Here is a 288,358-nt window from a genome sequence, read left to right on the forward strand (position 1 = left end):
GAATCCATTCAGCTAGAACATTCTATTGGTATTTTAAATGGGATTATATTACATTTATAACTTAACTTGGAGAGAATGGATATCTTACAAATATTTAGTCTTAGTCTACTGGCTTATCTCACTGAATGAACCCACTTTTTTCTCTATTTGACCAAGAGGAGTGGGTTGGACTTCTGCTTTCTCACATAATCTGCATTTCCATTGTTCCATCATGCAGTTTGTTTTGTCTTGGTAAGTGTTTGGATTTCTTGTCATTAAAATTCATTGGGATCAGAGTATGGGATAAGATCATAGAATGACCCTGTCCAAAAATAATGTCTGCCTCTGGGGTGAGTGCAATAAAGACTATGTAGCTTTCAGAAATACAGAAAAGGTATTTTCCAGAGAGATTCACTCTTGTGGTGTGTTTTCTTAACCTTTGCCACACTCATCTTTCTTTACACACTATGCCTCCTAAAGTCTGAAAACAAAAAGCTAAGACTCCCTGACTTAGAGTGGATTAAAGGGATAAATTTGTGTTGACAAGTGTATTCCCCACTGAGAAAATGTGTTTCTACCCATCTCACAGGGGCGCAACCTTTGAGGCAAACCCTTCCTGTGAGAAATAGTGATTATAATCAATTTTTAAATTTCCACTAAAATACGCTTAAGAGATAAAATTATTTTTCTGTAAACTAGTAAACCATGTCTGAATTTAGGCACTAACACCAAATCATCATAGTCTCCAGAAAAAAAGTGAATGAGTCATCCTCATATTGCTTAAGCAATGAATTAGTATACATATCTTCATAGGAGATTATTAACAGCTTCATAGGCACTTAAGAGAAATGCACAGGTATATACGGTCTCAGATTCAATTTGAGGGATTATACCACATGTCTGTTCTTGGAATGAGGATCAATGGATACCAGTTCAGGAAACTGTGGGCTATCTCAAGCTGACCTTGAAAACTACAGCTGTGAGTAGAAATGACGGCGCTAAGCTCAGATCCAGCGTGAGGTGATCATGGCAACTGAAGAAAACTGGCAGGGTCTGGCAATACATTATCTGTGACAAAGGACACAGGAGATAGTGTTCCCCCCAAATGCCCTTCTCCTGCCAAAGAACAAGTTTTTAAACAAGTTAGTTAAACCATATTTACATGCTTTGAAAATGAGCATGTATAAAACAATAACCTACTTTGTCAGATGAGCTGTTTTATACTTTGTATTCAAAAATCTGAATAATCACTGGCCAATGCTAATTTTAAATGAAAATAAAGCTTTATTTTACAGATTCACCAATATTTTTCATGAGAGTCATGATCCTCTATTGGTCAATAGCAAGCCCAATGTATAGCTGCTTCAAAAGAATGCAATATAAATGATTAATTTTGGTAACATAAAAATCCATCTATTTCATATTCGGAGATTTCAAGTCATCTTTCATCACTACTGTTACAATCAGTACTGTACCTTTAAGTGAAAAATGACAACATGCCCCAGGGATAAGCAACAGGGGGAATTCTTGCGCCAGGAAATAAAGCCTCCCCCAGCAAACAGCATTGGAAGAGAGATCTGGATGAAAGCAATCGTTTCTTAGACGGGCTAAGACCAATACGCTCAGAGAACCACTTTCAAGTCTTGCTCTCACACCCCGAAGGTCAGGGGAAAGTTATTGGAAGCATTTCTTTGGTGTATAGGCCAGTTTTCTTCACATTCTATCAATGGGCTCCAGCATGGTGATGAGGTTAAAAAAATTGAGGCTGAAAACCTAGAAATCCTGATAATGAAAAGCCCCTGTATTTCTGTCCTGAAAAGTAATGAAAGTCCTAGAGGAACAGCCATCCAAATCCAATATAAAAAAAAACTAAGCTTTTGCCTCAAACTTTGATCAAATTACAGGAAAAATCAGTGAAGTAAAATTAATGTTGGCTCTCACTTAAAGCCGGTGCCCAATTTGCACTGAGCACAGGGCCAATATCAAAGAATCTACAGCAATAAATTAGCACTAGAGGCAGACTCAGGTTTTGTGGAGTCTGAAAGTTGGATAGTCTATGGATCCCTCATTTAGTAAACTAATTTTAAACATTATGCTTCCCAAAATGTATAAATGTATTTCCCATTTATACATACAAACAAGCGCACAGTGTTATGGGCATGGCAAGAATCTCAGAAAGAGCCCATGCAAGTTAACAGGTCTGAAACTTAAGTTTCTTTGCCTTCACAACATAGCTCCCTCTGAGACAGCTACGCAAGGGAGGTGTACACGAGTTCAATGCCTACCTCGTGCAACTGTTATGAAAATTGTATGGGATAATACAGCATGCAGAAGGGGTGTCAAGCTTTCTGGCATCTCTGGGCCACAATGGAAGAAGAAGAGTTGTCTTGGGCCACACATTAAATACATTGAGGTACAATCACACACACAAAAAAAATCTCACAGTGTTTTAAGTAAATGTACAGTTTTGAGTGGGGCTGCATTCATGGCCATCCTGAGCTGTATGTGGCCTGTCGGCTGCGGGTTGGACACCCCTGTCACCCATTTCAATAAACCTTCGTTTTTTCTCCCACCCTTTCTTTTTGGTTTTATATAGATATCGACAATTGATTTCAAAAGATAACAAAATGCTAAGAAGACTCTTTGAGGTAGTTCTGTAGAGGAAAAGTCCATAACATTTTTATATATTCAATAGTTTTTTTTGAAATGGCAGATATTTTGAACTAAGTATGTGAAAGTGGGCATTCACTGACAGACTGGGGATTTCGACATATTGTTAAAAAGCACTTAAATATTTATTTAATTCTGTGTTTGTTTGCTTACTTGATTGATTGATTGATTGATTGATGGTTACTGTTGGAGATTCAGTTCCTGGGGATTCAGACTCTGAGATTAGCATGTAGGAATTTTATTAGAGTGCTCACAGGGTTAAATCTTCTAAAGGGAAGGTGGCATCACTGGGCAGAGGGAAAGGCTGGACAATGATGCAGTCACACTGAAGCCCTTAGCCAAACCCACAGGGAGCCCTGAAGATGAATTTGTTGTTATTAATCCTCCCAAGTTGGGGTGAGGGTGTTTTAGAGTCCTGCATCAAGCGATCATGCTATGCAGGCTGCCTCTGGGACACAGACATGACCTTGATGAGATTTTTCTTTTTAAGCTATGGCAACTTCCAGAGAGTTAACAGATTAGGGCTGCCAGTTAGCTGCCCTCCCAGCATCTGGAGGATAGGTCTTTTAATCCTGCACGCTGCATCTGGGCAACATGGAGCAGAGTCTGCCACATTCTACTCTTTGCACCATCCAGATCCACCATGCTCCTCCAGGATACTGGCTGGTCTCTTGATGTAACATGTAAAAGCAAGTTTATAAGGGCCACCTACTCCCAACAAAGGTCCTTATCCCACAAAGGCTGGTACCTTGTTGCTCATTATCTTTTTCCTCATCTATCAATTCTAGATTCATCTGCCTCTCACCCAGCACCTCTGCCAGTCAAGGTGGCTCACCTGGTAGTGCAACATGGATCCTTATCCCTGAAAGTCATCATGCCATTCTCAGGCTATAACCACTGGTCTCCTTCATAAAAATTAGGCAGGGGTGTGAAAAGAGACACTGAAATGGACCACTTCTGTGCCAAACATCTTTAGTTCTCTTCCTGTGTGCCATTCTTTCAGGCTAAGGAGCCCCCAAATACCCAGGCAGCGGATACATCTTAAATTCAAATAGGACTTTGGCTGTTTCACTTAGTAGAAACATTCCTCTTGTTTAGAAGAATGAAGGCCTCTAAACCCAGAAAGCCACATTTGTGGGTGTGGAAATTATAAATTATTCTTTATATAACTGGAGGAATGATAAATGTGTCCATCTCCACTTTCATACTCCGGTTCCTAGACCTATGGCTTACACATGTTGGGGACACAGTCCAAATACAATGAATGCACATATGAATCTCCAATGGCTCTCAGTCCTCACAAGGCATTATGTCTGGTGCCTCATCTGTGCTTTCAACAGGTTATTCCACTATTCTATCAGGCCAAAAATTTGCAGGCCGTGCAATTGGACCCCACTGTCAAATGCTCATTACCTCTCTTCTACTATTGTAAAATGGATTCTATGGTCTGCCACGACAGTACATGGGATCCTATGTGGGTGGTTCAAATACTGTGCAAGCCCTGAAGTAATGGTAGTAGCATATCTGAGGGTAGCAAAGGTAGGAAATGGAACCTGTTGTCCAGGATATGCTCCTATTTCAGTCAATGGGATGAATCATTGCTTCTTCCATAGTAGAAGAGATTCAATGCAGTTAACTTGTCCTCAGACAGGGAAACAGTCTCTTGAGAAGATAATGCAATGCTGGAGAGTTTGCATAGTCTCTGCTGCTGACAGGTGGGACATTTGCCAGGGACAATGATTAACCCAACTTTTTGTGAGTGAGAGCTCATGTTTGGGGGCACATGCATAGCCTCCATCCGTGCCCAAAGAACGAGCTACTCCTTTCATATTCTCGTTGTGCCAGCACCAGGGTGGTTGATGACAGAGGATAGCAGGTTGAGTCATCGGCAGGTTCATTCATTATGTCTACTTGGCCATTTCTGTTTAACAGTATTTGCTCTCTGGTGGCATTAGCTTGATACAAAGACCATACAAGGTGACTACTCCTGTGGATACATCCAAATAACTCTACCCTAAACCCTCTTTCTCCTGATCTTTGAATTCTCTTAGGCCCCTGACAAACTGGCCAAGACATTTGCCATTGCCCATGAATTTATCAGGGCTTTCTTTCTACAAAGCTAGTTTTCTCTTTTCCAAGTGCGCTGCTGAACTTGGACACCTGTAGCTCCTTAATTCATATATCTTGCACCAAAGTCACATTGCTATGGAGACTAATTAAAACTAGATGTCTCGATTTTAAACTCCTAGGGCAGAATTTAATTAATTTAATTCATCCTGAGGAAACTCTGAGCTAAAATCCTTTCAACCCAGCTTTCCCATGTTCACACATAGGCATTAATGACTTTCCTTGTGGATGATCCTCTGGCTAATGGCTAAATTAGTAGACGCCGATCAGCATGCCCTTATAATAATGTCAGAGGTGAGAATGTTTAACATTTAGCATAAATAGAAGTGTGGAGTTTAGACTGTATCGACTGGCAGTTGTAATAAACCTACCTATGCAGAGTTAGCCTCCTAAGACAAAAGCCCTGTTTGTTGTCCTGGTCTTGCTGTATGGATACTGCGAGATGTTCTCAGAAGTGGTTTCTCTCTCCTAACTGGAAGGTTAAAAGAGTTGTCCATAAGACCCACACCATTTCCTCTCTACCTTCTAACACTCTTTCTTCTCTGTTAGGTTCTGTCAGCTACTGAGACAGGGAATTCTGGGGCTACTCCCTGCTTTTGGGTCCTGTCTATTCCCTTAATGTCCAAAGTATGAAGTTCAAGTATAGACCTCTGGCCATCCCAGAGGTACTTTACGTGGATTATGTGCCCACACCTTGTCTGTTTCTCAATAGCCAGAAGGACAACATCACTCATGAGAAACAACAACCCTTCAGGATGGCTGCACTTCTGTGAGTGTGGGAAGAGTCACTGCTCAGAAAAGTAGGGCATGGAATAGGAAGACAACCAAAAACTGTGTCTACTACACATGTAAATAAATCTAACACTAAATCATAGCAATTTCATGTATTGAAAACAAATCCCCAGCAGAAATGGTAAAATGTTAAGAAAGTCAACAGCATATAAAATGTTGGATCCAAATGGCAATTGACCTCTGCTAAACTCAACCTTTCTGCCAGAGAGCTCCAAAAGCTGGCTCAGAAAAATGTAACTTTCCAGAGTATTGAGATCTTTTAAGCACACTAAATTCATATTTTAAAAAGTATCTCTAATATTTAAGATTGAAGTGTTTTTGCCTTTCTGTCACATGAATTTGCTTGGTATACAGGTATGAGCATCCACTAAATTGTAGCCTCTGTGCAGAGGGGGAACAGAGGCAGCAGTGAAAAAAAACTAGGCGAAACTATCATTTTTATATCCAAAGGGCAAAAATTAAGATGCTGGCTACCATCACATATTGGCAGGGATTTGGAAAGACAAGTAATCTCTTGCACTGCTGGTAAAAATTAGCGATTACATTGGTAAACAGCCTGGCAAAATTTAGTGTAAATCAATATCCACAAACCCTGAAGCCCAGTGATAACACTCCTGACTCAAAGACACAAGTCTTTAAGGGGGAGGAGACAGATATATTCATGGTGGCGTTAGTTATACCGTGAGGACTTGGAGGCAAACTGGGATTGTATTAGTAGGAGAATGTGCAATACTTGGAAATACCGATGTGCATCCAATGATAAATCTGAAAATATCAAGCTGAGTAGGAATCAAGTGAGAAATGTACACCCAATACTCTACATGTGTATTAAAAACCATATACATATAAGATACCAAAAGTTATTATATATGTTTATGTATACATACCTAGGTATATAAACATGCTTATATAATATACACAATCTATTATATGTATTCAATAGATACAAACATGTATACATATGAGTGTGTGTGTTTACATATATTTGAGTAGTTATCTCTGATGAGGAAATGGTACTGGGGATTGTGGACAAAGGAGGAAAACCAAAGCAAACCAGACTGAAACCAAGAAGTGCCCTTGTAGAAACTAAAAACAGCAGAAGCATAGTTGACTTTCTGTATCAGTAAGAAAAATAACATAATCATGACCTCCTGGAATTCTCATTCTAGAGAAGTAAGTTCATTGACTGTGGAGGAGACTGGAAAAATAATGTTACACTGTCAACAGAATGCTTACCTATCCCGCCTGGAATCCTCTTGAAAGATGTTAGTAGAAAATCCAAAACTAGAAGTATTAGCTGTATTGCCTGCCTGTATGCATTTGTACCTTTTTTTTTGCTAGGGTGAGAGATACCATTGTTTTCAAAGTTCTCTTCTGCATTTTCCTTTCTTCTTCTTCCTGTGGTCTTCAAAGAGTGTGGTTCCCTTGCACAAGGACAGGGAGGGTCTTAGGGAATGCTGGTTCTCATTATGCCAGCAGTACTTGAACAGACACACTTGGAAGCAATTTTATTTGGATTTATGACATTACAAAGCAGTTTTTATTGAGAAAAAAGTGAACTAGAACTGTTCTGTGAACTGTTAATATATATAAGGTGGGCAGGTAAAATGGGCCCTGAGATAAGGTGACCATTGTCTTAGGCACTCCCTGTATTGCCCTCTTACTCTGAATATTCCCCAGCATGTTGTACTGTGGTCATTGGCTGAGACCCACCTCTAGTGCTTGGAGATCTAGTAAAAATAGCCCAAACTTTAGTTTTAGGTTCTGAGACAGCCAAAGGGTCTTCTCATGAATTTTACATTCTTCATTCTTTCAGCTTCAGTGTTCTTGCTTCCTTGCTTTGTGTCTTGGTTCATTCCCAATTCAGTGATATGAACACTTGGCCCCTTCTCTGTCATTCATCAGAAATCATGCTTGACTTTCACCAGTTTAGCAATTTCACTGAGAAATTCAGTGTAATAGGGCAGGGTCTCCATAACAGCCTTTCGACATTTTGTTGACACTCAGTTTACCCTTTTTCCAAATCCAAGCTCCAGAAATATCACCTTTACATTTTACATTCAATCACCTGGAAACCTTATCCCTTCGTTCAAATGGCTTCTTATGTATCATTGACAATGTAGCTAATAATTTTTTTATCTTACAATAACTCTATTTATTAATATGTTGATCCCCTGTAGTACTGGGAACACCCTGGGCACAGAGATCTCTCTGCATTCACCTTTGTAACCCCAAACCAGAACAATAGGTACTCATAGAGAGTTGGTTGGATTCATAAATAACTTAATCAATGAGCAAAAGAGTGCCAGCAAAATAAAAAGGTAGCCAAGAACAGTAAAATATCTCTAACATCAAGTATTATAGCCACAAACTTGGGGAAATTGTCTCTGAATTAAATGGAAAACACTACACGTGAAATGAAAGGAGAGGTGTTTAAGTAATCTGTAAGAAGCAGTTGAACTCAATAAAGTACTAAGGGCAGCGTGGTGGTTAGTCTCTGAAGATGGTCCCCAACGAACCATCCCTAATGTACTAGTATTTACCTCCATGTGTAGTCTCCACCCCTTTGATCTACACTGACCCTTTGATTCTCTTTTGACAACTGGAATGTAGCAGAATTGATGAGGCATGATTTCTGAGATTAGGCTTTAGGATACCTTGCAGCTTACACCTGGATTTCTTGCAACACGTGTTCTTGGTGAAGTTTCCACCACGTAAGAAGTCTGACTACCCTGAGACCACCATGCCCTGAAGAAACCCAAGTTAGCCAGAGGCAGAGGCTATGTAGAGAGAGGGACAGGCATGACTTGGTCCCATCTCATATCAACTGACGGGTCAGACCTGAATGGAGGAGCTATCTCGGACAAAGAGTCCAGTACAGACTTCCAGTAACCGAGCCAATCCCTGATATTAGGAGATTCTGTAGATGACTGGGATTCTAAAGTCAAGTATCATTCATCTTGAATCAATATTATATTTGGGCTATAAAACTCCTGATAAATTTTCTGATTTTTAAACTTGCCTTTTATGGGATTGAATTTCTGTTTCTGCCATATGTATTATTGTATTCGGTTTTAGTTTTTCAGTTTAGATCATTTCTTAAGAGATTTTTATCCCTAAGTTTGCATGATTTTTTATTTTTTGCCTTAACAGGTAAACTTCTAATACAGTATCATGCTATCTTCATCTCCTGAATTAAAATGCATCACAAAGTTCCATTTCTGTATAAATGTATTTTTAAATTCAGTTCTATCCTCACTAAAGTCATCTAATTAACTAGGCCTTTTATACCAAATAATAAGTCTCTTTTCACTAAAATCATCTGTATCACATTCCTAAGACCTGAGAAATAATCAGAGACACTGTTGGGAAAAAAATTTCCTAACATGATAAAGATTTTAAATAATTAATTAATGTACATGCTAAATAGTATTTGACATATTAAAGGTTATGGGGAATTACTGATAAACTTAAATTTTGAACATAGTGTTTGCCAGAATCTACTTTGTGTTTCAGTTTTTGGCTAGTTTTTTTTTTCTTGTTTTAGAGAATAATGACCAATTTTAGCTATTTCCTAGTTTAGGATCTTGAGGTGTCCACAGCTCAACTTTCTGATTGAAACCTTAATGTGCAAGACTCTGGCTTAGAAAGAAAGGTTTTTTAATCTGGATTTACTAGGTATATTTTACTATAATTACATAATTTCCTGACAGCCTATCTTCTAGCACATACATACACTTTTTTTCTCTCCTAAAATAAAGTCCACGATAAAAAAAATTATGCTGATTCAGGAGTTTGATTATTTTGGCAAAAACGACTGTGATATGATAAGATTCTTGGCGAAATGTACTGCAATCAAATCTGAAGGAAACAACAAAGAATACGCTGGCAATGGTACAGTCCCTGCTTATAATGCAATGGGAATTTGACCTACATTGTGTATTTCCATGTGTTAATGGTTTCCAAAAGGACTGATTCTTCTAGATACATGTGTCCTCTGTACTCTGAGTCTGGCCTGAGCCCCAAACATTTAATATAATTGGATTATTTTCCAGAGGGACCTTACCACAGGGACAATATTGAAAATAATGTTCTGCTTGCTTACGTCCGCCTGTGTTATGCTTCCTTCATGTGGTGCTCAGTTTGGGAAGCAATACTAGTTTAATTTTTGTAGTGTTTTAAAGACTATACTATTGATAGCGGCTAGCTCATTTTTATTTTTCTCAGAGGCCTTCACGCCACAGTTGAGTCTGTGACTTGTCTCAGCTTCCAAGGTCAGTCCAGAGCATAATGGGAACTTTTCTTCTAAGCATCCCACTCTGTCCAGTAGAATCGTCTGTCTAGCCAAAAATTCCCAGAGTAAGATTGCCTAACATATCTCTACTAAGAAAATTGCCATTCATAGACCTTTTAGCCTGAAACGTCCTAGCCTGAGGTCCTTTTTGACCTCATTGAGTTGTGTGTGTGGAATGCATGTGCATAATTCAAGATTGTCATTCTATCAACAACAAAATATGTCCCCTTTGGCCCTTTGCTACTGTCTTCTGTTCTGCTTGTCCTGTTATCTATTTATTTTTTTTAGCTTTTGTGTTTCTCTTTCGCTCCACTCATAGACTTTGCCCCACGCTTATCTGGAATCATGGCTCCTCTCTTATCATTGAGGCAGCTTGTTCCAACCAGAAGGTGAGCTCATGCTGCTTCCTGGATACTGAAAATAGCCCAGCGTAACAGCAGGGCCGTGTCTGCTCTGAATGCTTCCCCAGTTCCTCCACTATGAGCCCTTGGGAAAAAGGGGTGCTTTCTTTGTAATCACAGGGAGACTGAGTCCTAGAGTAAAACAGAACCCAGGATGAAATACAAGCCTGCTCTGACCCTCCTACGCTGAGTTAATTAACCCTCCCTTGAGCTCCTGGAGCACGTCCTGCCTACATCCATTGCATTGCATACATCACATTGCATCCAAATACATCTTTTTATCTACCTATTAAACATATATTTATTGTGTGTCTACCATGTGCCGGTATCAAAACAAAACAAAACCAAATCCCTATTTTCAAAGAGCTTCTAATAGAACAAGAAGAAAGAAACAGTAAACAAGATAGGGCATAGAAGGGGTTGTTCCTGCCCCATGGCATGTGTTTTTGATTAAAGAACATTAAGAATCATGGAGCTTTCTGAAAGAGCACGCGCCGGGCCCATCTGGGGCTCAGCAGAAAATTCCCAACCAATAATGAGAAATCTAATGAAGCTGCAATCGTGAGCTTCAGTAGGGCAGCTAACAAAGATCCTCTCACGGATTCCTTAAAACAACCCCGTCACAAGTTTTTAAATTTATTCACACAGTAGAAAATGAATAAGAGGCCCAGAAAAGGAAGGGCATATGTGGCAAGTTTGAAAATTATTTTGAAAATCAAATACCTATAACTTGAACAATAGAATGTTGAAGTGACCATTTAAAAAAAAACATTTAAAAATCTGCTATGTTGGGCTATGCCATGTAACATTGGACATAGATAGTCCAGTACTGTGGGTGATTTCTAGTTTGCATGGTGTATACAGCCACATTCTTATTTCCACCTTACCAAGGCATAGGAGAATCAACTTATGAATTTTCTCTTTCTCTCATGCAAGCAGCCCATCTCACCCCACCCCTCACAACTCCACAAATCCCGGGGGAGAAGCGGAGAGAAACTAGACATTAACGTCTTCACCAGGGCAGGTTTTATATAAATAAATTTGGTTGGCATGTCATTTGTATATAAAATCATGTAGGTTTTAGTATATGATTCTATGAAATACCACTTGTATATTGCATTGTATTTTTTATTTTAATTGTTGTTCAAGTACAGTTTTCTGCCTTTTACCCCCATCCCAGCCCACCCCCCAGCCCTCCCCACCTCCCTCCCGTTTCCACCCCATCTTGTTATTGTCCATGTGTCCTTTATACTTGTTCCTGTAGACCCTTCCCCTTTTCCCCAGAAATTCCTTCCCCTCTCCCCTCTGGTCACTGTCAGCCTGTTCTCTATTTCAGTGCCTTGGTTATATTTTGCCTGTTTGTTTGTTTGTTTTGTTGATTAGGTTCCTGTTACAGGTGAGATCATATGGTATTTGTTTTTCACTGCCTGGCTTATTTTGCATTGTATTTTGTATTTTGCTATGTTGTGAAAAAATAGAGGAAAAGGTTGTGTCTGGGCATTACACTGAATATGCTTCCAAGTCACTGACTCCCCCTCTGCCACACACAGCCCCTCCCCTGCCCACTCATCCCCAGTAGGGATAAAGTGGGCAGCCTCACTCTAAGCCAGCCAGCCAGGCACTTGGGCTAAATGGAGTGGGAACCTATCCCTGGGAGGTGATCTAGGTAAATCAACCAGTTTGTCAGACTCTCAGGGTATCCTTGTGGCACCAAGTGGGTTGTGACGTTTGGACGAAACTCTGTGACTATGGAGAGCCGGTAATTTCTCCTCAGGCCTCACATTTTCTGCTACAAAACTCAGCTCGGATGGAGAGTCCTGGCTCTTGCCTGCAGTGTCGGTAGCTGGCAGAATGATCCACCACATGGGACCAAATGATTCTTTTTCAGATGGTGTATGAGACCAGATACAGCCCACGAGAGAAGGCCTTTAGGGATATTGGGGCACTATCCTGTGATATAAAAAGTAAACTTGTTAAAGCTCAAAAAACATAGGTTCCATTCTAAAATCTCAGCTCATGCACACATCTCATTGATGCAACAGTTTAAACATACTGTCACCACCAATATCACCGGTCACCTGCAGGGCCCACTGTCCTGTCCATGTTCCTCTCTCTTGCAGGGCCTCACTCTTCATTGTTACTCAGGACACCGACTTCTCTTCTGCATCATCTTTCTATCTCAAGGCCTTGACCAGGAACATTACCCCAAAGGACTGACCTTCAGCATAGACCATTTTTTCTTATTCCAAGATTTTATATGAGAAAATTTAGGCAAAAAAAAAAAGGAAAGGAAAGGAAAGGAAAGAAAAGGAAAGGAGAGTCAGCAATAACACAATCACCCATATTATCAATTAGACATACCAGTTAACAAATATTTTGCTTAACAATGAGACTGCCACTGATGTCCACTGTGTAATCATGGTGGAAGTGGGTTACCATTTGTCAGTGTTCAGTATTGTTTTCTTTACCTTCTCTGAACCAGATTTGCCTGGGATTCTGATGATGGTTAAGTAATCTTTTATTGAGGGTTCAACCAATAGTATCAGGGGGAGAGGGGAAGGAATTGAGAAATCAAGCCTCTGGTCTAATTCCCTCACTCTCTCATACATAACAAAGTGGAAAGGCTTGTGGGGCGTCCAGCCTTTTGGTGCCTCTGGGCCTCGGTGGAAGAAGAAGGATCTTCTTAGGCCACACATTAAACACACAAACACTAATGAAAACTGATGAGCAAAAAGTTTTAAGTGAATTATTTTATTGTTGAGTCACCTTTATAACCATCCTAGGCCGCATGTGGCCTGTAGGCCGCGAGATGAACACCCTTGAATCCTTAGAAGAGAAAAGCCCACACAGGTGCTGCCTTGGTCTTTGTCTCCCTTCGTTCATCATGGTCTACACTCCTCTTACCGTATTTTCTTTCTTATTTGGTATCTTTTTATTACACTCTCTCCTGGGATGTTCCACACCTTCTTCCAGAAAAAGATAATATTCCAGTTCCCTATTTACTATCCATTTTTCATTTTTTCAATCTCAAATGCTATAAAAATTATCTGAATGTCAATGACTTTTGCTGCCCGGTTTCTGCTGGTTTGGGGGGGAAATGGGGTAAATCTGTGTTCAATGTTGTCTCACCTACTTGGGAAGAGTCGGTGGGGAATTTCCACTCAAAGAAGTGCTTCACATTTCCCTAAGTTTTAGAAATCATATGCCTTAAAACCATTAGGGTTTATTGCATTGTGAAATGTACCTATCTCCCGTGATGCAAAGCATTTCATCTACTGAACACGATCCAATCATATTTTTCTTGCAAAACAACTCTGACCCAGGAGAACACTTCCACTATCTCCCTCACCTACACGCACAGACACACACACTCACACACACACTAGCAAAGGTGAATTCCCCCAGCTCTCCCATTATAACTGAAATCACTTGCTCATGCTTCCCGGTTTCCCCTTGACCACCCAAGAAGTTGGCAATTCATCTGCTATTTTCTCCTTTACAAATATTCATCACAATAATCATTACTGACTGTTTAATATGCCACTGTATTGTTTAACCAGTCTTAAAATTCTCAACATTTTGATAATCTCTCCCCCTGCTCTCTCTCCTATTCTGAACAATGCTATAAACACCCTTCTCATAACTAAATCTTTTTAACTCTCTTCAATTTTGGACTTTGAATAATGCTTCAGAAGTAAAATTGCTACATCAAAGAATATAAACTTTACAGGAATATTAGTCCATATGGCCAAATTACTTGCTGGCAGTTGTATCAGTTTTCACTCCTAACAGCTGTCGCTGCAGAATACTGGTGTTTTGGACAACATTGGCGATTTTGGCCTGTTAATATTTTTGTCCATTTGATGAGCGAAAATAGCATATAATTATTGTCATCACTCATGCATTTATAAATAAAGGAAATAATGAGAATGGGTTTGGGAAAAGAACATTAAAATAGGAGTTAAGTAATGAATGCTGTACATACTGTGTGCCTAAATGAAGTAGAAGCACACTTTTTACATTTTTTTTTCATTTTTTAAAAAACTCAGAGTCTGAAGATTAATTTTTTCCTCAAGCACCCTGCTTTTCTTATATTTGTTGTTTTAACCTATAGAAGCGCATTAATGTTATTGTTATTTTAGGAATCCTGGTAAACTAAACTACACTTAGCATTTTTATACTTTAGTACATTTCAAAGCATGTTTTCAGTTGTGCCACATTTGTTCAGTGGGTGATTTTGCCCTTGTTTTAAAATGACAGAGGGAACTTTGGGGTCCCCCAAAGTTCGGTGACTTCACTAGAGTTACATATCTAGTAAGTGTCAGGTTCCAGGCTGTATAGGAAAATAAAAGAATCAGTGCTTTTTTTCCCCCCTACCTCCTGGGAAATTCCCACATTAACACTGGCTCACTGAGTAATGAATAGATCCTTTCAGAAATAGAGTTGTCACAGTCTGATCTAAGTTAGCAAGCTTTCATTTTGTGTAGACAAAGAAAACAAAACGTTAAGCTGGCTTCCCAGCCCGAGGGCCTCCGAGAGGAGGAAGCCGTCTAGAGCAGGCATCCTTTCAGCTACAGTGAGCATGAATTAGCCCACTAAAAGTACACATTCTGCGTGAATACAGGCACATCCGCATTGTTATTTACCTTCCCTGGAGGGCAGGTAACCCGATGCGACTAGAGATTGCAGATTTTAACAAGCAGAGGAGAAGAATGTGGATTTGGAGCTTATAATTGTATAGCATCTTTCAGGCGAGAGGTTTCCAAAAGACTTTGGGAGACCATAGTCAAAACTAGCATGAGGCTGTGAAACGCTCACTGTCCATCAGTAAACATGCAGGAGTTGGGGGATACCGGAAGTCCCTCTATCGTTTGCAGCTGACGAGGAAATATCATGAAGCAGGGCTCCTAAAAAACGACCCATACTTGACTTGGGAGATAAAAATCTCCTGGAAATTGTATTTAAGACCTGAGGGCTGTAATTGAAAGTTTTCTGAAATCTGTTTTAGAGGAGGAAAACTTATGAAATGGTTGTCATAGTCAGGATCATTTTAGTGCTTGGGGGTTATGTCCAGGTATGCATCATACAAGCAGTACTTGTAAGTACTATTGTCCTTGTTTTACAGGTGAGTGATAGGCACTTAGCACTATTGAAAAAAAATCATTGTCAATGCCATCACTTTCTAATGGAGGTGGATCCTGGTAAAAAGGAGGCCATTTTGTTGCCTCCTGATGGATTTGCATAGAAGAAGGAAAATACAATAGTGGTTGTCAGGGGCTGGAGAGCAGGGCTAATGGGGAGCTGTTATTCAATGTGATGAAGTTTCATTTATGCAAAATGAATGAATCCTAGAGACCTGCTGCACAACATGGAGCCTATATAGTTCACAAAACAGTATTATGCATTTCAAAATTTGTGAAGAGAACTCATGTTAAGTGTTCTTACCACAAAAAAACATACCTAAGTAAAGAGACACAAGAAAACTTGGGGAAGAGTTAGATTTGTCTATTCCCTTGATTTTGGTGACAGTATTAAGGATGTTTGCACATGTCTAAGCCGGTACATATTAAATAAGTTCAATTTTTATAAATCAATTATACTTACAAAGAAAAAGAATATTGAAAAGAATAAACAGAAGAAAAAGAAGGAACAAGAGGAGGAAGAGGTTTCTAGAAACCTCTTGAAAATTTTGAAAATCTTCGAAAATTTTTCTCTGATTGGCTGGTCAAAGGTACTTTTAAGCATAATGTGCAAGTAGCATTCATTTGTGTCTTTGGTTTGCTGTGATACAATACCATCCTACTCTTTAGGGAACTTGGGAGATTTTTTGAGAGGTTGATTTAGAAACCAAGGGAAAACCAAGCGAATAACACTTTCCCCCAACTAAAGTCATAGATATCTTTGGGAGAGATTTAGGTTTCCTAATATTTTGAACTGCTTGTTCACAATCCTACCACCTATATTTCTAAAGACAAAAAGACCCAGGCAAACAACTGGGCTGCACTCAGAAAAGCAATGTGCATGTGCATGTAGGATGTCTGGAGAAAAAGAAAGAGCGGGCTGTTTCTCAGCTTTCCCCCATGCCTCTGAACCCAAGGCATCCTACATATGTGGAAATCAATGTTCCATTTAGGGCTTGAGAAGGTATTAGGGCACGTGGGCAAAGCATGTCTGATTTAGTTGTTAAATAAAATATTTAACTGAAGGGAAGCGATCGGAGATGAAGCAATAGCATAAGCAAAGCACAAAAACTAGATCACCTTATACCCTCCAGGCTCTGCAATCTAATATTATTATTTTTCATTGACATCCACTTTCACTTCCACAAATAGTTAAAAGTGCAGTTATGTTTTGGCCATCGTGCTATGGAAGTTTCAAGGTATTTACATTCAGTTCTTTTCATTAGAGAGACATTTGCTCATTCAGATATTGATCGAGAAATTACTTTGTGTTTGAAACTATATTAGGGTGATACAGTGGTGATTAATATTACATGATATTGACTGTTATTAGTGGAATACCCTGAAGGAGCATCTACCAAGAGTGGTATTGGAGGTATGGTGAAAAGCTTTTGGTAGGAAGTCATATCTGAGCTGAGCTGTGCATAGTGAGTAAAGTGAAATTGATGAAAATTGTTTTTTGGTAGATCAGATATTTCTTGAGTCTCATAAAAGCCTGATCTAGATCTGCCTTTATATATTAAAGACAGTAAAGTGTGTCCCGCTGTTGGTTTTGGACAATACATCTCCAAAAGACATGGTTTAGCATCAGAATTTTGTCTGTGCCATGGACCATTTTTATTAGACTTGTAAATGGAGATGGCAATAATAAAGGAAAAAAAGATGAAGAAGAAGAGGAAAACAATAAGGAGGAAAAAACAGGAGGGTAAGAAGAAGAAATTGCATTTTACAATGTAGAATTTTGGCTTTTGTAGCCATGACTCAAGACTACCATCTTGATTTTAACTCCCCCAACAATAAGATGTCATCAAAGAGAACTGGCTGTCAAATTACTTTGCAAATTAGACTGCAGCCTAACATATCTCTCTGGGAACTAAAGAAATGAGAGACCTAATTTTTTATGACATTAGAGATCATTTCATCCAACTTTCTCATTTTACATATAATAAAAGTAGGGCTGAGAGGGTTTAAATGTCAGTTGCCAAATTCCACAGTGGATTTGCAGCGAAGTCTTATTGAAAAATAATAATGGCATTCTGTGGAGATGTAGTAAAACTCAATAAAAAATGAACTGGGAGAAACAGAAAATTTGCAACTACGCTGCCATTCTCTAATATTTTTTTGTAAACCACAATATCTTTCAAACCTGTAAATGGTCATGTTTGTATAGTGTTTTTCTTTTCTCTCTTTTTATTTGTTGCCCACAGTAATTTAGAATACAGCTTTCATTCCACGCCCTTTTATATCTTTCCCATCCTTGTTTAATGAACCTCAGTCACCCATAAAATTTAGGTAACTTGTTCTGCAGACAGTAATGTGGAAACTATTGGATCTTATAAATCACCGAATGTTAGTTGAGATAAAGGACATGAAAAACTCAGCTTGTTTGTGTACTTTCTCGGATGTGGTGCCACAGTGACTGAAAGGGAGCAGTTAAAATACAGTAGTATTTTAATGTTAAAGACTTTGTAAAAAATTTCTCTCTTAAATAGGGTATAGTATGAGATATTACCTGTCTAGCAAAATTAATGCCAAGCACACACACACACACACACACACACACAATAACCCTAAGATTTTTCACACACATTGAGTCAACTTTGTCTTTTAAGTTACCCTAGAATGATAAAAGGTCATGTTCACTGAGTTAAATGGTGAGACTCTGGTATTGAGGTTTTTTGGTTTTATGTTTGGAGTGGTTCAGGACTGTGCTAAGATTTTTACATGCCGTGTGTTATTCAATTCTTACAATGACTTTGGGAAGTATTTTCATTTTAAATAAATGGAAATTGAGGTTCAGAGACAGAACCACCTTACATTAGGTCACCCAGATTCCTTCCACATTGAAAAATAAATGTCTTTACTTTGGTTTCTGTGGCCTACACAGTGTTTAAATCACTGCAGCAGTAACCTGTTTCCCCTCGGTTTCTGAACCTCTCATCTAAAACAAGTTAGAGGACTTTTCACTGCCTCAGCAACCTGCTACTCAATACTTACCACCATATATAATTACGTATTTATTCTTTTATTTCATAATCTCTAGGAGGTCATGGGTCTTAGAATAATATCTGGAGAAAACTAAGTATACAGAAAATGTGAACAAATAAACACACTTAATTGTTTTTAAATAACAAAAGGAATTGAAACAAGGTTTTTCATGGTGCCTGTGCCTCCCCCTACCTCACCCAATGCCCAGCTAAGCTGCACCTATATTTGGGCTCGCAGGGATATCTCTTTTCTCTGTCATCTGTATCATTCTGAAGTTTATTATGAATTAATTAGACTTACCAATACGTAATTCATGGGTTTACATTTCTCTTCCGATCTAGATTGTGACCTCCATAAACCATAGTTTGTTTCCATCACAGTATAGGCGATTTCTCATTTCACTGGCCAGCCCAGGATGCAGGATCCAGTGCAGCTATCAGAGGGCCAGGTTGTGAAACCCATCGTCTGTCCAGGAAGGAGGGGAAGCAGACCTATGTGCGGACACAGTCACGACTCCATGGAAGACTAAAGGAATAGAGGTAAATAGAGAAAGAGGGAAGGAAACCAAAAAGTAGAAAAGAGCTAGAAGGAGAGAGTGAAACAGTAAGTGAGAATGACAACTGTGACAGCTTTTTGGATGTGTCAACATGGTTGAGCTCAAGTCTCCAGTTAGTCAATCAAACACTAATGTAAGTATTGCTGAGAGGAGCTTTTGCAGATGTAATTAAAGCCCTTAATCAGTTGACTTTGAGAAAAGGAGATTATCCTCGATAATCAGATGGATCTTAATCAATTAGGCTTAAATGCAGGGTTGAGGTTTCCCCTAATCAAGATTTAGAACCTGCTATAACATGTTGAATAAAAATAAACTACCTGCCTTCCATAAGGGAGGTAGGTACTGTGAACATTTAAAATGGGTGGAATCATTTAAAATGAGTGGAATCACATATTCAATTGAAATCACTGGATAATTTCCCAACTCCAAAAAGTTGGTTAATGGAATACTTGATCACAATGTGTTATAAAATTGATCAAATGCGGGTACTATTAAAAAAAAGCAAAAGCTACAAAATAGAAAAGAAGATCTCAGAACCAATCAGGGAAGCTGAGAAAATATTTCTCCCCATTCTCTTAAAACACAAAGCAAAAACAAACAAAAAGCAACATTTTCTCAGGGTGTTCAGTGAAGCACAGGAGGTCAATTACCGAAATTCCCACTTCCCACTGCCTCACTTACAGAGATTGGCTTTGGGGGACTTGACACCAAGGAGCTGCCAAATTTTGATTCATTCATCTGGCAAGCACCATGGAGACGAGCTCCTAAGACGGTAAACCCTACTGTTTTAACTCTGAAGTAGATGTCGAGTTTAAAGGAGAGACGGGCCCATTGGTGCCCGTTTCCCAGGGGTGTTATAAGGTGGGGTCTCCAAAGTTTCGTGCCTTCTGAAATTCCGCTGCATTTTAGTACCAAAACGCTACTGCATTTCACATTGCCAGAAGAAGAACAAAGCGAAGAAGAGCTTGAGGAAAAAGAAGGCTGAAGGGCCGAGTTAAGTAAAAACAAGAAATAAAGACGTCAGATCATAGGCAATTCTTCTTTCTGCGAGCACTCTGGGAAACATTAGCAAATTAACCCAGAGCCCCCATGCTCCCTGCTTCCAAGCAGAGAATTCTAAGACGTGCTCTGCTTAGGGTCAGCGTCTGAATGTACCTTCTGAGGTGCTGGCAGCCATACTCGTTTAGTACAGTCCAACAACCACGTATTCCCTGGGCCCTGAGTTGTATGCAGAACACTGGATGTATATGGGTCAAATAAGTACAGAGGAAGACAAAAAAAAATAGCTTGGTTTCTTTGTCACCAAACCTTGTAAGAATGAAAGCCTGATATGTCATGATGGTAGAGCAAAATGCGGCAGGAATTTAAAGACAAATAATTTCTTCGCACACTAAGGCCAGTTTGAATCTGACTCATGTAAAAGGAGGGGCTGTAAGAACATGGATAACAGTCTTCCATAGGGTATTACACATAACAGGTTGTTAAATGCCTTAATTCACCACCTGTGTCCTGCTAGACATTTGCCAAGTCTAGCAAATGATGGACCACAGATCAAAATCAGGCTCCATAGTCTTTTTCTAAAAAATAATGTTTCATCAGAACGAAGTCATAATATTTATACCTGATATGTGATTGCTTTCTTGATATAACAGCAGAATTAAGAACAGCCTGCAAAACCTAAACACAGAAAGACAGCCACACACATACATGGATTTTGACGTTGGCACTTCAAAGGAGGGCTCAAGGGTGGTGTTTCCAATTATGAAGGTGAGACAATTGATAACATACATGGCAAAAATAAAGTTAGATCTCTACCGCATCCCTTTCACAAAACAATGCACCTGTATATGAAAGGCAACCCAAACACACTATTTACAGCAATGTAGAAAAATATCTTCATGACCTAGGAGGAGGGCAATATTTTTTGAAAAGACACTAAAAATTCTAGATGAAGGATAAGATTGCTAAATTTGATCATATGAAATTTTAGAATAACTTATTTAAAGACATCATTAAAAGAGTAAAAAGAAGTTCATGAAGTGGGAGGAAATAGTTGGAATATATTAGAAATAGTTGGAATATATGTAAGCAAATCGTTGGACTATATTAGCATTAGTATTTAAAATATAAGACCCTCAACATAAAACTTTAGAGAAAGACTGACAGCATAACAGAAAAATAGCATGAAAAGGATTAAATTTGAATCATCACTAAATATATGGAAAAGTTTCCAATCTCTTTATTATTATTGACAAGAGCAAGTTAAAACCACAAGGAGATGACACTATATACGCAGTAAATGGGTGGCCTGTTTGAAAATAATAGCAAATGTTGCCAAGGGTGTAGAGCAAGAAAAAGGCTCATGAATTGCTGATGGGCATGAAATTTGATACGACCTGTTTGAAAGCGTGTCTCCTTTATTTAATAAGTTTGATAATATACATGTTTTATGACCCACCATCTCCATTCTAGCTATAGTTTCTCCATAACACCTACTCTTTAAAATGTGTCTGTGACCCCAAAATCAGTACTCACAACCCTTTCACATTCTGCACTGACTAGAGTTGCAAAGAGGTGAAAATTTAGAAGGCAAAACATGCTCCCCATCTGTAGCACATCACATGGATAGAAACGTTCACAGCAGCACTGTTGACTGTAAACAGAACTGGAACCAGCCAAATGGCCATCAACAGAACAATGACTCAGTAAGTCATTCTGTATATTTGGCAATGAAGTTAATGAAGTACAAGCAACACTATTGATGAACATTCAAATATAAATGTAAGCATAAACATAAACACAAATAGACAGGGTGAGGCAAAAGTAGGTTTATAATAATTGGTATGGAAAGTAATAAAATAATGTATAAATAATAATTCAAAAAGAAACTGTTTCATGTACTCATCACTGTAAACCTACATTTGCCCCACTCTATATATGAAATAGCAAAAATTTCAGATCCAAAAGACAAATAATACATAATGCAATTTATATGAAGTCCAAAAGTCATCCTTCCTTGAATAGAGAGGTTACCTCTATTTGATTTAGTTTTGAATCATATATATATGTGTATATATAATATATAAATATATGTAATTTTATATAAGATTTCGCAGTTACTATATATTCTCTGAGACCTAGTTTATAGTTTATTTAAATATCATCACTTAAAAAATTACACTCATTTATTATTTTTCTTGCTATATAGGGATCTATGGTTTTTTAATATTATATTTATAGCCAGAAAATAACTCTTATTGTTCCAATTATTTATGTAGATTATTTACCTTTTATAAGTGAAAAATAATCTCTATAAATAATAGGTGTTTTACTTCTTCATTTATAATCCATTTCTTTTATTTTGCTTTATATTTTATTTAGCTTTATTTAGCTATATCTGTTGTCTGAGACATTAGAATGTTAAAGCAATAGAAAATTGATATGGTGTTAGTATCTTGATCTTCTTTTCATTAAAATATTTTTATTTTTTCTAATCTCCGTATTTAAAATTCTTAACCTTCAGCAATCTTACAGGTGAAAATAAAATATATTTCTTCTGTATTATTTATTTGTTCAATTAACAACTTTGAGTAATATTTCAAATGTTTATCCACTCTTTGTATTATTTCATGAGGTGCCTATTTCCCCCATTAGTTCTTTTGCTCTGCACATATTTGATTTATTTTAAGTTGACTGGGATTTTCTTTTTTCTTTTTTTTTTTGATCTACACATTTTGCAAACTGCGTGATATGATATATGATCAATATTGATGACACTATAACATAAAACTGTAGTTCATAATTTTATGGAGCTGAAAGCCTAATGGTAAAATTTGGAAAAATTGTCCAATATATTTATAAATAATTTCCTCAATTTGTCTTTTGATGTTTTTTATGTCTTTTTCTTTTTTTCCTTCCACTTGCCCTCATCCATTCTCCCTCCTTCCTCCGCCTTGCTTCCTTCCTTCCTTCCGCCTTTCTTCCTCCTTCCTGTTCTCCCTACATCCTGCCCTCCCTCACCTCCTTCCCTCTTCTTCCCTTTTCTTCTATCTTTTCTGTCACTATTTCTTTTCTCCTCATATTCAACCCTTCCTTCTGTCTATTTATTTATTTCACTTATCCTCCAGAGAGCAATGCCTATATGACACAAATCCTCCCTGGATAAATGAACTTTAAAGTCAAAAGTTAAAGATAAACTTTTCAAGGACTATTAACTCACAATAAATGCATAAGGAACAAGCACACAGGACCCAGATAAAACTTTAATATTAAGTGACAGAATCAGAGACAAAAGCTCTGCTGATTTTGGAACCACCAAATACAGAAATAAAATAATTTGTATATTATGTTCAAAAGTTTATATAGGATATTCTAAACTAATACAAGGCTATCAGTATTAGCCTTTTAAGAAAATGAACAAAAATTCAAGAAAGTTTAATAATGGGGAAAGAATTAGAAATTTAATAGCTAAATTAAACATCAATTTATACAAAACCCAAAGAAAACAATATGAAGATAGATTCATGAAATAATGCATGAGGGATAAATGACAGAAAACATGGAAGAGGGAGAAAATGGGGGACACCTGTAATAGTGTCATTAATAAGAAATGTTCTAGTGAAAAAGAAACTGAAAGAAATATTAAGTGAGATAATAAAGTAATAGGCATTTTTAAAACATCTGTTTAATTGGAATTCCACAGAAGCCAGAATAATGAGAGCAAGCACATATTTAAAATACAATAGGAAAATTTCACTCATGAACAAAGGTAGGATTTATTATATCAGGAAGCTCAAGTACATAAACATTGGCAACTCAAAATGTTAGAATAAACCCAAAATAATGGTGCCATTAAAGACATGAACGAAAAAGCAGTCAAAAATAAAAAATAAATACCAGTGAGATTTTTGCAACAGTAAAAAGAGAAACCTTAAGAAAGTATCATAAGATCTATAATATGAGACCAAAAAAACACTCAATTTGATATATTTCAGAGCCAACTAAAAATTCAGCCATATAAAAGTGAGAAAGGTTTACTAAAAGTTTATTTAACTATACTCAAGAAAGGACACAATACACTTTATAAAATTAGTATTAAAATATACTCAAGGGGAAAATGTCAGAACAAAGTGAGATGAAAAAAGGAAGAACAATGAGAGAAAAAAGCAAATATATGGCTAAGTCAAGAAAAATCAAGTTATTAAAGAAAACAACAATTGTAAATAGCACAAGAGTAATATTGAGTTCCTGGACTTACAGTTTACAAGATGGAACTTACTCAGTCAATTGCAATAGCATGCCATTCAGGAGAAAACACAACCCACAGTATTCTAACATCCTTGTGTTGTTTGAAAAAATAATAAAATTATTTTGTTAAACTATACACAATTTTGTTAAGCCAAATGTTAATTTAAATATAACTAGTACCAGAGTGGATTGAATATGTGAACTTTCAAAACTAATAAGAGATAAATAATGAAATGAAAAAAATTCTACATCTAATGAAAATGTGTATGAGAAGACATCATTTTCTCAAATGTTTCTGTTGGGCTCCCTCCCTGGCAGATAGACTTCCTCTTGGTTTGTTCTATTTCCTTTGGCATCTTCAGCCTAAATTAGGGTCTACGAGCTGTAGCCTGTGAGACCCCACCCATGAAGCTGGTTTGCTTCATAAGTTTCATTTTTCTTCCAACTCTCTGTCCTGCTCTTGAGCGAAGCTTAAATCACTAACGTTGAAATCACTTGGCTTGGGTGTCACCAAGTATAAGATACCAGACAGGCCTGGAAATGTAAAACCCTTTTATCTCTCTCTTTGAAACACACAGTCTCAACCACGGAATGAGTCCCACTGCAAAAGCTTTGAAAAAACTTGCCCACGAGGAAATGACGCCTGGATTTATTAGGTAACACGCTGAAGGAGTGACAGCAGCACCACCCTGAGAAGAGCCAGCCTTAGGTAGGACCATTTGGCAAGGACCAGCTGTGCCCAAATGTGTTGACGAGCCACGTCTTTATAACAAAATAAGGTTCCCCGCTGGGTCACATGGAGTTCTGTGTCTTCCATAAGCAAGAACAAAAACAAACTCCATGGAAACTCACTAAAACGCAAGCCTAGTTTCCCGTTTGTTTATTTTCTTGGCTCTGCTGATTTTTAATATAACACAGTCATCCAAAAATTTTTACATCAAATTGTCTTTGCTTTCCCTGTTTCCCTTCTAGATTTCTGACCAAGGGGCTTCTCCCAGAACAGGTTCCAAAATCTAAGCTTTATTTCTTTGACTGTCTACCTTGGTGTTCTAGCCCTCCTGGTAAGCCTTGGCCTTCCCAAACCAGCGGTGTTGGTGGTATTAGCAACGTGGTAATGAGTTCTGCAGACAGAGACAAGCTGGGTGTAGATATGACCTTTGCAATAAAGTAGCTGTGTATATAATATTAGGGCAAACACTGAATCTCTTAAATGTTTGTTTTCTCATCAGAACAATGGAGAAAAATAATCTGAACCAGAAAAAGCAATGAGAAAATGGAAAAACATTATAAGCATGCAGTTTTATAGAAGAAAAACTGCAAATGCTCAAATACATGTATAAATTAGAAAGAGATGATTGTCTTAGAGATGCAATTTTCTCCTATTAGATTGTTAGACATGAGAGATATTGGTAACACCTCATGTAAGGGGATAAGAACATCAATGAATTCTTATTAAGAATGAAAAATAATTCTGACTTTTGAAAATAATGGTATTTCTCCAAAGAGATATTTCTGAAATATGCTTTATAGAAATATTTGTACATTGTTAATACATTTGTAATAGGATATTAATTAAATATTTAATATATTAACAAAAATTTGAGAATATCTTAAATTTATCAAGACTGGAATAATTAATATAATTATATTTTCATAATATACTATAAAGTGGAAAATCAGGTGACGGAACAATATGTAAATACCAAATAGGCCTCATAGAAGAATATGTAAACAAGCACAAACTCATACTTAGTCATTCTCAGTGGTATGATTAAATTGTAATGGTTGGTAAATAGCCACTTTCCTAAGTTACTGCAGGTCGGAGAAAGGTTGGGTGCTGGCTCACTTCTTTAAGTCAAGTTTGTCAAGCTGTCGCTAGCCAGAAATTTCACAGATAAATGAAGACTGACATAGAGTTGTCAAAATTTATTTTACCAATAACTATATACCTATCAATAATCAATTTAAAAGTAAATGGGTTAAATGCTCCATTCAAAAGACATCAGTAGCTGAATGAACAAGAAAAACAAGACGCATCCCTATGCTGTCTACAAGAGACCCACTTTGTATCAAAAGACAACACAGAGAATGAACATAAAGGGATGGAAATATATATTTCATGCAAATGGAAACAAAAAAAAGCTGAGGTAGCAACACTTATATCAGACAAAATATACTTCAAAACAAAGGCTGTGTAACAAGAGACACAGGAGAACATTACACAATGATAAGGGATCGAGCCAACAAGAGAATATAACCCTGATAAGCATTGATGCACCCAACACAGAAGCACCTAAATATATAAAGCAAATATTGATGTGCATAGAGGGAGAGACTGACAGTTATAGCAGGGGACTTCAACACCCCGCTGACGGCACTGCACAGGCCTTCCGGAAACAGCAGGCTTAAATGACACATCAGACCAGATGGCTGTAAATGATGTTTTGAGAGCATTATACTCCAAAGCAGCAGAATATACATTCTTTTCAAATACTCATGGAACACTTTCCAGGATAGACCACATATTAGGCCACAAAACAAGCTGGAAAAAATGACTTTTAGAAAACGCGGACAATTTTATTCTAGTTTTTTTCTGTTCGTTTCAAAAGCAGGCTTTTGGAAATTCTGTCATAGAGGTACAGCTTGTCATTTATGAAACACTGATTTAGTTTTTTTTTCCTACTTGTGTCTATTTCCAGTAAATACAAAGAGAGAAAAAAGCATTTACGCAACTGAAGCAAGGGTAAGCTGAAAACCAAATGTCCACTGGGATAGAAATGAAAGCAAAGCCTAATGGAGAAGGTGAGTTTTAATCTTCAAACCCAAAGCTGCCTTGCCAATCATCCACGCCAGTAAGTCTCAATCCAGGCTGTCCACTGCCATCACCTGGACAGTTTTCAAAGAAATATGATATACTAATCTGACTTCTAGAAATCCCTATACAGTTGGCCTGGTGTGGGGCCCAAGCTTAGGTATTTTTTAAAGAACTTCTCATGAGATTTTAATGAGCAGTTGGAGAGTCACTGGTCCAACTCTTTTTCTTTAATTCTCACCCGAGGACAGGCTTATTGACTTCAGAGATCCATTGTCTGCAGACAAGGTCTAGAACAGTGTGTGGCTTACTTCATGTTTCTTTCTTTTTTTATCATCTTTTTTCCAATTAAAAAAATTTATTGGGGTAAAATATACATAACATAATATACGTAACATAAAAGGTACCATTAAGTGTGCAGTTCATCACTGCCACCTATCTCCAGAACTTTTTTATCTCCCCAAACAAAAACTCTACCCATTAAATAATAACTTCCCAGGCCTCTCTTCATGAAGACCAAGGCACCCACCATTTTACTTTCTGTTTCTACACATTTGACCACACAATGGACCTCACATAAGTAGAATCATGCAGTGTTGCTCCTTTTATAACAGCCTTATTTCATTTAACATAATGTCCTCTGTGCTGTGCACCTGAAATAAAATTTTAAAATGTTGAATATCAACAGTAATTAAAAAATACAATAAAATTTAAAAAATAATTTAGGGGACTCCAACAGGTATTTGCACACCCATGTTCCTAGCAGCATTATTCACAATAGCCAAAAGATATAAACAACCTAAATGTCCATCAATAGCTGAGTGGATAAAATATAGCATATATATTACACACACACACATAATCACAATGGAATATTATTCAGCTATAAAAAGGAAGGAAAATCTGACACATGCTATAACATGGGTGAACCTTGAGGATATTATGCTAAGTGAAATGATTCCCTTCATCCTCCTTGTTCAAACCAAAATGTAAGAACCATAGCTCTAGGCATGAAGCAGGTGGTCTACATGACACATTGAAAAGCATAGCCCTTTATGATATTTTATTTTTTTGTTTATTTATTACAACCAGCCTATTGTGCTAACGCAGGAGTTCGATGAAACAGCACAGGGCTCCTCTTCTGAATAGGGTTTTAGCTAAGTCCTCACAATATGACTCATATTCAGAAGCCATGCCTTAGAAATCTCAGTTCCATTACATAAGGTAGCTGGTGTTTACTGAGTAGGGAGATTAACAGAAGAAAACACCATCTTTTATCTTTTCTAGACTTTCAGGCTCCTACCACCCAGAACTCCTCCTCTCCTGCCAAAATAGAGATAAAGGAGCTTAATTGATGCACAGTTGTACTTCAAAATTTCCCATGGCTTTTAAAATCCGTATTAGGACTTGGTCCATGAGTATCTGTTCTCTAATCTTATGGCTGCCGTATTTTTAGATGGATTCCTAAAGTGGCAAGACTCTTGCAGATACAGCTATATAAACAGTGAAAAATTATTACTCTAGAAAGGCACGGCTATAATGGAATGGTCAAGCCAAATTTGATTCTGATTTTGCTTAGAATCTGTAGAATAACTTAGTATTTGTAATCTGTGACATGTTGGATCCTGTTACCAATATCTGTATCCAATATAACTTGTTATCAGATTCAAGGCAGTTTTGCTTTTTTGCCAAAGTTGGGCATTTGTTCTGCTCCAACTTTTAGTTGGAAGCAAAAAGTTCCTGAAAATAAAAAAAAATGCATGTCTCTGATGAGATTCAGAAATAAAATGTATTGAATAATGTATGGTTTTAGTTAAGTTTCTACCATTTATTCTTCACTGAAAAAATGGCCACACAGAATTTGACATGTTTGGATGACCTAATTAACAGCACCTGCCCCAGGAAGTGTTGCCCAGCAGATCCCATCATTGTTCGCACACAACACAAACTCAAAATGTTGACTGCCCCCCATGGGAAAAAAGCCGATGAAGACTAACAATACACTTGGAGCATAACGTCTCTCTGACATTTGCAGTGAGTTAAGAGAAAAGCCATCAGAGGAATGATTCTACATTGAAATCACTGGTAGAGAGACACTTTTATCATTAAGAAAATTGCTATTACAAGGAAATGGTATACGGATCACATATTTTGAATGTCTTCTTTGAGTAGAGTACTGAGCAAAAGCTATAGAAGGAAGGAGAATATTAACATTCAAAACCAGTGTGAACAAAGCCAAAGGGGGGGAGGATTCAGGATGGGAGGTGGGGGTAGGTGCAGGGGGGAAGCGGTGGCAGAAAAATGGAGACAACTGTACTCGAACGACAATAAAAAATCATCATTAAAAAAAGTGTGAGAAGCAGTCTCTGACTCCATGGGAATTTCAATTCATCGATGACTCAATATCTGCTATGTTATCTCCCTCACTTCTCATTCATTCTTTAATGTATCCAGTTTTGGTCCCCGTGTGATGGTAAACACTGCTACTTGCCCACTTTAATGTCTATTCTGCCCCTTTCCTCAGTATTGCTAGAATTTTAAGCTTTACTTGGCTTACCATCAAGGAAAAAGAGGATTATATTCCTAGGAATGTTTGGGACAGAAACAATTAGAAAATCTTTAAAATTTGATAGATTTTTCTCTCAAGAGTGGCTAGTTGAACTGTAGGTAAGGTAGGTTGTGGACCTTGTCATTTGATATGAAGGTCAACTCTGAAATGGCACTCATCCCTAAAATTCCCTTTGTGCTTTCCAGACATTATGTCACAGTCACTGAAATGTAACCACTGTTGACACATTCCACTGACTGTAAAATAAAATGCGTACTCATTGTCCAAATTCAAATAAATATGGGTTTATTATTTTTCACTTTTACCAGCAATGACATAAAATCTCTTAGTAATACAATGGAAAAAAATAAATCTTACAGTAGAATGGAAGAAAATTAGAGATATTCTGAGCATTTCTAATCCCACTGAACAAATTAAGAAAATAAGATAAAAACATTCCATAACCCTCTTTCTGAATTGGAAATATAAGATATTGGCTCAGTCATGTACTAAGGAAAAACACTAAAATTAGAATGAAATAATAATCCTTTCCAAAAATAAAATCTACTTGTGCATATGCTTTGAGGTATTAACAGCAGTGCTGAGAAAACAATGGGGTCTCAAAGTGAATAATAAATAATATTTTAGCCCAAGAATCCAGAACCCAGGAAAAGAGTGCCTACTGAGGAATCTACTCTCAGCATAATCTTTTAGAACAGGAGGATGAGCAGAGTGGTAAGATGAAAGTCCTTTCTATTGTAGAGGTAGGATTTCTTTTTATCACATTATATTTAAAGAAAGAATTAACAAAGGTGTATTGTGCTCTCATTTTAGGAACTAAAGAATATATGTATGAACTTAATAATATCCATTGGAATGGGGATAAAACTTACACTTATAAGATTGAGTGATGAGTAAAAGATGATACATCTTTCTGAGCTAAGTGGGCCCCTTTGAGGCGAATACAAGATTGAATCAAGCCAGCCTCTCCTGTCCTCAAAGATTTTAGACTCGTTGAACTCAGGATAGATGGTTGGAGGGCATTTTTTCAGTCTAATCAATCTCTTTCATGATCTTTCAGAAGTCCCAATGGGTATATCCAATCATTAGTGCTCTTCACTAATACACATTTTACCCTAAATAATATCAATGTTCAAATTTTTCTCTGGCGGCAAATGGTAATCTGAGAATCACAGAGTGGGAATCAAGCACATTTTTTTTCTGAATATGAAGTCTGTAAAAAGATGAACATGAATTCCGTAGGAAGTCTAGAGAAAACCGTGGACTGTCTTGTTCTGACACACGCACGTATCTGTGCGTACTTTGTTCACAGATTCTCCGAAAACCTCCTCCAAACCCCATGGATCACCAGTTCTGAAAGGACAACTCTAAATTTGGGGATTTTCCATCCTTTGAAAGTCTTCCACTGTTATCATATGCCTGTATAGTCTCATACAAGATGTTTTCCTTTATTTCTATTGCAATTTGAACCTGACATTATTGAAATTTAAAATTGTCCCTTAAAAATTAAATTTGATTTTCCCACTGGCTTTTTTTTTTAAGATTTTATTTATTTTTAGGGAGGGAGGGGAGGGAGGGGGAGAGAGAGAGAGAGAGAGAGAGAGAGAGAGAGAGAGGGAGAGAGAGAGACATTAATGTGCGGTTGCTGGGGGTTATGGCCTGCAACCCAGGAATGTACCCTGGCTGAGAATCGAACCTGGGACACTTTGGTTCCCAGCCCGCAGTCAATCCACTGAGCCAGGGCTTTCCCACTGGCTTTTAAAAAGCTAGTTTTTCTTGTTGATGCTGTTGCTATAATTTTTTATTTTTATGTTTTCTTTATGATTTGGCAACTATGGCATAGTAATAACTTCTATAATTGACCATTTTTGATTACACTAATTTTAGAGAATAATCTGTCAACCATATTAAATTAGGGAGAGAACAAATTTGAAAATAAGAATCAATTCATAACTTCTGGGGTTTAATAATTGAATGAAATAATATATTGCCAAAAAAGTGATCAGAGGACAGAGAATCAAGAGATCAAAACATTACTCTTGATTATATTGCCACACACTAGCCAAGTCTGTCTGGAAACACTAAGAACTGGAAATACTTTTTTCTTTCTTCCTTTCTTTCTTCCTTCCTTCTTTCCTTCCTTCCTTCCTTCCTTCTTTCCTTCCTTCCTTCTTTCCTTCCTTCCTTCCTTCCTTCCTCCCTCCCTCCCTTCCTTCCTCCCTTCCTTCTTTCCTTCCTTTCTTTTTTTTCTGGCTTTTGTATCTTCTTTTTTAATTTGTTCTTTCTTTTTTTGGTCAGCCAGCTAGAGTAGCCTCAAATATATTACACAGAAGCCCAAGATAAGGGATAACAGTGACATTTTATTAGTATAACTTTATTCTGTATGTATTGAATCTATCATTATATTATAACATTATTCTTTGAATATAAATAATGGAACTATAGAATTATGGAAGGTGTTGCAGTTTGGGGCACCCTTAGAAGCAATGCCCTTAGAAGAGAAGGTTAGCAGATTCTCTGAAGCACTTGGTGGGCTGATGAAAAGAAGTGTCCAATTTGTCAAATCTTTTACATTACAGTAAAAACGGTGACGGCAAAATCAAATGGATCTGAATCCCTAATGAGGCTCAGCCATTTGTGAGCCATATGACTCAGACGAGGTATTTCAACTTCCTAATGCTTCATGTTGTGCCTTTCAAACTAAGAAAACACTATTACCTTTCTAGGATGATGTTCACATTAAACAAATGTTAAAAGTTTTCAATTCAACATTGAACACATGGGCAAAAAATAATACTTCCCTTTCTTTCTGAAATAGCCACTTGTATTCTCCAGGTTTACATTTCACAGAACGTGAAACTAACGTGTTGCACTAGACTCAGTCATCTAAACAGACTCAGAAGTCTACAGATAGCTGACTCCACAGCTATTTTGGGCTCCTGTACCTGGCTGGCATCGCTCACGTATGTACTGCTTCCTCTAGCATGGCGGTGTCCCTAGGGACAGAGAGCCAATCAAGTTCCCATGCATTTTATCAGAGTCTGTAGGTGGCAGGAAGAACTGCAGAAACTGATACTAAAAACTGGACAAAGCTTTGGTTTCTTTAACTGTCTCGTAAAGGAAGAGGTTGTTGCAGAATCAGGGTTAAACACTTTCCATCTCTCTGCCACTGTTTCAGCAACACTCCAGTAACACACAGCATTCCTGGCCACCAGGGCTCAGTTCCCTTTGGTTAGAATATGCTCCTGGACTAAGTTTTTACATGCTGAAGATTAGTTTGGCTCTTTAACCTTTGTCAGCCATGATCCAGATATCAGCCTGCCCTTCAGAGAGTCTAGAAAGAATAGTTGCCCAATACTGGAAACCGGAGAGGACATCATTCATCTCTGCCTAAGGCAGGGTGGACATTCCTGTGGTGAAAGCTCTGTGGGCTGGAGACCGGCTTTCATGTGGGTGCCATTTCCCTGCCGATTCTTTTGGGAACTCTAAATGACTCACCGCCCTGATAGGACATTTCAAGCACTTACCACATAGTTGGTACATAATGGTAAAATAAATTCAAATGCCATTACTGCCTGATTTCAAAATGAGGAAGATGCCATGGGAATACAGCATAGGATGGGAGAAGAGTGGTTTTGCATGGGAGCATCCAAAACTTCCCTGGAATAGAGCACTCGTGAAACCCAGAACCAATGCGTCATTAGCAGAATGGCTCTGGATTTTAGACCAAGCATGGAAGACGAGAAGGCATGTAACCACCCAAAGCAGGCCTAAGGAAAGCTTGACTTCCTAAATGAGTAAGAGGCAGAGGATGAGAGAGAGAGAGAGATGAAGGAGACATTAACAGTAGAAACTTACCCTTTGTGTAGCCTTGGGAAGGTAGCCTTCTTGCAGTTCAGATTAATATTAATTAATCTATAGAGTAAATTTCACAGATATCCCATGAGGATTGTTTCTGTTTTCTTTTTCTGCTCAACTTTACCTTATTTAAAAGCTCTATTATGTTGATGTAAATTCTTCCTTTCTTTTATCTGAAAATGTTCACAGTTGTGAGTGCACGAGACACAGAGTTTATTCTTGTCTCATTATTTATTTCTTATTGTACTATTTTCCATATGAACAACTGTAAGCCTACTTTGGCCCAACCCTGTATTTTGTGGCTATGAGGAGCAACATGGCCGATGAATGCCGAGAGCTAAAAGAGAGGTAGATTGTAATAGAGACATACTCGTGTCTCTTCCCCAGGTTGGCCACCAGCACACGCATCCTGTACTCTCGTGGGCTCTAGTTTTCAACCCTCCAAACACAAATGATCAAAGCATCATTTTGTTGAAAATCCAACTTAAGGAATGTATCAGTCCACCAAGATCTTATTGATGATGGTGAATACTCTCATAGATATAAAACATCATTCTTAAAGGGATGTTATTGAACAGGTTTAATAAATATCACCTTGTGAAATCCACTTTAAAAAGGATGTTCAATTTGTTTAACCTGGAGATTACTCGGTTCTTCTCTTGAATTTTGTCCTTATGGCTATAACTAAAATTTCATTTCATATGTCCTATCATTTTATATGGATTTCTTTTTCATCTTTTTGAAGTTTCCCCCTCATTTCCCCAACATTTTAGCATTTTCCAAAATTCTTCCTAAAGGCTGCTGATTGAAAAAATACCCATATTTTTTATATTTACTTTACAAAAACAAACTTGTTCATTTTAACAGTTTAGGCCTTTACAATGCTAAATGTTAATCTACATAGGTTTGTCCGTGTCTGAAGCTTTCTGCAAAGGGTCAATAGGTCAGCTTTCATTTTGCTATTATAATAGCTAATTAAGAAACATTCACTCGTCTCTGTGCCAGCTCCCCGACACTGGAACTTGAAAACCGGGGCAGAGCGAGGGGCCCCTCTGCCCACAGAAAGACAAACAGGAGATTCGATACAAAACATCGCCTGCCTCTGCTGCCAGTTCCGGAGACTTGTCAGTGCAGAGCTGGCTGGGCAGAGGGAGAGGAGGCAAAGGACAAGGGGAGGATTTGAAGGTACTAATATCCTCAGATCAGAGTTCCATGACCCTCACATTGGCTTTGCCAATCCATCCCACCTGCAGCGCTGTAGGCTAGAAATAGATTGGAGTATGAATTGGGGTAAACTTGGTGGATTAAGAGAACTGGTTGCTTGGCTAAATGACCCTTTGGGCCTCCCAGCAAATCAGTGTCAGTGCTGATGTTAGTCATAAAATAACTCTCTAGTATTTTTAATTTTAAGATTCAAACCAGCATCTTTCTAAGAACCTATTTCATATTTGTTAAAGTAGTAATTTCATCGCCTTTCCTAATACATTCACTTATGCAGTCAGCAAATACTTCCTGAGTACCCATCCTGTGCTAAGTATTTAAGTATTAATTCTGGATGATGAAACAAAGTTTGTTAAGAGATTCACGAAAGCATTTCAATATTACAGGTAATATGTCAAATCTGCAGAAAGTGCAGAAAGAGGAAGAAAGTGGTATGAGTTGATTCAGCTGTGCCGGTAGGAATGGAAGTTGAAGGAGGTGGAATGGTGCTCAGGAAAAGATTAAGAGGCACCTTTTGACATGCTTATTGCCAGTTGAAGCTGGAAAAGTGGGTTCACAAGCAAAGAGCACCGAGGACAAAGGAAGTATCCAACATGTAGTCGGTGTGATTAAAGGACAGAGTACGGGGACAATGTGCTGGGAAAATGGACTAGAGAGGAAGGCAGTAGCCTCATTAGGAAGGATCATGGGCAAGAATGCAAGAGTTTAGGTGGGAGAAAACTCATAAGCAACTCAGATGGTAGCAATGCAATATTTTTAGACCTGTGGTAGAGGATTGGATTGGGCTGGAGTAAAATTTTAGCTAGAGACCAGTAAAAACATTACTGCAATAGTTCATCAGGGATGAATTAATGTGATTTTTTTTTATGTGGACATGAAAAGAGTTTTCATATTGCCACAGGATGAGCAAGATATATTTAGGAAGTGTTCAAAGATGGTTCATAAAACGGTTTGTAACACCACGAAGAAAAAGAATATAACAACAGGAGTGAGTTTCCTGGCTGAGGAACTATTTCGACTTTGGATATGCTGATAGCAAAGCTCTGGGATATGCTCACAAAATCCATGCCTTACCCACGGGTTAGTGGCCTGGCCAAAGGACTGTCTCAGATGCTGGTAACATTTCAGCTCTGATTACTGAACATAATCACACCTTTTTTAAAAGAGAGACTTACTGACTTGTGTTGCTTATTTTTACTCCTGCCTCTCCTCTGCTCTTGATAACAAGGGAGAAAAGGAAGAGCCTCCTTGGAAGATAAATCTTTTGCATATTAGAAATATGAAGGCGGTTTCTCATAATGTGGTAACAGAGGAAAGATTGGGAGCTAAACTCAGTGGTTTGTGAAACCTCAGGTTAATAGGTTGTATTACTTCTGGTCAAAAGAGAATCTTCACGTCCATAGCAGATCCCAAGATAGCCCAAAAGATCCCAACAGATAAAACCAATGATTTGAGCAGAGCTGACCTTTTTCTCGAGCCAACTGTGTGCAGTCCTGGTTTTTGTCAGTTACCACAAGGTGTTTCTGGCTGGGTCTCTCTCCCTCCCTTTCCAATCACTGATGCCACACACATTTCTGTGTCATCAACACCAATCATTTCACTATTGTGGAGTTCTACTAACTTAGTCAGTAGTCTGGTGACCTTTCGTGGAGACTTACTAAGTTGAGGAGAAGAAAATAGATCAGTTAGGGTACAGGATATGATACTATAAATTACAAAGATGCTAAAATAATTGCACAAACACAATGGAGGTTTTATTGATCACTCATGAAACAGTCCAAAATTGTCAGGGATCCATGCTGGGGAAGCAACTCCGCCCTACAAGGTTATCCAGGGTTCTGAGTTCATTCTATGTTGCTCCATCACTTTTTAGGGTTTTAGCCTTGGCTGCATAATTAAAGCAGCCAGCTTGCCAGTACCATGTTAAAGGTCCAGTGCTATGGAACATTAAGAAAGCCCATGGCCAGGCATTTAAGGAGGTGATCAAGAAGTTGTACACATCACTTTTGTTCACATCCCATGATTCAAACTTAGTCATATGCCCCACCCAACTGCAAAGGATTCTGGGAAATGTTTTCATCTGACCAGTTACATACTCAGCTAAGATCAGAGACGTACATTATTAAATCCAAGAGAGGAAGAGAGACATGGGAGAAAATGAGCACGTGTGATATTTATGAGACTGTATAGTTAGAAATAGTAAGTAGTCAGCATTTCACAACATTAAAAAATCCATATTAAAACTCTTCATGTAATGTTGCATTTCAAATTAATTACTGTAACCAAAAAGAGCAAAAAAAAAAGGAAGTAAAACACTTGCCTTGTTTTCAAATGACTATCCTGCTGTGAGATTGTGATATATTTCTATTTTGCATAGATCTAAACATAATTAAGAAATTATAATATTGTACAGGCTACATGCAGTATCAGAAAAGAAATATGGTCCAGAAATATGTAATATGTATAAAAGGTTTTATATATGAGCATAAGCATGTAGATTTATGCATGTATATATGTGCACATATATGTGTGCATATAACCACACACATAACTATATATATTATACATATAGACATATTTACATATGTAATATATTACATATATATATAAACCGTAACTGAAACTGTAGGAACTAATCAATAAACCCAACTATGGAGATTGTACAGAGTGAAAAGAGAAGAATATCAAATATAGATTTTAAAAAGTTTAGCTTTCAGAAGGGCCAATCTAGAAAAAAGTAAGAAAAAACAAAGCAGAATAATTGTAGTTCACAGAAATCAAAAGAACAGAAGTTATAAGAAATTCTGGATACCATCATAAGGCCAAATAAAGGGAGAACTGAAAGGGATCTACCAGGCTGACCGGTTAGGTAATTATTAGTTTCCTGGTGAAAGTAGAGTCAGTGGGATGTGGAACCATAATGTAAAAACTTGAAGAGTGAATATACGATGATTACATTGGACCAAGCCTGAGTAAGGAGAGCTGGGGATTGAATAAAGTCAAAGAGAAAGAGCTGAATTAAATGTACTGAGATGTTGTGGCTGTATATTTGATTTGTAGTGTATAAGTCATAACAGATTTATCTTGTTAGGTTTTACTATTTTCTGGCATCAACTTATTCTAATGCAGTTTAATTTTATATTAGAGAAAGGATTTGGAGAAGTTAGTTTTCCTTGGGCCTTTCCTCATACCTAATTGAGTTAGAAATGGTTTTGCAATACAGAGATGACATATAGAATTGTACACTTGAAACTTATATAATGTTATTAACCAATGTCACCTCAATACATTTTTTAAAAAACAGCCCATTCATTCTGCCTTCCTGTATAATGGTTATCCTGTGAAGATTCAGTTAACACAGTTAATTGAGGGTAAAGTTCCTTGAAAGTCAAAGATTATAATCACTTTGTAATATAGTTTGATATCAGGTATTGTGACCCCTCCTACTTGGTTCTTCTTTCGTAAAATTGCTGAAGCTATTCAGTGTCATTTATGGCTCCATATAAATTTTTGAAATATTTGTTCTATATCTGTGAAATATGTCATTGGTATTTTAATAGGGATTGCAAAAAAAGAAAGAAAGTCAAGAAAGAGATAACATACTGGAACAAAAGACATAAAATTTGAAGAGAGGTTGATTTTAATTATTATTACTTTAGAATGGCAGTATGTTTATTCCCTGAGAAAACAGTCAGTAGAGGAGAAATTAAAAATACATTGGGCTAGCCAAAAAGTTCACTTGTTTTTTTCCTTACAAGGCTCTAGTAGCATTTAGTTGTCTTTAACTTCATTTGAAACAATTTTGTTAGATAGTATTATGGCAGCTGTCATATCAGTGTTCATTTCAAAAATGTATCAAAATTGGTGAATTTTTGTGTAGCCATTTTAATATTGAAGATGGAAGAAAATATGCAACATTTTCAACATATTATGTTTTATTATTTCAAGAAAAGTAAAAACGCACCTGAAACACACAAGAAAATTTTGCAGCATGTGGAGAAGGTGCTGTGACTAATCGAACGTGTCAAAAGTGGTTTGCAAAGTTTCATGATAGAGATTTCTCACAGGACAATGATGTTCTATTTTTGGGTAGAGCAGTTTAAGTTGGTAGCAAGTAAATTGAGACATTAACTGAGAGCAACCAAAGTTATACCACGTGGGGGATAGCATGTTCAAAATATCCAAATCAGTAAAGTTATTGGTGAAAATAAAAAAATGTGTCTTTTAGTTTACAGAAAAAAAACATACGGACTTTTTGGCCAACCCAATAAGAAAGAGAGAAAAAAGAAGAAAAGGGAGAGAAAACAGAGAAAGAATCAACGTCCTGAAGGAGATTCTTGGAGTGCTGAGCTGAAAAGTCTAGTTAAGTAGAAAGGTTTCATGGTTTTTAAAAAGGGAAGAGGTAGTTCTTTCTCTAGAATGATATGAATTTTCCACTCAAGAAAATCCCACCATTCGCCTCAACCCCTTCTGTCACAGGTGAGGAAGCTGATACTCAAGTAGGTGGGTGCAGCAACCAGCCAATATCTGAGATAGATTTTTTAAGGTTCTCTTAGTGATTTATATGTTTTTAACAATTTTTTCACTTTTGGTCGAGTTCTTTCCAGGTTCTCCTTGCCCTACTTAAATATCTGCATCCCGGGCATCACGAGTTTCTCTAATGGAACAAATTGAATGAAACGCAATGGAGCTGGGGGACTATGCCTACTGTAGCGTGCAAGCTAGACACATGTGTAGTATCTTTCTAATCAAAATGGTGACAAAAAGAAATAGTGTTCTCTGTATGGTCAAACCAAATCTTTACTTTTAAGTACAGGGAAAGGTTATTTTCTCCTTTTTTCCAAAAAAAGAAATTCTAGCCCATTTTATTGAACTTCATCCCAGTGACTCAGTTTTTTTTTTATAGGCTTGCTCATCAGGGCTCTGTTTCTCCCCATTCCCCAACATCTGAAACACCATTTACTCTACCCCGGAGGGAATTCTTGGGAAATATCAGGGGGCAGCAGATGGGAGCTATTGGGACCCAACCTAGACTCTGGTTTTCCAGAACACCACTTGTAAAACCTTGAGTGTCATGAAGGCAGTGGAGGTCTGTTATATTTTTCTTAATGGGTAAAGATAAAACCATCATAAAAGAGAAGGATATGGACCACAAAATATGCTCCTGTATTTGGATAGTTACACCATCCAAAGCCACTAATGTGTCACCCGGAGAAAAATCTATAACTGTTTTCAATTAGCATCTAACATTTTTATAATGCTTGACTTCCATCTATCAGCCGTGGGTGGGGTTGGTTTCATGCGCAGTTAGCTGGACTGTTATTCCTGGGGACTCCAGGCATGAGTTGTATAGTGTTTAATTTGTACCTGAAAGAGGCTCCTGTAAGAACTTTGACCAATGGCCCAGAGAAATATGCCCTGTTCTACCATTTCTCAGCACCCCTGGGGGCACATCAATACGGAGCACCTGTTGTCTCTTCTTCCAGGGAAGGGCACCAGCAAAACTAGGCCAGGCCACTGATTTCAGCTCTTGGAGTATTTGGATTTTTTTCTTTTTTAGCTTATTGACTTTTATTGATTATAAAATTTAGTTGAAGTTTTCTTATTTTGTAATGATTTTTAAAATTTTTTCCATGACAATTTAGTCCCCTTATACTCTGCCCTGTGATTGCCACACTAGTGTCCATGTCCATGAGTCCTTTTTAGTTTTTGCTCAATCCCTCCACCCGCTACCCTCCCTGCCCCTTAGCTGTCATCCTGCTCTCTATCTATGAGTCTGACTCTGTTTTGCTTGTTAGTTCAGTTTGTTCATTAGATTCCACATATGAGTGAGAGATCATATGGTATTTCTCTTTCTCTAACTAGCTTATTTCACTTAGTATAATGCTCTGCAGGTCCATCGATACTGCCACAAAGGGTAAACCTTTCTTCTTTTTTATGGCTGAGCAGTATTCCATTGTGTAAATGTCCCAAAAAAGATAAAGAAGGAACTTAAAGTTACCCAAAATCCAAATACCCAGAAATAACCATTAAAAAAAAGTCTGTGTTTTCCTTCTCTCTTTTTCTTTCCCTTTTACTTGAAATGAGAGAGAAATGGTACTCTACAAGAAGGACATGTAGTTCATAGTGGTGTGACAGGAATTTGGAGATATGGGCAGGAAATGTATATTTAAATTTCTCCCCCAAAATAACAAAAAACTTTATGAAAAAATTATGTTTTACTTATTAATAAACATAAGAATTAAAAGTAATATTTTAAAACTCTTGAACCATATTGTTAAAGTGTTTGTAATAATATTGAGGAGATTTTAATGTGACAAAAGTAAAATTGGTAAGGTACATAAATAGACAATATACATAGACACACAAATAAAATTTACAAAGAAGCACTTTATTCAGATATCTACTCATCATCAATGAAATACAAATAAAACCCCATATTATACCATACATACATATAATGTGCAATAAATATATATGTGCTACATGTAATTGTATATATTATATACATGTGATCTGTCCAGAAAAAATCCAACCATTGCTAATATAACAAGAACAGTTTGCATGCGACATTGATGTAACCTGGCAGCCAAGGAGAGTGGACTGGAATGCGCATAAATGAACAATGACAACTTCACTGTACTAGTCAGTGAAGGTGGTAGATGCTGTTGAGTGAGCATGTGTACTGTGTAGCCATTGCATTCTGAGCAAGCAGAGCAATGAATCCACATCAGATTTTGCATTCAGCTTGAGCATCCCTCTGCAGGAACTATTTAGATGATTCAGAAGGCCACAGCTATGAGAAACTGGTGACTGGCAGCTTCATCACAATAATGCACCTGCTCATGCATCACGTCTTGTGCAGTTTTTTGTGAAACATCAAATCACCCAGGAGACTCATTCCCCCTACAGCCCAGATTTGGTGCCCTGCGACTTCTGGTTTTCCCAAAGCTAAAATCACCTTGAAAAGGAAGAGATTTCAGACCATTGATGAAATTCAGGAAAATACAAAGGGGCAGCTGATGATGATTAGGAGAACTGTGTGAGGGCCCAAGGTGCCTACTTTGGAGGGGACTGAGGGGTCATCGTCCTATGTACAATGTTTCCTGTATCTTGTATCTTCTTCAGTAAATGTCTCTGTTTTTCATATTACATGGCTGGATATTTTCTAGACAGACCTAATTGTGTGTGTGTGTGTGTGTGTGTGTGTGTGTGTACACATATAATTCTGTGTGTATGCTATTTGTGCTCTTTACAAAGCAAATTTTACTTTTTGGGCATAAAAATGTTTATATACTTTGATCTAGTAAAACCATGCTTTGGAATTTGTTCTGACAAAGTACTTATTGTACCTCCTGAAATAAAAATTCAAGCATATTCATGAAAGCATTATAGTGATAAAAATGCAAGCAGTCAAATAAAGAAAAATTACAGAATAATTTTTAAAAATTCATACAATGATTTTTACTTCTTCAGCCCTTTCCTCACTTGTAGTCACTGTTCTATAGGACCAAATTTACAGAGGCCGTGACTAAGTTCCTTTCTCCAAGTTGTGGTGACAATTTAACTTCCAACACTTACCCAGAATGAGAAGCTTTCATTGGATAAAGGAAGAAGCCCATCCCCAAACTCCCATTCTTGTTCATTGATGAAGCATTTCCCATATTAATCAGAGAAAGGTTCATTCCCTTTCATTGTCCTTGTAAGACACCACAGAGAGATCAAAAGGGGTAAGATTTTGTACCTACAAAGAAGCAATAACTTCAGTGCAAGCTTTGAGTGGAAGGGAAAGTTAATTTCTGTCTTTCTTACCCTTTCCTTATGCCATGCTCCCTTACACTCTTCTAGCCTACCCACCCCCACCCCACTACTTCGACAAAGGAATGTACTGCCTCTATGGTGACTTGGTGACTTGGCTCACAAGGTGCCTTCTAAAGCACATCATGATCCAGACCACTTTTCCTTCAGATTCGTACCATAGACTATGTGCATCAGAGTCACCTACTGGAATGAAGCCGGTACTTAGAAGCTAGCAGAACAAGAGGAAGTCCATAGCATCATTTGTGTCTCTCTGCACCCAACTGACTTTAAAAGTTTATCCACTCCTGAACTTCCAAGACAAAAGAGCTAGTAAATACTCCTGTTGGCTTTCAAGTAAAATAATTAACAAAATATATAGAAATTGAGGCTGGGATGTCAGTGTTGAAAGTAACATACTCCAAAACAAGGAACTGGTTGAGATCAGATAAATTGGAGATCCTTTGAGGGGAGAAGTAAGAGAGAGCTCCACTGGTCACGATTTAGGAAAAGAGATGGTTAAACTCTTATCTGGACTTCAGTCCATGTGCATACCAAACCTAGGAGGCTAGAGAACATGGTAGAGAAATCTCAAGTTGTTGAAATATGTTAGTTGTTTCTTATAGTCTTCAGTGGAATCCTGATAGAAAAGAACCAACTTTCATTTAAGGTACCATGTCTGGCATTATAAAGCATAGTACATATACTATGTGATATCCTTTTTATACAAGTCATATATATATATATATATATATATATATATATATATATATGTTTGCATTTCCTAGACTTGTATATAAAGGGTACAACACAGTATATACTTTTCAAATTATAATAGTTGGTTTATAAATGTGCCTCTCCATGTCTCTACTTAATTTTGAATTGCTTTGTGGCAGTGAAAAAGAAATCCACATTTATAGTTCCTGGTTTTGTTACTTCACTGGATATGTAGTAGTCTTCTTGTAAATATTGGCTGCATTATTCAATTCCTAAAAGGTAGTATCTTCCAAATTTTTATGAATAAATAATTCACCTACTGCCTTTAAAAAAAGAATCCAAGGTCTACTCCATTTAAAGATTATTTCAGTTAAGGCAAACATTCAAGGAAATGACACACTTTGCTACTAGGAAAAGAGAGGCTCTTATGGGCAAATTGGGGGTGAGTTGGTCTCACTTTAACACTTTCTATTCACTCCTTAATTCATTCAAATATTAAATCAGAACTTTTGGTTTTTCCCTCCCCCTCACAGGAACGACCAGATGACAATGTTGGCTATCTTCATTGGTACCCAAGAGACTCCCCAAGATTCCCCGACACTACACAATCCTCAATACAGGCAGGCTGCTGATGCAAATGCCAAGTATTGTCTGTGAGACAGGGTAGGATTGTGGATGCCACAGACTCCTCTGTGCCTTTAGAATGACTGTTGTTTCAAGAACTGGCCCTCTCTGTGACCCCCTGCTATTTAAAGAGATGGTGTGTCAGTCACCATCAGGAGGACTCGGCATTAACGCAAAGATGAAACCGTGGAGTCAGGGAGAGCATTTCTGGAAACTGGGAAGCACTGTGGTCAAGTGCTCCCTACTCCAGCAACAGGGAGCTTTCAAAGAAGGCTGTGCAATTTGCAAATCCAGGTTGGGAAGGTGCCCTTTGAGATTCTCTTTTGGGCTGAATTTTTGACTTGCTGAAAACAGAACTCTGAATAATACTTGGGGTGATCCTAAGAATTTCTTTCCCCTAACTGTATACAAATGGAATTCTTGATGCCCTCACATCTGCTCATCTCTCAGAATGTCCTGGGTTTGCCATTTCTGATCACTCACACCAGGTTGGTTCTTCTTCTGTTTTTTGGTATTTGTGTTGGTAGTGGGATATTTAAAAATATTTTAGAGTAAATAGTAACAAGATAGAGCTGGCAGCATGGTATTGATAAAAATTATTTTGTATTTTCTAGTGTCTCCTCTTTTAAGAAGCAAAAATTCAAATACAGGGGCCTTCATTCATATGGAAGATAAATATTTTAAAAAGAAAGAAGGATATTGTGCAAGCCATCCATCTGGAAAAAATTCTAACATACTTACAACTTATAATCAACTATGTGCCACGCACTGAGATACAGACATGTTTACTGAAGATTTACTGTAGCAAAGACAGGTGCTCAGGTAAATATATGATTGCTATGGTATGTGATCTACAGCATTATTTTGTAGAAGTCACAGCAAAATACACAGTAACAACTAACTCTCACTCATGCGGCTGGAACCCAGAAAGTAGGACATGGAGAAGGGGGGTGTTCATTGTTTGGAGACCCAGTAGGATACAAATTCTGAAGCATCTTGTATGTCACAGTAAAAAGTCTGTGCTTAACCAAGGTAAAGGGGAACCACAGGAGGATTTTACATGAAGATAATGTGATATGTTTACTGAGGAACTTCTATCTGGCGATAGTGTAGAGAATATGCTAAGAAGGGCACATGTAGCCGGGACATGGATAACGCTGCACTGTAACTTCAAAGGCACGTCTCCACTGTGGATTTAACGCTGCCTTCGCTTCCCGGCGGTAAGAGTCCCGCACTCAGCTGTGTTCTCAGTCATGGCCAAACTCTTTCATGTGGGTAAGCTAGGGAAAGGCTGGGACTTTTCTATCAGGTTTTTTTTTTAAATAAAGAAAACCCTGAAAGTTCCTTTTTTGTACTTTCTAGAATACCTAAAAATAATATTATGGAATTATTTATTCACTCCACGTGTGGCAAGGGTGGAAAGTTCAGTTAGTCCCATATTTCTGAGAGGCACAGGTAATGAGGAAACATTATTTATTTCTATAACTTTCAAAGATGTATAGACCCTATACATCTGCCTTAAGATGTATAGGATATGGACTCTATCAGTAGACATTCATAGTGTCTGGGCTGTTCCTTTTCTGGAAAATGGGACGATAATTCCTACTTTGAAGACTGTTATTAACATTGTAAAACTACCTTCAAAGTACACAGAATAGTGCTGATTTTATAGCGAGTCTAATCAATGATTATTTATTTGTAGAAACTAGTCTTTATCGTCTCTAAATTATTCTTCCAAGAGGCCATGAACCACAGGAACACCTGGGATAGAGATATATGGGAATCTGAAGAGGAAATGGATGTGAGCAAGGAGGATTCAATTATGTTATTCATAATATTTCATAAAATGTGACAGGACTTCCTGGCACTCTGGAGCAGATGGTTTTTGGAAACATTCAGTAGCAGAAGATCAGGTGGGCGGAGCTGGAGCAGATAAGGGCCTGTGTGCAGAGCTGTGGTCTGTCTGGAAGGTAGCTATCAGAAGAGATTAGCAGGCCTCTGAGAAAGACAGCAGGGGTTGAAAGCACCAACAGAAGGAAGATAAGCGTCAATAAACTTAGAAATGAAAGGTAAAATCCAATGCTATCTTATCACGAGAGCCGATGAAAGAAAGACAGCCGCAGTGTTCCCCTAAAGAAGGGTCCGGAACTGCAGTAGTCAAAGGGGGTACACGAGGAAGTCTGGGAAATCCTGTATAGTCACAGACGTTAGAGAAATCCACCTTAGGAATCCCCTCGGGCAGATGAACTAAATGTGAGGCAGACCAGGGGCCGAACAACAGTCGCCCCCAAACCTCTAGGGGTGGCGTGAGAAGCTGGAAACTCATCTATGTTTATATTTAGGCTTTCTCCCTTTCCATACCGCTGGTATGTTTCTATACAAAGTCAGCCTTCTCTACCACCACAAGGTCAAAATCTTTATGTAGAAAATACTCATCTACTACTTCCTTGGCATGTTGGGAACCGCCCTGACTGGTATTGGAAGCTGGGACCCCCGCCTAGGCTAAGGCTAAGGGAACGCCCTTGGAACCGTAAGCCAGCAAGGAGACAGGGGCTTGTCTCCCTGGCAGGAATGCTGCTTCTGCTGCTTTATTCATAACTGAACCCCAAAGGGCTTGGTCGGTTAGCCGAAGACAGGTGGGATTCCCCACAGGGGGAATGACCTAAGGCAGGCATGATCACTTTGGGAGGCCCCCCAAAAGAAGGATTTGGGAGGCTGCGGCGGAGAGGGGTGATGGACCCTTGCTCCTCGGCTTTGACATAGCCTGAGTTCTCATCGTCTGGGAGAAAATCTTATTGCCTTAGTCCCCACCTAAGCCTGAACAATGACAGGGTGGTGCAGCTCTGTGCTGAAAAAGGGCGGATTCCCGGGGTGATCAGGCCTAAGAAAGGATATGTAAATTACTGTGAAACCTTCTTTGTTTAGAACGCTCTCAGTTGAATGAGAGGGGTCCAAAGAGGAAGCTGGTTCCTCAGAGTCTTACAGCTCTTTGACCCTGACTCAATAGACCAGCAGAGTTCCTTGTTTTCTATAGTTCCTTACTTCCCCCTGATAAGTACTGTACTTTACCTGAATTATTATGCAAAATGAGCCCAATAAAAGCATGTATGGACGGTAAATCGGTAAATCGAGGCGCCCCCCACTAGGGGGGGTGGTCATTCTGTCCCTACTTCCCCACAGAAACTAGTCTGTCTCTGTGCATGTTTGTTTCTTGCGTGTTTTTCGGCGAGCCATCCACAGCGTTCCGTGGTCACTGCTGGCCGGTGACCCACGCGCAACATTGGCAATGCCAAATTTAAATTCAGGAAGCTCGTTCATTCACTTATTCATTCCTTCAACCAGTGAGCAAGGCTAGGGATGGTTTCTAGGGGTGACACAGCGACAAAGACAGTCCTGGTGTCTGTCCGCAGGAGCCACTGCCTTCTAGGGAAGGAGATTAATAGGAATCGACTGTTCACACGATTATTTAATAATCATTACTTAATGTGGAGATATTATGAGTGCATGTCACTGTGCTCACTACTGCCTTTTATTTGATAATCAGGGGAAAGCCATTTCGTAATTAAAGACAGGGCCTGCCACGATATTTGCCTTTTTGAAGGGATCATCTGGAATATCCACTTAGTGCTGTGAGCGTATGAGGGAAATTTTAAAGTGCTGGTGTGGAAAGATCTCCAGGATACATTGTTAAATGAGAGCGTATGGAACAGTGTGGATAATATTACACAGCAAAAAAAAATAAAATGATAAAAAAGTAAATACATGAGCTGTTCATTTATTTACTGTTTTCACGTGTTTACTGATTGAAATTCACTTCACTGGGTGCCTGCTATGGTCACACTTCATTCCCCCACCGTTCACCTGGGAGTCACAGGTGTTCCTGCTGCTGCACTGGAACCAGGAGCTCTCAGCTACCGCCACCGCCCTCCCCCACCCCATTCCCCATGCTCCAACCGTACGTGAGCGGTTGTAGTGAAATGGGGAAGGGCCTTCTCAATGGCTCTGCGACTCCCTTTGGCTGCTGCCTTGAATCTCCTAAACCCTCCTCTTTCATTAGAAACAAAACCCGACCAGAAGACAAGAACAGGGCATACGGCACATCATGCCTCTATTCTTCAACTCTCTGAATTTCGTACCACAGACCCCACGGAGACACGCACACACACTTTCTATGTTGATGTATAGATAAAAAATATCTTTCATGTATTTGAGCTTATATAAAGGATTTTGTATATTTTGTGTGTTTTATGCTATTCCTTGTAGTAAAAGAACCTCTAAGGGATATTCATACACATAGACATTTAATATATTTAAAGTTATTGCTAAAAAAGTAAAATACTATAATGAAGTTGACACTTCCTTTTGACTATCAAGAGTTTATATTTACTTTTTTAGAAATCTGTGGAAATACCCCTCAAATTTAAGAGTACATTTACTAATTCTATCCTAGGTAACATTGATTTTATAAGTAGTTCAGTGATAAGACTTGAATATACCAATAAATAAGGGGTTTTACAAAGGAAAACAGAACATCCTACTGTTGCAGTACAAAAGGGGGGCCAAGGGCAGCCGAGGCAATATACTATTACCTGAAAGGAACCCCCAGGTTTGTTATGTCCACCGCCAGAGGAAAGACATCTCTCAATGCCAGAGATCAGTGAAAAGGAAAGGAACTTATTATTCATTTGAAATAACACAAACTAAAGTTCCCCACAAATACACAGTCCTCCCAGCACCCTCCACGTGGCAAAAGGGAGCACTTCCGAAACCTCGTGGTCCTGACTCTCACCCAAGCCTCATGGTCCCAACCAAGACACCAAAACCGCGTGGTCCTAAACAGACGTGTGGTGGCAAAAGGAAAGATGCTCAATGGCTGCTGTGCCTCCGTTTAAATCCCAGCGCTAATCTTCCTCTGCAGCCCCATTTCCGGCTCCTCTTGCAATTGGCCACAGCTGCCCACATTCTGGGCAGGTGTGGCCCTGTGGTGTGGAGCCAATTATCTCCAAGCTCTTCTGGACCCTATGACAAATCCCTATTTGGGGCTCCCCTCTTGGCTGCACCCTGTCACACTACTTGTATCTAGAGCCTGACATCATTCTTATATCAGCAACAAATAGTAGGTGCTTTCCCAAAGAAATATTATTTATCATAGAATTAGCTATATTAGATACAAGGTAAATACGTGATTATTTTTCTCCACATGACATACTGCTATCTGAAATCGTACACACACACACATTATCTGTCTATCTAACAGTCCTCCAGCTTTCATTTATCTAGTGGCCTATCTCCCTCCATTTGCATTGTCAGATCTATAAACTCTCCAGTGCCTGCAAGAGTTTTGGGAAAACAACAGAGTCCCCCAAATTGAGTCCTCTGATCCATGGACACAGTATATTACCCCATTTACTGAAGCCTTCTTTAATTTGTCTCACCAACATTTTATTGTCATAGTTCTGCTAATCAATTTAAATGTAATATTCATAATGTTGATGCTATTTTTAATTGGCAGTTTCCAATTATTCACTGATAGTATCTTAAAATCCAACTTATTTTGGACACAGCTCCATTTGGGCACTGATCTTAATTTCATTTTTCTCTTTCTTTTTTGATATATTTTGTTCTTCTAGTTTCTGAAGGTGAAAATTTAAATCACTAATTTGATAACTTTAAAGCTATAAACTTTCCCAAAACACCAGTTTAGTGTTATTCCATAAATTGTTTGTTACATTTCAATTTTCCTTCAATTCAAAATATTTCTATATCCTTTTGTGATTAGCTATTTGCTCCCTGGTTTATTGCAAATCCCCGGGTCAAGTATAAATCCCGGGTATTTGGCCATTTCAACATACTTTTGTGTTTATGATCTCTAGTTCATTTTCACTCTGGTCAGAGAACACACCTGACATTATTTTAATCCTCTTTACTGAAAATTATAATGGCCTAGAAAATGATATACACTGTTGATTTTACCAGGAACAGTCAAAAATTATTCTGTAATTGAAACAGAATAATGAGTCTGTTTCAATTTTCCTTCATTGCTATTATTTTTATAATCAAAAATAATATTTTCCAATGTGAGCAGTGAAAAATAATATATATACAGTTTTATATACATATATATTCAAATTAACTGACAGTGATATTCACACTTTTTATACACTTAACTAGTTTTATATTATTTATACCATTTTCCAAAATCAGTGTTGTAATCTTCACACATAATTTTGGATTTATTTAATATTTTGAAAAAGCTCCAGGAGTCTTTACCTAGTATATTTTGAGTCATTTTTTTAGGTACATAGCTCTGAACTGATTCTTTTGTCATTGCATTATATCCTTATGGATCCTTCTTTATCCCTGATAATATTTCCTATTCTGAAGCCTACTTTCTGAAACAATGCCACTATAATTTTTTTTGAAATTTGTATTGTTTTTAGTGTACTTTTTTTCAATTCTTTTATTGTCCTTTTAACTTCCTCATAATGTTATATTTAAAGCATCTTTCCTATAAATAACACATAGTTGGTTGACTTTTTTATCCAAATTACCAATCTCTGTTTTTTTCATTGATGTGCTCAGAACAGAGGTGGCCGAACTTTTCTGCCAAAGGCCAGATCATACATATTTCACGTTGTCAGGCCTGTAGGTCTCCGTCACGGCAAACCCATTCTGTCAGCGCGGTGTGCCAGCAGCCATACTCCCCGCACAAACCCACGGGCCAGGCTGGGTGTAGGCCCTGGAATGCCGTGTGCTGGCCCCTGGTGAGGACCATTGACATTCAGTGTGGTTACTGATATGGCTGGATGAAAATCTCCCCAGCTCTTCCCTATTCCTTTCATCTGTTCTAGGTTTCTTTCATTTTTTCCTGCTTCTTTTGGAATGAGCATTCTTTCATTGTTTCATTTCATATTTACAGTTAGCTTATACATCAGAACTTTTATAATTAGTAGGCTCCCCAGTAGAGGTTTGGGGGTTTATTTACAATAAGTGTACTTAATTAACTGTGTCAAATAATATACCATATACTCTCAAGGCATCCTTTCTATCCATTGTACGAATTTTGTATTACGTTTTACTTTTCATACACTATATACAGACAAACATTGCTATTTTCTGAGAGCAGTTAAACAGAGGAAAATTATTTTATTGCCTCTTTGTGTCATTTTAAACATAATTAATTTCTTTGTGCAGATTCATATGTGTCAGGTATCATTATTTGTAAGAATAATTTGTTTTAATATTCACTATAGGATGGATCCACTGGCAATGATATCTATGAACTTCTTTTTAATCTTGAACATTACTTATTGCCATTTCATATTTGAAAAATATTTTTGCTTTTTATAAAAGTCTGGTTCAGCAGACGTGTGTGTCTCCAGAATATTAAGAATTCAGTCCACTTTCTTCCAGCAGGCACAGCTTCTGATGAAAAGTCTGCCTATTCTTTTTCTAGATTTTACTTTTCTATTGCAGTTTGCATTTGATATTATTATGTGTTGGTTTCAGGTGTACAGCATAGTGGTATTGTATACCTTAAAAAGTGCTCCCCCTTGACCCCAGTATTTACAGTGTCCACCTGGCACCATACCTAGTTATTACAATATCAGTGACTAGATTCCCCATGCTGTACTTTACATTCCTGTGACTCTTTTGTAACTACCTATTTGTACTTCTTAATCCCTTCACCTTTTTTACCCAGACCCCCAACCTTCCTCCCCTTTGACAACCATCAGTCTGTTCTCTGTGTCTATGAGTCTGTTTGAATTTTCCTTCATCGTTTATTTTGTTCTTTAGATCCCACATGTAAGTGAAATCATATGGCATTTGTCTTTTGACCTATTTCACTTAGCAGCATACCCTCCAGGTCCACCCACGTTGTTGCAGATGGTAAAATTTCATTCTTTCTATGGTCGAGTAATGGGAAGTCAACCTTTTCTTATCTCAGTTCATGACTCTATAAAGTATCCACTCTTTTCCTGGCTGTCTTCTAGGTTTTTCTCTTTGTCTTTTGCTTTTTAGCAGTTAAATATAATATATCTGGATGGTTTTTGTTTGAATTGTGGCATGTATCCTGTTTGATGTTCTCCGATCTTCTGAGGTCTGTGTTTTTGGTCTTTCATTACTTTTTGGAAAATTCTCTGCAGTTATCTTTTCAATTATATTTCCTTTGATCATATTCTCTCATTTCTCCTTATGGATATCCATTAAATGTAGGTTAAACAATTGGACAATTTCCAACGTGTTTACATTCAGTATCCCATTTTTCTCTTTATATTTCAGTTTGGTAATTTCCATTCACCAATCTTTAAATTCTCTGATACTTTCTTCAGTAGTCTCACTCAAGTCCACTGATTGCCCATTTTTATAAAGGTATATACACACCTGGGCCTGGGTCCATCTCATCTGTTGTACAAACTTAAGCATGGACTGTAAGTCCAGACAGTGAATATTCTCAGTTTGAGTTCTGTTGTTACTTTGGTTGTTCTCAATGTAACATTCTCAGAGTCATCTAACATAATTTCATGTTTTGAACAGGGCATGGTTTCTCTCAATGATGGCTCTAACTTCAGCTTCAGTTCTTGTCTTTGAGACTGCCTTATGCAAGGTCTCCATTCACATTTTACACGCTTCTCCATCCATAGACTGTTGTTTTTGTTACTTGATACATGCTAGCTGAGGTAGCTGGGTAGTGAGGAGGCATTCTATGTTTCTTTAGTTCAACACAAATCTTAGTTGGGTACTCTTCTTTTGAATGTATTGGTCAGGTCCAGTCAATAGAGACCTCAGAGTAGCATGAAATGGGAATCTTTAACATAAAGAATGATTACATATGGACAAGGAATTAAATATTACTAGGAGATAAAAGAGAACTCTAAAGAATAACCTTGGGTTGAGGTGAGTACAAAAGAGTAAAATACATATTGAAGCATGAGCTCTTCCCAAGACAAAATTGAGTCATCGTTGAAGTCAGTGTGACTGCACCTCACTGGACAGTGGGGAAATCTCCTGGGTTGCTCCCAGACAAGAGGTTTTCCACAGTGCTTTTAGAATGAGACTGGTGGGCAACGAAGTATGAACTGGGAATGGCATGCGGGACATTCTCACTAGAATGCCGGAAGACCACATCTGGTGAGCCAGACCCACTTTCTAGGGTGCTGAAGAAATTTGCTATGAATTTGCCTTTGGGGGTAGTTTTGAATTTGCTGGAAAGCTAGATAGAGCACAGGTTGGGTTCAATAGAGTCACTGGGAAGCAGTGAGCAGAGAGTCACTGGGAAGCAGTGAGCTGAGGAGGAGAAGGATATATTAATTTATCTGCAGAGCTGGCTGGGTGCCTGTAGATCCAGGAAACTGACCGCAGGAGATACTACTGCACGTGGTGAAGGCAGGTGGGCCACCCATGGAACTCCATGGGAACCTGTCCACATGGGTGGTTGCTCAACAGGAAACTGGGTGAAGAACCAACGGAACTTGCCCAGGCATTGCTCTTGGGGGCAGCCATTGGACTTGCCTCAGGGAGCCAGGTGAGGCACCTGTGGAACTCTCCACTGTGTGGGGGAGGAAATGCTGAAGGACCAGGAAGCCAGCTGAGGTGATCTTACTGGGAAGCTCTGAGTGGTGCTCCTGCATGGTCCAGAAGGCCAGATGGGCTATACATCTGAGTGTGAGAGTGCTGCTGAAATTCACTGAGCTCGTGCTCCCTAGTGTGAGCACACTTGCCCCCCTCCCAGCAGGAGGATACAAAGCACTTCAGAACCAGGCCTATAAGGACCATTCTCTTAGAGTGTCCCTCCAGTGCCCTCTGCTGTTAAAACTTTTCTTTTAAGTTCAGTATCACAGGGCAATTGGGTGAATTTGGAGCTGAGAGGTTGGAAATGAATAAATGCTTCAGTGTATCCATTGGGCTCAGCCCTAAGAGCAGGATACCCACCCAGTTGCAAATCTCATTTGCAAATCTATCTCCTAGGACACAGAGAGTATTAATTTGGTGTCATTTAAGGTTCAGTCAGGAGATGGAAACCACATATGAATATGAAAGAATTATGAACTATGTCTGAAGAATGGCACTACTAAGAAAGAAAGAAAAGAAAACCCTAGAGAACAATTTATTGCTGAGAGAGAACCTCAGGAAGACAGACTTCAAATGTGAATAACCCTTTCCAAGCCTGGAATTCTGATTTGTTTGGAGGGTGTGGGGTACTAGCACATGTTTGCAAAGTTGTGTTTGGGCACAGCTGATCCACAGTTGGTGGGCTGCAGTCAGTGGGCTGCAGTCAGTGGGTTGGAATCATAAGCTGGGACTGGCAAACTAGGAACCTCCTCCTAGAGCACTAGTGATCGAAGGATGCTGGACAGAGAACCGTGGATCAGGAGTGGCAGCCAGGGATTTTTTCCCCCAAAGCATTTCATCAGGCTGAGGTGGGTGGGCGGGATATTCACCAGGAAGCTGTCAGCTGTCAAGCTGTCAGCTGGGCATGTTGTTGAACTTCCAGGGAACCTGGCTGGACAACAGCTAGATTCACCAAAAAGTCACTGGCAAGATACTAGCAGAGGGGTGGGTGCTATGACACTGGTAAGCTGCCCGGGGGTCCCACAGGAGGATCGAGAAATGGGCCTGTGGGGGCGTTTTACACAGGAAGCTCCCGACGGAGACATCTGCAGAATGCCACCGACACTCGCCAGGGCGAGCACCAGGCAGGGTTCCCTCAGCAGCCCCTTCACTGAAGCGAGAAGGCGCAGTGCATCCAAAACAAGGAGAAAGGAAGGGCCCTTCCTCCTCCAGGGTTCTTTTAAGGAAAAAAAAAAAGAAAAAAAACATGTTTCCATATTACTGAGGATGGGGAAGGGCAGATTTGGAGCTGAGAACCCACGAATCAACGGTTGGAAGACTGGAGGTCCACGTGAGGTCCTCACAGTGCTTCTCTCCATTGGTGATCTGGGTCCTGGATGGATGGATCCTGACCCTGCTCTAGGCCTAGGTTTTCTGTCCCCTTCTGTTTGCTACAGCGGGTCTTCCCCTTGTCCTGAGGGTTACAGGAGGTTAGATGCTTGTCCTCCACGTGCTTCAGGATGATGGGCCCAGCTTTGCACTTCTACCTCGGCTCTCAATCCCACCCACCAGGCCTGTCCCAACAGCAGCCTTTCTAGGCTCTTAGCCTTGCCCCCCCCCCCCCCCCGTTTCTCTTGTGGACATTCAGCGAGATCTGTGCTAAAGATGCTGCGAATGGAGGGGCGAGGGGGTGGGTACCCTTTGTGCCTTGCAGCTCTGGGTTCCCATACTTGCACACCAGTCCCCAAACAGCCATTCTGCTGACAATTTTAGCTCAATTTTTCCCACTGCCTGGAACGTCATCCGGAAGGCAGCGATCACTCCAGGTACACAAGCCCTCTTGTCCAATCCTGCCACGGCTGCCTTGCTGTCCTTTGATCTGGGATTATACGGTCTCACTGTGACCTCAGCTCTTGGACAAATTCAAAAGAAGTGTGGTGTTATGAATTTTTTAGTATGTATTAAGTTGGAAGCTGTGCACTTTCTTGTTTTTTACAATATAAGGGGAAGTAGAAAAACCTTCCCATGAATGTGCAGAGTGGGCAAAAGCAGATTTACAGCTGTGAGGACACAAAACAGAGTTTATTCTTGGATTATTATTTATTAATTATTGTTCCACATGAACAACTGTAAACCTACTTTTGCCACACCCTGTATGTTTGAAGACAACTGGAAGAGTAAACACAAATAACACTTTAAAAAATCATCCTCAAACTAAACTATTTCTTGCTCCTCAAAACTGGAATTTTGGGGGATCACCATGATTTCCTTTATCTGGGCACATACTAGTCACTTAATATCCCTGTTCAAATGTACTCTTTTAAGTTTAATACAATAGGTTTATGTTCAACACCAACAGGTTTGACTAAACTAGACTCATGATACTCATTTAAATTTCCCTTTAGAACATCTTGTTTGAATTGGAGATTGTATCATAACACTATTTAATTTTCAGTTCACTTATTTATTATTAATTTTTAATTTATGTATTCATGTATTTATGTACTCACATGCCTTATACTACATGATAGTAACAATATTAAATATTGGAGAAATAAAAATAAAAAGGCAAGAAAAGCACATAAAAGTACCTATTCCATATCCCTACTTAAAAGTCTGAATACTCCTAAAATATATTTTTTCATATGCTCTTTCTCTTTTATCTTGATTCTCAAGTTATCTTCTGCTCAGTGCTAGGTTCTTTATATGCTTTATTCATCAAAAACTTGGCAAGCAGTTTGTACTTTAAAAATGTAATAAACCTTGCTTTTCCTTTTTTTTTTTTTTGTAATCCAATATGGTTCAAATTATTCTATAATTTAGCACTGTAATAAATGGATGACCATAACTGTTTTTTTCTCCATTGTGTTAAATTAGTCAGATCTTCCAAAATCCCCTACCTTAGATAATGTCTTTTAACTGGTCCCTATCCATTGTTATCTGACCAGTTTATTCCATTGTGTTCTCGCTGATAGTTCTATAAAGAAAATGCAAACTTGAACCCCTTCAAAGTGTTGCATAATAATTAAAATGAAGTCCAAAGTCTGGAAGTCGTTCTGACGTTCCCCAAGGATCTGCTTTCGACATTCCGCTGTTATCCCGACCCTGTTCGGGCGCTGACACTTCTTTCCATTTGTTCAAGCGCTGTCATCCTCCTTGCCTGAGGATCCATGCGAAACCTGCCCTTTCTGGCGATAATGCTTTCTCCTCAGCCAATAATCAATATTTTCCCAGTTTTCCTCGAGTCATCTTTTTCTTCTCAGACTAAACGACAAACTCCTGCTTATTTCCCTGGCACCACCCTCCCAGAGTTCCTCATGCTTGTAAGAATCCGTGCGGCACTGTCATCCTCACTAGACTCCAGGGAAACTGAGGGCAGAGACAGCGTCTAGTTGTCTGTCTTCGATCTTAAGTTGCTCAGATCTGGCGTGTGGAGGGTGGTCAAAGTTTGAAAACATAATGTTTAAAACAATAAAACCAACTGTCATCCAAACACATTTTTGCCCTTCCTCTTCTAATTGGCTGGGTTTTTAAAATCTATGTTTAGTATTTTAGATCTTTTGTAACCCTCGTTGACCCCTATTATTTCTTTATAGTGTGACTTAGCACGTGATTCTCAGTTGCTCAAATTACAGTCTCAGTTCATTTTCATGTCGACGACTATGTTTGGTCACTGATAATGGGATATTTTTCTGATAGTTGAGCCTCACATATGGCAATTAAAAAGATATAGAAATATTTCTAAATAAAAATGACTATGTTGAGCCCTGGCTGGCATAGCTCAGTGGATTGAGCACGGGCTGCGAACCAAAGTGTCGCAGGTTCGATTCCCAGTCAGGGCACATGCCTGGGTTGCAGGCCATGGCCCCCAGCAACCGCACATTGATGCCTCTCTCTCTCTCTCCCTCCCTTTCTCTCTCCCTTCCCTCTCTAAAAATAAATAAATAAAATCTTTTAAAAATGACTATGTTGAAACATAAGGAAGCACAAAAGATTGTTGAGAAAATAGAATGTTTTTATAATTGTCAACAGGTAAGAATGCATCAGTGCAGGTACAGAAAAAGAAACTATTTCTCTCCTAGGAAGAAGTATATAGACTCCTGTGGGAAGGTCTTCAAAAGAACACGAGAGAAAGAGAAATCTAAATCCACTTAATTTCAGGCAGCAGGACAAGTTTTTATAAAAGTGTGCAAACAGGTATGCTCAAAGTAGAAAATGAAAGGGTGATATAAAGAAGAATTGGAACTATTTATGAGTTTATGACAGGAGCTGGATTTTAAAAGTCCAGGTATTAAATGTTGAATGTGAAACTGAGGAGGCTGATTTTAATTCTGTGGCAAAAATGTGCAGTAGAAACTGACTCATTTCTGAGTGGCATAAAGGAAGCCGAGTTTGAATAACAGTGCCGGTTGAGGCCAGCAAGGAGACGGGAGGCGTCTGAAATAACAGCGCTCAAACAGAGCGTGCACCTCGTACAAAGAGGACAGTTCCAAAGCTCTATGCACTGCCCTGAGCTTCAGGGTGACTACAGTGAGGGTAGAGAAAAGAAAATTGGACTGAGGCGGGAGAAGTTTATTTTGAGTCTAGAGACAGAATAGAGTATAAGTGAAATCTGGGTGCAGTGCAGGGGGACATTGGTAACATTCTAAAAGCAACAAGGAAGCCCTGCCTGGGTGGCTCAGTCGGTTGGAGCATCATCCCGCACACAAAAAGGCGGTGGGCTCATCACAGGCCAGGGCACTGGCCCGGGTTGTGGGCTAGATCCCTGGGCCAGGCACATACAGGAGGCAACTGAGAGATGCTTCTGTCTCCCTCCCTCTCTTCCCCAGCCCTTGCCTTCTCCCCCCTCTCTAGGGTCAAGGGGCATATCCTTGGGTGAGAACTAAAAAGTAATAATAAGTAAGAATGCATTGTACAGTTGCATAGAAGATGAGTTAATACACAAAACACAATATGCCCAATGAAATAAGGTTAGGGAGTTTTTCTTCAACAAAAAAGTAAAACAAGTATTTTTCAATATCCTTGATATACACAACACTAGGCTAAATACTAAACATACGAAGATGAAATATAAAATTTCCTGACTATAAATAGATCACTTTAGTGAAGCTAATGGATATGTATTAGAATATTTTATTTTTATATTAAGTGATATATTTCATTATGACTATGTGACAGGTGCTATGCTCTGAATATGTGTGGCCTCCAAATTTCATAGGTTGACACCTAACCCCCAAGGTGATGGTATTAGGAGATAGAGGTGACTGGGTCAGGAGGATGAAGCCCTAATGGATGGGAATTAGTGCCCTTCTAAAAGCCTCGTGAGGCTCTGGGATACATCTGTGACCTAGAAAAGGACTGGCACCTGCTTCTTCTCACAGAACAATGAGTTGAGGGAATGATCTCCTTATTTCAAATGCATTCCCCTACTGAGTATGACCAGGATAAGTTACACTTCACATATTGCAGTTCTTATTTATTCCTTGGATAAGTGTGTTAACTAGTCTGGTTCAAAATGTTAAATCGTGCATTTATCTTTAAAGCAAATCGGACGCTTCTCTTTGGAGATGTGGGGTAGCTGACAACAGATGAATAAACCCGTCCAAAGAAATAGAAAAGCAGCATGAAAATACCACAGCAATACCAAGCTTAAGGGGGCTTTAAGCACACAATAGTTTTTGTCCTCAGGATATTTGGCATGTGGTATGGGAAGTTAAGAAGAAAGTAGCTAGCGTTTGGGAAAAAAAGCATTGTTATCTCCAGAAACCAAATTACAGGCTAGGACACAGCAGGGAGAGATGTGAGGCAGATTACAGGAGGTCCTAGTTAAAAACAATGGCATATCCCACAGGTAAACATCTGAGGAGGACCGAGGCGCCTGGTCGCAGTGCAGACTGAACTCAGCACGTGCCCCACGCCCTTCTTGGGTTTGACTGAACAGTGGCCACCGCACCTGCCTGGCAGCGGGGAGAATAAGCCCTCTCAAGAAGCAGATGAAGTTATACAGAGCCTGTTCAATTTTTATGCACCATGTCCATATTTCAAATTTTAAAATGCACTAAGCATGTTGAAAAAAATAGGTAACCATGACTGAAAATAAGGAGAAATCTAAACATTAAACACTAAATCAGGTTTGATTCAGATATTGGAGTTAGATCATCAGGACCGAAAAAATCACTATGATGATGTGATACATAATAAACAGAAAACTAGTGGGGACAAATAAATGAAAGGGTGGAGAATTTGCTAAAGAATAAAATCTATAAAATCATCAAATATTAAGAAACAAACATTCTATTACAGAGGGCAGAATTAGAGAGTTCGATGCAAGAAGAGGAGTTAATACAAATGCCAATTATGGTTTTATATCTTATTTTTGTCACTGTTAAGAAAGAACTAGGATTGGTCAAAGAGCATGAATGAGTGACCCACAGACATGGACAACAGTGTGGGGACTGATGGTGGGAGCAGGGTGTGGGCTGTGCAGAGAAGGACAAAGGGAGAAAAATGCAGACCTAACCCTGCTGAGAGCAATTGGAACCCCATAAATTCCAACCCAGCTGTGGAAGCACCTTCCTACCTCATGTTAATATTCCCGCCTCTCTTCACACAGGAGGCCTTCAGAGTCTTCCCACTGGCTGATTGCATCCAGAAAAATTGCAAAAAGCATTTGAAACACCCAAGAATGCAGTCAATTTCAATGGGAGAAAAGATGTTACAGAGAGATTGGACATTAAATGAGAAAAAATAAATAAATAGTTATCTTAATGTTTATTCTCTACAAATATAATCTGAAACAAATAAACCTTACCACCATAAAATAAGTATATAAAAATCACAATAACCAAAAATGTCAAACCAAAATATGGTCAATAACACTGAGGTTTTGGCCATGTAATTAATCCTATCAGTAAAGAATGAAAAGGTTAAGACACACTTGACATAATTTAGTGAGATAAGAAGGAATCACAGTAACTCAATTTAAGAATAATAAAATTACAGATGATATGCATCAGTTTAAGAAATTTCCCTCTGTAGTTAGATTATGGGACTGGTATTATCCGCCCTAAAATCTTTAGCATTTTCTAGTTAAATCTAACCAGGGCTTAAACCGCTTTGTGATTTAAAAGGACAAAATAGGAAATCTGGCCTCTGTGGCTGCCCTGCGACGTTACTTAGAAATCTGTAATAGACAGAGACCTGCTGATGGTTTTTAAGAAGGGATTCATCTGATGGAATAACTGTGACCCCACGAGCTAAGGGCCCATGTTTCAGGCTAAGCCATAGTGAGTGCACTACACACATAAGCCAGAGGCAATCCCAGCAAAGTTTCTTTGTTGTCATCATGGGGCAGTTGGGCTTGGTTCTATCACATAATATCTCCCAGATAACGACGATGGCAAAAATCTGGAGAAGAGCAGGATTCTGCTATCTCCCTACCAGTGTTCCTGCGGTGGGGCAATTTCTAGACACTATGGGAAAATGAATCAATTCAAAGAAATCAGTGACCTAATATTTGGAACCATAAAGAAACAGGCCTTCAGTGTAAACCTTGTGCCAGGTACCAAGTGTAGGTGTGATGAGAAAGCAAGACATGACCAACCCTGGTCAAATACTCACAGACACATAAGAAAATTAGTACAGGATGCCTAGAATGAAGGCAGCTATGTGAGTAAATAAAAACCAATTCCTTTCAGGGATCAGTGAAAAGATTCTTTGTGTAATTGACAATAACTTAATTTTTGTGTGGATACTCAAGCTTTCTGAGGGTTATATTCCACACTGTAAAGTGGGAATGATATTAATAACTTCACTGAATACATCACAGAATCTATACCCAACTAAAATGAGAAGAAAAGTGTGCAAATACTTTCCAAGCCTTTGTTGTCCAATAGAAATATTATGTGAAAACCATATATGTTCTTTCCAATTTTCTAGTGGTCCTATTAAACACATATAAAAAGACACAGGTGCTGTAAATGTAAATATTCTATTTTCTTTAACCTAATATATATCAAATATGATCGATGAACATATAATTAATGCAAAATGTAAATTAAATATTTTACATTCTGTTTTTCACACAAAGTCTTTGAAATTTAGTACATATTATATTTTAAATTTCCAAGACATCTCAATTCAAAGAAGCCGTACTGCCAGCACTCCATGGGCACATGCCATCACTGGCCACTGGAAGGGCTACTGTGTCTCTCACATGCAGAGTCACAAAAGGGTTCAAGAGTGATACCAATACGAATCCAGAGACAAAGTCATAGCAGAGTCGGTCCTTAAGTAGGGATATGAAATGATGTGGAGAGAGAAAAATGTGATTGTAGTCAATAAACTCAGCACAGGTTTTCTTTTCCCTTTTTTCCCCCATTTTTGGCACATGCTTAAATGTAGTATCATGAGGGTGCTTCTATTTCTTTTCCTTTTGAAGATTATGCAATCCACATTGAAGGAAGAACTTACGTATCTCAAACACAGTTCCAAGAAAACGGAGACCATTGCCAATCGTAACATGTGCAAGGTAATCCGCTGTCTTTGTATTCTGAGGTTTGTTATCTATCTTAATTCTTTAACTTTCAGAGCACTCTACCGACACTGTGAGCTTAGACTTTTATTCTAAGATGAAGCAGATGTGCAATTAAAAATAATAATAAAATCAAGAATTTGTATTTGAGAGGAAATATGTTTTGTAGACATTTGAGGAAGCTGAAGCTCCGAAATTATTAGCAGAGACTAAGGAGTTTCAAGGAAGACTTTTGGGCGATGTTTTAATAAAATGAGAGCTGATGGTAGCACATTTCGGACAGGAAGTTCAACCCTAATTACATTAAGAAGTAATATTTTATTGTGGCTAAGAGTACCACGTTTCAAACCACAAGACTACATTACCATTTTAGCTAAATTGTTCACTAATGCTATGACATTGGGTAAACTGCTTAGCCTCTTCAATTATAAAAAAAAATGAAAATAATATGTACTTCAAAAGAGTTACTTCCAACCTCCAATAAATATGTAACACTTCTGTTCACTACTCTTCTGGACTGTATAAATCCAGAAGCGAACAACACAGAACAAGTCCCTCATGCCTTCTAGAAGGCATGAGCATGCCTTCTAGAAAAGGAAGGCGGATAATAATATGTCAGGGGCAAATGTCATAATAAAAATACAGACATTACGGGAATAAAGAGCATTAAGCAAAAGAGAAAAAAGAGAAAAAGAAGGGAAAACCAAAACAAAACAAAAGCCTCATAGACAGACCACAGCATGGTCATCACCGGAAGGAAATGGGGTGGAGGAGGTGGGAGAGGGTAAAGGGGGAGAAATAGTGATGAAATGGGACATGAAGTGGGGTGGAGAACACACAATACAATATTCAGGTGGTGTATTATAGGAGTGTACCCCCAAAACCTATGTAATTGTATTAACCAATGTAATCCCAATGACTGGGGTGGGGAAAATCTGGCGTAACATTAGACATGATGGTCAGGAAGTGCCTCTCTGTAAAGACAGAAAACTTGAGGCCAGGGCATTGCAATATAAGTGGCACTGACAGGGCCTTGAGTTTCACGCCCTGGGAAGAAATTCCCTGCGGGTGAACATCTGTTCTGCCACTTAATGGCACACTGAGAGAGACTCTATTGTAACTTCTTTGTGACGTCATTTCCTGTCTAAGAAATATAGACAATAATTATACCTCTCTCCAAGGCTTGTTCCGGGGATGGAGTAAATATTTGATTATGAGAAAAATCACTCAGGAAATATCTGTCACAGAGTAATAGCTCATATTGAATATTACATAAATGAAATCATGCCACATGTAACCTTCTGAAGTTGCCTTTTCTCTATTCGGCGTAGTGCTCATGAGATCCAGTTGTCATATGCATCCATAATTTGCTCCTTTTAAGGCAGGGTTGTATTCCATTGTATGTATGTACACAGTTTTTTTTTCTAGCTTTATTGAGGTATACTTGACAAATTGAATATTGTGCACATTTAGGGCACACAACATGATTTTTATATATGTTGTGAAACAATCAGTATAATCAAACTAGTTAATGTATCCATTGCCTCAGACAGTTTCTGTTTGCAAACAATTGAGATAAACTCTCTTAGCAAGTTTCAAGTAAAAAAAATACAGTATGATTAGCTATAGTTACCATCCTCTTCATTAGATTTCCAGACGTACTCATCTTGCGTAACTGAATACTTGAACCTTTAGACCAACATTTTCCCACTTCCTTCAACCTTAAGCCCCTAGTAACCACCAGCATACTCTCTGGCTCTATGAGTATGACATTTTTAGATTCCACATATAAATGAGATCATGCAGTATGTGTCTGGTTTATTTCACTTAGCCTAATGTCCTCCAGGTTTATCCATGCTGTTGCAAATGACAAGATTTCCTTTCTTTTAAAGACGGAATAACATTCCACTTTGTGTGTGTACCTATTATTTATGACTATATATGTAATATATAATATCTTCTTTATCCATTCAGCTGTCAACAGACACTTAGATTACCTTGATATTTCAACTATTGTGAATAATGCTGCAATGAATATGGGAGCACAAATATCTCTGGGAAATACTGACTTCATTTCCTTTGGATGTAGGTCCAAGGACAGGACTGCTGGATCACATAAAAGTTCTTTTTAATTTTTCTAGGACCCTCCATGCTGTCTTCCACAGGGGCTGCACCAACTTATTAATGCATTCCCACCCACAGAGAACAAGGGTCTCCTTTTTCCACATCTTCACCAAATTTATCTTTTGTCTTTGTGATGATAAAGTAACAAGTGTGAGGTGGTATTCCACTGTGGTTTTGATTTGCATTTCCCTGGTGATTTGCGTGTAGAGGTTTTCTAAAATCCATTCACCATTTGAAGGACATTTATGTTGTTTCCAGGTTTTAACTATTGAAAACAAAAATGTTATAAAGACTCCCGTATGGGTGGGGTGTTTGTACCTCTTTAAGATAAATATCCAGGAGAACTTCTGAGCCAATTGTTAGTATGTGTTTAACTTTATAAAAAGTGCTAAGCTGTTTCCACATTGGTTGTGATTGTTCAACATTACTACCAATAACGTATGAGAGATTCAATTGCCTTCTGTCCTTTCCAGAATCTTAGTATTGTCTATATATTTTTTACGTTTTCCATTAGGTTTGGAAAGGTATCTCCTAATGGCTTTATCTACATTTTCATAATGACTAATGATGTTAATCATCATTATATGGGCTCGTGGCACTCATATATCTTCTTTAATAAAGTGTCAAAGACTTTTGCTCATTTTCTGTTTAAATTATTTGCTCTTTCACTCTTGGGTTTAGAATTTTCATCCCATACTCTGAATGGAAATCTTCTGAGAGACATGTAAGTGAAAAGTATTTTGTTCTAGTTTGTGGCTTGAATTTTAATGCTCTTCGTAGGGATATTTACAGGGCAAGAGTTTATTTGTATTTTAATAACATTCTGTTTATTGTGTCTTTCTTCATTGTCTATGCATTGTTATCTTGCTTAGAACACGTTTGCCTATCCCTAGATCAAAAACATTTTATATACTGTTTTCTTCTAAAATCATTATAGTTTGAGGATTTACATTAAGGTCTGTATTCCCTTTTCAGTAAACTCTGCATAAAGTATGAAGTTGAGTACAGTAGAGTCTTGTGCTGGCAAATCAATAATTTAGAAAAATTGGAGAGAACTTTGGTAGATCAGTAAAGAAACACACCAAAAATCAGTCTTCGCGGTACAGAACTGAGCTATGGGCAGGTGTGGTGTGAGAAATATTTAATTCATCATGTTGGCAAGCTAGAGCTGAGTACACAGCACTTCGCTCTATTAAGAGGAGGAACTGTATTGAAATAATGAAACACTTCTGTACAGAATAACCAGTAAAGAATATTACTATTTCAGTGTCGCAGGTGCGATTCCCAGCCAGGGTAACATGCCTGGGTTGCAGGCCATGACCCCCAGCAACCGCATATTGATGTTTCTCTCTCTCTAGCTCCCTCCCTCCCTTCCCTCTCTAAAAATAAATAAATAAAATCTTTTTAAAAAAAGGATATTACTATTTCCTAAACAAGTGAGTATTGGTAGAAATAAAAATAAAATAGAGACAGGGGACATACAACCATGAGTGTCTGAAGAAATCACAATTCTGATTCAGCTTCAATTATACCCTTTGAACATCTGCTGGAACCTGGCATGGTAATAAGACTTCAAACAATTTAGCATCAAATGTCTTGCTATTTGGAATTTGAATGCATTCACATCAGTGGCTCTGTTCAAGGAGCTCCTCTTCTGCCTACTAGACTAATGATCAAAGGGGTGCCTTCTGTCAGTAGCATCCAGCTCTATCAATCAGAGGTGTTCTTGCCTCCTCAAATAAAGTTCTCCCCCATCACAAACCAGAGGAAACCATATGGTCATTTGTTATTCATTTTTCTCAACCAGAATCTAAACCGTTTCTATGTGAAAGGAAGAGCCTCCCCCCGCCCTCCCCCATAAACATTATGAATCGTAAAATGGAACAGAGGATAGCACACATTAGGAATATTGACATGGGAGGCTACCTACTTTCCAGGTCACCCTTGCAGATGCCCTCAGGCTCCTGCAATCAGATTCGCTTATCTGGAACTTAAGTGGTTGTCTCCACGCACAAGAAGAAAGGAACCCTCAGACTTTTCCATCTTCACTGGCAGAATAACAGCAACAGTGTTTCTTTTCATGGCACTAGTTCTGAAGTTCGAGGACAAAAAAAGTTTAGTCAAATCTTGACAAGAAAGCAGATATTATTTGTGAGAATGAAGATTGTTGTTGATTAATGTAGATGGAAAATAACTGTATATGGACATGAAAATCCTGAGATAAGAAGAGTTACCATAGTACTTGACTAAGTGTAACAGCTCTAATAGCTAGAATAGTTTGTAATTATTTTCCTTGGTCAATTTATTTTTATAATGTATGTGATGGTGGTAGTGTCACAAAAGCAATCTTCAGGATTGACAGAATTTGCCCTTTAATCAAATTGCTCTGTGTCTATGAATACACTCCATCTTTGAAAGTAGTTAAGACAATGAATTCTCCATTGCAGTAAGCCAAATCTAACCTGAATTCAGCAAACATGAAGGTCTCCAAAACTGCTACCCAACCACTGACACCAGTAAGTGCATCCACTGGATAAATAGCAACCTTCAAAGATCCTGCAAGAAGAGCTCTTCTGCGATAATGCCAGCTCTTGCTCTTTTGACCATTTAGCACCTTCCATGACAGATTTCAGTCATCCCTATTGAGATTTAAGAGCCCAATTCAATAACATTGTTATACTTTAATTACCGACCTGAAGAGGCTATTTCAGTAATTTTCAAAATTACTTGCATTTTACTCCCCTATGCAATTATTAATGATTGATAAAGGAATTGTGCTTTGAACATTCTCAGGGTATGTGGTACAAGAATGGGATTCAGGATACATCACCTTAAATCTCTTTAAAATCAGAGTGTATTGTTGATTTCTGCACAATGTTGAATATTAGTGAGAAGGAGCATCCTTGTTTATTCCTTATCTTAGAGGGAATGAAGCATGCACTCCCTCATCATCAGATATAAAGTTAGGGGTAAGGATTTCAAAGATGGCATTCACCGGGTTGAAGAATACTCCTTATTTCCCTGTTTGCTAAGTAAGATGCTTAGATCTTATTTAAGTAGATACTAAAGTTGACACTTGGGGAAAAAGTTTACATGGATTTCTCTTTTACTCTGTTAATGTAATAAATTTGCATTTGGAACATGAAACCAACTGAATTTCAGAGATTAACACCATCCTTTTGTGATAAAGTATTACTTTATACAATGTCAAAATTGATACAAGGGTTTTTTTAAAATTTTTAATATCTTTGTTTATTCTTTCTTGAAATATTTCCATCAAGTTTTGCTATCAGGAATAGGCTGATTTTGTTGAGTTCTGAAGTATTTTCTCCTCCATTTCTCAACAATTTAAAAAATAAGATTGACAATAATTCTTAAATGTTTAATAGAATGTATCACAGAAGTCGTTTGGGTCAAGAATTTTTTAATACAAAGGATTTTCATTATAAACTTAATTATTTTTCTGATATAGGATATTCTTAATTAGTATGTATCTCTGTCAATTGTTGTAGGCTTTATCTTTCAAGAAATGAGTCTATTTCATTTACATTGTTGGAGTTACTAACACAAAGTTGCTTATAACATTACCTTATTGTGTGTTTAGTGACTAGAAAATACATAGTGATGTTCCCACTGTTGTTCATATGGGCCACTGGTTGTTAGGTAGTATGTTGTTGAATTTCCAGGTATTTATGAATCTTGCAAATTTCCTTGTTATTGATTTCTAATTTCACTTTATTGTGTTTGGAAAACATACTTTGAACATTTTATTTCTTTTAAGTTTACTGAAGTTTTTTCACAGCCAAAATACAGTTTAAATTGGAGACTGTTCAATGTACACTTCAGCAGAATGGGTATTTGCCACCGTGGGTGAAGTGTTCTACAGATGTGTGACCGTACTTCAAGCCATTTAATCCGCTTTTCCTGTGTGCACATTTTGTTTGGAATGTTTAACACATTTATATTTACTATAGTTACTTGCAAGTTAGGACTTGTGTTTACCAAATTTCTATTTGATTTCTGTTATGTCCTCTGTACTTTTTCCACTATTGCTCCATTACTGCCTTCTCTTTTGTGAAATAGATACATTGTACTGAACCATTTTAATTCACTTGTTATTTATTTATGTTTTTGTCTTAAGATTTTAACAGTTGTCCTAATTTATAAAAAGTTAATTTCAGAGCCCTGGCTGGCGTAGCTCAGTGGATTGAGCGTGGGCTGGGAACCAAAGTGTCCCAGGTTTGATTCCCAGCCAGGGTACATGCCTGGGTTGCAGGCCATAACCCCCAGCAACCGCACATTGATGTTTCTCTCTCTCTCTCTCTATCTCTCTCCCTTCCCTCTCTAAAAATAAATAAATAAAATATTTTTTAAAAGTTAATTTCATAAACTAATTTGTTTTATAAAAGTCAAGCTTTAATAATACCATAGTATTAATAATACATACAAAGTTGTTACTACACATCTTTATTCATTGTCTCTTCTATGTGTTATTGGCAAATAAACTATATCTTTATTCATTATCTATACATCAACACAAAATCATAGATATGTATATAGTCTTATAAATCAGGTAGAATAAGCAAACAATTTTCCACCTATGTAGTAATCATTATTATTGCTCTTTATTTCTTTATGCAAATTTGAGTTACTTGTAGTGCTTTTTAATTTCAGCCTGAAGGATTTTTTGAGGTATTTCTTGTAGGGAAAGTCTGCTAATGATAATTTCTCAGTTTCTGTTTATCCACAAAGGTCTTAATGTCTCCTGAATTTTTGAAGAGTAGTTTTGCCAGATATGGATGGAATTATTTGCTGACAGTCTTTTATTTTCAATCCCACAGGCTTCCAACTTTCATGGTTTCTGAATAGAAATCAATTGTTAATCTTATTTTCCTTTTTATATAGTATATTTTTATTAGTTTGTACTAATGCATTCTCATATTAAAAAAGCAATTTAGTACAAGAACCTTTCTTTTGATATTTGAATCATCTGGAACAACACAGAACTGTACATTTAAAAAATCCCTCATTTGGATAATGAAAATAAATGCTAAACAAAAATTTTTCTTTCTTACGGGTGGACATTGAAGTGGACCTTCAATTTGGTTTTCTTTTTAAAAGCCTCCAGACAGAAGCAGCTCAAAACTTAATTCAAATGAGTTAAAAAATTGTTTACTAAACTACCAGTCTCCAGCACCCTTTTCTGTTTGCTGTTGTTTTGAGGAAGGCTCTTTTTTGTCTGTTTCTTCTCGCTCTTCTTACCTGTCCAGATGCACCATTCTTATCACATTTATCATCACTATCAAATGTAGTTTTTTTTGTTTGCTCTGAAACTGTATCTTTCCTTTAACAGACCCAGTTTGAGCAGCTTTATTTCTCTTTCCTATTCCTTTAAATCTGCAACATTTTGACTTCTATTTGTTTCAGGGTTCCTGTTAATCTTCTATTACTCTAGCAAATTAAAGAAGAGTTAAAGATAAAAATAACAATAATGAGATTTTATAGATTCAACCAGGTACTAAGTGTTATTCTAATTATACTACATATTTTATTTACATAATAGCTCTTTTGAGATGTATGATTATTATACATACTTTTTAGAAGAAGAAGCTAGGGTACAGGGAGATTCAATAACTTGGCAAATTACCTTTCTTAGGACTTTAACCAATTTTATTTACAATAGTACAAACTATACTAAATATGGACTGATTTTAACACTTTGATTAACTCAATTCACTCTAGTCAAGACTTGAAATGTATAGGAAAAGATAACTAATGTTCCCAATCACTCCAGAAAGTTCTCACATGCCCCTGCACTGTCCATCTCTTTGCCCCCCAGAAAACCACTGATAATTTGATGGCCTTTGCTTAATTTTTCTCTTCTAGAATCTAAGTGTACATACAGTAAGTATTCTATTGTATTCTGTTGTGTTTGGCATCTTCTGCTCAACAAAAGGCTTTAAGAGTCATCCACATTTGTGTGTGTGTGTGTGTGTGTATTATGTATAGTTTGCTCTTTTAATTGCTTGGTAACACTCCATGTCCTGTACACCACAGTTTGTCTATCCATTCACCTTCTGACGAACTTTGAATTTTTCCAAGTTTTAACCATTATGAATAAAAGTGCTATAAATATTTTTTTAAGACTTTCAATTGAAATATTTAACCTAAATTGTTTACCTCTCATGGACAAAAAGTCTGGGATTGGAATTGCTAGGCCATAAGGTGAGTGTATTTATAAAAATTTATTAAGTTCCAAATTATTTCCCAACATGTTTGTGCTATCTTAAATTCTCAGCAGCTAAATGAATGGTACAGGTACTCCACATCTGGGCCAATACTTAGTATTGTTTTAGGCATTCTAGTAGGTATACATGATATTTTGTTTGGTTTTAGTTTGTAATGCCCTGATAACTAATGATGTTCAATGACATTTTATTGCTGGCCAAATTGGTCATCCTATTATTTATTCTTTCAAAAAAGGTCTACTCAAATCTTTTCTCCCTATTTGGTTGTGCAGCATCTAGTTTCCAGAAATGGTTCCTAATGAAACATCCCTTCTGGTATTTATATCTTTGATAATCTCCTCCGACATTGAACTAGCTTGGCCATGTGACTCATCTTAACCATTTCAACATGCTAGCAGTAATGATGTATTAGCCCTAGGTCTAAACCTGAGAAAGCTGAGAACTGAACTTTTACTCAAGAATTCTGGGAATTTTAACACAGAGATTTTGGCTCCAGAATCTCTTCTGGTAATTGCACCTTTTTTTTTTTTTTTTTTTGCTCCAAAAATAGGACCCTGTGGGAAGAAATCATGACACACTATTCTTGGGTGTAAATTAAGAGCTTCATACTTCTGTACAATTTATTTAAATTTTTTAAGCTTGTAGGCCCTTATCATTGATGAGAATACTTTGCAAGCCACTTCAACAGATGGCAATGGCAATTTATAACTGTCTAATGAAGTACAAATAAATTGTATTGTTATGTATTCTCCGCCACTGTCAACACTTACAATGAATTCTGCTATCCCTGTTTCTTTCATTTCTGATGCAAAATCTGCAAGAGAACAAGTGCCAAAGAAGAAGAGATCGATAACCTCCAAGATATTGCAGGGTGTTCATTAACATTGTCCTTGGACTGTTCCCATGAGATCAAGGGCTTGCTCACATTCATCTTCAGGGCAAATACTGAGACGTCTCCTTCTTGTGTCAATTCATGACCCGCTCTTTATGGCTTGGAAGAGCATTTGGGATTTCCTCAGGTGCATGTGAAGAAAAGCTCTGGACTTAAATCCAGGAAACACTGGTTCCAACTCATGGTCAGTACCTTACTAATCATTAAACTGAACCAGTCGTGTGACTCCTCAAGGTTTGTTGCTTCTCTTGAAGTGAGATATTGGGGTCTGCCTTTGTTATCTTATAGGGTTATTATGAGGACAATGTGAATAAAGAAGATAAAAATAATTTTGAAATAAAAAATTTTAAAAAAACATGTTATTATAAAGAATAAAATAGCCCTGGTTGGTGTAGCTCAGTGGATTGAGTGCGGGCTGTGAATCAAAGGGTCACCAGTGTGATTCCCAATCAGGGTTCACATGCCTGGGTTGTGGGCCTGGTCCCCAGTAGTGGGTGTGCAAGAGGTAACCACACACTAATATTTTTCTCCCTCTCTTTCTCCTTCCCTCCCTCTCTTTCTAAAAATAAATAAATAAAATATTTTAAAAAAGGGAATGAAATGTTTCAATCATCTCAAATTGTTTTTGTCATTTTGTTTGAGAGATTTTTTAATAGAACCATCTAGTGTTTTGTCATACAGATAAAATTTCATATCTTGGCTGCACTTCCCTGTCAGCAAATCAAAAACTGTATCTAAAAGCCCTAAATGAGCACCATTTATGTGCAAATAATGTGTGGTGATGGCCAGAGGAAAGAGGGGTGCTGAGGCTGGGTGGAGGTGGGCTTTTGTCTTGCCATCCTTTATTTTGCTTTAGAAAGATTTTCTTGACTGATTGCAAACACCACCCCTCACCCCTTTAATCTCTGCTTCACCTATGTCTCTACTTTTAACATCATTTACTTGTTTGAAGTAGACAAGTTTGTGATCTAACATTGTTGCAAAAATGTCTTAATTGCTGAGGTGCTTTTAAAGAAGATTGGTATTTAATGAAATTCTAAATGCATTCTTTTACTGAGTGGATGAGCAATCTGTCACATGATTTTACTTATGGCCACAAGAGGCAGGAAGGACTCTAGAGGGCAGTAGTTAGGATTTAATAAGTTAAAAGTATGCATGCATGAAATGGTTGCTGTTATTATTATAAAGAAAAAATATCTTTCCCCCATGTCCCATTGCTATATGCCACATGGCAGAAAATCTCCATCTCTCAAGAAAAGTCCAACTGGTACTTAGTTATTAACATTTACCTCTTCACTTATTTATCCAACCAATTTACATGTTCTTGTTAGTGCCATTGATCTTTTCTTGTGTTGTGGCAGAGAATACATGCAAAACTGCAGAGTTTGTTGGCAGAAAAGTCAAATAATAAGTAAATTCAGTTTTAAAAAATCCAAACCATTATTTAGTGGAAGTTGGCTGAGTGATTTTCTCACTAATGTCCAAGCTCCTAAAAGATAAAAAATGTACCTGGAACCAAAGATTTTATACAATTGAAATGCAGTCTACAGAGAGCCTAGATTTTAAATTTATTCTACATGGAACCGAGGCAATCCACTGAGATACTCCAGGGAATGTTCCTGAGGTGGCAACAGTGACAGGCAGGCAAGATTTTGAACCTCTACCTCCATATTGAACAAAGCAGCTCCACTTTAATCTTTTTTATTAATTTTTCCCTTAAGATTTCACTTTAAGAAACCTGGAAGAGCACCAGCAGCATACTGGGGAAAACATAAGTGCCTGGCATCAGTGTGAGTGCAAAGGAACAGTTTTCTCCTGGAAAAATCTCCAGAGGCCAGGCAGTGGCATTGTCCCCTTTCTGAACCCTCCCCCACACAGAGCCACAGAGCAGCAACACCATATCTGAGACTCCATTAACCTGGTTCACACAGGTTGTTCTGCCCTGGTGATTACCTAAGGCTCAACCTTGTATAACTTACTGGCGTACTTTTTACAATAGGCCACACTACTAAGACAGGGAGTCAAAGTGTCTCTACCCACTACATCAAAACAAACATAGGGAGGCTGCCAAAGTGAGGAGGCAAAGAAGTATGGCCCAGTTGAAAGAACATAACAAAACTCCAGAAAAAGAACTAAACAGAATGGAGATAAGCAATGTATTAGGTGCAGAGTTCAAAAAACTGGTTATTAGGATGCTCAAGGAACTCACTGGGTACTTAAACAGCATAAAAATACCCAGGCAGAAATGAAGCTTACACTAAGTGAAATGAAAAATTTATAAGTAACCAACAGTGCAGGGGATAAAGCCAATAATTAAATCAATGATTTGGAATATAAGGAAGAAAAACAATCAGAACAACAAGAAGAGAACAGAATTAAAAACCAAACAAACAAGGTTCAGCTAAGGAATCTCTGGGACAAATTCAAACATACCAACATTCAAATCATGAGGGTGACAGAAGGAGAAGAGGAAGAACAAGAAATTGAAAACTTATTTGAAAAAATAATGAAAGAACACTTCCCTAATTTGGAGAAGGAAATAGACATAAAAGTCCAAGAAGCACAGAGAGTCCCAAACAAGATGCACACAAAGAGAAGCACACTAAGACACACCATAATTAAAATTCAAATGTTCCTGGCTGGCGTAGCTCAGTGGATTGAGCGCGGGCTGGGAACCAAAGTGTCCCAGGTTCGATTCCCAGCCAGGGTACATTCCTGGGTTGCAGGCCATGACCCCCAGCAACCGCACATTGATGTTTCTCTCTCTCTCTCTCTCTCCCCCCGCTTCCCTCTCTAAAAATAAATAAATAAATCTTTAAAAAAAAAATTCAAATGTAAAGATAAAGAAACAATCTTAAAATCTGGGAGAGAAAAGCAGGTAGTTACTTACAATGGAGTTCCTATAAGACTGACAACTGATTTTACATGAGAAACTTTGCAAGCTAGAAGGGACGGGCAAGAAGTACTCAAAGTGACGAAAAGCAAGGACGTACAACCTAGATGTTTCTATCCAACAAAGCTATCATTTAGAATTGAAGGGCAGATAAAGTGCTTCCCAGACAAGATAAAACTAAAGGAGTTCATCATCACCAAGCCATTATTATGTGAAATGTTAAAGGAACTTTAAGAAAAAGAAGAAAATCAAAACTATGAACATTAAAATGGCAATAAATTCACAACTATCAGCAATTGAATCTAAAAAACAAACTATGCAAACAAGCAGAACAGAAACAGAATCATAGATAAAGAAATCTTTTGGAGGGTTATTAGTTGGGAGGGGGAAGAGAGAGAATGGGGGGAAAGGTGCAGGGATTAAGAAGTACAAATTGGTAGGTACAGAATAGATAGGGGATGTTAAGAATAGTATAGGAAATGGAGAAACCAAAGAATTTATATGAATGACCCATGAACAGGAACTAGATGGGGGATTGCCAGAAGGAATGGGGTATACCCGGTAGAAGGGGACCAAGGGGAAAATTGGGACAACTTTAAGAGCATAATCAATAAAATATTTTTAAAAAGCATAGCATAGCCTTAACAAAGTTTGAAAATCAATTATTGTCCTTCTCCTTTAATTTATAAATGACATAATGTAAAGAAATGTTGTATCTTTTCTAATGTTACATAGCTAATTATAATCAGTGGCAAATGTTTAATACCACTTCCTGGTGTGGGATCTTCTTACAACCCTACACCAACAGCTCCATCAACAGAGCTCCAGGTTTTTCCATGTAAATAGCTGCTGAGTAGTGCATGGCAATAGTGGCAGGATCCCTGAACTAAGGCCTTTAAACAGAGAGAGTTGAAATCTATAATCAGAAATGGAATACAAGAATAAGAACGCTCCAAAAAAACAACACAGAAGATCAGGAACTGGGCTTAAGAATTTCTGTCTGAATACACAGGACCAAAGAAATATCAAACGATGGTGGAAGAAGAAAAAAGAAAGTGATTCAAGAGGCAGAGCCAAGATTAATTTCAAGAAAGCCATTTTATGTTATGATGAAAGGACAGGATGCAAAATCCAGTGAGGGACCTGGAATTAGTATCCAAACTCCAACCACCAAAAAACACGGGGGAAGCAGTCTGGAAAGGAAATCCATAATAATGAATGGTTCCATACCAGCAACACAGCAACATTTCATCTGAGAGCCCAGGATCAAGGTGAATTTCTGTTGGTGCTGATTTTATCTGGAAACCCAAAGAGCTAGAGCTTACTCTTCTGTGAGGGAGAAAGCCAGACAGGATTCACTCCTGGGTTGCCAGGTGGTCTCAGGGTGGAGGTCTCGGCTTGTGATGGATATGATAGCAGGCAATGTCCTGATTCCAACAGGAGCAGAGAGAATCCTTGGAGAATGATAAGTGCCTTCATTAAATCAAAACATAATAGTTTGACTTCCACATCTTGGCCCCAGTGAATAATTTTCTTAGTTATGTTGAGACAGGTCAACTATCTGAAGATCAATTCTGAAAGGCTGAGGAGCTGCTTAAATGCTCAGAGCTCAGGGCCACTTTAGGCAATAGCACGCTATCTATTTTTGACAAAGGACAGGGAATAGTGGAGAACCTTTGCTCACTATAGACAAGAAATGTAATTTACCTGTAGCTAAATATTGTTCTGAAATAATTTGGCAAGGTCATTTTCTTAAGGTGGACTAATTTCCTCAATTTTGCTCGGCTTTTATTGCCTTCTCAAAATTCGGACTTATAATATCAAACAGATGGCCTGAACCAGTGAATAAATAGGTCATAAAAGAGTTTTGTATACTTCATTGTTCTAGTTTATGGCTAAACACAGCAATCAGGCTCTGTTGAAACCTGGATAAAATTGCTCGTTTCACTTTGTTTGAGTTCCAGATGATCTGGAAGAAATAAAACTTCTCCAGGAGCAAGTGTTCTTGGAATCCCTTCTTTATGTAATTTGCCCAAGAAATCAATTTAACCTCTCTGAGATTTTCCAAGCTATAGCTTTTTTTTAAAAAAAAAGACCTAAGAGAATCATGTCTTTATTATTATTCATCCATAGCAAACATGCTAAGTAATTAGTTAGCTACCATGAATATGCAATGGAAAGAATTCCTATGACAGAATGGGAGATAAAGTTATAAAAACTAGGGAGAGGTTGTGTGGACACCACAAATGCAGAGCTCAAATCAATGAAAACGTATGATGAGCACCTACCAGTCCAAATTCATTCTTCCCAGATGGCAATAGACCACATTCAAATAACCTTCTGTAAGGAATTGTATTTCCTTGTCTCTCCACTCTGAGAACCGGATTCTGTATTAAAATTGTCAACCATGGACTTTTCTTCTGTCTGACTAAAGAGGTTCCTTACTGGGTTTTTATGAGGACCATAGAAGACTGAGACACAAACCCATACTATATGATAAGCTATCTGAAACAGGCCAGTTAGGTAATATCATGAATTATAAGACAGTAGGGAAATGTGATGACAGTGGTAACCAGGAAAGTTCATGTTCCATCTAAAGCAACTGATGCTGCTCACCTCTAGCCAGCGATGCCATGCATGTTGTATCAGAACTTCTGGCTTTTCAAGAGAAACCAAAAATATTGTTTTTCAGATTCAATTAGGTTAGAATAAGAGAAAACATGATTGACTACCCTTTAGTTTTAAGTTAAGCTGCCCATGCACAAACAGGTTATCTGAAACCTAGGACTTAGGAGCCCAAATCACTGAGTGAGCTCTGAGAAGAGCAATGAACCAAGGAGTATCCAAGTCTGAAGGAACCTGAGTGGTGGCCTGGTTTGACAGTTCCACCCAGCTGCAATGTGATATCCCTAACAGGTAAATTGCTCAACCACTGTGTATATGCCCCCAAGGAAACTTACTGTTGAACATATGAAATGCTTAGGTTTATACACACGATATTCCCCTTGAAGCAACATGAACCACTATCAAGGCCTCTATTCTGCTCAGACATAATGTGATAAAACCAGAACTTGATGGATTCAGTATTTGTATATTCCTTGGAAAGATCTTTCCATCTGAAAAATGGCCACTAAAAGAAGTTTCCATCGAAAACCATATAATAAATAAACTATAGTTTGTATACTACATAATATTATATATTTTAATAAATACTATAGTAAATATCAAGATACTTATTTAATGCAATGTGGTAGCTTGCATTGTATCCTGGAACTGTCAAAAGACTGTTCAAAATCCAAATAACATCTGTATTTTAGTTAATAGTTTTGTATCATTGTTAATTTTTTAGTTGGGACAAGTTATTGTGATTATTTAAAGTGCTGATACTAAGGTAGACAAATGAGGGGCATATGGGATCTTTGAAATATCTTCACAACTTTTCTGAAATCTTAAATTATTCCATAATAAAAAATAAGAATTATATTTACATATAGTAAATATATGCAAATACCACAAGAATGCAGCATTGATTAAGGGAAAAGTAAATGAAAACAAAACCTAGGTTGACACATAAACACAAGAAGAGGTTACCCCAATAAGATAACTTGAGCCCTGACTGGCGTAGCTCAGTGGATTGAGTGCAGGCTGCGAACCAAAGCATCGCAGGTTCTATTCCCAGTCAGAGCACATGCCTGGGTTGCAGGCCACAGCCCCCAGCAACCACACATTGATATCTCTCTCTCTCTCTCTCTCTCTCTCTCTCTCTCTCTCTCTCTCCCTCCCTCCCTCTCTCCCTCTCTCTCTCTCTCTCTCTCTCTCTCTCCCTACCTTCCCTCTCTAAAAATAAATAAATAAAATCTTTTAAAAAAAGATAACTTGAGCTGTTAACTCCTGGCCAAATAGTGGAAGCCACAAATTCATTAGGCTCATAGATTCAACCAGGCCACTGTACAAATTTCCAGCTTCACCAGTTACTAATGGAAAATTACTACTTTCTATTATTAAATCAACCACTAAGGGTGGAATGCCTACTATTTGTCAAGATTCATTCTAGGCCCTGGGGGATTCAGAGATGACTGACCTAAATAGACATAGGTTTCTGCCTTCATGGAGCTTAGAGCCCCAAGGGAGGACAAAGACACTGAACTAATAAGCACTCAAGTCAATTTCTGTAAAAACTAGCCCTAACATTAACAGGACAGCCCATGCTCCAAAAGAGTTAGCGCACCTACAGAATCTGAAAGAAAATGTAAACTAGACTGTTTAATTCTTAATCATACTTTTCAAATCAATATATAGTCCACAAGGAAAGTAGAAAATTTGAAAGTGCGTTATTCATTCTGTCTTATGATCTTTTCTTCTCCTAATTTTTTTTATTATTCTTTTTTTTTAAAGAATTTATTTATTTATTTTTAGAGAGGGAAGGGAGGGAGAAAGAGACAGAGAGAAACATCAATGTGCGGTTGCTGGGGGTCATGGCCTGCAACCCAGGCATGGACCCTGACTGGGAATTGAACCTGTGACACTTTGGTTGGCAGCCCGCGCTCAATCCACTGAGCTACGCCAGCTAGAGCTTTATTATTCTTTAGAAAAGTTATGCAACTCCATTCTCCCAGTAGTCAGGGATTCTTTCCTCTTGGACTTTTGTTACAGGTTTTTCATGTGGAAGGAAAAAAAAAGGAAGGTGGAAGGAAGGTGGGAGGAAGGAAGGAAGGGAGGGAGGGAGGGGAGAAAAAGCAAAATGATAATATCCTATTTAGATTTAAAGCCATATTTCTGGAGGGAGGCAGTTTTGTTTTGGTGTGGTCACTCTCATCACCTACTTTAAATTGGTCTACCCTTTCTGTATTGATTGTATCACTATAAGCTTCTTTAAATCATTTTTGGGAAAAGGCTGGAAGGATATCACCTTGTCTACTACATTAGTTGCCTAGATCTGATATAACAAAATACCACAACCAGTGTAGCTTAAAATGTATCATCTCACACTTCTAGAGTCTAGAAGTCCAAAATCAAGTGCGCACAGGCCCATGCTCTCTCTGGAGCCTCTAGAGAAGAATTCTTCCCTGCCTACCTCAGTCCTGGTGGTTGCAGATGATTCCTGGAATTCTTGACTTGTAGACACATTCGCTTCCATTTCTGCCTCCATGTTCACATGGCCACCTTCCCTTTGCCTGAATCTCTGACTCTGCATCTCTACGTCCAAACCTCTTTCTCCTTTCTTCTCATGTTAGGGCCCATCCTAATCCAGTATGACTTGATGTTAACTTGATTACATCTGCAAAGACCCTATGTCTGAATCAGTTTACACTCACAAGTACTGGAAAGTAGAACTTGAACATATGTTTTTGAGAGGACACAATTCAACCCACAATATTCACCTACTCAGATGAGTGGATAAAAACCAACATAGCCTTTCAGTTTTCATTGCTTCCTGTCTAAGCAACACATTTTCATTCTGCTGTCATTCAACAATCAGTTAGCCTCACTGAAAGGGAAGCACTTATTTAGAATGTTTTGATACAATACAATGAAGTGAAAATTGCAGTGGACTTAGAGGCAGAAAAATTGGGGTTTCTATCTGAATTTCCTATTTATCATTTATTCTAAGGATCATAAACCATAATGTCAATGGAGTTAAATTTGGCCTGAACCCCAATTCCACCCTCTATCAAAGCCCAAAGCCCTCCACATAACATTGACTGATTCCCAGGTGCTTAGTTCCTCAGGTTTCTCTCCAACTCAGCATGCATCCTTCAAGGCTGTTGCTTCAGTGCCTCCCACTGTCAGAAAAACTTGTGGAAGACTTTCAAATGAGCAAAGTGATCACCAGGTGTCCTGTGTAGTGCACCCTTCTGGGTTACTGGGTCTTCCTTCATCTTTCAGCTATTTTACAATCTATATCCCCAAGTTCTTGCCACTAGGATATAGTAGAGTCAAGATATATCACTGTTCTACCTGTCTCAAAAGACAATACCTTTAAGAATTAGACTAATTTTCAGAATTAGAGGAATATCTGTGAAATGAAATTCTGACATTGTGCACGCTGCTCTTGTACCTGTGTGCATGTTAAGTACATACATGAAGAGTGTCTCGTCATCAAGTATTATGATTCAATGGCAAGATCAGTGATTGCCTAGAGTTCTCCCAACTCCAAAACATCACAAAGCTCCTTTATCAGTAATCTTGGGGACACTAGTCCTAAGATATTTAAAAATGTATGTGTTTAGTATTTTCCAACATGGAGTGTCTCAAACCATGGTAACCCCTGTAGTTCTGTCCTAAGCCCCAGGGACAACAAAACCTCAAAACATTTCTGGGTCATTCCCTCTGTCAAGTTAGCACATTTTCACTCACAACTGGTTCAATACTAAAAAATTTATACTGCTATTTGTTTGCTGCTTTCACCATTTTGTTCTAGGGAGTGCAGGAAAAGGCAAAATAAGTCTTGATCTTCTGGGGAAGATCCATATCAAGTGTCCCTGTCTGGGAGCGCTATGCATTATTGAAATTTTTTTCCATCCCAGCTCTGAATTCCTGTTGTCCTGCAGAGAAGACTTCTATTTTGCTCTGGTGAATGGCCCTCATCTAGCAACCACAATGAGTGGTCTAACCAACCTTCACACCCATCACAAGTATGGAGGCTAATTTCAGCCCTGACCACAGCACTGTAAAAGTGAGAGTCACCTGCTACCTTTACACACTAACTAGCCATTATATAAAGGTAAAACATACTCATATTTTAAAATCTTAGGAAACTAAAGAGATGAAATGAAGGGGCCTGAAAAGTCAGGTCATAAACACCTGTCAAATGTATGTTCATGACTTAAAAAACATCCCTGAGCATTTATGTCCTATGTTAGAAGAATTAAAACTTAAAATTTAACTGCCTAATCACTTTGTGGCTCAAGCAGTTAAACAGTTTTATGATAAGATTTTTTTAAAAAAATTCAATACCAAGAACTGTTTGGCCAAAAATAATTTTGGCACCTAATATGGGGAAGCTGAGAAGGATTCTCCCCAGATGCATGTCTGACAAAATGGAAAAAAAATTATTGGGCTTTCCACCAGAGAGGAGCCCCTGAGAGCTGACGAGAGAATCTAACCCTCTACCTCCACGCAGGAATGTAACCAGATCTGTAGGACATTCAACTGTTGAGGGAAATGAAAGTACAGTGAACCACCAGGAACTTTGTCTACTTGACATCAACCATCTACATGTTTTAAAAATTCACTCTCCCATTTTTTTCAATCTCAAACAGATTTCTTTTTTTTTTACTATGCAGCACCTTTATTCAATCTTTTCAGTGGTTGAAAAGGCAAAAGTATTTAGATTCATTGCATCTCTAATATAAGAATTCTATTGAGAAGCAATTCCTTGTAAAGTTATTAAGGTAAGACTCATTTCCATGGGTTTTCAAATATCTAGATATTTGGCATCATTTAAGAAAAAAATCAGAATAATGGTCAGCATTTTCCCCTAAATATCATATCCCTTATTTAACCTATTCAACGGTCACTTGTCAAAATACAATACACAAAATTTTCTAGGTATCTCAGCGTGTAAGGTCAGAATGTCTCATTACTTAAGAAAAAATATATATACTGTATTTTGCCATGTATATTGTGCACTTTTTTGCCTGAATTTTTGAGAGAAAGATAAGGATGTGCATTATACATGGGTAGTGCTGATTCCATATCCATATAAGTGTTTTTAATTCTTTTATTTATGCTTATACTTTAAAAGTATAACTCTAGAAAGCAATAACAATATCCATATGCAAAACAATACCTTGGAATATGATAATTGGTTGTGTGTCTAAATATAAATAAATAAATAAAAATTGAATTAAAAAAATTAAAACAAAGGAATTTTTTCCTGAAAGTTTGGACCAAAAACGTGGTGCACATTATATACAGGAGTGCATTACACATGACAGAATATGGCATGTCATTCAACAACAGGAACTTACCAAGTAATTCCTCATCACTCAGAATCTTATGGAAGTGAAGTAACTAAAATATTTTACCAATAGAGGATAGAACTGAAGGAAATGGTCAACTTTCAGGTTTTTACAATAAACAATTTGATATAGTCTCAAAACTATCAATAGGCATGAATTATTTTCATAGTCTTAAAAGTAAAAACAACCACAAAAAATAGCCTTTTTTAGGAGTTTCCACCGACTATGACAATCATCAAGGAAAACTTGCCTTTTGTGAGTTCTTCTTGCTCTTAAATTTTATGAGTTACATGAATTGCAAAATCTCTTCTAGGTCTACGACACCATGATTATTAGCTGTGGCAAGACAGCTAGTAACTTAATACAATTTAATGACTATTTATTGAGCTTTTACTATTATTAGAAAAGGTCATGTGCTGCTTGGGAGACACAAGAGCCTTAAATAAAAACAGAAGAAATAAGTGCCATCGTTGACACCGATGTAGCTGTTTCCCTTGGAAGATGAGCACCATCATTGATGGAAAGATTCTCCACCTGTACCAGCTTCCCAGGTAAAATCCAGAGGCGGGTCATTTCATTGTCTAAGTCTAGATGACCAGCCCATGCCCTGGCTGTAAGAAGCCTGAGAAAAATGGCATCTGGAACTTCCAGCTTCTATAGTTGGAGGTAAGCTTTAGTTTTCACTAAGATCGCTATGAGTTCCTCCTGGAGAGGAAAGAAATCCAGATGTTGGCATATTAAAAACTGGCAGACCATCACAATAGTCATTTCCTGAGCCTGGCGAACATCAAATACAGCCCTCTCTCTCAGATATTTTCAACACATGCATACATGCACAGACACACTATGCCACTAAATTATATTCCTAACAAATGCAATCATTCACCAAAGAAAGAAAACCAAGTTTTTTGCAGTTACTTAATCTAGCATGGGACCTAGAAATAGAGAGAAAAAATACAAACATTCTGAAAAAGAGCAAAAAGATATTTATTCAATCTCCTCATCAGACTATCTGATGATTTCTTGAAAGATCTAAAAATATGTCCTTTATTCTGTGTCCTTTATGTCCATGTGTCCTTTATTCATCACAAGGTTCTGAGCTTTGCTGGCAGGGCTGACAGTGACCAGGAAGAAAGCAGTATGTGCTGGGGAAGAGATAGATCAGACCATAAAGCGGTCCCCTCAGTTAGCCTCTGCCTTTCTGCCTGATGCCCACAGAAGAGCATGACTCCAGAGCTATGCTTACAACGCAGTGGAAAATTAGGGATCAAGTGGACAGATGGATTCCATGAGTGGGGGCAGTGGGGGAAAAAAGAGGTTCTTGTCCTGAGCTCTAAAAAAAGACTCCAGTAAAATAAAAGGAGGACGAGGGAAGTGTGCAGGAATCTGTAAAATGCTATTTATTACTCGAGGAAATCAGACCCAAACAGGCTTAACAGCTGTGACGTCTCCAGCTGAAGTTTGACCCCATTAGAGTCCAACGTTCAACATTACAATTACAAAAAAAGAGTACACGATCCCTTTTTCTTCAAAAATTAAACCCAGGCAATGGCACGAGGCACAGTGGGCAACAGCCACTAAGAGCAACAGCCCAAAGGATGAAAAGACCTGACTTTGTAATAACTCCCATGAGAGACTAAGAACACACAGCTTTTACAAGACATCTGTATGTAACACACAGACACAGACAACAGTGTGGCGGTAGCCAGAGAGAAAGGGGGGTGGTGGCTGGTGGAGGTGGGCAATGGCGGGCGCCATAAATCGAGACAGAAAGTTACTTTGCTTTGGGCAATAGGCACAGGACACAATGTGCAGATGATGCTCTGTTGAGTTGTGCGCTTGAAACCTGTATGTTTTTTTTTAACTTTGTAGACAGTTTTTTTTTCTTGTTGTTCAAATACAGTTGTCTCCATTTTTACCCCACCATGGCCCCCCACCCCACCCAACCCCACCTTCCACCCTGGGACCTACACCCTTTGGCTTTCTCCATGTGTCCTTTATACATGTTCCTTGATGGACCTTCTCCTATTTTCTCCCATGATCCCTCTACCCCCTCCCTTTTGTTACTTTGAAGCCATATTACCCCAACAAATTCAATTTTTTAAAAAATGTAAGCTTAAAAAAGACACAGCCTGGTGCTATCTCAGCCCTGTAGAGCAGTGGTCCCCAATCTTTCTGGCATCAGGGACTGGTTTTTCCGGGGATGGGGTGGGAGCCCCGTGAGAGGGACAGGAGGCAGAGCTCAGGCGAGCTTCCCTTGCTCACAGCAGGGGGTTTCCCTCGTGGCTGGGTTCCTAATACAGACCAGTATCAGTCCGGGCCTAGGGTTTGGGAACCCCTGCCCTAGAGGAAGAGGATCCTGATTTTTCAGAGAGCAATGAAGCAGAGGAGGAGGCCTTCCCATGTCCTGATCTGGGATTCTTGTGTCTAAACTGACATTTTCTACTAAATAACAAAGTAGGAGTTTGAGACACCATGGAAAGAAAAACCCGCGCACATAATGGCTCACTCCTTGGGACAGTGGACACAGTGTTAGTTGAGTGATGCCATGCCGTGGGGCTGACTTGTCCATTCCAGTCCACTGAGCATCGGCTCAGAGGATGCTTTCTCTGAACCTCTGTAGCCACAGAGACAACACACCCTCTGCGGAAGGAAGAAAGGAACCTGAAAGTTTGGTAAGGGGCTTTTCCAACCGTCAAGTCTAGCTCTGGGTGTCGGGATCCGTCATCTCTTCAGAAGAGCCACAAGAATTTCACATAATGTTTTTTCTTCCAAGTAGATTTGCATCTTATTTTAGACAAAATGCATTTCATTCAATGAACATAGCCTTTGACATGGAATCAGAAAACTTAGGTATGACTCTAATGCCACTCTTTAATTATTTGGGGGCTTTGAGATCAACTTTTCAGTACTGTATTTTTACACATTAACAGATGAAATAATTATGATAATGTAATGGCTAACATTTTTCCTCACTTTCTATGTACCACTGTGCTAAGGCACTAACTATATGCACGTCATCTTTTTTTTTTTTTGCATTTGGCAATAATTTATTAGATATGACATGAAAAATACAATAAAAAATAGATAAATTGGATTATAACAAAATTAAAACTTTTTAAAATTTTATTTTTAATATACTTTTAATTTTAATTGTTGTTGCAGTACAATTTTCTATCTTTTACCCAGCCCACCCACCCAGCCCTCCCCTCCTCCCTCCCATTTCCACCCGCCCCTAGTTTTTATCCATGTGTCCTTTATACTTGTTCCTGAAAACCCTTCCCCCTTTCCCCTGAAATTCCCCTGAAATTTCCTCTCCTCTCCCCTCTGAACACTGTCAGTCTGTATTTATGTGGGATAAGTAGCATCACCGAACTCATTTGACATGTGAGGAAATGCACAGAGAATCGAATAATCTACCCAGAGCCGAATAAACAAACGGATCCACCAGGACCAAACCCGAGGGTGTCTGACCTCTCCAAGCCATTTCCCTCGTCTGCTCTGCTTATCGCACAGATGTCAAGAGCCAAAAGATATAAAAGAGTTGCCATGCCAATTATCATTCAAATATTAGATGTTATCATTAATACAAATAATTGTAGCAAACAAAAAATGACTACTATACCCTGTTCAAAGTAAGTCCAAAAGAACAAAATGCCTACACTTACTCAGGCAGTGAGCCGAACAGTAACAAAGCTACACAATAATAACAAATCTAGAAAGTGCTGGGGTCCAAGCGTCAGAGCTGGAGAAACTTTGCTGAGAGCCCAGGTGTTCGGTTGGATTCCAGAAAGGCTGCACTTGGAAATGAGGTTCACTCTGGCCTTACAGAAAGGGCTGCTGTGGCTCTTTCCCAGTAAAGCCCCAAAACAGCTTGGCAGGAAAAAACCAATTTGTCAGCAAATTAACTACGTGCCAAGATAAAGCTCAAGTTCACTAAAAGGAAGTCCAGACTACCAATAATGAAATAATTACAATGTCTCCCACATAATAATTTAAAGAATTATTTAGACATTGCAAAAAATAGAAAAACAATTGTCATCATTTGGAGAGGGAAAAAAAGTCATTTAATACCGACTTAACCGAGAAGTTGTAATGAGCAGACAAAAAATTTTAAATGCTTCGAGTACATTATACATGTACTCAAAGATAATTTTTTAAAAAGGTGGACACAATGAGTGAAGACATAAAGAATCTCAGCAAATAAATGAAAAGTATAAAAAAATCAAATAGACATTCAAAGCCTAAAAATAAAATGTGTGGTGTGGAAAACTTACTGATGAGTTTTAACAGCAGTTTAGATGTGCAGAAAAACAGATTCTTGTATTTCAAGACAAGACAATGAAGCAACTATGCACTATAAATTACAGACAGAAAGAAGACTACAATATACATGTATATAAAATGAGTCTCAGAAACACAATACTGACCAAAATACCCAGACATAACAGTGTACATACTGTATGCTTATAGGAACACTTAAACCACAAAAATGAATTTACGGTGATAGAAATCAACAAAGTGCTTGTTTCTGGTGGAGAGGAGATTGATAAGGGCGGGGCCTGGGAAACTTTTTCTGGTGCTTTAAATGCTCTGTATCTTGACAGATGTGTTGGTTATACGTACACATTTATCAAAGCTCGTTGAACTATGCTCTCAAGGTCTGTGCATCTCACTGTGTGCAAATTATGTCTCACGAAAATTATAATGAGAGAGTAACAGGGACATGAAGTGGTCATGTAAGTTAAATAGGTTTCAAAGAGGTAGGAGGATGTTTTGATTCTTTCTGAGCAACATATACATCACTGCTTAATTCTTAGGCTCCCCCATTTGATAGAGGAAATAGGTCTAATACTAAACTAAATATATTGGTGGGTGGGGTTTGTCTTTGAAGTAATTGTATATTTTCCAGACGGATGAGGAGCAGGCTATGGAGGGATATGAAGTAGTAGCTTTGGAATCCCCATCTGCTCCCCACTTGGTGTCCCCAGAAGCATAGCAGGATTTGGCATCAGATTGACACACAGATGGAAGGGGGGCCCTACAAACACTCTGAGGCAGAAGAGCCAGCGTGAGGCTTCTCGGCCCTACATACAGGATTCCTGGGATATCCCACAATCTCTTCAGCCAAGACTCCCCTTTAAAGGCTTCTCTTACACAGTCAGTCCTATACATTATGATTCACGATACTATGCTTCATAATGATGCCTCAACTCCATGACTGTGTTATTGCCTAACAGGCCAGATTCTCATGCTCTGCAAAAACTCTGGGGGAATCCAGGATGGCCCGGAGCCCACGTTAGCAGAGCTGATTGCTGCAAATCTTTGTCCAAATGCCTGTGTCAATTTTAGGGCTCCCACATGATGTGGGTGGCCAGAAATACATTCTTTTGTGGCTACTAAGCCAACTAACTGCATGATTTCCCATTAAAATGTATTCCCTTAGTGACCCTGAATTGGATGCATCTAGACTAAGCTACTGTAAGTAAATGTAGCTGGTCTTGTCTACTGGTGACATGTGGCAAGTGATGTCTACAGAAATTCGATATTACAGGATAGGGGTAACTTGCTCTGACCAACTGGCTGTAGCTTCCTGGGTTGCTTTATTCACCACACTTGCAAAGTCTGTCCAGGCTTACAGCAAAGGAGATTGATTCACAGTGATTCCCTTGAAGGTAAAGTGGTGAAGAGAATGACAGTGCACCATGCTACCTACCTGTCATTTCTGGTACTATTAAGAGAGCACTGGACGTGGCCATGAAAGCACCTGAATGCTAGGCCTGCACCTAACACTAACTAGCTCTGTGACATGGGAATTACAGCATCATTGTGGGTCTCATTGTATTCTCAGGAATAACAAAGGGATAAAATGATAATTGATATCTAAACACCACTCCACCTACACTATTCTATGAATCAGATTAGCACCTCTCTCCTGCCAGGGAGGCTCAGGCCTTCCTGCTTTTTCTCTCATCCCATAATACCGATTAAGTTGATATAGGAACAAGCTCAATCAAAAAATTTTCTACTTTATCAACTTTCATATAATTGCATTCATTCCATTTAAAAATCAATGTAATTGGGTGAAACATTTGGGGTTTCTTCTCAATTATTTATCTGACCCACATAGGGCTTACAGTTTGTAAATTAATGTTATTATCAAGAATTTGCACCTGCCTATTATATTTGTTTTCTGAATCAGCATATAATGAATGTTTTATCTATCATAGTATGGCCATATGCTTTCCAGTTTGCAAACAATTTTGTCCTCAATCTTATTTCAATCATACAAGTCTACGGAGTTGTGCGGCAAGTTATTATTATATCTCATTCTATAGGTAAATCAACTAAGGTTTGGAGTAATGAAGCCATTTGCTTTGGCTGATTAATTCACCGGGTAACTGGCATTTCCAGGACTAGAATGCAGATCTCTTGCTGACCACCCAAACGTTCTTTGCTCTGTAAGGATAGGATTTCAAGCCTTCTAACTTCAAGGCCAATGGTGTTCCTGTCCCTTTGACGGCACTAGTTGGCTGGACACCTAAAACAATTGGCTGTTGGTCTGAAGTGATCAGCAGCTAAGGAGACACTGGGCAGAGATTTGGTAAAGGGAATTCAAGCACTGAAAGGAAGGCCAGATAAATGATCTTTAAGGCATATTCAAAGCCTAAAATGCTATCATCCATTGAATAACAAAAATAAATATGCTTTCTTTCCATGTTATCCAGGTCATTTTTTAAAAAGTTTTGCAGCCCTTTGCTTTTGCTCTTTTTCTCTTTGCATTTGCTTTCCTGTAAGGTAGATAAGTTCAGCAACTCACATGTGAAAAAGCTTGGATCATCATGGCAAAGTCACTGGTATTGACCATCCCTCCAGAAAATGAAGCCACAAAGAAATTAGGAAGATTGGGGAACTCGTACCATCAGCTGTTGTTCACTGCTACCATCTACCTTGGGGCTCTGACCCTCCAGGGTACAGAAGCAAGGGCCTTACAGAAATAAGATTTGTGTCTGTATGACTGGAGAAGAGAGGAAAGGTCTCTTAAAAGTGCTTATTGTTCCAAGACAACATAGGCCGAAAGAGGGAGTGATATTAGAAAAACAATAATTAACCTGTTTAGTATTCAGCATTGTCTGTGTTACTTTGATCAATTACATTTTGCTGAAATACTGATATTGCTAGCATTGTTTAGATACTAAATAATGCCATTTCCTCGAACACAAATGGAAGATGGCTGAGACATTAGAAGACATGTCAACGCTACTGCAAACTTGTGTTTGTGTGTGTGTGTATGTGTGTGTGTGTGGCCATGGGGCATGTCTATGGCTGTATGGTTATTTGGGGTATTTTTCTTTCAGAAAAATAAATTATTAGATGGAAGAATTTATGGATTTGAAGAGAAACAAACCAACTCTCGAAATGTGGCCATTCTTCAAATATCTGCTAAGATAACAACAAAGTTATTAAGATTATGGATGTTAGGTCTGCAAGAAAAAATTTCTTAAATCTGGGACAGGCACTTTCAAGAAGAGGAACCACTCTGTTGAGGAAGTGAAGAAATACTCTCTTCCAGCAAAACGCAAGCATGGCACATTAGGATGCCAACAAAGACCATTCTATAGAGTGATGGAAGTATCCAGATGTGCTAAGGGGACCAGTTACCATTGAGCTATATGGTGGGAGGAGGTAAAATGTGAGACAACATTTATTTCCTTATTCGTATCTTTCCAGATGAAAATCAAGTCAGTGTTTAGACAATGTCTGCACTGAAAGCTGACTTCCACATTAACGTGATTGTAGATATTGTCATCACATATGCCGGTTTTCACGGACAAAGCCAACCCTAAATATTATGTCCTGTTGAAGGAGCCGTTACACAAATGTCATTATTTCAGCAAAATGTAATTGATCAAAGTAATACAGACGCTCTTTAAATGGAAATAAACCTAAAGCAAAGAGATGAATAGCCCCCGAATGGAGACACATAACAAAAAATACCTCTATTATTGATAGACATATGTTCACGATGTGAAGGCACACAACAGCCGCACTGTGTGCGTCCCTGATTATCAGAGTCTCACAGGTAGTGCTTACTTACCAATCACAAAATCTGAGCCACACTAGGTATAAACATCTTCATAACTGTAACTTCAGTAATGGCACTTAACATGAAATTAGACATTGGGGACTTTCTATTCTATTCGGTTTAGCTTCGGTTTAAAATTATTTTAAATATGGTCTAAACTGAAGAAGTGTCCAACCTGTGGCCCGTGGGCTGCGTGCAGCCCAGGAAGGCTGTGAATGTAGCCCAACACAAAATCGTAAATTTACTTAAAACATTATGAGATTTTTTTGTGTGATTCTGTGTCACAATGCATTTAATGTGTGGCCCAAGACAGCTCTTCCTCTTCCAGTGTGGCCCAGAATTAAAGCAAGAAAAGAGATGTGTCATCAGTAAGGCTTTCAAATGCATTTATCCCTCTTCAAAGAAATGCAGAAGTCCACAGGAACATTTTTGCACTTAATGTTGCAACAGGATGGACATTGCTCAGCATGGGAAAGCAGGGCCTCACATAATCACAGACATGCGATGAGTAATCTGAGAGCTCTGTAGCATCCAGCGCTCCAAGAAGACAATTATTTCTAAAAGACTATTTCTTTAAAAAAAAAATAGAGCCTAAAGTAAAAGAAGCATTATTTGAATAATATTTTTAAAAACTCAATGAGTTTTACACCTTTGGTTGAATCTTGGTAGAAAATTGGAAAATGGGAAGAGAGGGGCCTAAAAATGTCACCGGAGCCATAGAATGGAAAGTTTTAAGTACTGTATTAACAAACAACAAGTGCTGGCAACACTGTGGGGAAAAGGGAACCCTCGTACATTGTTGGTGGAATGCAGACTGGTACAGCCACTGTGCAAAACAGTATGGAATTTCCTCAGAAAACTAAAAATGGAACTGCCTTTTGACCTGGAAATTCTACTGCTGGGGTTTCAAAATCCCAGCAGTAGAATTTCTACTGCAGGCTTTTTATATCCTAAGAACCCTGAAACACCAATTCAAAAGAACCTATGCACCTCAATGTTCATAGCATCATTATTTACAGTGGCCAAACACTGGAAACAGCCTAAGTGTCCATCAGTAAATAAGTGGATCAAAACACTCTGGTATATTTACACAATGGAATACTATGCAGCAGAAACAAAGAAAGAGCTCCTACCCTTCCTTTGTGACAGCGTGGATGGAACGGGAGAGCATCATGCGAAGTGAAATAAGCCACATGGTGAAAGACAAATACCATTGATCTCACCTAAAAGTGGAAACTAATCAACAAAACAAGCAAGCAAGCAAAATAGAACCAGAGACATGGAAATAAAGAAGAAACTGACAGTGAACAGAGGGGGAGGAAAAGGGGGATAACAAGGGAAAAAAAGGGAAGGGTCAAGTCAAGGAACATGTATAAAGGATCCATGGGCAAGAACAATGGGGGGAGGATTGAATGTGGGAGGTGGGGGATGGGTAGGGCAGGGGAGAGTAATGAGGGGGAATGGAGACAATTGTAACTGAACAACAATAAAAAAAATTTTAAATTTTTAAAAAATATGTACTTACTACTTTTATGCATTCATTCATTAAAAGATTTATTGAGCACCTACTACGTGGCAGGTACTCTATGCCAGGGTGCTGTGGATGCAGTGGTGAGGATGTTCCACTCAGTCACAGCCTAGCACTGCTTTCCTGGAGCTTTGTAAGTACAGAGTGAAACCATAAAGTCTAAAAACCTTTCAAAATGAAATCCTGGTGTCAACATCAAGTAGTTTGTATCCGAATACCCAGTCAATCACTATTTCTTGCTTTTGAGCAATCCTTAGCAGATACGGTAAAAATGTGAGCTGAGGGGTGGCGGGAGGAAAATTCTATGCAATGTTTTCCCAAGGTGGTTATTTCTGCTCACTGTTAAAGTTTTAAATAAACAACTTGAGGCCACACAATTTTCCTGTTACATTCGTTAACCTGAAATCTAAAATTAATGAATAAGTAGTCATCTACCATGTGCCAAATTTATAGCCACTCCACAATGACAAATTCTAAGACTGCTACAAAATTGACCTAAAACTATTTACAAGAGACATGATCAGATTTCTACCTTTGAAAATATCCACTCACCCACTGAACCAGACTTCAGCTCTCAACATCTGATATGATGAAACAGTTAATCGAGTGATGTTCACCATTAAAAATAATCCCAGGATGCAATGGTAACATTGAACAAATTTACAGATCACAGGAGAATAAGGATGCTCCATTCTTTAGCAAAATAGGAACATGTTAACAACCAAGACTTTTCTATGTGACTGATGGGATGCTCTTCTCCAGGGGAACTTCTGCCAGCACAGCTTTTGGTTGATGGGTTTTACTGTCATCTGAAAAAGCTAGTTTCTGTGTGTGGGCCTGAAGTCTCAGCATCCAAACCAATGGATACATTTGCTCAAAAATAAGCAACTCCAAAACTGAGCAGGATACTCCAAATGGGATTGTGGGTGATGACCATTTTCCAAGATCCCAGAATCTGAAGTCATCTATCAAAGCATCCTTGGAGATTTCCAAATTTGGTAGCTACCCACAGCAAGCTCTTGCACACGAGGCACCAGGCACTTTATGGAATCAGCAGTCAGTCTTTGTTGTGGTGGAGACCTCAAACCTCAGGCTCAGACGGGCTTGCGTTTAACCCCTGGTATGCTCCTCACATAGTTACATGAGCCCAAATAAGTCACTTGAAATCTTTCAGCATCTGTGTCTTCATCTTTAAAACAAGAATAATACCTTCCTTGCAGGGCTGACACAAGATTTAAGTGACATACTAAAAAGCACTTAGAACAGTACCTGGCACAATGTCCTGTGCCATATGACTCTTCCCGGAGCCAGCAGGCAGGGCTGCCGCTGGCCTCCCACAGCCCTCCATCCTATGAACACCTTATAACGGTACTTTATCACCCAGGGTTTGCCACTTACCCCAGACACCAAGATGAAATCTAAATTAACAAAGTAAATGGAAAACCTCCAATGATTAAGGCTAAAAGGAATTTTAGGTGGATAATTATGTGATTTCAAAATGGTGGTGAAATTATGGGAAGGGAGTTCCTTTGTATTATTTCCTATATTTCAATGTTTTCTAGAGTACATTTCTTATTTTTCAAAATGAAGAAAAGTAATGCAAAACAAAATCACTACTAAAAACACACTGCTTAGATTATGGAAAGATAATAAAATTTGTATAGTAACCTCTAGCTTTCTTATTCCTATTTTTCTCACCTAGTAGGTAGTTCCCTATTATCTGTCATATTTTTTGCCATTTTAGTTCTGTTACTTCTCTCATCCTCTGCACAGTAATGTTCATCTTCCTCTGATCATCCCCTAAACAGAGAAGAGGGTTCACATTTTGCTCTAAACATTGGGCCTCATGCCTCAAATGACCATAAAAAGGGCCAGTTGTGGCTTCTTTCTTCCGGTGCCCTCTAAAATTACGTGCATTTCTGGTCTGACGTCTCCGCCTCAATACTAGTGAACTCCACTTTCAACAGATAGTACTACATTTGGATATACCCCCTAGCTTTCTACTAACTGGCTGTAGCCCAGAAATGTTTCTATCAATATTGATGTCTAAAACAATCTCTCTAAGCCTATATTTAAATTATGCACAGGAGGCTGTAACCTATGTACCCCTACTATCAGAGCACCTGCCAAAAAAAACCCCACGGAGTAAGCAGCTTCCTAATCAGGGGTGCTCTAGGAAACACACATTAAGTAATTAAATCTTAATGATAAATTAGTTTGTTAGGCAACTTTCCTTGAAGCAAGCACATGCAGGGACAGGAAACACAGACACACACATACACAATCAGGTGGAAAATACAGATCATCACTGAGACTGAAGCCAAACCAATCTTACATTTTTTTCTAGATATTTTTCTATTTTCAAAAATATTCTCATAACCAATTTTTTGAGTCTAGAAATGTTTTAGATCAAATAATTCTGATTATTAAACAGCTATTTGGACCTAGAACTCAGGAACAATGAAGAAAGTCGTAGGGTTCTGGTCTAGGCTTTACCACACTACCCAACATCTGCCTTATGTAAGTCAAGATACCTCTTTAATCCCTGGGTTACTTATGGGTACAATGAGAAGTTAAAGAAAGTCTGGAAGGCCTTTGACAGCTCAAATGTGCTGTGCTTCGGTAGCGTACTTACTTCAAATGACACATAAGCAAGAGTTAAAATTAAAATAGCATATGTGATTTATAGACTCATGTAATAAGAATTGGAAGAGACCTCAAAGATCATAGGGATCATAAAATCTAACCTTGACATTGGAAGATAATATATTTGTTTTAAAAAATGTTATGTAACAAGTAAATATAGCCAAAGAATCTTAAAATAAAAACCATGTAAGAAGAACAGTTTTTCTTCTCTACTATTTTGTTTCTGAAAAATATCGGAATGGGGGAGAGAAGTCTTGTCTATCATTTCACAAAGAGAATTCCCATTTACTTTATGCACATGGTTTTATGTGTATTTTCCCAGGTTTTTCATGCATTCTAAAAATGTAACCAATTTCAACAACTTTTTGAGGTAGATGTTAAAATCTCCATATAATTGATCAGAAAAGTAGAATTCAGAGATGTAAGGTAACACGTATAAAGTTCTTTAATCCATTCAAGGTTGTATACCTAGCAAGTGAAAACCCTGGGATATTCAAACCTAGGTCTGTTTGACCCTAAAAATCCACGCTTATTTTACTCAATGACATAACTTGTCTTACTCTGAGATTTCCTTGACAATCATGCTTTCCCACCATATGCAGCCTAGATACGGCTTAGCTTTGAAGCCCAGAGAAGACGAGAGTCATTTTAGATGAGGCAGATGTCATTGCAGTTTCTTTTATTTGCTTATTCATTTCTCCTTTGGAAATATAAACCAGTTCACAGGGGAGATAGTCTATTTAACTAACATTCAAGCCTCCCTAACTTCAAAGGTATGATTGTTTCTATAAAAGCTACTTCAGAGTTATATTGAAACCATTTGAAATTCTCTCTCGTGTTTAGCCTCCATCAGTTATTTCAAGTGTCTTGGAATTTCACAGTTATGTCAGAATGTTTATAGTCAAGAGCCATAAGGGCATAAAGCCATATCCTTTAACTCCAGTGGATTTGTACATACATTTTGCTGCAGTTTTGCATTTATTGTTTTATTTGGCATGTCCTAATAGCACAAACTATACATAGCTCTGAAAATATCTTTGTGGTCATATGTGGACTAAAAGAAGTTTATATCTCTGTTTACAGTCCTCTTAAGTCTGTGTTCTTTTTTCTTAATTATGTGGGTATTGAGAAGTTCGGGAATACAAATAAAATTATATCCAGCCTTGGAACACAAAGAACAACAGATCCAAGAATGGAAAATATAAGATTCTTAGGACCACATCAAAACACAGTAAATTATAAAATAAAGATACTTATAAGTGAAGAATTTGAAGATTAACTTCTGGTTTTGGCAGTGTGGATACTCTCGGATATTTGAATGCCCATCATGAAAAAAAACAAAGTGATGAAGAAAATGTGTGTATGTATCTATGTCTGTGTGCATATATATATATATATATATATATATGTTAATGGATAAGATTAAATAGATAATTAACATTAAATAAAACACAGACAACACATTCCTACACATATTATAGAAAAAATAAAGAACCCTAAAAAAGAAAAGATATTTTAAAAATAGTCAGAGTACAGATCACCTAAAATCTACTGGTTATTATAGTGACAGCTGACTTCTTATTGGCAACAATGGAATCTAGAAGATAGTGGAGTACTATTTTTAATAAGTTGAAGGAAAGTGACTCTACACCAATAGGCCTGTACTCAGCAAAACTATCAAGAACAATGTAAAAATATTATTATAAAAAGTTAACAATGGCTATTTTTGAGTATTGTGATTGTCATATTATGCTTATAAATAAATATTTATGATAAAATGCAAGCAGTCCTAGCTTTGCACAATGGTGGAGGACCATAAAAATATTCTAGCTGAATTTCTGCAATCTTAATAATCACTAGAAAAATTATAACTGTATCATAACCTTTAATGTTTGTCAAAACACCAAATACTTTCTTACTGTTAGTCATAAATATGTAGAGAAGAAAATAGTAAGACTAATATTCAGTACACTGTAACTGAGCACATTACAAATATTGAGAAATAAAGTGTTTTATTTTTGATAAAAACTTATCAGGACTAGTTTGAGCATTGCTTGCCTTCTCATTTCATAATACTGGCCTACCATCTTTATATGACTTGCTGAATTGTAATACTCATTTCTAAGTGTACACCAGCTTCACAAAGTATTCTTTGTCCTTTCAACATTATGAATTATCCCCAAGAGTTGTTTCATTGTAGTTCTTTTTGTCAGCATCACTTCCTCTGGGATACCTTTTGTCACAACAACATTTCTCATTTATGTTGACAAGTTCACTTGGACTCATCTAGTTCATATGTATGGTCTCCAACAGCAGCACTGTCAACATTCTCACAGGCAGCTATGTTTTCTATCATTCCATTTACAGTAGGTCCAACTTTCACTCACAGCTTTGTCATTTTGTGTGTATGTGTTGAACTTGGGCAAGTTCTCTCTGGGTTATTTATTTTTGTAAAGTGCTGAATGAGATTATCACTGAGAGACAAGGACGAGCACAACTATATGCTTCACTTGCTGCAAATAAACTGAACAAGAAGAGGGTGTTGTGAGCAACCACTGAGCAATTTTAAAAGAGGTGACATGATTGGCCACTGACCACAAGTAGCATGTATTATTTATATAGTCATTTGTGGAATGAGGCACTAGCAGCAAAATTTGTATTTTATGCAAATATTCATCATTAATTTAACACAGTAATTGAAATTTGAACTGTGTTGATGGGAGACTGGTGTTATCAAACTGTGATAACTAAAATTTACAGATATCAGAAACATGGAAAGTGAGGATTCCCTGCATGTAATAATATGCATTGTTCTGTTGGATTTTCTGCACCTTCAACAATAAATATTACTTTTGTGATAAATGAAACAATTTTCAGACTAACAAAAATGGAAAGTATTTACCACCCACCAAGGGTCTTTTAGAAGAGTAATTCTAAAGGATTGTGCTTATGGCAGAAAGAAAATGATTCCAAATGGAAGGTCTGAGATGAAAGATGAAAAGATAAAAATATTGGTAAATATGTATATGAATATCTTTTTCAAGTGACCTTACTAAACTGTATAATGTGGAAGAACAAGACAGAATTATAATAGTTGACAAAAATTATCTTAATTTAAAAGGGTTGTGATCAGAGGTAAATTGTTTTAATATCTGTATTATACAAAATAAAAATATTGATTGCTTTTTAAAATATTCCATGTATGTCAAAATAGCTTGAGTGAGCACTAAAAAAATAAGTGTAGAGCATGTACATTCCAAAAAAAAAATAGAGAAGAGAAAATAAATGGAGAGAAATTAGAAATAATCTAAAGAAAGCAAGAAGGGAGGGGATAAATATAAACCAAAAAAAAAAATCAACCATAAAATAAAACTAACAATCTCCATTTCACACTGCATGAAGACTAAATAATATAATGCAGATAAAAGTGACAATTGCCTTCCAGGCCTTTATCAACTGTTTAATAAATGAATCTGAATCAGAAGTTCATGGTGCATATGCACTAGAACAAGGATCTCCCTACTTCCATATGTCTGAGACAGACATTGGACCCAGACCAAGCTTCAAAATAAGTGAAGGCAATATTTGTTCTACAAAATCAAAATGTGTGAACGCTTGTGTAACAAGTAGGATCTCCGTCCCATGTAGAGTTTGCCTATACAGTGTGTTTATGATGCATTCATTGATGTTGGACCAGCTGGCCATGATTATAATACTAAATTCTCAAAACACACAAGGCTCTGACTCTAAAAGTCACCACAAGTACTCCTCACTAGGTTGTGTGCATATCCAGTGGGAAAATGCATACATAGTGTCCATCTGCCCTTTCCTGGAAATTTAAGATCTGGGGCAAATAAAATTTTGGTTCTCTTTTGGTGATGACTAGAGATTCCCACCTCAGGGTATACAAAATGACTTTAGATCTGGTAATGGGACTCAGTTCAGAGTAAGTTTTAAATAATCACTCAACACAGCAGACTGGGCTGGAATGGACCACTGGAATAAGGCCCAGAGAAATTAAAATTATTACAATTGGGAAAAATAGCTGCCATGAGAAAGACAAAAGAACTTTGTTTGCTTATCCTAGGGAAAAAAAGGAATCAGCATGGAATGTGAGAAATTTAATAAAGATTCTCCACCCCACTGAAGACTCTTGGTTGATATTAAACAGCTTTGCATTTTCATTTGAGAATTTACATGGCAGTGACCTTTATAAGGCACTAAGCATAAATTCCTCGATGTAAAAATTAGCAAAAGAAAGAAAGAACATAAAGCTCCTTCCTCTGAAGACTTCTAAGAAAAAGATAGCCACTTTTCCTTGAGTACCTGTTTATTATGTGGCAAACTTTGCCATATAAGGTAGAGAAAGAGATGTGTCCCTATCTTTGTATCTATTTCCCTATTTACCTTTCTATCCATCTATATCTATATAATTATTTCTACCTCTGTATAGCTTTATCTACTGCTGTCTATATAGATGTCTATACAAATTTCAGGCTTAAAACAACACTTTGAGAATGAAGAATTATCAATTTCATCTTACAATAAAGGAAACTGAAAACCAGAGATTTTAGCACTTAACACTTTGCCTGAGTCAATATTAGTCACCAATGGAGAATCCAAGATTCAAACTTGTCTCTCTGATGCCAATTGCTCTGCCCGTGACCCCAGCCAATCCTGAAGGTCTGTTAGGGCTCATTTTACTGATTTCTCACTTCCCAGGGAGAGGTCGCGTGGTGGACAGCCTAAGCTTTCCTAAACTCACACTTAAGATTCTTCTAGTACAGGAAGCAGCAAACACGTTCTGTAAAGAGTCTTTTAAGCCCTGGCTGGCGTAGCTCAGTGGATTGAGCACGGGCTGGGAACCAAAGTGTTCCAGGTTCGATTCCCAGCCAGGGTACATTCCTAGGTTGCGGGCCAGAACCCCCAGCAACCGCACATTGATGTCTCTCTCTCTCTATCTCCCTCCCTTCCCTCTCTAAAAAAATAAATAAATAAAATCTTAAAATATATATATATATATATATATATATATATATTAAAGAGTCTTTTACACTTCGCAGGTCATGTGGTCTCTGTTACAACTATGCTGCCATTTTTTCAAGTAAAGAGCCGTACAAGCGTACATGAATGGGCATTGCTGTGCTCCAAGGAAACATTACTTATAGACACAGAAATTTCAATTTTATATCTTTCTCAGGCATCATGAAGTAGTATTCCTGTTTTGATTTTTTCCCAACTATCTAAAAATGCACGATACATTCTTAGCTCATTAGCTATGCAATAAAAGGCCATGGGTCACATTAGGTTCATGGGCCAGAGTTCACCAACCCCGCTCTGGAACAAAGTCTACAGGAAAACATTGGCCTCTGCTGTTTCTGTTGCCCAGTTTGTGGAGAATCAAAGCCGTTATCCCTGGTAAGAGAGCTGAGGGAAATCTGGACCAGAGCTTGTTGGAAAGCAAACCATTTCCATGAATAGTCCCCTTCGGGTCTGGCAAGACTGTTTGCAGTCAGCCATGTTCCTTGAATTAAGTTTAGCAGCTGGAGAGTAAACACACCAGGCACTGGTTCATTAGCTTCACAGTGAGACTCTCTTGGCATCAAATATTTAACAGTCTGATATGGCCTCTGCTAGAAAGAATGAACTTAGTCTTTAATCCTAAATTCTTCTGAAAAACCAAAATGTCTGTCTAAGTAAATATACATAAGAACTCACTTGTCAGAGTAAAATAGTGCCCGAGTCAACACGAAATTCATGAAAATGAAAGTTGGACACGTATAGGCATATCCTGATCATCTGGGAATTTAAAAGGAGATAGGCCGTTTTTCTTGAAAGGCTTGGGGATTAGGGAGAGGCCCATCATCATCAGAGTCCAAGTCCTCCATGGTTTTCTGGTCTTTCAGCTCTAATTCAAACAAAACCTAAGACACGATTCAAGCCCCATGGGGTTTACAGCAGGAAAATAGTCATTATAATTTTAGTTTTACCAGTTTGTTCCCATCACAAAAGTTTGGGTCTGTAATTATTACATAAATCCCCAACTCCTATTTAAGCTTCCACCTGCTGAATAAAATCACCTACCAAGGACAGCTTGAGATGTGCCGCTTCCTCTGAAATCAGAGCCCTGAGCCCGCCCCAGTTTTTTTTCAACAGCCACCAACAGCGGCAACCCCGCTGACCTAAACTGGGGGCTGCCTATTGCTGATGCCTCTGGAAGGAGGCACCAGACCATTGCTGGCCTTAAACATCCCAGCTATGCATTCGATAACCACTTGTTGAACATCTACTGTGCTAGTTCAAACATATAAACAGACAATATACTTTATTACTGATACACAAACAGCTCATTTTCTTGCATTTGGCGGGTGTTTAGCATTAATTGTTTGAATGAATGATTTGATTGAGTAGATTTTGTGACTTCCCAACAAAAAGGATTTTGTTGCCAAGGCTGGGTATTTGGCAAAGGGTACTATTAATGCTGGCAACGCTCCCCTTCTTACAGGAATTCTTATTCTTATAAATTGCTAGCAACCTCCTTTGTGCCAGAAACTCATTATCCCTGTGAGAGAGGTGCTAATATGGTTCTTATTTTACAGATAGGCGATTGAAACTGAGAAGATAGGCAAGGCAGATAAGTAGATTGGCCCAGATTACACTGAAGGGATCGAATTAAGACTCCAAATTTATTTTTGTTTGCGTCAAAACCCTAGGGACTGCTCTTGGTCCATAAGCTTGCTAATTGTCTTCATCCGAGAGCTGACAAGGAAATGATCACGAGTACCTGCACATTAATTCTTTCACAATAACGTTCACCCCTTTCCCCTTCAGGGCATTTCTGTGGAAAACACATGACTTTCAAAGACCTACTTAAATCCAAAGGCAGGAGAATAAAAGTAATTGAGCTGGTCTCCAGGTAAATGAGTCTCTAGAATGCCTCCCTTCACTTTTAATGTTTTTTTCCATGGTGGTACCTATATGTGGATTCCATCTGCCAATTTCCAATCCAGGCCTATCCTCACAGCTTTTTCCAAACATTCCTTTCCCGGTCTTCTTGGAGTATAGTGGAAGCAATTTGGTCCCTTAAAATATTCCTCCTGGGCCCTGGCTGGTGTGGCTCAGTAGACTGAGTACCGGCCTGCAAACCTAAGGGTCATGGGTTCAATTCCCAGTCTAGGACACATGCCTGGGTTGCAGGCCAGGTCCCACATGCATGAGGCAACCACACATTGATGTTTCTCTCCATTTCTTTCTCCCTCACTTCTCCTTTTGAAAAAAAAATAAATAAAATCTTTTTAAAAATTCCTTCTAGAATGTGGACTCTAGTTACTTTTAAGAAAAAAAAACTTGGACCTTCCTCTAACTGCCTAAAAGAATTTAGATAGAGGATTTGTTGCAGGAAGGGAGGGATCATCATAGATAACTACAGTTTAATCTGAAGTAGGTGGGTGGACAGGGAGGAAGCAAGCAAGGCCTGCTTGATCCAAGTCCTCTCGATGTCCATGTTAAAGATGTCCCAGCAAACATTTATTTACCAAACACTTGCTTTTTCATCTACATAGGAATTACCTTCCTGCTCTCTGATGTTCAAAGCCACAACCTCCCAGGCCCTTCTCCTTAGCTCAAGATGGCATACAAGCCTTACATGACCAATGAGTCCTTGGGTCTCATATTTTTATGGAACCCCTGTATGTGCATAATAAACTGGGCCATTTTCTCCTGCTAACGCGTCCAATGTTAATTTGATGATCAGTCCAGCCAGATAATGTAGAAGGGTATAAGGAAAATTACTTTTTTCTCCTCCACAGAATTGAAGTCTTTCTCTTGGGCCCTGTAGGGATAGCAGTAGAAAATAAAGAGGAACAATGATTCATTTTGCACTTAGACAAGGTCTAGCCAAGACTGGGATCAAAATCCTTTGCATGGATTAGCCAAACATGCGATACATTCTGAAAGCAAGAACTATTTTTTATGTTCAGGGTGGAGTGTGTAAAAAGCAGTAAATGTCTCCTCCGTTCTTAGGCATTTTTTTCCAGAAATAAGTTCATTCTTCCACAGAGAGTGATTTGATAAACAGGGTGGAGTCAACACACCCAAGTAAAGATACATTAGGCACCAAAGAATATATAGCTTCAGCCAAACACAACATTCAATCAAGATTTTTAATAAAAAATGAATTTAAAATATTGCTCCCTATTTCAGGCTATTATGTCCTCTGAATATTTTTTTCTTTGAAGTATCTGTTTTATAGAATCTATGTGATTGTTTTTGTACATTCTATGGGTTTGGACCAAATGTTAAAGGATAAAGAAATAGTCTTCCTCAAGAAGGTTAATAATTGTACAATTATTCACTGTGCATTAATTAGGTAAAACAGAGGTCACAAAGGGGTAACCCATGACCTTTTTGGACTATGAGCATGCTTTTTAAAAAACATGTTGTTTTTTCTCGTCTGAGTTTCTAATGTTTAAAAATCTACATAAAACTTCAATCCTGACTTTTAAAAAAGTCTCTCAAATGGTGGTTGCTGTGTGGCAACAGGCAGCAGAACTGAACTGAGACTGCCCCCTGCAGACAGAGCAGACGTGGTGCAGGTCAGCATGACGCCCCGCCCAGTGAGCACTTGCCCATCACATGCCATGCCCCTGAAGAGTTTTGAGTTTACAACCTCTGATGCCAAAAACTTAAGGATTTCTCATTAAATCATAGCCATTGTGGGGGGGGGGAAGAGATATCATTAGAATTTTAGAATAACTGGAGAGACCTTTACAACCTAAGAGATTCTTCTCCCCATCTCTACCCTTGCCATATTGACTCCCTCCTATGTTGGACTTACCTCCATAAACTGGGTCATATTGTTCAGGCTGATGGAAGAAGACTGTGAATATCGTTAGGTACCCCAGTCAACTGAGAAATGGGCACACTTTCATATCTGTTCTTTATTCAGAGGTATTTACCTCAAGGATATTCAAAGTATTTACCTCAAGGATTATGGAATAAATTTCAGTTTGTGCTCTGGGTTTACATTGGCCGAGATGAGCTAACTTGATTGCTGGGCATTTTGGGCTGATTCTAACACTGGGAAAGTAGCTTTTTTATAATAAAAAAAGTGAGTCAGAGCAATTGTTTGGAAATTTTTTCTAACATAGAGAATGTTTTCTCTTACAGAATCTTATGCAGTCCAAAATGTAAGACAAATAAACACACATCTGCTGTACTTGAACATGAGGAGGGATTTCCCACCTGTTTTGGAACACCTGCACAACTCCTGTGCCCAACACATAACAGTTTGAGGACCATGGGAAAAGAGTGCACATTATACTTTTAGGTCACTTTCGGTTCTAATTCTATACCTCATTAACACTGGGATCACATCTGTTTTTCCTAAAGTCCTCTGTCTATGTAAGAAATGTCCAAACCTTTAGAGAATTTTTATGAGTTTTTGGGGCCAAACTGATGACATATGCCAGAGAGCAAGATCTCCAGTGCTCCCAAGAATAACAGTTTTTCAGCTTCTTTTGTGCATTTGAAATTAAGGAGGGAAGTAAGGAATACTACCTAGAAGTGGGAGAAAGCAAAGTAGGGATTGGATTACAGGCTAGTTACCAAGGTTATTGTGCTTGCTTGAGGATGGTTATTTAAAAATTCTGTTACCTGGATGCAGAGAAACAAGGGACAGGGCTTTCTTAAGGCAAAAATAAACCTCTTACTATAAAGGTACATGCCTGGGCATGACCACTCACCATGACATGCCCAGTTAGAAATTTATAATCAGATAATCCTGTGAGGTTACTTTCCATAGGACCCCCCTTTTCATCCACACCTCTTACTACTCATGTCACCTTAGGCAGGTAACTTAATGTCAGAGCATCTCCTTTTCATAAAATTAGGATAATAAAACCTGACCATAAAACACATACACACATATTGAGTGTGTATATATGTGTGTTGTATATTTTGGGTCCATTTCCTCCCCGAATAAACCTTTTGGCTGTCATTGCTATCTAGCAGGGTCACAAAGCCATGGGTATTCCCTGAGCAGTATTGTGGCAGAGCATCAGAAATTTTAAAAATTTGATATAAACTTAATCAAGGAGGTGAAGACTTATACACTGAAAACTACAAAACATTGATAAAAGAAATTAAACAAAAATAAATAGAAAAACATTTTTAAAATCCTTATCTCAGGGTACATTTATTGATTTTAGAGAAGGAAAAGAGAGGGAGAGAGAAACATCAATCAGTTGCCTCCCATATATATCCTGACTGGGGATCGAACTCATAACCTAATGCTCTGATTGGGAGTCAAACTGACAACTTTTTGCTGTAAAGGACGATATTCCAATCAACTGAGCTGCCTGGCTAGGGCAATAGAAACACATTTTTATTTCCTAGATTGGAAGACTTAATGTTGTTGAAGTGTCCATACTATCCAAAGCAATCTATAGAATCATTGCAATCTTTGTCAAAATTCAAATGGGTTATTTTTTTGTAGAAACTGAAAAATAACACTAAAATTCATGGGGAATCTTGAAGGACCCTGAATATTCAAAATGATCTTGAGAAAAATCAAAGTTGGAGGCTTCATATTTCCTGATTTCAAAACATTGCAAAGCTACATTAATCAAAATGCTATGCTACTGGCAGAAAAACTGTAATACATATAAACCCATAGAGCAGAATGGAAAGCCCAGAAATAAGTCTTCACTTATATGGTCAAATAATCTCCACAAAGGATGCCAAGAATACACGATGTTGAAAGGATGGTCTCTTCAACAAATGGTATGGGGAAAACTGGATATCCACCCACAAAAGAATGAATATGGACCCTTACCTCATGCCATATACAAAAATCAACTCAAGATGGATTAAATACCTAACTGTAAAACCTAAAACTGTAAAACTGCTAGAAGAAAACATAGGGGGAAAGCTTAATGACACTGAGTGTTAAGCAATAATTTTTTGGATATAACACCAATAGCACAGGCAATGAAAGTGAAAATAGATAAATGGGACTAACATCAAACTTAACATCTCCAGAACAAAGGAAACAACCAACAAAGTAGAAAGGCAACTTATGGAATGGGAGAAGATATTTGCAAAGCATATATCTGATAAAGGGTTAATATCCACAATATTAAAACACTCAATGCTTTAATTTAGCTTTCCAACTCAATGACAACTAAAATAATAAAATCTGATTTAAAATACCAGCCAAGGACTTGAATAAACCAAAAAAGATATACAAAAACAAGCATATGAAAAGATGCTCAACATCACTAATCACCAGGGAAATGTGCGTGAAAGCCACAATGAGATACAATCTCATAATTGTTAGAATGTTTATTCTCAAAAGAACAGAAAATAACAAATGTTGGAGAGAATGTGAAGAAATTAGAACCCTTGTTCACTGTTGGTAGAAATGTAAAATGTTGTAGCTGCTATGGAAAACAGTATGGAAACTTTTCCACTTCAAAAAATTGGAAATAGACTTACCAGACGATTTAACAATCCTACTTCTAGGTATATATCTAAAAGAATTGAAAATGGGATCTTCAGGGGATATTTGCACACCCACGTTTATGGCAGTGTTAGTCACAATAGCCAAATATAGAAACAACCTGAGTCTATGATTGGATAATAGGTCAAGAAAATGAGGTACAGACATACCATGGAATATTACTCAGCATTAAAAAAAGAAGAAGAAAATCCTGTCATATGCTACAACAAGAATGAATCTTGAGTACATTATGTTAAGTGAAATAATCCAATCACACAAAAAAGCACAGGTTCACTAACATCAGGTACCTAAAGTAGTCAACCTCTTAGAACCATAATGTAGAAGGGTAGTTTCCAGGGGGGAAGGGAGCTGTTCAATGGATATAAAAATATCAGTTTTGCAAGGTGAAAAAGTTCTCGAGATCTGTTGAACAACAATGTACATACAGCTAACATTACTGCACTGTATACATAAAAATGGTCAAGATCATCAATTTTGTGTTATGTGTTTCCTACCACAATAAAATAGAAATACATAAAATAAAATAAAAACATCAGTAGTGTTAGTCTACTGGTGCTGGCTTCCTACTCCTGCGTGCACTCTCCAGGTCCTGGTGTGAAGGGGAGTGGTGGCCACGGGGCGTCAGGGGCAGCATAGCTTTAGCTGCAGCCTCGGAAGTGCTCCTCCGGAGCAGTGGTTCTCACACAGTAAAGTGACGCACACAGGTCACTGGGAAATTTCATTAAAATCAGATTCTGGTTCGGTTAGTCAGGGGTGGGGCCTGAGGCAAACAAGCTCCCAAGTGATTCCGTGCTGCTGGGTCTCAGACCAACTTCATTTTTATTATTTTTAAAATTTTATTTACTTTTAAATTTTATTAAATTTTGGGGGGTGACTACATAGGTCTCCAGAGTACAATTCTAAAATATATCATCTGTATTGTGTTGTGTGTTCACCACCCAAAGTCAAGTCTTTTTCCGTCACCATGTATTTGACCCTTTTTACCCTCTGTTACCTCCATGCCCTTTCCCTCTGGGACTCACCACACTGTTGTCTGTGCCTGTGAGTTTTTGTTTGTTTGTTTGTGTGTGTGTTTGTCTGTCATATCTGTTGGACCAACCTTGAGTATCAAAGCTCTAAGATCAGTTCTGAGTAGTTCTGGAAGGTTACAACCTGTTTTTGTGGCCCTTTCAATTTCACAAGCATATGATTATCTGTATTAAATTCTTTCCTACTAGAGTACCCAAAGTGACTTCTATTTCCTGACTAAATATTGAATGAACCTGGAGAGTAATCATCCAGTTAATTCATTTAACATATTACTGAGAATCTACTATATGCCAAACTTTATCCTAGGAGTTGATACTAGAATGGTAAACAAGGCAAGGCAAGATCTGTGTTTTCATGAAGTTTACCTAAGATCAGTGAAAGACAGTTGATAGATAAATAAATAAATGTGTCAAGTAGCACAAAGTGCTCTTAGGCAAGAGGTGGATAGGCTGATACGGGACACAGGCTTAGTTAATCTCTCAACCTGATGCCCACATGGAATGGTGCCTGGGTCTTGGAGAAGGATCAAAGTAAAGCTTGTGTGATTTCCATGCTGGGAATGCCAATCTCCCGTGTGCACAAAAGGCCCAAGCTTGAGAAATCAGTAGAGAAGGGCCAGGTGCATATCTCCTTCACTCTAAAGGTATTGGTCTAGGGAAGTGAGTCTTAGGAAGCTTCCTAAATGCCAGGCAACCCGACAGACAACTCATGGGTCTTTGAAATCTTGTGTAACCTTTACAGTTGTGGGAAATGAGCAACATGACAATAAAGTCAACATGAAGCAAGAAAGAAGGGTGAAAAAGTTACAAGGGAAAGAGGAAAAGGAGGAGGAGTTTCAAAAATGAAGGTTCAGAAATAAATAGATAAAAAGAAGAAAACGGTTATCTGCAAGTCATGAAGCTTCACCTGCTGATCAGAGAAGATTTTGCATTAATCCTTTCTTCCTGAGGTAGAAAAATGACCCAACAAAGTCCATTGGATTTGGAGGCAGGGTCCCCGTCTTTCACTCCTAAGTGTGCAGCCTCAGGCAAGCCACAGCTTGGATGAGCCTTGCTAGCAGAACGAGTGCAGCCAGTACCTCCTGCGGAGGATTTCAGAAAGTGTTCCTGGAAGTGGCAAGTGCAGAATCCATGACAAATAAGAGGGCACACTAGGATCTACATGCCACTTATTCTGTTGTCATTCTTAGGTGACACTTTTCTAGCTGCTCTTGGCTTCAGAAGACCCTCACCCTGAGATGAAAGGTTGATTTTTGTACTGTAAGCAACCAGCCTGAGCTCCAATCCACATTGTTCTCCTTCTCACCCACCTAAAGCCCGACTGAAGTTACAATTATGGTGCAGTGTAGCACCTAAGATTTCTTTTTTATACTTTCAAATGGAGTATGGTTAAATTTTATTTATTAATTACATCCTATCTTGTTTCATAAGTATTTCAAGGCTGCTTAAAAAGCCATATATAGTAATCAAAGTATAAACTTAAAATGAATATAGCAGGGGAGTGGAAGGAAAGCCAGGAATAGGGTTGTTGAAGGAGAGTCAGGAATGAAATTAAAAATTATTGTTATCACGGTCCTCCAGGTGTTGGTTCTGAGCTTTCTGACAGTCAAATTTGTGGCCCACCATCTTCCAAAATGGGAAACCTGTCCATGAAATGAGAATGAAACAATGACCTACTGGAAAGATGCCACGCTTGCTTGTAGGATCAGACATGAAAATCTTGCCTGAAAGGATGCTACATGAAATAACAATCGGTATCATTAAGAGACACATAATGGAAGCTTCTTCATATGGTCATCAGTGTAGCCTGTTGAATCATGCTCGAATTAATTCAACAAAATCAATTCTGAGGTGATGGTGGGGGTGGGCCTATATTTTCATGTGCATCCAGATCATCTGTCACCCTTAACTGAAATTCCCTTTGAGGCCACATAATAGTACTTACAGTGAAGAATAAGACATTTGCAGTGAGGCTCTTCTGAATTGCAGTACCAGAGTTTAGGTTCTCTGTAATAGGCAGTTTCTGAAAGGGCCCCCAACGGTCCCTGCCTGCTGCCCTTGTATAACCCCCGCTGCTTGAGGGAGTGGTACCCAGTGGTTTGTTTCTGACAGATAGGCTACAGCCAAGGTGGCAGGACGTCACTCCTGAGATTAGGCTACACACAGCGGGTTTCCATGTTTCTAACACAAACTCCATCCCTCTCCTCTCCATCCCTGATCATTGGGATGAACGAAAGGTTTGAGGTCCAATAGTGGTGGTAGGTAAATGACCTTGTGAACATATTTAATGCCACTGATTGATACACTTACAAGGTGTTAAAATGATAAACATTATATGCATTTTATCACAACTTAAAAGAACTTAAAAAACGGCTGATGTAGAGTTATTTATATTCAGGGAAACTAAAAATCAGCTCAAAATATAAAGTTCTATTCTTTTTTAAGGTGCATGGCTTCATGAGAAGACTATTTATTTATTTATCGTTAGAAGATGGGATGGTGGGAAAAACCCCTCATCTAAGAAGTGAGGAGACCTGGATTTTAGTCCTAATTCACCATGTGAGCTTAAACACCTTATTTCCCCTCTTTTATCCTTAGTTGCCTCATCTGTACATTCTACGATTTTCACTAATAACACTATGATCATTTGCAGTTGTAAATTTTCATGTTCTGTAATTCTGAGAATGACACTGAACATCATTACCAAAGAATCCATTGACAGGCCAGATATAAGTCTCATGTGCTTAAGACACATTTTTTTAAAAGTGCTTCTTTATGCAGAAGTATCAGAAAATGATTAGGCATGGTATTGAAACTTACAACGCATAGTGATCTGTAAACTATAGTCATAAAACAGTAATGTTTTCATTGTTTGAAAAAAACATGAAGATTTCAGCTTTTTTGGGGGGGGGAAAGTGTTAACTTTTCTTCCCAACTTAAGGTATAAGATGATTTAAAACAACATCCCTGTTTTTTCTCCTTCCTTTCTCCCTCCCCTTCCTCATTTCTTATTTCCTAGTCTACCTTTCACATAACAGAAAGTTCCAACTCCTATCGCATGATCAAATAAGTTTCAGGACCATTGTAATACTGTACTTCCTCCACCTCCTCCTCCTTAAATTCACAATGAACATAAGCAAATTACAGGCTCTGAAATATCTAGTTGTTTTATAAAACTTCATTCATTCATTCAACATGTATATAATGGACATGCACCATGCCCAGGTGTTACTACATGAGGCAACAAGAACAAACTCTAGCTGGAGAAATAACACTTAAATGATGTTATAAAGTGATGCACAGTATATAACAGAAACACAATGTGTGAAAAAGGTTACATGAGAATATCACTTAAAGTATATTTATTGGAGGATAGTTAGATGGAGTACACACAGATAATAAAAGTTATGAAAATCATACATAATAGCTAACAGTTTTGAGAACTTGTCTGTGTGGCAGTTACTGTACCATTTTTTTTACTGCAACAACTAGTTTAAACTAGTTGCAACTAGTTTAAACTAGTTGTTGCAGTAAAAAAATAATCCTTCAATAAATGCTATTATGATCCCCATGTTACAAATGCAGAAGCTGATCTCGCAGCTATTACAGTACGGGATCTGGGGTTTAAGAACTAGATATTGCTGAATACAGAGCCTGCATCCTTAACCGTTTCTAATGTTTGCCCTGTTTCAAGCCCAAAACCATCCATCAAGCGAGGAGTCCAGAGCTCCTATCTTAAGTGGAAAGTGTCACTGTACCTGTTACCAGGGAATGGAAAAGAACACAGCTTCCTCACTTTTTCGAATGAATAAATTAATAAATTAATGAGTAATGGATGGCTAAAGCCCCACAATGGGCAGTATTGTTATTATCTTGAGAAGACCTGTTATTAGAAGAGGCCTCACTGGGTACTTACTGCCATGCTCCTTTACCGACCAGAACACATGAAAAGCAATTAAGTATCAAAGATTACTTCAGATAGAAATAATTTTTGGATTCTTGGCAAGCAAGGGATAGAGATCATGTCATCTACTATACACAAAGCTTCTCTTTTTTTTTTCTGGTGACAGAGAAACCTCTGCCTCAATAAAGAAAACCACCACTCAGGAAGCCTCATTTCTCCCTCCAGCCACTGGCACACAGCTTTGTCAGCGGCACAAGCTCTTTGCCTCTGGACTTGGGCAACCCACAGACAGCACTATTCAGGAGAACTCTTTGTCTCTCTTCTTGGCCACAAGGCAGACTTCTCCGGCTCTCTCTTTCCTAACAGCCCCTTGAGTCCTTCTGCAAAGATGGCTGCTCACATCTGGGCAGGTATTCTAGTCACTTACTGGCATTTGCACGTCAGGAGTCTAAGCTGTAGAATGAGTCAGAAAGGCCTGGTGACTTACAGCCTCTTGGCAATACATTCTGGCAGCCAGGTTGTCTGATGACTTACCGAGTTAATGCGTACATGTTTCTGAATCCATTCCCTTTAAGACAGGGATAGGTATTCCCAGGAGTAAGGCTGCATGGATGAATTTGCAGGCACCTACCCCTTGCCTAGAGTTGCAAATAAAAAGAAATAGACAAAAATATCATAATGTGTCAGCAAGACACTTCCAGCATTGGTAGTGCTGGTTTCCTAACACACCTCTAAAAGACGGCGTTTTCTTCACCGCAGAAGGCTGAAACAGTGGGTGCCTTTGAGGCGAGAGAGATAAAACTCCTTTATAGCCAACACAGTTAATGGAGACCAAAAACAACCAACAGAAAATAAAGTGAAAGGCTCTATATTCCTCATCATTTGAGCTCTTTATTAATTAACTTCCGGAATGAATTATTGTCCACATATAGACAGATGTTTCCCCCGATTTTGTGACTGAGGGTTTTGCTTGTTTGCGGGGGAAGAAGATTAGGACCCAGACCTGGGAGAAGAATCTTTTCCCACCCGTTCCCAGATTTAGGTATTTTCTTATCATAGTTACTATCCCAAATGGCCAATGGCCAAGGCAATCAGGTTCTAAGGCCCTGTCAATTAAAAAATATTTAAGACAATGGGAAACTCAATAACCAAGATAAATTAAAGTTTCTGTGCTGCACAGGAGACTGCTTAAAAAGCAGGGGAGCTGCTTGAAAACACGAAGGACATGCCACTTTCCTTTGAGCTGCCCTGTGGACACTGACTATAGCGACACAGGTGCGGGCTACGGGATCTCACTCTGTCTCACTACAGTCCTCTAAGGCAGGAATTAACATTAATTTTATAGATAAAATGTAAAGTTTCAGACTCTGAGGAAAAAGATATTCCTAGTATTAATATAACAGTAAATGACCCTTAAGCATTTTCTGGTTTAGAGCAAGTGAGGGTGGGAGGTGGGGGTGGGGGTGGATGGGGGAAGTGGTGGCGGGAAAATGGAGACAACTGTACCTGAACAACAATTTTAAATCAGAAAAAAAGAAAATTCGGAGACTTAAATGAGAAAATGGAAGTAAAATAAGTAAGTAAATAAATAAATATCCCAAAGAGAAGAAAATCATCGCTGCAATTGAATACTCAGTAACTAGGGCCCAACAGGAACTGTATGCGTGCGCACACACCTCCCTCTCCTTCCATTTCATTATAAACTTCATACATTTAGTGATTTCTGTTTCCCTGGTTCCAAGCACAGTGTTTTTCATATAGCAAGTGCTCGATAGGCATCTGCTGAAAGAATTGGAAACATCACAGAGAGAGAGGGAGAAGGAAGGAAGGAAGGAAGGAAGGAAGGAAGGAAGGAAGGAAGGAAGGAAGGAAGGAAGGAAGGAAGGAAGGAAAATCTTCAAGCAGAAATTCATAAGTGCATGTGGCAATGCTGGGCAATGAGGTGTAGGGTATGACCTAAAAAGACCAAAACTCAACATGTGGTTTTCCCAATCAGCTATCCCTTTTGTCCTCTGTCTTTTGCATGTGGAAGTGACAGTGATTTCTGTGGCCAATACTCAGGTTTCCTGAGTGACTCAAGCCTTTGCCCCAATAGGCTGCCAAAAGCTAATTGCCCTTCATGCTGCTCTAATAGTAATGACAGCCACTGTGTTTTCAATGCATAATAAGGGCCAGACTGAGATGGGTGGTGACCCTCCTCAGTCTGTTCCCTGGACAGTAAACAGAGCCAAGGAGTGCACCATTACATGGCCTCAAGTTATGAGCACTAAGTCAAATTCTACCACAAAGCCTTTTTCCTAGTCACTTTACACGGACTCAGTTGTGTTCTCTGCTTAAATAGCTGAAGTCAGTGTGGTAACTTGCCAGATGATGCCTGCTAATAATGAGTGTTATCTCCATCCTTCTATGCTCCTATCGTACCTGGGGTCTGAGAACCTAGGAAACACATCTCCCTGTTCCCTTTGACAGGTGACAGGCGGTTTGATTTAGACAATGAGAGGCCCTTGTGTGAGATTTAGAAGGTGAAAGAGATGGGAACGCCATTCTCACCTCCTGACATCTCCAATGCACACACAATGCACACACATGCAGTTACACATGGCACACACTCAAGCACACACACTGCACTCCTCAGAAGCAAGGTTTTCATTGGCTTGTTTCTTCCCGAGGGCAAGGTAGCAGAGTGGATTCTTAATGATTACTGAAGCAATTGCTTTATTTTCCTGACTAGGGCTCATTTTCTAAGTCTAACCATAATTTTGGCTAAGACACATTAACCTACACAAGGTTATCCTTTTTTAAAATGTAGGTAAAATCATTATAAGACATTATATAGGTTTCAGGTATAGGACATAATTTAACATTTTTATAGTACACAGTGCCCACTGTCAGAAGTCCAGTTCCAACATCATCATATAATTGATTCCCTTCACCCATTTCACCTTCCCTCCCAACTCCCTTCCCCTCTGGGAACCACCAATCTGTTCTCTGTATCTATGCGTTTGTTTTTGTTTTGTTTTTCTTATACAAAGTTATCTTTGATCATCAAGGGGATTTGAAACACAAGTGTTAATTTCTGCTTTGCTATTTTCTTCTAAGGTTACAAAAACACCAAACTCCCAAACGCTTCAAGGACAGGGAGATGGTGATGGAGAATAAGAACATTTCAGTTTGAGTGACTATATTGAAGAAAGGTGTGGAAAAGAACAACAAAAAAAATAGGAGGGTTTTCCAGAGACAGAATAGATGTGCATCCAAACACACTCAGTTTAGTTAGGCATTCTGTTCTTTTGACTTATGGCTCAAAATTGAACATCCAAGTATTGTAAGAATAGAAAAGAGATTTTTAAATGCAACTTGAACTCAATAAAACTGACATCTCACTTGTAAAATAAGGCCTGCAGTAAGGAAACTTAGTCATTCAGCTTGGACCAGGATAGGGGGGTTCCCAGGACACAAATTTTCAGTGCTGAAACCAGGTAAGAACTAGGCAAACCAGGAAAGTTGGTCGCCCTACCTACAGGCACAAAACAAACAAAGACCCCATGATGTTTTGTTTCACTTTTATAAAAAGGCTAGAAGAAAATGATATTCATGTGACCCTTTTTCATCTGAGTGTCTTCATGCACCGTAGCTCTTAGGTTAGTAATTCCCAACCTTGACTACATAACAGAATCACTTGTGGAGCTTGTTAAAATCTAAATGTCTGGGAATTACCCCCACACATAAAATCAGGCATCGCATTTTGTGAAACTCCCTGAAGAGGACAACATGCAGCAGAGGCTGGAAACCCTGACTTTGGTTTAACACTAAAGACTTCAATTTCACAGAAGAACACGGAGCTTTAGAGTGACGGGGGCCACACCAGGATTTCATGTCAGAATCGGAACATGATTCCTACTCTCCTACGGTGATGGAGTTGCACTGACACCTCAAATTGCTCTGAGTCAGATACATAACTAAGAATCAAAATCTCTCTCCTGCCACACTACAGCTTGTCTTAGAGGCAGATAAGAGGTTAAAGAAAGAAGTTCTCCTTTGGAAGAGATTTTATGAGACGTATAAATTATACGCTGGAGGTGAAAGGGTGAGATTCCTACCTCCATCCTCACTACCAAAGACCATGCTCCAGGGAAAACAAGGAAGTGCCATTCTGCTAATGACTATGTTCATGTTTCACTGTATGAGGTGCACCAGTTTAATTCAAAGTTGACTCCACTGCACAAAATTGGAGTTCCCAGAAAGGAGATGCAGCAAACAGAAAGAAGACAGGAGTTTAGAGAAAAAGCCAAGATGGGTAATGCTCATGGAGAGGATCAAATTGAAATATTGGTCGTGGAATCTGATTCTGCTTCTCTGTCAACCCCCGAAAATCCGTCAGTAAAATCTTGTTCCCTTTTTAATGAGTTATGGAGTTAAATCAGTTTGGGGGATGCAACTATGTGGATGGGAGAATTGTCCCCCCGAGGCTATATTAGGAATGCTTGAACATTTCTATGTCTACTTAGTAAATACTTATCAAGCACCTACTGCGAGGCTCCAGACTAGTCTCTGGGAATAGGAAGACACAGAGTGCAATGTTCTGAATAATTCAGTTTGCTAGGTCCATCTTCACTTGTTAGCAAAACATTAGTACATAATCATTCCATGTGAAATGGAAGATTCTTAGGGACCTGCACCACAGTTTCCAAACAAACCAAATACACCTCCAAATGAATCATTCTAGGCAATGCTGTCTCCCTGCCTTACTTCCACGTGCTTACCATGAAGTATTAGAAAGAATTGGGCCATCAGCCAGTTGATCCACTGAGGTAAACACTGGCCCATTGAACCCAGAACTTCCATACTTGGCCTGCGAAGCGTGTGAGTAACACTCAGCAGGTGCGCAGATTGCACACAGAAGCTCCAGGACAGCATAGCCATGAGGGCTGTGTAGTCTGTGCACTATCCGAATGCTGGAATGCAGCCCAGCCCTGGCTCTGGAGCCTGGTGCCCAGGAACAAGACTGCATCCGGCCTGTTGGGTTTTTTGTGGGGCTTTTTTCAATTCATTTAATTCACACAAAGGCTCAGTTTGTTGACAGTAGTTCCTGGACTCTGGTTTAATGTGATGTGCTGTAACGGAGATCATCTAAACATAACCCCCGTAAACATGAAACAGCGCAGAAGAGATGCTTAAGGAGCACAGCTGCCTGTGTTAGAAAGACGCTTGAACTCTCTATAAATCATCTCATGGAGTTTAAATTGAAGGTTATTTAGGAGCAACTAAGAGGAAGAAGGAATACTCAAACACAAATATCATTAGTATAAAGGAAAATCTTTAAAATTAAATCTGTATATCTAAAAAAGCACAACCATAACTGTTTAAACTATGAAACAAGAGTAAAAGAGTTATGGGTCTTCAGGAGCTTCCTAAAATATACGAGCTTATTGTTTGTAAAGATAAAGTTTCAAACTTTAGGGGGTACCTAGAAATTGGAGGCACAAAGTTCAAGTTTGCCCAGTAGTCAACAAAGCAGCCATCTGCTTAGCCATGCCACTGGCTCACAAGGTTACTCGAGATCCTGAACCACTGTGGTTACAGATGCTTTAAAATCTAACCATAGAGAAAGAAAGCCTGGAATTTACCAGCCTTAACAGAGGTATATCCATGATCAAAGATACAACATTATGAACAACCAGGCACTTATCAGAAAGGACTGCATATAACTGTAAATTGGCAGAGAAGCCTTTGCTGGTCAAATTTTCTCGGCATTATGCTCAAAAAATTGTGACAGAGAGCTGGAGACCATAAATGATGAGAAAACAAGAGCAGGGATGCTTGGAGACATATTAAGTCAGAAAATTATCCCTGAGATTGAAAAGGGGAACATCCTCAGCAATGTACAAGTTGTACAGTTGACTCAGGTACTGGAGGTGCCAGAGCCCTGAGCTGTCACTACTGGTAGGTAGATAATGAAGGAGTGAGAAACTACGCACCAGGTAAATAAGTCATGCCCATAGTTATTCTATATCTTGTCAGCAGGGAGTAAGTCAATGTCCTAGAACTAAGGTTTGTTTAACAGTTCCAAAGATGTGTAACCTTAAGACTAAAAAAAATTACAAAAAACTATACTTGTTAAAACATTTGTCACTTAAAAAAGTAATGTCATAGCAAGTTGATTTACCATATCAAATAGGCGATAACTAAGCCATTAACCATGGCCTTACTGACTGAGATCTAATTATTTCAACCAGTATGAAGAGGTCCTTAAAATTAAGAACAGAGTTAAATACATTCCTTTTTGTAAACATTTATTTTTACAAGTAAAATTAAGTGACTCTAGTAAATAAACTTTAAAACAACACAAAGTCTCAATTTGCCACTACACTACAGTTAGCACCATCCGTAGAGGATCAAATGAGATACAATGTAGAACATGCCCCGGGACAGAGTGTGATATACTCTCTGAATGTTGACCCCTCAACTAAAGTACACTCTCGTCTTCAATATTCCATATCATCAATTTTTATTTTCATTATATCTGTCATTTTTACTGTGACATGTTTAATGACTCAACTAAACCCTCATAAAAGGGGGGGGTCAACCTTTATAAAAGTTGGGGGGCAGCTTGTAGGAGAAATTATCACTCCCTTGGAACCTTTACAGAGTGTCCTTATTGCTAGCCATGCAGGGACAGCCATTCCTTCAACAAGCGGATCCCTGTGTTACTCTCAATGGTGCATCCCTTCACTCACACTTTGCCTCTCACATGTCTCATGGTTGGGGTGAGAAAGTTCTTGGGAAGAATTTCTAGCTTCTTGCCACTCTGCAGAAGCCTATGCTATTTAACTGCACTCTGGGGCTGCAGTTGTTTGGTCATTCATTTGTTCAGTTACTTTCATTTCTTGCTCAATGTAATGTAGTTATGAAATCCATGAGGGAAGGAAATATTTTTAAAATTGAGTCTTGGACATGGACAAAAATATATAATACAGGATTACAATACCTACTACAAGAAATACAGAGCACACTAGGACAGAATGACACAAGCTAAAACCTTACAGGATGCGAAGAAAACCACACAGAGACGAAGGCTGAGATGAAGACATGGGGTGGGGGGTGTTCAAGCAGAAAACCAGCTTGTGCACAGTTTCTGCATCAGGAAGAAGCCTCAGGTATTTGAGGAACCAAGGGGAAGGGACTGCTCCAGGAAGGGATTACTATCTAATGATGTTGGAGAGATCGTAAAGGGCTTTGTAGAACAGAGTAAGGGCTTCTTTTTCATTCTAGTTGGAAACATTTAGGGACTTTAAGCAAGACCACTTTGTAACCAGATTTATGTTTTTGAAAGTCACTCTGGTTGCTGTGTAGAAAATGAGTTGTTGGAATCAGAAAATAATTTCGTTACCAGACAGCGAATCTGACCGAAAGTCAGTAGGAGAAGTGGGTTTAAATGTGTTCCTATCATTTACTAGAGAATTTTTAAGTCAGGCTTGCATTCCAAGTGGGAAAGGAACTGACAGAAACATAAACCCATAGGGCAGCTCATGTCTACATCAATGTATATTCAAAACCTGTTGAAAAAAGTAAAGAAATTAGAATTCCTTCTTGTTCCATAGAGCAGAAAGGCGTCATTTTCTCTCCATGTTCAACTACCCCTTGAGAATGGGAGTGAGGTGAGCTGTTGCCATATTCTTTCCTTGAACCCCAGAGTCAGAGTAAATGGAAATTTGCAACAGTCACATGTGCCATTATCAACAGACATTATGTGTATGTTCCGGGAACAATGAGTAGTAACACTGGAAACAACTAAATGACTTACTCAGGATCATCCCCAGAGATTCAGGCACATATCCCCCAGACTGGTACTTCCAGTCTCTGCAACCTGCAGTTTCCAGCACAGCCTGTGAGTCAGGAGAACAGTTACAGGACCCGTTACACAAGCACCCAACCACGTAGCGCCTGGGGTCCCCATCCAACACCAAACGTAAGCTACAATATTCTGCCCAGTAAGTCTTGAGCACTTCTTGAAAGTTTGTGATGTATTCTTCTGGGTCATAATTTAATGAGATTCTTGAGAATCTTCACCTTTGAGTTTGCACCCATCTTTGTCCTTAAAAAAAAACCTCAAGGATTCTTTTGTATTGGGGTTTCTTGTGATAGATGTACATAATACTGATTATTACCTAAGTGACACTTGTATTTTGAACAATAAACTCAGCGCATGCCTTCCTTTTTCCAAAGATTTTATTTATACTTTTTTATTTTTTAAATTATTTTATTGTTGTTCAATTACAGTTGTCTGCATTTTCCCACCACCGCTCTCCACCACCCCAGCCAAACCTCCCTCCCTCCCTTGCTTCCACCTTCCCCCTTGGTTTTGTCCGTGTGCCCTTTATAGTAGTTCCTGAAAACCCTCCCCCCATTACTCCCTCCTACCTCCTCTCTGGTTACTGTCATATTGTTCTTAATTTCAATGTCTCTGGTTATATTTTGCTTGCTTTTTTATTTTGAATGACCTCCTATCCTTTGCAACAGCATGGATGGAACTGAAGAGCATTATGTTAAGTAAAATAAGCCAGGAGGTGAGGGACAAATACCATATGATCTCACTTTTAACTAAAATAGTTACATATTTTTAGAGAGAGGTGAAAGAAGGAAAAAAGAGAAGAAGAGAGACATCAATGTGTGAGAGATACATTGATCATCGGTTGACTATCACAAGGCCCCAACCAGGGACCTTGCCTGCAACCCAGGCATGTGCCCTGACTGGGAATTGAACCAGTGACCTTTCAGTTTTCAGGCTTGCACTCAATCCACTGAGCCATACCAGCCAGGGCAGCACATGTATTCTTACTTCTAGACTTAAATAACTGTTCAAATAACACAACAACTTTTGAAATATCTCTCTGTAGTGAACAAGTCATATTTTTCATATTTTTTCATGTTGTTCAACTACATTTGTCTCCATTTTCACCCCACCATGTCCCCACACCGCACCCATCCCTGCCTCCCACCCTTGAACCCACACCCTTTGGCTTTCTCCATGTGTCCTTCATACATGTTCCTTGATGGCCTCCCCATTATCCCTTATTATCCCTCTTTCCTCCTCTCTGATCACTGTCAGATCGTTCTTTATTTCAATGTCTCTGGTTGTATTTTCCTTGCTTGTTCATTTTGTTGATTAGGTTCTGCTTATAGGTGAGATCATATGGTATTTGTCTTTCACTGCTTGGCTTGTTTCACTTAGCATGATGCTCTCCAGATCCATCCATGCTGTCACGAAGGGTAGGAGCTCCTTCTTTCTTTCTGTTGCACAGTATTCCATCATATAAATGTACCATAGTTTTTTGATCCATTCATTTACTGATGGGCACTTAGGTTGCTTCCAGCACTTCAGTATTGTGAATGGTGCTGCTATGAACATCAGGGTGCACAGTTTCTTTTGAATTGGTGTTTCAGGATCCTTAGGGTATAATCTCAACAGTATTTTATTAGAAGATTTGAGGTTGACAAAGGCCAGCATAACCATATTTACACATATAGCTATAGCAAACAGAAAAGCAACCTGTAAATTCCTATAAATGTTTTGACAATTGATTCCAATGGTGAACTATGGTGAAGTATTATAAAATAGAGCTTTATTTCTACAAAAGTCCATATCAATTGCATTCAGTAATTATGGACAGACCACAAATATTTAATTAGTGCTCAAATAGGTCTTCAAAATCCCTTTTCAACAATTCCTCTGTGCAAAGCATGACATCTAGCAAAAAAAAAAAATATATACTACAATAAAAGTTCAAAAATATCAGAATTCTGTCAGACTTACCTCTTAATTTTCTCTATGTAAAATTTTTATTTGTTGACAAATACACTAAGATTATATTTCTCTTCAAGGACAATGGCCCCTTCTCTCTGTTAATTGCATTGAATACAGTCATTCCATAAATTTTTTCTTAATTGATGGCTATTAACAATATGATCTCTGGGTGTCTGAAGTCATTAAAGTATTTACATTGATTCCAAATATTAACTTGAGAACTCAAATTGTTAAGAGATGTTTAAGAAGAAGCTTTGATTTATAATCTTTTAAATTGCTTGTATCATATACGACAGGTGGAAGGAAAGGAAGGGAAGATGAAAAGAGAACAAGAAAGTGAAAAAAAAATAAGATATATGGTAATTCAGGGGAAAACCAGAAAGAAATTTTTTAAAAGTATTGGGGAGATGTGGTTATTTGGGACTAGCCATAAATATTTTATTTAAGAAATAAATAGCTTTAATACCAACTATTATAAGAGTAAATATTTTAAAAAGGAAAACTCAGAGGAAAAATGAATTGAAAGAAGTCAATGAAATTATCACTGATGCTAAAGAACATATTTGCCAAGTTATTAGGTTTCAAACGAATTGACTTTCTGTAACTCTAACTTGGCCTTCTTTCTTTGAAGACAAAAATTGAAAAGCCAACGTACTGATTATGTATTAGCAATAATCAGCCAGCATAAGAACATTTCACATTAATATTCTTACACCATAGACCATTATAGGAGAGGGGAATAATATCAATGCAAATTATTTCCAATTCAAATGCACCTTGAAAAACTTGTCACCAGAGCCAATCTTACTGTCTATCACTGGTAGTTATTATTGGCAGATACTTTCTTCCCAGCCTTGAATCTATACAACAGCTCTCTTGCTTTGAAATATTAAATCAATTATGAGAACTAATGTTCTATTTTGGTTTCTGTAACTATGTTACCCAAATGAACAAAAGGGAACTTTTTTGAGACATTCATCAGATGAATAATTACAAAAGTGGGAACGCAGAAAGAAATTTAATATTGGAATATGAAGAGCAGCCTGACACGGAAGTCCCCAACAGCCAGAGGCCCCGAGCTCAGTCCCTGACTGCCTCCTGCTATGAACTGACGCGTGGCCCACACAGACTTCCTCCTGGAAGCTGTGACACCACCCACACAAAACAGGGCCAAGAGAAATATCTTACCATAGGCTTAGTCAACGTTAGTCATAATCGTATCAATCACAGGCTGGCTCATTTCTATCCAATGTAACACAATAGTTTTTTAATGATTTTTATTATATCAAAAGGAACCTCTCCCGACTTACTTGAAGCTTATTTCTCCTATTGTCCTGTATTTGTTCTTACTGTAAGATAACTATCATCCCTTTGAGAGCAGAATGGCTTGGTTAAAATCAATCACAGGATGATTCGTTTTGATTTTGACCTTGTCAGATGTCTTTGGTGTTTAACATTTCATCATTTGTGCCATTGGATAATTTCTCTATTTTGAAGACAAGACCAGGAAATCGGATTTGGCAGCCTCCCTTTGAAGCTTCTGGCATAGCTAATATTTCATGGGTATGCTGGGTAAAAGGAGAAATCTCTTCTAACTCAAGGCAATACTAGCACCCTTGGCTAAAAGGACTCCTCTGATAAGTTAGAGACTTTCCTCGTATGTGCAAACAAGTGAAGAAAACTCCCGGGATCTCCAAGCTTCTGCAACCTTGTTTTTCCCAAGAACTGGAGGAAAGCTCATAAAGCCATGCGCCCATTTTCCTTTACTGGTAAGATCCTAACTAGAGACTTGCCAAACCCCATTATTAAGGCAATTATTATATAAACAAGGCAGTATGGGATGCTTCGTCATGTTTTCACTAATTCCTTTAGTCAACAAATACCTTTTGAGTTTCTGTTATGTGTGAAGGGCTGCAATAGGACCTGGAGATACAATAGTAGAAGAGATAGAAAAGCTCCTTGCACAGAGTAAGGAGATAGCTGGGTAACTCCAGCACTGGGTGATAAAGGCTATACCAGAGGAAGTTCAAGAGCAACCAGCAGGAACATCTAGCCCAGTCCAGGGGTGACAGTTAAGACATGGACAGTCAATTCTCATTATCAGTGAATTCCATATTTACAAAATCCTCTATCACTACAATGTATTGTATGCTTCCCAATCACTATCATGCTTTCCTGGCCATTCACAGACATGCTCAGGGCAGCAAAAGTTTTGAGGGTCCCAACTCGCACATTCCCAGCTGAGTTCCCCACTTCCCCCACGCCTCGTCTCTTTATCTGGTGTGCTCTACCCACACCACTCTCAGCGCCAAAGACTACACCACATGTGTGTGCGTGTAGGGTGAGAACAGGGCGGCCAGATGGTAGAGGGGCCTGACACAACAGCTCCACTGAACGGCAGGGAAAGAACAAAAGAAGTCCTGATTGAAGAAGACGTTTTTGACATGATTGTCATCAGCAATAAAGTTAACTTCTAACGTTCTCTCTCATCAAGATTCCTTCAACTTGATTTACTCTGGAGAAAAACTACACTAAGGAAGGCTAATTTTCCTTTCAGTTTCTTGTCATTTGAATGTCTATAGCAAAAGGCATTTGGGGACAGAAATGGAACTGAAAAGCCAGGTATCTGGGGCTTTATATTGGGGATATTTCAGAGTCTTCATTTGTCCATTCAATACACAGTTGTCAGCTATTGCCATGAGCCAGGCATCGGGCTGGATGGGGGTAAGCCACAACTTCTTACATTTACGAGGCTCACACTTTATGAGACAACAAACTGGTTATAGTACAATGAAAACTGCCATGAGATATGTTTGTGCTATGACCAAGACAGCCTTAAGGATCCCCTCAGACGGGTGGGCCCCTGGCCTCCTTCTTCTTAGAGCATTTACTTTTAGGAATTACAAAATAGATTCATGGTTAGCTTTCACTGTAAATTTTTCTTGGCCCCTTTCAGATGTACATCTCCTCCCAATCCCCAGCTCTAGCCAGTGTTACACTCAGAAAAGTCTTTCTCAACAATTTCAGAGCCATTGCTTTGAAACGCAATCAAGATGGTGTCCCTATCTCTTAGTTTCTGTGGGACAATGGGAGTTGAACTTCAATCAGCAATAATCCTCTATCCTCTAACGTGGATGCCTTAATCACATTGACCAGCCTCCTTTGCTAACATCCTAGCTCACTCCACTACTTAAAAATATTCCCAGTTTTTGATCCAGTGGAGTGGAGTTCAGTCTCAAGCCCCGGTCCTAATAGTCTCAAATAAAGTCCTCCTTGCCTATTAACTTTGGACCAGTATAACTTTTCTTTGACAGCTACCAGCTTGGAGGAGGAACAGCTAAGTCATTGGTGACTGCAGGAGAAGAATGCAAACTTCATAGGACAGGCGGTAAACCAGGGACTTTTCAAAGATGAATGGCAACCTGCACTAACTGGACAGGCTAGTACAGGTGTGCCAAGCAGAGGGCCTCCCCAGCAGCTTTACAGACATACCTGACACTGTGTTTGGAACATGAACTGAAATACTGACAGGCTATGAAAAACTCAAAGCTGCCATTGTGGAAGTTTTTTGTGGCTCTTAATTCTGTTCCACTTCCCAATTCTGGCTTGAAGTTTTCATTTTAATTTAACAGTTACCCTAATTGAAAAAAAAAAAAAAAGATACTGACTCTATAATGGTAGACTGTGCTGCCTAGAACCCAGGTAGTCCAGTAATTAAACTAACATTTATTGAGCACCTACTATATGCCAGGCCAACAGATGCAGGTGTCCTTGTTATAAAAAGGATTGAAAGCATGGCTTCTGAGACAGCTGTGTGACTGTGTGACCTTGGGCAAGGGACCAGGCCTCTCATGACTTAGTTTCCTCCTCTGTTAAACAGTGTACATGATTTTCTCCGTTGTTATAAAAACTAAATGAGTTAAAATGGAAAAAAACATAATGATGCCTGGCACATACTAAATGCTTCATACATCCTAGCTACTATTTGAAATCTATTAAAACCAAGCTTAAGCCTTATTTATGGCTGGATAGTGCTCCTATTTTGAAAAGCACTAGTATTAACAGTAGAGCCTTAGGAGAAGTCGCTACATTTTTTCTCAATTGCAGTTGACATTCAATATTGCATTTGTCTCAGGTGTACACCATCATGGTTTGACATTTATACAACTTGACAAGGGAGGCACTGACATGTCTAGGACCCACCTGTCACTGTACTTCGTTATTACAGTGTTATTGACTATATTCCCCATGCTGCACTTACATCCCCAGGGAAGTCACTCCTTTTAAAAACTGCCTTTTGTACGCCTCCTCTCTCAGTGTTCTCACATCAGAAGAAGAGGGAGAATCCCCTGCCAATGGCTAGCCCCAACTCTCTCAACCATAAACGTACACAGTGCAAGACCTGGTGCTAGCATGGCGGATTCTTCCCAACTCTCCTCGGGGTTTCCCCAGCTTCCACTGAGCAGGCATAGCCTTGCTGTCCAGCTTGTCACAGTTAATTAAGGAAAAACCTGACTTAGCCTTCTCAACTCCTTCTGATCTATGAAATGCCCTACCCCTTCATCTATGTTATTTTCTCCTCCATTCTTCCATGGGAAGATAGGAGAGAGAGCATGGGAGAGCAAGGTAGGGTGGGAGAGGTAGGGAGCACAGACCCAGCATGAGCAAGCAAGACGATGCTTAGATTGGCTTGGGAGCCCATCTTGTATTCTGCTTAAGCTCGTAGGGTCTGCACACAGCCAGGGGGCCCGCGTTGAAACCCAGGTCTGCAAGCCAGGTGACCCTGACCAGTGACTGACTTCTCTTTTCCTTCCTTTCCTGATTTGAAAATCCCAGAAAATAAAAGTTCCCACATCGTGTGGTTACTGCAAAAAAATAAGTAGCTATATCATATAAAGCTCTTGGAATTGAACCTGACACATGTAAGCTTTTATCATTAATCTAATTAGAGTTCCCTGCCAACATTCTTCCCTTCTTCATACAAGCCTCCCAATCCTTGCTGATGGATTTTTATTTGAAATGAATATTTTGAGTGCTGTACACTGAACTTGAATCTTTGAACTTCTTGTAAACCTTCACACAGACCAAAATGAATGTTACTTCACATTCATTGTTTCCTCCGCTAAACCTTGAGCTCTTTATAGACCTGGTAGTCCCATGCCTGGCACAAAATAGCCAGTAACTATTTGTTGATTTAATTATGCAAACTTCTATTAACACAGATTTCTAAACCTACTGTGCAAATTGTATATGTGACAGACATGTGAGCTAATGCTATGGTGGTAAACATATTGCAATATACAAATGTATCAAACCAACACACTGTATGCCTTGAACTTATACAATGTCATATGTCAATTATCTCAATAAAAAGTTGCATTTCAAAAATATTTCAAGACAGCCCTGACTGGTGTGGCTCAGTTGTTTGGGCATCCTTCCTCAAAGCGAAAGGCCGCCAGTTCAATTCTTGGTCAGGGCACGTGCCTGGGTTGCGGGTTCTGTACCCAGTAGGGGTATGTGTGCAATGCAACCAATAAATGTTTCTCTTTCACATCAGTGTTTTCCTCCTTCTCTCTCCCTCCCTTCCCCTCTCTCTAAAATAAATGAATAAAATCTTCTAAAAATATTTTAAGACATATCAAACTCATTAAAAATCTGGGCGTTACAAAAATGTATAGCAAAGCAAATGTTTTCATTCTAAGGAGTTTAATGGAAACACTATACTGCATGATACATATGTGTGAATTTAAATTTAAGAACCATATACACGATACAAGGCACAACAGGTATTAGTTTACAACATAGTGTGGAGAGGAGCAGTTTGCATCATTGTTCCTGTGTTTGGTCAGTTCCAAAGGTTTCCATTGTATGTAGATGTTAATGGAAGCTTTTCTCGGCCAGAGCTTTGCAAGGGGGGAGATGAGGCCTGCTCCCGTGCGCTGACTGCGTGAGGAGGGCTGCTGTCAGAGCTGGTTCAGTTTGTGTTGAGCCTACGAGGCACACTTGGTACACCACAGCAAGGATGTCAAAGAGATAACACAGTCCTTTTTAAAAAGTATTTTTCTATTATGGTTTACATTCGATATTATTTTGTTTTAGTTTTAAGTGTACAGCATAGCGGTTTGACCATCACATACTTTACAAAGTGTTCCCCCTGATTTTTTCAGCACTCACCTGGCACCATACACAGTTATTAAATAATATGCTGTACTTTACATTCCCATGACTATCTAGTAACTACTATTTGTACTTCTTAGTCCCCTCAATATTGCTTAATAAACACTCTCTTGAAATTAGCAGAAGAACCAGAAATGTGTGTGATTAGTTAGAATCAAGTCGTCTGAGTTGGCAGAGCTGAATAAAAGATTCACTAAATCTAATGCTTCCTTCTAACTGTCCACGAGTCAGGACTTTGGGGAGAATCAGAAAGATGATGGGAGCTAGAGAAGCTTCAAACTACTTAAAAAGAGAACTGAAAAGATATGCCCATGAAGAAGACTTCAAAAGGGTGACAGAGAGATAGAAAATGAACCAGCCACATGACTGAGTCCCAAACATCTGGATGAAAAGCAAAAACTGTAGTCAAACACCTGTAAATTATTAAAGATGAAATTATATTAAAGGAGACAAATGTGTGTGAGAGAGAGTGTGTGAGTAAAAATGGTTATAAAATCCACTGGACCATTGGATCATGCAATTATGAGTCTGTGAGACTCAATGAAACAGTGATTACTGTTTTTCACCAACTTACCCTACCCAAATAATTTTTCCAATAATAAAAAAGTTAAAATTCAACATAATACACTGTTTTGTCAGCTTTTTGTTCATTTCCTTAAAGAAAATGAGATATAAAGAACTAAAGCCATAATAATGAGATATAAATTGACCTCATAAATTATCTAATTCTTAATTTCATAGAGAAAAATAACCTGGGAATCTAGAAAGTTTTACCACCTCTAGGTCATAAAAGTTATACATGAAACCCTAAAACTTAGAATCCAAGTCTCCTAACTATTACAATTTGTCCCTTTTTAACACAACCAATGATTAAATTTTAACATGGTCATTTTTCTTTTCACATATTGATTGAGTTTCTAAGTTAAGCCCTGCACTGTGTGTGCCAGGTATTGAGTTATCATCTAGAAAAGACAAAACTCTTCCTTCACAGAGTTTACAGTCCAGTGAGAAGACAAACAACACCAATTAAAAAAATACTACATCATTCAAACTACCCGTGTGCTATGCACAGAACAGTCCTGGAACAGAACACTGGGCAGAGACCTATTTAGATAGAACAGTCTGTAGAAATCTCTATCATTTAACCTCTGACCTGAAAAAATGAAGGCATGGGAGGGTGTGGGGAGAGAATACCATGGGGAAAACTTGGAAAGGCTTCAAAGACAAGATGGAATGTGTCCTCAACTTGTTGGAAGACCAGAAAAAAGCACAAATGTCTAGAATCTATTCAGCTGGAGCCGACCAATGCAGAGGCTCCTGGGCCAAGATAAGGATTTGGATTTTATTCTATGATTTGGGTGTCAACCGATTTGAGGTTTGGAAGTGTCACGGTCATATTTCCTTCTGTAGAAGAACATTCTGACATTGCACACAAGATAGTGGAAGAGGGAAAGTTTATTAAGAGGCGATAGCTGAAGTCTGGGTGAGAGGAGATGGTAGCCTGAACTAGAGTAGGTATGATAGAGATGAAGGAAATTGAACAGGCTCAAAAAGGATTATGTAGGTAGAACTAAAAAAACAGTGCTACAAGAAGTAAGTAATGGCAATAAAGAGGGATAAGTCAGGAATGGCTTATCAATTTTTATCTTCTTTGAATCATAGTTGATATTCAGTATTGTATTAGTTGCAGGTATATGAGATAATGACTAGACATGTATATAACTTACGAAGTGACCTTCCAGTAAGTCTAGTGCCCACCTGGTGCCACACAGCATTATTACAATGTTAGTGACTGTATTCCCTGTGCTTACTTGACATGGCTGTGGCTATCTTGTAATGGCCAATCTATACTTCTCAGTTACTTCACCTGATTTCTGTCTTGAACTGATGAGTCTATAATGACATTGACTACATTGGAGAAGATCGAGGGATAAAAGATTTCAAAAGAAATCAAAGGTTCACGTTTAGAGGTGTTCAGTTAATGGTGCTTGCTCTTCGCCCAAGAAGACATGACAAATATGCAACTGGACACATGAAGCGTGTACAATGCGAGGAAAAACCCAAATTGGAAAATGACTTTGAAATCCATGTTAATACACAAAGTCTTACAAGAGATGGGATCACCTCATGACAGTGTGCAGAGAGGAGAGGAGGCCTGATTTTGACTTAAGAATAGCAACATTAATAATTCTTAACTTCTTTTAGACATATTAACTTCACTGATTTTTTAATAAATTATTTGTTTAACCCTGTGAATATGCAATTTACTTTAAAACCAAATAAACCAAATATGTTTTTATTTGAATTATACTAATTCAGAAATCATGACAACTAGGATATTTCTGGTAAAGATTACTTTTGTATTATATAATACAAACAAGAAATATTTATCTTATATAAGTGTTTTAAGCCTCTTTTATAATCTCTAGCATATAAAAATGATAGCATTTATTGAGGACTTATTTTTGTGCCACACACTATGCTATTTTTCATGATTGGTTTATTTCATTCTTACAATAATTTTATTAATAATGTAATTGCTATTATCCTGAGTATACTGATACAGGAATTGGCACAGGGAAATTAAGAAATATTACTTATGATTGTCTGGCTAATATGAGAGCAATTAGAATTCAATATATGATTTATAAATCCAGATTCCTATTTGAGGTAAATTTCAAGGTAGTTTCATATAATCCTTAAAACTTTCTGGTGAAGAAGGAAATATTGAGTGTAGACCTAAAAACTTTAAAGCTCACAAATGGTATGTAATTTGCTGAGTGTACCATGTGAGTGCTGAGGAGAATATTATCCCCAGTGATGCTCTTTATCCACACTCAACTGGGCAAAGACTTAGATGATATGAGAAAATAAGTGTGGTTGGAGGTACGTCCAAGAAAAGCAATGGATTATGATTAAATAACTACAGCTTCACCCTACCTTTGTATTAATAGAAAATTCAAAGGCCTACCCAAGTACCTTAGTGGTATAAATAAAGATTTCCTCATAAAGATAAATACTTACATACCACAGTGTTTTAAAAAGCAAATAACATCACTCTTAGCAATGGATGAAATAAGAAAAAAAGGCTGGAAGAGAAGAAAAAGAAAAAGACTCGTATGTGTTTGATTGAAAGATTTATACATATTCCTTCCTTGTAATAATAACCCAACTTCATTTTTAGTTTCATACAACACAGTGTTTTCTTAAAGAGACATGAAAATGGACATTGTTCAACAATAAGAATCTCATCAAAAGTGTTGTTTGGTCTGTTGAAGGCCAAATAACCAGCTGATGAATGAACTCTTCCAATCCCCATTATTTATTTAGGCATTGTAGAGATGAGTGATCCTTACTCCCTTTGAAGTGTCAGCTTCAAACAGGACCTTATTCTTAAAAAATACATTCACCTTAATCATAGAAAAAAAATCAGTGGGTGAAATTTTGTAACACGCCTGGAAACCACTGGAAGCAACAACAAATTGGGAAATCCCTGGTGTAACTGCAGCCTGAATCACTCAGTTGTTTTTTGCTGTAGTGTAGACATCGCCTTTGGGGCCAGGGATAGATGAATGATGGAGTCAGCCTGATTCTTTACAAAACCCACACTTGAAGTGGCCGCCAAGGTCAAAAGATGAAGTTGGCTGGATCTCGGCACCTCATGTACTGTTCCTGTTCTTTCAGGGGCTCTGGGGAGGCCCTTCAGTGCGTGTGTGGTGGTGTGGGGGCTCGGGCTGAACATCAATCTCCTCTTTTCCAACTCCCCCACTCAACACACACCGTTATCCCATTTTCGGGATAAACTCATCTGTCTGGTCAACCTTTGTCAAACAAGTCACTTGTGTTCAGTGCCAGGATAGAAAGCAACTTTATTTGGCTGAGTTAATATAAATCTATTCAAAAAGCCCACAGAACAAAAGCAGCCCGATTGAATCATTTCATTTCTTCTGTCTTATTTACTGGGAAGTGTAATTTGGCTCAAATGTGTATAAATAAGGAAATCTATGTTTGTGGTGACCTGCTCTGAATGGGCCCCATTCTTACAGAAAGCCCATTATGCCAAAAGAAGAAGGGAAAGCCTGATAGGCTGGAGAGAGTAGTTCCTGGAGAAAGATGTGCTGACAGCCCTGGATAGTTTTCCTCCTCCAGGGCTCTAGCTCCAGCATGCCCCCAGGCTCAGGAAGCTCACTCACCAGAGCCCCAGAACGGCAGTCACATCTAACCAGGTGCTGGGAGTGATTAGAGAAGAGACCTCCTTCCTGAAAAAGCAGCCATTCAACTACCTACATGCAGGGTTGTTTTTTTAAAAACTAGGGGGCAGGAAAAGAAGTTTTAGCCTCCATGTTTAACTGTCTCTGATTTCGCTACCTACAGTGGCTTCCTCCAGTGTTTGGTTCGTGATGAGCCAAATGGAGCCCCCATATTGAAACGGTTATGAGCTGCTATTCAAGGGTGGACCAAAAGCCTGAAGTCTGTAATGAACTGGGATTGGGTGTCATCAAGATGTTGTTTACCATGGCAACAAAGAAGAGGGATGGGAATACAAACTCAATATCAGGGCCATTTCCCTGGATCGGGACAATTAAGTTCTGGATCCAAGTCCTATGTTGTTAAAAAATCTGAGTGACACATAAGAAATCATTAAGATTATCTAAGCCTTAGTCCAAGGGAGCAAATTAGGTGGCGTCTTACTGAATCTAGGCTGCTGGCTTTTCACTTACTTCCTCATTTTATTTTTGTCTTACATGCTCTTTAACACGTGGATTTGAATGCTTTAGGTTAGTAAAATCTTTCCTGTTCTCCATAGGCCCCACCACTTCCTTCTGATTCATCCACTTCACCACACATTGGTTAAACAAACTCTTACTGAATGCGCACTATGTGTCAGGCACTATTGCAGACACTGAGCATTCCAACATCAAAAAGAGACAAAGTCTCTTGTCTCATGAAGCTCACACTCCAGTAAGGGAGGGCAGTATCAGACAATAATTAAATTAAAAGGTAATATATCAGAGAACAAATGTGTTATGGGGGAGAAAGAACAGAATGACTCCCAGAGACAAGGTTGCAACTGAAGACGAGGGTTGTTCTGAGAAACTGACAGACACATAGACCCAAACACACATTCACCCTTTCCATAGCAGGCCTCAAACCCCTATTCCATTCTAGCATCAGAAAATACCTCAAGCAAATCATCTTCCCGCAGGTCACAGGAACAGAGTTTTTGTTTCTTACCAGTCTAGTCATATGGCAGATAGACCATCTGAAGTTGCCCACTGCTCAAGAATTTACCATGAAGGACACAGTTTTATTGATGGAGAGATGGGAGGAGGAGGATAGGCAAGGACCACTATCATACACTGATTTCCACTTGTTATTCTTCATTGAGCTTTAACTCAACTGAGATTCCTCTATCAAAATGGCAAACTTGTGAAGAACTCAGATATAAAAGTAACATATTCCCACTTGCCAACTAGTATCAAAGTGCTGCCCATTTACAAGATGGTTTTTAGGAATCCTCAGACTTTCTCTAAGCTCTGCTTTACAGTTCGGATAATGGGTCTCTCTAGCCACCTCAAGTACAGGGATGCTCCAAGTGCAGCTCCTTCCTGAGCCCTAGCCTATCTGACATCATTGCCCTGCCCTCTGCGTCCTGGGAATGGTGTGGGCCTTTCTCTTTGTTTCCTTGACCAGTAACTCAATTTCAGCAGGTCTGCCTCCTTCTGATTTAGCTCTCCTTGGAGATGGTCCTTCAGCTAACTACTCCTTTGCTTCCCAATGAGAAAATAGCACATGCCCCTGCATCCCAGGTCCCAGTGTTCTCATATTATATCTAGTGAGGAATATGGGACAAAGTGCTAAACACAGTTCAGCACTCCTTCTTGTGTTCAAATTGCAGCAACACATCTCAGCATCTCAGCTGGCTTTTGCTCACTGAGATGTCCTTCGAACCATCTCACAAGTTTAATTCCACCTCCTCATCCACCCTCCTCCTGATGTGATACAAACTGCATCTCAGATTCCCCCTCAGGGTGTGTGTTTCTCCCACTGGCCTTCATGATAGACCCTACCCCAAGCACAGTGCCATGGATGGCTGTGCCATTTACGAGGTACATCTGTGCATGTTGCATCCCTCATAAAGTCATCTAACTAACCAGGGGGCCAGCGGAAGTAGAATCCTAGCTCTCTGTTTGCCCCCCAAGCTCTGTGCCACATGCTCAGAGATGTCATGTTGTAATTTGCATAATGGCACCCAAATGGGCCAAGAATAGCCCTGTCCACTAATCAGAATCACTAAATTCTGATTAATTTTCCTCCTACAATTTTCCATATTTTATTTTTATGATTTTATTGGGTTGCTTTTTTATCTATTTGCATGTCTATTTAAATCCCCTGCAAGTGAATTAAAAATAGGTCCTATGTGTGTTTTATTCACTATTGTTGCAGAACGGTCACCTGGGTGATGATGTTTGATGGGAAAATTCCAGCAGACATGGCCAGACTCCTGTGATGAAAGAAATGTACGGCTCAATGACGGCTCCACAGAGGAAGAGGCACAGAGCCAATAGCTGGTGAGAGGAGCCAGTTTCCTGGACCTTGCTGTGCTCATGAGGATGCAAAGCTGCCAATGATACTGTTTGAACAAAAAATAAGTATCTCCGTAAAACAACTGCTAAGTATCACAGTACATTGTGCTCTTATTTATCAAATCCAAAAAAATCTTGTTCTTTATCACCACAAACCCCCTACCCAACCTCCCCACAGAGCCTCGGATGCCCTGCCACAGTGTTGTTGGGGATCCCTGCCACCCCACGCTGCAGTGAGGCCTCCCAGTGGTTTCTTTCTCGGATGCTGTGGTTTGAGTCCCCCCCACTTTGACACTAGAGCCACTACAGCAAAGGGAGAAAAAGAAAAAAGCAGGGTGCTTGTTAAGACCTTGTTTGAGATCACCTCTCTTACCCCCGCACTTCCAGAGCCTTCCTTCAGAGCTCTTCTAGACCAATCTCATGTTGGACAAAGAATCAATAACAAATATGAACTTGCAACAAGAAAATGAGTGAGTTCTGGAGAGCTAACGTGGAGTGCAGTTAGTGATTGTAGTCAAGAATACTGTTATATGTACTTCCGAGTTGCTAAAAGACTAGCTGTTCTCACTACAAAAAAATAATAATTATGTATTGTGACAAAGGTGTTGACTAACTCTATGATGGCAACCAAATTGCAGTATACAAATGTATCAAACCAATACATTGAACACCTTAAACTTACATAACGTTATATCTCAACTACATCTCAAAAAAAAAAAGATATGCTGTTAATTCATCAACATCCCAGGTGGAATGAGGTGTATTGCAGATGCCATTAAAGAAACTTTACACTCTTTAACCCTCATTTACTGAGGTCTGGACCATCATAGGCACTCAAGAAATGTTTGTTGAATTAATAGAATGTGACGGGTTTATACCCAGGTGTGGTGTAAGCCACACTCCATTGTTCAGAGCTCAGTCACAGAGCCGCATGAAGTGCACGGGATGTTGAAAATGTAATCTGGCTGTACTCCAAGGAGAAAGAAGACATAGATTTGGTAGCTAGTCTTTGTCACATCCATGCCTCCCAGATTTCACCAAAAATCTAACTGAAAGTGATTTAACTCTATATTTAACCATCTTGTTGCGTCTGAAAAAGGAGCCATATATGTCAAAAATGTCATCTGAGAAATTGAAATTTCCTAAGCTGTGTCAGGAAAATTATATATAGGTCAGCCAAGCTGGGAATATCATTCCTCTATCTCCTGAAGAAAAACTGGTGAAGATCCATTATTAAGTCTGGAGGTACTCAAGGAAAAGGTAGATAAAGATAAGTGGCTCTGGACTGAAAATTAATGAAAAAAATGTAGTTTCAAAAGCTGAAAATATGGAAATGGCATAAAAGTAACATTAACAACTTGCTGTGGTCATCTGACGCAGACACAAGAATACGCAAGGGTGGGCAAAAGTAGGTTTACCGTTGTTCGTACGGAGAAAGCGTGCAGGTTATGACTGTTACGATAGCTCTATTAACTCTGCTTTGTGCACGCGCTCACAGCTGCAAGCCTGCTTTGCCCACCCCTGTGTTATTAAGATTCCATGTGTTTTGCAAAAACACTTTATGACTCTCGAAAGCGGCATGGAAATTATGTCGTTTTCTTAAGCTGTCTCCAGTTATGGATCTGAGCAAGGACTGGCATATTTTAAGCACGGAAAATAAGACAAAATAAAGAATCATGACTTATAAAAATAGTCATTGTGAAAAATGACAAATGAGTCAAGTGGAAAAGCTAAACTCAAAGCCCAGTGATGGAATCGTGGGACAGCCTAATCTGACTCCTGTACTCCCCAGGCTTTCTCAGCAGAAGCACGTGGTACAGAGCATCAAGCGTTCAGCGGGGTGTTGAGTTGAGAAATTATCCTGTAGTAAGAATCAAGCTGGAAACCTCAAGGATAAGAGATTGGAAAGTAAGAAATCGCGAAACAATGTGCAGAGAGCACTGGTTCAGGAGTCAAGAAACACAGATTCTAGCCCCTCGTCCTGCTTGTATAATGAGAGCATATCACACACCCTCTCCTTCACAATCCAGGAAAATGTTACAACCTTCTTTGAGCCCTCAGAATCTAGAGTTAACTACCTTAAATGAATAACTGGATCTGGTCATTGTTGGTTTGTGTGATGTCATCAGTGCAATCCTTTTTTAAAAAAACGTTCTCATTCAAATGTATTACAGAATGTTCAGAAGTTTTGAACAGAGGGCAAAGGGTAGAGTTCAGTTTGGAAACAACCTTAAGAAAATAATGTGTAAATATTTGTTATTTACCCTAATAGGAACAGTAAAGTGAAGATAACATACACTGGTAAAACAAAGAAAATCTTTGTCCTGATAGACTTATCACAGTTGTTATGAAATGTATCTGACTGAAATAAAATAGTTTATTTTTGAAATTATGTTAACAATTTTGTTCATAATGACTTCAGCAAAGAGCCCCTCAGCAGCAAATGTGTTGAAATTATTATTTAAAAAAAAAAAAGAAAAAACTAGAGAACAATTAATTCCATTAGGGAAATTCCTGGTTACTCCTCAAACCAGGTAAATGAAATAGACCAAACCTGAAATGTTGAGATTACGCTCTGTATCTTTGTTTGAGAAAAAACACAGATTACATACAATACAAAAAGAGAGGACTCAGGTGAGCAAGAATGAAATTCCAACAGAAAGTCTTAGAACAGGAAAATGACAATTTTCTGCATCTGTGTAAAGCGTGCACGACGGAGGAGAGTTTCACTTAAGCTGAGGTGTGTAAACACCTGGGTTCTGCTCTCGCTTTCTTTTCATGATGGATGTGTCACCTTGAGCCGTTCAACTATGCTGTTCCTCAGCTTCCTTATTTGTAAAGTTAAGAAAATACCTTCCTACACTACAGCTCCTTTGTTAGGGCCAAATATGAACTTAAGAGTGCTTTGCAATTCTCACGCAGGGTGAAGCCTCTTCTCCTTGATCCACACAGTGTTTACAAAAAAAAGGTAATTAAAATAAGTTAAAGATTAGGATATTTTATATTAAATTTAGATGTTAGGCTTTTGTTGAAAGTGAAACATTCTGGCAGTGCTGACTCATACTCCTATAGAACACAGTTGCCTGGAAATGAGAGCCAGAGGCTCCCTCGGAAAAAGACCTGCTCCAGTTTCTTGAGCCCCACAGTTCCCTCTTACCCTCTCGGGGAGCCATTTTACGTGTCCCTGTACCATGGGGTATTAAGTTACCTGACTCCCCAAGAGCAAGGGGAAGATTAGGTACTAAAACCAATAGTTAGTAGATACCTAGTGAGAATGGCTTAGTGCACAGTTCTGATTTGATATTCTTTTTAGTATGTTTTTATTGAATTTATTTGGGTTACATTGGTTAACAAAATTGTATAGGTTTCAAGTGTACAATTCTGTAATACATTATTTGTGTGTTGTATATTGTGCTCACCACCCAGAGTCAAGCCTCCTTCCATCACTATTTGTGCCCCTTTTACCCCCTTCTACCTCCTCCCACCCCCCACCCCCTTTCCCTCTGGCAATCACCATACTGTTGTCTGTGTCGATGAGTTTTTTTTCTTTTTTGCTTAATCCCTTCATCTCCACTTCACCCAGTCCCCCAGAGCCACCCCCTGACAGTTGTCATTCTGTTCTCTGTTTCTATGATTCTATATCTATTTTGTTTGTTAGTTGTTTTGTTCATTATATTCCACATATAAGTGAAATCATATGGTCTTTCTCTGACCAACTGACTTCACATAATACTTCAAAATCTATCCATGCTGTGTGGTTTGATATTTTATATTGATCACTTTACTGAAGAGGTTCTTATTGGCCATGAATAAAACAGTCTGACCCAAATCTCTGAATCAATGTCATCCCTCCGCCTTTCAAACTTCTGCTGCCATAGAATTATTCTATCTGATCACGTTCAAATGTTCACAGCCACCACATTCATCTGGAATATCCTGGGATTGTTGAGGAATTATAAAAAGACAATCCATATACAAGTCCTTATGCTATAAAACAAGAAACAGGAGTATTTAAAAAAAAACATACTTTTTAGAATTTAGTTACTCAGGCTACCAAACAATATTAGGAGATGGATGACTTTGCCAATAAGCATTGCAAATACTTTCCTAAATTTAACTGCAATTGTCTTTAGGGAGAAAATGTCAACATTTGAAGAATATATACTATGTAATTGGAAAAGTTTAAATTCCTATTAAAAGTACTTAAAGCAACAATTAAATTTCAATCAAGAAGAACTTTTAGCTTTGGAATATTAAAAACCATTAGGCATTGTTCTATGCAATCTAGTCCCTAAAGAAAAACTTTTTTTCAATCCTCAAATAATGTTTTGATCTGGAACACAGAAATTAATTTTTCCTCAGTACCCAAGCCAAAGTCTTTTAACTACTCCAATGGCCAGAAGACATGAGGCTGCTTCGACTGCAGACAGGAAGATGCCAGCCAAGACCAGGATTGTCACTGGGAAGCATTTTAGATGGGAGAACAGAATTGAGCTACCCCACCTCTTTTCTAGCGGGGAGGACCATGGCACTTCCAAGTTGCCCGAAGTGAAGGAGAGGTCTGAAGTCATGGCATGAAAACATTCGCCCACCACAGAGTTCCTTTCAGAATTGAGGTCAATCCTCTCAAACCCTGCCCCTGCTTTTTGAACTAAGTTCATGCAATAGTCCTTGGTTGTCGTTTCAACAGTCTTCACAGCATCTTCACCAGGTGTAGATTCCATCTCAAAGAAGCCCTTTCTTTGCTCACCCCTAAGAATCAACTCCTCATCCATTCAAGTTTTGCCATGAGATTGCAAAAATTCAGTGATATCTTCAAGTTTCACTTTCTAGTTCTCCTGCTCTTTCAGCCATACCTGTGGTTACTTCCTCCACTGAGGTCTTGTTTGTGTTAGTACAATATTTTGACCTCTTGCCATGAATTGAAAATATTCTAAATGGTATCACAATGGTGAATCCTTTCCTGAAGGTTTTCAATTTACTTTGCCCAGATCCACCAGAAGAATCATTAGCTATTGCAGCTATAGTCTTACAAAATGTATTTCTCAAATAATAAGACAAAAACTCAATATCTGAGAAGCACAATAAAGTGAAAGAGAGAAAGAAAGAAAGAAAGAAAGAAAGAAAGAAAGAAAGAAAGAAAGAAAGAAAGAAAGAAAGAAAGAAAGAAAGAAAGAAAAGAAAGGAAGAAAGAAAAAAAAGGGAAGGATGGAAGGAAGGAAGGGAGGAAGGAAGGAAGGCAGGCAGAGGGACGGAGGGAGAGAGGAAGGAAGAAAAAGAAAGAAAGGGAGCAAGGTAGAAAGCTCTGGAATGAAGGGAACCCTGGATGAGATGCCCTAGCAGGTCAGCAAGGCAGACAGGCAAGAATTCCCAGGAGGGACATTCATCAAGGATGTGCAGGTCCTCTCTGACTGCAGGTAAGATAGAGTTCTTCTAGCTTATGGGGCCAAATGGAATCAAGTAAAGTAGAAAAAGAGTATATATATATATATATATATATATATATATATATATATATATAAATTTCACACACACACACATGCAGATAATCTCAGTTCTCAAGCTTCCAGTTGTCAGTCTTTTCATATGAGTCAGGCTCTGTGACAACACAGAGGACCTACCACCTGTGCTGGCCTCTCTGCCTCTAATACCCCTTCCTACCAGAGCAGCTATTGGGGAGAGGCAGCAGTGAGCCGCCCAGCCCGTTTCTGCAAGTGGACACAGCCGGCTTCCCCTGGTTCCTGCTCCTTTTGTGGTGTCAAATGATGAACACAAGGGCTCCATTTTCTGTTCTCAATTTTAAAGTCTGGAAAGACTAGCTCCTCTTCAGACTCCCTGTACCCTGTCCAACAAGTCAGGAGAGACATCACTCCAGACCCCAGGATTTCTCCTGGCTTTCTTTACTTAGGTCTGCTGCCTGCCTGGCTCTCGGTTGATTGCTTCATTGACTGGTGGGTCTAGTAATAAGGAAGCTTTTCTGGCTGTATATAACCTGAACTTGTTTTGTTCCTCAAGAAAAACCCAGGAAGGAATACAAAACCTCTCCCTCGACCACTAATGTGTACTCAGGCAAGTGCAAAAATACGACGAGATGCAGGTTAGCAGGAGGAAAGAGGCATCAAAGAAACCAACACCCCCTGGGTTCATTTTGTAATATACACACTAGTTCTTAAAATGTGGGCATCTTGGGTGCCTCTAAAGACACCAAGGAAAACCATGAGCTCTCTTCCTACAAAAAAGCACAATACTGGGCATTTAATAATTCTCCAAAGCCATTCATGGACTTTAAAAGTTACATGGACTTTAAAAGTTACCTTTGAAAAAAAAAGGTAGCACATCAGTCCACATAAGCATAGATTTTTGGCTACAGATGCTGCCTAGAATTTCAGCTTGGAATCCGAGGAGATAGAGGAGTAGGGTGTGGAGCTGAACAATTTGAGCCAATGTCTTGCTCTCTCTGTGATTGGGTTTTCCTATTAGGTAACCAGAGGACTGCCAAACTGTCATTCCATTGTAATAATCCCTAATCCTATAATCTCACCACTCTCTGCTGACCACATCCTGGTCATAAAATGATTTACCTTCTGTCACTGAGTAATCAGCAAACTACACTGACAAAGTGCACTGCATACATTTTAGCTTTGAAAAATTTTGCTTCCAATATAGTTTCTTAAAACAATAATGATATTATAGAAGCTTAATTTGTCAGTAAATTGACATTAAACTGTTTTCTCAGCTGTGTTAAGTGACAACAATCAGTTCTGTATGTTTATCACATGGACTGTGATTTACGATTCCTGAAATAAACTGGATTTTTTTTTCCACTGGAATACATTTTTTAAATTTTTCTGAGGCTATCTACAGGGGAAAATGCATTACTCCCTCAAAAGCTTCCTTAAATGACTATATCAAAGTAGAAATGAAATTTTCAAATATACTCTCTCATGCTACTCCAAAATTGTTACTTCCAGTTGTAGCAAATAAAAAGAACAGCATCAAACATATGAACCTACATATATACACTCAGCGGTCAAGACTGGCCAAGCTGCTAGAAAATGCTGAGAGCTAAAAATACATTGTCTTTCTGTGCGAACATATTTTAGATAACCTTAATTGCAAAGGAAATTAGATCAGAATCTGATTCTGTGAGAAAAGGCAGAACTGGGCCTGCATTTCCCCCTGCAGTGGGATGTGGGATGTGTTCCCAGACTCCACAATCCCAGACTTCCCATCGGTAACTCACCATAGTCTCCTGCAGGACATATTCAATCCAATGTCATGGCCACCAGCAAGTATGACAACGTATGACTCATCCACTACAAAGTGAAGCAGGAGACTTGGTGAAGTCAGAAGCCTAAAGGAGTAGAATATTCCCAGTCTCTCTCAAGAAAACCCTTTTTACTGGATTTTCAGAAGTTCTCCCGGGCTAAGAGAGAGGACCATATCATGTTTTCTGAAGAGAGGCGTTTGAGTGATTTGGCTAGTAATGCATGTAGCAATTGAAAATAGATATTGGGAGCAGAGATGTTGCCACCGTTAAAAAAATAAAACCTTACCACTACCTGTGGAAAAGGGAAGATTTTTGTCTGGGGCAGGGGGAGGGGTTGAAAATGGTTTCTGGGAACAGTCTATACATGTATCACTACATGAAGATGTTCTGTGTCCCGTAGCAGAATGCTTGTATTGAGTAACAGAAGGAAATCACAAGGTTGAAAAAGAAGTGTTCATCTTTGGGTTGTTTCTGAACATACAGCTAAAATCTGTTTGAGTCAGAGCTTCAGTTATTCTGCCGTGAGAATTGAAGGCAGCCGCTCTTACCTCACATATGAACATGTAGTAGATGGTCAACAAAGGTTTGCCGAATGAATGGTGAAAACCCAAACCTATTCTATTTATCTAAGTGACACCTATATGATGCCTGCAATCTCTGACTGCACTCAAGGAGCAAGATGCTAATCGACATGCTCAGAACAACTCAGACCCATAGGAAGACTTCCAAACCTTACACATGATGGAAATTGGGGGCAGCAAGCGGACCTTTGAAATGTCTCATAGTCATTTGCATCATCTATGGCATTTTATAAGCGATAGCATGAAAAAATACACACATTCAGGGTTATTTGGGTTGAGAAGCCATCACCTCCTATTAAAGAAAATACATAACAGTAGCTACAAATGAATGAGTACCTACCAATAAAGAATTGTCAGTTAGCCTGAGAACCTAATAATTATTTGATTAATCATAATGGTTTATATTTATTGAGTCCTTACATTGAAATAGAGTGCCAAGTAATATTCATACATTACAATTTAATTCTCATAAATATTCTGTGAGGTGGGTATTATTATTCCCAGTTTATATACCAGGAAATTGAATCTAAAAGGGGTTAAGTAATTTCCCTAAACTTATACAACCTTTAAGTAACTGAGCTGTGCTACTAGCCAAGTCCAATAAACTAAAAAGACAATTCAAGTACAGGGTCTGGCACAAACTACACCCCTTTTTATTTCATAAAAATATTTTATTATTATGAAATGATAAGCATGTAATTCTACAACATAACAATATTATACTCAAGCATACCATATGACATTTTAGGTAAAATGCTCAAATTAAAACAATAAATTATTACACTCATATTATTACCCTACCAGCCACACTCAAGCAGGTGTTACTTCAGCCAGATCCCGTATTTTCCCCCAGTAGAGTCATTTGAGAGACCTTAAAAGAGAAATATAATTTAGACACCCAGAGATGAAAAGGAAGACAGTCATTCCAGGCAGAGGGAATGGCTGTTACCTCAGCGTGAGCCCCGCCCAGGAGAATGGGAGACAGACCTACACCCATCAGCGTTGAAAATCATAACCACATGGGTCCACGTCCATGATGATTAGCCTCTGCTCAAAAACAGAGCACACACACATCTCTAGGTAGAATTAGATAGCTATTATAGCTTTTAATTGGCATGTGCTTTGGATAACCAATTTTTGTCCTAAATGTTCCCAAGGCCAAGAATGAAAAGCAATAACACTGAGTTATGATGAAGCAAACACTCTAAGAAGAATTAATCAGATAACACAGGTAGAACATTTGATTAGAAAACACAAAGGGGGCCCAGTGTGCCCAAAGAGACTCGAAAGAAATAAGAAGTCCCCATGGGGCACAGCATAAAATTGACGGAAGTTTACCAATATGATGAAGCTCAGAACCACAATATCTACAGTGAGAAACACACTGTTGAATCATTTGCTCCTCTTAAGGAAGATAGATCAGTTAGACTAAGTTTGGTATATCAAGGAGGAAATTCTCAAACAACAGGAAAACTCCAGACAGGCCATTTATGCCTAAGACAGAACTTGTGGATCATATACAAGAAATCACGAGACACACCCAAAAGTTCAGCACCTCAAATGATTACAGATTTTCACGTAGAAAATGGCATGTTCTGGATTTAATTACTCATCTCTTTAGAATTCTCCACCATAATAGGCTTTGAGTTGGGTGAGAGTCATTTTCTTAGGTAGTCTGGTCAATCCTTTTGACCAAAAGTCAGATGATTATTCTTAAAAAAACAAAAAAACAAAACAAACAAACAAAAAATACCCATGATGCCTACCCAGAAATTCTTGCCCAACAGTTAAGAAACTAACACAGATTAAGGTATAGGCACCTTCCAGCCATCTGTGTAAATTGTGAAATTTTTGTCTGGGCCCCCTAAAATAGGAGCCTTCATCCTTTGGGAAAGTAACAGAAAAAGCCTCTGTCTATTCCACTCCCTCTTCCTCAAGGAAAGAGGATTGGTGGGCCTGGCTGAGCGATGTGTAGCTCGGCAGTCTTTTCTATTTGGAATCTACCTGTTCATGGAATTAGCGCACTGGGTTCTGGTCCTTCACCCCAGAAACGGAGAGCACATGGGGTAGGGCTCACTTATAGAAGCTTTCCTTTCTACAACTAATCTACTGGAGCTTCCTGACTGCTATAAAGTGCTGATTCTGCTTGTCTTCTCTGCAGACCAGTTCCATTTACCAGCTTAACCCAAGGTCTAGAATTAGGAGGTAGCAGCGTTAGAAGGCCCTGTTGCCTTAGTGAATCCAGCAAACATTCTGCACTATAACTCAATCAATTATAAAGTTATTCTTTTACCTTGATCTCTGTGACTCCTGCACCTTTTTATTAATTTGTTCTAAACACAGAGAGGGTAGTCAGAACAAGAATTAATGATCACTCTTCCCCTAAAACTTATCCAACACAAAGATTCAAAGTTAAACCCTAGCAAACTGAAAAAGTCAGGCAGTAGGAATGTCCTTTGGGTTTTTCCATTTATACTTGGATCCCTACCTTGGCACCGCCTCTTCTACCTCTGTGATCTCAAGCAATGCACTCACTTCTCTAAAACTCCCTTTTCTTATCTATAAAAAGATAATAGTTTCTGCATTAAAGGTTGACTTAATTGAGCTAAACACAATTAAGTGTGCTTAATTAATTCAGGGACCTAATTGAGCTAAGCAGAGTGTCTGACACATATTAAGTGCTAGGCACCTACTGTTAACAGAATGTGGTTGTTGTCTGAACAGAGAAAAACTTGTCATTAGTTCTCCGACTGTCTCAACCCCCAGGGGTAGAAGAGATTAAGAATGGGCATTAGAAGCACATTGGAGACAAATAGAAATCAATTTTTGAAATTGTTCTCAGTAATACAACAATTGACCATTAAGAGATGACTACATCATGCCAGAGAGAAACATTCATTCATTCGTTATTTCACAAATGTTTCTGGAGATCTGCTACTATAAGGACCTCTTTTGACCTTTCCATTAATTATTTATAATGCACAGATTTTCTTAGTTTCTTTTATAATGTTATTATTATTTATTCTATTTATGTGTACTTGGTATACAATATTGCATTAGTTTCAGGCACACAATAGAATGATTCAACATTAACATACCTTACCATATGATAACCACACTAACTCTAGTAATCATGTCACCATTTTCTTCACAATATTAGTGACGAGATTCCCCTTCACCTTTTTCACCCATCCGCCATTCCCTCACCCCTCTCCCCTCTGGCAACCACAAGTTTGATCTCTGTTTCTGAGTCTATTTTTGTTTTGCTTGTTTGCTTGTTTTGTTAACAAGTATGTATAAAGAATATGGTTTTAACATTATTTTAGACCCATTGATCTAGTTACAGCTGGATGTTTAATCTAAAAGAGTTGATTCAAAGAAGCAGATTAAATTCATTCATTCATCAAGTGATTATTGAGTTATGGGTCAATACAACAAGGACTGGGGGAGGCATGCCAGCAAAGCAGAGTGGTTAGAGTTCACCATTACTTCTCTGGCTGATCATCACTGGATGATCAGCACCAGCTCTCCCATGGCTTAGCAACAGCAGCTTCTATACAACCACATGGTATTCTTAACCTTTGCAACTGGTTCCTGCAGGAGGTTGTCACTATTTTCAATTTCTTCTCTATCAGCCATAGCCAGTGCAGGGGTTGGAATGATTTCCTGGAGTCAGAAAAAAACGTGTAATGTATATTCTATGCAAGACAATGTGTTAGATAAATGATATATTACAAGTTTAAAAGAGCATTTCACCAATGGATGGATCCCCTTAAAAGATCATTCTCTCAACGTGACTGCAGATGGAGTTGGGAGGAAGAAGGGAGGAATGAAATCAGAACAGTGAAGTTATGGGAGTTTCCTAGTTGGTTCCCATGTTCTCAGAAAGTGACCCCCATTGAAGAACCACATATGGGCATAAGTCCCATGGTGTCAGTCTCAAATAGTAAGCTTACAAAGCCACACAGAGGGAACTTCACTGCTAAGTTGGAAGCTACATGGAAGGAACATTTGATTGAGAGAGATAAAAAACAAATTTAAGAATGAGGTTATTCTCTGCTTAAAATAAACCATATTTCCATTATAAAAAGTGATTTTAAAAAACAACTCTCCCACGGCAGTAGCTGAAACTGTAGAAGGTATTCAAGGAGAGAAGGCATTTCCCAGAGACCCCTTCAGAGCCCCAAAAGTGTGACTCCTGCAGCACTTGCTGTCATGGTATGTGTTACAGCAATGAGGACACAAGTCAATGGAGGAATGGAAATGTGTTGCTAGATGCAGCTGAAGTAGAAATCTTGGAAGGATTGAACTCTAAATAATCATGGATGAAAAGAAATAAAACCTTCTGCTGTTAATATGCGCTGAGCCCCAAAACAAAAGTGACCGGCCTGCACTCGTGTTATCATGGACAGGTGGGGCAACATCAGTCACAGGGAGTGATGGACACAGAGCCCTGGGGATGAAAAGGAACGGAACCCAGACTAGATCTAGGACCACCAAATGCTCACCAAATGCTCAGGGGTTTCACAGGCCCATGAAATAGAGCAGGCAGCACCGCAGCTACCTTTCACTCAAGGTTACAATTAGACACAGGCACAGTCTTTTGAAAGTAGATCTGAGATTTTAAAGCATATACACTTCAGACTGATCCAAACCAGATTTACCCAATTGATTGCAACTGCCAAGGGCAATCATTTCTATCAAGCTATCTGTGTCCATTCTGGAAATGTTTCAAATTTGTCCATCTTTCTTTTTCCCTCAGGGGGTTTTTGCTCTACTTTTTAGGTGACAAATTCTGTCTTTGGTAAATTAATCCATGACAATTTTTCTGATCTCTGCACATCCTTACTCAGGTTTATGCAGGAAGAGGAGCAGAATAAATGTGTCTCCCTTCCTCTCACGCCCTCGTTGTCATGGGTCTGACCCACATTCTTTGTGTCCTCAACTCAATGTACAATTAGTATGTGTATACCGTAAATTAGTACTCCTTTAAGTGTGGTCGATCTGATTGTTCTTTTCTCCTGCTCAAAACTTTCCAGTGGCTTCCTTTCTCATAAAAAAATAATAATAATCCAAATCCTTACTATAGCATCAAAGTCCCCCAAGACCTCCCTTTGCTTCCACCACTCTGACCACCGCTGGACTCCTGCCTTTCCTCAAGCAAGCATGGTCCTTTGGCCCTTGCATTTATTGGCCCACTGCCTGGAATGATCTGCCCAGATCATTTCATTTGCTTTATGCTCACTTGTTTATTTTATTTGGGCTCTGCTCAAAAGTCATCTTATCAAAGAGGTCTTCCTTGACTATTACTCTATATTAAGTAGCATTCTACCCTAATCACATCCTTACCACTTGATATAGTATTTATTTATTTGTGTCTCTATTGTCTCTCTCTGCCCAGGGTTATAACTGTTTGGATCACAATTGGTCATATCACAGAGTCTGCACATAGTAGCTGCTCAATAAAATTTGTTGCATTAATAGAATGAAAGGTACCCCATTCTTCCTTCTCTGTAGATGGTACTTGACTCACTACTGCTATCCCTATAAATCACAAGCTGGGCAATCTACTTCCCCCCTCACCTGCCCCCACAGGAGGGCAGGCTAGGGGAAAACTGTGTGCCCCTGACCTTATTCAAAAATCTCAGCAGAAGGCTCCTGTGCTGTCCTTGCCCCCAGGATCAGACACACTCTCTCTCTCTGCCCAGGTCAGAGAACCCCCTTGCTGTCCGATCCCCTCTCCCAGGGACACTCCTCCCTGTGCCTGTGCCTGAGAATAAAAGTGTGAATTCCTTGGGATCACTGGCCCTTGGGTGGTGTGTATGGATGTGCAATACCTGAACCTGAAGTGGAGGGAAGGGCACACCCAGAAGCAGATCAACTTAATTGTAACACCTTGCCACACTCACTGGGCCCCCTCAGGTGAAGAACCAGAAGGTTCCGCCCTCCCAATTATGGCCCTGATTTGGATCACCTGTCTTGAACCTTCCTCAATCTTGACTTGCTCTTGCTTTAGATCCTCAGAGAGGATGCTGGCTTCACTCCCTTCCTCTCAGTGAAGGAGTAAATTCTACTCCAGTTCTGGGGCCAGTGACCACACGTGGTAGACACCGTCCAGGGTTTCAGTTTGCCTGGCACATGTTTTTGCTCCAAAGAGAAATTTCCTATTAGAGGACAGGTGGGAATCTATGCTTCCATAAACAGTATATATTTCCAGCCCTCAGTTCATGTTTAGTCATTCTCAGTTCACTGTATTATTTCTATATCATTTCCAAAACTAGAGAGCCCCTCCAGGTATTTTGGGGTCATGACTCAATTATCTGCAGTTGCCAGGTAGGTCTCACACACGTGAGCAGTGGCTGGGTATAGCATGCAGAGCTTTTTGAGCCTGGGGCCCAAGGAGAGCACCAAACTTGACTAAGGCCTTTCAATTTCAAGTTAACATTCTTCTATGCCAACCCAACAAAACAGATTTTAGTTTACATTCCATTCATAGGCTACTAGAATATAACCCCTGAGGCATGGTTAATGAAAGATACCTGAATATGGTGGAATAAACTAACTGTTTTGACTAAGGCAGTGTCTCTAAGCCTTGACCACGTACAATCATCTGAAAACTTTCCAAAAAATGCTGATACCAGAGTTTCATCTCTAGGCATTTCTGGTAGAATTGTTGAGGCACAGCCTGGCCATCAGACACTTCAAACAATCCTGAATGATTCTAATGTTTGACCCAAGGAAGCACCAGTCCTTCCAAGTGACCTTTTAATGAAACTTACTATGTCACTGGAGGATAGTTGAAGTCCGCACATACAAGTTGAAGACCACAGGTACAAGACTTTCCCCAAAGAAGCAACATTTAAAAAAAATAGAGTATCATAAACTCTGGAAGAAAATCCAGTTGGTTATAAGAGAAACATAAACAGCAAATATTTGGGAGACAAGAGATGTCCCAGGAATGCAGAGCATTACTAAACTTTTAATACAACAGCCAATTTCTAACCAAAAGTTTCCCCAGCAATACCTTACCAGAACAAAGTGCTTCAAAAGCACACAATGCACAAGGGCTCGTTGCTCATCCAAGGGAACTGGTATCATTTCAGGAAGAACAACTCATCCCTAAGGGTCTGGGCAACATTTCTGGGAGATCTTAACATTAGAAGAAACTATGTTTTCTTTAGAAGATTCATGGGCATATATACCGGAAGGTTCATTTGAATCCAAGCCCATGGGTCTACCCACAGATGTTGTAAGTATCGACCCCCGCACTGCCTTGTGGTGAAAATGATGAAACTGGAATTTTTCAATAGCTCAAGGATAAGGAAATGGTGCTTCTCTAGTGGAGCTGTGGGATGTCAGTTTTTATGAGTTCACTTCTGTGTTTACCTATGAGCCACATTCTTTGCAAAACAAAACCAACTCTGATTTGTAAGAATGTCTTTCGTAAATACTCAGGACTTCGCATTCATGAATATTGCTACACTGAGATTCCTGGATCCCTTAACTGTGGGTATTGTATACCGCAGTGTCTTTTCAATCAAGTGAACCTCCTCCAAAACTGAGATGCCCTGAGCATGCAGCTGTCCTCGAATGATAGCCCTGGAAAGAAACGGGACATCATTCCTTATAATGATGGGAATCACTACCATGCATGAACCTACTCAGGAAAATGATCATGAAAGGTCTTGTCATCTCAAATAAGGTTAAATAGGATGTCCCACTGTGTGCTTTGTGAAATGTTCTCAAAATAAGAAATGTGTGGGAAAATAAATTTAAGAAAGGTGTGTAACATACCTCTGCTTTATTGATTCTCAATGCTCATGAGAACGACAACGTTTCTGAACAGAACCTTTTGAGAATGTTTGAGAAACATTGAGAAATAGAACCTTCTATTTCTCAAACAAGAATCCCAGAATTTATATTTTTTTTAGTTTCATTATGTATGCCATTCCATAGAATTAGTGGGTGTCGGAGGGGAGTGCCTTTGGCACATGCATATTTGGTGCAGAACACCGGGCTCAGCAGCAGGAAGCGGAGGATCTGGTCCCGTATTGGATGTGACTCGCTGTGTGACCTTGAGCAAACTTCCTGAGTTCTGTTTTCAGTTTGCAGAAACATCAAGTTTCTGCAAATTTCCAAGTTTGGAAATTTCTGGATTTTGATCATTTCTCTACCACTCAATGTTATTTCAGATCCATAACCCCTTATCCACAATTTCAAAATACATAAAAGCTCTGAAAAAAAACAAAAGATTTTTATAACTGAGTGCCTAAACCTAGTTCAAACTAATGGAGCCCGCTGATACTCTTTTCCCCACTGAGAATGATTGCTCATCTGACTGGCTGCAAAACTGTCAATACATGTGATTATAGTAACCATTGTAGCTGTTACATAATCTTTTGCCTCATACCACCTTTCTAAAATCTGAAAAAAACTTTGAATTCTAAAACATATCTGTCCCTCAGTTTCAGATAGAAACTATGGACCTACGTAAACACTTTTATCATGCTCGTCATGTACCAGCCATTGTTCTCCCTGCTTTACAAATATTAGCCCATCGTTCCTCATAATAACCTCAGGAGGTAGAAACTAGTGTTATTCCTATTTTCTGATGCGAACACCAAGGACAGAAAGGACAAATGACTTGTTCAGAACAACACAGGTAACAAACGATGGAGCCAGGATTCAAATCCTAGTGATTTGTCTCCACGGTCCAACTTTCTGACCTCAATGCTGGTCTGTAAAGAGTTTATGAGTCTCATATAAACAAACTTTGATTTCTTCATCTACAAAATGGTATTAAGAACAACTACCCTTCAGGAAAAACTTATGGCCAGCCCTCAGTGGCTTTTGCAAAGGAGAATCCGTTAAGCAATCAGTCACTTTCTTCTAATATTTTATGAGCCATAGCCAGGACTGCAAGGGGGCAATGCAGCTAACTGAAAGAAGTTCCTACCTGGTGGGGCAGCTTACTCACTTTAATCCAAAGCATTCCCACTCTCCTGTGTAATTTAGACACCTACATAAAAACGGTGCTATGCCCAGAGGCGCATTACAGATTACCTAAAATCACATTGCAATGTGGCGTTTAAAATTTAAATGAAACACTATAATCTCCAATCAAAGCACTTTAATATCAGCAACTGTGAAGTTTGAGAGCTCGTGTATAATGAAGGCATTGAGTGAGGGCCCTTTTACCAGCAGCTGCTCTCGCAGGCACCCCATGATAAACACCTAACAATCAGGCCTACAAACCGCCTGCCCGAGCTGGGGTAACAGCTGGACAAGCCACCAGGGAAGTGGAAAGGTAATAAACTAAATAAGCTTGATTTATTTTTATATCTCCCCAGGGCTCTGTATATTTTAAGGTTCAAGTGTATTTTGCCTTCCAGGTGCATTCGGCTTCCATCTTTGAGTCTAATCTTTGAATCCACTCTAGTCTTGCCCTCTTCCGTATTTCCACGCTACCTTTACCTCCAGTCTGTTTAGCATTACCCTCCTGACCTTAGGCTGATTGTCTTCAATTAAGCCCAAGGATTTCCTCTTCCTGGACCAAAGTCGGGTTACAGAGCAAGAATAATAAAGGACTGAATGAGACTGTGGTATCGTAGCCAGAGCCCCAGTGTCAGCCTTTTGAAAACAACCCGACTTGAGATGCCGCATCCCACTGGGAGCGTGGGCCCCAGCAGCACCGCTGTCTACCAGTTTGGGGGAACTGGTATCTGTGCCAAGAAGTGTTTTCTCTAGGAATCTGCTTTCTCATTAAAACAATTAGGAGGGGGCCGCTAAGAAGGAAAAAAAATATGGCAAGTTAAATAAAACTACAATATGTTACTTAAAGAAAAATCTACCGTGATTCATCATACTTCAAGGTCATTGAATGTGTTTGGAAGAAATTCGGAGCAAGTAAAGGCACAGCACCTTTGTCAAATTTGGACTCTAAAAAAATTAATGTGTAGTCCATCAGTTTGGAATGTTGCTTAGGAAGTTCATCAATATTCACCTCATGTGTAAGGAAATACAGATTGATATAGCATAAGGAAATAATGGCAATTAGAAGAGTCATTGAAAGTAGGATCTTATCTATATCTTCAATGTAAAAACCAGTGTGATTAAACATCTGTGCCTTCTTAACAGCAGTGAAAGGCTAAGCAGGCAGTATTTTACATGAGGCACGTTTGGACTTTGCGGCTAATGCTCTCAACTACCCCATCAGTAAAAATCTTCAAGAAGCTCTTGGGAAATAGGTAAACGGTACAGAATATGTAGTTTCTACTCCAAAATTAAATCCTACCCCTATAACCATAACTCTTTTCTCTCCCACCCCCACAACAAAATAGCCACGGGAAGCCTGTGATGGGGCTGGTGAGAGAAGGAAGGGACGGCTCAAGGCAGCTCTGACCCTTAGACCAGTCAACTCAGTACAGTCAGCTTTGCCCAGGAACATTTCACACCCAACATTATTTCATCCATGCCACATCCACACCTTTACCCTTTGCTGCCCATTTGAATGTCAGTCCAGTCCTAATGCCTCATATGTAAGTAATTAAAAACATGACCAATTTTTCTTTGCTGCCTAAGAAATATATGTTTAGCCTCAACTGTGATTGATTCTGCCCATTCTGTAGAGTCCCTGTAATAAACCACACCTACCCACCCCAAAATAGGGCCCCAAATCATAGTACCTAGCCACTAATGATGCTGCACTCTTGTCTGTGGGATTCCTACAGGTTATATCTGTTTGCCAACTTTATCGCTGTTGACTCAGTTTCCCTGACGAATTAATCTCTGTCTTAGCTCAGGCTGCCATACACAATAACATAACTAGGTCGCCAAGACAACAACTATTTCTCACAGTTCTGCAAGCTGAGAAATCTAAGTTGCAGGTGCTGGCAGAACCTGTCCTAGGTGAGAGCTCTCCACCTGGCTTGTAAATAGCCTCCTTGCTGTATCCTCCCACGGTGTAGAGAGAGAGAAAGAGGATTAGAGGGGTAGGGGTGGCAGATTCAGGAAGGAAGCTCTCTCATGTGTCTTCTTAAAATGTCAATAATCCCGTCATGAGGACTCCACTGTCATGACCTAATTACTTCCTAAAGATTCCACCTCCTAATACAGTAACAGTGGGGACTAGGGCTTCAACGTGTGAACTTCGAGAGGTGTTCAGTCTACAATAGCCTCCTCTGCTTTGGCCCCACTTTGTCAACCCACTTCCTCAACTATTGGACAGGCAGCCTGGGTTTAGATTTTTAATAGTGACCTTGGCCTTGGCACCCTTTTGTAAGCCAACTTCTAGACTCTACCTTCCCAGGAAGAGGAGCATCCTGCTTCCAAGTCACCCCAGCCCAGCATTACTCTCCGGCAGGCTTTTCCTCACCCGGACACTGCCCAAAAAGGAGAGCAATGGGCATAATTATTGCATCTTAAAGCCAAAGGAGGTTTTCTTTGCAATGGACTGGACTTTTCAGTTCCCCATAAAGAAGTTTGCTGTCACTGAGTGCACTGTCTTCAGGCAGGAAAACATTTTCACCAGTTTATTTGGCCTGACTTCTAACCCAGGTATTTAGATGGTTGAATTGCAACACTAGTAGTGAATTAGATTAAATTATTATTTTTTAAAATATTTTATTTATTTATTTTTAGAGAGGGAAGGAAGGGGGAGAGAGAGAGAGAGAGAGAAACATCAATGTGCGGTTGCTGGGGGTTATGGCCTGCAACCCAGGAATGTACCCTGGCTGGGAATCGAACCTGGGACACTTTGGTTCCCAGCCCGCGCTCAATCCACTGAGCTACGCCAGCCAGGGCTTAGATTAAATTATACTCTAGAAATTTTCAAATGTGCCCTTGTAGAAATTCATGTGAAAACATAAATACAATCTATGACCTTAAAATCAATTAGCAACCTGTCAAAGCCAACGTGTCTCAAGGGACAGGTCATTTCAAACGATTTCAATCTCACATCTTGCTTGTGCCTAGGAGGCTTTTTCATCTTTCTTTCTAAACTCTTCCTTCCTCTCTTTGTTTACTGCAAAGAGTCCAGAGAGTCAATTCATTTGCATGGATGGATAGATGAGAAAATTAATAAGCTATTTTAACCAACTATAGAAATGGTCCCTGAAAGTATAGTCTTTAATAATAAGCTATTTGCAAGACAAGCCCTCAGGTACTTATGCATAATTCATTCCATCACTAGGGTAACATGCAGACATGTGCAAGAAAACGACAGCATCTTTACTCCACTATCTTGCTAAATTATGAGCTTCTACAGCCTAAGAATAGATGTTTAACTCTCCTGGGGGCCAATCATAATTACCTGCCTCCCTACTGACACTCCCTTAATCATAGTTTATTGATTAGTGAGTGGGTACCAATCCCAAATTAGAGCAATCATGGTTTTTTCTTGGGATTTTAACTGGTATGAAACTACCACGGTGGGGGTAGCTCCAAGACAAAAAACTTGAAACTCATGAATTAGGAGAAGTTGACAAGAGAGAAAATATGGGCACACAGAAAGAAGTGGAGGTAAGAGATAGTTCCAATAGAGAAGTCTCTGGTTTCTAGTTCCCAAAGCCCCGTTCCTCCCACAGTCTGGTTGCTGGCCCTACTTTGATTCTATGAGCTGATACATTCTTCATGGTAACCTATGTAAGTCTACATTTGGCTTGGCAACTTAAACTGTGCACAGGGTCTTTTCTGAGTATATTGGTTCTGTGTAACAAATTACTCCAAAATGTATTGTTTATAAGCTGGGAGGCTCTTCTGCTCTCCGCTGGTCATTCCAGAACTCACTGAGGCAACTGCTTTTCAGTCCCCAAACTGACAGTAGACAGAAGCAACAATGGACAGTTAAATCTTGGCCTCATAAGAAGAATAAGAGCAAGTGTGTGGCCCTCACATTTGCTGTTATAAAGTCTGATTGAATTCAGGCAACGGTGTGCTGAACTGGCTCATACTGGCTCAATATGAGTCAATGGCTACATTTTTAGACATTCATAAGACTCTTGTTATAAACAGCCATTATTTAAACTCATATAAATTACATTAAAAACAAAGGTAATATTAAAAACTCATCACTCTATAATTATTTTATGGCATTTTACTATTATCTATGCTCTTGAAGTTATTTCTGTATCTCTGTGTTGGACATACTATATGATCCGTGATTATATCAGTCGTGCTGGTTGCTTGTGATGGGCCACAGTGGCAGTGCTTACAGCCTGGAAATCAGCCAGTGTTATGCTATAAACTGAGGATGTCCCCCTAAATTCATAGGTTGAAACCCTAATCCCATGTGATGGTATTTGGAGGTGACCTTTAGGAGGTAATTAGGTCACGAGGATGGAGTCCTTATGAAGGGAATGGTGTCCTTACAAGAAGAGGCCAAAGAGTAAGCTAGCTAACACACTCTCCCCCACGTGAGGACACATGAGAAGATGGCCATCAGCAAACCAGGAAGACACTGACCTAGAACGCTGATCTTAGACTTCCGGCCTCCAGAGCTGTGAAAAATAGTGGTTTGTTGTTCAAACCCCTTGGTTTACGGTAATTTGTTATAGCAGCCTGAACTAGACATGCTCCAAATCAGGTCTTCACCACCACCACCACCACCACCAAGAGCCAGCTGTTAAACATTTACCAGCACACCACCAGATTAAGTTGTTTCAGATTAAAGGATTTATCAGACACCACTCTCTTAAAGTAAATAGTATGTCTTAGGGAAAATAGACATCTCCACTATTAAGTAGAGATAGAAAAGACCAAAGCAATCTAAGGAATATGTTTGTAAGATCATGAAAGGTTGAGATTAACTAGATGAGAAGCTCTATATCTGAGAGAATTTCATGGCCAAAAGAACCACTACTGTGTGTTAAAAGTGACCATGGTGCCTGAGATTTAAAACCAAATTTGGGTTTCCCAATTATCTAAATATAGATAGTAGGCTAAGAGAGCATTCAGCTCCTAAGTAGGGCATAGTCACCAATACCTTCTTTAGCTGTGGCCAAAAGGAATGGAAAAGGATGAGCTCCCAGAGAGTGAACTGGAAGTCCACAGAGAAGAGCTAAGTAAGATTACACCAATTCCGCAGTCTTAACCAAGGAACACTCCCCACCACCAACACAGAAGACCTGAGCAATGTCTGCCCAGTGGGATTCCAAAATTGCTTAGAAAAGTAACTACTGAGTCTATCTCATTCCTCCCCTGTATTGGGAGTGTTCCTGCTCTGGACCAAGAGAAACTACATTCAAACCTGATACACAGGCCACTACATACCTTCCCCCAGGGAAGAAATCACCTCACATCACCCAGAGATCCAGCCTTTCCCGCTGGCTGCAGGGAATGGATTGAATTTGTGAGTTGATCTTTTGGGGAAGGGAATGAGTATTTTCTGAGTGTAAGTAAAAAGAGAGAACAGAATATTTTTGTGGCCAGAAGGGTAAATGGCGGGAGCCATGATTGCTGTCTATCAAATATCCCCACTTCTTCTCCCAGGCTGTTGGTGTGATGGCACTTTCCAGATCCCTGATGATGGGTGTGACCATGTGACGTGCTTTGGCTAGAGACATGTGAGTCTCAGTGGTATGAGTGCCTTCAAGAGCAGTGCACCCATTTATTACTTCTTCTTCCCCTTAGCCACATGACCAGCACTCCTCCCAACAGTGGCTATTCCATCAGCATGAGTCCTGGAGAAAGAATGATGGGAAAGGTCCCAGCCAACCCGGAGAAGCACAGAGCATGAGCAAGAAATAAAACTTGTGGTTTTAAGCCACCAAGATGTTTGGCATCGTCTAGGCCACTCTGACGGGTACACCAGGATTCCATATTTTTTGGCAATGTAAGTAGATGAAGCTGTATTCCATTTGATCCCTAAAACACATGCCAAAGGGCTTCCTCTCACACACCAAGCCGCGCAACTGAGGACAGAAGAGCTGCCAAAGTCCACAAAATAGTTTGAAGACATTTCAAAGCAATGAAGTACGGGTGTGACCAAGTTATGTGTCACTCAGGACTGCCATTGTATTGCCACACGTCCGTCCATTTGTCAAAACATCACGGTGACTTGAAACAGAAACTGCTTAACTTCTGGATGGCAACACATGATTCAAACGAGGGAAAAGAATCAAATAGGCAACTTGAAGAAAGTATGAGCAGCTAGGCGAGTACAGAGGATGCTCATGGGAACATAAAACAATTCTGACTTTTAAAAAATTATTCAAAAGGTATGGATGTGGAAGGAAAGACATTCAAGGATACCTTCATGATACTTTTGGCGATTTCCCTATGTACTCAAAAAATTATATATGATACAAATCACATCAAATTAATCTTAAAGAGCTCTTTTAACAAATATGAAATGAAATCCAAAGAGCTCAGAAAGCACTGGGTCACAGTTTAAATGGCAGCATTATTTCTTCTTTATTGATGCTACACAAACAGTGCATCTTAAAATCAATGGCATCTTAGAATCAATAAAATGAATTATCAGCCAAGTAATAATAGTCACCAATGACAGCCATCAGTTGTGGCCGGCTGACAAGTCATCATAATATCTATCCAAATGAGTCATTTACTACAAGGGGGAAAAACAATTAGAATCCCAGAACATTTTCCTTAGTGAGAGAGAACAAGGTTCAATCACATGATAAAAATTCTTTCTCCACATGACTATGGTTCAAATATATGTATCCACATAGATGTGTCTTTATACAGTGTGTATGTGTAACATAAAACACACACCTACACATATGTATACATATATAATAGAATGTATTTCAGGGTTTTTTTTGCAAGCGAAGAATGAAGAGAAATGCTCTCCTATAAAAACACTCTTGTAAGTTCCAAAGGGATAACATATTGGACTGATAAACTGGATACCACAAATTTACCAACCACTAAATGAGAACAGGATGAATATATTTCTCCCCAGGAAAAAGTTTTAAGTGAATGTGACAAAATGCCTTTGAAAAGGAAGACGGTCTCCAAGCCCAAGCATCACTGCCATGAGAGGAGCAGGGCCCCCCCACCCCGCCCCTGGAGACCTTCCCCAGTGTCCTGTGCGAGCTGACAGGCAGCACCCTGCACTCCGACTCGGGACACTGGTTTCGGGAAGGGGCCCGCGCTTTGGCAGCCTTACACGCTGCACACTCAGTCTGCCGTGTCAAGTGTGAGCTGATGTATTATTGTCTGGAAACAGACAGCCAATTAGTTTTAAAAGACGAATGCTTCGGGTTGAACAGCCACTATGGAATTTTTCCTCGTCACTGCAAGTTTCTCTGAGTCACTTCTCCTCTAAATGTTTATGAGTCCCCAAGGCTGTGGGCTGTCCTTTAGCACCTAATCGTATTGGCCTCAAACATTGATTTCTTTTCTGTTACTCTCTGGTAGTAGAAGGACTTGAGTGTGAAAAACATGGCTAGTACTTTTAAAAACCTGCAACAGCAACAAGCATAGTAGTAATAATCACAGTTAACATTTCTGGAATGCTTACTCCTTGAGATTCACTGCTCCGGGCTTCACATTTGTTCTGTTTCAGTTTTCATAATAACCCAGTGGCTCGTCATGCAACTGTTTAGGGACTCATATGCATGTCCCACCGTATTACACTGTCACCCATTAAGCTTATTTAATACATATTAAATCTTGATATAAAGAACTGAGTATTTCAATGCTGACATGCATTAGTAATAAATGCTGATAATTTTCCTTAACATACGCTGCTTATTTGGCCTGCTACTCTGCTCTGGATACCTCTTTTACAGTATTGTGAGTGTCTTTTAACTCAGATTTTTGTGAAGCCAAAAATATAGTTATAATGCTAAACAATGCATCTCAAACAGACTCCTCTTGACTATACAACTTGGACTATATCAAATGTATAGTATATAGGTACTTAATTGAACTGTTTATAAATTAAAGAATTAAAAAGGAAAAGACAAACAGAGATTGATACAAAGGTTTAAAAACCTCGGGAGCTGGGAGAGGAAGCAGAATCAAACTAGGCATTTCCAGGCACTAAGAGACAATCACTTACAACAATCATGTGTCAGAGCATGTCTGTGCATGTACGTGTTCTACGTGTTACTGTGGCTTGAGTGCAAACTTCCAATAGCCTCCCCTCTGTTCCCATTCTTTCTAAGAAATGTGTGTAAACCTTAGCTAGGTGAGGTCCATGTGCCATCTACATCAGATTCACCCAAGTTGCTTATTAAAATGCAGATTCCCATGCATCACCCCAAATCTCTGGTGCCTTAGCTTGGCGACCCCAGCAGCAGACCCCAAGACCCGAATCCGTAAGGGAAAGTGAGGCAAGGGTGGAAAGAAACCAACACATAACATGTTAATGGGCAGGTGCCTGCTTCAGACAGCTGGGGCTGAATTTCTCGGTGGCTCTGGGAAATGGCGTAACAGCCGTGCTAGACATTTTGGTGTCGGAACCTGTTCATATTGTTTAAAACTATTAAGAGCATTTGTGTGTGTTATAGCCATTGGTTCCTACTGTATTAGATATCAAAACTTAAACTAATTTTTAAATAACAATTCACAAGCACACATCCTGTTAGCCATCACAAGGGTTACATCACAGAAGTAATATTCCATCCCATTAGCCATCACAGGAGTAACATTCATCCCATTACCCATCACAGGAGTAACATTATCACCCCTGGGAAGCCCCGCTTATACCCTTGAGAGAAAAATCAGAGTAAAAGAGGTGGATAGTACCTTGGTACTACTTCAAAATAGCTTCAATCTCACATACCTCCTAAAAGGATTTTAGAGTTCCCCAGAGGTCCCTGGAACACACTTTGAGAACCACTAAAGTAGGGCATAGCTCAAAGTTGTAAGGAACTGGGATATTTATGTTCCAACTCCCATGCATGAGTGTTTGGAGACATGCTAACTCCCTGAAACTCCCAGCCTGCCATGCATGCAGGCTGAAATATGTCCCTGCGGCCAGAGGCAGAGTCCAGGTGGAGAGTTGTAGGTGCTCGTACTGTGAAGTCTAGCAAGTCTCTGGAATAAACAGGAATAGAAGGTGCTGGAGGGGTATGTGCATTTGTACTGGCAGCGTCTGCCACACCTGAGGGCCTATATTTGAAACACATTCCCTCCATGATATTTAATGCCCGTTAAAGCACTAAGGCACTAGGAGCCCAGTCTCCTAGGTCCATGGAGAACCAACTGACTCTTTTCAATCTGTATTCCGTTTTGTTTTCATCTTTCTAGTCTGCACTGCGGTGGTGCTACTTTTGCACCAGGGCATCCAGTATTACTTTCAGAGAACTGTCGATCTCTCAGTCTGCAATTGTTCAAAGACCATACTTTATTTACTACAGCGTGGTTCTCAAAAGTATTTTATGAGGTTGATTTCTACCAATATGCTCTACAAAAAGTCGGCACCTTTCACTTACAATCCCAGAATCAGCCGCCTTATTAATTTACTGAGAAAACTCAACCCTGTCTCCCTTGCTTCAGTATCCAGGAAGCCAAGTCTATGTATCTCCACTATGTTGGGAGAGGAATGTATAGGCTCTGGTATCTGGGTAGAAATAATGTCTTCCAGACAGGGCCCAAGGAGAAAATGATTCCTCATTATGAAGAAAAACTGTTGTCAGCCTCTAACATACTACTGTTTGTCCCAGAAAAGGAAAGTGAAGGTTTCTAGGTTTTTCCAGTCCGGTTCCCAAAACTAGAAAAGAAGACAAAACTCAAGCCAGGATCTATGTGGCCAGAAATGAGTGAATTTGGGGGTTTAAGGTGCCCTGTGCTGGCAGGCCCTGGATATGCGAGCATGGAGGATACTGCAGGAGGGTAAGGGACAGTGTTGAGCTAAAACCTACTCACGCCACCTCACAAGAGTTGAGTGTGTACATTTTTTCCCAATTCTGCCAATCAGTGATGTCTTGTTGGTAGCAAGAAACCAGTCATGGAAGGAATATGAGAAGTATTTACACCATGAAAATTGGCGAACACTAAAAGCCAGATCTTTTTTTAAGAGAGCTGATTGTTAAGCAATTGCCAGCACACCACAGGTAGGGAATTCCAATCAGGTGAGGCTCTACCAGCAGGAGCAACTGCCTCCTGCTTGTCCCAATGTCATCCTCAAGCTCATGCACCCCCTCCCATCTGTGCAGGACAGACACAGCCCCTTCCACGTTCTTAAAATATTAAAATTGTCTAGTCACGAATCCTCCAGCAATGCCCACTTTCTAATGCCCTATTCCTACAGCTCCATGGTCCCCAAACACACAGGGATGCATCTCATGTCTCCTTTATAGTAGAACCAGTTCTTCTCTCAGGAACTGTGTTCAGTGCTAGGCAAAAAAAAAAAAATCCTAATGGAAAAACAAAACATCACCCTACTTCTTGTATTCACATTCTGTCGGGTGTAGGGGCCTCCCTTCCCCAAACAACTCCATCCTATGTATCCTGGAACAGGAAGAACATCTCAGGAGTCCCCAGTTCACTCTCCAGCCGAACAAGATGGGGAAGGAGGCGAGACAAGCTGCAGTGCTGGTTCTGGAAAAGGAGGTCATCGCTCTCGTGCCGGGTGACACTCCTTCTCTTCAAATTCTAGGGCCTAAGCCCTAGAGTGGCTCTGATGTTTTTTAAGTAGCTCAAGACTAGACCTCAAACACCTGGCTATGGGCTATCAGGAAGACTCTATTCTATGCCCACTCTCAGGCTCTCGCCATCTCTAAGAGCTGCTGAATCCTGCAGGGATCTCATCACCAGACATAGGGGTGAGATATCAAGGAAGTCCTGGACCAGGGAGCTGAGCATCCACAGATACGGTAGAGCAGGGCCAGCTCCAGGCTGCAAATCAACTCCAGTTTTATGCTCCGTAAAGGACTAGTCCCTATGAAGGCAAAACGGTCGTTGTCTATGAATGATTCTGATACTTGTTTTTGTTTGGCAGTGCCTACCCACACAATGGAAAGCCAAGAGCTCCTGAGAAACACCTTGATTTTATTTCTTCATCAAATCATGGGTTGAGGTGTTCTCTCATGGGTGTGTGATGGGGAAAGGCTGCCTTCCATGGAACTTCCTGTCAGATACAAAGATAATGAAAAGTAACAGTCTTGACCAAAAAAAAAAAAAAAAAAAGTGGCCAAACAGTTTAGGAGACCTTTCCGCTGGCCTGAACTGTTGACACAGCCTCTGTCTCCCTCTATTGGCCACATCTCTCACACTCAGATACTGAACCGATGGAAATCTGTGATGTCTCTTTCATACGAAGCTGTGACTGGGGGAGGAGATGGCTTTTCCATGAGTGAGCAAAATCTGAGAAAGCACTAAGCGAACTCAGGAGGAAAAGAAAGGCACGAAATATAGTGGAACCTCGGTTCTTGAACTTAATTCATTCCAAAGAACTGTTGGAGAAGCAATTGGTTCAAAAACCCAGTCCACTTCTTTTGTTGCCTGAGAGGCACAGGACTGGTCGTATAGGTAGCAGCGTGAAAGGGTTGTCGGGGAAAGAATTGAGACTCGAAGTTTTGTTAGAAACCGAGACATTTTTTTCCATGAACAACTTGGTCAAGACCTGAATTGTTCGAGAAGCAAGACCTTTGAGAACCAAGGTGTGACTGTGAGGAAAGTCCCCAAGAGAGGGCAGACCCAGGTGAGATGGTTAAAGATATAATTTGCCCCACGCCTCCCAAAAGGAAGAAAAATCGACACGCTCTGAGCAACGGTCACATGTCAATAAGACCCCCGCTCCCGATCACACTCCTATCGGCTTCTTGCATGAATAGATGAGCCGATTGCCGCCCACGCCATAGCAAAACGGTGCTGCCTGCTTCCTCCCCACCTCGGCTGTCGGAGAAACCACAGCTCATTGCACAGCCTTCTCCTGACTGGGGTCACGGGGGAGTAAACACATCCCCGCCAATCCTGTTCCACGTGCTGCATTCCTGCCTCACGGAGGGAAAAGTCTGCGAAGCTGTTCAGCACGGGTCTGAGAGGGGCACCCACTGAGTCCTCGGGCCCCACAGCAGCTCCCTCGGATCAGCCCAGACACAGCCAGAGGATCCCAGCACCAGGGAGGTGTGCCCTACGTGCTCCTGCGTGTGTGAGCGTCTACGTGTTTCATGCCCCACTCTCCCCATCATTTGCACACATGTATATGCTCTTTCACACCACGGAAGATACTTCCCAAGGCTGTCGGAGATCCATTCTTTTCCGATAACACTCAGGTCAACAGAGTTCCCTCACAACAGCAATCGCTGGGGCAGTTCACAGACTTGATGAAAACCTTAGGGCAAGAGCAAACTGTTGACAAGAATGTGACGAAGCCACTCCGCACAGCAGAGGAGCAGGGGCACCGCCGTGGTGTTTGAATGGCAGCTCGGTGCCGGCCTATCTGTGGACCTCGGTCCCCGTCGGTGCCATCGCTGGGCCTCGGGGTCCCACCCAGAAGGCGGAAATTGACACCTAGGCGCTGGTCTGCTCTATGAGGAATAAGAAAGACAAGGCACGTGGAAGGTGAAGGTGGGCCGTGGGCCTGAGAGCAGCGACAGAAGGCAGGTACTGCCTACGAGCAGCACAGAAGGCCCAGATCCGCACAGGAAAAGGGGAGTCCTCTCGAGGGTTAAGAATCTCATAACAATGGTCTGTTTCATTGTACGAGGTCAGGTTAGAACTTAAGAATCAAGAGAGAATGGGGGAATTCTGTGAACAACTCTTCGGGCACCCGCGCAGCCTCTAGGGCCCACCCCACTCGCGGGCGTGGCCTCCAGCAGTCGCATCTGCGTGCAGCACAGCGCCCTGCCGTCCCGTGTGGCGGAGCGAACTCCGTCAGGGGAGGACACTTGGCCCCAGCCAGGATGGTGCGTTTTGTCTCCCAGGAACTTAGAATCGCAGCCAAAAGCACTGAGTTTGTCTCCAGGGGTGGCCTGGGACAGTAAGATGCTGACCTGGGAACACGCACTCGGCAGGGAGACGAGAGAGCTGGTTGTCGGAGGGAGAGGATCACACGGCGGACACAGAGAAAGGCGCGGAGAACAGAAGTGAGAAAACGGCCGTTCCATTCCTAAGGGCTGACTGCGTTCTGCTTTTAGATTCCTGCAGACTCCGCTGCACACACACAATATAATATGTTCTCCTTTCTTGTTGATTCCAGAGCAAACTAGTGTCTATCACTGTCTCAGGAAGAATACCAGGTCGCAGGTTCAGCCTTTTTTGGCCAGCAAAATGACCAGCTGGACAGAGCAACCCAGCGGGTGATACAAAGGCCATAGGCTTCAATGCTTCTGGTCTTCACCAAATATATTGTTCATTAAACTTCCTGCGGTAGAAATATTAGACTTTAATATCCCCCTGTCTCCCAAATCCAGGCCAAACTTGTCCCCTGAATGCCATAGCTGTAAATCTAATTGCAGGGGAGAATTTAATCATCATTATCAGCAGAATCATCAGAACTCTTCATTAAATATTTGCTAGGCAAGCAAGCATTCCGCTAGGCATTTTACGTACAATTCCTTCATAAATCTTTACAACAACCCCCCATTTATTCTCATTTTACGTGTTTGGAAGCTACAGTTTACAGAGTTTAAGTGACTCACCCAGAGATTTACAGAAAGGGAAGAACCCAAGACTGTTGGAATCCACCCCAAAGTCTGAGCTCTTTTCTCTCTGTTATGTCTCTCAGGAATGTACCGAAGTTTCTTACAATGGACAAATTAAAAATAAACTCACCAAACCGGATGTGTGTGGGAAGGCCTGGTTTCGAATCCCGGTTTCATTTCTTCAGTTGCATGATCCAAGGTGGTCACTTGAAATTCTCTCAGGTGCTTTCTTCATCCACAAAATCAGGGCAAGAATACCTGCCCTACTTACCTGCTCACCAGAAGTTGTGGGGAGGATGAAGTAAGAAGACGGATGTGGAAGCACCAAATCAATACTAAAGAAGCATGCTAATAATACTGACTCCCACCATTTAGCCTTTGTGGTTTCAGCATCCATTAAATTAAGACCAAAAAAATACCTGCTCTTTATTCTGTTCAGAGTCTTTATGATGCTTAAATGAGACATGCAAATATTTTATAAATTCTACAGATCTATGTAACCTCCAGGGGTTAGTATATTAATTTAACCTTGAATGTACTGCATGATTTTCTCAGGCTGTTTCAACACACATATGGTCCACGGCCTCTTCAAGTCAGTAATTCTTAGAGAAGGCATAAAGTTTAAGAAAGTACTGACAACTGTGAAGCTCTAAGTGTAAAGTACAGTTTCTTTTGTGTCAGTGTCTTTATCTGCCTCTCCTATTGACCTCTCTGACTTTACCTTCACCTGAAGCCTTCTCTGAATCCTTTGTGCAGACCCTTCCTGCGGCCTCAGGAAGCTTCATACTTAGTCTTGTGTACGCAACTGCCAGATGAGGATTTGCTTTCATGCCCGGAACGCCCCCACATTGTGCTTTGATTGATAGCAAGGTGTAGTCATGTAAGTGGGCAAGCTTTTGATTACTGCATTGTCTACCTCAAAGACATCCAAATCCAATAAACGCATTGCCAACTACACAACTAGATAAGGAGCCAGGCCACCCCACCCACAAAATTCCCCTTTTAGAAAGTCCTGGGTCACCAAGATAACTGATCTTTTGCATGACCCAGATTTTCCCTTCTGGCGCTTTAAATTCATCAATAAAGAGGAACTCACCACCCCCAGGCACCCAACCACAATACACAGGTTCTCCACCTGCAATGGCCAGGCTCTCCAACCCCTCTCTACCAGCCATCCTGCTCTACCACAACTCAGTAGTTTAAATACAAAGCCTTACAAATGTATTGTCTTACAGTTCAGCAGGTCTGAAGTTCAGCGTGGGTCTCACGGGGCTAAAAATCAAGGTGGCAGCAGGGTTCCACTCTCTTCTGGAAGCTCTAGAGGAGAACACATTTGCCTTCGCCAGCTTCTAGTGGCCACCCGAACTCCTTAACTCACAGCCCCCTTCCTCTACCTGCAAAACCAGCATGGTGCTGTCCCTGAAGAATACTCTGTCCTCACATCTCCTTCTGACTCTGCCTCTCTCACCTCCCTCTTCCCCTTCCCAACCCCACCCTTTTTAAGGATTTGTGGTCACACTGAACACACCTGGATAATCCAGGCTAACCCTGCTAAAGTCAGCTGATTACAGCCTTAATTCTGTCTGCAACCTTAATTACCCTTTGCCACATAAACTGACACTGGCCCAGGTTTCAGGGATAGGACCTGAGCATCTTTGAGGGCTATTCTACATGCCACAGAGACATTTGAGCAAAACCCTAAAGGGAATAAGGAAGCAAACCTTGCAAATATTTGGGAAGAGCTTTCTTGACAAAGGGAAAAGGGAAAGACACAGCACCCAAGGTGTGTGTGTTCTCGAATACCCAAGATGGGAAGGCGTGCACACAGTGCATCACCTGGCTCTAATTGTTCCCGAGCTCTGATCATCTCTGTCCTTCTCAATTAGGTTGTTCAACATTTTCTTGTAATCCATGAGCCAGCTGATTCTCTTTTATTGAGGTTCTCTCACAACATAATGACTTGCAACCTCGGATGCACAGAGGGGGGACCCAAAAACCAGAGACTGAGTCTCTTGTTTGTAGGTGATATCCATAATTAGTGAGAGAGCCAGACTCAATAAGGGTTTCATTCCCCCATTGGGCTCCCTTTGGGGTATCTCTTCATTGAATAGTATAATCCAAATGATGGATTCTACTTTCAAACAATTTCCAAAAATAACCCAAGTATATATGGGGATAGATTTATTTTTTAAAAAAGCATGATATAATAAATTGGAAACTTAACACTTTGTTTTGCTCAGAGGTTTAAAGCCATTTATTTACACGACTTAGAATTAAAGAATGGTAAACCTGAAAATAATTATTTAAAATCCACAGATACCAGCAACTGGCTACTTTGTCATTTTGCTGTAAAATCTCACTGAAATACGTCATTGTTATAAGAGTCTTCAATAGACATTTTATACCTTAAACACTTAGGACCTGGCTCCTAGTAGATGCTCAATAACTAATACCCTCAGATGAAATTTAAGAACTGTAGAGCCACTACCCTTCCACACATGTTTCTAGGTTCCATTCCTCCTGCTTCTCCAGTTATTTCATGGAAGCTGCCATATACCTGATTTTGTGCCTCCCCCTCCCCCCCACGGTTGACTTATTTTACCATAAGCATCTAGATCTAGCATCACCTGGCTCTAATTGTTCCCGAGCTCTGATAATCTGTCCTTCTCAATTAGGTTGTTCAACATTTTCTTGTAATCCAGGAGCCAGCTGATTTTCTTTTATTGAGGTTCTCTCACAACATAATGATTTGCAACCTCAGATGCACAGAGGGGGAACCCAAAAACCAGAGAGTGAGTCTCTTGTTCATGGGTGATATCCATAATTAGTGAGAGAGCCAGAGATCAATAAGGGTTTCATTCCCCCACTGGGCTCCCTTTGGGGTATCTCTCCATTGAATAGTATAATCCAAATGATGGACTCTACTTTCAAACAATTTCCAAATTTTCATTCATTTATCTCATTCCCAACACCACCTCCATAGGCAAAGAAACCATCATTTCCCCCCTGGACTCTTGCTTTCCACTGAACAAAAACAACAACAAAATATACCAAAAAAATGCTTTTGTTTGTCATTCAATACTCTATAATGCTTACTGTCCTGAACTCTTCCAGCCCTCTCTCCATCTCACTCAAGCCCTTGAGTAGCTATGTCTTCTTTCTGGAATGTTCTTCCTTTGACTCCAGTAACTAGTTCCTCCTCCCTTTTCACCTCCCTGCCTTTTCCTTCAGCCCCTATTAAAGTGGGTCCTATCCTTTGTTCACTACCTTGGCACTTTGTATTTCTCATAATACCTTACTTATTACAAATAATTTGGAATTTGTGATTAAAATTGTGTTTGCTTTAAAAAAAGAAAATCTTCTAGCAGACTGTAAGCTCCATGTGGACAGGGAATTTGTGTTCCTTACCACCGCATAACCCAGACTCAGACAAAAACCTAGCATTCAGCCTGACCCCTCACTTTTTCTTACCCAATACATCCAATCCATCAGCCAATCCTGTTAGCTCCACCTTAAGATTTATTTCAAATATGGCCACTTCTCTCAAGCTCAGCCACTACCATTGTAGTTCATGTCGACACAATCTCTCACTTTGACTACAGCGTTTGCCTCCTAAGTCTGCTGCTTCCTCTACTGGTCTCCTAAAGTCCACCACCCCAAAGCAAGATTCTCCCAGAGAGTCTTTTAAAACATAAATCATATCATATCACTTCCTCTTTAAAACTGTCTGGTGTCTTTCTGTTAGATATATATCTCAAAACTTGGAAAGAGGATGTTCTTTCAATGTGACAAGGCACTAACAAATTTACCTAAGAATTGTTTAATTATCAAGGAGAAGTCCCCTTGATTTGTCTGTGCTATTTACTTGTGACTAGAATCCAGATTCCATGAAGTTCCATGTCATAACCTACACATTTCTATCAGATAGAAAAGATAATCCTGAAGTTTATGGTTGCATTGTCCTATAATATTAACCAGTGTGTACCTATTAGTAAATTTACTTCAGCATTTCTCTGAACACCACAAAGATCTTTTCTAAACTATTATATGTTTAAAATACCAGCAGTGGTTCTGGGTAACCTCTGAAGTGAACCGCCCAAAAATCACTTAGAAAACATTTTGACAGGCTACCTACCACTTTTGTTCTTAAGACATTATGGCTCTCACTTGAGAGACCTGCAAAGTGATCTCAATTAAACTAAATCTCTCTTTGCAGGATTTAAAAATTAATGTTCACCCGACTTCTTGCCAATGCCCCAGGAAGAAGTAAATTAAGGTCTAAAACTATGCTGAACGTTAGAGTCAAGTAATGTGTCAGTTTGAATGGGGTGAATATAATAATCTAAGAAAATAGAACTTGAATTATACTACTAGAATCTACAGATCCACTGAGGAATTCTGGGTTTTAGAGATTACTGGTAAAGGGCAAAGCAAGACTTATGATTTCAGAATCCTGACACTAAAAAGTGCTCATGTTTATCAAGAATGGGCTTGAAGTTCACCAAAATTGGAGAGTTCTCAAATGGTTATGAACCTGTGATCCTACCTAACTCTTCTACTGTCATAGAGAAAATATTAATGAATGGTGAACAGCTTATACATTTGGATGATAATTATCCTTTGATTTCTTCCACTCTCAAATTATAACCTAAAAAACTTCTGCTATTTCTGGAAAATTCTTTGCCCATAATGTTAAAAATTCCTGTCCCAGTTTCCATTTTCTTAAATTTTAACTCCATCACTCTGCTTTCATGCATATATATTATATATTCATTGTGTGCCAGGCATTGTTTTACTAGATCCAGGATATTTAGGATGATCTATTTTTACTACCAATATGCCCATTGGTATATTGTGAATAAAACAGATGCATTTACATACATATACTCATACATGTATAACAATGTGTGATCAATGCTAAGTCATACTCCTTGTAGAGGTTTTCTCTCATCTTTTTATTAGGCAACCACCACTGTTCTCCTCTCCTTAGAAAAAATGCCTTTAGCTATACCTCTGTATGATTAGCATTTATCAGACCTTTGGCCATTTTTATGTCTTAAAGCTTGATTCAGTGTCAGGGTGGACACAAATAGGCAGTAGGGAGAGTATAAAAGAAACCAAGGCATCCCCAAGACAAATATCAAGAATTCTATTTTTGATTAGGATCAGAGGAAAGAATAGAGATCTGTTTATAACTTTGTTGTATATTCATATATAGCTTTACCTCCAAAACTTTAGAAAATGAGATTTATATTCAGAAATACCCAAATTCAAATTCTGTTCTGCCTCTCACTAAGATCTTTTTAAAGTTATTTCTTCTTCTAAGCCTTAATTTCCTCTCTTGTTAAACTGAGTTAATAATAGTTGCTGCATAGTATTGAAATACCAAATAATCAAATAATGCATATAGAGTATTTGGTTAAATACCTGGCACATAATAAATAGTTAATAAGTGGGAGTCATGATTATGATTATTCATTCATCTATTCAACAAAAGATAATTAAGCTTATGCTATCATATTTTCTCAATTCTGAGAGCAACATTTTTATATTTTTGAAATGGAAGTGACAATTACATTAAATATTCATAGTGTAGTTTTTTTTCCTGCAAAAATATCTGTTAACTCACTGATGTAATCTACAGAAACAATGTCCCAAGATTAGCCACTGGGCTAGAAAGTAGAAGGTGGCAAAACCAAGAACGCACCTGGCCTCTAGGGGTCCACAGACCCTGAATGTTTGGCGGACAAGTTGCGTGGCTTCAGTCTTTGTCTTCACAACCTGGAGCTGCTGCTACCTGCTTCTGTACCTTATCCTAATTGTTCCAGAGATGTGAGGCACCACACACCACTTTGAGATTCTGATGCACGTTATGGGTTTTCTCTCCAGGACATGAGTACATGTATGTATTAATTTTATATAGAATGTTATGAGTTATGTAGACTCTCCAAAGATAACTCATGGTCTCCCCTAAAAGAATCTGTGAAACCTATGAAAAAGGTAAGAACTCTTGCTCACCCTGTTATGAGCAATCTCCAGTTACTCTGTAGGTCACTGTGATTCTGTAATTCTGCAAGTTTAAGCATAAGTAAGTCCTGAATTTGAAGAGTGCCTTGTAGAGTTAAGAATCACTGGCTCAGAGAGTCCTTGACAACAGTTTAAGCTGGGCTGGTAGCCAAAAGAATTAAGTTTCATTCCTCTCCCAAATTTAAGGGGAGAGGAAGGGGACTTTATATCAACCGTCAAAAAAACAACCTACAACTTGTTACTTTTCTCATTCATTTAGTACAAGTCAACGAGCCACAGTGTCAGTGTTTGATTTATCTTCCATTAGGATACCCCATCTTTCCAGCCCCATGCACATTACCCCAAATCTAGACTTGTGGTTTGGCTGTGTCTCAAGGTTATAACCATAAACATCAATGTAAACACACGTTTTCTAGAAGGATGATAAAGTAAAAACAATCCATTTCCAGGAACCAATGTGCAAATGTATCGTTATAATATATATTTTTTTACAATTCATAAAACTCTGGTCAAAATGTTGTCTTAAAAAAATTCCTAATGGGAGGCTGATATGAGCCACCAGGTTCTGACTTCTTTAACAAAGACAATTCATCAGACTACACCTAGGGGCACCAAAAGTCTGTTCTGGCTCTATTTAGATGAAGGCTTGGAGCATCCAGAGGCTCCTCTGTGGCCCTATAGTCCAAAGGAAGGAGACCCCAGTTCAAAAGCCAAGGGCAGTGTGGAGTTCCAGAACCTGGGTCTAAGGGCAGGAAGCGCTCATTTGTAGCACATTGGTTGCAAGAGCATAGAGATGAGCTAAGCCAGAAATCAAACATGGTCTTCAAAGTCCTATTAGTAAGTATAATCAGAAAGAAGGAAAATTCTATAAAAGACCAGAAGTGGGAACTGAAGTAGTGTATGGACTAAAAATTTGGAACCAAGGAGTAGACTTAGTAGTTCTGAGTATATCAAGAAATGGTGGGAGGAGAAAGTGGGTGAGAGGGTGGTGAGACCCTGATGTGAGAGAGGCCATCAGACACACCACCTGCTTTTTGCCCCTTGTTTTAATGATGCGTTGAAACGTGTTGCACTTGGAAGGCTTGCTTGTGGACTTGGCATAGGACCTCCAAAGGGGGTCATAAAGATACTTCTCAGTTTGCATAAATATTTTTAATAGCGTGGTAGTTTTTAGAAGCTATAAGAAAAGCTCATTACTCTTTGAATTCCAAACCAACACATTGCTTTGGGACTACTTTGGCAGAATCTAACCAAACTGAGTATTTCGGTTATATTCATTCAGTCATATAAACATGTCCTATTTAGTGGCTATGTGGCCTCTAGTCCAATAGTTCATAAGACCATGGTCTAGTTTCTCCATTCAGAGCTCCTTCCTCCCTTAAAAATTGTTTTTAAAAGGTAAGTAAATAAATAAGTAAATAAAAATTAATTTTATTTTGCAACTGCATTTGTTATAAAGACAAATACATTCCAAATTGTGTTACGTTCCTTCTAATCTTAAAAAAAAAGACATGTTTGTGGGTCCCATGCACCCTATGCATGATGGTAGTGTTAAATTAATTAAACAAGGAGGCCGCTAGACTGAGGTGGTTCTAATACCTCAGCAGCCTACAGAAGCAAGCCAAAACCTGAGCATGGAAATGCCACAAGGTCAAGAAATTAAAATCGGACAACAAACAGCCAACTAGGCTTTTTCCAAATATGGCAACCACACCTAAGTTATAACCAATCATATCATTTTCTTGTTTTGCTTCCACTTTGTTTCTATAGAAGTCTTTCCCCCAACTCCTGTCAGTGGAGGGCTCCTAACTACTTCCAGTTTGGCACTGCCCGAGTAATTTTTGTTCCAATAAACTCTTGAAATGTTCAATATGCCTCCATCTATCTTTTAACAGTAGTAAATTGACTACTTGTAAACACTTTTTTCAGTTCTCTGTGGAGCCCATCCTGAGGCTGACAACAGAGACTCTAGGATCTGCCTTCAAGGAGTGAGAGTTTTTCGTGTAGGATACAACGGTGAGTGTTACCTACACCTGCCCAAAAAGGAAGGGGTAAGAATTTCTACCGTGTTACTAGCAATTCACAACGCAGATGCTCCTCAACTTAAGATGGGGTTATATCCCTATAAACCCCATCCTAAGTTGAAAATATCTTAAGTCAAAATTTGTTAACACACCTAACCTACCAAACATCATAGCTCAGTCTAGCCTACCTTATATGTGCTTAGAACACTTACATTAGCCCACAGTTGGGCAAAGTCATCATTCTGTCACTGCCCTGCATCACAAGAGAGTACTATACTGCATATCACTAGCCCAGGAAAAGATCAAAATTCAAAATTTGAAGTATGGTTTCTACTGAATGTGTATCACTTAGACACCACCATAAAGTCAAAATATTGTAAGCCAAACCATCATCAGTTGGGGTTGTCTGCATTTAAAAACAACCAAAGGCATGTCTAGAAAGTAAATGCACAGAAAATGCCTCGGTGGTTGTCCGTCAGAAATGGAATCACCCTGAGAGGGGGAAGAGGGGCTTCTGGAGATGTAGGAGGGGCCCGGTTGCCATTGGCCATCAGGAGAGGTGTACCACTGGTATGTAGGAGGTGAGAGCCAGGGCCTCCAAATGCCCTGCAGTGTGTGGTATAGGCAAGGAAAAATCTTTCTCCCTCTGCCCTCATGGTTCAATGACTGGGACCCATGAATCAAACTAAAAAGAGATTAACAAGACAAAAAAACACAGTTTTAATTACATACATATCAACACAGGAGCTCACAAAGAAAACCATGGCTCAAGAAGGCAGCTAGAGGATTGAGATTTATATACTATCTTTGGCCAAACAATGGAAAAAAGGCTTGGGGCCTCTGGGTATAGGGGCAAGTTACAGGAAGGTAAAGAGAGGTGATGTGTGGTCAGTAAAGGTTGTCGTGATACGCAGGTAAGTCCCTCAGGCATTAAGAGTTGTCTTGAGGGAACAGTTCTCTTCCCAATTTGGAGACCTCTTTACAAATAAAAATTTCCTTTATGAATGTACATTTCCTTTAGGGGGAATTTATACTCTGTTGTTAGGTAGTTGGGGGAGGTAAAGAGCTTTCCCTGCTGGTTCTCAATGGCCTTTAGCTCGATATGCCAAAAAGGTGGCATATTCTGGTACCCTTCCGTGGCCCATCCCAGGAAACAAAAAGTAGTCCAGCCCTCCAGGGAGAAATCAATCAGACTGATGTGGGAGGCAGGGCATAACAAAGAGGGGAAGAACAAGAGAGACTATTATCTGCCTTATGAACACATTAGAAAATACAAATGTTACACTGGAAGGTGACTAATCATTAAAAGTTGTGCAATTGTTACTTAACCTCTCTGGGCCTGGTCCCTCACCTGCAAAATGAGAATAATAGTAACTACTTCAGAGGGCCGTTAAGATTTGATTGACTTACTATATTCAAAGCATTTTGAATAGCACCTGGCACATAGCAAGCTCTAAACAAGATATTGTTTTTATGATACTGTTTCTAAGGAAACAAATAAAACCATAAAAATGTCCTGTGAAAAACAGCTTTTATCCTTGCTTTTGAACAGAAAACAACCACCATTTGTTTGAAAAGCCTCGACATCATAATGACAAGTTTCTCCCCATCACTGGTAAATGCTTTTCTCCTCTTCAGCTTCCAGACCCCGCCCATCCAAGGAAATGCGCAGCGAAAGTCCTTTCCACCAGCCCCCAGCGCTGCTTCGAGCAGAGGCTGTGTGTCCCAGGGGGTTCTGGGAGAACACGCTGTCTCTGCCAAAGCCTGGCTCCCAGAAACCATCGGACCTGCTCCGGCCCCAGCTGTCCTCTGAGGCTGCAACTAGCAGGTAATTAGTGACGGCCCTTGCCAGCTCGCTAATTGTCAATCTCAGCTCCTCGTTCCATGCCGGTTGAAGAGCCCTCTGAGTCAACTGTGATGCCACAGTGTATGGTCTTCAATGCCATCCAGGGTTCTCTGTGGAAGCTGGGCCTCAGATGGGTTTAAAGGGAGCTCAGCCTCCCCTATCAGCACCACAAGTGCCCGGCTGGCTCCAGCACTCTGGTCTGGTCCATCAGCAACTCCTTGGCACTAACTACATCGTCCACTGCCCTTTCTCGTGGGGGATGCAGTTATTTGCATCTTCCATGACCCTTCAGCTGGAGATTGAATCAATCACCAACGGCTAATGATTTGTTCAACTGTGCCTACATAATTAATCTGTTGTAAAAACTCCGAAACAATGCAGCAAAGGGAGGTTCTGGGCTGGCAAACACCCCGAGATGCTAGGATGTTCTGTGCTTCTCTTCCACTTGGCTGTTCCTGAGTTTTATTCTTCGTATGAAGCCAGTAACCTTTAAGTAAAGCACTTTTTTTGTGTTCTGAGTCATTCTGGCAAATTGTTGAACCTGAGAAGAAGCTCATGAGAACTCCTGATTTTGTAGTCGGCCCAGCAGAAGTGTGGGTAGGGCAGATACCCCATTTGTGGCTGGAATATGAAGTGGGAGCCCTCTCATGGAATTTAGCCTTAACCTGTGGGGTCTGCACTACCACTGGGAAGTTAGTGTCAGAATTGAATTAAATCGTTGCATATCCTGTTGGCATCAAAGATTTGGAGAATTGGTTGGGGGTTGGCAAAATCAACACAGAGTGCATGTGTAATAAGGGATGGTGACAATAGACAATAAACAAGGAGATAAGCCTACAGGTGAGAGAGGGGAAAAAAGTATGGCAGGACAGCATTATAGATAGATAGATGCTATGAAGAAAGTGATAGGGTGGTGTAGGGGAGGAAAAATAACTTCCCTCTAACCCTTCTATTTTTAGTTGGCCCACTGTGATAAAAGACAGATTTAACAAGAGGAAAACAGGCAGAACTTTATGAACACGGATACTCCATGTATACATGAGAGATACCCAGGGAAAATGAGTAACTCCCTGAAGAGGCTCAGAATTTAGACTTAAATAGCATCTCAGTAAGGAAAGGGGAGGGAAGATTCACATCTTAGGGAACACTAAGTGACTTTTCGGAAAGATGAATGGGACCTTAGAGGGACAGATGGACATAGGAGAGTTGTGACAAAGTTCGTCTAGGTGTGTGTCCACTTCTAGTCTCCTCTCCAGTGAGGAGTCCATCTTCCTTAGTCGGTGAAGCTGCTGGGGAGGGGACTTCCCACTCCGTTGGACTGCTGACAACGGAGTTCCTTTTGGAAGACCTGTCATTAGGCAGGTAAGGAAAGTTCAGAGAAAGCCACCCTCTGCATTTGCTGTTTCTCAAGTGCCTACAGCTCAAAATAATCACTACTGACATGGCGTGTTCTGCCATCCTCAGTGGTGTGCGTAAGAATAACAGAGGTGGCACCCCCATTTGATAGGGTGGCTGGGGGAGGCCTCTCAGAAGAGGACACAGTGTGCCAAGTACGGCACACAGGTGGCTCATTGAAACCCTCTTCACCAGGCAGTATTTCCCTCATTTCACAGAAAAATATGGGGGGGCAAGTCAAGAAACATGTATGGAAGACACATGGGGACAGGCGACAGGGTGAGGATTGGCTGCGGGAGTGGGGGATGGGGTTTAGCGAGGCAGGGGAGAGCCACGGGGAAAACATGGGACAACTGTAATGGAACAACAATAAAAAAATCTTCATGTTTCAAATAATAAAACTAGTGATTTTAGTCATATTGATATCTCAGAACATCCAATAAAAGCAGAGTGGCCGGTAAACAAAAGTACTGGGCAGAGTGAGATTCAGTCATTGGTCACGGCCACCCAGTTAAAAAGAGGCAGAGCTAGAATTCTAGTTTTGTCTGATTCAGCATTCCTTACCTATTTCAATCTGGTCCATGCTGCCTAGTAGAACTTCCCACAGTGACAGGAAGGTTCTCCATCTGTCCCATAGTCCACAGGGCACCTGAACTGTGGCTAGAGTGAAGGACTGAATGTTTCGTTTTATTTAATTTTAATTATTTAAATTTATTTAAGTTACTTATTTACATTTAAATAGCCCCATGTCACTGGTGGTTTCTATCTTGGATGGTGACGTTCTAGGTTTTCTCCATTGCACGATGGCTCCATCATTTAGGTCTATTTTCCTGATGTTCTAGAGCTTTTTCGGACTCTGTCTTCCTCCCGAGAAAGATGTTGTCATCTGGCAGCGAAACACCTGCTAAAGATTAGCTACATTAAACCCCTATAGGCCTGTGTCACACTAATTAGTCACTGCATCTCAAAAATGGGATATTAATTCTCTGTCTTTATTTCATTTTACATTTTATGTACATATTTTATAACATAAAAAAACCCCTGCAATGTTCCAGGCATATCCAAATGCCAGAAGCCTATTAAACCAAAGGTACAGGGAGGAAAGCTGATTGAGACCACATGGACACTTTACTGCTAAGGCCAGAGTTTGGAGAAGAGAAAGGCATTGTGAAGGGAAAGCCTTTGTCTTATTGAGTGGCTGTGATTTTACCCATGAAGATGTACCAGGGGTGCCCAACCTTTTGGGTCTCTGGGCCACACTGGGAGAAGAAGAGCTGTCTTGGGCCACACATTAAATACATTGTGATGTGTAATCACAAAAAAAATCTCATAATGTCTTAAGTAAATTTATGATTTTGTGTTGGGCCGCATTCACAGCCATCCTGGGCTGCATACAGCCCGCAATCTATAGGTGGGGCACCCCTGTAACAACCAGTCAACCTCCCCCAGACAGTCTCCATGGGCTGGTAACTTAATTTACCCTTTTGACACCAAGACCTAAAGCAAAGACCAGCACTGCGATTAAGGGGAAAAAAATATGACAGTCGAAAACCAGGCTCTGGAACCTTTTCCATCCCTTCCCCATGAGTCAACCTTTATGGACATCATGCAGCTCAGGAAAGAGTTAAAAAATACATGTTTTGGGGGTCACATAGACCTGGCCTTCACATCCAGCATACTGCTCTTCTATTCTCCCCTAGCCCCCATCTTCTGTTTAAATTATAGTTTCAGGCCTGGCCCTGCTTCTTCACTCTTCTGGGAAGTTGCTGGATTTTGCCTCCGCACTCATCATTCAAAGGGGTGAGCAGAAGTCCCCAGGGGGGGACATGGAGGAAGATGTTCCCTGGGGGGAGAAACAGCCTGTGCAAAGGCTCAGGTGCAGAGGCTCAGAGTCCGTAGTGTTTGGAGAAGGGGTGGAGTGGCCTGCAGCCTGAGAGAAGAGGGTAGGAGGAAAGTCGTGGGAAAGGAGACTGAAAACAAAGAGAGGGAATCATGATGATTATTTCCTTGCACCTGTATTAACCTCCTAGTTCAGAGATCACCCAACATTACTTATTGCACAGATTAAAAATCAACATGCAAAACGCAGAAGCCATAAAAAGACTAAAATGTACTTATAAAATAATTCATTGTAAATAATGTAGTTGCCATATGTGCATGCACATAAAAATTAATATCCATAATAAAGTGTTTCCCATGCAAATACAGGCAGAGGACATAAAGAAGTAATTCACAGGTGTGAATTATAGGTTAAAAGATAATCAACCTAATTGGTAATCATAGAAATTTAAATTAAAATATTTAGAAGTCAATTTTACCTAATAGATTGGCCAAAAATCAAAAGATTGTTGATATGTTGTAGCGGAGGGAAACATGACCTCTACCCATCTTAGGTTTTTAGCTGTGGCTCTAACAGAAAGACAAATTAACAAGAGAAAAGCAAAGTTTATTAATTCCTGCGATGCACATCACGTGGGAGAAACCTGAAACAAAGAGTAACTTGAAGGGGTGGCCGGGAACTCCAGCTTACACAGCATCATCAACAGAGACCAATAATTTGTAGAGCAATGGCAGGACAGGGGAAATCAGCTTTAAGTCTCCAAGGGCTGCAAACCGTTGGAAGGTAAGTATATGGGTGGAGCTAATGGAGCAAAGTTCTTTGCAGATTTCTCTGGTGCCATCTCTGGGCTGATAAGAGTCTTTCTTCAGTGCAAGGAGAATTTATGTCCTGCCTTGAGGCAGAAAATGGGGAGCTTTTTCTGAGTTTGCTGCCTTTTAATCGCCTTTAGCTCAAAATAATTTTTCTGTCAGAGAGGCATATTTGGGGGTGACATATTCTTGTTTGCTTCAATATTATTTTTGTAAATACTTTACAGATATAGTCATTTTCACTGTTAGTGAAAATAGAAACTGGTTTAATATGCTGGAAGGGCATTTGATATTGTTCATCAGAATTTATCTGATACATCCTCCTGGTTGACTAACTCAACTTCAGTGAATCCGTAAAATCTATCCTACCAAAAAACTTCCACTCAGACACAAAGATGTATATCCAAGGATGGTCTTTGCAGCATTGTTCACAATAACAAAAAAGATGGAAACAATGTGAATGCCTATCAAATCATGTTATGGTCACACAATGGAACACAATGTAGCCTTTATTAGAGTGTGGCCTTTTAAAATGAAGAATTTTTTTATTGTCATGAAAACATCCCCATAAATTAATATTAAATTAAAAAACTAATAAATATTACTTATAGTATGATCCCATTTATATTTTTTAAGAAACTAAATATGAATATGCACGTGTATAGGCACAGAAATGAATACAACAAATTAAAAAGAAGTGTGGGAGGATAGGCAATGAAAGATGCAGTCATTACCCCCGTGGAGGGGGCTGAGGGGGGCTGTGTGATGTGGAGCAGTGGGGCAGAAAGACAGACAAGGAGAGGGGTCGAAACAAAGCTTTATTTTTACTCTATATGCTTTGATAGTGTTTGATTTTTTCATTAATGAAAATGCATCCATCACTATTATGTCATTTTTCAAAATAAAGATAAGTTAAAAGTAATTAGTTATATCACAATCTGAACATACCACCACCCTGATCACTATTGGTTACCAAGACATCGAAATCGTCCAGACTGACCAGGCCTCACACTAATTTTGCCACTCAGAGAAGTTCACTGAAGCACCTCCAGCTTCCTTAAGAATCACAGATTCTCGGAGTCCTCAGGATATTAAAAGTCACCCACTCAGTCACTGATTCAGTGCATGAGGATAGATGGATGAATGGGTAAATAGATGCACTTTTTAAGTTTCTGTTGTATTGAGCACTTGACACCCGGAACTCACTTCATCCACTAAATAAACTATGGAGCAGATATCACTATAATTGTCTTCATTGTACCACTAAGGAAATGAAGGCTCAAGGAGCTTTGTAATTCTAAATAAGGATCCATATTTACAAAGCGTGGGTCTGAAATTTGGGTAGATGATTATAAAATTTATACTTTTAACCACTGCATCATAGTGCCATGAATCAATGAACCAATGAGACAATGGGTGAGTGAGCCAAACTATAAAACAATTTCTTGCAGAATTCTGCTGTTTCAAAAACCCTGCGTGTGCTTTGGAACTCTGTTACAGCTTTCAAAAGAAGAGAGCGTAGCTTAGATTTGACTGAAACCAACTTGTACTCAACCAGTCCCAGAAAAAAAAAAGTCATCAACCAGCTACTACTCCCTACTTTTTTTGGAGGTGGGAATATAGACAAAATTTATCTCTAGCTCCCCTTATGAACTTGGGACAAACCTCAGGTCTCATCATGTGGGGACCTGAGAGGTACAACGGTAGAGTTAAAACTTACATGAACTTCATGTAAACTTCATTTGGGCTCCTCCCTTCATTTGGAAAGCTTTACTTTAAATTTTGTAACATAAGGAGAACATGCAATTTAAATTAAAGAAATGGGGGAGGTTTGAGTGTTTTCCAATCCGGGTCAGCAAACTCCAAAGTCCTGTAATTAGGTTTTCCTTCTGTTTCTTTTTAGTTTGATCATCAAAACCATGGATAAGAATAAAGCTTAATCAGACAGTTTGCCTACTCTTCCCTCAAGATGTGCATCTATTAAACGCACAAAATATCTTAAAGAATACTTTGCAAATACCTGCCAAATCTACTGGGTTGGCTTAATGGTTTTTACACTGGTCCGCCCCATCATTACAACCAAGCATAAAATGATTCCAAGCACAAAAGTATAAGATAGTTATAACATTTTACTGATTCCCACCTTGAAAAAAGTGGCCTTTTATGGTCTAATCGTGGATTTTCAAGATAGTACATTTCTTATGTTTACAAGAGGAGGAGAAATAAATGACCGATTTCAGGCCTGCATTCTATCTGCTAGTGATACCAAAAGGTCCATTTGGGGCAGGCAAATGAAAGCTGTAGTTTGGAAAGTCATCTGAAAGGCCTATAATTTCTCTCCTAATAACCCATCACTTTTTTCAGCTATACTCCTATGGCCCATACGCATCTGACTTTCTCTGGAATGAGCAGGAGTCTGATTCATCGGGTGGAAAATATATAGATAAGCTTTTAATGTTCCCAGTTCTACGCAACATTATAGAGCTCAGATTACATATCTTTGCCTAGTTTCCCTTACTTATAAAATAGAGCTTTAATGATGCTTGGATGGGGAGAAGGAAATTACTCCCCTAAGGCCCTTGACTGTGGGTTTCCACAACTTGTGTCTTGGTGGCAGCCAAGGGTCCTGTATTATTTCTCCTAATGGCTCCCCTGTCCCTTTACCACATGTTCACTAGCCAGCCGCGCAAGGGAACCAAACGCACAGTTATCCTGGAGAGGGGGGAACCACCATGCTGGCATCGGACCCAAGGAAGGAGCATTCAATCAATCAATTACAGATGCACCTGTGCTGATGTAATGTCTGCAACAGGCTAAAGCAATTTACCGCGCGTCCATCAGTACCTTTTATGGGTTTCTATTTCCCAAGAGTTCATGAAACTTGTTTTCATAAACTATCATCATTCAAATCTCTGTGATAGTTACCATTGTAATGGCTCTGTCTTAAAATTGTTTAAAAGGCAATAAGGTGGACAAATAGTCAGGTACTGAAGTTGAACATCCCCCACATGACTCCATGGTAATAGAACCACTAGGTGAAGGGGAGAGAAGCACAATTCCCTGGTCCCACTTTAGTTCTGGCTGGTAAAATTCAGTTTCTTCATGGGGGAAAAAAGTGGTGAAAATGTGACAAATTAAGTGACCTAGCATGGAATAGTTTACAACAGAGCATTTTCTCATTTAATCATTCAGGACCCTCCATGCTGTTGTGTGTAGTTTAGAGCCAGTGTACGTTGGACAGGTAAAGAAACAGCCTCAGAGTGAGTCTGAATTAAGAGTCTTGCAAAGCTCACCCATTACAACTGAGAGGGTAAATACTTCCTTTTTATTATTTCAAGTTCAGTAGTTCTTCCCAATGCCAATATCTTGACCCTCCCCACAATCAAAAGATAATCTGATCACGATGCTGTCCATCAAGAGAACACTCCAAAACCATTCCCACCTTCCATGATTGGCTTTGAAAACATTCTAAAGAAGATCAAGTTTAACTTTGGTGGCTCCAGCCTGTCTACTCTGCATTGCTTCCCTCCTCTCCCAGCTCCCATTTTTGAGATAAAGAAATTGAGGCTTAGAAGTAACTTTCTGGAGATCCCAGAGTTCATATACATATGAGTTAGGTGTCAAATCCATGCCCTTTTTCAAACCATGATGAATAAAATGTAGTCATTAAGAACATTGGATTTAGAATCAAACAAGCCTATTCCAAACATCAGCTCTACCAACTACCAAATGCATGAACTTGAACCTCTAGGAACCTTAGCATCATAATTTGTGGTAGGTATTAAATGAGTTCCTGCATACAAGATATTACTTAAAACACGGTAGCTAGTGTTATAACTGTAATATATCAAACTGCTTTAAGGAATGTACCATGGACCACAGGATTTCAGGCATGAGAATTGAGATGAAGTTGAGGAGGAGCCCTCTCAAAACACCAAAATTCACAACACTTAGAAAGATATCATGATATAAAAGGCAGAATCAGAGATAAAACTATAAACAGGTCTCCAGGCCCATGCAGCCACCACCATGAGTCACCATCTGCTGTCCTAGAATGCAGCTTGACAGCACAGTGATTCCCTCCATCCTGAGGTCATTGTTCTCGAAAATGTGGGGAAGCTGCCAGATTTGAGGGGATGAGCATGATATCGCAAAGACTAATCCCTTTAGTCAGACTCTAGACTTAGGGAGGAAAGCTTCCCTCTGAAGGGGTCGCCAGGATGGCTGTGTCTCATAACATGAGACGCACAGAGGCAGACTCCCACTGTGGGGACACAAGAGGGCCCAAGCGAAGCCCTCTTGGTCTGCTCAGGTCTTCAGTGTCCTAAGCATAGACCCCAAAGTAAGGATCTAAAACATGAAAGGAGTTTCTCGTGATCACTTGCTCTTCCTGCCTCCTTGATTTCTAAGGAATGAATTCCTTAGAAATGCCTCTACCATTTCTAAAACTTATGCTGATTCATAATGTCACAAAAGCCATGCCATGGCCATCGTCCAGCCTGTGATGGGAATGGGTGGATGCTCATAGACAGGTATGGATGTGAATCCCAAGATGTGTTAACTTAAATATGCCATCTATGTTCTCCAAGCCTCAGGCTTCATCTTGCAAAATGTACAGTCAAAACGTCCTGCTATTATTGCTATCTATTGTTATCCACATTTTTGTTGACTACATGAAAAGAAACACATCGCTTAAAATGTACTTATCTGCTGTGCTTCTTAGAGTACCTCCTTTCTTTCCCATTTGTACCTCAAGAGTCAGTCTCCGCCCTTCTACTTTGTGCCCCCCGCAAATTCCTCTGTAAGCTTTATCACATCTTCCCTTGCTTTAGTTTCCAGTTTTTTCCAGCCAGCACTGGAGAGGACTATATCGGAGATGAAGGAGGAGGAGGATGGGATGTCTAGTCTGCTGACATCCCCTCTGCCACACTGCTGTGGGTGAGCCCTGGCTCTTTGCCAAAAGACACAGTTTCTATCAGGCAGCTCTTTTCGCACAGGGCTCTCTCCACATTGTGAAGTGTCATGTGCCTTTGCCTCTTCAGTCACAGGGATGGTAATTGCTCCACACTGTCAGTCGCCCTAAGATCCTGCTATATGTCTTGTTGATTTCCTTAAACCCTGCTTACATCTTTATAAAAAGTCCCTGTAGGAAACTCCCCTTGATTGCCTAATTTGAATGGGCATCATTTTTCTGTTTTCCTTGACAGATTCATCCATTAACTGGCTAACTCAAGCAAAATAGCATTCTAGCATGCAAAGTCCAAGATACAGAAACAAAGAATCTCGTCTACTTATAATTTATTCTCTTCGAAGTCCCCACCTGTCATGGAAGTCAACAGTCTGTCCCCTAATCATGGCCCAGACACTAAACTTTTGTTCAATTCACTTCAGCCTCAAACATCACTTAACTTTTTCGCAGTTGAATCATCTGTTGAATTTCCTTTCTTCTTTTCAGAATGGCCCTCCTACTTCCTTCTATTTGTGACTGATTATGTCAGTCATTCTCGCCTCCCTCCCTGTTAACAGGCCCTGTTTTGTGGGGGCACTGGGGTACTTGGGGAAGACAGTTCAAAGCCCAGGAATGGATCATGATTGGCCTAATTCAGTCATCCCTTTTGTAATCCCTTTTCTCTTTTCAGGGACCATTTGAGGGGGTAGCCATGTGACAAGATCCAGGCTTTGATGACTGACAGGAAGTTTGCAGAGGGATAAGGGAAACAGAATTTTAGGAGAGAGATTCCTTCTTAAGGGAAAGATACAAAGGAGAAAAATGTCCTCTTTCTTCCATCCTCCCTGACTTTGACATTGCTATGTGTTGTTTGGAGTTTCGTTAGCCATCTTTTAACCAAAAGGGGAAAGTCAACAGAATTGGAGAGAAGCTGACCCCGAGCCCTGGCATTGTTGAGCTTCTGAATTAGTGCCCTCAAACCCACTCTCCCAGCTTTCTTGTTAAGGAGATAACAAACCTCTTTACAATGATCACTCTTATTTAATTATTCCAATCATTGCATTACGTACAGCCAAAAGAAAATTACACAAGACTAGCTGCATTTCCATGATGCAGGCATGTCCCTCTAATCTATTTCCCCTGTTCAAAGCAGCTGGCAGCGCTAGAGGACATCAAATGTGTTTTGAAATCCCTAATTAAAAAAAAAAAACAGGTGTGGGAGACCCATTATGCTAGGTCCCCTTTATGCTAGGGCCCGCAGTCCCACACAGGTGAGATTCTGGCTTCCTAATCCAAAAATTAGTGGTTTCAAATCCTTTATCTTTCCTTTGGGGAAAATATGAAGGAGACCATTCTGTTCTGCAAATATTAACATCAGAGACCAAAATCAGGGGCCAGCAGTGGCTTCACCCTCTTCTCTCCAGAGCTAGCATATAAATGTTTGTGGGGAAAAAAAACCTAGAAAGAATTCATCACAATGGATAGGATCAGGTTTGGCAGCAAATGGCAATACAGATAATAGTGGATTAAACAAAGTGGAAAACTATTTCTTTCTCATGTAAATGAAGGCGTGGGTGGAGCCTCCCTGATCAGGGGGCCCTCCTTCAGCCTGATTGTTCTGCTATCTGCAACATGTCCTTTTACCTTGTGCTTTAAGATTTCTACTTCGTTTCCAGTTTCAGCCATCACATCTGAATTCTACCCAGCAGGGAAAAGGAGCGGAGAGCAGCAGGTCCCTTCTTTAAGGATGTCCCATAGAGTTACAAATCCACTCCAAGCTGCAACTGGACGCTGGATATTTTCTGTTTGTTCCTCCACCACATCCACGCTCCACCCTTTTCTACTGTTTTGTGCTTTGAGGGGCTTACCTGGAGGGAGGACTTCCAAGAGCTACCTTGCCCTCTGGCCTCTGCTGAATGCAGCTGATGGAGACACGCTCAGGGAATGAGAAGGTGGAGGCGAGTGAGGTTGGGGTATCTCTCTCCCCAGCTTGCTCCCTTCCAAGCCGCTAGAGGCTGGCTGTGTTTCTATCTAGTGCATGAGTGGGAATGGACTCCTTCAGGTTTCAGGTTTCAAACAATAAAGGGTATGTTGTCTGTAGATGACTTAAAAATAATAATAAATGAAAAGTCAACTTCCTACTTATTTATTTTACTTTATTATGTTTTTTTTTATTTTGTCTTTCTTCCCATTCACTGCTCTGTCCACTGCACACTGGATAGGGACGGCCATCCCTAACACTATATTGCAACTATTCTGTGGTTACTGAAGATTTCATAATTCTCTACCCAACAGGAACTTTAAAATCTTGATCTCAAACTTTTGGTAATATTTCAAGATGTTGGTTTCCACTTTGTTCTCCAGATAATACATGGGTTTTGATAAATCCTCTACTGATTTTCTATAAGGCTTTTTGGCTCTATGTAGATAGTGAAGTCTTAGAGAACAAAAGGGAAGAATAGAACACTATGTTAGTTTCCCATGGTTCTGTAATGCCACACACTTGGTGGTTTAAAATGATAGGAACTTATTCTCTCTCAGTTTTGGAAACCAGAAGTACAAAATCAGTACCACTGGGCTACAATCAAGGGCTCAGCAAGGCTGTGCTCCCTCCAGAGGTCCTAAGAAAGAATGAGTTTCTTTTCCCTTCCAGCTGACTGCCACTGGCATTCCTTGGCTGTAATCACTCCAATCTTCAAGGCCAACATCTTTAAATGTTTTATTTTTTCATTTTTGTTTTAGAGAGAGGGGAAGGGTGGGAGAAAGAAAGAGAATGAAACATCAGTATGCAAGAGAAACATTGATTGGTTATCTCCTGTATGCACCCCAGGAGACCAAACCTGCAACTCAGACATGTGCCCTGACCAGGAATCGAACTACTGACCTTTCAATTCATGGAATGACACCCAACAAACTTAGCCACACTGGCCAAGGCAAGGCCAGAATCTCTGAATCTCCCTCTCCCACCTTCACATTGCCTTCTTCTTTGTGTGAGTATGTCAGAAGTCAACTTTTTATTGTCACTATGTGCAGACAATTCTAAACAATGCCAGGAATAAGCCAGTCCTCCTGCCAGACACGGACTACACCCCCCTTTACCTCTCCCCGACAGTTGCCACTGCCTTTTCCAAGGGTCACAGCTCCTGCCAATCATTCCTCTTCATGCATGGACTCTCCATGTTTGCCAACCATTCCTCCTCTTGCTCCACAGACCTAGGGGTGGAACAGTTATCTGCCTATGCTCCTCTGGGCCTCCAACCTTCTATACACACCTTTGTAAATAGTCACTTTATTAAACTCTGGTCAATTATCCAGTTTAAATATGTCACATATTTCTTGCTGGCACCTTGGCTGAACCCATCCAATAACAAAGGAGTATTTATTCCGAACTGGTCATGGGCCAAGATAAAACTTACAGGTTCTTCTAGACACTAGAAGACCAATAATTGCTACTACCCTCAATAAATGCCTTTTCCTTATTTGAACTCGGGGATCATAGAGCTACCAAATGAAAATACTCTTGTGATTGTTCCCAGCCACAAAGCTTTCATTCATTTAGCCACTTTTGCTACTTCCCCCCAAGGAAACCAGCTAAATGGGTGCCTCTGCAAAGTGTATCCAGGTTGTTACCCTGAAGTCAAATAGAAGGAATTTGATTCGGTCCTAATGTCTACGCATTGTCAGAGGTGCCCTTCAGTAGAGGGTGTGTTCACAGCGTGACCTACTGACCAATCAGAGTGACGTCTGAACAAGTAAAATAGACACTGCTTGGTTTGCCATTTCAGTGCATATCCATTGGGTATCTTCCCTCCCCCAAGGAGAGCTGAGAGAATAGTACTCTGGCCTCGTCCCTGTACCTGTAGTCTCTGGGCACCTCCTAATCCCATGTCTGTTGTGTGAAACCAGCCCATCCTCAGCTCCTGAAATGGACCAGCTTTCCCAACTGAAAGCCCAACTTGACGGCTCCTAGTTCTTAATCATGAACTGCAGTCACACTCACTTTTTAGCCTGTCAGCATCCTCACAGCCACTTCCCTGTGGTACTGGTTTTGTTCAGGGAAAACAATGTTTAGAGGCAATAAAATGGCATAGAATAAACAATTAATTGGGGGAACTTTTACTTTCCTCCTTATCCCTGAAATAAAGTACCTAGTAAATTTGGTTTCGTTGTCTTATTACAAAATAGCCTGCTCTGGGAGAGCATTTGAAAAGAGCCTCCACAGGGCAATGAGATGTGCTTTTTAAAGCCATGTGCCACTGTCATGGCAATCAGCACACAGATCCCTATTGTACAGGAGCCCTGCTGCTGTGAGCGGGCTGCTGGGGGGTTGCTTGTTGCTACAACAAGCTCCTGAAAGAACTTCTTGGGGACCAATGTTCGCAGTCCCCACGAATCTGAATGCAAGTCTCAGTTCTTATGGTTGACTGGAAATGCCAAAGTGAGACAAAGCCTCATGGAGGGAAATGTTGAGGGTGAGTTTTGTTTGAGCTGATTGTTTTTCATTTCTGTGCCAGACACTTCACACAACACTTCAGACACATACACATCACCCCTCTAATCTTCACAGGGGCCCCATGAAGTAAGGGTAACTGCCCACACTCACAGAAGAGGAAACGGAAGCCCAGAGAGATAAGTCACTCTATGGCCCCTCAGAAGCTGGGAAGCAGCAGAGCAGTGATTGCATCTCAGGTTGGTCCAACTCAAGCCCCATTATCCCGTCCCCAATTGTTCTTTCCCAGAAGAGGGCCAGAAGGGAGGCCTATGGATACAATCCTTCAGCTCCAGCCTCCAAGGGTCGACACGGGCAGCAGACCAAGTTGATGCTTGAAGAGGAAGAAGATTATATCATCATGGTAGCATCATGTCAATGCAGGCCAGCTCTCTGTGCCAGGTGAGCAAGGAGATCTGAAGCACAGGATGGGAGCTGGAACAAGTTGGGTTAATCAATTATATTTTGCTAGTAACAATCCACTTCAAAACATGGTGGGCTAGAATAACCACAGTATGTTCTCATGACCTGTGTTTCCACTGGTGGTTCTTCTACTACTACCTGTCCCACTGATATCACTCATGCAGGTGCCTCTAGATGACAGCTGGGATGGTTTGGAAGTTCTCTCAAAGGTCCGAGCTGAGGAGCTGGCTGTCAGCTGGGGTGCCTCAATTCTTTTTCTTTTTCCTTTCCAGGGTTCCTCCACATGTACTCTCTCTCCAAAAGGATAGCTTGGACTTCCTAACAGCATGCTAGCAGGTTCTGAGCAGATGAAAGAAGCTCTCTCAGGCCTGTTAAGGGCCAGTCTTGGGCACAGTGTCACTGCTGCCATATTCCATTGGTTAAAACCCATCGCAGGCCAGCCCAGGTTCAAGGAGAGGGGGAAACAGACTCCATTTCTAAGTGGAAGAAACAAGATGTACATAGAGAGAAAGGAGGACCTATTGATAGTCTTCTTCAGAGGAAATCTGCCAGAGTGGATGTGTTCACAATTCCCTTTCAGAAGACATAAGCCCTGCAGAGGCAATGGAGAGAGGACTTTCTCTGCAGCCACATGGTGAACAGGCTTCATCTAGAATGCCAGTTCTGCTGAGCAATGGAGAGGAAAAGAACTGTCATCACACATTCTGAACCCCTGAAGCCAGCCATACCTGAAGGCAAGAAACACCAGCAGAGGGACATTCCTGAAGCTAGGTACGCTGGTGTCGTGAGTTCACACCAATACTGCCAGTTCACACTGCCTCCTGTCACACTGAAGCTAAAGGATCCCCAGTTAATGCTTCCTATTATAAGTGAAGAAACGGAGATGCTAAGAAGCCAATGAACTTGAAAAAGTTCACAGGTACACTAATTGGCAGAGTTGAATTGTATTCCAGGTTGGCTCTGTGTGCTCTCCACCATACCCTACAATGCCCCTGAGCCTTCTTCTCCTGACCCCTGTCGTGGACAGTGATTTTCATACCTGCCTGTTTCCACTCGGGCCTTAAATGCCTTTAGATTTTAGAACCCGCTGGAGAGACGTTCCCATGGAGCTCTCCCACCCCTTGCACTTCTCGTCATGCCCCTGCATTGTCCTGATCTCTAAACGCTGGTTTTCACAGTCTAAACAACTCCAAGTAAGGCTGTGACTGTATAGTAAAGGCAGGAGAATAAATCTTACTGATTGGGGACACAACTACCAGACAAATTTCCACAATAGCCCCTTGGAGTCAATGACAAGTTCCATTCTCACCGATGGCAGAATGCCACATTTTGACAATGGTTGCAACACAAGCAGCCTGCTGGGAGGCCAGGGCTGGTGATGCTTCCTGAGAAATCCTTTTGAAAGATGCAATGTGCTTGCCCACTTGCCACTTTTGTTGAGAAAATGCCACACAGGAAAAAGGGGAAAACTCGAACAATGATAGCCATTGATAAGAGCATGAATGTAATATGGGGGAAAAAATAACATTTCTTTCTCCCTTGGTAAAAGTTGCAGAACACATCCATGTTCTTGGCCCCTGGAGTACAGCCTGTCTTGGTAACTGGATCCTCACTTCGTGGCCTAATCAGTCAAACAAGGAAAAGCAGAATGGGGGTCCACTCAAAGTTCCTCCCAATATGCATTCACACATGTGTGCATGCAACCACACACAGCACAGAAACTTACCCAAATGCAGTGGGGGCAAAAGATGCATTGGCTTTGTAGACAGAGAAACTAGGGTCCTCAGCTCTGTCACTTTCCATTACGTGAACACTGAAAATTACTTAACCTCTCCAAACCTCATCTATAAAATGGGAATAAATCCTACTGCTTTGGCTTGCTACGTAGATTCAGTAAGATAACATAGCTGGTACCCCCGTTACTATAGTGATTATTAATTACCCTCCCTGAGGAATTGCTCAGGTCAGGTCTCTCTCATAGGCCATCAAGCATGGCATAATGGCGAAGCTTTGGTTTCCAACAAACCTGGGTTCAAATCCTGGCCTAGTCAACCCCTAGCTCTGTGACTTAGGATGAGGTATCAGTTGGCTTATGCAGCATAAGAAATGATCACAAAATCTCAGGGGCATGCAGTACTAAGCACTGACTTTGCCTGAAGCCTGTGGATCAGCCAAGAATTGGCTACTGCACACTGGCTCCACCAGGCAGCTCTGATGACTTCTGTGGCACCGCCTCACACACTGGAAGGTTGGGTGGGAAAGCTTTCCTCAGATGGCTTTGCTCTACATATGTCCTACTCTGCTCCTGGGATTGGTAAACTCTGTTTCCCATCAGCTGGGCATGTCTTCCTGGCAATGGAAAAAGCACCACAGCTCAAGCCTGGCACCTGCACACCATCGCTTCTGCCACATTCTATTGGCCAAAGCCATGGATGGAACAGATTCCACGATCCAATGGGATGTCTGTGAGTGAGGCTGAGGCTGATCCTGAAGGAGGAGGTCACTGAGAAGAGTGAAAGTGCAATGTGTGATTCTAAAAGAGCAAGGTCAGTGTTAGTACATGTCAGAGACCTCGGGAAACCAAACAAGGAGTGGCTAAGGCAGCCCAGTCTAAAGTCCCAATCTGTCCCATGGACACTTTTAAGTGTCCAACCCTTACCGTAGTAAATTTATTCCCCCAAAACCATAAAAGCCACCCAGGACCTGTCTCCTGCCTTCTAATCTTAGTCCTTGCTGAGTTGAGAAGTCTTCAGTAGGACTCTTTGGTTCACACTTAACATATTTTGACCTTGAACCTGCAGTTCAAGGTCTCTAGGACTATTTCTCGTCACTAAGTTCAAAGACCATTATTATCACCAGCCCACCCTCATTTCCCAACTTAAATTTATTCACACAATTCTCCAATGTTTCCAACAGAAACTGCCCTTAAAGGATACCACAGGGATGTCCCCTTATTACCATAAATAAGAAGAAAAGAGAGGAGAGGACAGAAAAAATAAAGCTGATGATATGAGGTCTGCCCAGGAAAGTACAACCATTGTTAATACAATGAGAATGGTTCATGCAGCATCACTTAAACTAGCAGCCAAGGAGAGTGGACTGGAATGTGCATGGGTGAACAATGATGACTTCACTGTACTAGTCAGTGGGGGGTGGTAGATGCCATTCAGTGAGCATGTGCACTGTGTGGCTGTCACATTCAAAATGACTGAGCGGGTAAAGCAATGAATCTGTATCGAATTTTGTGTTCAGCTTGCACATTCCTCCGTGGAAACTATTGGGATCATAGAGAAGGCTGCAGCTAGGGGGACCTGGTGATTGGCAGCTTCATCACAACAACAGGCCCACTCATGCATCACATCTCGTGCAGAGTTTTCTGGCAAAACATCAGATCACCCAGGTGACTCAGCCCCCCTACAGCCCAGCTTTATCACCCTGCAACTTCTGGCTTTTCCCAAAACTAAAATCACCTTTGAAAAGAAAGAGATTTCAGACCATCAGTGAGACTCGGGAAAATAAGATGCAGCAGCTGATGGTGAATGGGAGAACTGTGTGAGGTCCCAAGGTGCCTACATCAAAGGGGACTGAGGCATCATTGTCTTATATACAATGTTTCTTATATCTTGTATCTTCTTCAATAAACATCCCTGTTCTTCACGTTACATAGCTGATTACCTTCTGGACAGACTGTGTATTCATCTGGTGTTCATAGTGTTTTGGCAAATAGTTTTTTCTTGTACCCCTAAGGTCTATGGGGGAAAAGTAGTATACCACAGGTCCTCAAACCATGTCATCTCATTCAGCATTTGTTCATTCTGCGTTGATGAGAGACAGCAGAGACTTAACTCTTGTTTATGTCAGTTGGCCTAGGATAAAACTGCTTTGTTTAAAAGTGGTTTCGCTGTATGCGGTTTCTACTAAAGTCATGGAGCTTGTTCCTAATGTTAAGTGCAAATTTAACTGGATTGGAGGAAAGAAGGAAAGGGCTCTCTTTGGAGAAGGATTAGCTGTGAGACAGGTGCTTCAAAGGACAAAAGGCAGGAAATGAGCCTTCTCTCCAGCTCCGAGGGCCCCCCCCATCACGTATCATTTCTGTCAACTCCAGGCAGTGAGACCTTGTTCTGGAAATAGAGGGAATTGGACTAGGTGATTCTCCAGCTCTAAGTCTATGTGGAGGATTTTCACCTAAAACCAAATTGAGGAAGATTAAAAACCAAAGATCCTAACTACAGGGGGACTCAAACAGACGCTTTAGGTTTAATTGAGCCCCTTGATTGTTTCTTTGTTTTGTACCTGTTTTTTTCTTTCCTATGGGGCAATCTGTCTTCTCTATAACTTCAAAAAAATGTTTAAAAATAAAAATAAAAATAAAAACACTCCTGTGGATTTGCGGGAAGATGGGACAAGGAAGAGCTGTCCTAGAGTGGCCTAGAGAGAATCTGAGCAAACTCATGTTCCCGGTTCACTTCCAAATGAGACGTGCAGGGCAATTACGGAACTTCTCAGAGGAGACCAGGCTTCAGAGCCACCCACAAATCAGTCCCAGGACCGCTCTGGCTTGTCTCCTGCTGCTGGATGGCTTGGCGTCCTCCATGTCAGTCGAAGCCCCGTGTGGTCTGCATTGCATGTAGATGCCGAGCCAGGCTGTCACTCAGATTCTGAGAGGTTTCCTTGGCATGAGGAGCCCTGGGAGCTCCTTTGCCACAAAGGCAAAGTCAAGGCTTCGGCTGGGAGCTTCAGTAAATGCCAGGTTTTCTGCAGCTCGTTCTCAAACACAGCAAAAAATCATTTTTGTCCCCCAGTAGAAGATACCTTAATAGGCCCCTCAAATTGCTTAGACATGTGGCTTTAGGATATTTGGACACTCTGGGATTAGCCACGAAAATGGAGTAACTGTATCTTACCTAAACGCTGCAGAAATTGTTCTTGCAGGAAGGGAGCTCTTATTTACAGTGTAATTTATATGTTCTGTGCTAAGCATTTGATCCTCACAGCTGGCCTCTAAGGAAGCACTTTTTTAAAAAATTCATACACTTTACCTCTTTTTTATTTTAGCAGTTTTAAGCTTAGACAAAAATTGAGCACACAGTACAGAGAATTTCTGTTTTTCTCTCCATGCCCACCCTCATTTCCCTGATTATCAACATCTTGTACCTGTAATCATGTGCTACATTTATTACAATTGATGAGCCAGGACTGATAGATTATTCTTCACTGAAGTTCACTGATTGCATTGTTTTGCATTCAATGGATTTTTTCCCCCATAGAAAACACGTTGCCATTTATTCTAATTACCATTCTTATTATTACTCCCTCTCAGTGGTTTAAGCCCATACATGGGTTAGGTCCCAATTCCATTTCTTGGTAGCCCCAGTGATTCATCCAACTTAAGTGTTATACACTCACATGTCTACAGAGGCGTCTAGCAATGGTGTAAATGAAGACAACACGCTAGGGGCGATTGTGGCAAATTCAACAGCTCACACCTCTAACACCAGCAGCTTCGACTCAGTCCTAGGCAACGCTGGTGATCAGAAATGCTGCCCTAGTACTGCCATACTGTCCAATTTCTCAAGAAGATAGAAATTCCGATTTTTCTTGAATCTCCTGACTTTAAAAAGATTGGTAAATTCCGTGCCCTAACACAGGGTCTGACCTAGAAAACATCCCATGTGCCCTTGAAAAGTATGTGTATTCTGCTGTTTTGGGGTGAGATGCTCTGAAGATGTCAATTAAATCCATTTGATCTAGTGTGTCATTTAAGGCTGCTGTCTCCTTTTTGGTTTGCTGCCTAGAAGGTCTATCCATTGAAGTCAGCAGGGTGTTAAAATCCCCGACTATGACTGTATTTCTGTTAATCTCTCCTTTTATGTCCATCCAGATTTGCTTTACACATTTGACAATAACGCAGGATGACAGGTATCCCCCATGACAGTCTCCTACAGGATGGTTTCACTGCATTAAAAATCCCCTTGGAATGTGCCTGAACTTGGAGATCGGGCCTTTAAAGGAGTGATTTAGTTAAAATGAGGCCATGAGATCGGTGCTTTAATCCAGCCTGACTGGTGTCTTTGTAAGAGGAAATCTGGAAACGAAAAGAGACACTGGGGATGTGCACACCCAGAGGAAGGACTAGGTGAGGACGTGCTGAGACGGCGGGCATCTGCAAGCCAAGGAGAGAGCCTTCAGTGGGAACCAACTCTGTGCTACCCTGATCCTGTGCTTCCAGCCTCTGAACCCGTGAGAAAATAAATGTGTTTTTCCAGCACCCCAGTCTGCGGTATTCTGTTAGGAAAGCCCTGGGGAACTGACACACATAGTCCACAAGTTAAAGCAGTGGGCAAGCTTTGTAAATGAGGCCTCTAAACGACCACCCCAATGCCCCTCCTCTATATTAATGTTAACATCTTCCTTCGACTCAGATCCAGACTTCTACTTTCATGGTCTTCCCATGACACCACTGAGTTTCAAGCTAATCCACAGAATTTCAAGTTACACAGAGTTGGGAATGCATCCGGAGTTAGGATGTTGGAAAGTTGCAAATGTTAGGTTCCCTCCCCACTCCCACTGGACAGCTTGTTAACATTGGCTTCCGCACGAAATTGTCTGAAAGAAGGACTTCACTGGTTTAAGAAATAAATTGGTATAGCACTAAAGGTATCATCAAAGTGATTTTCCAAAAAAATGTCCACGAGATTCCAGTGTGGAGGCAGGTAAATGCCCCACAAGGCAGTTTTGTTTGTAACAGTCAAAAAATACAAACCATCCAAATGTTCACTGGAAGGAAGTAAAGAACCAATTGTAGTTTAGCATTGCAACTGACTACTGCTCAGCAGTGACTATTCTGCTAATACACACCAAAGCATGGGTGTTATCTCAACAACAACACGCTAGGAGAAAGAGGCGAGATAGAAAGGAGTACATATTGTCTTATTCTACTTACAGGAAGGCCTAAAGAAGCCAAAACTGATCCACAGGGACAGCAGGTCAGTGGTTACTGAGGAACAGAGCACAATGACTCAAAGTGGGGCACTGCAGAAGCTACAGGTGATGGCAATGTTCTGTGTATTGACCGTAGGGGTACACGTGTGTCAAAACCCATCAAATGTTACTCTTCCAATGGGGTTGTTCTACTCATGCAGACATAGCCCCAACATTGACTTTATACAAAGACAAAAATAGTCAACAACTAGTATGCCATCCATCCTGCTTACTCCCCCACTTCCTTTTTTAAAATTTTGTATGTGACTTTGCATGGCTTTTTACTATATGAGCAGAAAACTACTCATCTTGTAAACAAGCATGTTTTCACCTCACTGCCCAAACAGATGGTTTCCTTCCATGACTTGCCGATGCCTCTGTCCAGCTTCTTTTTGCCAATTCCCAGAGCTATTGCTTCTACTTCTCCATCTTATTTTTGTGGTTTGTTCTTGTTTTTGTTTTGTTTTGGTCTTGAGCCACAAAATCACAGAATTATGTCAACTATAATCCTTGTTTCAAGACATGCTATCATCATTGGTCCATGTACAGTCCTCTTTTATTGTATTTTAATTTTTTGTAACATAATGAATACCCAAACCTACAGCCTAGTCTGAAAACTAGAGCATGACCTAGTGCTCTTACACTTTCCCATGCATTTGCGTTGCTCCCCTTTGCCTCCCTCCAAGATCGAATTCATTGTATTTATTATTCTCTTCCTTTTTTCCTTCTTTTTCATTTTTAGTCCAGCAAATTGTCTCACTTTACTTATGTTTGAAATGTCTGAAACAGGTATTCTACTCCACTCTATTTCTTGGAATACGTTACTGTAATATAGAATTCATCTACTTTCACAGGTGTATTAAAATCAATTATATATACCCCCAATATTTGCACCATCTCTTGTCTTGGTCATTTAGGTTGCTTCCAGGATTTTGCTATTATATATACCTCAGCTCAGCTCTAAGGATTCTTGTATGTGACCTCTGGTGCACATGTACATGAACTGCTTTTAGGCATATATACCGAGGTTAAGATTATTGGGTCATGGGGCATGGCAAGGTCCAACTTTGCAAGATGCGCCAAACTGAGTCTCAAAAGTCTAAAACTATTGAAGGAGGAAAAAAAACTTTGGTGGAACATAAACTGATAAACTTTTAGAGAAATTGATTATACCCTTACTTTAGTATCTTCTAGAGGTATGTAGTCATCTGTTAATATAAGATTAACCATATGCTGTGTCCTCCTTGACTTTTCCATAACATCATATTTGGAATATTTGTGAATAATAAGAAAAATACTCTCCCAGAAAATCAAAAGCCACAATCATTGATAATTATACAATGTAGGATTAATAAAAGAATTATGTGATGATAATTATCTCTCTTTAATGTTTTTGAAAATCTAAATGCACCACATTGCTAGAGTAGAGGTCCTTATCTTCCATGCATTCCTCTCCACTCCTTCCATGCTGACCATCCAGGTACTGGGAGAAAGAAATGATGGAGACTGTGCTTCAGGTCCTGCAATGTATAATCAGGTTTCACGGAAATTAAATTAGCTCATATGTGATAAATGTTTAATACTTGTTAGATATAATTATAGAATATAAATATAAGAAGTGATTAACTCTTCCAGAGAAAGTCACTAAGTGAGCTCATACATATATCTAGGAATTCAACCAAAAAAAAAAAGAAGAGAGAAAGTACACATTTAATATAAGAGTCTGGTGAAACATGAAGGTATATACTTGGACAGGAGCTATATCCTAAAGTTCCTGGTATTCTTTTTTAAATGAGATTTAATTTAACTAAATGTTTTAGGAGTATGTTTGGGTGGGGATATGAGTAGAGGAGCAGATGAGGGAATGAGTGGATTTGGGCCGTGAATTGGATGATGAAAAGTTGTCCTTGACTCTAAGCAAGGTGTTGAGATTACAGATATGGAGAACAGGTAGTTCTTCAAATTCTGTTGCCTCCAAATTCTTATTCCTTCCATGTGTTAGAATTAAACACGAATGTTATTTGCTTCAGGACTCCCCACTGGAGTGGGAGGGTACTTTTCCATCTCACTGATATTGGACTTGGCCATTGACTTGCGTTAGTCAATGGAATGTGGGCAGAAGGGACAATGTGCCGGTTCCAAGCCAAGACCTTCAGAGGAATCACACACACTCTGGTTTCTTGTCATTCATCATGAGAAGAATTTCAAGACAAAAAGACATGAAACAGACCTGTACTTGACCAGAGCCTGGAGTCCAGTCTGGCCCAGCCAAATTCAGTCTAAATCTGCCGAACCACAATCATCTTGCCAATCTGAGCATGACAATAAATGATTCATTTAAATCACTGAGATTTTAAGATTGGCTAAAATATCAGTGATCTTGCAATAGCCATTAATTCATTCCATTAATACATACTGAGCTTGTGCTGTGTGCCAGGCACTGTTCTAAGAACTGGAGACACATCAAAGAACGAAACAGACAAACATCCCTGTATGCATTTTGGGTTCACTTGGCAGGTGTTCAGTTGTTCAGGTGAGAAATGCTTAGGACCCATACTGAGGCTGTGTACTTGGGAATGCAGAGTGATAAATCTTACTTGACTGCCTTGAGCTTTTGATGTGGTTTTAACAACTAGTGTGACCAAAATGTGTCCAGTACCCACTTCACAAAATTTCACCCAAAGACGACTAAAGAGGGGTCACTTAGCAGACATACATACCAGGGGTGCCATTATAAGTATTAAAAAAAGGCCTCATTTGGCCTCAGAATTACCTGGAGTATTCTAAAGTACTGCAGTCCAAACCATACTCCACAGATTCTGAGCTAATGGGTTGAGAATCAAGCATTAGTTCTGTTTTGTTGTGTTTTAATCTTTTCAGGTGATTCTAACGATCCAGCAGATTTGAGAACCACAGCACTGGATTTCTCTGAATTATATAGAGAGATTGCACTAGGGAGCCAGACATCACATGCAGCAGATGTAACCTTGTCTACACAGCATGACTTCCCAACTAAAACATGGAAGGATTGAGTTCAGAGACCACTAAGACCTCAGGTTGCAACATCTACAGTCACGGAACTGTTCCAATGACAGACACCAAAAGAGCTGACATTTGCTCTTTTATTATGACTACTTAAAATACTCCAATCTAGATTTCTGTCATTGCTCAAGCAGTTGAAATTTCAAATTCAGCGAATTTGAGTTATTCGTGATATGAACTGATATGAATGACATGTTGCCATTTAGAGTAAACATATCTAAAGCTATGCTATTAAAAGCAAAGTGTTTCAACATGGAAGATCTAGAAATCTTTCTGTTATGTCAAAATTTTACCAAATGTTATTAAAGTTATATTATTGGCCTTGTTTTTTTCCCCCAAACAGTATGGAGGGTAAGCTTCTTGGAAAGCAATTAGGATGGTTTCTCCCATGTGCCAGGAAATGAGCAATTTTATTCCAGTCCTCATTGTCAGGAATGATTTTTTTCTAGTTGTGATTTGTTGACAATTCTAGGAATCAATGACTCCAGCAATATGGGCCAATTCAGAGGAATAGGTGGTGGGGTTTTTTTTCACATATTGTTTCCTCTTATCTGTCGTAAAATTAGTGATGGAGTGGAGCTCACAGAAAAAAGCATTTTGTATCTTTAAAATAAAAATCCTTCCCTCTATTTCTTACAACTGCAGTTGAATGTATGTCAGCCTTGTAAATAACAACTAGCCTGTACACTGGGTTGCGGCTCATCAGTAACTAACGCTTGGCCAGTGTAAGCCCATTGACTTGGACTTGAGAAAACCTTCTTCATGTTGGGATACTACTTAGCAAGTTTGTTTAATCATACCTGTCTTTTTTCCAGTTCCTAGATTGAACAGGACCTAGTCATGAAAATGAAGTTGAAATTGCCAACACACACTTTAATTCTCTACTGTCTTTATTCTACTTTTGACATCTGGTATATTCCAGGATAGCTCTGGTCATTGCTCCATCAGAATGACACAACAGAGATGGAGAAAGTCCAGAAAAAAGTAAATCAATGACCAAAAGATCTGGCAAGCTGCCATATGAAAACAGAGAGTCGAAAAAAAACCCTACAGGCTAAAGATGGATATGGTTGAAATATATTAAACCATTACAGATGTGGACAAAATAACTATATATTGGTTCAGCAGATCCCAAGTACCAATACTAGAGACTAGAAAATACCCACCTTGAATCCCTAATGAAGAAATTTCTATAATGAATTGGGTAGTGATTTCTGATATACAGAACAGTAATTCAGAAACTTTTAGTAAATCCAGGTTTTAGTAAAAAACAACAAACTTGAAGCTAAGACTTGAAGTGACTCACCGAAGTTTGCATAGTGTATATGAGTATAAATGATAACAATAATAATAATCCCCAACATTTTTAGGTTTGTACTATGTGCTGACTAATGTGCTAACAAGCATTTTTACCATTGTGCCCTTTTAATGAGCACAACAACTTTATACAGTGGGGAAGCTTAAACTCTTGAAGTCACCATGAAAATGTCTTAGAAAAGTAATTTCAATTAAGTACTGCTATTATCTACCTTATACAGTAAGGAAGCCTGTACTCTTTAAGTCACCATGTAAACACCTCAAGATGACATGGCCAGTATGTAATGGAAGGGGTTTTGTAAACCAGGTCATGTGATTCCAATATTCACACTGATCAGGCCAACTGATTGCACAATCCCTACACCATCTTACTTCAGTGTCTACACACGCATGCACATATCCCAACAAAGATTTGATTATAGAAATACACACTGAGTAAGGGGAAACCCTGAAATTAAAATTCAAGTCTTCTCAATCCAAGTCTATGATATTTCCTATAAACCACAGTTATTTTATTTTGGACAAATAAAAAGGAAGTTTTATATAGCAGGCAGTAAAAATCATGAGCCTTGTTAACTCCAAAAAAAATGGTTTAGTCTGAAATATCAAGTCACTACAGGAAGAGTTGAATTCTACTTATATTTCACATAGGTTATCTAGACAATGTGACGCACTGGATGGAGCACATCTATAACCTATGACACTGATATCGAGGAGGTTAGCTATGCGCTCCCACACCTGACCCCTTGTAAGAGATGGAACACTAAATTGCCCAGCTCATGCATCCAGAGCACAAAGTAGTTCTCATAACTCTGAGGAACAACAAGGCAGAGTTGCCCAAGGCCAGACGGAGATATGAGTCAATATAGTTGGCTCAGGCTGTGGATGGGATCTGATTTTCGAATCACCATAGCCCAATATCTCTGAAAATTACACAACTTTTCACTTACTTTATCAGTAAGGCTGCCTTGAGAAAGAACCAAGGAGTCCTGGGACCCAAAGTCACTTTCAGGGACTGTTTTCTCAGGGCACATGCCTGTGCTTACACTCTAGTCTTAGACGATGGTTCTTCCTACTTCCTTCCTTCCCTCTGTTGATGGGCTAGCCCAGGGCCACTCTTCGCCTCCCAGTCTTCTCATGCTTCTTTCTATTCTTGATGTTTTAGTAACTTTCATGGCTAGCTGACTTCTCCTTTCTCATATCTAAAAGACCTGCAGAATTCCAAGGGGCTTCTGAACCCAAAAGAAGCCCCAAAATACAACAGTTTGAACAAAACAAGTTTCTTGCATCTGTTGCTCCTGAATTTAAGGCTTATGTATGGGAAGGTTTCATGGGATACATTTACTCTCTGAAAGCATTCATTGTTTTTAGAGCAAAATATTGCCATTAAAAATATGGAAGAGTATCATTGAAGCTGTACTTACTCGAGAGAAAAGCTAGGGAACACATGTGCCATGCACTGAGCATGACATTGTACAAATGATGAAGATGAGCAAGATATGATCCTTTCATGGAAAACTCTGTCGTGAGAAAGAAACAAGGTTCCTTAGTGCAACTAGTCACTATAACTTGGAGTACAAAGTGCCAACAGGTAAGGCAATCAAATCTTGGTGTCCTGTTGATTAAATGAGATCATATCTGTAAAGTTAAATGCTATGAGAAGTCAGAGAATAACATGCAATACCAGATATAAGGACCATAACCCAGTGGCAGTGGGAGTGGCAAGATTTCAAGAAGCCATTTGAGACATAATTTTCTAAAATTCATCCATGATAAAAAAAGAAGCTTATTGTTTCCTAAAAATTGCAATTTTTCCTACCCTCACTTCTCCCCTTACTCTGCAACAATCAGTCTGAAAGACTCTACTGTCTTCTAGAACCTGGCCTTCAACTCAGGTAAGAATTCAATGGGAGATGTCTAGGCAATCAGAAGGTTTAATGGAGGACACCATCCATTTATGAAGGTAGTGTAGGGGTCTTCATGTTTTGATTGGAGGCCCAGGATCTAAAATGCCACTGCAGCTTGTAACCTGCAACTCATATAATGGGGAGGAAGGTTGTACAATGAAATCCATGCTCCAGTAGGCTCTACCTCTTCACCCCAGGGTTGGAGCATCCCGGGAGCCATGTGCACGAAACACCATTCTATCCACTATGTGTCTTCCTCACCTCAAGTCCTAATACCCAAAGATCTCAGAGACCTGGAAACACCAAGGGAGTGGGCTTCAGGCTGGCATTCAATGACACCAGCAGGCCCTGGACAGAAGCCTAAACTACTGCAGGCCAAGTGGAGGAAAGGTTTGAATGCAATACTCCTTCTCCTCTCTGTCTCCTCCACCCTCTGTCTGTTCCATCCACAAATTATCCAGGCAGGAGACTTGAACCATTTGATTACAGTGTTTCTTTTCCATATAATTTCAACTGCTCTGACTAAGGGAAAAGAAGGAAATTCTGAAAGTAGCCACAAGTGTTTCAGGAGGAGTCCATCATCTACCAGAGACTCTTTATATACATCTCACTTCTCCTTTGGTCCTTTCAGCACGCCTGGAGGGTCCGTTTTATTCATCTCATTTTATAGATAAACACCTGATGCTTGGAGAGAATAGTGGCCTTAGCCAAGGTGATACTATTAACGGGTAATACAGCATTCAAATCCCTGAACTTCAAACTTGACACTCCCTTTCTGATATCCCAGGGCCTCTCAGCTGAGATCACTGTGATTCCATGTGGTTGCGAAAGCAATTGAACAAGCAGGAACTCAATTCCTCAAGGCAAAATAATTCAAGAAGCTAAATATTAAATATTCCTGAAGACAGCAAAAGAGAGGGATATAGGAAGCCTCTGGGACAATAAGCTTCAAAGAGTTTCAAAAAAGATAGAACTGATTCTTATTTCTCCCCTCCCTCTACTTCTATCCCAAAGACCTTGGTTCCTCCTCAGAAACGTTTGCAGAGAGAGCTCTTTTAGCTAAGGAAATTACTGAAGGCTGGTTGTGTAATTCCAGGCTCTCTCAAGGTGGTCATTATAAGGTCATTTTTCATAAAGTAAGACAGCTCTCTGGACGTGTCATGAGAAGAGCCACCATGAATCAGCGGTCTGCTCTGGGCCAGGCACTGTGAGAGAGGTTCACCAGCGGGCTGCTTTAGCCAGGAGCACAGCTGGCTCTGTGCCAGCCTGTCAGTGGCCTCATAGCGCGTATGACAGCTAGCCATAGAGGCATTGTCTCAACACTGCAGGTCAGCATGGAAGACAGCAAGCCCCCCACGCTCCAGTGCCACCTGGACTTCAGCCACCATGTCACCTCACCAGGCAAAGTCACCGTCCCCTCTGCAGCTTCTTCAGGGTGGAATTGTAAACCAATGCACCAGCCCAGAAACCCGGAGATCCAGTTTCCTTGTGAGAGAAACAAAAGACAAATCCAAATTAAGGGGAATTCTACAAAACACCTGACCCCATTTTAAAAACAGGTTATTAGCCCTGGCTGGCGTAGCTCAGTGGATTGAGTGCGGGATGGGAACCAAAGTATCCCAGGTTCGATTCCCAGCCAGGGTACATGCCTGGGTTGCAGGCCATAACCCCCAGCAACCACACATTAATGTCTCTCTCTCTCTCTCTCTCTCTCTCTCCTCCTCCCTTCCCTCCCTAAAAATAAATAAATAAAATCTAAAAAAAAATTTAAAAAAAAACAGGTTATTTATGAACATAGTGTCCACTGTCATGCAGTGTTAATTTTTTTTTTCCCATTTTCCTCCTCTAATTTTGGAATATCTGATCCTGGGAAAGAGAATCAAACAAAATCGTATGTTCTGTGAGAACTTGGTTCATTAACAGACTTCACTGGAGAAAATATATTATATTGTTCTTACGTAGTCTTCAAGTGTGTGTTTAAAGAGGTCTTTTGTGTAATAGTTCTCTAGTCACTTCAGTTCCTTTATTATGTGTGTTTGATGTCTTTTCCTATTAAAATACCAGAGATGTGGAAAAAAAGGGAGAGAAAGCAAGTGGGAGGAGAGGAGTGGGATTTCCTGTATTTCGAGGCTGCCAGAGGTGATGGTTTATAACCCGTGGTTATATTTAGCGTAAACTTGTGGTGAGGAGGTGGGGAGGTCGCTAGGAGAACACTCAAGGCTTAAGGCTTCTCCCTTTCACACAGAAAGTTTCTCAAACTCAAAAACTCATGTTCGGACAATAAAAGTGGCAAGTCCCAAAGTGCTGAGAATTGGAACCCCATGGGGAAATCCAAGGGAGAGTCTTCCATCTCCAGGGTGCTTGTGCACAATAATGACAAAAAGTACACAAGGCATCTCTTTGCCTAAAACGGTGAAAAGTAGGAAGGACTGAAGTAGTTAAAATAGTCCTGTGCGTGGACGCATGGATCTCACAGATCTCTGTGCAGTGCCCACTGTTTCCCAGGCCCCGGTCTAAGTGTTGGGGATGTCACAACAAGCATCATAGACAGAGGTTTTGCTCTTGTCCGTCTTGTACTCTTGTCGGAGAAACAGACAACTAGACAATTCGAGGATTAATACGCTGACCTGGGGCGACTAGTTCCGTGATGGGCACAGGGAGAGACGGGGCTGCCTTGTAGCCAGGGTGGTCAGAGAAGGCCCTGCTGAGGATGTGACAGTGTCCAGCCATGGACACACACGGACCCCTGGAAGAAGAGCCTTCCAGAGAGAAGGCAAAGCCAGGGCAGGGGCGGAGGCAAGAGTCTGGGGGAACCGGTAGGAGGCCAGCGTGTCTAGAGCTCATTGATCTAGAGGGAGAAGGGAGAGGGAAACCAGAGAGATGGCTAAGGGTCAGTTCAGTTAGAGTGGATGACGGTGAAGTCTTCCTGAACTCTCCCTGAGGGTCTGACTTTCGCCTCTGCTCTCTGCACACTGTCAGCCAAGAGGCAGGGCAGGGAACCAGAAAAACATGCCTCAACAATAAGAATACAGACAACCTGAATATTCAGTCATATCAGTCAAATCTTTTAGAAAATGGGTACATTATACATGTCAATGCCCTTTCAGTCGAACTTAAAATGCAAAGTTCTTGCTGTTTGGACGTGTGATGTAATTCAGAATGGAAGAGAACAACGAAGTCTCTCTACAGTCAAGTGGGAATCTGATACTACAAGTTATTAAAAGCCATCCCTTACGCCTAAACTAAACTCTGCTCGCCGTCATTTAGAACAATTTCTTCTTGTTATGTCCTGACAGTAGGCAATAAACCACTGGACTGCACAGAATACTCTCCAAGGAACTGCATTTCCAAGAGAAATGCTGCCAGATCACATAAAACAAAAGAACAGGGCAGTTTCTTCTCAGTATACACCCTCAGATTCTCCCAGGACACATTCATGTGCACACACGCGTGCACATTCCCATGCACATGCACACAACGCACACCAATATAATACACCGCAACACTGACTATAAATGCCAAGCTGTCAGGCTGGGTGCTCGTGCCTATCACACAGCTCGTTTCTAGTGCCTCACACAGCAATCCACCCAGCCTTTAACCCCGCTCCTCCTGCACCGCACGCCACGCTGCTTCCCAGACAGCACTGCTCCTGCTCCAGGTCAACAGCCCAACTGCTCAAGGGCACCTGACCTTCACAAGTACTGCAAGGCAGTGATTTTCAACCTTTTTCATTTCGTGGCACACATAAACTAATTATCAAAATTCTGCAGCACACTGTAAAATTTTTTTTCTGCTGATCTGACAAATAAAAACACAGATACAATTTTGATTCATTCATACTGGACGGCTATTGTTGTGTTTGCTGTTGTCATTTTTTTTTATTCGACAGTCTAAGGGAAAAGAGATCAGTGCCCTGAGTAAATAGTCAGGTATTGCATGCTTTACACATTCTAGTAGCACACCCATTGAACATCACTGTTATACAGGAATGAATCTCTAGATCTATACACTATCCGTGAACTAAATGTTGCCCAGTTGGATATTATCCAGTTCACCTGGTGCAAGTGTAAAACATTCAAAATTTTCTCCCAAGTTACCACCAATTTTCACTGGTCTTCCAATAATTAAAAATTCTCTTCTAAACCCAACACTTAGAGACATTCTCTTTGCTTGTTAGTTTTCTTCCTTTTCACAGCCACGTGTGCTGATTAGTCTTCACCTGTACCTCTAGATCCACCCTCCACATTTTTCTGTCCTACCGTGCCCTGAGAGAGCAACATTTTGGGGGGTGCTGTGTCACCCAGGCTCCCCATCCTCTGGCTTCCTAATGGGTGTGGCTAATAGGAGCACTGGTGGCAGGAGAGAAAGGTCAGGGTGTCCCTCCCCCCCAACACTGCAGTTCTGGCTCAGCATCCCCTCCCCCACGTCCTCATGACCTTTGTCAACACCATTCCCTCCCTTTGTTCTTTCAGCCCCAGAGACGGTAACTGGCTTCCTCCTGCAGCTGGTCTCTGGGGCAACAACATCTTTTGTTGATTTCCTAACCCTGACCACCCTGCTGCGGGCAGTTCCTTTATTAAAAACCTTTTCAGATAAGTTACCTGAATGGAATTCTGTCTCCTTCCAGAACCCTACTGATACAGCAAACCCAGTAAGTGTTCAACTTTCTCAGCTCTATTTGCCTCACTTCTAAACAGTTCTCCTCACATGTGTAGACCCTAAGACAACGTTCTTCAGGGTCTGTCTACCCACATTCTTTCTTTCCCTGGTCTTGATACTTAGCTTCATCCTGAGTTTCTCTAAAAATAGTCATTTATTCATTCATTTAATCAAATAATCTTTTTTTCCCAAAGATTTTATTTATTTATTTTCAGAGAGGGAAGGGAAGGAGATAGAGAGAGAGAGAGTGAGAGAGAGAGAGAGAGAGAGAGAGAAACATCAATGTGCGGTTGCTGGGGGGCATGGCCTGCAACCCAGGCATGTGCCCTGACTGGGAATCGAACCTGCGACACTTTGGTTCACAGCCCGAGCTCAATCCACTGAGCTACGCCAGTCAGGGCATCAAATAATCTTTATTGAGGACTTAAGGGCATCAGACATGGTAAATACAATCTTGTGAATCACACACTGTCCTGGCTCTCAAGGAGCTTGCTGTCCCGTGAAGAAGAAAAAAGATAAATAAATCAGAAAACTGTTACCATTACTAAGGAAAAGGAGGAAGACAGTATGACTCAACACGAGGGATAACTATTCAGTCTTGGGGAACTAAGAGAAGTGATGCCCAATATGAGATTTACAGAATTAGAAAGTGTGCAACCGACATACTCAGCCAGTGCTTAGGACGTGCCGCAGAGAACTGGGGGGGGGGGGGGGGGGGGGTGTTAAGCAGGGCTGAAGCAAGGACCGTGCAAGAGAGAGTAAGAAAGGATGAAGTAGCTCATCCTTTAGGAAGAAAAGATGAGGCAGATCGTGAAGGGCTTTGCTAACCCTTCTAAAAAAATTGGACTTTATCCAAAAATCAATATGGAATCACTGAAGGGTGTTGGGCCAAGAAATACCATAATTAGATATGTATCTGGGGGATTCCAAGACAATTGTAAAGTGGAGAATGGGTTAAAGTGACCAAGACTTCCTAGGCATAAAATGGTGGTAACCTGACCTAGACAGTTTTAGTAAAGACTAGAAGAAATGAGTATAATTATGAAAATGTTTAGATGTTGGAATGAATAGGACTTGGGAGGTATTAATGATAGGGGACTCAAGACTTGGAAATTTTTAGCTTAAGGCAAAAAGTTATAAGTCTAGCAAGTAATGTGTATGTTAAGCTTTTGTTTCAGAAACTACAGATAAGGCCCATCCTGGCTCCTGGGAAAAGCAGCCGACCTCCTGGGGCACTGGCTAGAGATTACCGCCTGGGGACAAGTTGGAGGCACCCGGGCCTTTTGTGTGACCACTCCCTCCCTTTGAGAACAGCTAACTGCGGAGAATAGCAATGTTGCAGCTTCCCTCACCTAATCCTCCCTGAATTTCAAAGCCCTCACGGTACCTTGTTTGTCCTCCCCCACCCCCCTTATAAAATATCTGGCCAGGAAAGAGAAGGCAAGATGGTTTGTTAGGGTATGAACTCGCCACCTTCTTGGATTGCCAGCCATCTGAATAAAGCGTCCATAAAAGATTCAATCGCTGTCATTGCTTATTGGATTTGGTAGTGACGGCAGCCCAAACGCTGGTGTCTTTTCCAGTAACATTAATATTATTGGGCGGTAGAAGAGAAGAGAGATGGACTGAATCGTTCATCTTAGTTGGCTGATACTGGATCTCCTCAACTCCTACTGCCTTTTCTTTGAACACATTTCCAGAACTTACCCCAACCCTTCCTCTCAGCTTTACTTTTTTCAAGGGTCCTTATTACTTTCTTGACACATGCTTTTCCTTTGAAATTCCCACACTCATTTTCCAGAATGTGTACAAGTTTAATTTCTTCATAATGCCAATTTTAGGCATAACCAATCTATCTCAGAAACCCAGGATTCTTTCTCTTCTCACCTACCCGCAATCTCCACCTTTTGCTGGAGCTCCTGCCTTCCAAGTTCAAAAAGCGGCCATTTCCCCACATACATGTAATTCAAGTTCAGCCCCTGACCCTAGCCGAGGTGATGAGCTCCAAGTCCCCTTTGACATTTGAGTAGGGAGTATTTCCAGTAAGCTGCGCCCCTGTGAGTAAAAGATAAACATTCCCACCTGTAGGTGACATCAATCATTCATTTGGGAAGCCAGCAGCTTCTGCTCTGAGAGCAAAACACTGTGAAAGGGAGCAGCGCCTTCAGCTAACAGCAGCTGTACCTCAGCTTCCAAATACCCTTTTCCCTCTTCCCATTGAGCCCAGCCCCCAGAGACCCAGGGTAAATCTAAATCAACCGTTTTTCAGCCAAAGTCAAATCTCTGCCAAGAGGTGACAAAAAATTCACTGGCCAAAGCTAAATCTTCAGCTCTGCTTTTCTCATCAGCGACAACCTGCACCTGCAGCTGAGCGCTTGCTCGCTCCCCGATGAATGAACCAGAGGAGAAACACACAGAACTCCTGGAGAGCTGAATACCGATGCCCTCCCACCCTCGTGGGTCAACTCAGCTCACTTCACGTCACTTCATCGCACATCCGTTGAGTACCCGTTATGTTCCAGGCTCTGTAAACAGCAATTCACACCCACAAAAGACATATGTAAAGTCACCCTCTCCACACTTGAAGAGATTGCTATTTGGAAAGGGAGCTGTGGAATAAATAATCGTAACATATTATGATAAAGAGTTTATTTTCAATGCCAGGGGGAGTACAGATGAGGAAGCAGTAAATCCTCCTTAGGCTGACAGGAGGTGAGTGAGATGGGGCAAGCTGGGGAAAAGTAAAAGAAGGAATGAAGTTAATAAAATGGCAAAGGAGAAAGAAAATGAACGCACTGAGGCCGGGGCAGTCTTTATAGGGGCTTCATTGGCCCTACTGAGAAACACGGTCTGTAAGAACGAAGGAGCCCTTTAATGTCAAGCGTTCTCAGTTTGCGGTCCTTGGACTCTGGGTCAATGCCACTCACAGTGTGGTCCACAGGCCACAGCCACAGATGACAATTCACCAAGGACTGAGAGTGAGTCTTTACCAACTTGACATTGATATGAGAACCAAGCACATGGTCAGTGGGCTCACATCATAACAGGTGTGGTCCCACTTGTGGGAAGAATCCCGCGTGGTTCCACCTGGAGACTAGTATTGATCTGTGACAGGCTGAAGTTTTGAAAAATAAATACAACTTGTCTTTCACTGTAGATAATTGAAGAAGCACTGTTCCAGAAGGTTCTCCATTGGACTTGAAAGTGTCCTTGGGTTTTAAAGATCTTCCTTCCTTCCTTCTTTTCCTTTATTTCTTTTCTTTTCTTCTTTTTTTTTTTTTGAGTGGGGGGAGAGCTGTTGAAGAGAGCGCTCATAGCTTTTATCAGGTTCTCGCATGAATTCCCAACCGAAAGGCTAAGCACACTTACATTAGATGTGGTTGAGAAGGGGACTAGACGGTTTGCTCTGTGTATTGGGGAGATCCCTCCTAGGAAGGCAGGCATCTCATCCAGCCCCTCTGCAGGCATCACACCTCCTGACAATGGCCACAGGGGCTCACCCTTCAGCTTAGTTGGAAGGTGCTCTTCTCTGGAAAAACAGAAAGATGGCTGGGAAAATAGTGAAGCCAAAGAAGAAATTCAATCTCACCACATTCATGGAGGCTCTGATATGAAGGGCACCGTTCCAGGAGGGTGGGGTCCTTCAGAGAACAAAATGGACCTGCCCCCACGGGGACCACTCTCAAATGTGGGGAGGGGATATATATTCTCATTACAGTGCTGTTTAGAGGTAGTCTTGATTTGAGTTTCTCCACACAAGGGTCATGTGCAATTATGGAGTCCAAGACACACCATCAGGGGTGTGGAATTGATATATGGAAACAAAGACAGACAAAGGGAGGGGCATTATTATACCAGTTTTTACAGGGAATAACTTGAGCTTAATCCCCCTGGGGACTCTGGAAGTCAGTGTAGATCACCATCTCAGAATGATCCCAAATAAAATGAAAGAGGTGGTTATTTACACACCAGCATGTATCGGCCATTAGTGAGGGCTGCCAGCAAGCAGGGTGTTGGAGCTCCAGTCTCCAGAGAAAGTCCTCAGGTGACTGGAAATTGAGCAGTCGCTTACTACACAGGTAAATTCCAAAAACATGTGGGTGGAGCAGGACTCGTATTTGCTATAGGGTCCTAAACCTTTGAATGAATGCCCAGGCCATTAATTAGTTCACTCATTCATTCATCTATTTATTTTTATCATTCATTTAAAGAGCACTTACTATCTGTCAAGCAAAGGAATTAGTCTCTGCAGATGTAGAGGTATAAGTGAAAGTGATCTCAGGGAACACTTAACCCAAAACTGGGTGTGCGTATGAATCACCTGAGGAGCTAAATTGAAAATGCAGATTATTGGGTCTGACCTATAGTGGTTTTAACTCAGTAAATACAGAATGGGTTCCAGAAATTCATATGCTTACCAATCACCCCACAACCCTTAGATCCCAGTTTGAGAAACCCAGATCTCACCCAATCTCTCAATTTGTAAGTAAAGAAATTAGGAATCAAATATGATGATGATAATAACATGTCTACAATGTTTTACACTGTTTTCATGCCTTTTTTTCTCTCTCTCTGCTGAGATCCTCCTTCCCTCCCATCCCTTGGCTGCATAGCAAATTCTTACTCATCCTGAAATACCCAGTTTTGGCAGCTCCACCTCTGAGGAATTTAATAACACATCTTTCCCTGTGTTCACTGAAGCCCTATTGTAGCTATCACCGTATTTCCTCGTAATTATTTTCATTTATGTTCACCTCCCCCACTAGAAGATTTTTGAGGGTTAACGTTCTGGTGTACTCATCTTTTCTCTCCAGTGACTGGTATCAATGTCTTCTTGATCTTAATAAGGTGGATCTGACTGACAAGCTTAGGTCAGAGGACTCTGCACCCATCAGTGTGAGGGCCGTGACCCGCATCGGCAGCCCCAGCTTGGGTAGCATGACCAGCCCTGCGGCTGTGGGGAATGGGAGAGGGGACACAATGCCCAAGAATCACCCAGACTCCAGGAAACGTGGATCGCTGTCCTCAGAGGAAAATTAATTCCCTGCATGAGAAACAACAGCTCTCTACTGAACCTTTTCCACCCACTTATAAAATAATTAACTTAACATTTTTTTCAATCTACCAAGCTTTGCGTGATTCCACCTATTGAGCCACCTTCAATAGTTCCTTTCAGAAGACTGTAGGTGGCACTTTGGGTGTGGAGCGCACAAGCAGGGGGTCCAAAAGGGAAGCCACTGAGACACATTTTTTCCATGGGTGGAAGGTCACAATGCTTTATTGCACATCAGGAAAATTTATAAAAATCTGGATTGGGCTCCTGTCCACCCAGCTATAAAACTGTCAGCAGCACAATATCACTGATAGTTACTTTTGAAGTGTTTTTTATAATTGCTTACACAGGCTGGCCAGCTTATTTTATACTATCCATCCCAAGGTTTACCATTTATTATTCATACTTGGGGTTTCTTTGTGATGTATAACAAGCGCCCTGGCGGACAAATGGAAAATCCATTTCATGTGCAAAAGCTTACAAAGGAGGCGGGAGTGTGTGTTTGGTGCTTCGGCTCCCTTTCCACACAACAGGAGGTCGTCACACTAGTCCTGCCGGGGAAGGGGTGGCGCTGGGGGGAACTCCTGAGAGAAATAAGCACTATGGAGGATACCATGAAATGAACTTCTTGCCTCTCCTCTCATTCTGGACACAAGGACCTGAAACAATGACTTGTCGCTTATTTCTAACCAGTTCAGGGACTCCCTCAGGACAGCAGGGACCTGCATCCAGTTCCTATCAGTTCTCGCCTTCTCTGCCACTGCCAGCACCTCTGACTCTCCCCCCTGGAATTCCAGGGGGTCTCCCCCTTCCACTCTGTTGCCAGACTTGCTAACTCTGATCGTAGGGCAGGAAAGACATCCAATCCCCTTTCCCACGTCTGCTTGACGTCTCAGCTGTCCCGCTAGCACTGGGCTGTTGCACTATCTATTTGGTGTGTAATTCCCATGCCCTTTGATGTCTTTCAAATGTTACCTCATAGTTGCTGGAGAACCCATCTGGGGTCAGGCACCGCTCTCTGGGAACTGGTTGCTTAATGGACCGCCCCCCTGCTATCAGGCGAGACTGATGATTTGTGAAGAAGCACTGGCTGGAAGTTCTGGGCTCTGGCTGTGGAAGGAGCTGAGAGACACACCCCTTGAGATCCACCCATCCTCCCCTGCCCAACCTTTCTAATGCGCTCATACCCACGTGACCTTTTTTGTTTACTTGTGTTGTAGTGAGGCTCACAGGGAATCTTGGAGACTCACAATGAAATGGGAAGGATTTCTGAATGGACCTGTGGAGAGCAAACTCTCTGAGCTGGGTTCCCAGCGCCCACCAAGGGAGCAGAGAGGAGGAGAATGTCATTTTGGGGAGACGAAATGGAACCAATTGGTAGAATTGTGACATTCAAGCTATAGGATGGTAAACACGATGGGATTTGAGTCTACAAAATAAAGGGGGGAAATAGACAACACTAATAAATATAAAAACTGCTAGTCCATGTGAATTTTTATTTCTAAGCCAAAAATCTACAGCCTTTTCAGAAACGCTGCCATCCAGGGGTGTCCAACCTTTTGGTGTCTCTGGGCCTCACTAGAAGAAGAAGAGTTGTCTTGGGCCACACATTAGATACACAGAAACAGTAATGAAAACTGATGAGCAAATAAAAGGTTTTAAGTAAATTTACGATCTTGTGTTGGGCCACACGCAGAGCCATCCTGGGCCACATGTCGCACATGGGCCGTGGGTTGGACGCCCCTGGTACTACAGCATTTCACTGCTACATACTCTTTTTTCTTTTTCATGTTCAAGATTTTCATGTGGGTCCAAAAAAAGTTCGAGTGGAGTCCTGGTTTTAATATATTAGCTGTGTGACTTGTGTTAAGTGAATTAAGCTCTCTGAGTCTCAGTTTTCTCATGTTTTTAACAGGGATCTTCATAGGCATGCGATGCATTGGTGCAGGACTCTACATACAGCGTGTGAGGTGACATTCTATCAGACAGGGGCAGCCACCCACGTGACATGGCAGCACTGGCTGGACCTGGCTCTCTCCATAATCTTCCATGATCATCCATTTCATTCTCAATAACGACATAAAATCTGTTATTGAAAACCTCCCCACAGAAGGAAGGACGAACTAGGAGGGCCTCCATGACTTACTCTGGCCAGTAAAATGTGAATGAAGCAGGTGTGACACATGCCGCTTCCGACCAGAATCCTCTGGTTCTGTACCTCTCTCTCTCTCCCCTTTCTATCAAGATGCCAGTAATACCGCTTCAGTCTAGCTGTCTGAGGGAAAGGCCAAAACCAGATCAATGACAGAAACACAAGGGGAGCCAGCTATTAAACGGGGGCTTGAAGGCACTGGGTTTGGGAGGCCATTTGTTCCAGCAGCATCACAACACCTAGACTGCCTGATGCGCCATCATAGGCAGGGGGAGTCATGCCTCAGCTGCTGAGAGAGGACTAAAGAGGAATGGAACACTTGTCTGAGCCAAATGTCATTTTCATACTACATGTGTGACTCCCTCCTCAATCACGAAACACAGAGTAGTCGAATACCAAGGATTTGTGGATTACTGAGCAAATTGTATGGCATTTGCTAAACCTCAAACATTCTTTTATCACCCTAGAAATTGTTGTATATCTGTGGCCAACTGTACCACCATTTAGGTAATATCTTAATGTGCAAATGATTGTGTTCTAAATGCATGTTTCAGAGAAAAGTTGGCAACTACAACAAGTGGAAAACTACTGTCATTTATCTGACATAGAGTTGGAAAATACGTGCCTATTGAAAAGAATTCAACTGTATATCATTTTGACTATTTAGGAATCTTGTGCACAGTGGGCTGGGCACCAGGGGTCACAGTCCTGGGTTCCGATCTCGGCTGCTTCACACAGTAATCTGGGACAACTTCCTCTGTACCTCTGTTTTCTCCACCATAAAGAGCATTTATACTATCAGGTCTCACCCAGTTCCAACTGTTCCGAACTGCTGGTTCTGCCCCTCCTCTCACTGCTGTGGCTGAGAACGATCCCTGTGTGTGAAATCTCTGATAACTCTAAGAGGAAAAGAGAATTTAGCTAATCCACAGAAAGACTATGATTACATTTCTCTTCCTAAAAGATAATCTCAAAATTATAAAGCCCAACCAAGGACACATCTTATTTCATCTTCCTTTATGTTTTGCCAACCCGTTCTTATGATTCGTTGGAATTCTTTCATAGTTCCTAAATGATGTCTCTCCTACCCTCCCCAGGGGGTGACTTTATTTCCCCCTGTGGCTTAGGAAAGAAGAGGAAGGAAATCAGGATTCTAATTAACAGGCAGATGCTGGCGATCAGTCAGCCATAAATGCTACATCAGTAACGCAAAGCCAAAGAATAGTTGTCCTGCTAATTCCAGGACTTTAAATCCTTTCATTGCCCAACTTCAGTGGCTTCCCATTCTTCAACAATGAGCACATGCAAAACAGGCTCCTTAACATACAGACTTTGGAACCTGGAAGGAACCTTGCAGATAGGCTGGCTCAGCCAAGTTGTTATATAGATGAAGAAATTAAGATCTCAGGTTATGCAGGTAAGAAGCAATAGAGCTTGGATAAGACTCGGGGTCCGAGCTCCCCCAGCAAGGCGACGGTGTGTACTCAAAATACAGCTTCTGCTATGTTCTGTTTGTTGGATATGATTCAACTCAATTACTTCTCTTGACCTCTATTTTTCATCCATAAAATGGGGACTGTAATGTCTATCTTTCAGGGTTATTTTAAGAATCAAGTGAGACACACCACTGGGTCTCAAATCTGAAGGTTTAAATGACCACTCAGCCTCTAAATCAGTCATTCTGGGGAGAGGATGGGGAGGCAAACACAAGATTCAGCATGTCTAACAAGCTCCCAGGTAATGACAGCTCTTTGTCTAAACAATAAAGTCCTCAAAGTGATTCAACAGAAAGGCACCCTAAAGGGTACCCTGGTTTTAGCCATAAAATCCATCACAAATTAGATAACAGACAGGACATCACCATTGTGTGGATGAAATGAAATCATGTGAAACAAGATAGATTTCTATGTCTACCTTTCATAAACAAGCTAACTGGGTCAAAAATACATTATCTCCTATCTTATGTTCCTAACTAAATTAAAAAGTTGCTGATGGAGGAACAAGTGAGTAAATGAACCACTGACCTTAACCAAATCACTTCGCCGTGAAGGAAGTGAAGCATTCCATCATTTTGTTGTGTTTATTTTAATCCCATGAATAGATGGATTCAGACTGCACAGATGACCCAACAGCCCATTTTAGGCATGGTTTGGGGTCAAACATGTACCCCTGACAGGATGACAGTTCAGAGAGATGAGTTACTATGCACAGAAAACTCCATTCTCAAGCGCCATTTTTCAAGGTGATAAACAAGTCACCAAGGACTCTGACACTAGAGGCACTGTGGTTTCTACCGCCTATAAACGTGGGTGGGGCCAGGCACTTCCCATAGTCACCAGGTGAGAACCCACCTTCTGGAGCATTGGTTTTCAACCCTAGAACATCAGATGCCCAGGGCCCCCTCTGCAGCTGGATCTGCTTAGGAAGCTCTGGGGAAGATCTCCCTATCCAATGGAACCCAGGCAAGAAAAATGTTTGCATCATGACACTGAAGAACATTTTATAGGCATCATGACAAAGGGGGGGAAAGAAATTTACAAAGAATATTAAGGTTAATCTCAGAAACACTGAGCAATGTTGAGCACCTCCCCCCCCCCAAAAAAAACACTAGATAACCTGTTTCTCAGCAAAGCCTAATTCACTAGAACTTACTATAGTAGACAACCCACTTCTTGACAGAGTTTTAAGTGCCCCAGAAGACTGAGTCAGAAATGGGATAGTGATAAGGCTTTGGAGTCACAGCTCAAGTAGTTTAATGTGGATTTTTTCATGGCTGGAAGACGGATTAGCATTGGGCAAAGTTACGACATAATAGTTTAGGATTGGTGGACACAGCACCCAACAACCACATTGTTGTTTGATAAGTAAACTGTTTGCCTTAGTGAGCAGGATATTATCTCATAAACTGATCTGTAGAAATTTCCAGAAGCCAACAGTGAAGTTATTTGTTATCTTGAATTTTCCAGGCAAAAGTTTCCTGGAACAACAGAACTAAGTTCTGTTGACAAGAGTAGCTACACCTCTCTATCAGAGTGCCTGACATACAATAAATGCTTGAATCAATGTAGCTACTGCTGCAAAAGTGCTGCATAAAAAGCAGCATAAAATTCATTGTCTCAATACATTATGCATGCATTATTATGCTCACAGGGCTATCGGTTGAATTGGATTCAGCTTATCTCAGCTGGACTCACTCACATATGTGCTTAACTACAAGCCAGGCAGGGAGCTCCCCTCTAGGCTGGGCTCACAGGGGCAGCTTTACTCCATAGTTCTGGCACCCTCCTCCAGGACCAGCGGCCAGCCGGGCATGGCTTTCTCATGGCAATGACAGAACAGAATGACAATGACAGAATAGAAGAAGGAAATCAGAAACTGCAGAGGACAAGGCTCAGAGCAGGAACACAGGTACTTCTGTCTCATACTTCGGGTTAAAGCAAGTCACATGACTGAGCCCCAGTTCAAGGGGTAAGAAAATAACCTCTGTCATTTAAGTGAGAGGAAATGCAAAGACACATGGCAAAGAAGTAGCTACAGACAGGGTTGAGACATACAGGCCATTAATGCCCTAATGCATGGTGTTTAATAAATATTCATTGAACAAGTAATTAATTAATTGTGCAATTGGCAATCTTGGCTTGAAATTTTGAATCATTCTTTATTTTTTATTTATTTTCTTTTTTCTTTCTTTCTTTCGTATATTTATTTTATGCCATTGATACTCCCATACATTAAAGATGATAATGTATACATATAAAACTAGCAATTCATTAATCCTTCCACAATTCAGCAACCACACCTCTGCCATACCCTGTGCTAAGGGCTAGGCATGTAGCTATAAAAAAGCAGGCATGGCCCCCACTGTCACGGACCTTTCAAATAATCAGAAATACGGATTTTGTATCAATATTGCTGGTCTAATGAGTAGTAAGAAATGACCATAGAAGTAGCAGTCATCTTTTGTGCACGATATCTGTTTCTGACCAAAATGTTCCCGATAAAATGTTCTGTAAGTGGGATGTCCACCATTAAGTCATTGGACCGGGAGAGGACACACTGTCTCCTCAGATCTGAAGGCTCCCCGCCCTCCCTGCCCTGGAGACTCTGCGTGTCCTTACCCAGGTCCAGAGAAGAGAGAGAGTAACCTTCTCTACGTCTCCCAAGGTTCTTGACATTATTTCTATCATCCTGCTTGCTCGCTGTCCAAGGCCTCCCTGCCTGCTGAGAGGTCACAGACGTGTAAGAGGCAACAAGAAACAGAACCACCAGGTCTGCGGAGACTCTTCCTCATCTCCCTGAAGTTGGCTCCATGGCTCCAGCCCCATGACTCAGGGGCCACTAACGTGGTGTTGGATGAGCATGTGATTGTTTCTGGAAAACAGGACCCCGCGAGGTAAAAACTTAAAAGCAAAAGACACAGGATCCAATTTATATTCCAACATAAAAGCCTCAGGCTATGAGCCAGATAATTTTCTTGAATTTGACTTTTTTATCCAGACTCCTAAATTTAGCCAACTAGAATTCTTATTTGAAGTATCATCCTCTGATTTTCTTTTAGAAATGAGGGACTCACGCCAGAAAAGATGGGCTGTGATGTCAGCTCCAGCGAGCCCCGGACCGTATAGCTTTGTGCCATAGGTCTAGCACATAGCAAATGTATAGATCAGAGAAAAAGCTGTGCAAAATGCCTGGACTCCCGCTGAGAAGCAGATTGAAGAGCAAGAAAGGCCAAGACGTGTTTCTGCAGGTCGTGTGCTATATACCAAACTTGCCCTTAATGAGAAGAAGATGGTGAGCAGGAAATTATTAGCTCTCCAGCTCCCCCATTCAATCACTGCACTAATATTTATCACGTGCCTAGTATTACCAAGAAAAAAACAAAAAAGAAGAAATCAGCTAAAAACAACAATGTGAGAGAACGCATAGTGGACAAGATACATGCACTACTGAGGTATCTTCCATATTTTACTGACATTATCACAGTTGATCCTCAGCAGGTTTGGAGATGTTGAGAGTTTGCCCAAGGTCATGCAGTTGGTCATGGTCAGGTAGGAGCCCAACTTCTACATTCTCATTCTTTTGCCCTTACTTTTTTCTGCCACACTAGGCTTTCTTTCTACATCTCAGATGGAAAAGAGTTGCATTCCATGACTCCAATTACACTCAAGTGCCAGAAAACGGGACATTAAACTGGGCTAAGAGACCCTAAGTCATGAAAATCATGAAAAGTAGAATTAGAGACCATTTACCTCAGGTGTGACCTGTGGCTACAAAAATCAAGAAACAGGTAGACCAGTGCCAAAATACACAACAGGGAAACAGGAGGAACCAAGCCAGCATGAAATGCAAAGTAGCTTGTGTCTCTCCACTTAACCTCCCTTCAAACTGCAAAGACCGGCCTTAATTCCTGGCATTAACTACTCATACATACATTCATTCACTCAACAAATACCTGAGGGCCCAGAGTGAGCTATGAGCTAAGTGTCTGTTCCATGCCATTGTGGAGTTTACGACTAGTTAAACCAATAATCACACAATCAAAAGCATTAAACACAGGCTGCACTATGTGCTGTGAGAAAAACATAAAGGGTTTGATGAGAGCTTATGCCAGGGGGGGGCCGATGTAGATGTAGCATTAGACAAGGTCTTTCCAGGAAAGTAACATTTAGGCTGATTCCATTGAGATGCCTAGTACTCGACAGGAAATTTGGGGAAAAGAGTGTCCGAGGAAGAGACAGCTTGGTCCCAGCTGACCCCTGGCATGTCTAAGGGTTAAATAGCTGTGCTGTCAGCTAGAGTAACCAGGATGGCTGGACTGGGCTTCTCACATCATGCAACCAACTGGTAAGGCTTACTCGTGTGTGGAGGGTATAAACAGCAAATGAGAACAAACCCACAAGTGCAAGCACTTTTCACGTTGCTACTACAGGACATTTGTCATTGTCTCATTGGCCAAAGCAAGTTGCATGGGCAAATGCAGAACCAGTGTGAGAGGACATCACCAGGAGCCCAGTAATACAGGGAGATATGGGGCTATCACTGGAACAACGTACCTGGGAAACCAGAAGGGGGCCCTGGCCCACCCTGAGAGCATAGGTCAGCCTCTCCAGATGAAAGGACACTTAAGCAGAATCACCCAAGTGTATCGCTAAAGAACGGATAGGAATTTAGCCAGGGAAGAGGAAGAAAGAATATAGCTGGGATTCACATATTCAAAGGTTTGAAAGTGAAGTAAGAAACCTGTGTAAGGAAATTAAAGATGCTTAGTACTACGCAGTAGTAGAATGGAAGGCAGAAGAGGCTAGGAATAAAACTGGAAAGATAAAAAGGGGACCATGTTATAGATGGCTTGCAGGTCCTGCTAAAGGGCTTGAGCTTTATCCCATAGGCAAGATTATCAGATGTCCATTCTAGAAAGATCTCCATTGCTTCCATAGGAAAAGGTTTAGAAGCCCATTGACAGGTATCCTAATGCAAGAGAATGATGGTAATGGCCTCACCTGGACTAGGAGCAGTAAATGTGGGGAGAAGTGTTCAGATTTTAGGTATAATAAAGAGTAAAATTAACGTGACTTGATCAAAGAGGAGAGCCTCAAACACTTGACTCAGACTTCCGCTTCAGGAAACTGGCAGAATAGTGACGGCAGTTACTACAAATGGTCACAAGGGAGAAGTAGACTATTGGGGTGGGGAGAGACGTATCCCACAAGACAACCAAGGTTGTTTGGAATAAAGTTAGACACAGAGGTGTGAGCCCTAGAGGAGAAATATAAGCTTGGGGCTGTGTGACTCTGTGACATAGAGCTGGTGCCCACAGCCGTCAGAGATGGCGGGGTCTACCCCAGTGAGTATGCAGACACAGAAGAGGAGCAAAGGCAAAGCCTGAGGGGAAAAATAAAAAACAGTATTTGAGGTACAAGTCAGTAAGAGGAGCCAATAAAGAAGACTGTGTCTTTGTCACAAAGGTGGTGGGAAAGCAGGGCAGGGTGGGGGGGTTAACGGGGGGGGGGGGAGGTAGAGCAAGAGAATGCTTCCCTAGGAGGGAATGGGCATCAGCATCAATAGGGCTGAGAAGTCTTATAAGGTTAAGACCCAGAGGAAGCCCCCAGGGCTGATGACCTTGAACAGACCAGCTAGCGTTGACATTTAGGAGCAGAGGCAGCCCTGGCTGGTGTAGCTCAGTGGATTGAGCGTGGGCTGTGAACCAAAGTGCCGCAGGTTCGATTCCCAGCCAGGGTACATGCCTGGGTTGCAGGCCATAACCCCCAGCAACCACACGTTGATGTTTCTCTCTCTCTCCTATCTCTATCTCTATCTCCCCTCCCTTCCCTCTCTAAAAATAAATAAATAAATAAAATCTTAAAAAAAAAAGAGTAGAGGCAGACTGGAGTAACTGCAGAAGGAGCGAGAATTTGGGGAAATGCTGAAAGCCAGTTAGAATACCATGTGAACAAGTTTGTGAAGGGAAGGAGATGCAGCCCAGCGAGAGGAACACAGAGGAAAGAAGGAAGCTTATGCTTTTAAAGAAGCGATGGAGCCAAGTGTCTTCCAGTGCTGATGAGTAGGACCCAGTAGCCAAGAAAAGTACAGCACACAGAGGAGAGAATGGCTATCTTTTTTTTTAAAAAAAAAAAAAGGTAATTGTCCATGACTGACTTCTGGGCCCTTCTCCTGAGGTCCTCGTCTCTCCAGTCTTAGGCACGTCACCCGAGCTGGCTGCGGAGCTGTTCCTGGGTTCCCTGGGCAGGGTGATGTGCACTGAACTGCTTAGTTCATGACCACTTGGCCTGGACAGCCCCACCTCAGCCACTGGCCACTCACTTCACTGAGCTCACTCATCCCGTCTTTCATGCTGGGAAGGGCTGTTTATCACTTGAAATATCACAACGTGAACTTGAAGAGAATGGCTTTCTGACACATTGCCCAAAGAGAAGCACCAGCCAAGCAAACAAAACAATCCTCTCCCTCCTCATCCACCCACCTCACCCCCCATGATACCTCCTGTTTTCATGGCTTGAAGGCAGCCCAGCAGAAGCCACATAGAGATAAGAGCGTTTGGCTGCAAACAGGGAACATTTGCTAAAATGTTGTTAACCCTGTTTGTGTATAATGAATGAGGACCAGGAACGGCCATCGTTATGGCCTCTGAGCATAGAGAGCAGAGAAAAGAAAGGAGGAGGGAAAAGGTGGTCCTCGATATGCGTGTGTTTGTCTCGATTGTAATGGTTGTTTCTCATTCTGCTTGTTTATGAATAATAATGATCTTTGTTTCATTAAAGATGAACTGAGCAAAGAGGCACATCTTGAACTGATCAGCCACCCTGCAGGAAGGGGTCATGATAGAAACCTAAAATCCTGTTAGGCTGCCTTGACTCCAGCCTCTCCTTGCATGTAGAGTTTTTGCCAAAATGCATTTAATCCTATAAAGCCCCAGGATGAACATTTTTAGCTCACGGATAGACAGCCTTACTCTATTAGAAAAAGATGCTGTATGCCTTCCATTTCCAAGGCAAGTGTCTTGGAATGGCAGGGCTGGGCAGGGTGGGAGGAAACCACAGACGAGTTTCTGTACCCTAGTTCAAGGCTGAGGAGGACCCATGGGAAGCTGGAAGGAATCCTCAGAGGGCCAACGATCTGTGTCAGCATGATGGTCATGGGACCTGCCGGAGGAGATCGGAGCTCCAGGAGGGACCCTACGGCCTGGAGAACTATCGGAGCCACAGGGATGGTGGCTCCTGCCCTGGGAGGGCCTCCACACACTTCCCATGGGCCTGCCTCCAACCCACAGGGGCAAACTCCTTAGGCTGATCAATGAACCCTTCTCAGGTTCAATATCAATGGCTACAATGTCCAAATCCCGCCCTGCACAGAATCACTTCAAGGTCTCCCCATAAGGCTGGGAAAAGAGGAGAGCGCTCCTCAAACCCTTCTAAGCTAAGGTCACATCTGCTTGGAGACTTGGAGAGTCCACCTGTTGATGTGCAGGGTGGCCCAAGGATGTAACACAGGTATGACTCTACCATCCCTTCTCTTTCCTTCTCATTCACCCATCTTTTTGCCACCACTTCCTTTCTCTGTGACCTTGACCTTGGGAAAGTTTCTTAAACATTTTTTGTTTCAAATTCCTTATCTGTAAAGTGGAGAAATATCTCATAGGATGGGGGTCAGGTTTAAATAAACTTGTGCATCTAAGGCCTTAGCACAGTGACTGTCCCCACGAAGTCCTCAATTAATATTAGCATCTATTACCTTTTCTGTGATGTTTTACTAGTGTTGCTGTTGCTGCTGTTTTTCTCTGAGGAAGCCCCAGCTCCCAGAGGGCAGGGATTGCATTTTGTTCTTCTCCGTCCATGCTCACAGTGCCAGGCGCAGTGTCTTATGGGTCCACATGTGTCTTATGGCTTCACATCCAATACATATTGTACAAAAAAGAGAGGAGAAGTAGAAAGGAGGAAAGAAATAAGAAAATAGGGAAGGGAAAGAAAGGGAGAGGGGAAAAGGGTGGACAATAAAACCATCTCAGATACAAAAATGGGAAAGCAATAGGAAGGGTAACTCATCTAGACACACTGGAAAAAAAGAAAAAAAACTTTTACCTCTTATTCATCCATTAGATCTCAGTCTAAGCACCTCCTCCCCAGGGAAACTTCCCTGACCACCCAGCCTCAGACAGGCTGTTCTCCATTTCCTTTATTTCAAAGGACTTATCTCAGTTTGCAAATATTTATTCGTGACTATGATTGACATCAGTCCCCCCCATTAGACTGTAAGTGCCATAAAGACAAGGAAGGACTTGTCTTCTTGCTCAAGAATCTTGCATAGTGCCAGTCACACATGGGTTCAGTAAATATTTGTTGAATGAATGAAGGAACTCAGGGAATCAGAGAAGTGTCTAGAACATTCATAAGTGTCCATGCCACCATCCTGGCCCCAGGGTTTGGGGCTGACCTGACAATAGCAGACACTTGGCCCACCCTCCAGCAGAAGCAGGAAGCTTAGCACGGCATCAACAGCTCCTATCTGCATGTCCCCCAGAAATGCATGTTGAAACACTTACAACTTCATTTCCAAAGTGCTGGGTGGCCTAAGAAGAACTGTCTAATGGTGAATAAAAGTCAACTTTAAAATGCTATAAACCGAGAAACTTTGGCCACATATATGAAATAAAATGCCTACAACTCCTGAGAGAACATCATAAAAGTAGACTGTTAATGCAGAACAAAAGAGTCCACAATGCCAGCATGGCACATCTGGTCTCCCCAGACATCCTCCTGAGGAACGAGATGCCTGTAGATACCAAGACTTCTGAAAGCGTCTCCATAGTAGTGCTCACATCGGATCAGAGCTGTGCCAGGGCACTCGGGTCTCAGAACCCCCGGAGTAAGGGCTGGACTGTGCGATTTATGGACAGAACGGCAAGCCACAATAGAGCTAAAATTAGTCCCTCCCAATGAATGGAAACTACATGTATTGCAAGACAAATACACACTGGAGAACCTGCAGAAAGACTGAACAGTAAGCTAACACCGACGACCTGGCTGCTCCCGTCAGGTTGCTGTAGTCAATATGGAAGCGCAATGAACCAGGCATGCATGTGACCAGCAGTGACACAGCCCTGCTGCTCTGATGAAACCTTTGAAAGGATCCTTGAGAAAGGAGTATGACGGGAAAAGCACAGGTTTTGGAGTCCTAGTCAACTGGCCTTGAATTTCAGAGCTGCAGTTCACCAGTTTTGGGCTATTCGTCCTCCGTTTCCTCATCTATTAGGTGCAATGGTATCACTTGCTTCATAGAGTTAAATCAGGGTGGTTGGTTACCTCTGGCCCTTCGGCCGCATCTGACCTATACCACCTGTTTTTGTAAATAAGGTTTTATTGGAGCTCAGCCACACCCAATTGTTCACAAGTTTTCTGTGGCTGTTTTCATGCTGCAGTGGCAGTGTAGTTACAGCAAAGACCACAAAACGTAAGCCAGATAAATGCTTACCACGCGGCCCTTTACGGAATATGCTGTTGCCCATCTGGAGCACGGTTGCCTCTCTCCCTCCACCTGGCCGGTATCTCCTCCTCCCTCAGGGCCACTGCTTTACAACAGCTTTCCCTCAGCACCTGGATAAGGTTAAATCTCTTGCCCATGCTCCCCTAACACCGCTTTGGATGAGACTCATCACACCCGAAGTCCTTCTTCACTGTGTGCCTCCCTGACCAAACCGCTGACTTCACAACAAGCAGGACGAGACTGGCATCCTCCATCCTCACTTAGAAGGCTGCAGTAAACATCTTAGCCCTGGCTGGCATAGCTCAGTGGACTGAGCGTGGACTGCGAACCAAAGTGTCGCAGGTTCGATTCCCAGTCAGGGTACATGCCTGGGTTGCAGGCCATGACCCCCAGCAACCGCACATTGATGTCTCTCTCTCTCTCTTTCTCTCTCTCTCTCTCTCTCCCTCCCTTCCCTCTCTAAAAATAAATAAATAAAATCTTTTAAAAAATCACTAAATAAAAAAAAGTAAATATCCTAGTTGAATGCTATACAACTCTGCCCCTCCATAGTACTTCCCTCCTCTGGGAAGACACTCCCGGCAGTGGTGAAAATTTCATCTAGCAGAGAAAAACCCAAGTTCAAGTGGAAGCCGTTAGAATGGAGGAAACCTCAGATCCCCTTTAGCAATTAACAACGGTGGAAATTTTGGCAGTGAGCCAACACCATTGCTATGGATACGCTCAGTGGGCTCTTCCTGGAGTCCAAACGTCATCCAATATTTGTCAGCTAATATTTTTCGAACATCTCCTCTGTGAAGATACTCCTTTGGTACTCGCACGGGTGCGAAGAAATATAATCCAGTTGAGTCACATTTAAGAAAAGGGCTACTTCTCAACTCAGATCATGAGGCTTAAGTCTCATATTGGAGCTGCCCTTGCAGGGCATCACATCCTCCAAACTAGCGTGTCACTTCCCAGGAAACCTGACACCACTGTGTTTTCTTTAATTGAAGCACGTATTATTTTGTCCTTGTTTGAGCACCAGGTAAATGAGCCAACTTGCTTTTAGGGGCCATGATGTGTGAAAATATAAGACTGTGAATGGCAGAATCACGCCCAGGGTGGCAAGATGGGAGTTCAACTAACCAAAGAGAAAACTCATTCACCATGTCACTCTCAGTCCGTGTCATAGGCTCATTGACAGAATGAAAAGTGGAACTGTCCACACTCTTCACACTTTGCTCTCCCTCTCCCTCTCCCCCTCTCTCTCTCCCTCTCCCCCTCTCTCCCTCTCCCTCTCTCTCTCTCCTCCTCCCTCTTTCTCTCCCTCCCTCTCCTTTGCTCTCCCCCCCACACACGCACACACTCACACACTGCCAAAGACATATGCTTTGATTTATCTAAATTAAATGTTCTTAGGATCTCACTCCACTCTATAACCCCATTCTTCCCCACCTGTTTATCTACCTTTGCATGACAAATGGTGCCAAAACACAATAGCTCAAAGCAACCGTTTTCCCATGCCCGTGATTTCGTGACTCTAGAATTCAGCAAGCACTCATCTGGGGCCTCTGGCTGGGGAGCTCTCCTGCGCTGCAGTCAGAGTTTGACTGGGGCTATAGTGGTCTGAGGGTCCCATGGGGCCGGTGCCCAAACCATCTCACCCACATGACCGGCGGTTGACTCTGGAGGTAGGCTGAGGTCCCAGCAAGGACTGCCAATCAGGGCATCCCCACGTGGCCCCTCCATGTGTCCTGGAGGTTCTCCCCGCATGGAAGCAGGGTTCCGAGGGCCCCAAGAGCAAACGTTCCAAGAGACCCCTTCAGAGGCTGCAGGCCTCCTTCCAGCACAATCTCTGGCATCACTCAGCACCATCCTGCACGGCTTGTTGGTTATGATCCAGAAACGCCAGCCTAAAACCAAGCGGAGGGGAATTGGGCCCCGCCTCCCAATGGGAGAGCCATGGCCATCTGTCATCAGCCATATTCCCCACGAATGACCCTTGTTTCCACCCTCCTCTTTCCTAGAACTCTTAAAAGAACTCATAGCCCTGGCTGGCATAGCTCAGTGGATTGAGCGCAGGCTGTGAACCAAAGTGTAGCAGGTTCGATTCCCAGTCAGGGTACATGCCTGGGTTGCAGGCCATGACCCCCAGCAACCGCATATTGATGTTTCTCTCTCTCTCTCTCTCTTTCTCCCTCCCTTCCCTCTCTAAAAAATAAATAAATAAAATCTTTTTTTAAAAAAAAGAACTCATTAACCTTTTTTGTCCTCTATATAACGAAACCAAATGTATATACTATCATAGGAAAAGTTTTAATCAAAAACACTAAAATAATCATGGACCTCAGGTCCCACTGGGGCTCGGCCATAGCCTCCACACCTGCACTGTCCCCGGCTGTCCAGCTGAGGACCCCGAAAGGGGCCAGCGCTGCAGTCCCCGCACCTACTGCGGCCGGCCTGCTGTGCTCCACACGGAACCTCCTCTGTGCGTGCCGCCACCGGACAGTGACAGCAGCGCATCGCTCTGCAGAAGCGGAGTTTGCACGTACATGTGGAGGCTGAGTTATTTTCAAAGGGCTCTCCCATTTTAATGCCGAGAGCAGGCATGTGACACGGGCATCCCTGGCCCATGCTTTCCCCAAAAGCAGAGGCTGAGAGAAGGATTTGGATACATCCTTCCTTGGAAATGGGATCCCACAGGACATGGCAAGAGGGTGGAAGCGTGAGACAGGAAACAGAGGCAAAGCAATGAAGGACATACTGATAACCAGGTTACCACTGTGGGCGACGGAGGCCCAGCCCCACCGCGGACCTTGGAGAGAGTGTGTGAAGTGCGTTTTAGGGTTGTCTCACTGAGGCACAAGGAGGCTGGGGTATTTACCCACCAACTTCTGCCCTGCACTGGTCGGGGTCACTCCCGGAGCATCAAATCCTTGGCACTCCCAGCCTGCCATGCTGCCACATCCAGGAACTGGACCAAGGCCAGAGACCACCCTTGGGAAGAGACAAGCAAAAGAAGCTGTCAGCGTGCAGGCCATCTCCAGGGTGAGACGGCGGGGGTGGACGGGACCCCCGCAGTGTCTGCCGCACTGTGATGAGGATTCTCTGAGTTCTGTCTCACTTCATCCCCCAGCGATTCTGTCGTTCTTGTTCATGCTGCCACTCCCTCCATTTTACAAAAGAGGGAATCGAGGCTCAGAGAGGTTCAGCAACAGGCCCCCGGTCACCCAGCTGGTACAGGTCAGCGTACTTCCAACTTCCATACTAACTTGCCCCTCAGAGGCCCAGAGAGGGTAAGTGACTTGCCTGGAGGCACCCAATAAACACCCACAAACAGTCAGATATAAAAGCATCGTCACCTCTGGCTTGTCATCGTATTGTTCCTTCCAGGCCTCTCCCACCGAGCTCCATGCCTTGCAGATGCAAAGCCTAATGAAGAGCTTAACCAAAAACACTTGCATGTCTTTTGACTCAGCAAAGCAGACAATACACGCTGTAAGTCAAAACATGTGTCATCTGCCCTCCACATTAAGGGTCTCCCCGATCGGGGATGCTCTCTCTACCCCCAACTGTGTGGAAACAACCCACAAGGATTCTTCCCAAAACCAGACCGTCCTTTGGACACACCGAAGAGAAGAGGCAGAGGACACACAGACGCGGCCAAGTGCAGCGCCAGTGAGGACTCACTTTTCCTGGAATCCTACTTAAGAGCCTCAGCACTGGCCCAGCACCCCGGGCGGGCGTGCAACCTAAACAGAATGACACAGCAGCGGCCTGACTCAGGGGGTGTTTCCCAGCAGGGACCCTGGAGAGTGACTCATGGAGGTAGTGAGGGGCGTGCAGGAATGACCTTGGGCCAGAAGACAGAGGGGCAGTTGTTTTACACACCAGACAACAGGAGCAGAAAGGCACGGACACTTTTAAGCTGCCCCTCTACCCTATATACCTCTTATCACACCCATTATAAAGGTGAGATGAATCATTAGTAAGTCAAACAGGGTCACAGAGCTAAGCAGCTCGGAGTCTAGATTTAACCTCGGCCACGTGGGCCAGCCTCCAAAACTCTTTCCGTTACACCTCAGAGCCTCCGCCAGGTGCCGAATGCCCGTGCACGGACACTAGGTCAAGGAAGCCACAGTGCACACTCTTTGCAGGTAGGACCGTACCTTGTTAAATGTCATGCACTCAGACTGCCCCCCCCACCCCAAGCTCCATGCCTTGCTCAGGGTAAGCTCCTTCTCGCGTGGTCCAGGGCTTCACGTGGGGAACAGAACCTGCATGCAGAAGGAAGGCATGTGACCATCGGTAGAATGGTTTACAGGAACTGCCATCTGGGTTCCTGCAGAAACTGCGATGAGGCTTTCACAGAGAAGGCAGGTCTGCAGGGAGGTAGAGGAGTTGCCATGGTGACAGTAGAGGAGGTCCAGGAAGAGGGACAGAGACCACGCTCAGGGATGGGCAAACATAGTCAGGGGAGAGCAAGCGGACTGTCTGGCTAGGGTTTACGGTTTGTCCAAGAGAGAAATGGGAGAGAAACGTGCCAAGGTTGGCTGTAATCACACCTACCTTTGATTGTCAGGTTTCCAACTTTGGAAGGTTTAGGAATTAATCATTAAAAGCTTCCTACGTGCCACAGGCTGTTCTCACAATTTATAGCAGGATTTCCGAACCTTGGCACTACTGACATTTGGGGCCAGAAGATTGTTTGGTGTGGAGATTGTCCCGTGCACTGTAGAAAATTCGGCCACACCCCTGACCTCTACCCACTAGACACCTGCAGCATCCCCCTCTCCTAGCTGTGATAACCCAAAATATCTCCTGACATTGCCAGATGTCCCCTGGGAGGCCAAACCATGGCCCCCAGAGGTTGCAAGCCACTAATCTACACGTCTTATTTAATTTCCACAACAACAACTCTATAAAGTAGTTACTCTTCTCTGCTCTGTTGCACTGGTGGGAAAACTGGCGCACAGAGAAGTTACATGACAGGGCCAAGTTCACCGGGTTTATACGCGGCAGAGCGGAGAAGCTCGGCCAGAACAGGCTGATTCAGAGCCCGTGACCAGGTTCCACACTGTGCTTCCATTCAACACGCTGCGGCAGAAAATGTTTAAAATGCGGGATGCAGTGAGCCCTGTGCTTACAGTTAGGATGAAATAGGCATGAGGATGCATGACAGGAAATAGTAGTACACACACAGAAGTAATAATACAGGTTTAAATCAGAGAGGTGAAATTATGGGCACTTGCTTTCTTTCTTTAATAATATCATTTTTTAAAAATATACGTGAAGGACTTGATGGACTCTAGGAAATACCTCTAACATTATTTTTCCACTTATTTTCAAAAATAAGTGGCTAAAATCAGTCCCACTTCCTTTCATTCTTTGAGACTCATCTCAGGCTTTATCTCCTCCTCCAGGAAGTCCTCTCTGGTTTCTCCCTTGATCCACTCCTGCCCCTGATGTGGCTTCATATGCTTGTTCTATAAGAATACCTCACCAGAGTCTTCATGTCATAATTTCTACCCAGCAAGCTTTACCAAAGAATGACTGACAAATAAAATGTGTATATATTTAAGTATACAGTGTGATTTTTTAATACACATACACACTGTGAAATAATCACCACAATAGTCCACTTGGGTACAGTAGTCCCCCCGCCCACATCCACAGGGGATTCATTCCAAGACATACCCCCAGCGGATACCTGAGACCCCTGATAGTACCAAACACTATATATACTGTTTTTTCCTGTGCATACACACCTATGATAAAGTTGAATTTGTGTCTTAGGTTCATTAAGAGATTAACCATTATAATTACTAATAAACTAGACCAATTATAACATATACTGTAAGAGAAGTGACATGAATGTGGTCTCTCAAAATATCTTATTGTACCAAACTGACCCTCCTTCCTGTCATAATGTGAGGTGATACAATATCCATGTGACAGGGCGAAGTGAACTGAAGGACGCAGGCGTTGTGAGGAAGCGTTAGGTCACCATTGACCTGACACTAAGTAGTAAGCACTTGACCGCTTACCTTTGGCGTAGCTGAAGCTCCAGCATCACTGAGCTTGTGCTTTGGCGCCCTCTGCTGGTCATGAACTCAGCTGTTGGGAATGAGTGTGCACGTGGGGGCGGGGGCGGTGAACGGGCCCCTCAACCAGCTCTTTGCAATAAATTTTCCCTGATACCTAGGTCCGTGCCCTACCTTTTTAAAATTTTTTTTACACAGAGAAGCAGGAATAGCAGGCATTCCAAGGCGGACCAAAACAAAAACTTTAAAGGAAATGTATTCAAAACGAAAAAAGAAAAACTTCTTTTCTCAAACACTCCTACAAAGCAAGCTGTATCGTACCCGTTTTCCTCATTTAACCCAATTCGCACTGTCAGGACGGCAGTGCAGGCAAAATGCTAGCGGACTACGATGCAGACAAAAAGCTGAAGGTCACTGCAATGCAGAAAGAGTAAACATCGCTGCACACACACGCGCGTGTGTGTACTCACCCTAATACCTGGGTTCGTTGACTTTAGAAACAGCTGCCTCCCAATCCCCCTTAGGTTCGACGTTTCCCATCAGGGAAGCGTTCGATGGTTGTTAATAAGGCCAGTGCGGCCTCATAACTGAAGAGGCGTTAACTAGACCCCGGGGCAAGCACTTCTCGCGTGGTTTGTCTAACCCTATAAAATAGGAAGTATAATCCCCATATTTTGCAAAGTTCTGAGAAGCTAGGCAACATTACCCACAGTCACACAGCGAGTGTGCGGTAGAGGGGTTTGGGGCAAGTCACCCCGAGATGTGCCTCAGTGGTATGCAGACTGTTTTGAGCTCAAGGCAACAGACCTCGTGGGCTCCGGAGACACCTCTGCTCCCCACTTAAGTGTTCACAGGAATTTAAATCAGGAGCCTGGCCCACAATGAGTCAGCACCAGAAGTGACCCTTTACCTACCAACATGGCAGGCAAGCGGCTGGGCACTGAACGTGGGCTCTCTCTGCCACCCGCTGCGGAAGCCCCGCGATGCTTCCCCTCAGCCCTAGCTCAGAACGTCTTACGTACCTCCGTGTCCCTTCTGTCTCGGAATCTCTCATGTACGCGGAGCCTCTAACGGTCTCATAGGGTTCCCATACACATGTATGTAAGTAAATTCGATCATTTTCTCTTATTAATGTGTCTCCTGTCTGTCTCCTGATTATTAGACCCGCAGAAAGAACCTGGAGGGGAGAGGAAAGCTTCTTTCCCCGGACCTTGTACCAGGCCCATTGGCACCTCCTCTGGCCACATGGGACAAGGGAGCAGATGCTGACCCGCACTGTCAGCATCTCAGAATCAGACACTCATCCTTCAGCCTTAAAGAGCCAGCCTCCACTGCCAGCCGCCCAACCAGGAAAGGGGAGAGCTCGGAGCTGAAGACATCAGATTAGCTTTGCTGGGGCCACTCGGTTGCTCTGAATCATCCAGTGCAAACAAGCATTTTGCCATCTGGTAACTACCTCGGGGCTGTGGTGTGTCAGCTGCTCCCCCTCACCCTGCCCTCCAAAGGCAAACACGGCCCTGGGTGGTCCAGATGGCCGGAGCACAATGAACAGAGCTTGCTGATACATGTGTGACCCCTTTTGCCACAGGAAGTCCTCCTGTGCAAAAAATACGTTCACGCCGATTTTCCTCCTTGTAAATGGCCCGTTAGAGAGTCAACGCCTTCCAGGAGGGGAGCAGTCAAAGGCCCCAGAAGCTCGCTGTGCATCCCGGACCCCTGTGCTCCCCACCACGCTGCCCACTGCAGGGGGGAGCCTCGAAGGACCAGCCCCTTCACTGCAGACAGGAAGGAGAAAAGTGTAAAAACGCTTTTACCAGCGGGCTTTTTACAATCGAGCACAGTTTTCTACGCTTTCTCCACTCTTCCTTGCCCTCTGACAGCCACTGTCAGGAGATACACCCTCTTCTTGGACTCAATAGAGCAACTGGGGATCTCTGACTCACCACCCCCCATGGAGAGCCCCTAGCAGCCTTTGGGAAGGGGGGAATCCAGGAGGGTGGGGGCCAGACTTCACCACAGAGTGAGGGCCCCCTCATCCTTTAAATGGCGCAGCCACTGGGACGTCAAACGGGCTCCTCGGAGGTCCTAGCTGACCTCCTGCTGACCAGCTCTTCCCAACCTTCCTCCTGCTCACTCCAAGAACTGAGAGACAACAGGGAGGAAGGAGGGGTGAAATGGAATCGCATTGAAGGGCTCTCCCTGCAGGAGGGAGTATTTATTCCAGTAAATGTGACCTGGGCCCTGACCGCACTGAATCTTGGCTCCACCCTCTGTCAGGTGACGGCAATAAAAGTAACTCAGGAAAGGTGTGTCTGGGATGCTGGAGTCTGCACATGGGTTTGTCTGGTGTATAGCAGGTACTCAATAAAGCTTCTGTTACTTTAGCATTGATGTCATTATAGATTTATTATTGATGTTGATGCTGTTGGTATATATTGGTAAATAAGATCACAGCAGTCAGAACAGTACTCAGGTATTTCCTTGAGCCCAGAGTCAGCAGAGTTCATTGGCTCTGGCAGGGATTCTCAATGTGCACACTGTTGACATTTGGGTCGAGATGATTCTTTGTCTTGGGGTGCCGTCCTGTGCACGGTGGAATGAGTGACAGCCTCGCTTGGCGGCACCCTCTAGATGCCAGCATGCCCTTCGCTCCAGTGGTGACGTGTCTCCAGACGTTGCCAAATGTCTCCTGGGAGAAATATTTGTCCATGGTTGAGAACCACTGATCTATCACATTATGTGCCAGTCACTCAACTTCTTACCTTCAACTTGCTATTTTTTTAGTGGCAAGGGGGGAAACATTCCATTTATCATTCAAATGATGATTAAGTGGCAGAAATCGTAAATGTTGTCTCACTTGAGTCCCACAACACTGCAGGTGAGGCCCACCGACAGGTGAGGAAACGGGAGACACCCAGGACCATCCCATTGTGGGGGTGACTGGACCTCAGGGAAGACCAGGGCGTGTGACACAACCCCAGAGAAGAGAGAACAGAGGTTCATTAACAGGTCTTAGACAGGCCCGGATAAAAGCAAGAGTCACAGAAAGCAAATGAGAGAGTAGAATAAATGTCCCCAAACTAAAAGAGACCACGGGCCCTAGACCCTGCTGGGGTGCACAGATTTGCGGGGAGAGGTCTGCAGGTTCTGGCCAGAAGCTCAGTCAGAGGAGCAAGCAACCAGCTGTGAGGTTCCACAGGGCTCCTTTAACCTGAGCCTGAAGAGTGACGTCCTCGCCCCACAGAAAGGACCTTGCAGGGGCAGGGAAGGTGAGTGTGGCCAGGTGGCGGGAAAACAGAGAGACACTGAGCAGATACATCCAGCGTATCCCACCATCATCCCCAGAGGAATCTATGTCTCAGCCAGGCACCTATGTTCACCTGTTGGCATGGAATTTTCACTCTGAAATCTGCCCGCCCAGAATAAAGCTGGTCAGTAACCCTGCCCTATTCGCCGCTGAGGCTGTGATTACCGGGTGACTCACCACACAGGAAAGGGAGGCAGGGGGGAGCGAGAGACCAGTGCGACTAAGCAGGGAGCAGAAAGCCCTGCTCCCGGGGCTCAGGGGAGGCAGGGTGGGTGCAGGGCTGCTTCCTGCTGCCTGAGTCACAGCATCTTGAAGGGAAGCGGGGCCACCTGCGTGGCTGCCGGGTTGAGGGCAAAGATCGTGGGAACGGGGCTCCAAAGACCTAGCCTGGGGGCGTAGCTCTGAAAAGGACTAGCAAAGCAACACTTCGCGGATCTTTTCTTCCCCTATGGGAGTCAGGTAGCAGCCGCTGCACGGAATAACCTGTTGTGAGGTGTCGAGGATTAAGAACTGCAGGAAATTAGCCTTACCGCCTACCTTTGAAGAGAAGAAAGCCTTGGAGCCTTTCTCTAGCGCTAAAGCTTATTAGGCATCAAAGGTCTGGCACCCAGATTCTCAGTTTTTGGCAGAAGCAACTGGTCAACCGATTCACCTGGTGAGAATCCATACTTCCAGCTTCTCCTTTATTGTCTCCTGATTCTAAGAAGGTCCCTCTGTCCCCCTAGTTCGTTGGAAATCGACTTTCTCAGAACAGTTCCTTGAGGTACACTTTTATACCAGAGGAAGAAATAAAGCCCAGTTTGAACTGAACACTCACTGCCATCACGCCTTCAGAACCCCACTGTGAGCCCTGGCTGGCGTAGCTCAGTGGATTGAGCGTGGGCTGGGAACCAAAGTGTCCCAGGTTTGATTCCCAGCCAGGGTACATTCCTGGGTTGCAGGCCATAACCTCCAGCAACCGCACATTGATGTTTCTCTCTCTCTCTTTCTCCCTCCCTCCCTTCCTAGAAATAAATAAATAAAAATCTTAAAAAATAATAAAAAAAGATTAAAAAAAAAAAGAACCCCACTGTGGTCCAGTTCTAGTCTCCTCATTCCCCCCACCCTACTGCCCTGCCAAGGACTGAGACACAGGAGAGCTTCCGTCAGCCTTGCCAACACGCACTTTCAGGGACGGAGGACACAGACCTGGCTCCAGAGAACAGGTCCCAATGTGATCTCAGGCACGGTCCTCACGCCAGTATGGTGCACTTGGTTAAGCATGCCCCCGCCTCCAGCTCTGAGTAGCCACTAGGGACGTCTCATCCATATGTTTCTCATTCATTCAAATGTAACTCACTTACACACTGCTCAGCCGGGCAAGGCTAAGACAGGCTTGCGTGCTATACCCTTTATTAATTTTGTTTTTACTCCAGAAGCAGTAAACCTATATTTTCCGGAGAGCCAAAGATCTCAACCTCCAAAATATTTACACTTGAGCCAAACACAGAACCTCCGCACTTTACTGCGATTACATTGTGTAGAAACACACCTCTTAGCTCAGGGAGGTCAGGGATTCTCCACTGAGCAATGTGAAAAAACATATCTAGTAATTACGGTGGAATTTTACAGTTGGAAAAAAGTGGGGTTTTTTTCATAACACAAAGTACAGAATATAGAATATAAAATGGCACAATATCCTCTCAATTGTTCAAAATGTACAGGAGACGCCACAATTTTCCAGCAAATAGCGGGAGGGCATCGGAGTTGTGGAGTGTAACATGCTTACATTCGTCAAAGGAGGAGCTGAGATTTTAAAAAACCTCTGGTACAGAAGGGAAGCATCACCTGTGTCTTCCTCTAGAAATTTGAAATACATTTGATGTTTCCTGCTTCTTAACTTCACAGTTAACTCCATTTGATTTATAAGTGAAAAATGATTGCTCAAAATTTACTACCATTATTGGCCAGTCTTTTTAATTATATCTTCGCCACTTTTAATCGTCTGATATCAGATTAGACCTTCAGTTTCTGCTTAAATTGTAATTCTTCCTTCCTTCCTAAAAAGTGGACTCCCAGGTTAATGAGAGAGAGAGAGAGAAAGAGAGAGAGAGAGAGAGCTAGCACATTACAGGCAACGAGAGGGAGTCAGGCTCAGCCGACCCCTCCCTAGATTGCACAAACTGTTCAGTCTTTGAAAACCTCAGTTGCTTCGTCTGTTAAATGCTCACCATCTCCTGTCTTGCTCCCAGTGCTGGAAAACGTGTTCATCATCTTAACACCTTTAAAACCAGAGCTCCCCCAAAAGAAAGAAAGATTAATCCAAAAATAGATAAAATCAAATGTTTGAGGCCAGAGCAAAGAGCACAGAGCTGGCAGACCAGGACACAAAAGCAACATGTCCCCAACTTTACATGGGGTCTCCCAGGGTGATGGCTCCCAGGTTCTCTCTGCTGTGGCTTGTTAAGTGGTAGAAAACCAGGAAGGGACAGGAAATCCTAGGCTGCGGTGGTAGACGGAATAGTGCTCGGCCCCTAAGGTGTCCACACCCTAATCCCCAGATCCTGTGCAACGGTCCCTCACCTGCAGGTACGATTCAGTTAAGGATCTTGAGAGAGGGCAAGCAGCCTGGATTATCCAGGTCAGCCCAATGTGATCAATCCCAGCACCGTTACAAGTGAATGAAGGAGGCAGCACGGTCAGGGAAAGGTATGCGGGTGCACTGTCGCTGGCTTTGAGCATGGAGGAAGGCCTCACAGGCCAAGGAACACAGGCGGCCTCCATCAACTGGAAAAGACGAGAAGATGGATCCTGCCTTGCAGCCTCCAGAAGGAACTCAGTTTGCCGACACCCTGTGGTCAACCCCATCAGGCTTATTTTGGACTTCTAGGACTTGGAGTTCTCTAGGACTATAAGAGAACAGTTTTGTGTTGTTTTAAGTCATGGAGTTGGTGAAAATGTGTCACAGCAGCCATAGGAAACCAGTACAGTCGGTGCATGAAAGCTCTGTGCTAGGTGGCCAAGCCGTCTCGTACACACACTCACCATCATCCCAGGGTTACCAGAGGGAGTGGGGTAATTTTATATCTAACACAGAGCAATGCAAGGAAGAAACCACTCATGCACACGAGGGCAAGACGTTGACAAAGAGAAGTAGATAAAGTAAGATCCAGGAAGTCACAGAAACTGAAGGCTCCAGACTGCCATTGGCCATCACAGTGGAAACTGGGTCAGCTTCAACTCAATCTGCAAGGGGCAACATAGTCCTAAATGACATGTGAGCTTGATGTGGCGAAGGTCCAATAGCAGAAAAAAGAACACGGTCAAGGACCCAGGTCAATTCTAGAAACACACACGTATATAGTTGACCCGGGTTGCCATACATTGATAACTCCTTCATCGCTGCTACTGAAAAGTTCAATGAGTGAGCTCACGACTAATGATCACGGGGTGAAAGGGGAACCTCAGGGGATCAGACTTAGTCCAGAATAATTCCCTCAAGACTCTATCACCTTTTGACTGACTGATCCTAATCCATCAACAGCTTTATTCATGATAGCAACAGTTTTGAACAGCAGAAAATTTGAGCATGAATTTCTGGCAAGTAAAAGCATCCGTGTCATACAGCAACTCTTGGTTTCACCTAAGCTGTCACCTCGTGACTTCTGGCTGATCCTCAGATCGAAACAGACCATGAAAGAAAAGACATCTGACAGCCCAGAAACCATCAGATCCGACTAACAGACCGTTTGAAGATGACTTCAAAGGATGAACTTCAGATGTGCTTCAGCGAGCGGTGCCAAGGTAGGCGATTGCATGGAGTCTGAGGGGAAGGCCTGGAAGGGGATTAATCCCATAAGTGTTCATAGCTCACCCAAATGCATTTATTCCATCAGTCATCAAACTGTTGTTAATCATACCTAGTACAGGAACGAGCTGGAGGCAGAAAGGGTCGCTTATTTGAGTGGACAACAACAGATTCGTAGCAGTTTGTCTTCTGACTTCAGAAGGGGTGGTTCCCAGGGGCCTCGCAAGGAACCACATGGCGGCTTTGGCATGTCTGTCATCTAATCCTTCTGTGCATTCTCTCTTTTACCTGGAGACTAGAAATAGAGATGGATATGCACATGGATGGATGGATGGATGGATGGATGGATGGAGATAGGAGGGGGAGAGAGAGAGAGAGATCAGTCCACAATAAGGAAGATGATGTTTGTGGGGAGGTGGGGTGCACGTAGGGTAAGTGGAGAGGATGAGAGCCTTCTTCGCCGATGTCAGTCTTACAAAATATTTAGCTAAAATCACTAAATGTAAAACCACTGTCACACTAGTGTCACCCAATGTACTAACACTGATATGGCAGCAATGGCAGAGCAGCCTTCTGTCCTGCCCGCCCGCTAAGCCTTTCTCTGCTTCACCCCCAACCCACAAAGCCTCGGCTGAAAAGAGGGGAGGCATCCCATTCATCTTGCAACATCTTCTGCTTTAACCCTGACGTTCAGTCACAGCCATTTCAGTTTCTAATTTATGTCTTTCCTCCTTTCCTTTGTCTTGATACCAGATTTCAGTTTTATCAAACGTATAGTACAAACATGCTCTGTTTTAAAATGCCTCAAATCTATTTGGAAAAGATGATTTTTTGAATGGTTGATTAAGTTCCTCCAAAAAATTACGGTCCTTGGCATATCTTCTTCAACGATCATAATTAATAATTTCTTTTTTGGTATGTTTCTTTAATTTGGTCCTATAAGTTTTAGGTATTTGTTGTCTCACTTTCTATAGCTCACGTATCTCTTTAAAGAGCTGTGGTACCAAAGACCAGATGTTTGTACCACACCCCGAACCCAGCCACAGATGTTCTTCCAATGCCAAGTGCCTCCAATGCCATCCAGCATTTGTGAAATATTTACTGTGTTTTGGACAAGCACTTGTAGACTAAATTATCTTATCTAATCCTCATCCTGGTCCTTTGAAGCAAGCATTATTATAATAATCTTACTGTAAAGATGAGAAAACCAAGGCACAGAGAGGTTAAAGAAGTTTTCCAAGGTATTGAGGCTTCTGAGTGGTGAACGCAAGAAACGAAGTCCACCAGACTTCACCCAGAACATACACTCTTAGCTGCCATACTGTGTGGCCTTAGACGAGAAGTAGCAAAATGAGCAGCCCCGTGAACGTGCTTCCCTTCCTGCACCAGCTGCTCTCGTCACTTGTCATTTCAATGAGAGAACAGTGTCGCTTTTCACGCACCCCCACCCCATCCAGACCTAGTGGTGATTCTGACGCCTGCACTTCATCTATTCGCCCTGGAGCATTTTTAGTGGCCCAGGAGATTTTTACTGTGTTGAGATTTTCTACCACCGGCTATTTAAAAATATATTATATGAGAAAGCTAGACATGGAAGTTTTACCATTATACGAATACTATGCTAACTAGTTTGATAAGTTTCTCTATAACGTTCAACTGGATAACAAGTGTCCCGCCCTCCTCCCTTCATATTCCACCCACTTGAGACCTTCAATGTTTCCAGCAGAAAGTCATGGCCAGATCTATTGTCCTCGTAACTCCAGGAGGCCCAAGGGCATAGCAAGAGCCAGAACTAAATTGCAGAGTCTTTTAGTCATGTAACTATGGTGTTGCAAGAAACTGTGAACCTGGAACATTGGGTCCAGATAGCACGCGCTGGCCTGTCCCCAGTCTCCTCCTTGTCTTTAAAGGACGAGACAGTGAAGTGGTTTTGGGGTTCCCCTGACCTGAGTCCCTTGCTCTGCTCAGGGGAACTAAGAAGGTCCCTAGAAGCCACATCCTTTTACATTATGATACATTCTGGGTCTTAAGTACATCTCCTGGACAACCAGCCTGCTGTCTGTGAGGGAGAATGAAGGAGTAAGAACCTAGTCTAGTCTGGTCCACACTTTTTGCCTAAGTCTTTTCATCCAGGCGTAAGTCTGATGCTCCATCATCTACACGTTCATCGGTGTTCATGCAAACATAGATCACACGTGTCATCTTTTGTCTTCTCTTTGATTAAAATGAAATTACATTGAATAATAGCTATTGTCTTGTAACTCTTAAGCCATGGCTAACTTAAAGGTAATGAGACTGAATTCCCCGTCCTCAGCTGGACTTTTCGTCTCACAGGGGGGACAGACAGTGCACATGGGCTCGCTCCGTCCTCCAGAACCCACGGACGGCAGCTTCCCGTGCACTCGGCCACAGAGCCAAAGGATTTGCTTCCCAAACCCCTTTGTAATCAGGACTTCCTACGGGACCCAGCTGCTCTCCAGCAAATCCACCCTGTAAGACAGGAGAGGCAGGAAAGGTCATCAGGAAGCAGAGTGGCACAGCTCCTCGGAACCACAATACTGGAGACACTGGGATTTCCTGCGGCCACTGTCTTGGGTCCTGGTGTCCAGGGTCCAGTGGCGTGGGAGCAAACGCAGCAGGGAGAGTTCTGTCTGCGTGCTGCACACCCTCCACTCTCCACCACAAAGTTCTGCCTTAATTTGCTTGGTCTGACCAATCACATCAAACTTAACCTTCGTGAAGCAAACTACGTGCTGGTGTCTCTGGGTCCTGGAGCGCTCCTTTGCCGGGACCTCTTCTCTGACGCCACCACCTCTCCAGAAACTGTGTGAGGCGCACAGGGAAGAGTTGAATGCACACTAGAGAAAGTTGAATTTCCTCTATTTCAACTCACAGTCCCCTCGAGATAAGCCTGTTGAAGTGCAGATTTTTGAACGATGCAGAAATAGTGGTCACTTGTGTATCATTTATTATTCATTTCTTTAAAAATATCTAATGGGCAACAATGCTAGAGGTTACTCAAGGGGTACAAGCCCTCCTCCTCCTCAGGAGGTCACAAGGAAACGGGATCTGTCAGAGGGAGGAGCAAGTGCAGTGAGCACCTAACCCGGTCGGGGGGAGGCAGAGAACGCTGTTCCTGGGGAAGGAACACTCGTGCTGACACTGGCTGAGCAGTTGACAGCAGGCACACGTGAAGGACAGCTAGAAAATCAGTTTTATGCAGAGGAAGCAGGATGTGCAAAGGCCTTGAGGTGAGAGGGTCAAGAGAATTGAACTCACGGGGGGGTCCATTCAAGCTGTTCAGAGTATCACGTGGGTGTTGTGTCAAGGCCAAAGCCAAAGGGTTCATAGGGCCCAGATTACAGAATGCGTTCGGCCAGCTTGGTTTGAACTTGATGTATTTCAAGTTGAAGGAAGAATTTCCAGCAGCGTATTTTGGTAAGGGGAGAGCCAGTATAATATAAAGAACCATAATACAAGAGCCAATAGGAGAAACAGCAGGAGGACGCCGGACACCAGAAGGCAGAGAGACAAGGAAATACTCCAGGAGAGAAGATAAAAACTCCAAGCAGCAGCTACCGGGAGCCTGTTCTGATGACCACACAAGTTGGCACAAAGTTAGTGTCAAACTTTGGGGGCGGACGGGGGCCCAGGGTGCGTGCCCAGTTTCAGAGGAGCCAGACTGCCCCTCACAGCTCCATGGATCTGCCCTGTGATGTTGTGCCCGGAGAGGGGAGGACCCACTAAATGCCCCCTTTCCAGAACTCGCCCCCTGGAGGACAGAAGATGATAATGGAGAGAGAAGGAAGTTTCCAACATTTTCTGAGCAACAAGAGCTGGTGCCGCTTCCAGGCCCGGCCCCGCCGTCTCCCGCAGCCTCCCCGGACCCCTGCCAGCCAGAGGCCGTCTCCGTGACTGGTTAAGAGGGTCCCATCTGAGCGGCAAGGGAGGAAAGCCCAACACAGGGCGCTGAGTGGGAGAATTTATGGCTCATCAACTCTCCGTCCTCTATTGAGATAAATGTCCCCAGCACGACTCACACAAAGACCCAGTCCACACCACTGGAATGGAAGTGACGTAAAATTAAAAAGCTCTTTTTCAAAGGTCTCATTCCAGGCAGCCAAAGCCAAGGAAAACACGCGGTGACTTCCAAGACGAATGCCTCGCCTGGCAAGCTCTCCCCCTCTCCAGCTGGATGCCGGGGTTCCCTGTCTCAGCGCATTAATTGACACTTAAATCCAAACTTTATTGTTTCTTGTCTGGGGGAAGCGCCGCCCACAGTTAAAAGAAAAAAAAATTAAACACTGCCTTGCATACGGAACGCAGTAACAACTCCGGGTCGAGATGTTCTCAAATGAAAAGATGTGTTTCCTTTCCACCCCGGGGCAGGTCCAGGCACAAGGGCCGGCTCCGTTCCCTGGCCAGGACGGAAACCAAGAATGCCGACCACACTTGCAGGGAAGCTGCCGTGGGTTTGCATTCCAGCTCCGTCGCTTAGTAACCGTGCGCTCTTAGGAACCCACTCCCGTTCCGAGTCTCGAGGACCATCATCCTTCCTCCTGGAGAACTCACGAGGCTTCAGTAAACAAAGTGGTGCTCGCGCCACGCCCAGGGCTCCGCCAGCTGAGAGCGCTCACGCACTGGGGTCGGCTGTTCGGTCGATGGTTATTTCTCTGCCGTGAGAAAGCCGATTGATGAAGGAAGACCCAAGAAGACCTGGAGGATCATGCATAGTTCACTGGGGTGTGTTGGCTCGCCAGCCTTCAGAGGTGTCTCCCTCGTGAAGCCCAAGGAAAGCCCAGGAGCGAACAAGTAGCCAAGGAAGGGAGAGTGACTAGCCACGTGAGAAGAAGCTATCAACCAAGAGATGCTATTGGGTGCTTACCCTATGTCTTAGGCAGCTCAGCTGCTATAACAATATAGTCTAGACTGGGTGGCTTAAACAATTCTGGAATGTATTTCTCCCAGTTCTGGGAGCTGGGACGTCCCAGATCAAGGTGCTGGCACATTTGGTTCTTGGTGAAGGCTCTCAGACAACCGCCTCCCTGCTACGGCCTCCCAGGGCAGCGAGAGAAAGCTCGGGCGCATTTTTTCTTTCCTTAGGAGGACGCTGAGCCCATCACGTGGGCTCCCAATTAGACCCGATTGTTTACTGTTTTATTTTCTGTGTGACTCTAACTGGAATAAGTCAGAAAGGCGTGATTGGACCTTCAAAAAATGTAGAGACCAAAATGTTTGTCTTGGTTTCTATTCGTTTATCAAGGCCTCCCTCCATGCAACAACCACGTATTGTGTGTGCCCCCTGGATGTGCCAGGATGAACAGGACACAGTCCCCACCCTCCAGGAACGACCAAACCATGAAGTAAGACAAAGACGCAAACAATCACAATGCTGCATTGCTCTGGAAGAGGTACTTGCCAAGAACCCATGGCAGTGTAGGATGGAACACGAAGGAATTCTTTTACCCATTTGCTCAACAATGACTTCAGGGGAAAACTGCATTCTGGGCTGTATCTGAGGGATCAGCAGACGCTGGCCAAGCAGAGAACGGGAAGAAGGGCACTTCTGGCGCGAGCGCCTAGTGGGCTTTGGAAGCTGACGCTTGTTCTGTGTAGTGAGCAACTGACTGGCATGGGGATGCTTGGGGGACTGGTAGGAAAGTGATTCAATAGTTTTCTGTTGCATTAAGAAAATACCACAAAAACTTAGAGGCTTAACACTATGACTGTTTTACTATATTTGGCTATTATATGAACTGGGGATTGGGACAGGGTGAAGCTGGGAGATTCTTATGCTCCAAAAGGCATCCATCGAGGTCACTCAGTGACATTCAGCTGGAGAATGATCTTGTCCCCAGAGTCCAAATAGGTTTACTCACCTGTGTGGCATTTTCCCCAAGGGTAGATGAAACAGTTGGGTATAGCCAATACCATCCACAGAGCATCTACACTTACAGGACAGTTTAACTTGTTACATAGTATTTCAGAAGAGCCTGAGGAAACAATAAAAGATTCCAAGGCACAGGAAATGAAAGCTTATAGTTTCTTAAGGCTTACGCCAGAAACAAAGCGTCACCTCTCCTGTACAATGTTGGTGAAAACCGTCACCCAGAAACAAGAGCTGAGCAGAAAGGCCCCACCTCTCTATAGAAGGAGTGTCACAGGATGTGTTGCCATTGGTAACTTGCTGCAGAGATGATGTGGGGGGAGAAAGTTAGTACCAAATCGAGAGAATCATCCTGACAGTTTACATTTTACCCCATTTGCAATTTTAAAGAGAGAGAGGGGTTTTTTTGCTCTAGGTGAAAAAAGAAGCTTATTAGAATTTTTTTAAAGGACAGTCACTCCCAAGTCGTAGCAGAACGTGAATGAAAGGAGAGTCTGTCGACAGAAAGACCACTGAAGAAGCTGCCGCAACAGTCCGGCCGGGGACATTTCTTCCGAATTCCCAGGCATACCCCGGGGCCTGCTTAGAAGGGAGGAGGAAGGACTCGCTGCCAGCTAAGCAAGCAGCTGCGGTCAACACGGTCCACCAACAAGGCTTGGTGCTCGCTTGGAGTAGAAGGAGAGAAGAGGAGCAAAGAAGAATTTGCAGATACTGCTAAGGTTTCTAGCTCGAGAAACTAAGTGGGTGATGGTTTCATTAACAGAGATAAGCCTCTACTGGCAGTTTATTATTTCAAAGATTCCCTGTACTTGGTGTGCTTACCGTTCCTATGGCGACCCTCAGCGCTTATGAATGCCTATCTCGTCCCTCCCTGCCATGCTCTGTTCACTCCCCGGCCCTTCCTTTACACGCATGTAGGGAGAACGTTAGAGGTACAGACAGACATAGACACAGCGACATGGGGAGATATAGATACATAATTTGTGACCCTCGCTCTGCTACCAGCAGCTCAGCACAGACCCTTATTTAGGTATATTTTCTCTAACCCTATAGCTGTCTGCCGTGATTGGTGTGGCTCAGTTGATTGGGCACCATCCCACAAAGCAAAAGGTCACAGGTTCAATTCCTGGTCAGGGCACAACCCTGGGTTGCAGGTTCGGTCCCCTGTCAGGGCATGTACAACAGGCAACCAATCGATGTTTCTCTCTCGCATGGATGTTTCTCTCCGTCTATTTCTCCCTCCCTTTCCCTCTCTCTAAAAATAAATGAATAAAATCTTTTTATAAAATAAAATTAAAAATTAAAAACAACCTGTAGCTGTCCATCTCTCCATCCACAGAGAAGTTCAAAGCCTGCTGCACACCAATGAGCTAGAAGAGCTAGCTGACTGAAAAGTCCAGCCTCTGGTGGCTACTCCGGTGGATTCCGATTCAGTGGACCAGAAAGGCCACAGGCTTGGAAACCACCGCGGTAAAGGACTGATTTCACTAGAGAGCGACGGTACAAACACACCGAAGGTGCTAATGCAAGCGGAGCCCAGCCCTGTTGGAATGCTTCTCAACATCCTGTGCTAACACAGAACGTTTGAAAACGTGGCACTTGGTGTTTGATGAGAAACAGGATGCTGCGGTGCTGGTTTCTTTGGAGCCTCTACTTTCAATGTGATCTTTTATCAGAGGCACATATGTTTTCTATAGCATCACATGTGGCTGCAGTTAGGCCAGGAAACAAATTCCCTACTAGTTGAAAGGTTTGGCCTCTCTTTCACGCCCACCAAGCATCAGTTTCGATCCCCGGCTAGGGAGACCCCAGGGAAATAATTAATCAGCCTGCCTGCTTGCAACACTTCCAGCACTTGGGTCATAAGAAGTGCAGGCTTCCCAACAGATGGCACAGCGACAGCCTGGAGATCTCCCTCCCGCAGCTGCCACCACCTCGGCGTCAGCCGTGCCGGGCTGGTTGCTTCCAGGAGCCTGCTCTCAGCCCAGCTCTGTGGCTCTAAGGACAATCCCCTCCCTCTGAGATCCCCAGAGCTTCTCTCTGGTCCTGCTAGATCATTAACACTTTCCTTCAAGGCCTGGCCGAGCGAGGATGATGGGCAATGTCCCTCAAACCTTCAAGTCCCAGGATCAGGCACAGACTTGCCTCCCAAGTGGCCAGGCCCCATTCACTGCCCACGTCCATCAGTGGCCTCCAGAAGTTCTCAAGACCTGCACACCCAAACCCAGGCCCTGTTGGAAGTCAAGGGTGGCCCGGGTATTGCCCTACTTTTACAATCCCAGGACATTAAAACCTGAAGAATGACCTAAATGAGGTGGTGTGTCAGAGGTTCCGTGAGGGTGATTTCTCACATCCCTGCCAGGCCGACTGCCTGGAAGGCCCGTCAGAGACCTAAACTGCTGTCCCATAAGTTCAAGGCCGGGGTCAAGTAGTTCTCCCACTCAGTCCCCCTCCATCTCCCGCCAAACTAGACTCCACCAGGAACCTTCAAGACAATCCTGTAACCCGGAATTCCGTGGTCCAGGAAGGAGAGAGAATACTTGGGGTCCCTTAGGTGTTTGGCTGGGGACTCAGAACTACCCTGAAAGGATCTGCCTCCCGCCTTCTTCTTCTTCTCCTCCTTCTTCTTCTTCTCCTCCTCCTCCTCCTCCTCCTTCTTCTTCTTAGAAGAACAGTCTAACATATATTATTGATTAGAAGCTTGGGGGAAGTGACCTGTGACGTGTGACCTGTTGGCTCCTCATGTGCGTGGCGTCACAGTGGACAGTGTGAGAGCCTGCAGGCTGCCTTGCTAGGCAGGGTTCGTTTCCTTCACATTTATACCCCCGATACCCTCACCTCACCATCTGTTCCCTGGCGGCAGAAGCCGGTGTGCCGAGTTGGTGAGGGTGGTTATTATTATTCTCATCGGAGAGGTGGACAACCCGAGCCTCAGAGCCCACATAACTCACCAGGGCCACAGAGCTTGCAAACAACAGGTGCTCAGTGCAATCCCAAGCCTGCCTTACCTCCAGCCCGAACCCCACCCTGAACTGCCAGTCACAGCAATGGCCTCTCCTGGCCCACTTGTCCTCGGTCTTGCCTCTCTGACTCTGCCCCGAGGTATATCCACCCTGGAGCTGGAGCGGCTTTTCTACGAGCAAACCCAACTGTGTCTCCCCCGTGCAAACGCCTCCAGCAGCAGTTCTCACAGTTTCTAAGCAGAAGAATCGATCACCCATCATGTAAAAAGTGCAGGTGCCCAGCAAGACAGCTCCCATTCTGATTCAGGGTCTGCGTTTTCCACTCGGGCCAAACATTCCTTCCTGGGCTCGAGCATCTGCATTCTGGACAAATCGGCCCCGCTAGTTCTAAGACAGGAGGCCACCTGTAAACTGGTAATACCAAAGGCCCCCATTTTTTGCCCCTCCCTAGGGTCACATCTTTGCCACGTCCCTTGGGGGTTCCTCCCACTACAGAGACACAGTTTATTTTCCACTCCTGCATCTCGAAGAGCCTGTCACCAGCCTTGGCCAGCAGGGTGTTAACAAATGCGGTGTAAGCAGAGGCCGCAAGAGCCGCAGAGTGACGGGGCTTTCTCCCTGCTGTGCTCGGGCGTCTCCGTGAGAACGAGCCTGTCAGAGGACGAGAGACAGAGCAGGGCGGAGTCACTGCAGTCATCCCAGCAGAGGCCGTGCTAGATGAACTGACATCCAGCCGAGCCCCAGACAGGGCACGAGCCCCATCAGCATCGGCAGGGGCCACCTCCCCACGCAAACGTGTGAGCAGTCACTGCTGCAAGCTTCGGAGGTGGTGGGGGTTGTCATGCAGCGTGTTTTTGGCAAAAGTAACTGATTTTTAAAGTATCGTATCCAATTTCCTTAGTAGAGCATGTAAGATCTTCATATTCTGACCCTACACATCTCTTTGTCTTCTTGGCCCAACACCTTTGACAGGCTGCCCTGCTCCAGCCATGTCAAAACACTTGTTCACCAAATGGACAAAGCTGTTTCACATTCCCATGCCTTTGTGCTTGCTGTTCCCTCTCCCATAATGCCCTTCCAGTTCATGGTTCTCTTCCTCTTTCATAGGGTTTCCTTGAACACTCAACTTGTGGCACCCCTTTGACTAATGTGACTCTTAGTCAGGGGTTTATTTGCATAAATATTTTTATGTAGCTTTGCATATGAAACCAGAATGAGGTCATATGCATTGTTATGACACCGGTACTCAATACACGATCACTGGTTAAATGCATAAATGCACGAATCTGGGAGAGAGCTAGAAAGGGCCACCCAGAACTGTCGGACTTGAGTCGGAGAGGCATTAACGCAGAACCTCCTTGAGCTGTCAACGACTTCAACTAATCAGGAGAGATCATCCATGTGGTAGCGTAAATTCCAGAGCAGTGAGTCCATCATCTACCACTTCTAAGTATGGATCTCAGGCAAACTTTCAGCCTCTCTGAACCTTGGTTTATTTATTAGATTATTGCAAAAGTTAAGTGAGATAAGGAATGTAAGGCCCTTTGCACAGGGCAGGCCTTTCAATCATGTTAAATGTTGATGCTGATGTTTTTATTATCCTATCAAGCCACGTTTTTCAGAGTAAAGCTAGAGGTTAAGAAACATGAAGAAGATGGCCCTGGCTGGCATAGCTCAGTGGATTGAGTGCGGGCTTCGAACCAAAGTGTTGAAGGTTCAGTTCCCAGTCAGGGTACATGCCTGGGTTGCAGGCCATGATCCCCAGCAACCGCACATTGATGTTTCTCTCTCTTTCTATCTCCCTCCCTTCCCTCTTTAAAAATAAATAAATAAAACATGAAGAATAAAATGGGAACCTCCAACAAATATTTAATCAGAGTTCCAGATGAAAAAAAATAAAGACAACATGAAAATCCTAAAGAAAATGTAATAAAAAGAAAATGTATTCATTTTTCCATCCTAACCATAATTATTTTCATTTCTTATAGTTTGGGATGTTTTTACCACTTCATGCCCTGAATTTTTCACATATTACAAATGCAATTTATGTTATTCCATGCTTCCCTCAATTATCACATTACTGATTATATAATATTCTATTACATGGTTATATAATAATTGAATAAACTATTCTCCCATTTAGACCAAGGGCCAGCAAACTATATAGCCCATGAGTCAAATCTTGCCCATTCTTGTTTTTAAAAGGCCCATAAGCTAAAAATGTATTTTTACATTTTTGAATGATTAAAAAGGAAATCAAAAGAATATTTTATGACCTGTAGAAATTACACAAAATTTGAACTCAAGTTTCCATAAATGAAGTTTTATTGGAACCCGGCCACACCTATCTAATCACACTTTGTTCATCCCTCCTTACGTGCACCAGTGGCAACAGCGAGTACAAGAGACAGACAGTGCATGGCTCACAAAGACTAAGGTATTTACCACCCAGCCCTTGGCAGGGAAAGTTCACCAGCCTCTGCTTTGGACAGTTCCAATTGTTCACCATTAAAAAACAATACTCCCAGGACACCGTCACGAATAACTCATTCTCTTTTTTATTATTATCTTGGGATAAACTCCCGGAAGAGAGAATGAGCCAGCGGTGTGAGCACTTTGATGGCTCTCTATACCTGAGGCCAAACCGCTTTCCACAAGGATCGTACCATTTTCCGCTGGCCCCAGGGGTGTGCGAGGGTGCCAGTTTCCCCTCGCTCTCCTCTGATGACATCGTGCTCCAACCTTGGAATGTTCTGAAGCTGCAACGTCTCCCCTCTCTGGGACGTGGCCACGTGCGTGACTGTGCATTTCATCATAATCTGACCCAGCGAGGCAGACACACCCCTTAGCCACTTACTTTGTGAAATGGTGAACCCCTATCTTAAAAGTTTTAGGACTGAGGTGTGATGCATTCGTTTTCTCAGACAACAAACACCTGTTTGAATCGCCACTCTCTTTAATAGAGCCAATTCATGGGTAGGCTCATCATCTCAGCTTCTGGATGGGAATGAGATGCAAGAGAATCACTCAGAAAAAGTCAGATGTTCATCAACCTTTCAGCTTTTCTCTCTAGGGCCTCCCCCCAACACTCTCCTTTTCAAGATGGAGAAATAAATGTCCAACGTGATGTATTTGTTGTTCAAACTCACACGTCTAACTGATAACACGTGTATGAGTTGAATCTCTTTCAAGCGTTCCTGTCACTATCCTCTGTAGAGGATCAGTGTGCTGATTCTGAATAAATGGAGCTCTCCAACATTTGCCTCGGTCATGTGCAATGATGAATTAACAGCATAGTGGCCAAATATGAACGGCTGAAGCTCTGATTAGTCTATGGGTCCACGTAGTGTACTCGAGCAGCCCCCATAATACAGAAGAGAAACTGTTGTTCAAGATCACAAGGCAGCAACCTCTGTCTTTAAATTCTCGTAGTGACTGGCAGCGGAGGGTGAGCCCAGAGGGGAGGGGTAGGAAAAGGCAACCCAGTTTCTTGAACACGTGGCCTCTGTGTCCATAACATGGTGCTCATCCTTTTTTCTCTTTATTTTCTATGTGGAGGACAATTTACAGCTTCATGTTGTCACAAACCAGTACAAGCAATGGCTCGACTCTCCCAGTGGTGGCTGCTGGGTTTGTCACACCCTTAAATGGTCCCGCCGTGTGCCCAGCAGTCGCAGATGCTTTTCTGGCAGGAGAGTGAGTGCACTTCCCCCTCGCTGCCCCTCACCCCCAGTCCCGCTGCCACCAGGCTCCTGTCCACCGACCACCTTGACAAGATCTGGAAGGAAATCAAAGGAAAGAACCACCACCGTTCCCCAGCCCGGCCCTTGCCAGCAAATATCCTTCCCGCTCCCAGACTGGCACCAGTAATCACAGACACGTGTCTGCTCCAGGGACCCCCGACTCCTGCGTGGATCTCCTCTGAAATGTGGCCAAGACAGGGAGCCGGAACTGCGGACCTGACTTCTGTCCCTACCGTGCAGATTTCACTAGAAACCCGACTTGCAAAAGCCCCCCCCGCTTTTCCCTGATGAATCTGTACACAAAGGCAGCAATTGAACCTCACGCATGGAAATCAAAGTCTGGATTATTGAATATCAAAGCTCACCATGGGGCAGCCCCAGCCCTCCAGCCTGCATCTCACCTCATCCCCTCTGCAGCCTTTCTGTCTGAAAGCTTCCACCTGGCCTCCCAAACGTCCCTCCTGGCCCGGTTTCCCACTCATAATGAAAATCAGGATGCATCTGGCTCACAAAGGACCCTCAGTAACACGTATTCAGCCACTGTTTCCTGAGCACCTACTATGCACTAGGCAGTCTGCCTGTCTCCGGGTGTTTAAAAATCAATACGGACCCAGTCCTCGCAAATAGTCTAGAGAGTAAAAGACAGATATAAGAAAAATTACAATTTTGTGGAGAATTACAATGCAACTTAATAAGGAATATACCAAATCCTAAATTGTGTTTGCTTTTCCTAATTCATTAGCTGTATGGGTGACCCAAGGGCTTGGGCTTTCAAATTAAAAAAAAAAAAAAGCATTCAGATCCTTGCTCTGCTGTGTATTAGCTCTATAATATGGAGAAAATTACTTCCTTTCTGTAGGCTCCATTTCCTCGTCTCTAAAATGCACATCAAAATGAGACTCAGTTAAAAAAAATCTGTGTGAAATTAAATGAGGCAATATTTGCAAATGCCCTTTGTGAACCCTAAAGGATGATAAAATTGCATATACCAACCTGGAAGTTCAAAGTCAAGGACCAAACCCTTACTCACTACTGTAGCCTCAGGACAAACCCAGTGCCTGGCACATAGAAAGCATTGAATAAATGAATGTGTGCAGAATAAATGAAGAGGTCAATGCACCAATTAATCAACTGTGTTTACTTAACCCCCCTGCATCTCATCATACAACCAGGAGTCAAAACTAGAGGACCTCTCTGACCCCTTCCAATTCTCATATTTTGACACTTTTCCTCATGAGTTTAATCCCCAAGAGAAAGGACTGTTTTGCTGGGACCATTCTTAAAACATGTGCCTTAGTGGGTTGCTATGGTTAATTTTATGTATCAGTACGGTGGGAGTTTGGGGATGAGATTAACAATAAAGTGTATGAACTGTGACAAAGCAGATTACCCCCCATAACGTGGGTAGGTCTCATCCAATCAACCAAAGGCCTGAAGAGAACAAAACACCTGGCCTCTGGGAGCAAGAGGGAATCATCCGGCCTGGTGGTCTTCCAACTGGAACTGTGCATCGGCTCTCCTGGGTCTCCAGTCTCCAGGAGCACGATGCAGACCTTGGACCCACAGGCCTCCATAATCATGTGAGCTGGTTCCTTAGGTTAAATCTCTTTCAGTGCATACACATATCATACTGGTTCTGCTCCTCTGGAGAACCTTGACTAGTGCCCTGGTCTTGGAGACACATTGGTGGTCACTGAGATGTGCACCGAGTGTCCTTGCATCAGGAGAATGCATTGAGCCTGCCGGTGTGGCCATCAGACCAGGAATCTGCAGGGGGGTCGGGCAGCCCACTGCACATAGCGAATAAAACGACAGGACTCTGGTTGAAGCAGGTATCTTAGGCTGACCCTTGGCTGTCTGTCCTCTTCTCATAAGTCTGGAAACACCTGGAGGGATAGGGGAGTGGCAGCCATGAGTCTATCTCATGAGGGACAGGGAAGTCTCCTAGGAAGGGATTCACCATCTACAGTGAGACAACCAGGCATATGACTTGGTCCAACAGAAATGTCCCACTGAGGGTCAGGAGAGATTCTGAGGCTACCTAGGAGCCTTCTCTCAGCTGCGCCCCCACCCGGGCCCCCGGGAACTGGAACCTGAGCCTTTGGAAGAGGGGCGGCAAGAAACGAAAGGGCCATCTCCATGACCAATCTCACTGAGACACAACACAAGGCTGCCCTATGTGGAGACAGAGTGGGGGGAGCAGCCCAAAGGTAGAGAGGGAGGTCTCCTCACCCCACTGGGGACCATGGCGAGGTTTCTGCACCCCAGCTGCAGCCCTGAAGATGCAGCAGGCTGAGCAGCCTTGGCCAGCCCAGTAGTGGCCTTGGCAAGAAAGTGATTTAGCCTCTGGGCTAGGCTAGGGACGCCATCCAGTAATTCAGAGCCCAGACCAGAGCAGGAGACCAGGACAAGGGCAGGTGACAAAGATGAGATGACAACAGGCCTAAACTCCTCACCACAGAGGAGCCACCACAGACTTCCCAGAAAATGGGGACAAGTGGTATTTGGAGGCTCTGTTTGACCAAGGAAGTCAGAGCCAGGAAAAAGTCCTTGCTGTCACTGTGACTTGTTTTTTGGGCCCTCAGAGTGGAGCAGCCCAGAGCATGCGTCTTATAGCTATTGACTACTAGATGGGTTAATAATGCATTCCCGGGAGCAAATGTGTTGTCATGTGAATCCCATGCCTGGGAAGTCAAGAAGTAAAACGCACCCCCATCTCCCTGTGTTACCTGGAATGGCTCACCTGTGGAGCTAAGGGCCAGGAGTCCATTGAGGTGGCAGAGGAGGGATTCGGAGGGGCACTGGGGCAGGACCAGGAAGGTAGACACAGGAGGGAGGAAATCTGGAGACAGGAGTGAAATCTCACAGCAAAGGACCTAGAGCTTTTTGACCTTGACCTTGACCTTGAAAAGCAAGGGCCTGAATGCACATGGTTTTCCAAAACTGACCTGAACACATTCAACTTCACATCTCTAATACCAATGCCACAAAGCACAGGGTGTGAGAGGAAGCCAGGCAATGGCTCTGAGGGCTCCTGACCGGGCTCTCTGCCGCTGACTCCACGGGAGTGTGTGCTCTGGACACGTCCCTTTGAAAACCTGGCCCTTCAGAAGACAGGCTGTGAGGAGGCATTAACTGAGGGAGCTTTAATAGACTAGGAAGCCACAAAGCCCAGCTATCCAGCCAACCACTGACTTAGAGCTGATTCGTGCCTGATGCCCGTTCAAACAACAGACTCCCTTTCATTCTCCATGTAGAAAGGAGAGCTTCTCTCAGACTTTCCCCCATTAATTTCTCTGCCCTGGAGAAAAAGAGGAAGTCTTTCTTCTCCCGACAAACATGAAGGTTTCTCCAGGCATTTCTGCAACAGGGAAGGCCAGCCCAGGCAAGGTTCGTGGAAGGCTCTGATTAGAAGCCAGGGCCTCACAAAGGCGTCTGTTCTGCTCACTGCAGAATGGTTTCCCTGAAATATTTTCTTTTCCTTCCACAACAAACCTCTTCCAAAAAAACAGACAATGCCACAGCGCCCAAGGGCGCAGTGAGTTGCTGGCCCAGCCCACCCCTATCTCCCCACAGCTTCCAAACAAAGCCCCACTCAGGAATGTCTGTTACAATGAACTGAAAGAAGAAAAAAAACAGAAAATATTCTTTTCCTTCTTCACCTCAGAGAGATAAAGACCCATGTCAGAAGTCAGCAACCTTTTTTTTAAGCTTTATTTATTTATTTATTTTTAGAGAGGGAAGGGAGGGAGATAGAGAGAAAGAGAGAGAAACATCAATGTGCGGTTGCTGGGGGTCATGGCCTGCAACCCAGGCATGTACCCTGACTGGGAATCAAACCTGCGACACTTTGGTTTGCAGCCCACACTCAATCCACTGAGCTACGCCAGCCAGGGCTTAGAAGTCAGCAACCTTTTACTGTAGGAAGATAGGTGGTATTTCAGGTTATATAGGCCCACAAGCAAAACCAAGATATGGGGGTATGTTCATAACAAAAACACAAAAACAAAAAACAAATTTCCATAATTTTTTCCAACCATTTAAAAATGTAAAAGCCACTTTAGCTGTTGAGGGCTACCCAAGAACAGGCCGTGGGCCCTATTTGTCCTGTGGGCCACAGCTTGTCAACCCCCGGCCTGTTCCCCAGCTGCTCCACCCAAGGCCCATCTGCCTTTCCCCTGGTTACACGTCTAATTGGCTGAGCTTGCTTTGATCAAGGCAGCGGAGGGTGAGAGGCAGTGACTTGTCATCAACTGAATTCCCAAATCATTCAGTGTTGTTGTTCAACCCATGTTCAAATTATAAGTGCAAGCGGCCAACACGCACAGAATTAAATTCGGTTTCTGATCTCCAGTGGCTAACACTATATCTGAAAATGCGCATCAAAGGACTGGCAAGGTGAGTGAGTTTTCACTTAAGGAAGGACACTCGTTTTCTTAACTATCCTGAGTCACGATAGCCCGTCGGGAAAAGGAATGTCCCTGAACCACGCCCATAAACTATTAGAATAAAGAATAATGACCACGTCAGGTTCTCTTGCTCTTTGGAACCAGACACACTTGAGTTCGGAGCTGACTTTTCGTTCCTCGTCACCTGTGGACAAGGTACTGCATCTCTCTGAACCTCACTGTCTTCTCCGGTAAAAAGAAAATAATGAAATCTATCTTCCTTCAGGGTTAAAAACTATACAGGGATAGCAGCAGACAGGGGCATTAACCAAAAGCCACCATGATTTCCTTTCGACTCTTAGCAGTGAGGACATTGGGCAGCCCAGGGCCTAGAACATGGGGGGCTACACATCTTCCTCCGTGATGAACGTGAGAGGGGGCTGGGCAGCTCCGTTCGTCCCACCCAATATACTTCCCCACAGGCGCCCTAGGAAGCCAGATGCCCCCATGTTTCTCAGTAATTCGGGTAAAGGCATTAAAAACAAACTCCAGCTACGTAGCACTAATTCCACTGCTCTCTAAATTTTAAAAAATATATTTACACAATCTCGTATAATTCTTACTGCGTGGTGATCAAGGCAGATGCTGTCTCTATTTGGAAGGCCAGAAAACAAACAGAAATTGGAATTGGAATCAGAGGATCTACTCTATGTGACCTTGAGTTTTTATTTGGCTTCTCTCAGCCTTGGTTTTCTTTCTTTCTTTCTTTTTCTTTCTTTCTTTCTTTCTTTCTTTCTTTCTTTCTTTCTTTCTTTCTTTCTTTCTTTCTTTCTTTCTTTTTAACTGGAATGGTCTTTTTTTTTTATTGTTGTTCCATTATAGCTGTCCCAATTTTTGTCCCATTGCTCTCCCCCAAGCCTCAGTTTTCTTAACTTTAAAATGGGTATCGGGTATTATGAGAGATTTTCATTTGAAATGCCTGTAACAGCATCTACAACATGGTATGGGCTAATAACTCATAGTTTGAACTATATGGCCAGATGACAAAAATCAGACTGAAATGGTGTGCATTGACGTAAGCTTCTTCAGGACATTTGCGGCCAAATGAGTCAGACAAGCTGACCTGAAATCTCATAATCTTTGCAAGAATGGTTCTCAGGGGGTTGGTAAATTCTTTGAGTCTCCAAATGGACAAAATTGCTGCCAAATCCCAGAGCCTGCTGACCTGCCGGAATGTGTTAGTCAGACAATTAGACAGTCTTGGATTCTCAGTGTTTCCCCCTTTTCCATTCAAATCTGGAAGGATGATGATACCCCCATGCACCCAGTGTCGTCTGACTCCATTAGTGACCGGCAGCTCCAGGGGAATACATAGAACAAATGCCTAATCTCCTCCCATGAACACGTGATAGAAATGCATTTAAAAATATCGCTCATCTATTCAGCAAAATCTTCCTGAGCACCTACTCTACACCATGTATGCATTGATGAGGCAGATACAAAGATGCATAAGACACACAGACCATGTTCCTGGTCTAGGGTGCTAGACGGATCTGTAAACAGGTACAATGCAATGTGATAAAGGTCGTAATATGAGAAAGGTTCAAGTACGATAGGAATAACTAACTTCTTCCAGAAAGTCAAAAAAGAGGTCATGTAGAAGAAAGGATTCATCTGGATGGTGGAGGAGGAATGAAGGTTTGCCAGATGAAGCCGAGGGAACTGCTCTGACAAAGACACAACAAGCTTAGGAACATGAGACTGGGAGAACTGAGTCATGAATAGCTCGCTGTGTGGGGCAGACCATTCTGGCTGCAAGTAGCAGAAAATTCTAACTCACAGTGGTTTCAATGATAAAAAGAAAAAGTTCTCAACTACCTGAAAGCATGCACGCCCTGAGTCAATGGATTCAGCTGTGCAGCAGCCTCCTGTTTTCACCCACTCTCCCTAGGTTGCGCAGTGTGATAATGCAACTTCAAGGCATCAATACTGAGCCAGGAGTCCAGGGTGAAGTCGCCATTGCAGATGCTTAAATCAACCCTTTTAATATGTTGACTAGCAGCTGTTTTTAAAAATTTTCAGTGGCTTACAATAACTAGCTCATACTTGTCATCAGTTGGGCTTGACTGGGCTCTGCTGGACTCCGAGTGGACCTGGCTGAGCTACTCGCAGCTCTGTTCAGTGCTCGTGCCTGATTCTGCGGCCCAGGGTGCGGGAGTGACCACTGCATGGGCCGTGTCCGGGTGGACAGCAGAAACCGGACAGTTCCAGCTCCCCCACGCAATCACACGTAAAGCTTCTGCTCAGAAAGGCAAACGGCGTGTCTACTCACAGCCACGGGGGAAAGCGTGTCGCATGGCCAATGCCAAAGTCAGTATGACAAGAGCAGGGTGGCAACAAAGAACCATTAAAAGTGCCTATAATATCAGTGCAAGCTGTACCATCACCAGAAATCTCCATTCCCTCTGGGGCTACCCATGGAACTGGGGCTCCAGTCTTCCTTGTTCCCTCCGGCACGGCGTGGAAGTTCTGTTTTCAGCTTGATAGGGCCCTTTTAGGTCACCTTAGGTCCCCGGATCACTGGCAGTCACCAGAGACTGTCACATGCAGAGTGGGGAAGAGTAGACAGGACCTGTCCCAGAGCTGAAAATGAAGCCAGCCTCCCCGAGTCCATGACAAGGGGGAGGAAGTGGGTAGGAAGGAAGAAACAAAGGGATGCATTCGAAGCTGGCCGTGTTCAGTGTGTCCTGCTTGGCATGTCAACGACCAGGTTTTATCTCTGGGACCCACGGAGCTTACAGAGTAGCGAGGGGACATCCTCTGACTTTAGGAGGGGCCACTTTCTCACTTTCCTCCCAATGCCCAGCATTCCTCCCCATGCGGATGCTGCTGTTTCCCCAGGGCTGTGCCTTCAGGCTCCTGCTCGCCCGCCTCTCTCGGGCTCCAGTGAGCACCTCATGCTAACACTGAGTAACACTGATTTCCCTCTTAAGCTCCACGTGTCTGTCTGTCACCAGCCAGTGGTCGTGCCCACCTCCTCCCTACCCTTGCGCTGGCGCTCTGTTCACCTGGATGCAGAATCCTTAGAGACACCCTCTACTATCCTCCCTTGACCCCCACAACCCATTCCTAGTTACCAGGTGGGGTCTCTTCTGCTTCTTAAATATCTGCATCCTCGGATTGCCCGGGAAGGTCATCTCTTGCCTGGGTTACTGGGGTAACTTCCCCAAGGGTCTTCCACTTCTTGTTCCAAGAGTAGGTCACTCTCCCCTCTGCCATCAGAGGTATATTCTAAGGTATATCTCTTTTTTTTTTTCAGGGACTGGCGTGCCGCTCTTTGATCATTTACTTTTCTTTCTTTTTTTAAATTTTATTTTAATTGTGGTTCAACTACAGTTTTCTGCCTTTTACCCCCATCTCAGCCCACCCTTTCACCCTCCCCACCTCCCTCCTGTTCCCACCCCTACCCCTTGTTTTTGTCCATGTGTCCTTTATGCTTGTTCCTGCAGATCTTGATACTTCCCGGCCTAAATGACTCCTCACTGCATCCAAGTACAGTGCACACCTGTGAGCAGGAACACCTCCCATGATCTGGCCCGACTTGCCTCTTTAATGCCATCTCCTGTCACTCCCCCAGAAAAGTGCCCACAGTCCAGCCCTACTGGACGCCCTGCAGCCCAGGCCTCTCGAACCTCTGAGCACCGTGCCTTCACTCATCCGATTTCCTCACCTGCTTCCTACTGGGCTCACTTCCTCCTAAGCTAGAGCTCCGGCTTCCCCGTGCTCTCAGCACTGCTGTGCTCTCCTCTGTCATAGAAGTCATCAACATGCACTGAACTGTATGCTTGCTTACCATTAAACCGCTCCTGGAGGACAGGGACTTCAGATGGGTCACCTTTGCATCCTCAGAACCCCACATGGAACTAGCACACGTGTGCTGAATAAATGAATGAGACCCCCCAGAGAAGTTCATTTATTCTCTAAAGCCATTCATTCACCCATCTAAGTATTTGTTGGATGCTTCTATGTACTAGGTATTATTCTGGCTGTTGGGGATGCAGCATTGTTCAGTGCTGGCTGGGGTTTTATATTAGTAAACAGAAGCAGAAGCAGAAACGGAACCTAAAGTATAAAATGTCCAAGCCATTCATGTGTTCCTTCCTTCATTCATTCATTACCCACTTAATGAACCACTACTCCCTGCAAGTCACTTTATTCAAACATTTCACACACACACACACACACACACACACACAATCAAATACTGGTTTAGGGTCCATGTCTCCTCCCCACCTATTTCTCCCCCAAATGGCAAGCAATGTGAATTGCTTAGTAAATACTTGTTGAATTACAGTATTTGGACAGATGGTTAGATATGAAAGGCGGGACGTCAAGGTACAGTCTTCCCCTTCAATATGTTCTGATGCATCTCAGCTTGTAACAAAAAAAGTTAAAAACAAAACTAATTGCTCAGACAGCATCCACCATTTGAGGACAATGGCACTTCCTGCTAGGTCAGAGATTTCTTCCGCAAGCAGGGCTTCCGTGAGCTTGGAAGAAGCCTCACCTGCCCAGCTCCTGAGTCCTGGGGCCGGTCTCACCCTCCAGCATTCGCTACCAGAAGCAAAAGGACAAGAGGAGCCAAAGAGGCTCCTTCACACGGCAAGTGGGCCCCGCGGTGCCTGGGCTGGTGCGTGCAGCCAGCGCCAGGGGAGCCGACAGTCCTCTGTGGTCTCTGGGGAAAGGCCCCCAAGTCTCGAGGAGAAAATTCCTGAAGTTCCATCTCCCCTCTGGAGACTCTGGCACAGAATTCTTCCTGTCCCCCAGGGTGACATAACGAGTCATTGTGATCCCATGGACCCCCCTCTGGGGTTTCAAATCCCCTTTATGTGGGAGAAGAGTGACTGGGCAACACTCCCAGCCTAGGCGCCCTTTGAAATTGATGGGAAATCTGCATCAAACTCCAGATCCCTCCCCAGGGCTGCTCTCCTTCCCCCACAACTGTTCCCCCGTTCTCAGATGATGGAAGGAAGCTAAGGCTACAAGAGTTCAGGCAGCCCTGAGAAGGAGCTCACGTATTTCTTAGACTCAAAGACTCTTAGAAATGGAAAGAAACTTAATTTAAAAATTCTCAATGGCCCTTTATTCAACAGATCGGAAAGGTGAACCCCAGATGGACCAGTCTGCTGGAGCAGCAATAGCAACTCACCACACGCTGTGTGGCTTGGACAACGTAATTTATGTCTCACAGTTCCGGAGGCTGACCATCCAAGATCGAGGTGTCGGCAGAACTGATTGCTTCTGAGGCTTCTCTCCTCGGCTTGCAGACGGCCACCTCCTCTCTGTGTCCTCACATGGTCCTTCCCTTGTGCACACACCCCGGTGTGTCTTTGTCCAAATGCCTCCTTCTCATAAAGACACCGATCAGATTGAATTAAGCTTTACTCTATTGGCCTCATTTTAACTCAATCACCTTTTGGAGGTCCTATCTCCAAAAACAGTCATGTTCCAGTACCAGGGGTTGGGGCTTCGACATATGAATTAGAGGGGGCACGATTTGACCCAGAACCCTAGGGATATTACTGGTTCCATGACCTCCTCACAACTGCTTTCTTCTTAAGATCAAGGTCTCACAGAGGCCCTCTCTGACCATCAAATTCAATGTCATACTCCTCAGACACTTTGTCCCCAAGACTCTATTTCTTTTTCTTCATAACCCTTCTTATTTTTCACCATGAGAACAGCTTCATGTAAAGCTTTAGAAGAAAATCCGCATTGCTTGTCTGGGCTAAGAAAGCCCTAACAGGATGGAGTACCCACCCTCTCCGGTATCACCTCCTTCACTCTCTCCCCTCCCCCCACACCCCGAACAGCCTGGCCTTTCTTCTGTCCCTTGAAATTACATCCCAACACCATTCTCTCCCCCAGGCCTTTGCACTTGCTCTGCTCTTGGATCTACATGCCCTTTCCTCAGATGGCTTCTTGCCATTCAATTTAGTCATTAGCACGACCTCTTTAAAAAGCCTTCCATGATCAGCCAACCAAAAGCAACCCACAAGTTATACGTCATTAAACCAACACAGCTGAACTTTCTGCAGAATACTTATTCCACCCCCCCCAATACTTTCCTGCGCTACTAATTTGTGTCTTTGTTAATGTGTGACTCTCCCTCCCTGCCATCCTCCACTCCTCACCTAAAACGTGACGTGAGAACAAGGGATTCTTCCGTCTTGTTCCCCACCATGTCATCTATACATTGAAGAGTGCCTGGTCCACTATAGGTACTCAAAAAGTGAATAGAATATGTGATTGAATGAATGAATGAACGAACAGGGTTTCTCAACCTCAGCACTATGGACAGTGTAGGTGATATAACTCTTTGCTGGCTGTGGAGGTGGGGGGTGGGGAGCTGTCTCATGCATTCAAAGCTATGTGACAGCATCACTGACCTGTACCCACTGGATGCTAGTGGCACCCGTCTCCCTCAGTCATGACAACCAGAAATATCTGCAGATGTTGCCATATGGCCCCTGGGGGGCAAAGTCACCCCAGATGAGAGCCATGCGCTACACTTTGAGCTCCCAGATGGAAGGAACTGTGTCCAAAACCATCAGATACCTCATATCTACACATAGATGCTCCATAAATGTTTATTGAAGAAAGAGAGATTAGAGTTTCACGACTTGCTAAAAATAAATCAAGAAATGTTCCAGAACCCATTCTTCTCAATAGGATTTGGCCCCTTACCATTTACGAGATTTTAAGTAATTGACTTAACTTCGCCAAGTCTCTGGGTCTTCATCTGTTAAACAGAAATATCAAAAATCCCCACACTGGGACCCTGCTTTCTGAACAATAAAGTACCATACAAGTGTGTGATTAATTACTTATTGATTCCCAAGCTGTGCGTTGTTACTTCACCTCTTCTAACTCTTGCCTTAAATAACTTCAAAGGAGAACATTTCCTCCTACTTGCCAGAGCCTTGTGTTACTGGTTACCGGAACCCTTTTCTGTCCAGAAGTCAGGGGTACTTCTAGGCTTTTGTGAAGTTCCGTCCCTTCCTCTCACCTTCTCCCTCTCCCCTTGGAGTTCTGACTCACAGGCCACGCCTCCGTCTCAAACAGCTCCTAGGAGAAGGTCTGTCCTGCGCAACGTGGCCACTGAGTTGTTTGTGATGTTTCCATTTCAGAGTCTTCAGGAAAACGTGGTTTCCACTGTAAATATTGTCTTTCCTTCAGGCTCTATTGACGTCTCCATCTTCCCTCAAAAAAGCTTCAGGCGATGAATTTCCCCCTCCTCCTCCCCCTCCCTCACCCAGTGACACCATCTTGTTTACCTCTAGCACATTACATCTCCGAGTCCACCTGGAGTCAGAGCAGGAGATGGATCTTCAATTCCAGCCGTACTGTGAGCTCCATGGGGAGGGGGAGGGGTTCAGTCTCCTTGGGGACAAGGAGACTGTAACGTGCATCTCACCTCCCTGTACCACCACATCCCAGGAGGAAAAAGTTCACTATCAGAAGTGTGATCTCCTGGGAATCATGAAAGCACAAGAATCAGCTTTGTAGATTAGAAGACAAGTCCTATTTCTATGAATTCTGAAACATTATCTTCTATAGGATGAGTTGTTTATTAAAGCAAAAAAAAAAAAAAAAAAAAAAAAAAAGGAAGAAGAAAACCCACAGGCATACACAAACACAAGCCGTGAGCGCCCTCTCCTGGAAGAGTTGGCCACTGCCTCATCTGCATCCACTCTCACATTCCCGGCCTCAGCCAAGGATGGGTGCAAGGCAAGCGCCTTGAGGAGCAAGGGCGCCGCTCCCATCAACACTCTCTCCCACGCACAGACTTGTTGGCCCTGCTCACTGCCTGGCACAGTCCATAGTGATGTCCGCATCTGTCACGGTTTCCATCCCCCGCTCTCTAGTCTGTAAGGATCAGGCCAGAAGCCTGAGCAGCAACAACAGGCAAGGTCTGAGCTGAGTCTCACTGCTTGCAGCCGCTTAGACTGTGCTGGGTGGGCCTGGGCTCACCGCACCGCCTCTAAACCACAGAACCCTTAACTCCGCCTCCTGGGGTCTGCTCTAGCCATTCCCCAGACCTGGGTTTCATCTCTGCTCCCTCCCCACCTGAACCTGAGCTTTCCCAATGAAGACCCATTCCCAACCTTGCTCATGCTGCTCTCTTTCCCGCTCGGGCCCTACTGCCCAGGCTCCGAGAGTCCTGCCAACCTTCTGGAACCTCCCACTGTGGTGGTGCAGGAGGGGGGAACCTCCCTTTCAGATGAAACCTCCCTGTCCACGCACACACAGCTGCACAAACTCATGAGAACCTACCGCATCTAGTGGTCGCTTAGGCAGCACGTGCGCTAACATTGGAACAATACGGAGAACATTAGCATGACCCCTGCGCAAGGACGGCGCGCAAATTTGTGAAACGTTCGCACGGTGTGCAGTGTGCCCCCGTGGCTGTCCTCGCACCCTTTGATTATGGGCTCAGAAAAAATGTGAGTCAAAGCAGGATGTGTGGCACTCGACAGCAGTGTCGTGCCTTTTCACTGTTAAAAAAAAGAACTTGCAGCCCTGGCTGACATAGCTCAGTGGACTGAGCACCGGCTGCGAACCAAAGTGTCGCAGGTTCGATTCCCAGTCAGGGTACATGCCTAGGTCGCAGGCCATGACCCCCAGCAACCACACATTGATGTTTCTCTCTCTCTCTCTTTCTCCCTTCCTTTCCTCTCTAAAAATAAATAAATAAAATCTTTTAAAAATTAAAAAAAAAAGAACTTGCCATGTCGATTACACACTGAGGGGGCAGATCCCCGGGCTGGCTGTCCCCTGAGGCAGTGGCTCCTGCCTGTTGGTTTTCCCAGTGCTGACCTACTATGTTCAGCTTCCTCTCTACCACCTGGGCTGCGCTGTTACGATCCCTGCATATCCCACACCCCAGCTCATATGCGTTCCAGCACATCCGTCCAAGTCAAAGACCCCAGCACACCATGCATTTGTCCTCCAGCCAGTTCACGATAATAGAAGGTACACTCAGCACCAGCCCTAGAGAGGGTGGGCTTTTTTACCCAGAAAGCTGTTCGGTTCCATCCAACGAGGCAAGTCTTATCACGTAGTATCGGATGATAAAATCTTATACATAATCAGGAAGGGGGTTGCTAGAGTAAGGATCACACACACACACACACACACACCCCTCCAAGCATCAGGAAGATGAGTGATTGAGTGGCATGGGTCAAGCATAAGAGAATCCAACCCATGGCCCCTGGTGGCGCACGCCTACCAGATGGCTGACTTGCTGTGACATGTCCACTGGGCTACGGTAACCAGATATTTGGTTAAATGTTATTCTGGACGCTTTCGTAAAGGTGGTTTTTGGGATGAGATATACATTGAAACCGGTGGACTTTGAATAAAGCAAATTGCCTTAAATAATGTGGGTGGCCCTCAGCCAATCAGCTGAACAAAGACTGAGTTCCTCCCAGCAGAAACCAGGGACTCTGCCAGCAGGCTGCCTTTGGGCCCCAACACCAGTTCTTTTGGGGGTCTCCAGCCTGCCAGCCCATCCTGTAGATTCTAGACTTGCCAAGCCCCCACAATTCTGCGGGCCAATTTTCTTAAAATAAGTAAACACACACACAACCTTGTTGCTTCTGTTTCTTTGGAGAACGCTGACTGCTTCACCGGCCGCAAGGTACCAGCTGTTCACACAGATCCATCTGATCCTGGGGCCAAACAAAAGCCTTAGACCACCAGCAACCTAGAGGCCAGCAGTTAGGATGTCGGAGCTGGACCTGAGACGGAGATAGGACCAGTGTTGGTCTTAGGCAGAACTGTGGCATCTCCGCCCATCCGACTCAGAGACACCATTCCCTCCCGCTCCCACGGCCCCTGCGCACACACACTTCCCCTTCGCTCCCGCTCCTAACCGCAGTCTCCCCCTCCCCCCACCCTTTCATCAGCACCGGCTCAGGAAAGAAAATAGCGTAATATTGACACAGGCCAGGAACGGAAACATCACAAAAATTTCTGTGTTGTAGATACAATTATTCTCCCAGGTTTGCAGATGAGGAAGAAGCTGAGATGAGGTCAGGAACTTGCCCAAAGTCACACGGTAATCCGAGGTGTGGGCAAACGGACCCTGGACTCCCTGAGTCCAGAGCTCAAGGCCTACCCAGATGGCTTAGTGAAGAAGACCCTCTAAAACAAAATCTCCATTTTCAGAAATGCAACCTGGTTTGCTTATCTCCAAAAAAGATAGCATCCGCCTTCTGCCACAAGGCAGGGGTACTGTCAGCGTTCACTGCAAAGCATGGGCAGCCCCCACGTGTCGAAGTCATCGGGTTGCTCTGGCAGAATGACAACGGAACACCCTCCACACAGCTGCAGCCAGAGCAGTGAATCTAAAGCTGCAATCTGATGCTGATGCATCCTATTTAAACCCTTCCTGCGGCTTAGGGACCTCCTGCTTCCTGTCAGTCTTTGCCTTGGGAGCCAGAGGGAGGATGGATCTTCTGATGGAGTCGAGTCGAAGTGGCCTTACCTGAGGGGAACGTGGCTGATGCTGAGGCTGAGCACCGGGCTGGGCCGGGGAACCCAAGCGATATGGGGAGATTAGGAAGAGAAGAGTGTGCAACCATCTTCTTACGTTGTCCTTCGTGTTAGCTTGGAGAATGGAGTGGGGCCTGGCTCCTCCGGGACTTCCCCAACCTTCCACATACGATGGGACATCATGTTCTTTCCAGAAACATAAAGCCACCAAGCTTTGCCCTGGGTTTCCCAGAAACATGGGTATGGAGAGGGCCCCTACCTCACTGTAAGTGAAAAGGTTACCCCCACCCAAGCTGTTTCTCAATCTGACCTCATATGGGACATCAAGGGGCCTCCAGGTCAGCTCTGGAGTGAGTTTTGGCAAGACGGGGGCCAAAGGAGGCCAGGCCTTCTGCCAGATCCCGTTCTTGTGAAAAATCAGTTAGCCCGTTCTGACCAGCCATATAAAATCGTCTATAATAAATGTTTCCTGAAAATGTCATGGGAATTTTTCCAGCTTTCCATGCTAAGGCTATAAGAGAGTCATTGAAGCACAGAATCAGTCATGCAAGCTGTGGAAACCAAACATCTGATCAAAAAAAAAAGAAAAGAAAAGAAAAGAAAAGAAAAGAAAGGCCCCAAAGCTCTATTCCCTTCATCTAAGTTCTTTTCTAGTTGTTGCAAAGGTCAAAGATTAATTTCATAAATCTGTTTGATATGTTGAGATGAGGCGACTACAAAATCCAACTACTCGGAAAAGATGATGGGGTGGAGATATTCAGTAATAAATGCAAACTCGGTGATATCATCACCTCCGTCCCCAGAAGGGTGCCTGGGGGTCTGACTGTGGGTCCTGGGAGGGGAGCTCTGGGGAACAGGAGGAGCCTGACCCCCGTGAGGGTAAGTAATGTATTTAGGGGAACACAGCCAGTTAGGAGCAACATGACCCTGCATCCTGCCATCAGGGTCATTTCTCTTCTCTACGCACCAGCCGTCTCCAAACTGGGCTATAGCCACGTGACAACCTCCCAAGGCACAGACGGGTACAGGAAAAACCATTTTAGAGGAAACGACTTCCAGGTCTACAGTGAGCAAACGCTTATTTTTGTACACGACCGAGGTGTATCAGAAAGCAAGCCGATTCTCCTTTCCCAGGACCTTGCCCCGTTTTCACCCATTCTGCAACAAAGAAAAGACACACTTTTCAGCCATACAATGCAAGAATTCCCAGGTACCGATCAAAAGGACAATCTAAAATGTTGATATCTGCAGAGCCACTAATAGAGAAGTATAACCTCAACCAATATTTACCATTTAGAGAAGCATTTCCAAAAGCATTTTACTCTCATGGCTGATCTTTATTAAAATGTATAGCACATACACATATGTTATTTTAATCAGTTGTGAACTAATAGTAATTACAATGATGATTCAATCCAAACAAAATTTGCTTTATAACTTGGAACCTTGGAGTTGCGAGAAATAATTATTTTTCGCTGTGGAAACATAGGTTTATTGCCAAAAAGTTTTAATGGTTGATCAATACAAGATCTCCAAACATGAAAATATGTTACAATAAGTAAAAAATTCTGCGATGGGAGAAGAATGAAAATGTGGTTTTTAAGGTACAAAGATGTGATACAGAATTTTTGCCCGTGTCCGGGTTCTTGGGTTCCCCAAGACAGAAATCGAGGGGGAACCCCAGAGCAACTTCCAGACAGATTTTTATTAAGCTCATGCTTGAGCACACAGAGGACAGCAAAGTCCTGTGAACTGGGTCTGGGGCGGGCCGGGCTCGGCCGCTTTCATAAGCCGGAGACGGAGTGGGCTAACGTGACAAGGGGGTCTTGTGAAGGGTTCAGGAATGGAATTTTCCACATTAGCATTCATCGTTCCAGCCGCGTTGCTTGGTAACTGTGTTGGCGCCTGCGCCTGCGCCGTGGGGGGAGAAAGCAGCAGTCCTCAGGACTGCCACCCCTGGAAAGGTCGTGTAACCGTCAGACTTCAATCAAATGCGCTTGTGGGTCCATCGTTTCAACGTGGGCAGTTAGTTAGAAGAGACAAAATCAGCTGCCTGTACTTTCGAGTACGGAGTGCAGGGGTGGTGACCTTCGTAGGTCAGCTTATGCGGCCTTCCTTCTGCTGCCCTGGTCTTCCCTTGGCTTCCTGGCCACCCAGCGTTTTTCGCTCCTGTGCTGAAGTCCTTAATGCTGTCTCGGAATTTTTTGCACTTGAGTAAAAGCTCCTCCACGTTTCTTTTTTCTTTCTTTTTTTTTTTTTTTTGTTAAATTAGATGGTGGTGTCAAAAGACTGGAATCTTATGCCACTGGATTAATTTAAAAAGTGACATATTCTTTTATATTTACATTTCCAATAAGATAAGATATAGACATTTTACCCTTTGCAATTATTTAAATTTATGAAGGAGAAACATAGGTTAACTTAAGGAATATGTAAGGGGGTACATAATCTTTTAAAATACTATTAGGGCATTCGAGGGCAAAAATGTTTAAAGACCATTGCCTTCTCCTTCCTTTCTGGATGAACAGTCGACAGTGTGGTAGGGAAGAGAGCGCCGGGGCCTTGGAACCCTGTCCCGCTGTGGCGCGGATAGTCCCCCTCCCGCAGTGTGCTCGCCAGTGGACCGCTAGCCGCCTCGCAGCCGCATTCCTTCCTCCTGGACACGGACCTAACCCGCACTTCCAGCACTCTGCGTCGGGGTGATAGAAGTCTTTCCTGCCCAGATAAATTTGTTTACCTGTTCAACACAGTTAAATACGGCAGGTTCTCAAACACCACTACTTCTTAATGTCATGTAGCTACAGTAAAGTTGGTTTCGTTAAGCGTTCAGAAGCCTATCCGTGATGTTCAGTGAGGATGTAGTGTAGATACAAGTTTGCCATTAAAGAAAGGACCTTCTCAGAGCTTTCGGTATGCTAATATTTCATTGAAGTCTCTACTATTTCTCCAAGCATATGTGCTTATGGGACCCTCCCCCCTGAGGACATTTGCCCCTGCAAACCCAGCCGGCTTTCCCTGCAGCTTCTGGAGACACTGAGGCTGTCTTCTCTCCCGGCCTTTGCTCAGGAAGCTCTCTTCCTGGTGAGGGCGCATCTATTTTCTCAGCTCCTCTCTCTCTGTGGGTCCCAAGCTCCCGCATCCTTGGAGGTTTCCCTCTTCACCTGTGTCATGCAGCGCCCCCTGGAGCCCCCCTCCCAGTCCCAGTGGGAGCCACTCTCTCTGTCCCCACCGCTTCCCTGTCAGAGCCCTCCTCCCATTCCACCTGGTTTACCCTGCCGTCCGCATCTTATCTCCTGTGCTACATGGTAAGGTTTCCAAAAGCAACGACCAAATATCATTTCTCTTTGTAGCTGCCCCCTCGTAATTATATCAGAGTATATGCTCAATGGTTTTTCTTACTGCTAATGATGGACACTTCAAAGCATAAATCAACAAAGCTGAACTTCTAATGATCTGACTAACACATATGGTCCGGCTTTTCCACTTATTGGATGACCCAAAAAAGTTTGCAACATTCAACATATGCTGGTATGCCACCTCAAGGCCAAGTTTCTTTGAGCAATCACTGGCAGGTAATGCCTTGGAATATATGTGAAAAAATATATATATGTCATTGCCTCATTACTTCAGCATTATACGTTTCTGGCTAAGAAGTCATTTCATGAATCACAAACCTCTTTCTTATGGCACCAGTAGCCACCATACACAATGTCCTAATGAGGAACTGTCATTTGAAGCAGCAACAAAGGCAAGATCAAGTTCTCACCCACGCTGAGCTTTTGGAACAGTTGGGCTTTCTGCAAGCCAGGTTGACGTTACAGAGAATGTTTATTCTGGCCCTGACCACCAGGTCTTCAAACAGAGGGGCTCATATTTTCCCCTGCCCTTCAGTCCGTGTAATGGTTTAACAAAGGCTCTAATTCAATAACCCGGTTAGCACTGACTGAGCAGTAACAGTATCCAAGCACAATCACCTGCGCCTGCCCGTTGCTTTTCAAGAGGGGCAATTCCAACCAAAATAGTCATAGAAACAGATATGCAAAAGGCCCGTGTGGCAGAGGCTGTCACTTGTCTGTAATAACCGTTTCCCCCTTCCTCATTAGAAATAACATCCCAATTGTATTGGGGGCAGAAATGCACTCAGTAAAAATTCCGAATTTCCTGGCCTCCTTCTTTCAGTTAGATGTGGCCATGAGACTAATTTTGGCCAAAGACAGTTAGCAGGAGTGTGAGGAGCTCCTAGAAGGATTGCTTAAAAGGAACTGACTGAGCCAGGAATTTTATCCTTTTTGACATTCCTCCCATTCTCTATCCTGGTACCTGAGATGCTGCTGTAACAGCTAACATTCCAGCAGCCTCCTTGGGCCATGAGGCAACCTTGAGATGGACACCTTGGAACAGAAAGATGAAAATAGTCCTTTGCTCCTGGATCATTCTATACATCCACCGTGCCAGCTCTGTCATGCCTACCTCGGGTCTTCCTTTACCTGAGAAGATAAAACCTTTAAAATAAACAATAGCTTGATGGTGTCTGGTATAAGAGCCAAGCCAAATTCTTGGCCCTTGAACTTGGCAGGGATTGAATAGTCCCTTACACCTCAGCCAGCACATTAAAGCAAATCTTAGACAAATATTGCCTGCTCCCAGGAGTTGACCCGATCTTCCCTCTGCACTCTATCCACTTGAACTTCTTCTTTTACCCTTTTCTTGGGTTACTCCTTTCCCCTCCCAGCTTTGACAGCTGCTTCAGGCCCCTTTGGGCAGCCACCTGGGTTCACTTGCTGGCCCCTAGATTTCAGCCTCCTTTGCAGTTCTTTTCTCTGCATGCTGCCTCGGTTTGGGGCCCCCTGTTGACTAAGATGAGAAAAACTCTCCAGCACAGCCTCCAGCACTGCAAAAACCCCAACAAAAAAGCCAGGACTTTGGCCTACACACCAACTTAAAAGGAGAAAATTTAGAGGCCTATGGAAGGAGAGGTGGATGCCAGAGTTACACGATGGTACAAGTCATGCACTGCACCATTCTGTGGGGCTCCATGCACACCGCACCCCATCACGTGTCTGCGCCTGTGTGTGCTGCTTACATAGCCCCGCACGCACTGTGCAGCAAGCGCAAGTCAGAGTGGACCTAGCAGTGTTGTTGGGCCCACTGACCCACTGGGCAAGGTGCCACCTACCTGTTGCTGTGACTCCCTTGCTGCTAACAACGGCACATCCAGACCTGGGAGGCCACCACAAAAGATACAGCTCAGCTTTCTCTGGCTTGTGCCGTGATACGTCAGGGAAGCTGATTCATATCATGTCCCCCAAACTGAAAAGAGATGGGTAGGAATGGTTGTAAGGTGGGACTTTGAAGAAAGTCATCATTGCCATTCTCAGTGATAATAAGGAATATGTAATTATCATAGCACATCCATCTAGGTGTCCTCGTTTCATACCCACCACCCACTCAGAAGTAGATGTTGTCATTAGTACAATGCAAACAATGAGGGAAGGGAGACCCAGAGAGAGGGCTCGCTTTCCTCAGGCTGTTCAGCGAGAAGAGGTGAAGGGCTGCTTCAACCTAGGGCCCCTGGTCCCAAAGCCGTGTTCCTCCCCGCATGCCTTCACTCATCCATGAGGGTTGACCATGCTTCTCATACCCATTTCATTCTTAGGGAAACTTAGAAAAGCAGGTCACTTGTGCACCTGTCCAAGGGAAATGCCAGAATCTAGGTTTGGAACCCAAATGTCTTCAACCCCATGACTTACGCTCCAAACTAAGAGATGTTAAAGAATGAAAGTGGCTTCTATCAATATGACATCAGGACGACAGACTAAACTGGTGTTTTTCCAGGCAAGCCAAGTCATACAGGTGTTCTTCCTTTGGCTGCCTCATGGCACCCCCACCACCCTCTACACAGACACAAAAAAAAACATGACACTCTAGGAGGAGCCCGTTCACTTCATCAGCCTCTCCCAGGGAGACCATCGAGGCATTCCTGCTTCCTGGGCCCCGGTGCCCTCATCCCGCCTGTTCTTTTATGAACTGTTTTCTCGTTCTTCCCATTAATTCTGTGAGCTACCCGATGCCACTGCAATGCACCCCTTTTCTGCTGTTCAAAATCCTAAATGACGGAATTGCCATAAGCTTTAGAACACGTTGTTCTGACTCTGAAGTCACTAGAATGACTTCAGGTTTGTTTAAGCCAAGCTGAATCATGAGGTCCAACTGAGATGCAGTTGGGCTCCTAGGAAAAAAAAAGCCATAAGAAAAAAAACACACAAATGGAACACATTATGTTCCCTACCAGTAAGGACCGTCTAGGTTATTACACAAGGGCTTATTTCTTGCTCAGCCTACATTTTCTTCATGAGTTGGCTAAAGTTTCTGCTCCAGTCTATCCTCACCTCATGTATTGGCCAGAGAAGAAGAACAACAAAAAGAAATCAGTAGGACATATGCATAGAGAAAAAGAGGCTTATTTTAAGGATTTTGCTCACATGGTGGTGGTGAGTCAAATTTAAAATCTGTAGCATGGGCCCGTAAGCTAGAAATTCAGATAAGGTTTGATGTTGCAGTCCTGGGTCTCAACAGCACAGGGCAGCAAACTCTTGGTTGCAGTCTACAGCAAAATCTCCTCCTCTGTGGGAAACCTAAGTCTGCTCTCTTGAGGATTTCAACTGATTGGGTAAGGCCCACCCACATTGTGGAGAGCAATCTGCTTTATTCAAGTCTATGCACACGTTTTCGTCCAAATTTTTGAGGGAAAAATAAGGACATACATTACATGGGTATAATGATAACATACCACGGCTACAGTAATGAGAATAACAGTCCCATGTACAATGCACACAAAAGCGTGGGTATGCACTATACACAGGAAAATACGGTGCACGCTCATTGCATCTAAAAAGTACCTTCCTAACAACATCTAGACTGTGTGATCAAACAACTGGACCCATAGACTGGCCAAATGGATACATAAAATTAACTCTCACTGCCAGGCTAAAAATTAGTCACCATTTCAAATGTTGCCTGTCATTATGGCAGAGGGAAAGAGAACGTGATGAATCGCCCTGGCTCTTGACATTTTCTCCCAGAACTGACAGATACCACTGTAACTCACATTTCATTGCCCATAGCCAGTCACACAGCCACGCCTTATCCTGATGGCGTGAGGTAAGTACAATCCTACCAATGCAAAGAACAGAAGCGAAATACTTATGAGCAGCCTCAGAATCTTATCCTCTTGATTTTTAAAAAGAGTTCCATTGCCCTTGGCCCTTCGCTCCCTGGCTGTGCTAGATGAAGCTTTACACTTTCATGAGACACAGATTGCCTTGAAGGAACATGGAACAGGGACAGCCATTAACATAAGCACGTCTCTACACTTCTTATCACACAGCTCTCAGCCCCCAAGCGTCTGGTCAGAAAAGGGTCCATGAGGTTTCGAATTGTCCGCTGTGAGAAGTAGCAATGCCTCCCACCTGACAGGCATAGCATTCTGGAGCCTTCCAGTGCACTGAGAATCCTGTGAGCGAGGAAATGAGGCAGATGGAAGGGGCATCAGAGTTACAATTTCTGAAAGGGTTTTCAAACGTCTCTGTCCAGCTCTAGGAATCGTGCCAGATTTTCCTCCTGAGTTGCCTACTGAAACTTTCCGCAGACAATTGCTGTGAAATAAGGATCTATCTCTTGGTGTGCAGCCAGCTGGGGAGGAGACTCTTCCCCACCTCTGGCTTTCCCAAGGTGGATTGGTCGACTCGTTTTATCCTGCTGAGGCTGCGAAGCCTAATTAGCATTATTGCCTTCAAGGAATCTATCCTTCTCTTTAAAAAGAAAAAGGAAACAGTCTACTTGTTACAAAAGGTCTGCAAATGCAGGGTTGATGGATTTTTACCCGACCCCTTTGTCGGCAACAGTGGCCTTGAGAACTCTCTGAGAAGAGGAGAGAGAGCTGATTCTGGGGCCGGTGGGGTAGCAGGGCAATGACGTCGCCGCTCCAGCGCAGTACAGACTGAATGAGCTCATGTTGTGAAGGACTTAGCAGAGGGCTGGGCCAGCTGGCTCCCCACCTGTCCCCTCCAGGGAGCAGGTTCCCGAAAGGTCCTTGGTCTCTTAGCAAAAAAACACACCCTTGCTGCTTAGGGTGTGTTACCCTGGGAACAGGTAAGATGGGGTGCGCCAGAGAACCCCGCCTGAGAAAACACGGCTGTAGCTTTCTGCTGCCTTCCTGGGGCAGAGCTTCTGTCCCTCCCCCAGGACGGCCCATTCCTGAATGAAGTCACTGAGCCGTTGTCAGGATGCCTTGGAAGTCAGCGCTTCCCCAGAGCACACGCTGGGGCTGGGAACTGCAAAATTCACTGGCTGAATGGAAGCTGCTCCAAGCAGGTGCAACACGTGTAACTGTTCTCAGAGTGCGAAGGAGGCCATGACTAGTTCTCACGTCGTGCACCCAGGGGCCAGGCCAAGAGTCAAAAGGGTCACTTCCTCCCGCATCCCACTACAGAGCAAAGGCAGGCATCCCCTCGGGCAGGAGCCTGGGCATGAAGTCGAGGGGGGAAGTGTGATCCGAGTGGCACTGAGGTAACAGCAGTGATGACAACCAGAGTGATAACCAGCATTTACTGGGCCCATCCGCTGAGCCAGGCACTGTTATAAGCACTTTGCATACATAAAATTAACTCACTTCAGAACTCAGAAGTCAATAATAAATATTACCCCAAATTTACAAAAAACAAAGACGTTCAGAAAGGTTAAGTGTAGGTGGGTGTAGGAGGCAGAAAACCGCGAAGAGTTTGCCAGAGCTGTAAAACAAAGTACAAAACGTCATGCATTAAAATACAAGCATTTTCACCAGAGTTGACCGCACAGACCTGAGATTCCTCACCACACAGGGTCCTCCCCAGTGGTGTCTGTAACGTATCAGAGTAAACTGGACTCAGATGAGCAACTGTAAAGGCCATCAGAGAAGTTCAAGAAAAATGCTGTTGCTTTCAGAGAGACTGTGCTCAGCTGGAGAGTACGAGAAAAGGTTTTAAGGAAGAGGTCACCTCTGAGACCTTGAAGGACTGGCAAGGTCATTCCAGCTTAAGGCAGCAGGGAGAGGGAAAGCAAAGGGGGAATAAGTCTGACGAAGAGCCGACAGTCAGTTCCAGGAGATCCCAGGACAGATGCTCAAGGCCACAGTAGACTCTGAACCCCTCCCACCTCATCTCAGTCTTTTCCTTTATTGTGTGTGTTGGGCTCCTGCATATAATTTCACCTGAAGAGACAGTTTAGCTTCTGGTAGTTTAGTGTTTTAAACCACAGTGCCAAAGCGTAGACTAAGCACAGGCAGGGAAGTGGGGACGCAGCGAGAAGGGGAGGTTGGGAGAAGAGCAGGTCACGCTTCGGTCTTGAACGTCATCCACAGCACACGCGCCACCCCTCCCCAGGCCACGCCCCCAGCAGACATCACCAGGAGGACCTGTCACTCTTTTCCACTCTTCCCTGAGACTCGGAATTCTCTTAAACCAGCCCCCCAGACATCAGAACCGGCCCATCAGAGAGCTAAAAAGGGGGAATATGGGCCTTTGTCTGGATCGTGGAGAACCATGTATTTTTGAACTACTGTCCCCAAAGATTCACCCACTTCTGAGTAATGATATTGTAATGAGGCCATCAATCCGTGGCCCGGCCCCGCCTGTAGGCAGACCTTGTCTCCAAGACATCTGCATGGGCGTCTGCCTGACCTTCCCTCCTAGGAGTCCCGGACCCCCACCAATAAGTTAGCCAGTGGGATAAGAAGTGGGAGGGGACGTGCAGAGTGTCTGGAGCGCCAGTCTGGGAGAGATTCTTTCCCTTAGCACACAGAGTGAAGTAGTCCTTGGTTTATTCCATTGGTGCCCAGAAACGTGGGGATCCAGGAACGGAGTGGCATAAGAGCATAAGCGTCATGGTCCAGAGATGGCCGGTGATGGGGGAGGGGCCCTGGTGGAGGAGGGGCAGGGAGCAAGGTGATGCCAGCAGTTCTCTCGGTAAAAAGAACAGGGTCGGGAGAAATAACACGTCTCTGCTCTACACAGCTGTGTGACCTTGGGCAAGTCACTTCGCCTCTCTGAGCCTCACGTTTCCCCTGTATTCCTCGGAGGTCACCATTTCATCCAGCATCCCACCTCCTAGGATTTAGAGGGGATATGTGTAGGTTATTCATTCCCCTTCCTGCTGCCAAGAGCCCTCAGATTTTGCTTAGGCATCAGCCTCAGAAAAGCCGCCCATCAAGAGGTCTCAGCAACCCCCGGTCGAGGAATGCATGGGTGCTACAGGCCGAGGCACACGCACACCTTCCCCTGGCATGGGACCCTGAGCAGAGCGACACATCAGCTGAAAACATTCGGAGACAAGGTGGGGCCAAGGCACGGCCCCGGAGAGACTGTCGTTTCATTCCTGCACCCTCGTCCCCACAGAAGCCTGGTCCTGTCATTGAGCGACCCACCTGCCTCTTTCCAAGAAGGCCTCTGGATGCTCAGGTGAGGCAGCGTCACCAGGGGCCTGGCTGACACAGGCAGCATCCCGTGAGGACAGGGCGGTGTGCAAAAGTGCTTAGAGAATGTACGGGATGTGTCAAATGCTAGGCGGTGTTTTCCAGAACGTTGCACCGCATCATTAAAGGGTGGTTAGGCTGAGACTGCTGAGTGCACCTTCTGTTCTTGGACACAAGCTTCAGGCAGCGCCCTCAGCCTTTTGCGGCTCCTGGAAAGGGCTCCTCACCACCTCCCCTTCGCGTCAGCTGCGGGTCACTGGGCACCGAGCCGCCAGGACACTATTATCATCACACAGTGGCCAAAGGCCCCTGCCTCTCCCCTCCCTCTGCTTCGCTTCCATTACCCCAGGCGCTGCCTTGGCAGAATAATGTACAGTGAAAGGCCACAGGGGGAAAAATACTTTCATCCTCAGCTGGCAGCAAAAGGCTGTGGGATTATAAAAAGAGTGGTGACCAGATGCGTGCAGGGCTTTGCTGCACACCGGCTCTGTGACCGGCCAAGTCCAAGTTCATTTGCCCTCTGGACCTCGGTTTTCTCATCTGTCAGATGAGAGTTTTAAGTAAGAACAATCTCTAAGGATTCCCCTTGAGCATACAGCCTACGAAAGGACTTGCTGCACCTGGCTTTCATGCCTACATCTTCTGCACCCCATCTTTACTGCCAAGGAACCACGAACCCCTCCCCTGCCTGTTCTGTTTGGGGTCTCTGCCTGCACTGCTACAGTTTCTTTCCAGCCCACGATGCTAAGCATGTCACATTGAGAAGAACATCTATAACAGTCTCCTTAAGGAAAAAAACGAGATTGTAAAAGAAATAAAACCTCTACCACAAAAATTAAATCAAATGATTTACTTAGAGATCACAGGGAGACATAACTTTGTATCCGATTTTATGGCAGAAAACATGCAGCTGAGAAGATTCCCCAGTGCCCGCGGCACGCTTGCAAGCTGTTCTGAAGCAGAAGAGGCGTCGCTCCACGGCACAGCAGCCCGGTGCTAAAATAGTAATAAAAAAATGAAACCACCCAACATTTCCCACATCCATCCAGCCCTGCAAGGGTCACTGTCGAAATCCATCATTCTCTCTGTCTCAACAAGCCAGGTTGCCCTGGTGAGAACCACGTCGTCAGTTCTTGTTTCTGGAGGAACAAAAGCACTCAGTTGTTGTTGGGTTTTTTTTTAAGGTTTTATTTATTTATTTTCAGAGAGGGAAGGGAGGGAGAAAGAGAGAGAGAGAGAGAAACATCAGTGTGTGGTTGCTGGGGACCGTGGCCTGCAACCCAGGCATGTTCCCTGACTGGGAATCGAACCTGCAATGTTTTGGTTTGCAGCCTGAGCTCAATCCACTGAGCTACGCCAGCCAGGGCTAGAAGCACTCAGTTTTGAATGGCCTCACACTGAACCGTCCACGTGGCTCAGGGCCCCTGATTTTAGAGAGGAAGAGGAGAAAGCTGCGGAAGATGGAGTACCTCCCCTTCACGAGATCTGAATTTCAGGGCTTCCCGCGTGAGACCAGAGCAGCCGCATCACCAGGCTGGCAGCCCTTCAAAATCCCATCTTCTCTGCTCCCGCGACAAATGCCTATGTCAGCACCGGCAGAAGCAGCGGGGCTGCCGGGAACAGAGCCATCCTGGCCCCACGAGGGTGGGATTCACGCCAGAAGCCCTGACTGTCAATGCTGCCATCAGGCTCAGGAAAGCAGAACCAGCGCAGAGCAGGGGCACCCGTGCTGAGGTTGGTGGAGCCCCTGCCCTCTCCTCGGGGCTGTGGCCAGGAACCCCGGGGCCTTCTGAGGGCAGGACAGGTTTTTCCTTTGCGTTTGGGTCCCCCTAGTGGAGCGGCGATGGTGCACTGGCTCGGTCTGCAGAAGGAGGCACGTGGGGAGAGGAATTGCTGGGGCAAGTTGAATCCAGCAGCTGAGAACTCGTACCTGCCCTTCCCACCACCCACCCGGGGTACAGGCTGCCTCCCCTGCAGCCTAGCAACCAACCCACCTGTAATCCACCCCTACTGTCTACACAGCAACGGAGGTGCGGGGGGAATCGGGTTTCTTGCAAGATGTTCCCAGGATGGGGGAGCGGCCGCAAGGCCAGTAAGCCTAGAATGATTAGCAAACACTACATGCCAGAGCTAGTAAGTGTCAGACGTGTACAGGAGGCATGTTACCATGTAAAAGACAGAGCGAGAGCCTTGAAATCCGACCGCCTGGGCTCCTACACTGGCACCTCTGCTCACTGGGTCAGTGACCTTGAGTTTTTCTGTTCAACAAAAATGTGCTGAGCACCTAATGAATGAAGCCCTAATCTAGGCAGTAGGGATACCGCAAAGTGGAGCAAAACCAGTTAACCTCCCCCAACACCCCCATAAAAGAAAAAGTAAGACACCCCTGCCCTGCGGACCTTGCATTCTTCATCTTAAGAGGAAAAGAAAAGGATGTTCAAATCACCTAGCCCATAATATTGGCAGTTAAAAATAAAATCACCTTAGCACTTAGGCCTGACACGGGAGAAAAGCTCAATAATGCTAACTTCTTTTATCTTTTTAATGATAGACTCTGGGATCTTTATTTTGCTTCAGGGTCCTTTTGAAAGTGTAAGTCACAGGGGCAGCCATGCTGGTGCTAGGGAAGGGGAGTTCCGGAGTTGCACCAGGACGTGAGACTGGGCCGCAGCACCATGAAGGATGCAAACTTGACTTTGTTTGCCTCCACTTCCCCAATAGTACTCTGTGCTCAAAATTAGCACACAGGTATACAGCCTGAATTTTTGTACTATATACAAACAGATTTCTTTTACTTTTATATCCCATTGTTGGGATTTTATTTTAACCTATTTATTTATTTGACATTATTTATTTATCTTTAGAGGGGAAGGGAAAGAGAGAGGGAGAGAAATATCAATGTATGGTTGCCTTTCGTGTGTCCCCTGCTGGGGGCCGTGGCCTGCAACCCACGCATGTGCCCTGACTGGGAATCGAACTGCGATCCTTTGGTTCATAGGCCCGTCTCAATCCACTGAGCTACACCAGCCAGGGTCCATTGTTGGGATTTTGACAGAGAAAAAAAAAATGTATTTTTTCATATTTGAATTTCAAATTGGAAAGTAGGAGCCCCAGGTAGGAGTTCAGAATATTCTCACCATCACTGAAAGGATGGGAGGACTAGGCTTCCTGTGGAGCCAGCTGGACCTGCTGGCCAGCCCCTGTTCCTCTGGGGCCTCCTGAGACCACTGGTGCACAGTTTGGGTTTTGTTTCCAGAAGTCTCTGAAACAGGCGAGAACAAAAGACAGGTGGGCAAAGTGCACTTAGCGGGCTCACCCCCCCGACCAGGCAGAAGAACCAAGGGGAACACCTGCTATCTGAGGGCAGCTCACTCCCAAGAGGAAGAAGGTGGGTGTGACTCGAATCCACCCAGCTTGTTCTTCCCGAAGCTCCCAGCCGGATAGGTGACTCCACCTCCCCCGGAGCAGAGGGGGACCAGAGACCAACCTGTGTCTCCTTAACAGAAGGAAACTTCAGAAGTGGGAAGAAATGTCCTTCCCACCACTCTTTGGCTTTTTGCTGTCAACTCAACTTTGCTTCACTATGAAGTCTGTGGTCAACCGCAATGTGGCCACGGTCCTCTCAAGAGGAGATCCATCACCAGAATAAGAGGCTGCACCTTCAGTACCCAACTCCATTCATGGGACCCTGATAGGGGACCTAGACTTCGCTTCCAGGAGGCTATGAAATGTGTCAGAACAAAGCCCTGGCTGGCGTAGCTCAGTGGATTGAGTGCGGGCTGCAAACCAAAGCATCACAGGTTCAATTCCCAGTCAGGGCACATGCCTGGGTTGCAGGCCACGGCCCCCAGCAACCGCACATTGATATTTCTCTGTCTCTCTCTCTTTCTCCCTCCCTTCCTTCTCTAAAAATAAATAAATAAAATCGTTTTAAAAAATATGTCAGAACAAAACCATGCTCCAGTCAACACCAGGATGATTCCAGAACCAAGGCTAAAAATTTGCTCCCTGTCCCATTTCCCAAGTCCCAATAGGTGCAGCCACATTGTCCAAAAGAGCACGTGCAAAGCTCAGCAATGACATTAAATGACCGCACTGCAATGCCCTAGTAACGAACTGTATGGAGAATGATCACAACCTCGAAAACGTCCCATTATCAAATTCTCAGAATAAGACACACAGTCAATCATTGAATCCTTCTGAAAGTTCACATCTAAAGATGTTCAAATCTAAATAAATTGATATCCAAAACCAAATTATTTTGTCCTTAGGTGCTGAGTTTCTCATTTCCTTGCTTTCCATTATGCTTGGCATGTGTCTCTCCAACACATGACACAGTGTCTGTCACCACAAAGACATTCAGTACCATTTTGTCCCATAAATTCATGAAATGAAGAGGTATTCACTGCTAAAGAACCAACCTGGCCAATGTCCATGGTGAGAACAATCATCCGAATGGTAAATGGTGTTCCTGTGTATCCTTTTCTCGTTAAAGGCAAATATTCTAGAAGCTGCTTCTTTGGTTATAATTATTAGCACAGGAAGCCAGGCTGCTTAGCATAACTCCTGGCATGTATTAGCTATGCAGTGTTATTTGGATTGGATTCTAATTTCGCAAATCTTACATTAGGTAGAGCAGTGAATATGATCAAAGCGTCAAGCTCTCTAGGAAGCTCAAGTTGTTTGCTTTTCTTCATGGCAGCTTGCGCGTGGAGGGGCTGACTTTTAGATCAATAACAAAGAAAATGAAGTCAGAGGCTTTTGCACCTGCCTGGCTCTCTCCTCTGGCCCCTTCGGCTTTGGCTCCTCCCTGCCTCCCTTGCCCTCTGTGCAGTGTGCTCCTCGCTGGCTTAGTCCCGCTGCCCTTGCACGTATTTGCCAGAGAAGGCCATCTTGGCTAACCCCACTTGGCCACAGCAGGCACCCTGGTCCTCGCTGCACTTCTGGCAGCCTGTGCAGGCCCGGGCATGACATCAGGAAACCCTAGGGGCTAAAGGAAAGCCTTCCCAAGTCGGTCAGATACGGTCAACCCTCCAAGAGTCAGTCCTGACATTCTGACACTTCCCGATCTTCTCCAGCCAGGAATCCCCACTCACAGGCCACGCTGCCCTCTCCGGTGCCTTCAGATTCCTAACACCACCTCGCTCTGCCCACTGCTGTGGGCAGACCCCACCACTGCTGCAACCCAAGGTCAAGGCATCTGTCTCCCCAACTTCACAGCCAGGTGGGTCCCTGGAAAGGGCAGGGTAGCCCGAGAGCGCCAGCAAGGGGAAAGCATCTCATCCCAGCGGTGGGTATGAGATTTCTCCATCTCAGGAGCTCCACTCACACCTCTCCTCCCAAAGCACACCCCTCCCTCCTTTCTCTAGCCAGTCCCCTGCCATCTTTTGCCCAAATTTCCCATCCTCCCTCCTAATCCACTGATGTCTCTCCAGGGCCATGCACATTTGATGAATATCTGCTGAATATAGGAAAGCATGAAGATGCTGCATTATAACATGGTGCGTGTGTAAAGGATGCGATGCTGCAGTACTGTCTCTACTTCAAAAGCCTGGGGTTGACCAGAGAGCTCCTCCCCGTGATCCACAGTAGTTTGCACTTATGTCTTGATCAGATTCCTAGAATCATTCTTTGAGGAGGAAATGCACATGCAGGATGCTCTCAGGACCAACACCTGAAGAAATGAAGGAGGCAGGACTGGGCAGAGCAAGAAGCTGAACAGTGATACAGTCACATAAGAGTTTCATCTCAACCCTACAGGGGGCTCTGGACGTGAGCTGGCCATTCAGAGCTGCCCACTGGAAAACATGGGGCAGGCCTTTGTACGTAGCATTGCCCAATCACGGGCTGCCCTTGGGGAGGGGACATGGTCTTGAGCGAGGCTGCTTGCTTCCACCAAGGCCAACTCCTGGAGACAGACTCAGCTGAGAGTCAGCAGCAGCCAACTCTCTCGGGGAAAAGAAAAGAGTACCTGGGAAATCTTGATGACGGATCATTGCATCCACGTCAGTCTGTGAGTGTTAGCCTTTCCCTAAGCTCAGGTGGCTAGTCAAGTTTATGGTTTTGCACTTACCCATTTCCCTGCCAATTATTTTTTCCAGAATTTTGTTGAGAAGAAATATTTATGGAAGATTTTCTGAAGGCTAATTAGTGCATCCATTTCTCTTGAATAGTGAATCTGAAGATTGAGGATTGGAATGGTGGTGAGGAAATGAGTAAGTACTTCAGAAGTACCTGGGGGACTTTTTTGTTTCATTCTTTCTTTTATTCAATAAATAGTTACCAAGTGCATAAGGCCCCAGAAACACGTCAGTGGGCAACTGTCACTAGATGTTGAGTCCATCAAGGGCAGGAACCGCCTCCTTTCTCTCTGTTTCTGTGGATCCTGCACTCCACACATAAGAATCAGGTGATAAACAGTTGCTGAATAAATGACTAATGACGGGATTGAAGAGAGGCTAGTAAATAATACCTCTTTCTCCACCCAGGTTCAATATCACTTGAGAAACAGACAAAATCAGTCCAACAGAGGCCAAAATAGCACCTTTATTACTAACAACAGCTCCTGCTATGCTAGAGAGCATGGATTCTATGGGAACATTCAGGAAATAGGAAATGAGGAGCAGGAAACCATGGAGTTGGGCAGACTTTCCCACCCAGTCCTGGGAGTATGAGAAAACCACAGGAGGGCCAGAGAAGAGCGAGCTTCACTGAGATGGGAACAAATAGGAAAGTTGAGCTGAGAACAAATTATGACCCAAAATAAATAGCCCTCTCTGCAAAGGGAAGAGATGGGGAAAGGGCAGAGTGTTAGCCTAGTGGCACCACCTCCCTAGGTAAGGATGCACCAGCGTTGGGGAAACTTGTCCCCCTAATAAATATGTACTGACCACACCAAATACTGAGAGCTTTCTAGCCCCTGATTCCAGGTATCACCAAGGCCAGTTTCATCTGTGACCCTTGATGGGCCTGAAGCAATAAACCCCCTTGCTGGGAACCAAATGCTACTTCACCTGCTACCTTGAAGTCTTACTTAATATAAGGGTAGGAACTTTTAAAAATTGAACATAGTGATAGAGATTCACAGTGTAATCATCTACGCTTAAATCCACTTGTAGTGAATTTAGAATTTGATGGACCCAACATGTATGGTTCCCATGGAAATACGTCTCTGCTGACTTCCCGTTCTGGGTCCTGGGGACCGTTTCCTTGTGACCCACGTGAATCTTTGGCATGAGGCCGGCAGCCCGATGCCAGGGGAAGTGCCCTTGTGTACTAACAGTATAGAAGTCCAGACAGGATTACACGACTGGAAATTGTCAGAAATGAATTTGGTCTCTGTGTCAGGAGAAACAAAATCAGATTTCTCTCTAGCACTGCACTGGCAACAAAAGGTGCATAACAAGTCCCAGAAAAATGAGACAGTGAAGTTTTCCCAGGGACTGGGGCAAAGTGGACAAACACCATGGCTCCTGAGCAAGGTTCCAAGCCTGAGGACAATCCCAATTTACAGACTCTTGACAATGGCTTCTCTGCTCACCGTCAAGGTTGGCCAAAATCAAACGTGGCTCGTTTCAATGCTTGGGGAAAGCGAGTGGTTTCACAGAATGTTCCCTTGAAGGGCGAGCTAGAGCTATTATTTCCCAGGCATTTGGGAGCAGTCACCTGCCTGAACTTTGAATGACAGCTGGAAGGGGAACATCCAGGATCTAAACAGCTCCCTTGGCTCAACTTAAATCAAAGCTGGGACAATGAGACCCACTAGGTAAATGGCTCCCGCTAGAACACGGCTATCTGGGGAATTATAGACAGAGGAAAGGCTACACCCTGCTACCTTTGGGCAGTGGGCAGAGATCATTAATATGAGATGCATTTAATAAAATTCAAATTAATATGGGTCACACATTCCTGTCCTTGCAGCAAAAGACTATACTGCTGCCTGCCATAGGTACACTCATCCCCTTCTGGAACCTGGTTCTAACCTTAACTCTGTCTTGAATTCACTCTCAAACCTTTGGGCAAATTGCTCGGCCTCTCTGGACTTCCTGTCTCCATCATTTGTAGAGTCATCTGACAATGATAGCTCATGACTCTTTCTCTTCTTACATATTATGCCTGCAATATGGGAGTATGTATCACTGAACATAACTACTTGTTAATGAGGTAATGAATAGGTGAGAGGAGCATGATTGAATGAATGAATACATTAATAAATGGAAGCTCAGTCTCAATCATGTTTCTGCAAGAGAATTAAGTCTTAATGCTCGAAGGCATCCATTGTACGTATGAATTATCCTCTGTCTATTCATCTATATGGTACTTGTCATGCACCAACTCTGGGAGAACTGAGAAACAGTCCCTCATATCATTGTCTATATTCTGTCATTCACTTGAGAAAGGCCATCTGATTATTATACAGCCAACAAATTTGTCAATGAGCTAGAATTTGTTGAAATGCCTGAGAATAGGCTAAGACTCCCCCCATCACCAGGCCCTACACATGTTATGAGATCTGGAGACCAGCCCGCCCACCAGCATGGTATATAGAGAAAAATGTGGGCTCACACACAGGAAGCCCAGGGTTCTCCCACCCACAAGCTGTGCAACTCCCGGGAAATTATTTTGTCCCTTAGAGCTTTGATGCCTACCCCCCATTGTCATAGTTTGGAATCCTCCAAACAAAGATGCTAAGACAAGTGTTCTGGTACACACAAAAAAATGTATTTGGGACCTGATCCAAGGCAGCATGGGATAGCATGAGTTTCTCAATTTTGGCACCATTGACATTTTGGGCCAGATTCTTCTTTGTTGAGGCAGGAGGCGGGGCGAGTCTTGAGCACGAAACGTTTAGCAGTGTCCCCAGTCTCTACCCACCAGATGCCAGGAGCAACCCTCACACACGCTCAGGTTATGATGACCAAAAATGCCTCCAGACACTGGCAATAAACAAGGAGAAAAGTGCATCTGACAGGGCTCACTGGGAGTCCGTCGGACCCCTCTGGCTCCCGGTTTGGGGCTCCTCACCCTCCTCTCTCCTCCAGAGGGGCAGCCCTTCCATCACTTTGCTGGCTGCGAAGCTCATTAGCATTTTGCAGACTCCAGTGAACTGAGCTTTGGAATCTCGCTTGTCCCCTCAGCAAAATATCTGGTAGAAGTAAAACAAATTTGAATGCAAAGGACGGTTACATAATTCGCCCAAGTCCCAGCACAGAAATGCCACATGACTCTGGTAATTCACTTCTTCCCTTTCACCCCTTTCCCTGGCAAGCTCGGGGAAGTAATCCCACAGCCTAGCAACTAAGCCCACATGCAACCTTTTGGCAACTGAGGATGCTTTCTTCACAGGCGGGGAGGCTGCAGCGTAGCTCAGAAACAAAATTCCTTTTGTTTCTCATTACCATATTAAGGAGTCTGAGATTGTGGGAGAGATGGATGGAAGGATGGATGGATAGATAGATACATAGATACATAGATACATAGATAGCAACAGATATTGCCATATACAAGGTCTGTCCAGAAAGTATCCAGCCATTTAATATGAAAACTAGAGACATTCATTGAAGAAGATATGAGAAACATTGTATACAGGATAATGTCACCTCAGTCCCCTTCAAAGTAGGCGCCTTGGGACCTCACACAGTTCTCCCAATCGCCATCAACTGCCCCATTGTATTCTCCTGAATCATCCATGGTCTGAAATCTCTTCCCTTTCAAAGGTGATTTTCGTTTTGGGAAAAGCCAGAAGTTGCAGGGCGCCAAATCTGGGCTGTAGAGGGGCTGAGTCATTTGGGTGATTTGATGTTTCACAAAAAAACTTCATGAAACATGATGCATGAGCAGGTACATTGTTGTGATGAAGCTGCCGATCACCAGTTGCTCATAATTGTAGCCTCCTAAATCATCCAAATAGTTTCCACAGAGGACTGTTCAAGCTGAACACAAAATTTGATGCAGATTCATCGCTCTGCTTGCTCAGTCATGTTGAGTGTAATGCGCCTGAACAGCACACATGCTCACTCAATAGCACCTACCACCCCCGCTGGCTCATACAGTGAAGTCATCATTGTTCACACATGCTCATTCCAGTCCATTCTCCTTGGCTGCCAGATTACATCAATGTTGCACAAACCATTCTCATTATATTAACAATGGCTGGACTTTTTCTGGACAGATCTCATATACACATTATTTTATCATGATATATAAATTTTATTTATATATATATATAAAATTTAAATTGTGCCTCCAAATGGTCACCATGTTGTTTTCGGTACATTATCTAAACTTACTCACGAGCCACGTTCCGCAGGAAAGCCAGAACCCACCAGCTGAAGGCTCCCATCCCTTCCAGTGTAAAACAGCGTCTGTTCCTGCAGAGTCGCTGGGAGGGGAAGGCTCAGTCTTTGAGGCTTTCTGCCCGGCCCTGCCCTGGGCTGAGGACAGCTGTCATCTCACAGCGACTAGGGAGGAGCCTGGAGAGTCTTCCCTTGGAGGCAACTGGGCTGGGCTGGACCCTGGGAGCCCACCAGGGATGTCCCCTCGGCAGAGGGCATCCCTTCCCCTCCTTTGAGGCATTAAGTGACCGCCGCCTCCTGAAGTCTGTGCTCATGGCCATGGGCCTCCTGGTGAGAAGCCTTCAGATCACTGGTCCCGAGCCCGAGCCTCTGCTGCTTCGGCAGTAATTCCAGGTTCCACCTCCTCCCTACTGCGTTCGATTTCCAGGGCTGCCATAGGAAGTCGCCACACACTGGCTGGCCCAACACAACAGAAATGTATTCTCTCATGGTTCTAGAGGCTAGAAGTCCACAATCAAGGTGTCGGCAGGACCACGCTAGTCCCAAAGTCTGGGCTGGAGGGAAGAGTCCCCCCTTGCCTCTGCCAGCCTCAGGTAGCTCTGGCCTTCCTGGGCCTGCACAGCATAACCTCCAGTCTCTGCCTCATCCTCACGTGACCGTCCTCGCTCCACCTCTGTGTCTCAGATCTCCTTCTGTTCTCTCTTATAAGGACACCAGTCACTGGATATACAGCCCATCTTAAATCCAGTATGAACTACTCTCTAGATCCTTAACTTGATTATATCTGCAAAGACCCTGTTTCCAAATAAGGTCCCATCAACAGGTACAGGAGTAGGACTTGGGCTCATCTTTTAGGGGCCACAGTTCAACCCATTATACCTTCCGAGGGCTACATGGCTACTAGCAAGTCTTTTGCTCCCCCTACCACACTGCCAGGCTGCAGAGAACCAGGAGAGCCACCTTCTGTCTTCTGTTAAGGCATCTCTCTCAGCTGTTCCTGCTCACCCCCAGGCGCCATGATGAGGATGAACCAGGCAGCTTCCTCTCTGCCTCTGAGAAACCAACCACCATCCTACTATGAAGTTCAGATTCTTAGCTTCTTAGCTAAGATGTACCCTGTGGTCTTAGCTTAGAGGTGCCCTGTGGTCTCTCAGGGCACATCCCAGGATGCCTGGACAAGACTTGCTTCTGCTGTGAGATGCTTAAAAACTTGTCTGGAATTTCTAGAAAACCTTCCAAATGCCTGTGTCTCTGTTCTTCCTCAGACACCGTTCTTCCCTACATTCAGGCCCCTCTCACCCCCCTGAGAGGGTAGAGGAAAGTGAAATGAACTCAAACTCAGAAAACCTGAGTCAGGACTATGTGACTTTAGGCAAACCATTGCTCCCCTTCTGAACTCCTCATGTCCTACTCCAGCCATGAGAGAGACACCCAGACCTTCAGTCTACCCACCTGAGTGAGCACACCCTTTCTACCAGAGGAAAACTTACTGGATGCAGTCTTCGCCTTGCCACAGCACTCGGCTGCCCCGATACTTCCACCTTAGGGAGAGACTGGCCATGTACAAGTCGCACCCACAATTCCTGAGCTCCCTAATCCTGCCCCTTTTCTGCTCCCCATCCTGGACCTATGAGCCACAGGACTGTCCAGTTGCCCGATGGCCCAAGCTAAATACTGGCCAATATCCTTGGCTGATTATCCATCCTCTTCTAAGAGCCATCCAGGGTCAAGTCCATCATGCTTCACATCTGTCATCTCAAGCACCATCGGAAGTCCCAGCAGCACACAGCACTTTTCATGCTGCCGTACACCTTCTAATCAAAACAAACTCCCAGCCCGCAACTCCTCCCGATGCATCCCCACAGAGCCCTCTGGAACAGAGACTTCCACCAGCAAACCCCCCTTCATCCTCCACCTCTTCTCTGAACATTCCTCCTGCCTTCTTTTACTCACTAAAATTCAGCCAGTCCCTGGGGATGCCGATTCTTCCACGGCCCTCTCAAGCAGAGAGGAATTTTTTTCTCCCGTAATCCTTAAACCTTACAGGGTGGGGCAAGTATCCATTTCAGGTTCCATAGCTTCTTCCAAGCAATGTCTCCTTCTTGCTCCGCTAAAAGAAATAATAAAATAAAATATAAATAAGCAAAAAACACCTCATCACCTTGGAAATGTAATGGCCCAGCTTCATCATCACTTACTCCCCCACTGCTATTTTCTCAGGACCCCCAGCCCTTCTTCATAATTCACTGGTGACTTGAGAGCCCACCTGACTGTCCCCCTCTGCAGTGCCCCTTGTCATCCCCGGCGAGTGTGAAATCTCATAAATGACACATTCAACGTGCTGGCCTTTCCCTTCCTGGACTCCTTCAGTCCCGCCACCTTTTCTTTCCCTGCCCCTCAGCCACCCATTTGTGTGAAAGAAGTTAGTAGATCTCTTCACCAAGTCATATCGAGCCACACAAGCTAAGGGCTGCTGCGTGTTTGTCCTTTCATTCAGTCAACTACCAGATGTGGAAAACTCTTACTGTGTGCCAGGCACTGACACAACGATGACTTGGTCTAGCTCTAATGAGCCTGGCGGGAGAAGCAGACAGATGTCTACCATATGGAGAGATGAAGCACTTCTCTGAGTTTGTCCTTGTAAGTGAAGGTCAATGACAGCGGGGCTACAGAAGTGAGACGGATAGAGCAAGTCGGGAAGGCATACCAGAGGAGGTACCACGGAGCAGAGTTTTGAAGTATAAGCAGGAGTTCGCCGGCAGTATGTGAAGAAAAGGGGTTTTATTTAGAGAGTAGCCCATACAAAGACACGAAAGTGGAATATAATGTGACAGGGGCTTGTACAACTGGAGTGAAAACTGTGAGCATTGATAGATGAGGCTAAAGAGATAAGGGGTGGGGATCATCAAAGGCCTTGAACAGCACATCAAGGAATAGCCTGAACACGTTGGGAGCCATGAAGGATTTCGAGCAGGGTGTTCTAAACACTGCGCTAGGTCCTTTTGCATGCTTCATTTTGAGGTCAACACCCTCCAGCCATGGTCACCAGTAATTCCCTGCCTCCTTGCACACACATGACACTCAACCCACCAAGAGTAGTCTCTTGGCTCCCCTTGAATCTTGCCTGCCCTTATGATTTGCCTTGACCTATAGACTAGCAGAAGTGATGCGGTGCCCATTCTGGGATTGCATTTAAAGATACCAGGCAGCTTTCTCTCTGGCCCTGAGGAACCAGTCACCGAGCTATAGAGAAGC

General features: G+C 42.1%; 1 non-coding gene across 1 annotated transcript; it reads left to right on the forward strand.

The window, feature by feature from the left end:
- Positions 1-262,086: 262,086 nt before the first annotated feature.
- On the forward strand, positions 262,087-262,193 carry LOC114514940. The gene has a single exon (XR_003686158.1). It is a non-coding gene; the product is annotated as a U6 spliceosomal RNA (small nuclear RNA).
- Positions 262,194-288,358: the final 26,165 nt, after the last annotated feature.

The sequence above is a fragment of the Phyllostomus discolor genome, chromosome 7 (genome assembly GCF_004126475.2).
Source record: "Phyllostomus discolor isolate MPI-MPIP mPhyDis1 chromosome 7, mPhyDis1.pri.v3, whole genome shotgun sequence".
NCBI classification, from domain to species: Eukaryota; Metazoa; Chordata; class Mammalia; order Chiroptera; family Phyllostomidae; genus Phyllostomus; species Phyllostomus discolor.